General features: G+C 43.3%; 1 protein-coding gene across 1 annotated transcript; it reads right to left on the bottom strand.

Annotated features, from left to right (window-relative positions):
- Positions 1 to 53,791: 53,791 nt before the first annotated feature.
- LOC124620116 (neural Wiskott-Aldrich syndrome protein-like) lies at positions 53,792 to 288,018 on the bottom strand. Its single transcript, XM_047146787.1, has 2 exons — positions 287,704 to 288,018; positions 53,792 to 55,596 (listed from the first exon to the last, which is right to left on the bottom strand). Exons 1-2 carry the CDS (start codon positions 288,016 to 288,018, stop codon positions 55,351 to 55,353), a joined length of 561 nt encoding a protein of 186 aa, XP_047002743.1. The 3' UTR covers positions 53,792 to 55,350.
- Positions 288,019 to 288,358: the final 340 nt, after the last annotated feature.

Here is a 288,358-nt window from a genome sequence, read left to right as displayed (position 1 = left end):
GGAATCGTATCCCATTGTGCATAAACCACATCCACTGTCTTTCTGCATCCCATCATTAATAAAACTTACAAAATTAACTTCTGCTTATTAACAAACAAAAAATACATATGCCAACTGGCAGTTTAGGAAGACTGCTTTCTGCTTCACCAGACTAGTTTTTATAACAGAGAAATGAATATGCTACCTCAGTCTTGCCAGATGGCACCCCTTGCCAGATGGCTGCAGTGTTTCCACTGTCATCCTTTGGTAGCGACCATCCAGGAGTCCATCTATGCCCTGGAACGGTCCAGTCGTTCAGTGGTGTTTGTCTGGATCCCAGGTCACATCGGAATCCCAGGCAACGAACTTGCCTACAAGCTGGCCAAACAGGCTATGTGGAAACCGCTTACGGAGACTGGCTTTCCTGAAACTGACCTGCGCTCATTATTGTGCCACAAGATTTTGCGGCTTTGGAAGGCAGAATGGCATAACCTCAGTATGCACAACAAGCTGAAGGCCTTTATGGAAACTACAAATGTGTGGAAGACCTTCGTACATGCCTCTTGCATGGATTTTGTAGTTCTCTGTCGGCTTTGCATTGGCCACACGTGGCTGATGCATGGTTACCTCCTCCGTCGTGAGAACCCACCTCGGTGTCGCTGTGGCTCATGAGTGACAGTCGTCCATCTCTTGCTGAACTGCCCACTTTTAGCCGCTCTGTGGTGGACTTTTAACTTTCCCAGCACCCTGCCTTTGGTGTTGGGTGACAATGCCTCAACAGCAGCTTTAGTTTTACGTATTATTTGTAAGGGTGAGTTTTATTGTTTGCTCTTAAGTTTTAGCACATGTCCTTTGTCCCTACGTGTCCTCCACCCTAGTGCTTTAGTGCTTTCAGGGTGGAGGTTTTAATGTGTTGCAGAGTGTCTGGCTTTTCCTTTTTATCCTCATGGTCAGCCAGCCATGGTAACCTGCTTTCTTGTTTTAACCTCTTCTACCTGTTTCTTGCATCTTTTTCCTCTTTAGCTCATTTAAGCATTTGTTGCCCTTCAGTCGTTGTTGTGGTTTTTCCTTTCATTCCGTTTTGTGTTGTAAGTCTCATTGTCTTATACTCACTCTTGTGGCATTGTTTCCTTCAGAACAAGTAATCGATGACCTCATAGTTTGGTCCCTTCCCCCCTCTTTTAAACCAACCAACCATTACTGAGGGAGAGGAATCTTGCACTGAAGTCCAGTGGCAAAGCGGAATTCAGTCCCGTAGCTGGCCAACAGGTATGATGGTGGTCTGGTAGAGTCTGTGCAGGAAGTTTGGCGGCACGACTAACTCACCTGCTTACTCCAGGCAGCACCCTCAATATAAATGGTGTGCTGAAAGGCCCAAAGTCTTCTGTCTGGCAGTGTCACCTACTGATTGCTGTTACATGGCTTTGCCTGGACAGTCAGTACCCTTGTGGACCATAAACAGTTCGCTTGTGGCCAAGTGATGTTGCTGTTGGCCTGCTGCTGCACTTTCTGCCACCTTTGGTGAAGTGGTAAAACTCCTTCTATTGATAGTCTCCACCCCCAAAGGTTTTACATTTATTAAAGCGATTCTCGCCAGTTGCATGGGTAGTCTGTCATGCAGAAATTGAGGATTATTTTTCCCAGTAAAGTGTATGGTCCTATGATTCTTTTACGCATACATCGATACTGAAGTGCCCCATTTCCACAGACAGTATAAGATTTGCATCTTTTCACATTTAGTTAAATTATTATCCCACTATGTGTATGCACTTCATGGAATCACTAATTTTGTTCTGATGCCTGCACAACTTCAGACATACTGATGCATTGGCTAATGTGGGAGGTAGCTGTAGGTGCTATATATTGGAACAGCATCATAGTCGGAAGACTAAGTATAGAGACAAACACAACTAATAAAGAAATGAGTCACAAACGTGAACAAGGCAGCCCATATCACCAACCACCAACTACCAGCTGCTGTATATACAAGAAAAAGTGTCTGTTTCAACAAGTATTTACTTCTGGACATATTTTATAGGTTTTTTAAAATAATTTTTACCTGTACTATCTTCTGTAAGAATATTGGACACTGTTTTAAAAAACACACTGTCATAGGTAATGTAAATTTACTGACCTGTCAGTAATGTTCCATTTTCTTCTTCTTCTTCTTCTTCTTCTTCTTCTTCGTTCCAAAGTCCATTCTTTAACTGCAAGGAGCTTTAGATGTTTTTAATTTATTGTACACATCATCTCCAGTGTAGATTTTGAAGTTTATGCTTATTCACTATAAGAGTTGATCAAAAAGTTTCCTGCACACACTAGGCAGATGCGTTAACAAATACACCTGTTTGGAGTAGTGGCTTTGCACATCTACTCGGACTACCCTAGCATATCTCCGTCCTCAGTCCAAATTCCGATTAATGCCATGGCCCACTCGGTATTCCCCGTAAAATCAAACATCATTGCAGAGACTCTCCAGCTACATTGGAACACTTCAGTGTTGAACAAACTAGGATCCTGCCTGAAACCCAAGCATAGCTGCTTTAATCAAATGAAACTATATGGTTCCAGAGACCTTTTCAAATCTCAAACATCTATGATGATGTATATATGCAGACTGAAGCGATGAATGAAAATTTATGTCAAAGCCAGAATTTGAATCTAGCTCACCTACTCAAAAGATGTTTGAGACTTGGAAAGGTCTCTGGAACAATATAATTTCAGCTGATCAAAAAGGTTCTGTTTGAAGGCCATACAGTCCAGAATTGATATGCCAATCAGACAAAATCACAGTGAGCATTGAAGCAATCATCCCAATGACGTGCCCAGTTGAAGATACCTGTTTGGTAAAACACTATGTCCTGCTGTGTGAAGACCTCCTTAACTGCCTGCTGTGCATCCTCATATGGCAGGAACCAATGATCCTTCAAGGCCTCTTTTAAGGGACGAAAGACTTGGCCTACCTGAGTTGGCATTAACATCTGTGTTATGACATTAATGATATGGGGATATTTTGTGTCAAATCGAGGCCAGCACAGAACTTGGCCTACCATTCCACAAGAGTGATTTTTGTCAGAGCAGCAGCCTCATACACATTCTTCATTCTCCAATGGATGTCTACTGGTGTTTATCCTTGGCAGCCAAGAAAAGAATAGCAGCATCTTGGTTCTGTTTGGACACATTTGGTAATAATGTAGTCATAATTCACATTTATGCATTTGCTGCACACACATTGAAGGACACAAATGCAACACTAATCCCCTGCATGCATGTTGGTGCCTTATATACCAGCATTAGAGTTGCATATTTGCTGCAGCAGTATCCTCGGGCAGAAACTTTTTGATCGCCTTTACATCATTGCATATCATAATGATGATCAGCTGTATATTAATCTTCATACTTTGTCTACACACAATAACTGTTCTGCACAAGTGCAAGTAACTTTATTTACTTAGCTCCATCATATCTGGGTGCACACTACTGACGTGGAACTTTACCTGGCTAAATGCTATATACCCTCTGAGTGCATAAACATTGCTCAATTCTCACGTAGTGCGTACTCACTGTCAATAATAATGTACTTGAAATTTATAAAACACTTACAAGACAAGTCTTCACACATGTCTTAGCATTAGAATATACTGGAATGATAGATGCCTTTGTAACAACAAGAAGAGGAGGAGTAAGGTACATTCATGAACTGTACACTGGACATATATAGATCAACCTATTAGAAGAATTGTGAAATCCACCATAAGATATCTGAGTGGCATGTGGCACGGTTGATGTTTACACAAATGGCTAAAAGGATATCAGATGGAAATCCAGGGGGCCAAATTATGTGGTTGGTTGAGAACATGATGGACAGATGCAAAAATACTTTGTTGAGCCCAACCTACATAGACAGGAATGATCACCAAAATAAAATAAGAGAAATCAGAGCTTGAACAGAAAGGTTTAGGTGTTCGTTTTTCCCGCGCGCTGTTCGGGAGTGGAATGGTAGAGAGATAGTATGTTTGTGGTTCGATGACCCCTCTGCCAAGCACTTAAATGTGAATTGCGGAGTAGTCATGTAGATGTAGATGTAGATGGCGCCATTGAGGATGTGCAGAAAATGGGCTGTAGGGAATTGACAGCTCAAGTATTGAATCTACATCTATACTCTGCAAACCATCGTGAGTTGCATGGCAGAGGGTACATCCCATTGCACCAGTTATTAGTGTTTCTTCCTGTTCCATTCACAAATGGAGCATGGAGAGAATGATTGTTTGAATGCTCCTGTGTGTACAGTAATTATTATAATCTTATCCTCGCAGTCCATATGTTAGCATACATAGGGGATTGTAGTATATTCCTAGAGTCATCATTTAAATATGGTTTTTGAAACTTTGTTAACAGGCTTTCTCAGGATAGTTTACATCTATCTTCAAGAGTCTGCCAGTTCAGTTCCTTCAGTATCTCTGTAATGCTCTCCCACATATTAAACAAACCAGTGACCATTCATGCTGCTCCCCTCTGTACATGTTCAATATCCTATCTGGTATGGGTCCCAGATGCTTGAGCACTATTCTCAAATTGGTTGCATGAATGACTTGCAAACAATCTCCTTTGTGGATTTATTGCACTTCCCCAGTATTCTACCAATAAATCAAAGTCTACCATCTGATTTACCCACGACTGAGCCTATGTGAGCATTTCATTTCATATCCCTACAAAGTGTTACACCCAGGTATCTGTATGAGTTGGGTGAATCCAACAGTGACTCATTGATATTATAGTCATAGGAGCCTATGTTTTTTTCATTTTGTGAAGTGCAAAATTTTACATTTCTTAACATTGAAAGAAAGTTGCCTATCTTTGCACAACTCTGAAATCTTATCAAGACCTGACTGAATATTTATGCAGCTTCTTTCAGGAAGTGCTTCGTTATAGATAACTGCATCATATGCAAAAAGCCTATGTTACTATTAATATTTCTGCAAGGTCATTTATATTCAACATGGAACAGAAAGGGTCCCAACGCACTTCCCTGGGCCACATCTGAAGTTACTTCTACATCTGATGATGACACTCTATCCAAGATAAGATTTTGTGTCCTCCCTACCAAGACGTCCTCAATGCAGTCATAAATTTCACTCTATACCACATGTGATCGTACTTTTCACAAGAAGCATAGGCGTGGTGCTGAGTCAAATGTTTTTCAGAAAGAAAGAAAGAAAGAATACTGCATCAACCTGATTGCCCTAAAGCTTTCAGTATGTCATGTGAGAAAAGCGCAATTTGAGTTTCACACAATCAATGTTTTTGGAATCCATGCAGGTTCACATTGAGAAAGTCATTCTGTTCAAGATACTTCATTATGTTTGAGCTCAGAATATGTATCAAGATTGTACACCAAATCAGTGTCAAGGATATTGGCAGTACTTTTGTGGATTACTTCTACTACCCTTTTTGTAGACATATGTGATCTGTGCTTTTCTCCAAGAACTGGGCATGGTTTTTTGTATGAGGAATCTGTGATAGGTTATAGTTAAAAGAGGTGCTAAGTCAGCCACAAATTCAGTATAGAATCTGACAGGGATTCCATCGGGCCCTCGAGCTTTGTTCAATTTTGATGAGTTCAGCAGTTTAACACCACTGCCACTAATACTTATTTCATTCATCTTTTTAATAGTGGAAGGATTAAACTGGGGCAATTCTCCAGGGTTTTACTTTGTAAAGGAACATTTGAAAACTGACTTAAATATTTTAGCATTTGCTTTGCTACTGTCAGTTTCAGTTCCTGTCTCATTCGGGACACTAAATTTGGTGCCACTAACAGCCTTTACACATGACCAGAATTTCTTTAGGTTCTGTGAAAGATCATTTCATCATATTCTCATGCAGTAGTCATCAAAGGCATCATGCATTGCTCTCTTGACAGCCAGATGCATTTCATTCAGCTTTTCTGTATCTATGTTTCTCTATTTTTGTTGTACACCTATTATCTCTGTTTCATTAAAAGTTTCTTTACAGCGTGTGTATACTGTGGAGGTTCCTTCCCATTATAGAATGTTCTACTGGGTACATATCTATCCAATGTGTGGTCAAAAGTTCTTTTATACTTGAGCCATAGTGCCTTTGAATTCTCCTGACTTCTGCTGAAAGCTTCAAGTTCCTCATTGATTTATGACACTACTGATTTTTTATCTAGTTTATTGAACATATATTTTTCTGCTTGTTTTAGTTGTCCTTCGTACTTGGTAATCATTGTTGCCATGACCGTGTCATGGTCACTGATACCAGTTTCAATGTTGATATCTTCAAAAAGGTCAGGTCTGTTCATTGCCATTACATCCAGTATGATGAGTGGTGCTCCTAACTATCTGCTCTAGATAGTTTTCAGAGAAGATGTTTAATAAGGTTGTATTGGATTTCTTATCAAGCCCTCCACTAACAAAACAGTAATTTTCCCAATTCATTGTTGGATGATTACAGTGTGATTAGGGAACTTACGTACACATGAACTGAGGTTTTCTCTAAAGGTTTTGCTTACATCAGGAGATAAGTCTGGTGGACGATAGAAGGATCCAATTATCATTTTATGCCCACCCCTAATACTGAGCCTTGCCCAAATAATAATCTCACATGCTACTTCGATTTACATCTTGGTGGATTTGAGTTTCTTGTCTTCTGCAACAAATGCATCATCTCCATTTCCCATTGGCCTATCCTTTCAATATACACTTAAATTTTCTCCAAAAATCTCACTGCTATCAATTTCAGGTTTCAACCAGCTTTCTGAACCTAGTATTATGTGAGCTTCACTGGTTCTCATGAGCACTTGAAACTGTGGTACTTTTCTGCAAATGTTTTGGCAGTTTACCATTAGAGATTTAATATTCTTGCTTGTGAGAGGCATTTCTTTGACCTTACACTGACATTCTGTGTTTCCTACAGCTATCATTATGTGGACTGGATGGAGAGTTGCCTAATTTAAAAAACCTGGTGTACACCCCACACACAGCCAGCTACCTGAGTACCAGCCTCAAATGTGTAGTACACACCTGACCCATTAAGGGGGGTCCTACAGTTCTCAACCCTGTAATGCAAGTCCAGGAAGCTGCAGCCTAGCTTGTCACAGAACCATCAAAGTCTCTGGTTCTGTTCTTCCACTCGACTCAGAACCAAATGATCATGATCTGATCTTGAGACAATGCCACAAATTCTGGGCTCCATTCAAACTCTATGCACAAGGCTGGTCTACTTTGCCAGTTGCTGGAATAAACCAAGTATGACCTCGGAGCCCAGGTGACAGGCATCATCTGTTCCAACATGCCACAATCTGTAGTTAGTTGCATCCTGTTCCCTCAATGGCTTCTGGAATAGCCTCTTCAGCTTCCTTTCCTGCCCCTTGCTGCCATTTCCCAGTTCGCCATCTTTTTGAACTGCCAATGATTAATAAACCCCTACCCTTTTATGTTTGCGTCCTCTTGGCACCAGACAAAACGAGTTTCCCCGAAACAGGTGAAGTGAGTCCCACTGACTCAGTTTCAGTGAGAAACAACACCTCAGACTTGTATATGAAGTCTTCACGGGTTGTCAGCCGAATAGCGCTGTTGTCTCATAGCAACATTGCGATGGAATGCGCCTCCATCATCTTCGGGTGAAGTGTCGGGATATCTGCTGCTCTCATCTATTCTTTCCCCTCTTTGGGGAAGTTTTTTTTTGGGAGGTTGTAGCCTTGCGGCTTTTACTCAGCTTGGTACTTGTGTGTGTGTGTGTGTGTGTGTGTGTGTGTGTGTGTGTGTGTGTGTGTGTGTGTGTTTTTCTGTGATTTTGGTTGGCTGTGTGATTTGATCATTGTTCTGTATGTGTCTGGTACTTGCCTGGAGTTGGCGAGATGATTGATATTGTGGGGGGCGGAGGGGGGGGTGGGGGGGGAGAGTATCAGGAATTGGGTGTGGGGATGTTCTCTTCGACTTAGTCGCTGAAGATCGTCATTGGGCATTTGTGCTTGTCACTGGACGTGTCATACCGACCTAGAAAGTGAATGAGGACGTTTCCTGACCTGGAAGAGCTTTCATAGAAGGCCCTTGCCAGATCTTGGAAGCGCTCTTTCAGGAGTGGGATTTCAGCAGCGGCATGCAGGTCGTCAGTAGGGAATCCGAGGGGTAGATGCAGTGCCCTTCTGAGTGCATGGTTCTGCAAACTCTGGAGTTTGTCCAGGTGCTGCTTCACTGCGTATCCCCAGACAGGGCATGCATACTCCATTACTGGCCATATCAGGGCCTGATATACGTTCACACCCACAGAGCAGGGAAGGGAACTGGTTGTTGAGGATTGGGTATAGGATGGACATTCTGGCACAGACCTTCCCGTGGACATCGTCTATGTGGGGTTTCCATGTAAGACGAGAGTCCAAGGTTACGTCAAGATATTTGGTGGTTCTGCGCCAGGGGAGTTGGGTTCCATTTAGGTGAAGATGGAGTTGGGTTCCGTTTAGGTGAAGGTGGGGGGGGGGGGGGGGGACGTTGAGGAGGTTCGCGTCTTCTGAGCCTGCGGGTAATCAGCATTGCCTGCATCTTTTCAGAGTTGATGGTGATGCGCCAGCGATGGGCCCAGGTTTCTGTGTCATCTAAAACCCTTTGTAGCCTACGGGATATCGTCGGTCATGGGCTGATATCTCTGCTGGACAGCTCTCTGCTTCCCGCCGCCGGCCAATCACGCGCCCGCGGAATCACCAGATGCGCCTGGAGCGGCCGATGGGGGGGGGGGGGGGGGGGGGGGGCGTGTGTGAGGTTTGTGTCCTGGCGTCCGTCTCTTTCTGCTCCGTCCGTGGCCCTTGGTGGAACGGAATGTTCTTCTCTGATTTTCCTGATTCAAGGCTGTGCTGAGATGGGAACCACTGTCATGGTTGATTAGGTTGTCGTGCAACCGTATTTCTATGGACCCTTTGATTACTGAGTCCCAAAATCCGATTGTACTGCATATTTTCTTTGTGTCCTCGACATCGAAGGTACGCTTCTCGTCAGTATTATGTTCCAACACAGCAGATTTGTTGGTCTGACCCAAGCGAACATGCCTGACGTCTTCATTGCGGCACTGTGAGATGCAATGCTGCGTCTGACCTATCTTTTTCATCCCACATTCTCATCCGATCTTGTACACACCAGGTGCCGTCAGACCTAGTGGATCCTTGGTTGAACCAAGGTCCTTGATTTTTCCCGCTGTGTGGAAAATGGTCTTCACTTTATGTTTCTTGAGAATTCTCGCGATCTTGGCTGTTGGAGGACATTCATATGGCAAGAACGCACAGCCCATTGCTTCATCTTCATCTGGTCTCTCTTCTTGTGGTTGTTCTTCAGAGCTCTCCTTATTTGTGTCTCACTGTATCCATTTTTCTTGAAGGTGTCCTTGCCCATAGATAAGTCTTTTTTCTTTACAAATTCTTTAATTGCATCCACAAAATCACATCCTTTTGTGTGACTTTTTTATGGTTATAATTGCTAAAAAATCTTCCTCCATTACCCCGTCATTTGTGCAGTAACTAAAAATAATTAAAACTGAACCATCGAAGCTAAATCTCTACTGGAATCACATGCGAGACTGAAGTATTTGCATGATTTGACTTTATTAATTACTGCCTCAAATATATATTTTGAAATGTTTTCTACATGACGTCGACAGGTAGGTTCTGAAAGTGTGAGCTTATTTATTTCAGCTGATATTTGTTTACCGTTGAAGAAATTTTGAAACAAAGTTTCAGAAACAGTCATCATTCATTGCTTCACTAATTCAGCAACAGTGAAAACTTTCATATTTTTTGCCAGAATATTACATATTTGGTATGACGCTCTTGTGACAGCCGTACTTTGTCCAACTGCTGCTTTCATAACGTTTTGTTGACGACGAATGGCAGATTTTAGATGAGCAATTTTTTCGTTTCTTTCATTTGAATTCAAAGCAAAAGCTACTGTAAATGAATTGTGCTTCTGTAGTGGCGAAATGAATTGTATCTCTTCAGTCCCACAATCGCATCCCGGCATATAAAGCAAGTACAAGTACCTTCTTTGTGTCCACTTATAAAGCAACTTCTTTTCTCATATTTTCCTCTTAGTCACTGTTCTTGAGGGTACATCAGAAATTATGTGGGCAAACGGCGCGTTTCATGCACGGCTCACATTTTTTAGCACTGCGGAAAACCGGCAAGTGGCGCGTTAAATGAAAGTGGTGGATGGTTTTTCCCCAGCTTTAATCACAATTCTACGCAGTTTCCGTAAACAAAACACCGCTACGCCAGACAAGTAGATAACTAATTGCTACCCGTGCGAAGCCGCGGAGGGTCGCGGGCCGCACGAAAACATGATCCGGGCAGCAAGCGGCCCGCAGGCCGCAGTTTGACGACCACTACTGTAGATCAATAAAATAATATTTTTGAAAAATCGATTGTCTTGACCAAAATCCATTACAACCTCCCTTAATCCCTTCCGTTGTCATACCGCACGCGTAATCAACAGTTAAATTAAACTACGCAAACTTTTAGTCACACGTCCATCGTTTCAGTTTAGCTTTCTATTTACTTGTACACAATTGAACGTGTTTACGACGTGTAGTGTGTAACGTGTTGTGCGCCATGCCGCCAGAAAAAGGAAACGTCGTTTCGTGGATAGCTGACCATCGTGGAACATTTACATATGACGGAATTGTTTTATGTTGTCGAGATTGCGAGAAAAACGTTTCGTGCAAAAAAAAAAAAAAAAAAAAAACAACTAGACCAACATGTTAAGCCGAGTCTTCATATCACAGAAACACAGAAGAAAGGAACACGACAACGCTTTCTGACAAGAGCAAATCGCAGTAGCAGGGATCTGTCCAAAGATAACCAAAAACGTCGGTTTAATATGGATCTATGTGAAGCATTCATTGCAACTAGCAATATTCCTCTTCACGAACTTACAAACACTATCCTCAAAGGCTTCCTGCGCAAATACTGCTGAAATCAAAATATATCAGATGCATCAACATTGCATAAAAATTACATACCGACAATTTACGTAAACGTTCTGGAAGAAATACGCATTGAACTCGAGGACAGCATTATCTGGATTTAAGTTGACGAAACTACAGACACTAGTGGCAAATTTAATTGTTGGTTCTTTAAAAGAAGAGCCCTCTTCTTATTTCGCGGCCTGCAAAGAACTTAAAAAAGTAAATCATTCTACGATCGCCAGATTTGTGAATGAGAATATTAGAAAAATGTTTCCGGAATCTTCTGCACATGAAAGGGTGTGTGTGCTTATTTCAGATGCTGCTCCCTCTATGATCAAAGCAGGTATAGCCCTCCAAGTATTTTATTCCAGTTTGATTCATGTGACTTGCTTTGCTCAAAGGGTACATGGCCTTACTGAAGAAGTACGTTTCACTTTTGTGAATGTAAATAAAATGATTTCTTCCACAAAGAAAGTGTTTCTAAAGGCTCCTGCTTGCATCAAGACCTACAAAGAAAAACTACCAAATGTGCTTTTACCACCCAAACCAGTGATAACTCGTCGGGGTAAGTGGATCGAAGCTGTGTTGTTGTACAATGAACATTTCGAGACCATTAGAGGGGTGGTAAACAACTTCGACAGTGCAGAGGCTTTGGCAGATTGCCAGTGCAATGAAGCTTTTAATGACTCCGGTATTAAAAAAGACTGCTGTGATTAGCACTCCATTTTCCCATATATGTGCAAGTATTACAAGCTTGAAACTCAAGGTTTGGCTGTAAATGAATATATTCAGTTAATGAATAAAATTATTCTAGCAAACTCCTCACTGCTGGAGGTATTGCCAAGAAAACTTAGAGAATAGTTTGAAAACATTTTAAACAATAACACAGGCTTTGAACCCTTGTGACAAATCGATAGTTTTATTGATGGGGTGGGAGAACTTTTACCATAACCATAAGTGCCAAAATGCCCCAAATTTAAATACTGCTCAGTTACCTCAGTTGATGTAGAACGTTCCTTTTCTGCGTATAAAAATGTGTTGAGTGATCGAAGACACAATCTTACTACCGAACATTTGGAACAGTACTTGGTCGTTTATGTTTACAATAGTAGAAAAATGTAAAATAAATTGTAAATGATGCTTTGGACCAATAGTAATAATTAAACGATAATGCTGTTGAAAAAAAATCCATGACTGTATTTTTTTTAATAAAATATTACGGAGTTTTTGAGGGTGTCGTCATGCGTGCGATATATCTCGTTGGTCCTGTAAATATCGATTGTTTCGCTGCGACTCGCTCGCATCGTATCCGCTTGTTACCGACAATAATTCTTGAAACACAATATGCGCCTCCGTTTTGCAAATGTTTCGAAAATAATCCCAGAAAGACCCCCTCCCTCCAGCTATAAGTATGATGGCGTCGCGTATAGATGTGGTTGTAAATCGTTCTGTAGAAATCGGAAATATATTTAATCTCTCATGTGTATGTTGGTACAAAAGGGTTGACGTAGGTATCACAGTGTGTGAAGTAACACATCTGTGGGCTCACATTTCATGTTTGGCGAGCGTAGGCACAATAAATAAAGCCTGTGAGGTTTCATGGAAACATTTTACGTCCAAGAAACTACCGTCACTCTTGGAGTAGAAGAAAATACTGTCGATGCACTTCAACAGGAACTTACTGCAACAAAAAGATTTTGTTCGCAATTTGGAGACAGTCGAAAAATCTCTCACAGTGAAAATATCTAGTGACGGTTCCGGTAATGAAAATAAGAACTGTTGCATTCTGCCGAAAGTGCCTTCACGCGTGAAACAATATCAGCAAGTGTTTACAACGGCTGTGTCTACCAAAAACAGCTGTGAAGCGATTTCAGATGATAAATGTACCCTTACGATAATTCAAACATTGCGAAAACCAAGTTATTCTTTAAATACTGTGAATGTTCCCATGAAAGTTCCGCACGTACAAGGAAATTATACAAAATTTAATAACAAGGATAGTGCATGAAGTGCCGTAATATAAGTTATAAAGACAGGAAAGTGCTAGTTTTTGCTGATAGCCATGGTCGAAATATTTCGAAGTCACGTAGTGAAATGAACATTCACGTAACATCTTTCGTAAAACCAGGTGCACCTGTGTATGAAGTAAGAAAGGTCTGCAGTAAAGTATCGGAGAGACAAAAAACGATGTTGTTGTCTTAATAGGAGGCTCTAATGATGTGTACCATAATAATGCTAAACAAGTTGTCAAAGAAACAGTGAAAGCTATACCAATTTACGAAATGTAAACGTGATCCTCTCGAGCATACCAACAAGAGGACTTAATCCCTACATCATGTGTCAACATGGAAATCGAAAACACCAATAGGAAATTGCAGAAAATTGCTAAGGCATTTCCTAATGCACCATTTCTCGAATGTCGTTCCCATGAAAGGGATCATTATACTAGGCATGGCACGCACTTAAACAACAAGTGAAAGCGATTTATGCGTCGTCAAATTAGAGAACATATTAGTAACATAACCAAGGGAAACAAGTCACAGACTACCCTAGAAATGGAAATACAAGGACATCCAGATGCTGAAAATGAAAAGGATAAAAATAACTTGTCAGTTGGTGTACAAACCGAAACGCAAGATCCATCTAAAACACTCTCCTATGCTGAAATTGTGATCTCACCTACAAGATCAACGCCATCTGAAGAAGAAAAAGATGTGACATCTACAGGAAAAGCAGAAATTCCACATGCAACAAATGGGAAGAAATCTTCATTAAGCAATCCTATTAGATATTGGCTCTAATTAGTCCTCTGTGAGATTATAAAGTTGACCCTTTAACCAAATACGCAATACACCATATTGCCAGGAACACACATTTTTAGAGACCATTTATTCAACGATGTACATAACGAAGATCAAGGAGAAAACATAAACTATCATACATATAACACATCAAAGAGTAAAATATGAATGTTCCCAACAGCCCCACAAGTTCTCGAGATGTCAATTCGTGAACTCAAAGAAAAAAGTCCCACAGCTTGACAGCACCACTGATGTTTACCTTTATGCAGTGCCTTTGTCAAAAAATCAGCTTGCTGCTTATCGGTATTTACAGGTTTCACACTGAATTTTCCTGTTTTAATTAAATCACGACTATATCGGTGCCTCACGTCAATGTGCTTTGTTCGAGCATGATGCCCACCATTGTGACTCAGTGCAATGGCACCTCTATTATCACAGCATACACTTACTGGTTTTTCACTATGCGTAACACACAATTCACGAAGACATCCTTGAAGGTATACCGCTCCTTGCGCTGCTGCTCATAGAGCCATATACTCAGCTTCTGTAGTTGACAGAGCGACAGTTTGTTGTCGTTTTGAAGTCCAAGAAACTGCTGTCCCAGCTAACTTGAAGATATAGCCGGTCGTTGACAGCCGCTGATGGAGGTCTGATGCATACTCAGCATCACAGAAACCTTCAATTTCAGTTGTTCCACTTTTTCCGAAAGTTAGTCCCACATTGACTGTGCCTTTAATGTATCGCATAATTCGTTTGACCGCTTCCCAGTGGATTTTCCGATAATTAAAACTGAATCTGCTTAGAACCCCCACAGCACATGCAGTTTCCGGTCTTGTGCTTTGAGCTAAATACAGTAGTCATCCTACGGCTTGCTGATAAGGAATGCGATGTAACACAAGGTTTTCCTCATCTGTCAATTTATTTTCACATTTCTGCAGCTTTGAACCGGGCTCAAATGGGTATGCAACCGGATTACAATGTTCCATACCAAATTTCTTGAGTATGTTTGCCTCATATTTGCTTTGATCAATACTAATCGTCCTTTGTTTCCTGTTTCGTTTTATTCTCATGCCAAGACACCAACTAAATTCACCAAGATCTCTCATCTTAAACTGATTCATTAATCCTTTCTTCAATTCTTTCTTCCACCTATTATTTCTATTAGAGAAAATGATCAAGTCTTCTACATAAGCAGCTATAATGAGTATATTTTGTTTCACAATTCTGAAGTAAATGCAAGAATCATATTCTGACTTCTTTAGGTTCATTTTATGTAATGTCACATCTAATTTCATATTCCAAACACGTGACGCCTGTTTTAGACCATAAATTGCCTTCAGCTTGCAAACCTTCATCTTCTCCCCCTTCTTCACGTAGCCTTCAGGTTGACGAATGTAAACTTCTTCATCGAGATCACCATATAGGAACGCAGTTTGAAAATCCACATGTTCAATGTCAAGATCAAATTCAGCTGATAAAGCTAATAGGATGCGGAGTGAAGAATGACGAACAACAGGCGAGGAATTTTCATCAACGTCTATTCCTGGTATTTGGGAATAACCTTTCGCTACAAAACGAGCCTTATAACGTTCAATTTCACCATTTGACGTTTCTTTCACCTTGAACACCCATTTAGAATTAATTACCTTCCTGCCTGGTGGTAAATCAGTCAAAATCCATGTTTCATTTTCAAGTAAAGATTTATATTCATTATCTAAGGCTTCCTTCCATTTTTCACAGTCATCACAATTCATTACTTCTTCATAGGAATTTGGTTCAGAAATACAAGCAACACAAGCAAAATCATCATTAAAATATTTATTATTTGGTTTTCTTTCACATGGTGATTTTCTAATTTCTGGTTCCATTTCTGGCTGCGCAACTTCTGTTTGACTACGTATGTTGCTATTTACTGTCTTCTAAGTGTCACTTTGTGCTAATTCAAGATAAACTGCATTTCTGCCAACTTCAGCAGGTTGTGTCAGCTCAGTTGCCTCTTCAGAGATGTTAGGTGCTGGCGCTAGTTGACGACTGTCCATACGATTATCGTCAATTGGGTTACTGTTTAGAATGCTGTTTCCATAAGTGCACTTTGAGTTTTCGATGAATTGCACATCACGGGCTTTTACAATTGTTTTTGGTGAATTTGGATCAATCAGACGATATGCTTTAGAATCTTCGCAATATCCAACAAAGATAAGTTCCTTAGATTTGTCTTCTGATTTCGTCTTTTTTTCTTTTGGTATATGTACAAATGCTCGACATCCAAAGATTCGTAAATGACTGAGATTTATCCGACGACCACTCCATAATTCCTCAAAAGTGACATTCTGAACAGCTTTTGTTGGAGATCGATTCTTCAAATAAATTGCTGTGTTTTCAGCTTCAACCCAAAATTGTCTACTTTGACCTGCATCTGTTAACATTGATCTTGCTGTTTCAATGATTGTCCGATTTAAGCGTTCTGCAACACTATTCTGTTCTGGCGTGTAAGGACTTGTTTCATGTTTAATTCCATTCGTCTTTAAAAACAACTTCATGCGCCGATTGACGAACTCTTTTTCCATTGTCTGTTCGAAGTATTTTGATTTTTCGACCAGTTTCATTTTCTACTCGTGCTTTGAAGTCGATGAATGTGCCACAGACTTCTGTTGTTGATTTTAGCATATAATCAAAATATTTTCTTGACAGATCATCCGTAAAAGTGAGAAGATTTCGTGATCCTCCCCACGAAACCATACTCATTGATCCACAAACATCAGAATGCACAGTGTCAAGTAGATCTTTTGCTCTTCTACTTGATGTTTTAGGAAAAGATTGTCGAGACTGTTTACCTTTTATGCAGGGAATACACGGATCTAAATTGACGTTCATCCAGTTCTGTCCATCGGCCATTTATTCTTTTAATAAATGCATGCTTACACGATTCAAATGTCCCAATCTTCGATGCCACGATTCATAACTGTCAATTTCTACAGCTTTTGCGCAATGATGCACTTCATCTAATCAATACATACCATTTATTTGAGCTGCAGTTGCTACTGGTGTTCCAGAAACAATTACACCGCACTGCACATTGTCAAACAATACACACAATACACGTCTTGTCATCTGACTAACCGACAGCAGGCTGTAAGCAAGGCTTGGAACATACGCAACATCTTTAGCAGTTATCTGTTTATTCTTGTCGTCACAAGTAACTCGAAGATGAACATCGCCTTCTCCAATAGCTTGAAGATTGCTATTATCTGCTACTGTCACTTTAGCAGCTGTGATCGATTGGAAAGTGTTGAACGAGTCTTTTTGATTCATCATGTGTCGTGAACACCCGGAATCCACATACCAGCCATCACTATGATGCGGAGATGCAGTTACAGCCATCAACACAGTTTCGTTTTCAGTTCTCACTGCATTCGCAGAATTTGAAAATTTATTTGGTTTCTTCTTTGTTCTACACTCATTCGCCTTGTGACCAGAAGAAATGCTGAGCCTCGTTCACATCTCAACGATTTTTTACGTGTGGGCCTGAAGAAAAAGAAGGGACAACAGTAGGTGGTGTCAAGTGTCTCCTCCGTCCTGTCTCACGACAGACTCTAGAGGATTCTCAGTCAGGTAACAACGGCACTAATAGGATAAAAAAGCAGGAGGAAGGCCTCTTAAGCAAAACAGATAAACTTCTTATCAACATTAATGTTGCTATTGAACTTTAGTTAAACACGCGGTTACGGTTTGAAAGTGAACATAAATGCTTTTGTTAACACACACAGATCGAATATAACACAAGGGTAGGCAAAACACAACCATGTTAATAGGAATGTCTATAAAAGCGTCCGTAGCAACTGTGGCAAAGATAAATATGTAGCAGAGGCATCGACTCTAAATTCCAACACCCGCACTAGAAGCGATGTCTCTCAGTACTTCATTCTCGGAGTCCAAATTCTTGTGTTAGTTGCTGATTTCTGGTTCTTGGCAGTGGCTTTGTCATCATATCTGCAAACATTCCATTTTTGGAAATTTGTCCACTGTGATTTCACCTGTATCTATCTTTTCCCTGATGAAATGATGCCTAGTGTCAATGTGTTTATTGCGACCTCTGTATCCACTTTTCTTTGACAGATCAATTGCACCTTTGCTGTCGCAAAACAACCTTATCATGCCCTCTTTTGGGAGAGGGGATATCTCTCTTGGGAGACGTTGCAGCCAAAGAGCTTTTTATTTATTTATTTATTTATCCATCTTTAAGCATTTACATGCAATCGATGTCGTCATGAGTAATGTACAATTTACATATTAAGAAATATAACTATTGTGAGTTATCACACAAAGCTGAAGGATACATTTTAAAAGAACGTACATAATAAAGGAATACATTTGATACATAAAGATATCCCACATAACTAAAGTGTGCATTTTAAAGAATGTGCATAATAAAAGAACACATTTCATACATAAGGATTTCTTCACATGTTTAACAGTTAAATGTGGAACTACAGAGACAAAAAAAGCTTAGGAAGAGATACAAACAGAGTAGCAAGTTGTTTCGTAAGTCAGGTCTATTTTTAAAGAGTTTTCAAATTCTTTAACACTGTAAAAAGCTTTGTCTTTCAGCCATTTTTTAGTCTTACTTTTTAATATATTAAGAGAGACACAATGTGCCTGCACAGGTAATGTGTTGAAAACCCTTATTCCCCTGTATTCATAACTGTCTAGTGCTTTCTTGAGTCGAGTTGTTGGTATCTCCATCTTAAATGTTTGACGAGTGTTATGATTATGAGCAGACTGCGTAAGGTTGTAACTGTTAAAGTTTTCTTTTATGTACAAAAGGCAGCTGTATATAAAAAGAGAAGGGACTGTCATTATCTGTAATTCTTTGAAGTATGACCTACATGATATGTTATTTTTGGTAATCCCAGAGATGCTCCTGATGGCTTTCTTCTGCCAAATAAAAATTTTCCTGGACCATGGAGAATTACCCCATAGAAGAATACCATAGCTAATATGGCAATGAAAGAATGCAGAATAGGAATTAATCAGCAGGCTTTCAGAAACACAGGTGCTTAATTTGTTCAGTAGGTAGATAACTCGTGAAAGCTTTCGAAATATGTTGTCTATGTGACTCTGCCAGGATAACTTCGTATCTAAGTATATGCCAAGATGATTGGTAGAAGTGTACTCAATATCACCATTGGATAAGCTGAAGGATATATTTACAGTCTTTTCTTAGTTAATAACTAACTCATTGGCTTCGAACCACATCTTGGATAATCTGAGAAAATCTTTAGTTTGCTCCTTCAGTTTATTTATGTCCTTCCCTGAATTGATAAAAGTTGTATCATCTGCATAAAGCACAGATTTGCATGGCATATTGCTGGGCCGGTCATTTATAAATATTATAAACAGTAATGGCCCAAGCACTGATCCTTGGGGTACACCTCTAGTGACATTCAGTAACTGTGACTTTTGACCGTTGTAGCTTACAGTTTGCTTTCTGTTACTGAGATATGATTTAATGAGGGGGAGTTCCAGATCCCTAATGCCATAAAACCATAGTTTTTCCAACAGTATTGTGTGGTTTACAGACTCAAATGCTTTGCTTATGTCCACTAGTGTGGCTTCAGCAGATAATTTGGATTCAAAAGAAGATTGCACAGTAGAAACAACATTTTCAACAACATTAATTGTTGATAACTGGGCCCTAAAACCATATTGAGACTTAGTCAGTATATTGTTTTTTGACAAATGCATGTTAATTTGCTTTTGTATACAATATTCGATTATTTTTGAAAAAATAGGTATCAGAGAAATTGGATGATAATTATTAGTGCAGTTTTTATTACCCTTTTTGTCTGATGGAATTACTACTGTCTTCTTTAAACATTCTGGAAAAATACCACTGTCAAATATCCAGTTTACGAGTGTGCAGAGAGAGAATGATATCAAGTTGATTATTTTTTAATCACAAAATTTGAGAGGCCATAAATATCTTCTGATCTGGAGTCATTTAACTTTGCCACTGATTTAATTACATCACTTATTTCCACATATCCCCAAATACAGGTTGGCACAGTATCAGCAAAGTTTTGTAACAACTGGTTTATATGAGTAGATTGTAAATTTGATTTTGAACTCTTATTATGAGGAGATGAGGGATTAGGGTTTGCTGCATTGATAAAAAAGAGGTTAAATTCATCTGGGGTGACATTAACATCAGTTGTAACTTTTACACTATGACTACCTGTACCTAATTCTGCTTTAATGACCGTCCACACAGCCTTACACTTATTATTGGAGATTTAATTAAGATATCATTTGATCTACATTATGCTTATCTGATTTGTGATCTATAGTGTCTCTTGAGGCTAACATATGTTGCATTGTCAACACTACCATTTTTTACCTTATCATAGCATATCAAAACCATTAATCTTAGCTTCTGTAAATATGGTGTGAACCACCTATGTGGAGTAGTTCTACCATGCTTTCTTGCCATAGTTTTGTTTCATTTGGTAACCATTCCACAGGAGGTATTGAAAACTTCAGATAGAGTACTAACAAACCTGCTACAAGCCTCCTCAACATTGTTGGAAGCATATATTATATTATTCCAGTTTAGTACCTTCACCTTATCCCTGAAGCTATTTATGCTTTTATCATTTAATAGCCTGACACACCAGGTTGGTTCACAATCCCCCATTGTTTCGTTAATTGTTAGTTTTACCCATATACCTTTGTGATCTGTCAGATGGTCGACATTAAGGAGTCCCAATTCAATATCATCTTTATGTATATTTGTGATAAAATTGTCGAGACAAAAAAGTTGTCTTGTGGGACTATAACTTGCACAGAAGAGATTATGGGATCTTAGCATGTTAAGCAAATTAGTATTTTTGTGTTTTTTTTCCTTACATCAAAATTTAAATCTCCTAAAATTACTGTCCTGCCCCCATGAACCATGGACCTTGCCATTGGCTTGTGCACCTCAGTGATAGATGGCCGTACCATAGGTGCAACCACAACGGAGGGGTATCTGTTGAGAGGCCAGACAAACGTGTGGTTCCTGAAGAGGGGCAGCAGCCTTTTTAGTAGTTGCAGGGGCAACAGTCTGGATGATTGACTGATGTGGCCTTGTAATGCTAACCAAAACGGCCTTACTGTGCTGGTACTGTGGACGGCTGAAAGCAAGGGGAAACTACAGCTGTAATTTTTCCTGAGGGCATGCAGCTTTACTGTATGGTTAAATGATGATGGCATCCTCTTGGATAAATTATTCCGGAGGTAAAATAGTCCCCCATTCGGATCTCCGGGCGGGGACTACTCAAGACGACGTCGTTATCAGGAGAAAGAAAACTGGCGTTCTACGGATCAGAGCGTGGAATGTCAGATCCCTTAATTGGGCAGGTAGGTTAGAAAATTTAGAAAGGGAAATGGATAGGTTAAAGTTAGATATAGAGGGAATTAGTGAAGTTCGGTGGCAGGAGGAACAAGACTTTTGGTCAGGTGAATACAGGATTATAAATACAAAATCAAAGAGGGGTAATGCAGGAGTAGGTTTAATAATGAAAAAAATATAGGAGTGTGGGTAAGCTACTACAAACAGCACAGTGAACGCATTATTGTGGCAAAGATAGACATGAAGCCCATGCCTACTACAGTAGTACAAGTTTATATGCCAACTGGCTCTGCAGATGATGAAGAAATTGATGAAATGTATGATGAGATAAAAGAAATTATTCAGGTAGTGAAGGAAGACGATAATTTAATAGTCATGGCTGACTGGAATTCGAGAGTAGGAAAAGGGAGAGAAGGAAACATAGTGGGTGAATATGGATTGCGGGAGAGAAATGAAAGAGGAAGCCGTCTGGTAGAATTTTTCACAGAGCATAACTTAATCATAGCTAACACTTGGTTTAAGAATCATAAAAGAAGGTTGTATACATGGAAGAATCCTGGAGATACTAGAAGGTATCAGATAGATTATATAATGGAAAGACAGAGATTTAGGAACCAGGTTTCAAATTGTAAGACATTTCCAGGGGCAGATGTGGACACTGACCACAATCTATTGGTTATGAACTGTGGATTACAACTGAAGAAACAGCAAAAAGGTGGGAATTTAAGGATATGAGACATGGATAAACAGACTAAACCAGAAGTTGTACAGAGTTTCAGGGAGAGCATAAGGGAACAATTGACAGGAATGGGGGAAAGAAATACAGTAGAAGAAGAATGGGTAGCTCTGAGGGATGAAGTAGTGAAGGCGGCAGAGGATCAAGTAGGTAAAGAGACAAGAGCTAGTAGAAATCCTTGGGTAACAGAAGAAATATTGAATTTAATTGATGAAAGGAGAAAATATAAAAACGCACTAAATGAAGCAGGCAAAAAGGAATACAAACGTCTCAAAAATGAGATTTACAGGAAGTGCAAAATGGCTAAGCAGGGATGGCTAGAGGACAAATGTAAGGATGTAGAGGCTTATCTCATGAGGGGTAAGATAGGTACTGCCTACAGGGAAATTAAAGAGACCTTTGGAGAAAAGAGAGCCACTTGTATGAATATCAAGAGCTCAGATGGAAACCCAGTTCTAAGCAAAGAAGGGAAAACAGAAAGGTGGAAGGAGTATATAGACGGTCTATACAAGGGCGATGTACTTGAGGACAATATTATGGAAGGGGAAGAGGATGTAGATGAAGATGAAATGGGAGACACAATACTGCGTGAAGAGTTTGACAGAGCACTGAAAGACCTGAGTCGAAACAAGGCCCCGGGGATAGAGAACATTCCATTGGAACTACTAACGGCCTTGGGAGAGCCAGTTCTGACGAAACTCTACCATCTGGTGAGCAAGATGTATGAGACAGGGGAAATACCCTCAGACTTCAAGAAGAATATAATAATTCCAATCCCAAAGAAAGCACATGTTGACAGATGTGAAAATTACTGAACTACCAGTTTAATAAGTCACAATTGCTAAATACTAACGCGAATTCTTTACAGATGAATGGAAAAACTGGTAGAAGTTGACCTCGGGGAAGATCAGTTTGGATTCCGCAGAAATGTTGGAACACGTGAGGCAATACTGACCCTACGACTTATCTTAGAAAATAGATTAAGGAAAGGCAAACTTCCGTTTCTAGCATTTGTAGACTTAGAGAAAGCTTTCGACAATGTTGACTGGAATACTCTCTTTCAAATTCTAAAGGTGGCAGGGGTAAAATACAGGGAGCGAAAGGCTATTTACAATTTGTACAGAAACCAGATGACAGTTATAAGAGTCGAGGGGCATGAAGCGGAAGCAGCGGTTGGGAAGGGAATGAGACAGGGTTGTAGCCTGTCCCCGATGTTATTCAACCTGTATATTGAGCAAGCAGTAAAGGAAACAAAAGAAAAATTCTGGGTAGGTATTAAAATCCATGGAGAGGAAATAAAAATGTTGAGGTTCGCCGATGACATTGTAATTCTGTCAGAGACAGCAAAGGACATGGAAGAGCAGTTGAACGGAATGGACAGTGGTTTGAAAGGAGGATATAAGATAAACATCAACAAAAGCAAAACGAGGATAATGGAATGTAGTCGAGTTAACTCGGGTGATGCTGAGGGAATTAGATTAGGAAATGAGACACTTAAAGTAGTAAAGGAGTTTTGCTATTTGGGGAGCAAAATAACTGATGATGATCGAAGTAGAGAGGACATAAAATGTAGACTGGCAATGGCTAGGAAAGCATTTATGAAGAAGAGAAATTTGTTAACATCGAGTATAGATTTAAGTGTCAGAAAGTCGTTTCTGAAAGTATTTGTATGGGGTGTAGCGATGTATGGAAGTGAAACATGGACGATTAATATTTTGGACAAGAAGAGAATAGAAGCTTTTGAAATGCTGAAGATAAGATGGGTAGATCACATAACTAATGAGGAGGTGTTGAATAGAATTGGGGAGGAGTTTGTGGCACAACTTGACAAGAAGAAGGGATCGGTTGGTAGGACATGTTCTGAGGCATCAAGGAATCACAAATTTAGCATTGGAGGGCAGCGTGGTGGGTAAAAATCGTAGAGGGAGACCAATAGATGAATACACTAAACAGATTCAGAAGGATGTAGGCTGCAGTAGGTACTGGGAGATGAAGAAGTTTGCACAGGATAGAGTAGCATGGAGAGCTGCATCAAACCAGTCTCAGGACTGAAGACAACAACAACAACAACAAAATTACTGTCTTGTGTTTGGTATATTTTTCTGTATGGTGAATAAGATTACCTAAACACTCTACAAATAGATTGGCATCACTTCAGGAATGCCTTTAACACATATGTCCACAACATCAGGCACAGTATATCTTAACCCTAGCTTGTCACTTATATGTATTGAGGAACCCCCATAACCTTCATTGGGTCTGCAGTAACTTGTAATTAAATTAAAACATGGTGGTACATACAGTTTTATCTCTTCTTCTCTTAACCAGTTTTCCTTAATACATAATACTATTCTATTGTTTCCATTCAATACAACACCAAGTTCATCGGTTTTATATTTTAGAGTTATAATATTTATGTGCATGAATAATATTGATTTTTCACAGCAAGAGGGAAGATGCGTGATGTCTTGGGCCAAGCTGGATGCACAAATGGTGCTTTGCCTTTCACTGGTCCTCATGTTTGGTGTGGTGATGGTGTTATGTTTCGGTAGCGGCTGGACTTCCTTGTGGCAGGCCATAAAAAATCATTACTCCTCTGTGGTATTTTTTTGGTTCTGTTTGAGGCTCAGGTGGCAGACTTTTTTATTTCACTTCCTGCATAATTTATCTGGCATGGGGGATTTGATATAGGCCTACTTGATAACACCTTAGTGTGGGATGGCTGGTTTGATGCACTAGATAACACTTCACTATGGAATGGAGATGATCCAATACTTACTGAGGTTTCTGTCTTCTTATCTGCTAATTGAGGTGATATTTTTGTTGTCTGTTTAGTTTAGTTTAGTTTAGTTTATTGAGCACCCGTTTTATCATGTACAATGATATGGGATTAGTCATATGTTACATACAGAAAAAATATGAATAACAACATATTATGTAAAAACTATCAGTGAACAATCTGAATTAAATATATGGGCAAAACAATTATAGCTTACATGATATAAATTTGTAACAATATATGACACAAATAAGTTCATATATTCTGTTATAATGGACAGCAGATTAATTAATTTTTGTGTGTACATAAAAAGAGTCTACCCCATGACACAAGTTTGTATATGAGTAACTTATAAGATATGTGAAGGCACGCTATCTTTCTGAAGAATTCATATATTCACTAACACTGTAAAAGCTATTACTGATTAACATTCTTTTGAGTTCACTTTTAAAACTACTCAGCTGCTGAATCATTTTTATTTTTAAGGGAAGAGCACTATAGAGAATTTTTGGGTGGTATATTGCACTCTTGTTGTATTGGGCTTTCTTATGCACTTCTCTGTTTCTCAAGGTTCTTGTTTGTCTCACATGTTACATAGTTTATGTGGGCAGGCTGAGTGGAGGCACTTGATAACACTTTGGCGTAGGATGGAGGTGGTGATACAATACTCATTGTGGTTTCCTTCCTCTTTTCTACCAGTGACTGCAGTGGAACTGCTACAGTTGTTGTTGACACCATTTCTGCTTCTGTTGCTTGTGCTGCTGCTGTTATTGGTCTTGTTGCTTGAGATGTTGCTGGTTTTGCTGGTGCTGCAGTTGTTACTGAATTTGATCGTGATGCTGTAGCAATTTGTGGTTCTGTAGCTGCTTTAGTTGTTGTCTCCAAGACAGATTCAATTCCTGCATGGTTGCTTTCAATAATGTATTGGTAGTTCATTACAATGGCTGGTACTGACTCATAGATACTCTGTTTTTCATATGTTTCTAACGTTTCGTAAATTGCTTTGCACAGAGATGACTTGCCTCATGTATTCAGGTGCATGCATGGAGGTAAAAATAAGAGGAGTTGTCATGACGTCACAAACTTGAAGCCGACCCAAGTCAAGATCCGCCATGTTAGCTACCCCAAAACATTCGCTTCTGGTAGTTTGATTTCGTGTAGTCGTGAAGTGTTTTGATAAAAAATGCCGGCTTGCATCGCTTACTGGTGTACTAATCGTTCTGATTGTAGTCTAAAGTTTAAACAAATCACATTTCATCCCTAAGTGGACTTATTTAATCGCTATTTTCTTATATATACTTGAAATTCTGATGCACTGTGAAGTAATACATTATGGTTTTATTTCTGTGATTTGACTTTAGATTTCCTATCAGTCCAATGCGAAGAACTCTCTGGAGGTGAGCAATACACTTGGTTTTCATTGTTTGGTTATTCCCAAGTAACTGAAAAGTCCTGGCAATAAATATCCTGAAAATGTAGACTAATGTTTTAAAATGCGATAATTTAATATAAAAGTAGTGTAACTTCATGTAGTTAATTAAATCTTCGGTAAAATATGTGGAACACATGTTACAGTGGTTAAATTATGAGTACTTAAAGGTTTACATATTTGTTAAAGCAAAGTTCCCTATCAATGTCCAGGCTACTTAGATCATTATATTAATCACTGTGTTGTCGTGTTAACCTGTAAATTGCTGTTATTTGCCACACTGAATGTCACTTGGTAGGTACAAGTTAAAAACAAAGTAGATGTGTAAACTACGATGGGCCTGACAATCTTAAATTCCGTTCTTTTCCTTCGTAATTTAACGAACCTTTCACTTTGTTGACACGACAGCTGGCTTGTTTATATCGTCCCTGCATACATCTATGGGACACCAAAGGAAATAAGGCAAGTTTCTTGCAAACCTGAACATTTGAAAATGCAACGAATACAAATCGGTGCCTGTAAACTATCAATCATTGTTTTGGAGTTCTGGCTTTATCAATTATCGGCACACACACAATGAAAGTGAATAGAAATGGATTATGAAAGCACGCTTTTCACAGCACATACTTCTCTTCTCGGGTATTCGTTGTATAAACAAAAAGGAATTACAGTACTGAGGCCAGAAGCTTCATATTTTGGTGTCGTAGTACTGCATCGAATATGCATTTAAGACCAGAAAAACGATTGAAGTTGCGTTCCTTATGCTGTGTTGTTCACTAAAACAGTGTAACATTTACTATATAAAATAAATATCGCGTGCACACGACCGAAATAACGAACACGAAAGAATTGTAAACACTTGTCTGCTAATGTTTTGGGGGATCCAAGATGGCAGCAGGCCCCACCCACTGGCTTCAAAACAACGTACAGCGTAAGTCTGTAGCGCCATCTCCCCTTATTCTACCTCCGTGGGTGCATGCCATGTTTTGTAAAGTTGCATCTATCCAGGAAATCGACTGATAGAAATCTTATGTTTGGGTAAACTTTACACACTGCTTGTATCTGTTATTTGCTTCCTTAATTTCGGAGATTACACATGAAGCAGATATGAGGTCATGCCTATGTGGTATACCAATAACAGTTACTTTTTGGTTTTCTATCTAACGGAGGGCACTTTTGAGACTGATAATAGCGTTTGCTAACTCGTTACAATACACGTCATTTCCTCCTCCAGTTAATACAACACGACGATTTTTGTTGTCTTGTTTGTCCAGTAAAACGTCCCTAATATTTTCCCGCATTGGTGCTCCTGGCTTCACATGACTGCATACTTTCAGATCGTAATGGTTTCGTAGTACGTCCGCCAGTCCGCGTCCGTGGCTATCTGAGTAGATATTTAACTAAGTGAGATTTCCTGAAGATTTCTTATTTATTCGTGGGGACAAATATTTCACTTGGGCACAGATTTTCGCGTCGCTGGTATGCATTTTCTGTTGAAATTCATCGATCTCTGCGTGTTTTCTATGTGAGGCATGTCTTTGTAGTTCATTAGTTAATGAACTTATTATTATTATTATTATTGCTTCTTCCAGTTCGCTTTTATATTTTAATATATCAGGCTGTAGGTCTTCTTGTGTTAAGGCGTCATATTTACGTTTTAAAATGCCGATCTCAGTTAGCAACGTTGCAATCACTTCACTTTCGCATTCTGCACTGATCAGTTTTTTTTTTTTTTTTTTCAATGACGTATACATAACATTCCCGACACGTCCAGAATTTTTGTTTCGGATTAGCACTTGCACACCTGTAATGGTGTAAAGTTTTGCATTTAACACACATGACAACTTTCGCCGCCCGCTTGTTGCAGTAGCACTTGTCTGAGTATCCTGACTTGCAGAAGTTAAAGCCATATATTCTGCTTCTGTCATCAAGAGAACTATTGCCGGTTGTTTTCTACTATTCCATGAAATTGCTGCACCTTGTGACATAAATAAAAAGCAAGTTGTTGATTTCCTATATCCTATACCTCCAGCCCAGTCAGCATCAGTGTAACCTGTGATGTCATGATCTTGTTTGGAAAATTGTAGCTTGAAGTCTTTAGTTGCCTTTATATACCTTAGAATTCGCTTTACAGCTTGCCAGTGGGATATTCCAGGGTTATTATTAAACTGACTCACAACTCCAATTGCGTACGCTAGATCAGGTCAAGTACCTAGTTGTGCATAAATTAAGCCACCTATGGCGTCTTTATATGGGACTTTCTTCATGGCATCTCTTTCTGTCTCATTTCATGAGTTAATACTTGGTAATTGTCAAGCGAAGTGGACGTTGGATTACAGTCTTCCATGTCGGCGTGTTGGAGTTCTCTAAACCCATTATCATTGGTTTGTACTCATTAGGCAGCCCAGCTAACATGAAACGTCCTACCCACTCGTCTTTCACTTCAAACTTAAGATCATTCAATTTATTTGACATTGAAATTATTCTCGACACATATTCTTCCACAGACGAACAGTTCTCTAATCGTGTTGTTAAAAGCGTTCTCAACAAGCCCATTATTCGATAAAGTCCTGAATCCTCGTAAGTTTGTTTTAATTTATACCACGCTTCTTTTTCAGATGACGTACTCTGCAGATGCACATAAATAGCAGGATTAACTGATAAGATTATTTTGGCCCTTGTGGTGCATATCTTAACTTCATTTTGCTAAATATGAGGATTAATGAAATTGGCCTAAAGTTTTCAACCTGTTTTTTAGATCCTTTCCTGTATACTGGTTTTACTACACTCATTTTTAATGGGTCTGGATAGGTGTTTTCCCTAATGCAGTAGTTAATGAGATGGTTAATAGGTTTAATTAATTCTTTGTGACACTTTTTAACTAGGGCACTAGATATCTTATCCAGTCCAGCTGAGCGCTTGGTCATTAATGTGCAGATTATTCTACTTATTTCATGTTCACTCACAGTTCTGAATTCAAAGTTTGTACATTGGGGTGAGCAAATGTTTATCTTGCTGTTTTGGTCAACAGATTGAGTTGGAATGCTACATGGAGTGATGAAATATTTATTAAAAATGTCACAGATTGTTCTTAGATCTTCTATTAATTTTCTCTCATGCAATATGCTTATTTCTTTTGTATTCACATTTGATGGTGCTTTCCGGTATTGACTGATGAGCTTCCAAGATGCTTTACTCACATTGTCAGATTTAATGACTGTATCACTGTGCACCTTTTCCTTGAAATTCGAAAGCTCTACCTTAAACATTTTCTTGGATTTACAATACTTTTCCTTAAGGATGATATCTTATTTTGATTTATAAAGAAAAAAGAGGTCATGAACATTCTGCTTGAGTTTAATCAAACTACTTGGTAGTTTCAGCTTTGGTTTCTTTCTATGTATTAGAGTTCTTTTTACATCTTTAACTGGGCAACAATGATTAAAATGTCTCAAAACTGTTTCATAGAATTGATCCCATTTCTTGTGTGTGCCTTTTACCTCATAAACACAGTTCCACTCCTCCTGGCCTAGTTTTTGTTTAAAGCGATTTGTATTGTGACTGTTCAAGAATCGTTTCTATTCAGTGATATTTGTTGCGTTGGCTGTGTTTACACCCATGTACTCAACAGACTGACAATAGTGGTCAGAGTAGTGAAATTCTATATTTCTGTGACTAACACTGTTAGCAGCAAGTTTACTGATTATCACATAATCTATCCTGCTGGAAGTGTAGTTTGTCACTCTTGTATCAGTGTCTATTATGTTTACAAGGTTATATGAATTCAGTATATCTGTCAGTCTCAAGCTAGGCATGTTGTGAGAGTTTGCATTAATATTCAAAATCCCCAAGTATAGTAAGATTACTATGGCCACTTAAACTAATTACTGATATGAAACATTAAAAAAGTGAGACACATCTGCATTTGGTGGGTGATAAAGTCCTATTACTTTGTGCTTTGTTTAAGTACTACCCTCTCCCTTCAATTTAAGAGTAATTTCAGTAATTTCTAGATTTCATTCACTACTGTGTTTATCCAGGAATGACATTTTAGTAGTAATTAGTGTTTATTGGACAAAAATAGCCATCCCAACACCTTTATGTAGCTGTCTACAGTAGCTGTGGGCGAGAGTACAACACTCTAATTTACAAAATTTTAATTCCTCAGCTTTAAGACCATGTTCAGTAATCACAATGACATGGGGGGGGGGGGGGGGTGGTAATGTTCTGTCTCAAAAACTTGTAAAAACGTCTTGTTTATTTCTGAGGTACTGAATATTTATGTGCATTAGTTTCAGGGCTTGTTTCCTATCTGCTACAGTACTATATTGTTCTGACCAGCTTGGCTCTCGGAAAAACCTTGTCTTCAGTAACAAGCACATTATTCCTTTCGTTCCATATTAGTTCTTCGGTTGGGGTGTGAGACTGAGGGCTAATTTGTTCATTAACTACGTGTGCTAATGTGGATCTTCCCTTTTTGTTCGTGTGAAGACTGTGCGTTATAAAACAAGACCTATCAAACATGTTTACATCAGCTAGTTTAACAATAGAAACTTTGTACTAAATCTTTTAAGCTTGTTATTAATTTTATCAATTTCCGTACACACACGACCACTCAGGTAAACCGTGTCTCTTGCTATAATCAATTACAATAACATTTGTGTTGATTAGAAGAAATAACAATCTTAGTAATTCTTCAACATTGTGACTGCATTATTGCAGTATATATCGTTAGATCCAGCACAAATCACAATTGAATCATTTATAACGTGTTTCTCACTTACGACAGGTCCAGTAACGTCCTTGACATGTGTATCAGGTTTAACGATGCTCGTTTCGTTCTGTGTCGGATTTATTTTTAGTAATTCTTGGGCTAGTTCCTTACTGTGGCTATAACCAAAGATTTCTATTTTCCTTCTGTTCACTTTATTTAACTTACAATCACTAATTACACTAGGCACTTCACTTACGTTTTTTAAACGAGAATGTGCATTTGGCTTGGGAGCACAGTGAGTTTGTTTGCCATTTTGGATGTAGTTATTAGATAGGTCGGCGAATTTGTTCATGTGCACTGGTATTAAGGAGGATGCACCGGTTTTCACATCTTAGCACATTGTCTTACCTCGCCATTGCTGCGCAGACCATTCAGAATTACCGGTACTGTTTGAGACGACTAAATTTTCTGCTTGCAGAATACGAGAATAACGGGCGTCGACTTACACGGGCCGGCCGGAGTGGCCGTGCGGTTTTAGGCGCTGCAGTCTGGAACCGAGCAACCACTACGGCCGCAGGTTCGAATCCTGCCTCGGGCATGGATGTGTGTGATGTCCTTAGGTTCGTTAGGTTTAATTAGTTCTAAGTTCTAGGCGACTGATGACCTCAGAAGTTAAGTCACATAGTGCTCAGAGCCATTTGAACCATTTGACTTACACGGATGTATTTCGTATTTCGCGTGCAGTTTTTTCACTTCATCCTGCAAGAGTCCAATAATTGTAATATAAGAAAGGTTTTCCGTCTTGATACTGTCGATCGTCCTTGCTGCTTCACATGCACACGTTTCTTGACCATTAATGGACGCTGCTCTTTGTTTATAGTCTACACATATCCACATGGTCGCGTAGTTATCATCACTCCTCACTGAGGCGTCAAACTTTTTGCAGCGAAAATGAAATCTTTGATTACACTGATCACAGACGAAGCCACTTTTCACGATTTTCGCGCACTTTTTGCAATATTGACACTTTATAACAATATTTTCGCGGGCCTCTACATTCGAAACTTCAGTAGCTGATGCCATCTTCAATTTATCCCACGCTTATATGTGGTCTGAGGCTTTCCCGGCGAATGTACTGTATCCAAGGCTCTCGGGTGTCCAGCCGGGTCCGATCGTCGAAGTTCCACGATATTTCGGCGAATAACAGTTCCGCCATCATCAGGTGGTGCTGATGGAATGACCTAACTGCGCTAGAGTTGAACTGCGTCTACCACCGGACGTGGCTGCAGCTACCCCCACCCCTCCCACCACGCGGCGCCCCACCGGCCGTCCGCGCCGGGGTACGACTCGGGACCCCACGGACACAGCGCAGACAGATCATTCCATCAGCACCACCTGATGATGGCGGAACGGTTATTCGCCAAAATATCGTGGAACTTCGACGATCGGATCCGGCAGGACACCCGAAAACCTTGGATATATCCCACGCTTCTTTTGCAGATAACGTGCTCTGCAGATGAACATAAATAGCATGATCAACTGATAAGAATATTTTGACCCTTGCGATGCATATCTTAACTTCATCTTTGATCTCGCCCGTTATACACTGTCACAATTGTTCGTGCTGTAAATAAGTTTTCATTGAATTGCCATGTATTGTAATTTTCTCTTCCTTTCAGTTTTTCAATTAGCGGCAAGTTAGCATTGACTGAACTCATGATATCTGCGTTCTGTATCTGCGTCTTGTGACAAAACAACGTAGTTTTTATTCGCTTCAAATAAACCGCTGGGGGACTGTGCCTGGCGCCATAACCTGTTGTTATTCAACTTGAAATAAACACGCGGTTACGGTTTGAAAGTGAACATAAATGCTTTTATTAACACGCACAGAACGAATGTAACACAAGGGTAGGCAAAACACAACCATGTTAATAGGTGCGTCTATAAAAGCGTCTGTAGCAACTGCGGCAAAGATAAGTATGTAGCAGAGGCATTCCTAAATTCCAACAATTAATGAAACGGATTGTATAAATAATGCTCAGATTTTGTGCTTAAGTGAGCACCATTTACTGATAAATGTGCCTTGCCACCAAGTTATAGTTTAGTAACATACTACTGTAGGGAAAATAAAGACAAAGGTGGAGTAGCAATTTATGTTAAGGATAGTGTAGCATACAAAGCTATAGATATTAAGAAATATTGTATGGAACAACAATTTGAGGCATGTGCAACAAAAATATTAATAAATTCTATACAATGATAGTGTTGGCTGTCTACAGGGCACCTTCAGGTGACATAAAAACTTTTCTACATATAATGGAACTCCTGCTGTCAGGGTTACTTGCAAAAGCAAAGGATATTGTAGTTTTAGGTGATTTCAATATAAACTTTATGACAGAATGCACCTTAATCCTGTCACTGTAGATGAAATTAAAAAATCATCATGTCTCTAAAAAGTAAGAATTCTGCAGGGGTTGATAATACTTCTAGCGATTTATTGACATACCGGTATTCTTGTGTGTGGATAAGGGATATTCTTTGTCATATTTTCAATGTTTCCCTTCAGAAAGATGTTGTTCCCAGTAGACTTAAGTATGCCATTGTGAAGCCCCTGTTCAAAAAGGGCAATAAAACTGAACTAACTATCGACCTATCTCTTTGCTGACGGCTTTCTCTAAAATTCTAGAAAAGCTAATACATGTTAGAATTACTGATCATCTCATGAAGAATGGAGTTCTCGGCAAGGCCAAAAATTTGGCTTTCAAAAGGGTCGTTCAACTGAAGACGCAATCTATGCACTTGCAAATGAAGTCCTAGAAATCCTTAATGAAAAAAATGCTAGCACTTGGTGTCCTCTGTGATTTGTCTAAAGCATTTGACTGTGTTGATCACCAGATTCTCTTGCAAAAAGCAAAATTAGTAGGAATAAGTGGTGTTACAGGCAATTGGCTACAGTCGTATCTCCAAGACAGAAGACAAAAAGGTGTCTTGAATAGCTCAGGTGGAGTGTGTGATGTTTCTTCACATTCTGAATGGAGTTCAATTACATGTGGAGTGCTTCATTTCTTGGGCCAGTATTATCCCTTATTTATACAAATGATCTACCATCATGTACAAGCCTGCCGTGTAAATTTACATTATTTGCCGATGATACCACAATTTTTATGAGCAGTAGAACAAATAATGATCTTGAGGAATCCATTACTCACATACTCTCAGATGTGATTAATTGGTTCAAGGTGAATGATCTCTCATTAAATTCCAGTAAGACCAGCTTTATTCAGTTCTGTACCGAAACAGAAAGAGAGAGAGAGAGAGAGAGAGAGAGATAAATGTGACATGTGGTGATTGGCCAATAGAATGGAAACAAGAAAATTTCTTGGAGTGCACATTGACAAGAAAATGAACTGGCCTTTGCATATTATAGATCTCTGTAAGAGGCTTAGCTCTGCTACATATGCTTTACGGGTCATCACTACATGTGTTGAACCCAACACTACAAAAGTGGCATACTATGGCTATTTTCACTCACTCGTTGAATACGGCATTATTTTTGGGGGCAACCAGCCATTAGCAAGGAAAGTGTTCATTGCTCAGGAGCAAGCTTTAAGAGTTATATGTGGATTCCCCTCAAGAAACTCATGTAGAAATAGCTTTCAAAAACTTAAAATATACACAACTACATGCCAACATATTTTTTCTCTTATGTGTTTTGTCTGTAAAAATATAGAGATATTTCAACCAAACAGTAATTACCATGAGCATAACACATGGGGGAAGAATGACATACACAGTGAACATAGAAATTTGAGCTTGGTGCAAAAGAGTGTCCACTACACTGTAACAAAATGCTTCAATTCTCTTCCTCCTGAAATAAAGACAGAGATTCATAACAAGAGTAAGTTTAAGAAAGCAGTAAAAATATTTCTGCTAGAATAAGCTTTTTAAATAAATAAATAGTAAAATTTTAATATTATATAATACAAGTTGACATAACGCCACTAAGAATGTTATTTAACTTGAGCTCTGTATCTGTGTGTGCTCTGTATATGTTTTTCTGTAGAGCTTTAATGATTCTAAGAAAATATGTATCATCTTTTTTCTGTATTGCTGCTCAAAGAATTTATTGTATAAATTTTCATATAATTACGTACTCAAATGTCTGTATATGCTATAAGATTATCATATTGTATTTGTAAAAAACTGACTCGATCCAGGTTCTTGTGAACCCAACATAGTTGGACCTATGGAACACAAAATAAAATAAAATCTCTACCATATAGTATTCAGAAAATGTCAGCTTTCTAAATGTACAGATTTTTCTTGTGACTGGCACTCTTCCTTGTAATTGATATGCACAGGTTCGACTCTTGAGATATAATGCATGTAACTACCATGTTTTTGTATTATTTCATCTTGCATATTTCAGCACTTTTTAAGCATTTTTCATGCATATTTTAAGGTTTTTATGATGCATGTAATCCGGTCTTTAATAATAACAATAACAGATTATTGTGCAGTTGAAACAGTCGTTGCTGGTTACAAAATTTGAAGATACGGTATTTGGGTTTTTCTGTTCACTGATATTTAAAATCACCTGAGGATCCAATACTCGGTCTAAATTGATTGATAGCAGTTCATGTTGTGTTTGCACTTATGTGGAAAATGTGTGGAACCCCGTCAGATAACAGTTGCATCATTAATGCCATTCAATAACTGGCACACACTTTCAAAAGAAGACTGGTATCATTGTTACTTTCAGTTCAAAAACTTCTGTACTTATTTTATTTTCAGTAATGTATCTTCTTACATATAGTGAATTGTAAACTACAGACTATCACATTAAAAAAAAAAAAAAAAAAACACACACACACACATTTGTATATCTAGTACACATGCATGATAAATAGTGCCATTTGGCAATGACCATCACCAGTTATGAAAGGGTACAGTAAGTAGTTCATTGTGATGCTAAGATATTACACTACCATGTCCCAGTTATTTATTTATTTATTTTTATGTTCAATATGTTGTTCAAATTGATTGAAGAATTAAAAACTTGTGCAAAATAAAAAGTAGCCATTTTCCTTTTCCACATGAAAAGTGAAACATTTAATGAAACAATAAGACCAGAAATGGATGTCGCATAGTCTCATTTATTTTCAAGTCTTTTTACAGAGTAAAAATCAGAATAGTGGATTTTCCCCATTTACAAGCTACAGCAGGTCCGGCCTCGCACAGAGTGGGAATGCAGCCATCTGTTGCTGTTCAGACTGCTCTCAATAATTAGGAATCGAGATAACAAGATGAATCCAATAGTGTACAATCACAACTGGGCAGTTATCATTGCGGGATGCCATAGGGTGGTCACCATAGCAGTGTGCAGCCATTTCTACAGGAAAAGTTATGACACAGCTCGTATGAAAACAGTACATTTTTGCTACTCAGCACACTAGTGACTGCACATGTGGCCTTTGCTGTGTGGAATGTTTCCACTATCTTCATGGAGGAAGCTAGTGCAACTGTGTATATTCACCAACCCACAACACATGGATGTTAAATAGTCAGTGCTGGCTGATCCATGCCCAGTGCAGCACTCACGAGTCCTGTGGCTGAAGTCATACAATTTGCTATGTCGATATGCACAAGATGATGATCATATTGCAATCGTACAACACTGTACAGTCTAATACTTGTTCAATGCTGCATTGACACACTTCTTTCCATTAATTCTACACACGTAGCAGTATGTCTTTTAATGTCATGGTATGACAAGCTCTTTTTCACAGAGACTGGGCTTTCTGTCATTTTTGAACCCATTGCCATGGTCTCCTACAAATCCTCTTAATTTGGTTTCATCTGGGACAGTGGTTTATGGCATTATGAAACTACGTCTTCAAATTTCATGTTACTGCAGTATTGAGTTTTAAATCAAAACTTTAACGCAGCATACCAAATGAATTGGAAAAAAATGCTCTCATAAATATTTATGGTCATACACTATTTACAATTAGAACGTCTGTATAGCTGAACCAGTGAAACTTATTGCCTACATTTATGTTGAATAAATTCTGTGAGATGGTTTCTCCCATAATGCTATTGTGCTGTATAACTAAAAACTGAATTCAGTGGAAATTAACAGTATACCATGAATGAACACATTTATTGACTTATTTGCATATAAGTCACTAAAGTATTGAGAATTACTGGGTTCTGTATCTGTCAATCCGAAACATTTCCAATGTTGATGCTACAGCACATTATAAGAAATACTGCAAAATATTAAAGACTGTAATACGGATGTCAAAGCAAATATATTACAAGGAAAAGATAGTCATATCAGATAACAAAATAAAGACAATATGGGATATAGTGAAGGAGGAGACCGGTAGAACCAGACATGAAGAGCAACAAATAGCATTAAGAGTAAATGATGCATTGGTGACAGATGTGTATAGTGTTGCAGAACTTTTTAACAAACATTTTATAACTGTTACTGAAAAGATGGGGTTGTCAGGTTCGGTAGATGCTGCTATGGATTACCTTAGACCAGACATGTCAAGTAACTTCCATAATATGAATTTGACCCTCACTACCCCAACAGAAATAACGTCCATCATAAAATCTTTAAAATCAAAAACATCTAGTGGGTATGATGAAATATCAACAAAGTTAATTAAAGAATGTGATTCTGAGCTAAGTAACATATTAAGCTATCTGTGTAACCAGTCGTTTATCAGTGGAATATTTCCCGAATGGCTGAAATATGCTGAAGTTAAGCCACTGTTTAAGAAGGGAGATAAAGAAATAGCATCAAATTTCCGTCCAATTTCACTGTTGCCAGCATTCTCAAAAATTTTCGAAAAAGTAATGTACAGTCGTCTTTATAACCATCTTATCTCAAATAACATACTGTCAAAGTCACAGTTTGGATTTCTAAAAGGTTCTGATATTGAGAAGGCTATCTACACTTACAGTGAAAATGTACTTAATTCATTAGACAAAAAATTGCAGGCAACTGGTATATTTTGTGATCTGTCAAAGGCATTTGACGGTGTAAATCACAATATCCTTTTAAGTAAACTAGAATATTATAGTGTAACAGGAAATGCTGCAAAATGGTTCAAATCTTATATCTCTGGCAGGAAACAAAGGGTGTTATTAGGAAAGAGGCATGTATCAAGCTATCAGGCATCATCCAACTGGGAACTAATTACATGTGGGGTCCCACAAGGTTCCATTTTGGGGCCCTTACTTTTTCTTGTGTATATCAATGACCTTTCATCAGTAACATTACCAGATGCCAAGTTTGTTTTGTTTGCTGATGATACAAACATTGCAATAAATAGCAAATCAAGTGTAGTCTTAGAAAGATCAGCCAATAAAATATTTGTGGACATTAATCACTGGTTCCTAGCCAATTCTTTGTCACTAAACTTTGAAAAAACACACTACATGCAGTTCAGAACTTGTAAGGGGTGTCCCAAGAGTATATGTCTAACATATGATGACAAGAAGATAGAAGAAGTGGACGGTGTTAAATTCTTGGGATTACAGCTTGATAATAAATTCAACTGGGAGGAGCACACCACAGAACTGCTGAAGCGTCTTAACAAATCTCTGTTTGCAATGCGAATTTTGTCAGACATAGGGGATATAAAAATGAAAAAGCTGGCATACTATGCTTACTTTCATTCCATAATGTCATATGGGATTATTTTCTGGGGTAATTCATCAAGCCAAGCTAAAGTTTTCCGGGCACAAAAACGTGCAGTAAGAATTATATGTGGTGTGAACTCAAGAACATCCTGCAGAATCCTGTTTAGGGAACTAGGGATACTAACTACAGCTTCCCAATATATTTATTCCTTAATGAAATTTGTCATTAAAAATATATCACTTTTTCAAACCAACAGCTCAATTCATGGAATCAATACTAGAAATAAGAATAATCTTCACAAGGATTTAAAGTCACTTAGTCTTGTACAAAAAGGTGTGCATTATTCAGGAACACACATTTTCAATAACTTGCCAGCAGCCATAAAAAGCTTAACAACCAATGAAATTCAGTTTAAGAGAAGCCTAAAGGATTTATTGGTGGCCAACTCCTTCTACTCCATTGATGAATTTCTTAGGAAAACCAACTGATTTGTATATAAGTACAACATAACTTCTGCACAATTTCAGTGCAGTAATGTGTTCACTGAAAATTTGTGTGTGTGTGTGTGTGTGCTTGTGTGTGTGTAAGTGTGTAAGTATAATCTAACTTCTGCACCATTTCAGTGCAGTAATGTGTTCATTGTAAATAAGTATTACAGTAGTTGTATTACATGTTTCTTACCTTATAAATAAATAAAAAACTTTTTTATTTTAAATTCAGTGCAATAGTATTTGTAAAATGACTCTTAGTGTTCATTAAAAAATGACGATCATTCCACTTGGGACCTGTGGAATGGTACATTAGCTTATTTGTTTTAGTTGTAAATATTTGTCATGTATTGTTGTTTTTCTGACATGTTCCACATCCTGGAGGACCTCCTCACTACGGATCAATTGGAATGAAAGTAAATCTAATCTAATCTAATCTAATCATTCTTACTTTGAAGGTAGTGCAGAACAATGGCTTCCAGCCAGACTTGTGTTTTACAGTAACCATTCAATTTATTGGCACGCCAGCACTTGGTTTCATCCTCCCCCTCTCGTCATCTCCAACGTACACGCGTCTGCGTCCACACACACACACACACACACACACACACACACACACACACACACACACACACACACCATTACAGTCATCTACACTTCACATACATATAGCTGAGATGCTGAGTCGCAGATAGGCACATCAAAAACACTTTCACAATTAAAGCTTTCAGCCATTGGCCTTCATCAGCAATACACACACACACACACACACACACACACACACACACACACACACACACACAAACGTAACTCACACACATGACTGCAGTCTCAGATGGATACCACACTGCAAGCAGCAGCACCAGTGCATGATGTGAGTTTCGACTTGGTGGGGGTAAGGAAGAGGCCAGGGCAGGGACGGGGAGGACTAGTATGGTGGGAATGGCAGACAGAGAAGTGTCACAGGTTAGATGGAGGGCATGGCAGAAGTGTGGGGGGGGGGGGGGGGGGGGAGGGGGGAAGTAGTGGAAAAGGAGAGAAATAAAAAGACTGGGTCTGGTGGTGGAATGACAGCTTTGTAGTGCTGGAATGGGAACAGGGAAGGGGCTGGATGGGTGAGGACAGTGACTAGCAAAGGTTGAGTCCAGGAGGGTTACGGGAATGTAGGATGTATTGCAGGGAAAGTTCCCACCTATGCAGTTCAGAAAAGCTGTTGTTGGTGGGAAGGATCCCGTAACCGTCCTGGTCTCAACCTTCATTAGTCACTGTCGTCACTCGTCCAGCTCCTTCCCCGTTCCCTTTTTCAGCACTACACAGCTGTCATTCCACCACCACACCCAGTCTTTTTATTTCTCTCCTTTTCCACTATCCCCTGCCCACTGTCTAACCTGCAGCAGCACCTTACTGTCCACCACCCCCACCATACTAGCCCTCTCCCTCCCCGCCCTGGCCTCTTCCTTACCCCCACCCAGTCGCCACTCCTATCGTGCACTGGTGCTGTCTTTCTGTGACTCATCATCTCTGCTACATGGTGAGTGGCAACTTTCCTTCTCATAATATTGTTACATTCCACCCTGGATTTTCCATTGTTTGATTAAATGAACAACTCCCATACTTTGTCAAAGTAAGCTGTCTGTGGGTGCGAAGGATAGGGAAAATCTTTCCAATTAGGCAGCTGAACCTGCCCTTTGGGGTCTACCAGCCATCCACGCCATATGACTTTGTTGGAAAAAATTCAAAGCTGTTAACATTTGTGCTGTTCACAGACTGAACATGCAAAATGGAGGTTGTGTGCATCAAAGGTCCCATTTGCTCAACAAGAAGAAGAAGGTGATGACAATAATGATGATGTTGGTAGAAGTGGTCATTTGTATCATATCAGTTGTCAGACAACTTGCCACAGATTTATCAAGAGTTTTTGGCATGAGGTCATGACCAAACTATTGGGGTACCACAATCCTGTCCTTGTTAACTCCGGAACGCATAACGAGTTTGCCTGTACTTGTTTCAGTACAGTGTGGAAGAGGAAGATTTACTTAGAATTGTGACCAGTGACTTGTTTCCTAGGTTAACACAGAGACTAAATAGCTGTCAAGGGATGTGGAGTTACACTGCTTCAGCAAACAAAGAAATCATGCTACACACTGTCAGCCAGAAAGATTATGGCTTCTGTTTTCTGGGCCACTCATGGAATTTTTTTAACATAATAGGAGAGTCAATTCTGAAGACTCTTGTGAGACATTAAGAAAACTGAGAAGAGCCATTTAAAACAAGTGATGTAGTCTTTTCACTCCTATTTTTACACATCAGTGGCTGGGCCACATACTGTCCAGTGACCAGACAAAAACTGTAGCTCAGTTCAAATGGTGATTTTCAACATCTGGCCTACAACCCAAACTTTGCTCCAGTTTATTTCTGCCTATTCCTACACATGAGAAATTGGCTTGCCTTTCAATGATTTGCTCTGCTGAAGGACATCAAGATGCTGTAAAGGACTGGTTCAGTCATCTCAGGTGGCAGAAATTTATGCTGAGGGAATGTCAGTTCTTTAAGAGATATGATAAATCTCTCATGATCAATCAATGGAGTACTTTAGAGTCTTCAGCCAATCCGTTGAGTCTGTGTTGTTTCTGCACGATATTTCTTCTTCAGGTGCAGCTTGCTGTGTTGTGTACTCTCACTGCCTGGACTCTAAGTTATTTATAAAAGTACTCAATTCCCAGCACTATACAGTCTGGTTCGACTACAGGCATCAAGTGCTTGTAACAACACAGCTCACAGTGCATGGAAATGACTGGTTTGAAATATCGTGCATTAAAATGGAATCAACAATTCAGCTGAACACCAGAAAGCACACCATTGATATGATAAATGGTTAAATCAGAATGGTGATTATGTAGAGAAGCAATACCATGGCAAATCTTTAAGGTTTTTCTGATTAATTTGCTTTAACTAATACAAGATTGTATTTATAGCCTAACAGAGTTTACTTGTGGGATAGCCCTCATAAATGGCTACTGTTTTGTTTTGTGTGGTATTTGTTTCCTACCAGCCATTAAACCGAGACAATATCTTTTATCCAAATAGCTCATTTATATAAATAAATTGCTTGAGATTTTTTAAGTTTTGGAATACTTCTCCAGCCACTGTCAATATAGTTTACTAATTCAATAAATTTGCACATGCAAAAGTTCTTTTGATCTTAGGTCTTGCAACAGCAGTCACTGCCATAGTAAATTTACTTGTCGTTTAAAACTGATTGAGGAAATTCTGTAATGCACCTTGTAGCAGAATCATGTTTTCTTAACATTTATTGGTTGTTTTCTCTAAGATATTGGTAGAGAATTTCATATTAAAGTGGTTTGAAATAAGTGTATGCCAAACAGTATATTCTGTCTGCAGTTTATTTCTAGCCAAATGAAGTAAAGTCATAAGTCTCAAAATATGTATGTGCCAATTTGACCTATAGGTCAGGCAAAAATCATTCATTCTGTTTCCAAAAGAACATGCAGCATCCTCTTTATCATGAAATCCTCAGTCCAGACATGCATTTCATTTGATACTCCATATGATCATATTTTAATTAATAGTTGTTGGTGTGTCACTGAATCAAGAGTCATATCTGATCTGGATTAATAACTTTCATTATCAAATCTATGACAGTGACAGTCAAGCACTGGTCTTTTGACAAGTGCTCACATTAATGTGACTGGACAATGTATAACAGCTCCAGTTTCTCGTTGTATTGAGCTGTTTGCAGTACCAACATAGCAAGGCCTCAAGCATTTCTCGAGGCACAGCTCATGTAAATTGTGCTTTATCTTTAGAAAAGGAGAGGAATATGCATACATGGTAAGCAGATCTGATAAACTTGTGAGTAAACTGGAACTCCCAACAAATGTGCTCCCTTTATCATCTCCAGTGCTATCATAAAATATGATAAGGGAGCAGATGAAATAGTTATTTGACAAGAGACAGTGGATGGACATTGATACTGTATTCTAATATACTTCTGGTATCTGTACAGTGAAATTAGATTCTGCATTAATCAGACATGTTGGGATAACTGTAAGTTAATTTAACTTACGCTGCTAGTCAAATAATAACTGTTGTGGCATTATTAATTTGTAAATATTTCTATGTTTAAAATGTTTTCTTATTAATGAAGAATGTGTAAAGAATAGCATAATAGAACTATTATTCAGGAATCAGAAACATTTTAGCGTCATTTGAAAATTAAAAAAAAAAATAATTTGACACTGCAAATCAGTGTTTAATGTTATGATGAAATGCTGTTCGCTATTTTATGAACTTAGTGCCTATTCATCAGAGTGAAAATAGATTATATGTCTCTTTAGTGTATCTAAAGTGAAATAGATACTTCACATTATACATCGCTCAGCCAGAACATTATGACCAATTACTTAATAGCCAGTATGTACATCTTTGGCATGGATAACAGTGGCAACAAGTCATGGCATGGTAGCAATGTGGCCTTGGTAGGTCGCTGGAGGGAGTTGGTACCACATCAGCACACACAAGTCATCTAATTCCTGTAATTGCCGGGAAGGTGGGGGGGGGGGGGGGGGAGGGGGGCGATGAACTCTGATGCCACATTCAATCACATACCAGATGTGTTCGATTGGGTTGAGATCCAGTGAGTTGGGGAGGGGGGAAGGGGCAGCACTTCAACTGGAACTCACTGCTGAGTTCCTTGAACCACTCCATCACACTCCTGACCTTGTGACATGGCACTACTGAAAAATGTCACTGCCGTCAGGAAACATGATTGCCATGAAGGGTGTACATGGTCTGCAACCAGTGTACGTTACTCCTTGGCCATTGTGGTGCCTTGCACGATCTCCACTGGACACTTGCATGACTGCATGAATGCTCCCCAGAGCAAAATGGAGTCCCCACCAGTTTGTCTCTGTCCCACAGCACATGTGTCACGGACCTCTTCCCCTAGAAGATGACAAATTCGTGCCTTCCCATTGGCATGACAAATGAGGTATCGGGATTCATCGGACTGTGCAACAAATGCTCTGCCACTGCACCAACATCCAGTGCTGATGGTCCCGTGCCCATTTCAGTTAAAGCTGTCAATGTCATGGAGTTAACATTGGCACATGCATGGGTTGTTGGCTGTGAGAGCCCATCATTAGGAGTATTTGGTGCACTGTGTGCCCAGACACACTTTTACTCTGCCCAACATTAAAGTCTGATGTTAATTCTGCCACAGTACGCACCCTGCACTGTTTTACCAGTCGGCCCAACTTGCGACATTCAGTGTCTGTAATGAGGAATGGCTGCCCAACCCATGACATCTGGATGTGGATTCACATTGGTTTTGCCACATGTTGAAGACACTTACCACAGCATGTGTTGGGATTTTGCAGCTGTGACTTATTAAACTGATAGTTCGGTAATTTTCACATCTGTCAACATGTGCTTTCATTGGGATTGGAATTATTACAGTCTTCTTGAAATCTGTGGGTATTTCACCTGTCTCATACATCTTTCTTCAGGACTGGCTCTCCCAAGCCTATCGGTAGTTCTAATGGAATGTTGTCTAGTCCCGGGGCCTTGTTTCAACTTAGGTCCTTCAGTGCTCTGTCAAACTCTTCACACGGTATCATATCTCCCATTTCATCTGCATCTACGTCCTCTTCCATTTCCATAGTATTTCCCTTCAAGTACATCGCCCTTGTATAGACCCTCTACATACTCCTTCCACCTTTCTGCTTTCCCTCCTTTGTTTAGAACTGGTTTTCCACCTGTGCTCTTGATATTAAGACAGGTGGTTTCTTTTCTCCAAAGGTATCTTTAATTTTCCTGTAGGCAGTATCTATCTTACCCTAGTGATATATGCCTCTACGCCATTAGATTTTTCCTCTAGCCATCCCTGCTTAGCCATTTTGAACTTCCTGTTGATCTCATTTTTGAGACACTTGTATTCCTTTTTACCTGCTTCATTTACTGCATTTTCTCCTTTCATCAATTAAATTCAATATCTCTTATGTTACCCAAGGATTTATACTAACCCTCATCCTTTTACGTACTTGATCCTCTGCTGCCTTCACTTTTTAATCTCTCAAAGTTACCAATTCTTCTTCTACTTTATTTCTTTACCCTGTTCTTGTCAATCGTTCCTTAATGCTCTTTCTGAAACTCTCTACAACCTCTGGTTCTTTCAGTTTATCCAGGTCCCATGTCCTTAAATTCCCACTTTTTGGAGTTCTTCAGTTAAATCTCTGTCTTACCATTATCTAATCTGTCTGAAACCTTCCAGCGTCTCCAGATCTCTTCCACACATACAACCTTCTTTCATGATTCTTGAACCAAGTGTTAGATGTGATTAAGTTATGCTCTGTGCAAAATTCTACCAGGTGACTTCCTCTTTCATTCTTTACTCCAATTCCATATTCACCTACTACTTTTCCTTCTCTTCCTTTTTTTCCTACTATCGAATTCCAGTCCCCCATGACTATCAAATTTTCATCTCCCTTCGCTGTCTAAATAATTTATTTCATCTCATCATACATTCTTCAATCTCTTCATCATCTGCGGAGCTAGATGGAATATAAGCTTGCACTACTGTGGTGGGCATGGGCTTCGTGTCAATCGTTGGTCACAATAATGGATTCATTATGCTGTTTGTAGTAGCTTACCCGTGCTCAAATTTTTTTTTATACATTATTAAACCTACTCCTGCATTACCCCTGTTTGATTTTGTACTTATAACTCTGTATTCACCTGACCAGAAGTCTTCTTCCACGTGCCACCGAACTTAACTAATTCCTACTATATCTAACTTTAACCTATCCATTTCCCTTTTTAAATTTTCTAACCTACCTGCCCAATTAAAGGATCTGACATTCCACGCTCCGATCCATAGAATGCCAGTTTTGTTTCTCCTGACAACAATGTCCTCCTGAGTAGTCGCCACACAGAGATCTGAATGGGGCACTATTTTACCTCCAGAATAATTTACCCAAGAGGATGTGATTATCATTTAACGATACAGTAAAGTTGCATGCTCAGGAAAAATTATGGCTGTATTTTCCTCTTGCTTTCAACCATTCACAGTACCAGCACAGCAAGGCCGTTTTTGTTAACGTTACCAGGCCAGGCCAGTCAGTCATCCAGATACTGTTTCCCCTGCAACTACTGAAAAGGCTGGCACCCCTCTTCAGGAACCACACGTTTGTCTGGCCTCTCAATAGATATCCCTCTAGTGTGGTTGCATCTACAATATGGCTATCTGTATTGCTGAGGAAAGCTTAGTCCTGTAGTGACTGTGGTAGGTTGAATATAAGTGCAAGACTTGGTTCCTGTTCTATTTACCTATGGAAAGGAATCATTTTACATTGATGTTAAGATATGTTCTCAATTTTCTAGGAAAACTCAGTGTCAGCATTCATTATTAATTACATTATGTATTTTATTTGGTATGTCAAGAAAAGGTATATAAATGTGGGGAGGAATTCTCACTGAAAATAGTATGCAGTATAAAAGTACGTTTTCTTCTGTTGCTGGAATGAGTTGTACATGTAATGTTACATTAAGATAATTATGTATCATTCATAGAAAAATAGTTCTTGTCCGAAGAGTTTTAATTTTTAAATACACTTGTGGGAGTATCTATTTAGACGTAGTCTTCTCAGAACCTCTGGCAAGACAAGAAAATTATCTTGGGCTGTGCAGAAAGAGAACAGTGCAATCCGAGTTTTTGTCCAAGGCAGTTGCAGGTATTTGTTGGCTAATAAAGTTTACTTAGATGTATCTGCTGCATTCATTATTTACGATAGTCATAAATATTGGCCACTACTACAATCTACCTACTCACTGCATATTAGTTTCCAGTCTCTGCACTGTTAACTTATTGCTCAAAGTACACTGACAACTATATTACAACAATCCTTTATTCCTCTTACACCATGTAAATCTTTCTTTCTTAGTCAACTTTCCATGAAACAGATCTTTCCAGTAATATAATTTTAGGATGCATCTGTGACAGTGAACCACAATAACTGCTAACACTGTTCACAAGGTAAAGGCATCAAATCCTGATTTTATGTGCTTATTTCTAAAAGAGTGTGAAGTATAAAGAAACCACATGATGGGAAATCACATGAAAATAAGGTAATTTTATTTAATTCACTACAGGAAAATTTGTTTTACAAGGCTTCCAGTTCCTAGCATGTTTTAAGAAGTGGTAACAGTATGTCACTATGAGTTATTGACTAGAAGTAACAAATTGACTTTATGAAAGTGCTCATGCTGTGATTATTCCAACTCCAAAATGATTATCAACCATTAGTAACAAATCCACTAAAACTGCAGCATGCCAGCACTGTTTACATCACCATTATACTATTTACAAGAAAGTTTTTCACAAATGTGGAATTCAAAGTGAAAGTGACATTAATCAGAAAAAAATTATTGGTGGAAACAGGTACAAATGAATTCCATTGAAAAGTTAGTACAAGAATGGTCTGTACAAAAAGTATCTCAATATTTTCAACATTTGACTAATCTGTCTCTTAAAGTACATGCTTAATAAAAAAACAACAGATGTAATGTATTATTATCACCATATAGCTGTTTAATATTTACAAACATAGATTACACAGAAATTATGAATATTAGTTTTATCTGAAAAGCATAATACTGAAATTATAAGTGAGATAATTTTCTTGCTGTTAGATGCATTTGAACCTTGTCACTGGATTTCAGTCAACAAATAATTTAAGTGAATTGCAACCCATCACTTTTAGTGGTTTATAATAAATTTAAGGAAGCACATATCTGACAAATGAAATAAAATGTGTATCGTACACACAGTTTGTTTCTCTATATTGTGAACTGGTGTAACTGTTTAAGCACAAATGTTTCGTTTGATTCAGTTGACTATCCTGTCTAAGTACAAAAAAGTCGTAGTCATTACTTATTTGAGACTAACGAAGTACTGTCACCACTTAGGTGCCAACATATGTTCCAGATGAGTTCCCACACATTCGAACCAGATTCGCAAGACAAAAATTGTTATTACAACAAACTAAAATATGCAGCAAGGAAACATAATACACTGATGTTTTGTGCTTATTTAACTGTGTCTTTGAAACCGTTGTGCAGAAAGGAGATCCTGTTCCAATAAAACTGACATCATTGAACAAAAGTAAACAAGGATTTTGAATTAATAGTGCTTGAAAGCTCAGAGAGACCACCTCAAATAATGACACTATCAAGAATACTGAGACTTTCAAGTACTAAAATATTCTAAATATAACTTGCTACAGAGAAAGATAATTAGAACTGAGCCTTCAACTGCACATCTACTATAGCCATGCTTCTGCCTTGTCCAATACAAAATTTTAGCCTGTGTAGCCTAAATCATACAATAAACTTTTGTCGAATTTGTGGTCACATACTTTTTCCACAATGACATTTTCCAATGGTAAATTGCTACCTCCTGTGTATAATATAATGCATACACTCCAAGAGTCTCAGCATACTCGCAACACCACAGCACAACTTATTGCAAACATCAAATCTACATTGTTCAACTTTATTGGTCATTTGCTGCCAATATCTTGCTTTGGTTTTGGAGGTTTTCAATGTACAAGTGGCCGACTGTCAGGTTTAGTCATTCATGATGTAGGTGTGCAGCCAGGTTCAAAATTACATTCACGTGGATAACAATGTTTAAAAACAAAATTATCAAACCACTTAAATGATGATTATATAACTTCCTAGCTCTCAAATACAAAGATGTAATCAAAACAAACAAGAAATTATGTAAACTGTGAAACGAATTCCCATAAACCATTAAAAGTGATGTTTCAAATCATTAACATTAAACAACTTTTATATGTCTAGAGACTTCCATTAAAGTGGAGCAAAAGTAACAGAGATCTGTGGAATGCAACAAACAGTACTTCACTCAGCACTGTTACAGTAAGTAAATTTCACTACCCAAAACCAGTGGTCTGTTAAGCAACTATAGATGCCCTTATTGCCAATACAGATGTAAAACAAGATTTCTATTCAACTTGTGGTTACAATAAATAGGCTGTCACCTCACGCAAAATGAAGAACAGAACCACAGCATTTCACAATTATTGCTTGACTGTACATCACAGAAGTGTTAATCACACAACTTCCATTTCATAAGTGATATATTCATTTCATTTACAGAGTAATTTATAGCTATTTCTACAAGTAATGCAACTCTCTCTCTCTCTCTCTCTCTCTCTCTCTCTCTCTCTCTCTCTCTCTCTCTTCCCCCCCTTTCCCTGCTACTTTTGTTTTTAGGTGAGTGCTATCAAATCACAACAGTAATAACACAGATCTATAGCGGAAAACTCCTAAAATGCCCACAAGTTATATTATTAACAGTAACACCATAATAATTGTAAGAGACAATGTAATCAATCCAATATTTCTCCCTTAAGAGAAACATGATTACCCAGGAACAAGGTCAAGTAGTGGGGTAATTCGCATAAAGAAAGCAATTAAACTTTGATAACATTATTTGTTATTTTAGTACAACCCTAGAAGTGTCTAATATGGCTGACTGTGTATCACTTAATCCTGAGTTAGCTCTCTGGTTAATTAATTTTATAGATCATGGAAGAAGTTTTTCCAATGAAATAATGTATTCATTATTGCTGTCACTAGAAAAGAATATCCAAAATCTATTCCTTATTCGTAGATATTCAATTCTTATGTCAGGCAGTCATATCTGCATCTCTCTTACCATCAGTCAACTAAAAGCTACACAATAGAGGCCAAAATATTCGTTGTACATGTAAAAGTGAATCTGAAGATAACAGTGTATTTTGTACGGCAGCAGGGGGTGTCAAGACCAGAAAAAGTGTGCAACCAATTGCAGCTTTCTATCAATAAAAAATGGAAGACAATGATTTGTGTATTGATGTGTCAGTATGAGAACTACCAAGAGTAATGGCAAGAACTACTGGTACAAATTGTGTAAAAAATGCTACACACAAATTCTACTTGTACTCTGAGAATTGTCACAATATTATGAATGATGGGACTTGATTGTTAGGCACTAAAAATTAAAATTTATGGTGTACACAAGAAAACTGCAAATAAAATACATACTGCTTTTATTCTCACTCATCAGTTTGTCTCTGTCAAACTGAAATCAACTTCAGATCATCATTAATTGTCTATGCTAGTGTTTTGGCATGTGGAGCAAGAATTTTATACAAATGAGAAGCAATTTCAGCATATGAAATGTGCAGAACATACTACAGGCAGCAAAATTTGACTGTGTGGGAAACCACCCAATCTGATGTAAAAATTTATAGAGCAGTTTATGTATATTCTCAGTTATAATAATTTTCAATATGACACAAACTTCTGCATCATAATCACAAAAAATTTCAACAACTATATCATAACATAACTGGTAAAAACCTGTTTTAATGGCTACGTAAGTTTCTACTAGTGTTTTCACTGTTTTCACTATATTACTCCAATCTTCCACTACTACTAGAATTCTCATTTCAATATTTATCATTCACAAAAGCAGCAAACTGTTCATGTACCACACTTTCAATTGTTTCAGCGATAGTTACTTCATGTATAGCTGACAACATTTCTCCATGTAAATCGATGGAGCTTTCTGCACTCATTTTCAAAACAAATTAGCTACATACTGGAAACACCTGTTTTCCACAACTATAAAACCAAGAATTATAAATTAGTTGCTAAATTAGTTGCACATCGTATTACCAATTTTTTACACCTTGATCTGATACCATCCTCTAATTATCATTTCACATACTAGTATCCTTTTTTACCTCCTTTAAAAAAAAAATCACACATGCATATATGCACCAATGTTTGAATACTTCTAGAAATGATATAATGTTTTCTGTAACACATAAATGCTACTAATCAAGCTAAAATTTTAAATGTAAACAATTAACTGCCATTCTACAACAAAAATGCAGTTCTTGTGCATTACGCACATTATAATCATCATTATTATTCAAAACCAGTTACAGGAGCACTGATTTATTTTTATCATTGCTTTCTGGCCATTTATCTCTTCCCAATATACTAATGGTTTTTATCAATTGTAGCAATGTCAAGTTTGCACAAGGATGTTACCACTGAAATACCAGCAGAAAACATGCATATGAACAGTTAAAAATCAAGTGATGCAAAAATGGCATATAAAAATTTATAGACTATTCAGGACGATCCAAAATAGTACTCACAAGAAATTTGAAGGGGAAACCACCATTGCAATGATCCCTCTCAATGTACTGAAAATTAGTAATGTTATTGTGATGTCTGAGTAGTGGTTATTTGCAGATTACAGCAGAGTGTTACTCTCCACTGCTTATATTACAATAACTGTATGGTCTACCAGTTATAACTATATGTTTATTAATTGTATTTTCCATTCTTAATAAACAAATACCCTTTGTTGTTTTTACAATATATTGTTTGCTAAAAATCATCAGTCTTATTAGTAACATCAGTAGCAATCAACAATAAGATGGTACCTTGTTTGCGGAAGATAACTGATTCAACATTGTAACAGGATTTTCGACAGCATGCAGTATAGGCACTAACATCAATATGCACTAAGTTTTATTACTGTTGCTAAGTTATGCAAGGTAAGTGATGACCGCGTTTAATCAGAAACAAACATTCTTACATTTTTTACTGTTTTATGTGACAATTGTAGGACTATCAGTGCAGTTGCATGGCTTTTTTTCCTTTTTGATTTCGAAAAGTGTCACGAACCATTCCCATATTTAAGTGTAATAGCTCACTAAAATGCTGCAGATATTCTCATTGGTATAAGAGCACCAAAATGGGCACCTGGATAACAGTCCTATAGCAGCATAAACAGACAGCAAAAGTACACTCGACTGAGCTTCTTCACTGATACCATCACATTTTTCTTCTATAAAACTGTTCTGGGTTGATATCTGTTAGGGGTCCTGCAACACTTTCTAGAAATATGTGTTATCAGTTTAATCTTTGCTTTTTATGTGTATTCTTGCTTTACTTTATTTTATATTTACTCTACTGCAAACTATAAAAGCAATTTTCGTTACCAATATGTCACCAATACACATCTATTAATGCTGTAGAAAATGGACAATGTATTAAAAATGAGTTAAAGCAGTCGGTTCCAAGAGCATTTCATTTTGCAATGCAAAGGGACTAGATGGTAGAATATTAAAAAAAGAAAGTAGTCACCTACTAACATAGATTTCTTTTTTTATGGTATAAGCACAAACATTCCATAGCTATTACAACAGTTGAATACACTTATTCTAAACAATCTAAAACCAATAGGAATGGTGATAAGTTTCCTTGATAACACATCACTGCTAGTTACAAATGTACTTCATTGCCATCTTGACACCATTTTGGGAAAAGTGGCCCGTGAATACTAGTCCATACTGTACCTCTTTATTTCAGTTTTTCTAAACACTTTAGACTTAACTGTTTTTTTTTCTCTTCTTTTTATCATGAACTGCTGTGTATGACTGAACTTAATAGCATATTTATCCTGAACTGCTGTGTATGACTGAACTTAATAGCATACAATCAGTGCTACTGTTAAATTAAAATACTGCTTCTCAATCCAAACAATCTGTGGTGCTCTCAGATATTATAACAGAACACAGTCTCTGCAACACATATTTTGTGTGTGGCTTGTCTAAAGGCAGAAGAGAGATGCAAAACAGAAGAATGAAATTAAATTATAAAAGTAACCTGTGTCTTAAAATGTTATGAAGAGTGACACTCAAAACCAATTTATATTTATTTTTAATGTATTTACAGCACTGAACCAAAAGTCACTTAGAGAGAAATCATTTGTTGATTGACATAGTTTTAACACATTGACTAACATGACAAATAAATAAAGTCTTTAACATATGACCACTGATTCCATTTTAGTTGCATACAAGAACAGTGACAAATAGCCAAGTATATTGTCATAGTGCATATCATTACTATTTAATCAATATGCGTTGAATCAGATTTATGGTATGTGCTACAGGATATTGCTGCCCTCAAACACTAGGGAAGGCAAGGCTCTTGACAAAGAGTAACAGAGAAAAGAAAGAAATCAAACGAACACAAGTTAGGGTACTTTCATAAAGTGACAATTACTCATAATTGGATTGACAGTAAGCATCAAGTTTTTAGTGTCCTCCATTTCTCCATGTTAGGTACTATCCAGTGGAAGAAGTTACTAGTAATCAAGATGTCAATAAGAGATAGGTGTCAATCTGCCTGAACATATTCTTGTAAAATGTATCATCCCACAGAAGATCAGCAAAATATTGTTCTGTAAAAAATAAAAAAATGCCTTTATGTGTTGCACTGATGCTCACAGGACAAGAAAAATTATTTCTATGTTCACAACCATCTGTGATATTCATTTTAGTGTATCAAACACATCACATGTTACCAGATTTCTGAAAATCTAGGTCAATCAGTGTATGATGCACTTTTAGTCTTTGTACTCTTGTCAAGAATCTGTTTCACCAAAAATACCCCTGGTGCAGACACAAATGTCAATTGGTAAGTCTTGTGTTGAGGTAGCTGCTACCATGCCACATTATATGAAACATGTCTTTGCAAAACAATAACCGACTTCATTTTTGCATGCAGGACAACTGATAACTAACAAAATCTTAATACTATTATGAAGAGGGTAATTGCTACTCACCATATAGCGGAGTTGCTGAGTCGCAGACAGGCACAACAAAAAGACAGTTACACAATAAGCTTTCTGCCAGCAAGGCCTTTGTCAAACACACACACACACACACACACACACACACACACACACACACACACACACACACACACACACACACACACACACACACGCTTTTGACAAAGGCCTTGTTGGCTGAAAGCTTATTGTGTGACAAACTTTTTGTTGTGCCTATCAGCGATCAGCGATTCAGCATCTCCACCATACGGTGAGGTGCTACTATCCTCTTCATAACATTCCATCCTCGATTTTCCATGTTTGAAAATCTTAATACTATATAGGCCACAGTTAACATGTAAATAGAGCTACTTGTTTTCATTTTGCAATAAATAATAAAAGCATTGACCAAGAAATGAAAACAAAGAATTTCAATTATGCAATCCTTTGCACCACACATTGCGTTACAAAATGTTGCCATTGACTCTTTACATAGTAATTCAGCACTTGTTGAGTTTTCTGTGTACAAAAGTCTCTCTCACAACAAAACAGACATACCAAAAAAAGGTTCATTTATATTGATGGGACTATATACATGACAATGAGTAAAATGGTGAGAGAAGGAACTCTAATGAAGTTCTACAAAACAGTGGGAATACTGTCTATACTTTATGGCAGTGAAACTCTGACAATAACACCTGGAAATGAGTGCTGAAGAGTAGCTGCATAAATGAGGTTTCTAAGAAGAGCAGGTTGTTATAGACCATCTGATATGATAAGGAGTATAACAGTCAGACATGAACTATGAGTTAAAAGCATAAACGAACAGATCATTAACTACAGAACTGAATGGAGAGATTATGAAACGAGAATGAAATACAGGAGGCTTAAGATGATAATGAGTTATTGGCCAATAAGGAAAACACCAATAGATAGACCAAGAAAGAGGTGGAGAATCAAATAGTGGCTAACCACAGACAACAGAGGCACCAAACAACAGGACATAACAGGCAAATACCTACCATTTCAACAATTTAAGTTGTATTTCTCCTTGCATGATCAAACAGACTTCACTCTGCATCACAATCCCTAAGTAACAAAGTCTAATACTATTCAACCAGAAAATAACTGGATACCTGCAATTAAAATAATATTTCTCCTTGCATAATCAAACAGACTTCACTCTGCATTACAAACCTTAAGTAACAAAGTCTGATACTATTCAACCAGAAAAAACTGGATTCCTGCAATTAAAATAATATTAAGTGCAATTACCACCATCAAACAATAAATCACAATTATCTGCAGTCTCCCAAATCATGAGGTTTAAGATTTATATGCAAACAAAATTTTCAGCTTTCCTGCAATGTAGGGGTTTAACAAAACAGATTTCCTCCCACATAACCACATCTAAATGCAAAGCAATGCATTGTATTAGAACAGCTCTTATCTTAACATTATGTGTGAGATATCATTTTTAGTACACAACATCAGTCAATTCCGTTGGCACCATCAAACCGTATGCCGTCGACACAAGAAGGGAAACTGATTGCAGCAGTACATCTGTCAACATCCTACCCAGAAAGACAGTCATTTACCTTGCAGGAAATATGTTTGCAATTTCACTAGTACTCAACAGTTTTGCACCACACAAACAGGCCACAGCATGTGCAAGTCACACATCACCATACTCAACACTGGAACCAGAGGAGCTTGAGGAGAGACGGTACTGTTCAGGTACAGCAGAAAGTGGAGGGTACCGCACTGCTGGCAGTGGTGAGTAGAACTCTTCGTCGGCTGAGCTGGGAGAGGGTGGTGATCGCTCATCTTGTTCTTGCAGCAACTGCCGGAACTCCTGGATGCTCTCATTAAGTGACCACAGTTGAGAGAGCAGAGAGAGATCGAGCTGCCTTAGCCCAAACTGCAACAAAGAAAAAGGAGCACTTCCTTAAAAACAAAATTACAGAAAACTCGTGGATCAAAAGTAAGTGCAATTCATATAAGTGACATATAAGTTCTCAATTATTCGGGCATAAATTATCCATTCAAGAATGAGATATTCACTCTGTAATAGTGTGTGTGGAAGTAATCTGTTGTAACTGAAGTGAATATTTTCATTTAGAATACACTATTATGCACATAACCCGTGTTTTATTACTGAAAGATGACACTGTCTTAAGTCCAGCAGCCATGAAACAGTTTCCATTGTTTCCCATTTACCTTTAGTTTAAATGCTGAGACTCTACCCTTTTAACATGTCAGCAGCCAGTTTCCTGTCTACATGTTTGCTTAGGCTTTTCCTTCAGATGTAAACATTGAAGGTTTCCACCTCATTTAAAACCAAGACTCTGAAAAGCGTTGCTGTGTTATTTGATGCAGGACAAAATTTGCTTGACTATACCAGTGTTTCAACTATCCAGAAAATGAGAATGAGAACAGTAGTCCAGAAAAAAGTGAATAAAAATAGAAACAGTAAAACTGGATCATTATATCCTGGAAGCGAACTGAAAGCAAGTGATATGAAATATACTGTCTGTTTTAAGTGTATTTTAGTAAATAAATTTTCCTTAGCGAGTAATATGTAAGTAGCGCAAAGGACTTCTAAATGCAAAATTGTGACGTACAGTATTTGCAGAAAATATCTGTTTCCTCTAAAAACACTTGTATTTTGTATTATCCATGATTTCTCATCGTCCATAAAGACTCAAATCTATAGTAATGCAGATAATGGGAAGCTTACTTTAAATATGTTCAACAAAAATTTGATGGATCATTGCCAGAAAAGAAACTGGGGTGACTTAGAAATGAGAATAAACACTGACAGACTAAAAATGTAAATACCATAGAGACAGTGAATGAGATCTTTGCCTTTCGGGAGTTTTGAAGATAAAGTGAGGAGTGGTATCATAAATACTAACAAAGAGATAGAGGGGCTGGCCAGTACTTACCTCAGCTCATTACAGCCAATAGATAACACAAAACAGAACAGAAAATTTACATTCCTAGCTTTCGGAGGGGAAAAAAGGGAAGAAGGGAAAGTGGATTCAGTTACTCACAACCCAGGTTATGAAGCAACAGAGAAAGGTAAACAGGGAGGGTAGCAAGGATGGAGGCATGGTTGTCATGGACAAAGTTCCGAAAGCTAGGAATGTAAATTTTCTGTTCTGTTTTGTGTTATCTATCGGCTGTACTGAGCTGAGGTAAGTACTGGCCAGCCCCTCTATGTCTTTGTTAGTATTTGTTTCACATCTTTATATGAGATTTTCGAGTAGTATCATAACACAGATTTCTCATTTGGACTGTGAACCATAAGGAGTGCTTGAGTATCTCAATTGAAACACACCTGCCAGTATAAAGAATATATTTATTTCTGTCATCATCTGGCACACAGATTTCAACAGTGAGAACTGTCCTCTGAAAATGTGTTCCACTCTACTCAGTCATCAGTTTTGTGCACTTAACCATGTATTCTGCTTCAGTATTGTGAAAGAAGGAAGGTTAGTCTGTGAAAACTAGTTAACATAGAAATAATTCCAGCATTTGCCTGAAAGGATTTAGGAAAACCACATCAAACTTACACGGGGATGGTTTGACAAGGATAAAACAGATTGGACAAACCTCTGATATGATATGTTTGGTTAAGCATGGAGATCCAAAGTTTTGTTCCTGACTAGTGGTTTAATTCCCGCTTGTTCACACACGAGAGATGCTTATGGCAGCACCACGTGAATAATCATGACTCTCATTATTTCTATGCTACTTGCTCCCAGCTGTCAGGTACAACACTGATCTAGATCAGAAATGCTTAAATCATGAGTTTTCAACATTTTCAGGCATGTGGTCAACCAGTGTTGATAGCAAAACTGAGTATGTTTGATCACTATTGGGACTGTGAATCTATATTAGTGTGGTACAGCAACCATATATGGAGTTAAGAAACAGAGGACTGGTGTAGAACTGGCTTCTTCCATTATGAAATAAATTATCTGCAAGAAGGAACAAAAAAAAAAAAACAATATTGTATACTACTTCAGACAAATAATGGGACAATTCCTACTGGTAGGCCATTGTAGACTACCTTTCTCTTCATTGTCAAATGAGACCCGCATTTATGTAAATACCTGTATATACAAATTATGTTTTCTTTGTGCTAAAACTACAACACTATACATTTATTTTTAAAATGTGATACACAGACTAATATAATTACTACAATTACTACTGCAATTATAGACAGAGGTAGTGGGCCCATAGTGGTTCGACACTAGTTGCTGGAGGACCATAAACAACAAGTTGATTCATGTGAATGTGCAGCTAAGGGAAACGTGGTACAAGTGTTCTTCAAGGAAGACATGCCTTTCCCTTGCCATGTGCCTTGACATTGTCCTTCTGAAATATTGTATGTGTAATTACATGAAGGAGGGACAATACCTCAGCCTCCAGCAGCTGCTGTTCAGATTTTTCTCAATATGTAGTATTTGATACTGCATGTTGCACCTAATAGTGCCTTAAACAACCACACACGGCGTACGTCCATTACACTGTTAAACAATACACTCTCCCAATTTGGAATTATCACTTTAGCATCCAAAATGTACAACAATAATGAAAATTCCTGGATGGGGCAATACATAAAATAATGGAAAGGCAACCACTCATTGACAGTGGATCGAAGCTTGGAGCACAATAACGCACAACAGGAAACAGCACTCACACTAGCCTTCGAGCACTACCTCTTTTTCTAGTAATAGCGCACATCAGACACCCAAAACATTCCTCGGCCACAACAAGACTCCACATCCACTGCAGTGTGCGTTTGGATGGTTGTGTGTGTGAATGTATTGCCAGAAAAAGAGTTAGTGCTCAAAAGATAGTGTGAATGCTATTTTATATTATGTTTTACTGTGCTCCACGCACCAATCTGCTATAAGTGAATGGTTGCTTTTCCATTATTTTATATTCATTAGCATATAACGTACTTGCAGCGGCAGCCTTTGCTGTATGAAATATCTGTATCTGCTATATCTGTAATACCCAGCCAGATCTTGACAAAATAACAACCTGGTGCAGAGGCAGGAAACTTGCTCTTAATGTAGAATAACAAAAGCTGTGCACTTCATGAAATGTAAGAACACGTGGTACCTTTAGAGTACTGGATGAATGAGCCAGAGCTAGAATCATTCATGTCAAACAAACATTTGAGTAACAGTGCTTAAGTGGAGCAATTATACAGGATATCCTACAAAGAATGGCCAATATTCAGGGGTATGACAGAAATGATCTTTCAGAGAAAAATATACTAGTAAACCTAGGTTCTACAATGCATACCTTAAGAGCTATGAGCGTTTGTTAAGTAAAAGAGATGTGTTTCACAGTAGTGAAGATGAACAAGTACTCATAGCTCATAAGGTATGCTTTTTAGAGCCCATGTTTATTAGACTTTTTTTGTTTGAATGATTATTTCTGTCATATTCCTGAATATTGACCATTTCTCCTGGGACACACTGTATAGAGACTGTTGTATGTAAGACAAATGGTGTTACATAATTCATTGATAAACCACTGGGAAATCATATTTTCTAGTGAAGAGATCATTCTCGAATACTGTTCTAGTGACTGGGACTCAGGTTGGACCAATGGGGCAATCACTCGATGAAAGACACCTAACATCTCATGAAAACTTTCGTAGAAAACTTTGAGTATCAGCTTTCACAGTCAGAAGTATGAATATTCTTCAGCCTCTTATCATCCTATCCACTCTTTTAGTCAAGCTCAAGCTGTATCATAAAACTCTTTTCTCCCCAACGGAACTCAGTATGTCTTCATTAATTTGCAATCTACCCGTCTAAGCTTCGTTGGACGCTGTGGCCGAGCGGTTCTAGGCACTTCAGTCCGGAACTGCACTGCTGCTACAGTTGCAGGTTCGAATCCTGCCTCGGGCATGGATGTCTGTGACGTCCTTAGGTTATTTAGGTTTAAGTAGTTCTAAGTCTAGGGGACTGATGACCTCAGATGTTAAGTCCTATAGTGCTTAGAGCCATTTGAACCATTTTTTTGTCTAATCTTCAGAATTCTTCTGTAGCACCACATTTCACAAGCATGTATTCTCTCCTTGTCTGTACTGTTTATAGTCAATGTTTCACATCCATACAAACCTAAGCACCAAACAAGTACATTCAGAAACGACTTTCTAATACTTAAACTTGCATTCGCCATGATGTAGGTATATAACAAATTTCTATACTTTCAGTTACGTATGGTATTAGGAATGTTTGCTAACTACTACTGTAGTCTGTAATGCATTGTCATCCTCATCTACAATTATGTTATCCTCAAATTGCAAAACATGCCTACTACTTTCAGTGTCTTATTTCAGAATCTAATATCCTCAGTATTGCTTGATGTAATTCGGCTACAATCCATCACCCTTCCTACACTTTTATACACGTTCTTCTTATAAAAACTTCTTTCAGGACACTGTCTATTCTGTTCATCTGATTATCCAAGCTCTTTGCCATGTTCATCAGCAAATGTTCAAGGTTTTATTTTCTCGCCATGAACTTTAATTCCCTCTCAAATTTCTCCTTACCTTCACTGCTTGATCATTGTATGGTGTAAATCATTACCTGTCGTTATTAGGCATTCTTGTGGCACTTCCTTGTGGTACTCCAGACACAGTCTGTATGCGCAATGAGAAGTCTTTGCATACTTTGGTCATTCCCACTGTAATAATTACTTTCAGGACAAAACAAAAGCCCATGCGCTGCAAATATTCATGGATGTATTGGTTCAAATGGCTCTGAGCACTATGGGACTTAACTTCTGAGGTCATCAGTCCCATAGAACTTAGAACTACTTAAAACTAACAAACCTAAGGACATCACACACACCCATGCCCGAGGGAGGATTCGAACCTGCGACCGTAGCAGTGGCGCGGTTCCAGACTGTAGCGCTTAGATCCGCTCAGCCACCCCCGCTGGCCATGGATATATCTGCAGAGATCCGTAACAATAATTATTTTGTGGTTGAATGTTACAATATAACGGCAATGTTACTATTTTCGTTTGTTTGCTTTATATGCGTCCAGTAGTGATAATTATTATCGTTTTATGTCAGTATCATTACCCATTTGGGACAGTACACCATTATGTGGGCTAGAATGGGTACTTTCCTGGAGAGGATAGAGGCGTTGCTGTTATCTGCAAAGGCTGAAGATAGCGAGGTGGCGATTTTCCAAATAGTTATTTCGTACCAGCAGCTGTCATTCTCAGCTATTCCTGTTTCGTTCACATACTTGTAAATACCGAAAGCTGACACTAAGCTGAAGGCTCTTCTAGGATACTCCCTTCATAGGAATATTCGCCCCACGTCCTGGCTCATGTTGGTGTATCATATACGAGATTAAGTGGCAGTCAAATGAAAACGAGTGATGGAAAAAAGTGGCTACACTGATTATTATTTCCAAAGTAATCGCCGTAACTGTTAATACGTTTATCCCACTGTGAGACAAGACGGGTAAAATTTATCCCACTGTGAGACAGGACGGTTGATCTCAAACTCTGTCCGAACAGACCTCGGAAGGTCCAACGCTAACGACTGGCCGACCGCCGTGTCGTATTCAGCCGATAGGTGTCACTCGATGCGGAGATGGAGTGGCATGTGGTCGGCACGACACCGGACGGCCATTCGTCCATGCAAGTGCTAACCACGCCAGACAGCGCTAAACTTCGGTGATCTGATGGGAATCGGTGTTACCACCGCAACATGGCACTCGGTGCTCGACACGGTCAGTGCCTTCGTGAAAAATGTTTGCAGTTGCGACGTAAGCATGTTGTATCCAGGAGTGCGGTTCTTCGTCCGGAGCCAGTCGATAGCCACGAATGTCTTTCTTCGGGCTCCAAAAATATAGAAATCGTACGGGGAGAGATCGGGACTGTATGAGAATGTGTGAGGGCTTTCAAGTGAAACTTCTACAACCTAGCCGAAACGACCATGGAACCAATATGTGGGAGTGCATTATCCTGCAACAAAAAGATGTCATCAGTCACTATTCCTGGCCGCTTGGACTACATGCCGCGCTTCAATCTTTGCCGCTATTCAATAATAAGACGCCGTGTGTCAGGGAGTCAATGAGGAGCGGGCCCTTGCAGTCACAGAAAAAGGTCATCACCACTTTTCCGGATCTGGTGTGCACGGCTCTGACTGTTTTAAGTGGGGTGAATCCATGTGGCCCTGACGCGAGCTGGTGTGTTTGGCTTTGGATATTTAAGGTGGGGATGAATCCATGTGCCTCTGAGCTTATTCTACGGCTCAAGATTATGATACCGTGTTTCATCTGCCGCAACAATACGAGACAGGAAACGATACTCTTTATGGTAATAACGTTCCATGTGCTGTAATGACGTTCATATTGTGTTCAACTTATGCTCCTTCGTCAGGCTGTGGAGAACCAGTTGCGCACAAATTTTCCGGAACCTCAGATGCTGTTTCATGATGGCGTGAGCGTTGCCACGACTGATGCTTAACATGAGCCGAATGTCTTCCTCTGTCTGATGTCGCTAATTTCTGATGGCAGCATCCACTGCAGTAATAACAGAAGGGGGTAATGACACCATGAGCCTGTCCTAGTTGACTGCCGTTTTTCAGTGGCACCCCACCTTCTCAAAATCATTTATTCCACGCAAATACACGCGCGCGTAACAGTCTGTATTCGTCATACACAGCAGACATATGGGAACGTATTTCGCTTCCTGACACTTCTTCCGCACTAGACCTCGCTGTTCAACTTCCTCCCCCTCCACAGTGAAGTCGGACGCACACAACTAGCTGACTCAATGTCGGGCACATCTAACAGACCAATAGCACAGCAGTGACCGTTCGCTCCCGTCCTTCCTGTTTCCCAGTAGAGGGCATATCTATACATATATCTAACTGCATTACCAACATCCGCGTTATGCTCGTTACACAGGTTACACCAGGGGGAACGGTCACAATATACAGGTACATCGCAGGATGATCGTTCGAAGCAAAAAAGTCTACTAAACATGAGCTCTAAAATGCACACCTTAAGAGTGATGAGCACTTGCTCATCTTCGCTACTCATAAGAGATCTCTTCTACTGAACAGCTGCTCATAGCTCTCAAGGTATGCATTGTAGAGCCCATGTATACTTCACTTTTTTTTCTTGTTTTGGTCCGTATTACATTCCTCCAAAATACGGAAAGCTTTGTGCTTGCAATTCAAGATATTTGTTTCACAGAATTGAAGATGAAGAATTACTCATAGCTCTTAGAGGCCATGTTAATCGTCCTGTCACAAGGTGGAATATCAGGACATATGTCACAAGGCCGTATCTTGTACAAAACTTAGTTAAAAACTGCTTTTTCCCCTTCGAAATGACACACACTAGTGTTGTTTCCTGGGCAAACGAAAACAAACAAGGTTAACTCCACTTTCCTGCCGTGCGGTTAAAGGCGCTGCAGTCTGGAACCGCAAGACCGCTACGGTCGCAGGTTCGAATCCTGCCTCGGGCATGGATGTTTGTGATGTCCTTAGGTTAGTTAGGTTTAACTAGTTCTAAGTTCTAGGGGACTAATGACCTCAACAGTTGATTCCCATAGTGCTCAGAGCCATTTGAACCATTTTGAACCACTTTCCTGGTTCGAACGATCTTTCCTGTCATATACCTGAATATTGTTACCTTTCCTCCTCGGCCACCCTGAACAGTCTGTCTCGTTTTTATCTGACTGTCCCTTATGCATAATGTACGGTACAAAATCAGCAAATCACTCACGACTTCTCTGAAATTTAATTACAAGAACACATTAGAACATACACTACTCGCCATTAAAATTGTTACACCACGAAGATGACGTGCTACAGACGCGAAATTAAACCGGCAGCAAGAAGATGCAGTGATATGCAAATGATTAGCTTTTCAGAGCATTCACACAAGGTTGGCGCCGGTGGCGACACCTACAACGTGCTGACATGAGGAAAGTATCCAACCGATTTCTCATACACAAACAGCAGTTGACTGGCGTTGCCTGGTGAAATATCGTTGTGATGCCTCATGTAAGGAGGAGAAATGCGTACCATCACGTATCCGACTTTGATAAAGGTAGGATTGTAGCCTATCGCGATTGCAGTTTACCGTATCGCGACATTGCTGCTCGCGTTGGTCGAGATCCAATGATTGTTAGCAGAATATGGAACCGGTGGGTTCAGGAGGGTAATACGGAACGCCGTGCTGGATCCCAGCGGTCTCGTATCACTAGCAGTCGAGATGACAGGCATCTTAGCCGCATGGCTGTAACGGATCGTGCAGCCACGTCTCGATCCCTGAGTCAACAGATGGGGACGTTTGCAAGACAAGAACCATCTGCACGAACAGTTCGACGACGTTTGAGGCAGCATGGACTATCAGCTCGGAGCCCATGGCTGCGGTTATCCTTGACGCTGCATCACGGACAGGAGCGCCTGCGATGGTGTACTCAACGACGCACCTGGTGCACGGATGGCAAAACGTCATGTTTTCGGATGAATCCAGGTTCTGTTTACAGCATCATGATGGTCGCATCCGTGTTTGGCGACATCCCGGTGAACACATATTGAAAGCGCGTATTCGTCATCGCCATACTGGTGTATCACCCGGCGTGATGGTATGGGGTGCCATTGGTTACACGTCTCGGTCACCTCTTATTCGCATTGACGGCTCTTTGAACAGTTGACGTTACATTTCAGATGTGTTACGACCCGTGGCTCTACCCTTCATTCGATCCCTGCGAAACCCTACATTTCAGCAGGATAATGCGCGACTGCATGTTGCAGGACCTGTACGGGCCTTTCTGGATACAGAAAATGTTCGACTGCTGCCCTGGCCAGCACATTCTCCAGATCTCTCACCAATTGAAAACGTCTGGTGAATGGTGGCCGAGCAACTGGCTCGTCACAATACGCCAGTCAGTACTCGTGTTGAAGCTGCATGGGCAGCTGTACCTGTACACGCCGTCCAAGCTCTGTTTGACTCAATGCCCAGGCGTATCAAGGCCGTTATTAGGTCCAGAAGTAGTTGTTCTGGGTACTGATTTCTCAGTATCTATGCATCCAAATTGCGTGAAAATGGAATCACATGTCACTTCTAGTATAATATATTTGTCCAATGAATACCCGTTTATCATCTGCATTTCTTCTTGGTGTAGCAATTTTAATGGCCAGTAGTGTATGTTTATCACATTGCCAATTGTAGCAAATTAACAAGAAACTTCATGGCACATTAAAATTGTGTGCCAGATCGGGACTCGAACACGGGACCTTTGCCATGCGCAGGGAGTTCTCTACCGACTGACGTGAGATATCCAAGCACGACTAACAAGCCACTCTCACAGCTCTACTTCTGCCAGCATCTCTCTCCTGGAGACATTAGCATGATTAAATATTATGGTAAAGTAGCGTACATTTTGTAAACGAATTACGTTACAAAAATTTGGCGGTGTGCAATATATGAGAACTGGTTATGACTACATTTTGGTTCCCAATGTTGCTGAATGTTCCGCGGAAAAATTCACTAAATCTGTTTCGCTTATAACGACAGGTAACTATAACATACGGAACAGCCGGCCGGAGTGGCCGTGCGGTTCTAGGAGCTACAGTCTGGAACCGACCGACCGCTACGGTCGCAGGTTCGAATCCTGCCTCGGGCATGGATGTGTGTGATGCCCTTAGGTTAGTTAGGTTTAATTAGTTCTACGTTCTAGGCGACTGATGACCTCAGAAGTTAAGTTGCATAGTGCTCAGGGCCATTTGAACCATTTTGAACATATGGAACATATCAACATTATGGATGTTGTTGTGGTCTTCAGTCCTGAGACTGGTGTGATGCAGCTCTCCATGCTACTCTATCCTTTGCAAGCTTCTTCATCTCCCCGTACCTACTTTAACTTACATATTTCTGAATCTGCTTGGTGTATTCATCTCTTGGTTTGCCTCTACGATTTTTACCCTCCACGCTGCCCTCCAATACTAAATTGGTGATCCCTTGATGCCTCAGAACATGTCCTACCAACCGATTCCTTCTTCTTGTCAAGTTGTGTCACAAACTCCTCTTCTCCCCAATTCTATTCAATACCTCCTCATTAGTTATGTGATCTATCCATCTAATCTTCAGCATTCTTCTGTAGCACAACATTTCGAAAGCTTCCATTCTCTTCTTGTCCAAACTATTTATCGTCCATGTTTCACTTCCATACATGGCTACACTCCATACAAATACTTTCAGAAACGACTTCCTGACACTCGATGTTAACAAATTTCTCTTCTTCAGAAACGCTGTGCTTGCCATTGCCAGTCTACATTTTATATACTCTCTACTTCGACCATCATCAGTTATTTTGCTCCTCAAATAGCAAAACTCCTTTACTACTTTAAGTGTCTCATTTCCTAATCTAATTCCCTCAGCATCATCAGACTTAATTCGACGGAAAAATTCACTAAATCTGTTTCGCTTATAACGACAGGTAACTATAACATATGGAACAGCCGGCTGGAGTGGCCGTTTTGCTTTTGTTGTTGTTCATCTTATATCTTCCTTTCAAGAGACTGTCCATTCCGTTCAACTGCTCTTCCAAGTGCTTTGCTGTCTCTGACGGAATTACAATGTCATCGGCGAACCTCAATGCTTTTATTTCTTCTCCATGGATTTTAATACCTACTCTGAATTTTTCTTTTGTTTCCTTTACTGCTTGCTCAATATACAGATTGAATAACATCGGGGAGAGGCTACAACCCTGTCTTACTCCCTTCCCAACCACTGCTTCCCTTTCATGCCCCTCGACTCTTATAACTGCCATCTGGTTTCTGTTCAAATTGTAAATAGTCTTTCGCTCCCTGTATTTTACCCCTGCCACCATCAGAATTTGAAAGAGAGTATTCCAGCCAACATTGTCAAAAGCTTTCTTTAAGTCTACAAATGCTGGGAACGTAGGGTTGCCTTTCCTTAATCTTTCTTCTAAGATAGGTCGTAAGGTCAGTATTGCCTAACGTGTTCCAACGTTTCTACGGAATCCAAACTGATCTTCCCCGAGGTCGGCTTCTATCAGTTTTTCCATTCGTCTGTAAAGAATTCGCGTTAGTATTTTGAGGCTGTGAGTTATTAAACTGACAGTTCGGTAATTTTCACATCTGTCAACACCTGCTTTCTTTGGGATTGGAATTATTATATTCTTCTTGAAGTCTGGGGGTATTTCGCCTGTCTGATACATCATGCTCAGCAGATGGTAGAGTTTTGTCATGACTGGCTCTTCCAAGGCCGTCAGTAGTTCTAATGGAATGTTGTCGACTCCCGGGGCCTTGTAGACGGCTATGTTGTAGTCATTCTCACAGGCCTCTAAGATGACCATTCGCCACCGGGAATAACGTACTATTCTCTGCTAAGCGATTCGTCTCGCCCGACAGAGATAAAGAAAGAGAATAAGCAAATGTTTTAACAATGGAAAAGCTGACTGTAGGAATTCTGCGACGCGCGCGGCAGGTCCGTCCACAGCGCGTGGGCGTCGCATGCCGACGCAAGGCCGCTTCTCCTTCCCGTAATGGTTGAAACGGCCTTGCGGCCGGGAACACCTTGGTCCACGAATCTGTGCAGAGCAGCAGCAGCAGCAGCAGACCACTATACAGCAGACTCCGCGACGCAACATCGGCCCGTTAGCTCTGTTCATTTCCAAGAATGAAGATGGGTTTTAACGTCCCGTCGACATCGAAGTCATCAGAGACGGAGCACAAGCTCGGATAGTGTCAAGGACGGGGAAGGAAACCGGCCGTGCCCTTTCAAAGGAACCATCCCGGCATTTGCCTGGAGCGATTTAGGGAAATCAAGGAAAATCTAAATCTGGAAGGCCGAACGCGAGTTTGAACCGTCGTCCTCACGAATGTGGGTCCAATGTGTCAACCACTGCGCCACCTCGCTCGGTCGTTCATTTCCAGTCGTTGCATACAAAATGGCAGAGGATTACACAGCGTGAAGAAAAATTCGCGCACTCGGACTTCGCAGCGCGACTCCTCACGGACAATACAAAAATGACTCTCACAAAATTCCGTCCTGCGCATACTTCCGGACGTAAATGGACGGTAAATAATGGCAGTCTGGCAACAATGTAATCACATGTACGGTAGCTACCTCTGACAGCATGTAGGAGCAGTGCTGTGCAGTTGGTGCAGTAGATATCGTTTTGGATTAGCAAGCACTAGGCCGTGGTTTCGATTCTGGGTCGAGGCGTAAGTGTTCTTATTTGCTAATTGTAACCTCCGTGGTATGCTGTCTGGCGTCTTAACTGTAACACAGAAATTGCAGTGGGTCTTCTATAAAATATTTGCAGTTAGGTAGGCTACTACGAATTGAGACGTAACAGTCCACTGAAACCCATTTAAAACACGTATTTTTCGATCCAGTTTGAAGTAAACAGAAATCACTGATTTAAACAAAAGGTAGTGGTTTAGGTAAACCTATACCTATAAAACTGTTACAATTATAATTGTATTGAAGTATATAGGTCCTGTAACTGGTACGAATATTTAGGATTAACGTAATTAGGTGAAATCTGGAACAAATGACCGAGTACAATGGTCAAAGTCATTTCTTTGAAACTCAAAATTGATTAGAAAATTAAAATGTAACTAGCGAAAATGTTGTAAGTGGCGTGTAAACACAGGCAGTTCTGTAGATGTTCTGTCAATAATAAATAAAAGACCTATTTTGCCACATTCACTGGGAGACTTCGAAACATATACATTGGCAGAAACATTATCCGAACCATGCATCTTTCGTATTTAATAAAAATAGTAAAAATATTGTTAATACTTCATATTTTGAGCATTTCTATCTCTTAAAATGTTATACGTTTGAAAATTCATCTATGTATTTGCTCTATAAGAGCTAGTGCAACTGTTGAAATGAGTCATTAATTTTGAGGTAACAGTTTTAATTGTAATATTATTGAAAAATCTTTATAACGCTACCGAGGATTGTTCGGAATTGTATATAAAAGGGGCAGCCATGTTGGCACTAAAGGTCAGTACTTTATGATCATTCGATGGAGTAAGGTGTACGTCGGTGTCTTATGAGATTTTGTGCAAGAAGCATGTAACTGCTTACGTATGTACTTTATGTAAATTCACGCAGTAAGCATGTCAGACTTGGTAAATTGTATGGAATATGTAAGAAGACTGATCTATCATTACACCAGTGTACATAGAAAGGTTAAAAACTAGATGATATAATAAAAAGAAGTTCTGAAACATAATGTTCGATTTAGTCATTCTTGGCATAAAACACCAAGGTACAGTGGACATACAGCAACTCAGTGACTGTTGCAGCAGCGGATCGACAAAAAGGAACGGATGAGTACACCCCACAATATTATACGAATTTTAATATTTAAATTTGCAGTATTTGGTTTGACAAATCTTTATGAGGTGTATTGAAATTGCATTTTTAGCAAATAGTAGTCGAAGTGAAAGAACCCAGCAGGCGGGAAATTTCAAAGAATTCGGAAATGGAAGAACGATCGTTTTTATTCGTCAAGTTTTAAAGAAGCCTTTTGCACGTCGTAGACGAGAATCGTTTCGTACCATTGCATCTACTAGATTCCAAACCCGTTTTCTGTGTACCCTTCCCCGATGGTCCCATCGATTAACACCAACTATTATTCTTGCTACGTTCAGGTTCATTACATTTCTTTAGGACCTTACGTTTCCAGTAGGGCTTGCATATAATTTCCAAACTCGTTTACCATTTGTGTGTATTATCACCTTGGAGCGACTAATTATGCCTTTCAACATGGAGTCTGATAAGCGCTTGCTGTTTAGTAGGTATCTCCGTACATGATTATTATTATCGCCGATGAAATTGTAGAAACATCAGGACCATTGCCGTTAGGGAAACTAACTCGAAAATGTAAGGATGAATCATGCAGAACAAAAGCTGTAAAAGAGATGACGCGCGTTAGGTGGAACAGTCCGCTGCTACTAATGACGTGTTTATACTGTTAGCGCTGTTCACGAAACGGGTCTACTTACCAGCGGAGTAACGCGCCCGTGACAAACTCATGCACATTCGTACTCATACCGTATTCTCTTCTCGTGTTATTTTAAAAAAAAGTATGGCAGACGCATTGCGTACATAAACGATGAAAGTGTAGATATGCTTCTGGGCCTTGGTGAATCTGATAACCGGGCTGGTGTTGCTGCTCGTGAATATGCTGCTAGATATCCTGGTCGACGTCATCCAGATAGAAATGTGTTTCACTTTCTGTAGCTTCGCCTTCGGGAGACAGGTTCTCTCCTTCCACCATCGCGTGACAGAGGTCGTCCCACGGACGCCATACTCCAACTACTGAGGAAGCTATTATGGAGGTCATACACCAATAACCCAAGCGAGGTACGTGTACCGGAATTAGGCAGCTGCGTATCTCGCAACGCATGGTCGTTGACATGCTGCTTGAGCATGGCTGCACGCCTGTCATTATTCTTTAACACAACACCTGCATCCTGCAGACCGCCGAATGCGGATGCAATTCTGTGAATGGTTCCAACAACAACAGGAAGCCAACGACGACTTCATAAACACTGCAATATGGTCGGATGATGCAGTGTTCACTCTTGAGGGTGTCTTCAATATGCACAATGTCCACCATTGGCGTAACGTTAACCCACACGCCACCCACGACCGTGAATATCAAGTTAACTTTGGCATCGATGTCTGGGCCGAAATATTGGGAGACAGGAGTTTGGGTCCCTACTTGTTGCCGGACTGGTTGACTGCGCGAGGATATCATGCATTCCTCTCAAACTATTTACCTGAATGAAGCACCGGAAGGTGTTCCACTTCATGTTCGGTAGAGGTTATGGTTTCAACACGATGGTACACCTCTATACTTTGGAATTAACGTGCGACGATATTTAGACAGAACATTATCAGGGAAATGGCTCGAATGGGGAGGTCCAGTTGTATGGCTTCTGCGTTCATCTGCCCAAAATCCCCTACATTTCTTCCTGTGGGGAGGTTTTAAAGAACATGTGTATTCTACTCCGCCGATATATGTGAAAGAATTGATAGCGCGTGTTCATGCTGCTCTTGTATCTGTGGATGCAGCCGGGAGCTGCATGATTCAGCGGGTCGCCCAATGTTTGGACGTGCAGGGAGAATAGGGTTGGTGAAGAGGTGGGGGGGGGGGGGGGGTGGAGATTTGAACATCTGCGCTGAGGACAACGTAATCTTTTGCAAACGTCATGTGGTCATTAATATGGAAATTATTATTGTCACTGGTTGCTAATGTGTTATATATGAGCGGACGTACTGCACGTAGTTTGCCGGCCTCTGTGGCCGAGAGGTTCTAGGCGCTTCAGTCCGGAACCGCGCTGCTGCTACGGTCGCACGTTCGATTCCTGCCTCGGCCATGGATGTGTGTGATGTCCTTAGGTTAGGTAGGTTTAAGTAGTTCTAAGTCTAGGGGACTGATGACCTCAGATATTAAGTCCCATGGTGCTTACAGCCATTTGAACCATTTTTGTTCAGCATGACTTTCGTAATAGGTATGGTGTGGATCCTCGTACAGCACAGAGAATTAGACGATGACATGTACAATTCCGAGAAACAGTTTGTTAGTGTAAAGGCAAATCGCCGGACCGTCGCCGAGTGTCCGACACAGAGATCGGACGCATCCGCCATAGTTTCAGAAGGAGTCCGCAGAAATCCGTTCACTGTACAGCTCGACAGCTCAACATGCCTCCGATGTCCGTGTGGCAAGTGTTGCGACGACGTTTACACATGAAACCATACAAAATTCAGCTACTGCAAGCTCTTCGTGAAGGTGACAACCAACAACGTGTAGAATTCCGTAATTTCGTTCTTGGCAAGATGGAGGATGACAGTTTTCTTCCACAGTTAGTATTTAGTGATGGGGAAACATTCCATTTAAATGGAAAGGTGAATCGTCATAATGTGAGAATAAGGGATACCGAACAATCACATGAAGTTATACAACATGAAAGGGACTCCCCAAAATTTAATATGTTTTGTGCAGTTTCACGGGAAAAGGTGTATGGTCCATTTTTTCTTTGCCGAGAATACTCTTAGAGGAAGCACATATCTCGATATGCTTGAGAATTTTCTATTCCCACAGTTCAAAACTGATTCAAACGACTTCGTTTACCAACAGGATGGAGCACCGCCTCATTGGCATCTGAAAGTGTGGGAATTTTTAAATCGAAGGATTACTGGACGACAGATCGGTCGCACTGGACCAAATGATTCAACCTTACATTACTGGCCTCCAAGGTCACCGGACCTGACTGTGTGCAATTATTGGTTCAAATGGCTCTGAGCACTATGGGACTTAACATCTGAGGTCATCAGTCCCCTAGAACTTAGAACTACTTAAACCTAACTAATCTAAGGACATCACACACATCCATGCCCGAGGCAGGATTCGAACCTGCGACCGTAGCAGTCGCGCGGCGCCGGATTGAAGCGCCTAGAACCGCTAGGCCACCACGGCCGGCAATTATTTCTTGTGGGAGTTTATAAAAGACTCTGCGTTGCCAACAACAATGAATGAACTGAGACACCTCATAAAAGCAGTTGTGGAAGTTGTTACTCAAGACATGCTCGCTGTAGTGTGGTAACAATCTGAATACCGTACTGACATCCGCCCTGTATCTCAAGGGGGATGTTGAGTTTCCCATTCATCAAAAACAAAATTCATTGTATACGATTATTAGCTTCAGAAATATAGACGTGCCAAATCGAATGATTATTTTCGATACACCCTGTATTTTAAGAAATGAAAAAATATTAATACGTCTGCATGTTGGTAATTTACAGGTTTTTTTATGGCTGACTAATTGTTTCTATTCAAGAATTCCTCTATGGTGCAGAAGAGGTTTTTAAAAGGAAACATCTCTAATCTACCTTTGAAAACACTTCTTGTGTCTGTCAAACATTGTATTTCCATAGGCAGATTGTCAAAGGGCTTTATAACTGCATATTTCATCCCTTTCTCTGCCAAAGTTAGATTCATTAAAGGCTAATGCAGCCTATTTTCCTTTTAATGTTCTACTTCTGAATATCTCTGTTACTCTCAAAAACAGGTGGATTGTTGATAACGAATTTCTTAAGTGAATATATGTGCTTTGAGGCGGTGGTTAATATCCCCCTGCGTAAAGAGATGCCTACAAGATGTGCGTCTGTGAACACCACAAGTAATTCTATCTGAGCTGAAAGACTTCGTACCCACATACACGATATTTCGCACAGGCGCATCTCATTCACAAAAGATCATGAACATTGATGAGTGTTTCTTTTCTTGTTCACAATGAAACTAATTTTATTGAAAACAACAGAAATAAAAAGTTTCGCAACAGCATTTTTTCTTTCGCTTAAGAGTACAAAATATTACAAAAGCGGATTCGAACTCAGGCGCAAGCAAGTTGACAGTCAACTTTACGTATACATTATGCCATTTGGCCACTGACTCAATTGGGAAAGATTTTCCACCTCACGCACATCTGCAACAGATCGAAATCACTAACACTCTGATTTCCCGGAAACTTTTACGTGGCGACGCTGATATGTGCTAAACCATTTGCACTTGAGGACCGGAAACTCTGGCTTCTCCTCGTGACTCACAAATCCACGCAAAAGAACAGCTCACCTAACTGAGCTAATTGGGTGCGTCATCGAGCAGCATTCAACAGAGATTCTGACTGTGCCCAGCGTCAACAAATGACGAGGGCTGCGGCTACAAGACGCTAGAGCACACGAACGCCTTCGTACTCGGCGCTTCATTCCGGAAGTCGAACCCAACAGCGCTGAATATCGGCTGCAGTCGCACTGGCCATCGACTGTTAAGAGAGTTCACACCACCGCTTTTACTAGCGACAGGTGCTGCCCGTACATCCGAGACAGTGCTGCATATCGTCCGAGCCAAGAGGCGCGGCAATGGCCTTGGCGCCACATTAACTAGGCCCGATGTTCGTACCTACTCGTGCTCATAAAGTAAGGATAATGCTGATACATGGCGAGACAATGCCGTGGTGGGCGGTTTCCTCGGGGTATGACCATGTGGTGCATTTGACCTGCGGTCGTCGCACGGTGGCGCTGGCAGCAGTCCACTTACGCAGAGGTGTGTTGCTGCATGTCAGAGTACGGTGCAGCGAATACAGGGTTATTACAAATGATTGAAGCGATTTCACAGCTCTACAATAACTTTATTATTTGAGATATTTTCACAATGCTTTGCACACAGATACAAAAACTCAAAAAGTTTTTTTAGGCTTCCACAAATGTTCGATATGTGCCCCTTTAGTGATTTGGCAGACATCAAGCCGATAATCAAGTTCCTCCCACACTCGACGCAGCATGTTCCCATCAATGAGTTCGAAAGCATCGTTGATGTGAGCTCGCAGTTCTGGCACGTTTCTTGGTAGAGGAGGTTTAAACACTGAATCTTTCACATAACCCCACAGAAAGAAATCACATGGGGTTAAGTCGGGAGAGCGTGCAGGCCATGACATGAATTGCTGATCATGATCTCCACCACGACCGATCCATCGGTTTTCCAATCTCCTGTTTAAGAAATGCCGAACATCCAGTTGTGGCATGAGCCAATTTTCCAGCATGTCCAGATACACGTGTCCTGTAACGTTTTTTTCGCAGACGAAAAAGGGACCGTAAACTTTAAACCGTGAGACTGCACAAAACACGTTAACTTTTGGTGAATTGCGAATTTTCTGCACGAATGCGTAAGGATTCTCTACCGCCCAGATTCGCACATTGTGCCTGTTCACTTCACCATTAAGAAAAAATGTTGCTTCATCACTGAAAACAAGTTTCGCACTGAACGCATCCTCTTCCATGAGCTGTTGCAATCGCGCCGAAAATTCAAAGCGCTTGACTTTGTCATCGGGTGTCAGGGCTTGTAGCAATTGTAAACGGTAAGGCTTCTGCTTTAGCCTTTTCCGTAAGATTTTCCAAACCGGCGGCTGTGGTACGTTTAGCTCCCTGCTTGCTTTATTCGTCGACTTTCGCGGGCTACGCGTGAAACTTGCCCGCACGCGTTCAACCGTTTCCTCGCTCACTGCAGCCCGACCCGTTGATTTCCCCTTACAGAGGCATCCACAAGCTTTAAACTGCGCATACCATCGCCGAATGGAGTTAGCAGTTGGTGGATCTTTGTTGAACTTCGTCCTGAAGTATCGTTGCACTGTTATGACTGACTGATGTGAGTGCATTTCAAGCACGACATACGCTTTCTCGGCTCCTGTCGCCATTTTGTCTCACTGCGCTCTCGAGCGCTCTGGCGGCAGAAACCTGAAGTGCAGCTTCAGCCGAACAAAACTTTATGAGTTTTTCTACGTATCTGCAGTGTGTCGTGACCATATGTCAATGAATGAAGCTACAGTGAATTTATGAAATCGCTTCAATCATTTGTAATAGCCCTGTAAGTTTGCAGACGTTTTCAGACGTGCTAATGGTAACTGTGTGTTGAAAATGGCTCAAAGAACACATATTGATGACGTTATGAGGGGTAGAATACTAGGGCGACTGGAAGCTGGTCAAACACAGCAGGTCGTAGCATGGGCCCTCCGTGTGCCACAAAGTGTGATCTCAAGATTATGGCAACGTTTCCAGCAGACAGGAAACGTGTCCAGGCGCTACAGTACGGGACATCCACAGTGTACAGCACCACAAGAAGACCGATATCTCACCATCAGTGCCCGCAGATGGCCACGGAGTACCGCAGGTAGCCTTGCTCGGGACCTTACCGCAGCCATTGGAACAGTTGTCTGCAGACACACAGTCTACAGACGACTGAACAGACTTGGTTTATTCGCTCGGAAACCTGTAAGGTGAATTCCACTGACCCCTGGTCACAGGAGAGCCCGTAAAGCCTGGTGTCAAGAACATAGTACATGGTCATTGGAACAGTGGTCCCAGGTTATGTTCACGGACGAGTCCAGATATAGTCTGAACAGTAATTCTCGCCAGGTTTTCATCTGGCGTGAACAAGGAACCAGATACCAACCCCTTAATGTCCTAGAAAGGAACCTGTATGGAGGTCGTGGTTTGATGGTGTGGGGTGGCATTATGCACGTACACCCCTGCATGTCTTTGACAGAGGAACTGTAACAGGCCAGGTGTATCGGGACGTCATTTTGCACCAGTATGTCCGCCTTTTCAGGGGTGGAGTGGGTCCCACCTTCCTCCTGATGGGCGATAATGCACGGCCCCACCGAGCTGCCATCGTGGAGGAGTATCTTGAAACAGAAGATATCAGGCGACTGGAGTGGCCTGCCTGTTCTCCAAACCTAAACCCCATCGGGCACGTCTGGGATGCTCTCTGTCGACGTATCGCTGCACGTCTTCAAACACCTACGACGCTTCAGGAGCTCTGACAGGCACTGGTCCAAGAATGGGAAGCTATACCCCAGCAGCTGCTCGACCACCTTATTCAGAGTATACCATCCCGTTGTGCGGCCTGTGTACGTGTGCATGGTGATCATACCCCATATTGACGTCGGGGTACATGCGCAAGGAACAGTGGCGTTTTGTAGCACATGTGTTTCGGGACGGTTTTCTCAACTTATCACCAATACTGTGGACTTACAGATCTGTATCGTGTGTGTTCCCTATGTGCCTATGCTATTAGCGCGAGTTTTGTGTAGTGGCAGGTTGTGTGGCAACACATTCTGCAATTATCCTTAATTTATGAGCATGAGTGTATGTGGGGGATGCCGACTACATTCAGCAGCAGGAACACTAGTGATATTCTCAGTTCCAGCTAAATTAACACTGGCAGCTCTGAGTTGTCACTGACTAGGGGACAGCGCCTACTCGTCGTCTCCGATTTCGTCCGAATTTTTGGTATCAGGTGGTTATAATTAAATTGTACCTACTCACAGAGGTCAAATGTGGGCTGTAATTACCGTATGGCAGCAAAACTTTGTAGATATGCCAATGCGTTAATGCGAAACCGATCCTACAAGAACGGGACCAACGACGACTGAAGAGAAACGTTCAACGTGACAGAAGTGCAATCCTTCCGCAAATTGCTGCAGATTTCAACGCTGGGCCATCAACAGCTGCTAGAGAGCGAAACAATCAACGAAACACCATTGATATGGGCTTTCGGAGCCGAAGACCGACTCGTGTACCCTTGATGGTTGCACGACTCCAAGCTTTACGCCTCAATTGGGCCCCTCAACACCGACGTTGGACTGTTGATGACTGGAAACATGTTGCCTGGTAGGACGAGTTTCATTTCAAATTGTATCGGACGGATGGACGTGTACGGATATGGAGACAACCTCATGGACCTAGCATGTCAGCAGGGGAGTGTTCAAGCTGGTGGAGGCTCTGGGACCTCCGATACGTCTAGAAACGACTCTGACAGGTGACACGTAGTAAGCATCCTATCCGACCACCTGTATCCATTCATGTCCATTGTGCATTCCGACGGTCCTGGGCAATTCCAGCAGGATAGTGCGACACCCCACACGTCCAGAGTGGCTCCAGGAACGCTTTTCTGAGTTTAAAACAGTTCTGCTGGCCACCAAACTCCCCAGACATTAACATTATTGAGCATATCCTGGATGCCTTGCAACGTGCTGTTCAAAAGAGGTCTCCAACCCCTCGTACTCTTACGGACTTATGGACAGTCCTGCAGGATTCATGGTGTCAATTCCGTGCAGCACTACTTGAGACATTAGTCGAGTCCATGCTACGTCGTGTTGCGGCACTTCTGCGTACTCACGGGGGCCCTACACGATATTAGCCAGGTGTACCAGTTCATTTGGCTGTTCAGTGTATTTTGTCTAGTAGGCGGCAGTGCGGAATTGCGTCGAATACCTTGCGGAAGTCATGGAACAGGGAAATGTACATCGGCGCCTGTACACACTGCTTTCTGGGTCGCGTGGAAGAGCAGAGCGAACTTGGTTTTACACGACTGTTGTTTTCGAAACCCATTTTGATTCCTATAGGTGCGATTTTCGATCTCCAGAAATGTCATAACACGCGAGCATAAAACACACGGTGGTAAGAAATCAAACACAATGTAACTATTCAGTAACGAGCCAGCGGAGACCACAGGTCCGTTATATCAAAATACTCGGAAAATATCTCCTTGAAAAACTTCAGATATTTTGTCGGGAGAAGGGGAAGGATTAGCAGAGGCAGGGGTGAGGGCTCACCGTCTGTGTTGACCCGCTGAAATTTTTTGTTTTTGCCTTTGCTGCTTGTTATAACGAAGGTGTACGGAAGGCTTTGGACTGCATACCAGAACACTTTGTCCAAAAGTCGAACAGCAGAATCTTAAACACTATATCACCTAGATTGGAAGTGCAGCGTCATCCCACACATTTTGGCCCACAATTTGCAACATTTCGTGTAACCGAAAGCAGAGAAAGCTTCCGGTATGAGCGCCGCAAGAAGTGGTTGGATTCCAGCATAAGGCGGGGTAAGTGAAAGCACAGGGCAATAATTCGTGAAAGCCTGCCGGGAGAGGCCAGGCGATGATGCAACGGGCAACCCAGCGCTTCTCACGATGGCGCTCTGGGATCGGCATTCAAGTTATAACAGCGGATTTGCATTTCTGTTTACTGCCGTATCTAAGCACTTACTGCATGCTAAATGCTATTATGCCACTAGCAGCTGCCGCCTTTCTCTTTCCCAACAACGGTATGAGACAGAGAAAGACACAGCCAATTCGACATACTCCTTTTCCGTATTTCGTAATTCTTGGCACCGCATTAGTCGCCTATTACCCTCTAAATAAGCGTTTTCACGACTTAGTAGACATTATTGCGTAACATACCTGAGCGCGTGGAGGACGACGTGTGTGGCGAAATCCACAGAAGCGGTAGTAATGCACTGTACACTTTAGTACACGAATGCGTTATGTTTCCACAAAAGAAATCTATGCCACGAAGGGAGTCGAAGCCGGCGTTCCTGCTTATGACGAGCAATTCTTTTACCCATTAGGCTATCTGATACCCCTCCGCATGTATGACCGGAACTACCATTGTCACTTAAGTTACCACTTATGATTTCTGAGCACTACAGCAAGATGTTCTTCTCCGTAGCTGATTCCACATTTCTAGATTTCCAGAAGGCTTCTGACATCGTATCTCACAAACGGAATCTAATCAAATAGCGTGGCTCTGAAATATCGTCGCAGTTGTTCGAGCAGATTCGTGATTTCCTGTCAGGAAGGTCACAGTTCGTAGTAACTGACGGAAGACACCGAAGGAAGCAGAAGTCTTATCTGGTGTTCCCCAAAAAGGCGTTCGACGCCCTCACCTGTTCCTAATATATATAAACGATTTAGGGGACAATCGGAGGAGCCCTTTTAGATTCAAAAATGGCTCTGAGCACTACGGGACTTACTGCTGAGGTCATCAGTCTCCTAGAACTTAGAACTACTGAAACCTAACTAACCTAAGGACATCACACACATCCATGCCCGAGGCAGCATTCGGACCTGCGACCGTAGCGGTCGCGCGGTTCCAAATTGTAGCGCCTAGAACCGCTCGGCCACCCCGGCAGGCCCTTTTAGATTGTTTGCATTTAAGGTGCTATCGTTTTCCATCCAGTAAAGTTACCAGAAGATCAGAATCAATTGCAAAATGATTTCGACAAGATATCTGTAATGGTGCAAAAAATGGCAATTGGCTCTAAACAATACAAAATGTGAGGTCCTCCTCATGAGTACCAAATGGAATCCGTTAAATTTCGCTTACACATAAATCACACAAATTTAACGGCTGTCGATTCAACTAAATAGCTGGCGATTACAATTGCGAATAACGTAAATAGGAACCACCATAAAGAAAATGTGTGGAAGCTGAACCCGAGACTGCCTCTTATTGGTAGAATACTAGTGCTTAGCAAAAGCAACGAATCTACCGAAGAGACTGTCTACACCACGCCTGTCCGTCTTCTTCTGCTGCAGTACTGCGACGCGGTATGGGTTTCTTACCACATAGGATTGATGGAGGACATCGAAAAAGTTCAAACACGGGCAGCTCGTTTTGTATTATCACGGAACAGGCGGAGAGTCTCATTAAAACGGTGGCAATCACTGAAGCAAAGACGTTTCTCGTTGCGGCGAGATCGTTTCACGAAATTTCAGTAATCATTTTGTGACTTCTACCTACATATGGAGAGTTGACCATGAAAACAGAATACGAGAAATTAGAGCTCGCACTCGCATGAACTCAGCGGAAGGAATCATTAGTGAGTTCCAAGTGTTACCAATAGTCCAGCTCGCACAAAGCCGAGCAGTTCCTCATAAACCGCGCGTTTCTGTAGTCAGTGGTAAGCGACACTTGAGGTGCTGAAAGAAGCGCCGCTACTGGACAGTGGATGGCTCCAAACGGGTGATTTGAAGTCATGAATCATGCTGTATTTACCCTGTGACAATCCAATGGAAGGGTTTGGGCTTGGAGAATGCCTGGAGAACCATCACCCGTAGTGGCAACAGTAAAATACTAAGAAGGTGCTGTTAAGACGAGCAGATTTTTTTCGTGGTTAGAGTGCGGTACCTTGACTTTGCTTCAAGAAGTATTAACTGCGGAAACATGTGAACACATTTTATAGAATTATGTACCGCACACAGCAGAGGAACAGTTCGGTACGATGATTAATTGTGAGAGCATGGCAACGCACCCCGTCATAAAGCTACACGGTTGAGCCAATGGTTTGTGCACAACAACGTTCCTGAAATGGACTAACCTGTGCAAAATCCCACCTAAACCCAACGGAATACCTTTGTGAAGCGTTAGAAAGTCAACTTGTCTCCAGATCCCAGCGTCCAACATTACTACCTTCCACAGTTTAGGCTCCTGATGAAGAACGGGTTGCCATACCTCCACAGACATTTAGACACCTCGCTGTAGATGTCGCTAGGAGAGTTCAAGCCGTCAAAAAGGCGAAAGGTGGACACTCCCCATATTAATGCCCACTCATAGGTGTCCGCGTACTTTTCATCTGATAGTGAATAGTTACTTATTAAATGTATCGTAATATCATACATAAACCTTACGGCAGTGTAAGCCATATCCTCCACCAACAACGTTCCACCAGTGGTGATCCCTTTACACATCCCAATGGGAGAACCCCTGGTACTAGTGTTTAGAGAACATTATCAGTGACTGTGGAAGTTTCCGTCTCGCCTGTAGTCGAGCTCAGATGGCCCGGTGGAGTTTTGGTTGGTTGGTCTGGGGGATAGGACCAAACAGTGAGGTCATCGTCCCATAGGATTAGGGAAGGTAGTTGGCCTTGCCCTTTCAAAGGAACCATCGCGCATTTTCCTAAGCGATTTAGGGAAAACACGAAAACCTGAATCAGGATGGCCGGACGCGGGTGTGAACCGTCGTCCTCGCGAATGCGAGTCCAGTGTGCTAACCACTGCGCCCCCTCGCTCGGTCTGGTGGAGGAATCACCAAACTATGGCCCACGACCTCCGTTTATCAGACCCTCCGACGGTAACGGAATTTGCTTGGTAAAACATATGGGGGCGCGAGACGTTGTTTAGAATACTAGATCTTCATAAAGGTGGAGACCTTGGCTGCTATGTGCCTTAAAATTACTATTTTAGTAATAGTATCTACATTTTCTTGGTTACTGTAACCTTTATCTATTTTGCGCTATCGCGAGATTTTAATTATGTTTATATTACATTACAAGAGTACTAATACAAACTGGCAAAAAAAGTGCAAATATGTCAAGATATTTTCATTTAAATGTCACTGAAGCTGCCAGATAAATCGAAAAACTAGTTTCCATTTTTTACTTCCCCAACCATGGCCAGGAAATATTCACCTTTTTTTTCTTTGATAGAAGAAGTTTTCATTCTGGTTTCCATAGTGCCATACTTGAATGATTTGTCCATACACAAGACGACTGTACAGTTAGTTAAATTTATTTCCTCGTAAATTTTGTAAAGGCAATAGGTAAAGGGATGGCTGGGGGAAACAGCTATGGGGCTGCAAACCTTCCAAGGCCCTTGGGAACCATAATGTTGATTGATAAACGGCACGAAACTGTAGAAAAGCAGAGGCCTATTAAGCAATTTCAATCTGATGATTGAACTATTACAGTGGTTTTCTTTTGAAAGGAAAGGATATTGTCAAATTACTATTACTTAATGATTTCACCCTCTAGTAAATACTTTTCGGACAGATTTCTGTCATCTACTTATGCGACTGGGCTTGGAGAGGAATGACAAGCGAACTTCCCGGCGGCCGTGGTATTTAAGAGAAAACAGTCGCTCAAGTTATCCGCTTTATGTGCGACTTTCCTCTGCTGTTCTCATGGTACTCATAGGAGACGTAAAAGCGTGCTTATGTGGTGGTAATTTTTGTCTTCCTTACTGGGTTAACACATTCTGAGAGATGGCTGCGCACACAACATACTTCTTTCAGAGGCAGGAGCAGGACAGGAAACCGCAGATCTAAAATTCTAATGACCGCGCACATTGTCGTGTCTGTGTGGGCATCAGCATGTGCGTCAACAGTAGTCACCGCACCTTGTCATGAAAATGCTTACAAACGTGCGCGACCAAAACTGAAATCCCTCCTGTCCACAGGACACGAGGGGAAGAAACTGGCGCGCCTGTCATATTAATTGTCAATCGTCCAGGAAGACCGAAAATGGAATGGCAACATTGTGCATCCAATGAACCTCCAAGGACAGGTACAACACCATGACTTTGCTCTTCGTTTTTTTGGCAAGTACGGAAGTTGACAACATGTAGTCGGCGAATATTCCTTGGAAGGATGAGGCACATTTTACTCTGCTCGATGCTGTGAATGTACAGAACTGCCGCATATGCGGTTTACTCCGCCACATATTGTACCGGAACATTCACTGCACTCAGCTTATGTGACCGTGTGGTGTGGTTTCACAACCTCTTCCATTCTCGCTCCGTTTTTCTTCGAGGAGATGACACTTCGCGAACCTGTTAGACGTACAGTAACATCTGCACATCATAAGGACATCCTTGTGCAACACTTGATTCCATCTTTGCAAGAACTCAACTGTGTCAACACCACTGTTTTCAGGCAAGATAGGGCGACACCACATGTAGCTTGCCAGATGAAAGATTTGCTTCGAGAAACCGTCGGTAACAACTGCATCGTCTCTAGGCAACTTCAGATGTGTGTTCTTCCAGACTCTCCGACCTAAATCCATGTGAGGTTTGGTCGTTGGGATATGTGAACGGTTGTGCCTATCAGGGATGTATCCAGATCCTTTCTGATCTGAAGGACAGCATACGACGACGTATCACTCTGATTACACAAGGTATGCTGTGAGCACCTGTCGACCACGCCGTGTTACACATGCAGCATGTCATGTGCATGTTGCTGAATCGGGAAACCATACTAAACACATTTTGTAACTTGTGACCATATCCTAATAAACGTGCCAGAACCACCGTTATAATATGTTTTATCGTTCCGCCCCTTTTCTTGCACCTACACCACATTATAACTGCTTACTACGCCATATTTTCACCTGGTGGCAGGAAGCTGATCTATTATTTTTCACCATACTTCGAGAGCGCACCGATTAATGAACATGCCTACGATGTTAAGCGCCCTGCGATGTATACAGCCCGGACTGTAGCACTCGGAACACCGTCAGTTTAATTATAATCACACGCCCATCTGCTTCTTTGGGTACCCTATTTTTCCCTCGCAGCTGTATTCTCCTGACATGGCACCCAGTGACTTCTTCCTCTTTCCTCAGATGAAGAAATCATTTCGTGACAGGCATATCCAGCTTGACCACGAGGTGATTTCTGAGATAGAACCTCCTCCGAACAGGCAAAATGGCAAGGGCTACACCAAGTCATCCGTATGTCGGACTGAAGGGTGAATACGTACAGGAGGAATAACGACATCGCTGAGGTTTATGGTCGCAGCTTGATTTTATCGAGGTGATAATTAAAACTTTGTGACTAGCTTTGGCAGACAGTTGCGGCGCGGGAGGGGTCGGGGCTCCCCTCAGGAAATACAAAAATTGTCTCCCGTAATGACGCTGGGGGTTGCAAGCAGCGTGAGCGATTGAGGACCCACAGAGAAGAGAAGAGGCAGCACTCTCGCATTCTGACGCTGCTACCGCCGACAGCCGCCTGTCACTCCAGTCAAGCATCGTGTACCCCTGCCCCCCTCCCCCATCTCTCTCTTCCAGTTCCAGTGTGATTCATCTTGCTTACGGCTTTGCAGTAAAGCCGTTACTTGATGCAACATATGTGAAATTTTTCTCCTCTTAAAATGATGCATGACCTGCAGTACCTCCAGTTTAGACACAGTTATTCATGAGTATCTAAACTTATACATTCATTAAGGCGTGACACATTTCTTCCACAAAAAGAAATGGGTGACTCACCACACAGTCTACGAAGACAGTCTCTGCTCAGGAACATTACAGTGCATTTCGAATTTTTGCTCTTATCGAAATTTCCGCTATAAGCACACACTTTTCTTGATTCAAAACGTTGTTCGAAACAATGCAGTTTCAATCCTCCCAACCCGGACTAGGCTGCGTTCCCTACGACCTATGACCTCAGCAGTTTCGTCCCATAGGAACTTACCACCATCGCTAGTTTTCGGCTAATTTCTTTCGCTGTACGGCAAATTTCACTGCTGGAAGTTCCTTTCCAAATATTTTGGACTGAAATATTTTGTGGAAGTAGAATTCCACAGCATCTACATATTTGAACATCATCTTTTACATACCACCACAAAAAGCTACTACTAGGTTATAGCCTTTAATACCGAGACTACCTTCCATCAAAAGATCATTTTCGTAGAAATGTTGGAACACCTGAGGCAGTACTGACCTTACGACTTATCTTAGAAGAAAGATAAAGGAAAAACAAACCTACGATTCTAGCATTGGTAGACTTAAAGCTTTTGACAATGTTGACTGGAATACTCTCTTTCAAATTCTAAAGGTGGCAGGGGTAAACTACAGGGAGCGAAAGACTATTTACAATTTGTACAGAAACCAGATGGCAGTTATAGCAGTGGTTGGGAAAGGAGTGAGAGAGGGTTGTAGCCCCTCCCCGATGTTATTCAATCTGTAATTGAGCAAGCAGTAAAGGAAACAAAAGAAAAATTTGGAGCAGGTATTAAAATCCATGGAGAAGAAATAAAAACTTTGAGGTTCGCCTATGACATTGTAATTCTGTCAGAGACAGCAAAGGACTTGGAAGAGCAGTTGAACGGAATGGACAGTGTCTTGAAAGGAGGGTATAAGATGAACATCAACAAAAGCAAAACGAGGATAATGGAATGTAGTCGAATTAAGTCGGGTGATGCTGAGGGAATTAGATTAGGAAATGAGACACTTAAAGTAGTAAAGGAGTTTTGCTATTTGGGGAGCAAATAACTGATGATGGTCGAAGTAGAGAGGATATAAAATGTAGACTGGCAATGGCAAGGAAAGCGTTTCTGAAGAAGAGAAATTTGTTAACATCGAGTACAGATTTAAGTGTCAGGAAGTCTTTTCTGAAAGTATTTGTATGGAGTATAGCCATGTATGGAAGTGAAACATAGACGATAAATAGTTTGGACAAGAAGAGAATAGAAGCTTTCGAAATGTGGTACTACAGAAGAATGCTGAAGATTAGATGGGTAGATCACATAACTAATGAGGAGGTATTGAACAGAATTGGGGAGAAGAGGAGTTTGTGGCACAACTTGACTAGAAGAAGGGATCGGTTGGTAGGACATGTTCTGAGGCATCAGAGGATCACAAATTTAGCATTGGAGGGCAGTGTGGAGGGTAAAAATCGTAGAGGGAGACCAAGAGAGGAATACACTAAGCAGATTCAGAAGGATGTAGGTTGCAGTAAGTACTGGGAGATGAAGAAGCTTGCACAGGATAGAGTAGCATGGAGAGCTGCAACAAACCAGTCTCAGGACTGAAGACAACAGCAACAACAACAACAACAACAACATGTATTTACAGAAACATATAAATTTGTTTAAGCTGAATGATATAATTTCTTTCACAAATAACGTCTGAGGACCTCCAGCGACTGATAATGAAACATTTGTCTTGACACAGTCCAATTCGTTTTTTAGGCTTCGGTATATCAGTCTGTACAAACAGAACCCTTACAGTAGCGCTTTCCTGTCCGACTGTCTGTTTGTCTGCGTCTCTCTCTTTCTCTCTCTCTCTCTCTCTCTCACTCTGTTTGTCTGTCTCACTGTCTGTCCGATTGTTAAGAACCCTCTTTCTCAAGAACACACAGATATATTTAACTGAAATTTATGTCACATACTAAGGTCTACGGTCCCTTTGTGATGTAAGAAATTTAAGCTTCTAACTCACTGCACTCAAAAGATACGTCCATTCATGTATCATGTTTCGATACTCGCAAACTCATTTATCAAAACCTATAGGGCACTTCCCTTTGACCTAGAATCATGAAATTGGCAACTAGCAAGGTTCCACAGTAAAAGCACGGGAAAAATCCGAAAATTGGTAATTTGCAATTACAGCACACAGAAAATACTTTCGTTGTCACGACGTCTGTTTGGCCTTGTGCTATACCCCTTTTTCTCAGAAACGGGGTGTAATTATCGATATCGGTAGCAGGCAAAAACCGACAAGATTCTAGATTCCCAGCATTGATGAACAACATACATTCATAACTAAGTTTGTTCGGAACCCTCGGTGAGCAAGTCGTATTTGCGCTTATCCTAATTTTTTATTTTACTTTTTGGCAACGCTTGTCCGCCCTCTTCTGGAGTACTGCTGCGCGATGTGGGATATGGACAAGTTAGGTTTGGCGGAGGACATCCGAAAAGTTCAAAGAACGGCGGCTCGTTTTGTGTTATCGCGGAATGAGGGGGAGAGTGGTATGGATATTATACGCGAATGGGGTGCAATCATTAAAACAAAGGCGGCTTTCGTCGTGCCGAGATTTCTTTCACAAATTTCAACCACCCACTTTCTTCTCCGAATGGGAACTTTTTTGTTGGCGGCCACCTAATATGAAAAAATGATCATTGTAATAAAGAAAGAGAAATTAGTGCTCGCAAGGAAAGATTTAAATGTTCGTTTTTTCCGCGCACTGTTCTATGGTGGAACAATACACGAATAGTCTGAAGGTGGTTCGGTAGACCCTCAGCCAGGCACTAAATTCTGAATTGCAGAGTATTTTTGTAGATTTAGATATCGTAAAGAGCGTGAGAGAAGGAAACAGGGCAACAAACAACTTGAGCAAGTACACCAAATCCAGCAAAGTTCCTTGCCGCAGAACAAAATATCTGCTTAATTTAAATTAATTGTTTCTCATTATCGGCAACCCAATTGCAATTTGGTTACAAGTATGACCTTTATCACTCTATAATCCATTTACACAAAGTGAAACTGAGCCCCTTCGCAAAATTTCTGATGATGATATAGAAATTTTGACAACGGCCACAATCGGGCATTGAAACGAAATCCGTTGGCGAGAAGTGAAAATCTGTGCCGGACGGGGACTCGAACCCGAATTTTCCGTTTTACGTGAGAAGTCGCCTAAAGTGATTCGGCTAGCCGAGTACGTCTCCTGTCCAACCCAAATTCCCAACTTGACGCACACTACTTACGTAGCGACCCCCGTCTACCACACTCATTGCTCGCAGCCTCACGCTGATTCATGCAAGATTGAAAGATCGTACGGAAATATTCTTGAATGGTTGTCAAGGCGTATATATTTGTATATGTGTGGTGACTGTTCTTTCGGTCTAGGGATGGCGATTATCGCTAAAACAGGCGATTTTCCATTCTATCAGTTTTTGAAATAACCGATTTTCGTTTTTTTTATTCCTATTATTTCCTGTAATAAACACAGAGATCGAACAAAGATTGTAAAATTTTGACTCCCGCAGTTTCAAGATACACAGAATCAAAATATTAAATTAAATAAGCAAATAAAAGAAATTTTAGTCCGTCCACCTTTCATTGCTTTTCTTCGAAAAGTGATTAGTGGCTGAGTACTACAAAAAAATCGCCAGTATTCTCCTATTGATTCTAATGTTTTGAAACTCTGTCCAAAAATCGTGCTGTAATCGGGATCATACCACTGTTTGGGAGTTACGAATATTCAGTGCTAAAAGGTGAAATCTTAGGTGAAGAATTCTATTTTTCGTGTTAACTTGTCCGTTTTCAATGGTTTCAAGCAGACAGTCAATTATTTAGGCTCAGGCAGCAGATACTTTCCAATTTTATTGTAAATTATGAATGAACTGTTGTCAAGTTTTTAATTTATTATTGTTACCATAATTTCGTTCTTCTTTTACTATTTCATAGAAATGGGAGACATATAAAATATTTAAAGCAAATGAAGCATTGTACCTCATTGCTACGTCAATTAGTAAAATATTTCCAGCCTGGAGTCGTGCAATTCTGATACCCAACGGATGTCCGGCGACTACTGCGAGAAACTACGATATAGACCAGAAGGAGCAAGTCTTGCGCCCTGCATGTGCACGCATATCATCTAATAGGTCAAGGCTCACGGTAACAGGTACATTACAGTCTCAGCAATACTGTATCAATTTTACGCCATGTGTTTGTTGCTCGTTTGCGTCGGCATTGTTATTAAAATAGCACTGAGCAATTTTCCCGTTTTCTATGAAAAACGCAATATCTCGAGTAAGGCAAATTTCACAAATAACAGTTACTTGTTTTTTAAAGAAACGTTCATTCAATAACGAAAAATTTTAGCACTGCTGCTATCGCTAATTAATATTTAGGTTTTTTACCCGGTTATTAATAGAAAACAAAAAATACCTATTATAACCGAGACCAAATAAATGCTGAAGAATATCGGTATCGGTCTTAACCGGACGGTTTTTCCCATCCCCATTTCGGACATGTCGTATTTCTGAAGTTGTTCAGTGTCTTGTTACAGAGTAATAAGGTAATTGTGATTTCTTCAGTTTGTTACCCCAGTTACAATTGTTTCTGTGAAAATATCGTCACAGCAGTAAAAACGCCAGCAGTATGCAATCATTCTAACACGGTTCCTCCTGAGCGCCTATGTACAGAGGCAAAAGCAGAGTGATCTGGCTGCTGTCGCTCAGGGAACAGCCTAGCGTCGTTCTGTCGCTCTACCGTTGCATTCGGTGAACCCGTAGATTTCTTCTTTTCCCTAGCGTGTATCCCGTCTAGTAGGGGATCCTATTCTCAGGATTAGGTAAATTTTATTTCATTATTTAACTCTGTGCTCAGATGCTCTTCCTGACGTCACAGTCGTTTGGTAACCTAAAAGAGGGAAGCGTGTGCGCTATCTATACGTGAAACGTGTAAACTTTGTTCTGTCTATTCTAGTATTTCGACAGTTTGTGTACAGTTTTCTCTCAGGTGGAACGTGGGGCCAGCCCTGCATTTGGCTAAACGAGCGAGGGAAACCACCTAAACACCGCACTCAATCTGGCTGGAGTACCAGGTCGTTAATCCGTCGGTGGATTCGATTCGCAAATGGTTCACATCCTGTCTCTCAAGCTAGAGCGCCGCGCATTACGCTACACGTGCAAGACCTTAACGTATAACATTGCCGTAAAAAACAAACGCGAGACACAATGAAGCTATACTGAACGTGTGACCGAGGGCGAAGAATAGTGTGGGCATTACTGTTGTCAACAGTAAGTACCGTGAACGAGTGGAATAACTGCTTTGTTTCCAAACAAGAGACATCGCGAATACGGTCGACATCTGCACTGTTGTGCAGAAATTATTAGTGTAATACCAACACAAAGGTAAACGGGGATAAGACAATAATCGAAACGCAATTACTACGTAACGGGGCAGAGGAGACCAGAGGGCAGATGTGCAACATTGCTGCATCAGTGGGGATGGAAGCCCTTCCCTGAACGTGACTGCGGTGAAGAGCAGCAAATTGTACATCACGCACCATTTGAATTTTCCATCAGAGCATTCAAAGGGACAATGGAAGACCTTCACAGTTTGTCTGCAGAAGCTTCTGACTGAATTTCCAGCCTGGACTTAGAGCTATGAACTCATCACAAACTAGAAATTGTCCGCTTATGTATAGAAATGCACACATTTGTTGTAAATAGTTGTCTGTATTTCTCTGTCATCATACGATAAATGAATAAATTAGTATTCTTAATAAACGCGAAGAAAATACAATATTTTATTGTGCCCGCGTTTCTTCATACTTAACCCACAATGCGTAGCTTTTAATATTTAGGATTTTTTGTAGACGATCTTAGGAATGACAGACCTGTTGAGTCAGGAAGACTTACGAAAAATCCAATTTTATTTTTCGCAGAATACGGCAATCTTTGTTTATACTGTACATGTGTGAAGACGAACATAACAACGAATTTCTTTCCTGTGTTTCATATCAGAACGATAAACGGCATGCACCTTAAGACCGTTTCTCCAGTCTAGCCCATGTGGCCAATAGTTCCACGATTTTCTGACTGTAATAGCGTGAGTGTACGTGACCGAATTCGCGACTACAGTCCGCCAAGAACCAGTTTCCTTGCCGCTCGTGCGTGCATTATCCACGAACCAGGTGCCTGCTGCGGAGGCCCATTCGCAGCAACGTTCGCTGAACGGTCGTTGATGAGACATTGCCGGTAGCCCGTTGGTTCATCTGGGCGGACAGCTGCTCAACAGATGCACGTCTATTCGTTCGTATACATCTCCGCAGCCATCGATCACCCCTATTATCTATGGCCCGTGGTGCACCACAACTACGTCGGCGCCGGTTTTCGATAGCACCTTTTTGCCATGCACGGTATACTTTAACCACAGCGGCACTCGAGCATCTTACAAACTTAGCTGTTTCAGAAATGTTTCCACCTTTGGCCCAAACGCCAGTGATCATGTCCTTTTGGACGTCAGATAAATCGCTCCGTTTGCGCGTTACAACGACTGCACTGTTTTCCGCGTTCCCTGACACACGTTACACAAAAGGTACTAGGAAAGTTTTGCGACAAAGCTTTTCTATTTAAGTTTTCGAAGTAATTTCCGCCACACTGAATACTCCTATCCATCCTTCGAAACCAATCCCTACACCAGTTCTCTCCAGTTTCTGTGCGGAGTAAGGCACACTCGGTGTCCCACGCCTTCAGCAGGTCCTCATCACTTGAAAACTGCACTCCTTTCAGCTTCATTTTTACATGCGGGAACAGTGAAAAGTCAAACGAAGCCAGGTCTAGACTGCAATGAGGGTGCTCAAGAAGTTTCAGTTGTGTACCTTGCAAATATTCAGTGCATGCGTTGGTGCGGTGAGCTGGAGCGTTATCGTGATACAGGAACCAAGTGTCCATTCTTGACTTCGGTCTCGGGTTCTTCAAAGACTAGATGATTTTGGGCAGGCACTGCTCAGTGTGCGACTTAGCTGTGACTGTCTTCTGTGTGTCTAAACAACATGGCCCACAACTGCACTTGAAAAAAAAAAGAAAAAGAAAGATATCATTTTCTTCTTTCCTGATCGGGATATTCTGACAGCTACAGGTGTGTCGTCATCTTCAAAGAGGCAAACTTTGTTTTGAGTCTTAGTCGGCACATCATAATAGTACAGCCAAGTCTCGTCACCTGTCACGATGTTATTCACATCACATACTGAAATTGTTCCTCAGTAAACTTCTTTAACATCTCTGTTCTTCTGTCAGTCTACGCGGCATCCAGAGACACAGTTTCTTTACTTTCAAATTATCATGCGGAATCGAACGAATTGCTGGTGCATTTAGTTCTAAAGTATCCTCTACCTGCTTATACATCACTCGCCTATCTTCGTCTAGCATTTTCCTCCCAGCATCAATGTTTTCCTCCGTAACTGATGATCATGATCTTCCCGTCCTTTGAGCGTCCTACAGAGTGAAATTTCCTCTTCGGAATTCTCTGTACCACCTGAATATAGTTGTACCATCTGGACAAACATCAACGAGTGCAAGAGTCATTTCTTCAAAGCATTGGTCTATGTTCAAACCACGTGCAACGTTTTACCGCAAAACTGCCCGAATCGCACTTCGTGACCACGATGCCATAGCAAGCACTTCAAACTAACCCTGCTAGTGAACAACTGCGCCCACAGACTTGGCACAGCGGCTACAATGCAAGAATGAAGTATTCTCAGAACACATCATCAATCGGCCACCTGCCACTTATTGTTGCGTCATATTGCAAAATATTCCTAGTACCCTTTGTATAACCTCCACTACCAGTACTGCCACCTACCGCCAGTGAGTGTTTGTGGTACGTTGGCGTCGAACACACTCGTTGGTCACATTACTGTAACTGTGCTGACTTGTATGAATATCAAGAGCTCAGATGGAAACCCAGTTCTAAGCAGGAAGGGAAAGTAGAAAGGTGGAAGCAGTATATAGAAGGGTCTACACAAGGGCGATGTACTTGAGGACAATATTATGGAAATGGAAGAGGATGTAGATGAAGATGAAATGGGAGATACGACGCTGCGTGAAGAGTTTGACAGAGCACTGAAAGACCTGGGTCGAAACAAGGCCCAGGGAGTAGACAACATTCCATTGGAACTACTGACGGCCTTGGGAGAGCCAGTCCTGACAAAACTCTACCATCTGGTGAGCAAGATGTATGAGACAGGCGAAATACCCCCAGACTTCAAGAAGAATATAATAATTCCAATCCCAAAGAAAGCAGGTGTTGACAGATGTGAAAATTACCGAACTATCAGTTTAAACAGTCACATCTGCAAAATACTAACGCGAATTCTTTACAGACGGATGGAAAAACTGGTAGAAGCCGACTTCGGGGAAGATCAGTTTGGATTCCGTAGAAATGTTGGAACACGTCAGGCAATACTGACCTTACGATTATCTTAGAAGAAAGATTAAGGAAAGGCAAACTTACGTTTCTAGCATTTGTAGACTTAGAGAAAGCTTTTGACAATGTTGATTGGAATACTCTCTTTCAAATTCTGAAGGTGGCAGGGGTAAAATACAGGGAGCGAAAGGCTATTTACAATTTGTACAGAAACCAGATGGCAGTTATAAGAGTTGAGGGGCATGAAAGGGAAGCAGTGGTTGGGAAAGGAGTGAGACAGGGTTGTAGCCCCTCCCCGATGTTATTCAATCTGTAATTGAGCAAGCAGTAAAGGAAACAAAAGAAAAATTTGGAGTAGGTATTAAAATCCATGGAGAAGAAATAAAAACTTTGAGGTTCGCCTATGACATTGTAATTCTGTCAGAGACAGCAAAGGACTTGGAAGAGCAGTTGAACGGAATGGACAGTGTCTTGAAGGGAGGATATAGGATGAACATCAACAAAAGCAAAACGAGGATAATGGAATGTAGTCGAATTAAGTCTGGTGATGCTGAGGGAATTAGATTAGGAAATGAGACACTTAGAGTAGTAAAGGAATTTTGCTATTTGGGGAGCAAAATAACTGATGATGGTCGTAGTAGAGAGGATATAAAATGTAGACTGGCAATGCCAAGGAAAGCGTTTCTGAAGAGAGAAATTTGTTAACATCGAGTGTAGATTTAAGTTTCAGGAAGTCGTTTCTGAAAGTATTTGTATGGAATTTAGCCAGGTATGGAAGTGAAACATGGACGATAAATAGTTTGGACAAGAAGAGAATAGAAGCTTTCGAAATGTGGTGCTACAAAAGAATGCTGAAGATTAGATGGGTAGATGACGTAACTAATGAGGAGGTATTGAATAGAATTCGGGAGAAGAGGAGATTGTGGCACAACTTGGCAAGAAGAAGGGACCGGTTGGTAGGACATGTTCTGAGGCATCAAGGGATCACAAATTTAGCATTGGAGGGCAGCGTGGAGTGTAAAAATCGTAGAGGGAGACCGGGAGATGAATACACTAAGCAGATTCAGAAGGATGTAGGTTGCAGTAAGTACTGGGAGATGAAGAAGCTTGCACAGGATAGAGTAGCATGGAAAGCTGCATCAAACCAGTGTCAGGACTGAAGACCACAACAACAACAACTGTGTATTATTCTGCAATATTTATCTAATAACTGAAAATGTACATTTCTTCTCGTGGCGATTTCCAGATCTTTGACCCACCGATTTCCTGTACATCCACGAGTGGATGGAACAAGTTTGTCTGCAAGCAAGACACACAATACACACCATGTTGTGCAGATATTTTCAGTGCAATACAGATATAAAAGATAAAATCTAGGTAAGAAGTCTAACAAAATTCAAATACTTTGCGAAGAGGCACTGCAGATCACGCGTACCCTATAGAAAAATATTGAGAAAAGAACAGAACAACATCAGAATTTTTGCCGGTGTTCGGGTTTACCCTGTAGGACTCAGCTGCGTGACCTGACAGCGCCCGCCCTCGTTTTTTCGCCGTAAAATTCGTTTCTGGCAACATTACGTTTACGGTCGTAACTTCCTTTCCCAAACGGTCTCTACTGTGTAGCTACTGGACGCCCCAGAATGTTGTAACGATCTGAAAACCATCTCGTCCGGTTTGCTGGCAGCTGCCTTCGTGGCGCGTCAGAGGCGAGTAATGAGGGACCTGCTTGCCGTTGCGACGCGTGCAACCGCGGTGTCGCATCACGGCGACCCGCATGCAGCCGGCCACAGGGCGTGGTGCCCACGCGACCCAAATGTGAGCACGCACGGCCCTGCGTGTGCTCTGAGCCCCGACCACGCTTCCAGCGCCCGTTGCCAACTGTGTCGTGACGCTTTTGGGTCACCAATAGTGGCGGTTTACCCATTGCTGTATCCTCCAAAGATACGGGACACAGCCTACACAGAAGAGTGCCGCAGTGCCTACATCTCGGGCGTAACATGGTGAAGGTCAGACCGCCCAGAAGTCGCACACAAACAAGGACTACGCTACGCTTCCGCCTTACGTCACACAAATAATTCCAAATTGCCATCCACCCGCCAGACGCGGATACAACCAGACACACAGCTCCACTGATTAGTTAATCAGACAGTGCCTCAAGTCAGTCCGTCAGCACTCATCTACAGTAGCTGCAAAGAAGAGCTAACCTGGAACTTACACGAGGGCTAGCTGAAAAGTATTGCCTCTCAATTTTTTACGTGAAAAATCTTGAATCTTCTTAAATAAAACTAACGTTTTTAGCCGGCCGGAGTGCCCGTGCGGTTCTAGGCGCTACAGTCTGGAACCGAGCGACCACTACGGTCGCAGGTTCGAATCCTGCCTCGGGAATGGATGTGTGTGGTGTCCTTAGGTTAGTTAGGTTTAATTAGTTCTAAGTTCTAGGCGACTGATGACCTCAGAAGTTAAGTCGCATAGTGCTCAGAGCCATTCGAACCATTTAACGTTTTTAATATTCTAAATCTTTATTCTTCATATCTACATATTTACAGCCCTCTGCCGCTAGAGAGCTCCGAACTGTAGCGTGTAAAATCGCGGTCTGCATCGTAAGCATGTCGGTGCCTGAGGAATAGTGTACTTTACGCGAGCTTCGAATTCGAAGAGTTCGTCCACACATGGAGAACCTTCTCCTTCAGCGTGAGAATGCCAGACCACACACGAGCGCTCAGAGTTCACTGTCATTGATCATCTCGACTTGGCCCCATCCGATTTTCATCTCTTTTCCAAAACGTGCAGAACACCTTCGAGGACATCACTTTGATGGTGATGAAGGGGTGCAAGCTGAGTCGAGGTTGTGTCTTCGTCAGCAGAGACAAACAGTCTACAGAGACGGTGTCAAAGAACTGGTCTCTCGTTTGGAGAAATGTGCTCGTCGCCAGCGTGACGTGAAATAAATATGTAGACATGAAGAACGAAGATGTGGAATGTTAATAACACTTGTTTTATTTATAAAGCTTTAACAGTTTTCATATAAAAAAATTCGAGGCATTAATTCAGAATACGGTCTTGTACAACTGTTGTTAGTCATCGTTCACTGGATCTAGGACTGTATTTTTTATTTCTCACTGAGAAGCCAAATTTATATATTCATAAATATAGCTCTAAGAATGCTTTCGCAATAAAATATTCTCATAAACAATCTCATCCCATGTTTCACCCACTTAGGGATTCAGTTTCCAAAAACACTGAACACGTTCCGAAAATGCTGAAACAAGTATTTCTTTATATCTGACCGAGAAACCAAATACCAATTTTCGTAGGTCTAGCTTCAAAATTGCCTTAATAGCGACATTTTTTTTTTAAAAAAAGCCCTTCATCTACTATTTCACCCCCTCAGGGTTGCAATTTCAAAAATCTCTTTCTTAAACGACGCCTACAGTATAAGATCCACTTCTTCTCCAAATTTCTATCCTTTGCGGTTTGGGCTGGGCAACGATGAGTGAATCAGTCAGGACATTGCCTTTTATACGTATATAAGAGAAGAAGATGTACAGGACAACACCCACATACCACAAGTTAAATATCGTTGTTACATGATCATATCGATCGTGATTTAGCCGCCCGAGTGGCCACCAAGTCGACGAGTTCCGGGGCTCTGTGACATTTTCATCTGGGGTTGGACAAGGAACTCTCGTCTTCGTCGGGTCATTCGGCATCGTCTTCCCACACAATGGCAGTCGACAATCGAAAAAGGCGCGAGAGGGAAAGCGCATTGTTAATTAGTCTCGTCACGCGCTACTTTCTTCTCGCCACGACGCGCGTAGCAGAAGAAGAAACCAATTGCCGGAGACCGATTCGCGCGGTTCTCTAGTCAGCTCTCACTGGTTTGCCATGACGGGTCTTCTGCCTATCATGTCGCATTACACGGTGAAGGCACAGCCAGTGTTGTGTCCAATAAAAGCACGCCTATAGCAACTGCAACCGCAACATCTGGACAATATGGCGGAGCGTCCTGTCCCACAGCACGAGAAATGCGAGTTACCAAAGAGGTGCTGTAAGCCAGTGCTATTCACGACGTTAAGATAATAAAATTTATTTATAAGACGTACGAAGCGTTCCAGCTGACAACATACAACCAAAAATACATCAGAAATACAGTGTATTTAACTCAAGACTGTTCTCCACAAATGACAAAAACAAGAACAAATCAATACAGAAACCAAGTGAAAAGAAAAGTATGTTACTGGCACAACAGTGCTATATAAGAAACTGCCAGATACAAATCAGCCGTGCCGCAGTACCTGTATGACATCTGCACGTAGCACATACCAGTATTTTTGAGAGTAGGGATGTAGTTGGTACTGCGACAGTGAGACAGCTAGGGTAGCCAGCTTAATCGAATGACGTCGATACATCTCTTATCTGACGAATTGCGACGGAGAGCCCCTGGCGTATTAGAGACGGAAAGACTCTGAGACGGGTTCCCACTGTGCTAGATGTTCGTCCCCGCCTGTTCACAGAGCTTGGTAGTAGTGTTTTAACACACGGTCGGCATCAAGACGGTCCGACCAAGGTTGTCCACAGACTATAACGCGCGGTGACCATAACTATTTGCTGTTACAAACACGAAGGAATATGCTCATGACCGCCGGGCGGAGTGGCTGTGCGGTTCTGGGCGCTACAGTCTACTACTTAAACCTAACTAACCTATGAACATCACACACATCCACGCCCGAGGCAAGATTCGAACCTGCGACCGTAGCAGCAGCGCGGTCCCAGACTGAAGCGCCTAGAACCGCTCGATCACAGTGGCCGGCCCATTACATGGACGGTCAAGAGCACTGCGTTACATTTCAATTCAAAACAGTTAAGCAGCTACGGGGGCGGTTGCAGCCCCCGGCCTCCTCACAAATCACCCCCTAAAAAACCGCCGGAGACAGTTTTCCAGGAGATACAGTTTTCCAGTGGAGACAGTCACTTCCTTGGCTGTTTGCCAAGTTGACAACATGAAATTCTATCATAGCGCAGACATGGTACGTCTGAGACTCCAGCGGTCTAGCCAAAGTTTTCCCTCTGTGTAAAAAGGGTGGCAGAACGCCTCCCTAGTCCGAACACGTAGATGTCTGTTTGTATGTGACAGTGATACTCCTCCCACTACAACAAAAATCTGCGTCGACTCGGAACGACGTATTTCCCCTCTTCTATATGTGAAGAGGAAGAATATCTTGTCATCGTCATACTTGCTTTCAACTACGCAGTTCGAGGAGTTTGGGACGTGGCGGGCCATTCAGTGTGAAAACGCTCCTGGGAGTATGGGGTACCGACCTGCTCAGATTGCGAATTAAATTCCGGCTTTGGAAGCAAAACTCAGAGTACCCAGCTTCTCCATAATAAACAGACCTTAAAGAAGCTTTAGTTTATTACTTGTTTTTGGGTGTGGTACTGATTGTTTGTAATAATCTGTATGTGTAATAGAGGAGCGTACATAACTAAGAAAATGACTTAGACAAAAGTATATATAGAACATACATTTAAAAACGATATTTCGGGAAGATTTATGTAAAAAAAGTAATACAAATTTAGTTTTTTTTATTTTAATAGCATTAAATGATTTACTTCTCTCATCATGAAATTTTGTGAAGTCCATCGAAGTGACAAATATATTGAACGAAAATTTTATTCAAAGATACGTCTGAACTTAAATTATATTATCATTAAACGACAGTCGTCCATGATGCAGTAACAAAGAGTCTCTTGTAAAAGTGAGAATAATCTAAAAGCATTCTCCCGTTTCCACCATAAAATCGTAACAAGGCCTTGTTTAGAAAATAATTCAAGACGAAAAGAAAGACAATATTACTACGGCTTATTTATCATCTTTGCTAAAGAAAACAAGTAGTTACAGCGCGGAAGACTGTAACACACATGTCTGAAAAGGTAGTGCACAGTCTCGCGGTCTGGAGGGTTCTTGGCGATCGGTTCTTATTTGAGCTAGGAGTATGGGATAAAAAGTTTTTGGTTTAGCCCGGACCAGCGGCCATTTGTATAACCATTCGAAGCTCTGACTGAATGTAACTATGTTACAGTACATTAGGTAAGGTTTCAACGAGGAACCGGATCTGGCGCCCAGGCAAATTGTGCGAATCAATTAACTCCTTTTGCAAAAGATTTTAATTAGGCTGAAATTAATGCTCAGCTAATGGAACCAAATGTATGTGTGCCGTTCGGACTTCATGCGCAAGAACAGTCACTCTTAAATAACTCCGAATTGGAGCGAGACTGATGGTTCAAAGGAGCGAGACTGATGGTTCAAATTTGGTCCACCGATCCATCGGATCTTGGTCTACGATAAATTATAGCGTTTGAAAAACTCTTGCTTCGTTTGGATTTTACGTGGAAAAACACATTTTTATGGGAGGTTTATGAAGCGCGCCCGTTCTATATTTTAAATTTGTACTAATCCGTCCAAACTTTAGAAGGAGATCGATATGTGGACAAACCCAAAACAACTTTTTTTTAAATCCCATAATCTTTATTCGTTGTCGAGATACGATGGTTTAAATTCGAGGTAAGTGTAGCAGATAAAACGCGTTCTTACACGAATTGAATGCGTAGAAACGGTTTAAAGTGTATCAAATAAATAAAAAATCCATTCTTACAATAAAATACAAAAATTCGATTTCAAAAATCTAGCTTTATTCGGAACAAGTTTGGCGAGACTCACATCTATGTTTCAAACTTGTGCGAATCAGTTCAAATTTTGTATGAAGGTATACAAATACATTAATTAATGGTCTTCCTCTTGTTTTGTGAAACCTTATTCCGTTGCCACGATATAAACAAAATGGTTCGGAAGACAATAAAAAAAACCTATACCGGATCAGTCGTCGGCCGAGTCAACACAGAGCGAGGTGGCGCTGTGGTTAAGATGATGATTGGTTTTGTGGGGCGCTCAACTTCGCGTCATCAGTGCCCGTACAAAGTCTCAATTCTTTTACTGGGCGCAATTGAGCCACTGTCACGAATGATGATGATGGTGAAATGATGAGGACAACACACATTGCCGGTCGGAGTGGCCGTGGGGTTCCAGGCGCTAGTCTGGAACCGCGAGATCCCTACGGTCGCAGGTTCGAATCCTGCCTCGGGCATGGATGTGTGTGATGTCCTTAGGTTAGTTAGGTTTAAGTAGTTCTAAGTTCTAGGCGACTGATGACCTCAGAAGTTGAGTCCCATAGTGCTCAGAGCCATTTGAAACATTTTTGAACAACACACACACCCAATCCCCGAGCAGAGAAAATCCCCAACCGGACGGGGTGCAGTGGTTAGCACACTGTATTGACATTCGGGAGGACGACGGTTTAAACCCGCGTCAGGCCATACTGATTTAGGTTTTCCGTGATTTCCCTAAATCGCTTCAGACAAATGCCGGGATGGTTCCTGTGAAAACGCATGGTCGACTTCCTTCCCTAATCCGACGGGACCGATGGCCTCGCTGTTTGGTCCAGTCCACCGAATCAACCAACCAACCAACCAAACCGAATCAACAAAAACGTACATTGGTTGCCAAGCTAAGGCGGTCTAAAATCAAAATTATGGTAGAGTAAAAGTTGGGAACCAGAATGAATAATGCTCCTATCACAGCACAAAAATGACGAATATGTCCTGGGCAGAGTTAGGGATGTAAGACACGGGACCTATCTTACCGTCTTATGTGGCAACTTCAAAGACATTTGAATCAAAACATCTTGACATACTGGCGCTTTTTTTCGAGTTTACCCTATTTCCCCAAGTCAGTGAGCTCTCTTAAATCCACCCCCTGTTACATGTATAGTGAGAGGTCTAAAAACAAATAGACACAAATTTAATTGCTTCTAGAAACTGTGATGCATCTCCAATAGGTAGCATCCGAGAGCGAGCAGGCATCTATAATAGATGTATCCCAGACTGGGGATGCATGCGTCCTAAACTTTAATGACACGTGTTGTCATATTTCACGACATTCCAAATGCCATACTGAATGACAAGATGAAATGTGTCATGCTGTGCGACACATGATCACGTTACTTTACTAGAAGCGATGCATTATATTACCTGACATGGGTACTGATACTAATAAGTGAAAACGCGCGAATATGTGAAGATGTTTTGATTTAAATGTCTCTGAAGTTGCCATGTAACATATTTACTCATTTTGCTCGCCTTGTTTCTCAGCTGGGCGGTAAACGCCACACACGGCCAACCTCCGCTCCTGAGCCTGAGTCACCGTTACGCATACGACGGCTCTTTAGAAGACACGTGACGAGGCCTAACTATCGCTACCGACTTCCGGCCACTGTCGGCCAGTGATCGCGTCGCTCCATATTATACCTGCAGTACATCCGTCCGACGTGCGTCCTCTGCAGAGTATTAATGAGACACAACCAGAGCCGCTAATGCCTTTTCAACAGCATCGATTTCAATGCTTCAGAACATAAAACAAAATAATTGCGGAGGTTTACTGTTGGTCAAAGCAAGTGGCAGACTTGCATGTACTTTAGCAAATCGGGAAATTGCATTTAGTCTGGAAAAAGATTGTTTATAACACACTTGCACGTCATACATTGAAACACATTGATTTTGTGTGTATGTGTGTGGGGGGAGGGGAGGGGGGGGAGAGAGGGGGGGGGGGGAGTTGAGGAGCGGACATATTATACCAAAAGTGTATATTGAGCGCAAACACAGAACGGTAGCGTGGATCTATTACGGAATTTCAGAAACGCTACAGTGAAATGTCTACACTATTAACACGAAAAACAATAGTGAAATTTTTTCATACATTCTAGTAATACTGCTTAGATACCTTGGCAATAGTTATTCTTCAGTTGTATGCTAACAGGTAACACACAAATATTTGAAACCTTTTTAGTGATAATGAACTTTTCCAACTTGTCGTGTAGCCTTTTTATCCTTTTTTTTAGCAATTTCCTTGCTAGTCTTTAGCTGTTCCGTACACTTATGTTATCTCTGTTATCGTAGAAAGCACAGACATTAAGGTTAACTGCTGTCATCTAGGACTGAGAGGAGGAGATATGAAGTGGGACAAGCATGTAATGACAGTTGTGGGGAAGGCGGATAGTCGTCTTCGATTCATTGGTAGAATTTTGGGAAGATGTGGTTCATCCGTAAAGGAGACCGCTTATAAAACACTAATACGACCCATTCTTGAATACTGCTCGAGCGTTTGGGATCCCTATCAGGTCGGATTGAGGGATGACATAGAAGCAATTCAGAGACGGGCTGCTAGATTTGGTACTGGTAGGTTTGATCATCACGTGAGTGTTACGGAAATGCTTCAGGAACTCGGGTGGGAGTCTCTGGAGGAAAGGAGGCGTTCTTTTCATGAATCGCTACTGAGGAAATTTAGAGAACCAGCATTTGAGGCTGACTGCACTACAATTTTACTGCCGCCAACTTATATTTCGCGGAAAGACCACAAAGATAAGATAAGAGAGATTAGATCTCGTACAGAGGCATATAGGCAGTCATTTTTCCCTCGTTCTGTTTGGGAGTGGAACAGCGAGAGAAGAGCTAGTTGTGGTACGAGGTACCCTCCGCCACGCACCGTATGGTGGATTGCGGAGTATGTATGTAGATGTAGATGTAGAGATTAGTGTTTAACGTCCCGTCGACAACGAGGTCATTAGAGACCGAGCACAAGCTCGGATTAGAGAAGGACTGGGAAGGAAATTGGCCGTGCCCTTTCAAAGGAACCATCCCGGCATTTGCCTGAAACCATTTAGTGAAATCACGGAAAACCTAAATCAGGATGGTCAGAGACGGGTTTGAACCGTCGTCTCCCGAATGCGAGTCCAGTGTGCTTACTACTGCGCCACCTCGCTCGGTAGGACTGAGAAAGTGACGTTCCCACGACTGCAGTGCTCACGCACGTCGCGTCACCTCTGCATTACCTGCAATTCCTTTGTTAGTTCTATACAATACAGACAAGTGACTGCGTCGCACCTCAGCAGCGTAAGATTGCCGTAACCTACGAGGACAGGGAGAATTCGTAACTAATAATCTCGAAATCGTCGGGGCTTTAGTCCATATTTGTTACTCCAGAAGTAAAGATACATCTGGTGAGTGCGTGCTCTAAAAGAAACAGCAGCTATATTGAGGCCATTAAAGCTGGCACAAAAGAACAGAAACGAGATGTGAACAAGCCCATACTGTGCTCTGCCGCCATAACTTACTCCCGGAATAACTAATAATCTATTAATAAAATCGCTACAGTAGTTCCTGAAGTTAGCCTTTACATACAGACAGAAAAATTGTATCTAAGTATCTGATCAAAAGCATGTGGACACCCATAAGCAATGCGGCGCTACATGTCACGAGAGGAGGACCCGCCTCTACAAAATGAGGCGAGTCGGACTATGTTGTCAGTATAGAAGCAGAATAGGTCAGCCAGGAGGGCTCAGTGACTTCGAAACTGGACTAGTCACTGGATATCACCTGAGTAATAAATCCACTAAGGAGATTTCAACTCTCCTAAAGCTCTCCAATTCATCTGTTGGTGATGTCATTGTGAACAGGAAACGCGAAGTAGCGACAGCTAAACCGAGACCACGCAGACCTCGGACAGGGACCGTCGAGCATCGCGGAGGGTCGTTGTAAAAATCAGCAGAAGGAATCACTTTTGAAGTCCAAAGTGCTATCAGAAAACCAGTTAGCATAACGACTGTGCGTAGGCAGTTAAAAATAAAGGGGTACAGCGGTCGAGCAGCTCATCATAAGCCACAAGTTTCTGCAGTCAGTGCTACACGAGACTTGAGGCGGTGTCAAGAAAGACGTCACTAGACACTGGAGTGATTTGGAGTGATGAATAATGCTAGGCTCTGTGGCAAAGCGATGGAAGGGTCTGGGTTTCACAGATGCCTGGATAAATCACCTGTCATCGGTGACGTATGGATTTGATTTCAAGGTCTGGAGACGTTTCTCGGTGGTTATGGTTTGGTCCCCCTAATGCGCTTAAGAAAATGCGTAATGCGGAAGAATTTGAACACATTTGACAGTATTGTGACAATTCACCCTGTCATAAAACAGCCTCTGTGAGGGAATGGTTTGTGGACAATAACATTCCTGAAATGTACTGGTCTGCCCACAGTCTCGACCAGAACCCAACGGAATACCTTTGGGATAATTTGGAATGTCAACTATGCTCCTGATTCCAGAATTCAACATCACTGCTTCTTCTGGTTCCGACCCTTGACGAAGAATGGGCCGCAGTTTCTCCACACCTCACTGACAGACCCCCTTCAAGCCGTCATGAAGATGGAGGATAGACACACTTCATTTTAATGTCCAGTAATACTTGGCCGGATACGTTTGATCAGACAGTGTGTAAATTAAAGTTCTCCTTGGTTTCCCTGAACCACTTTTGACAAATTCCAGGATGCTTCCTTTGAAAGGTCACAGCCAACTACCTGTTACATCCTTGTCAAATTAGGCTAAAGAGCTCAAGTGGCTGTAAGCACTATGGGACAAAATGGTTCAAATGGCTCTAAGCACTATGGGACTTAACATCTGAGGTCATCTATCCCCTAGACTTAGAACTACTAAAATCTAACTAACCTAAGGACATCACACACATCCATGTCCGAGGTAGGATTCGAACCTGCGACCGTAGCAGCAGCGCGGTTCCGGACTGAAGCGCCTAGAACCGCTAGGCCACACCGGCGGGCGCAAACTAGGCCTGTAAGTGTGTAAATACCTATAAATAAAAATTATGCTTTCTGTTTTCAGTACCAAAGAACATGTCAACTGCAATATCCACGCCCGGCCGTGGTGGCCGAGCGGTTCTAGGCGCTTCAGTCTGGAACCGCGCGACCGCTACGGGCGCAGGTTCGAATCCGGCCTCGAGCATGGATGTGTGTGATGTGCTTAGGTTAGTTAGGTTTAAGTAGTTCTAAGTTCTAGGGGACTGATGACCTCAGCTGGTAAGTCCCATAGTGCTCAGAGCCACTTGAATCATTTGATTTGCAATATCCACGTAAAAGTGATCGACCGGTTACTACTACTACTACTACTACTACTACTACGAGGCGTCATATTACACTCGACTGACGGCTGCAGAAAACTCGGCTCTTCTTATTGAGTTCAAAAGTATGTTGGACGTCTCAATATCTCTCAGCATGAACATAAACAAATTTTTATCACAAATGACTATTTAGATAGTTATTCGTTCACTGTACGTTTTATAAGCCCCTTGCCTTCTTTTTTCATAAAGTGAATGCCACGGGCTACAGAAAGTTTCTATATTATAGGAAGGAAGGCTCAATCTGCTATGAGTAACTTAAATTTAATCTCAATTTTTTCTCAACCCAAGTTGATTTCCTAATATGAAATGAATGGATGATGGGGATGAAGTCAATAAAAATGCAGTGAGATGAAATGATGTCAACAAAAGTAGGTCAGAAATGCTGTACTTGTAATGTAATGAATATGTTGTTGTTGTTGTGGTCTTCAGTCCTGAGACTGGTTTGATGCAGCTCTCCATGCTACTCTATCCTGTGCAAGCTTCTTCATCTCCCAGTACCTACTGCAACCTACATCCTTCTGAATCTGCTTAGTGTATTCATTTCTTGGTCTCCCTCTACGATTTTTACCCTCCACGCTGCCCTCCAATGCTAAATTTGTGATCCCTTGATGCCTCAAAACATGTCCTACCAACCGATCCCTTCTTCTAGTCAAGTTGTGCCACAAACTTCTCTTTTCCCCAATCCTATTCAATACCTCATTAGTTACGTGATCTACCCACCTTATCTTCAGCATTCTTCTGTAGCACCACATTTCGAAAGCTTCTATTCTCTTCTTGTCCAAACTAGTTATCGTCCATGTTTCACTTCCATACATGGCTACACTCCATACAAATACTTTCAGAAACGACTTCCTGACACTTAAATCTATACTCGATGTTAACAAATTTCTCTTCTTGAGAAACGCTTTCCTTGCCATTGCCAGTCTACATTTTATATCTCCTCTACTTCGACCATCATCGGTTATTTTACTCCCTAAATAGCAAAACTCCTTTACTAATTTAAGTGTCTCATTTCCTAATCTAATTCCCTCAGCATCACCCGACTTAATTTGACTACATTCCATTAATCCTCGTTTTGCTTTTGTTGATGTTCATCTTATATCCTCCTTTCAAGACACTGTCCATTCAGTTCAACTGCTTTTCCAAGTCCTTTGCTGTCTCTGACAGAATATATATGATGAAAAACTAAAATTGCTCTCTTTGAACTATCACTCGGATCTACTACAATCGCCTAAACCAGCGATGGCCAATAGTTCGGCCCACAGCCTGTGGCCTGGCCTGCGCGCCATAGCGCTTAGTGAGACTGCATATTTCCCACACCACCACGCCATGGTGTTCAAGCGGGAGAGAGAAGAGGGTAAACGGCGATCACGCACTATTTAAATGACAATGCACCCGTACTGCATAGTAATTCGTTTCATACATATCAGCAAGATAGATCACAAACGAAAGAAATTTTCAGTATTAATTATTTGTGGCACACTGAAGATATTATGTAATTTTTGTCTGGTACAAACTGTCGGCATACATACAGACGGAAACTATCTCACAGATTTCCGCACTCAGATTCCCACGTAATCGTGACTTATTTAATTTCATAATCGAAAAAAGGTTTTCACGCACATTTTCAGATCGACATTTTTATCACGAATGATCCATTTGGCGTTGCTTTTCTGCAGTATAACTTTCAGAGGCACTCGATAATGGCCTTTATATTAAAGGCCGAAACCGGTCGCGTGAACTTAATAAAGCTCTTAAAAAAGCAACTGGGGGGGCCTTTTCATTGATTGGACCTCAATTGAGAAATCAGCAGCATCATTCAGACATTGAGAAACTAATAATAGTACAAGGATTTGTCTTTAAAAACGGGAATTACATTGCAGGTCAATCAGTTACATCTGCACACGCACATGAGTGCTTTCAACTGAAACGGCGACGGTCTCGAAAACAAGTGTAAGATTGTCAGTATCCTCAAAAACGTACAAAACTATCCCAGTAATTCTCTCAAGTCGATAATGAATCCTTCAGACTTCGCGTTTTCTTTAATGCCAGGTAGTGTTGGGAGATGGACGGAGTTTTTTTTTCAGAATTTGTCCGTTCCACAACGCAATTTTCTTTTTAGGTGCATGTCCATCAAATGAGGAATAAATTGTTTTTCACTTTGTAGTGTTTTACTGTGAGCAGTGTGCAGCCAACTTCACTTAAAAGGCGAGGTCTGCAACCCACTCCGGATGTTCTAATTTTAGTTCCTTAACTGTTTTTTTTTTCCTTCATAAATTCAACAATAGCAGGCTTTAAATCGAAAAATCGTTCCAGGCATACCACTTGACTTAACTAACGTACTTTGCAGTATTACATACATACAGTCTCCACACCCTTCGTTCAGTCCTATCAAAAAGTGTTACAATTAACAGTGGAACAACGCGTGAGACTTCAGAAGTTTTATTGTTCGTACCACGGATTTCTTCAAGTGCTCCGTACCTGCAAATTTAGCACAATGTGCTTCTTGATGCACAGAACAAAAAAGTCCATCTGTCGATCGTTGTAATTTTTTGCTCTTTCATTGTCAAATAGGTCTTTAAATTCTATCTGCATGATTTAATGTAGTTTCGAAGAAAATCTGCAGTACACTTCGCTTATGTAACTGCATAATAGATACTGAGAATTATCATCTCTCTCTTCTGTCACTCACATTCATTTTGAAATGTTTATAACGATAGATCGCTAGATTGACTTTTTGTGCGAATAGTCTCTAGACCTGTGAACGTCCGTCTACGAAGAACAAATACGGAAGGGTAAACAGCACTGACACTACGATACTGCCGAACTGAAGAGAGTCGTGCAGACCGAAAAATACCACTCCGCAATACTGACTGAAATGTCGCGCTGTACCGAACACTTCCGGGAATGAACGAGCAAACCCGAGAAAGGCCAAGGCTTGGCCCGCCCGCGACCCGCTCAACCGGAAGTTCGGCCGTGGCCTAAACTATAGGCTATTTGATAACTCCTCCAGTCTAAAATCCAATTTTCACTGTTGCTGACGTTGATTCATCTACATTGAACAGCAGAGACACATATTTCGCATAAGTACCACGACGACCAAATAAGACAGATTATGACTCTACGGAGGCATACAGGCAATCGTTTTCCCCTTGCTCCATTTGCGAGAGCAACAGCAAAGTGGACGACTAATAGCGGTACAAGTTACCCTCCACCATGCACGATATAGTAGCTCGCAGAGTATGTGTGCAGATGTAGATGTAACACTCCATTTCAGTAAATTTAATTCAAAGTATAGATCAACGGCCGTCCACAGACTCCGTTTCCCTAGAGCTGCATGGAAGAACATAGATAAGTTATTCCTTCATACTCCATGGGAGAACGTCTGGTTATAGTTGGAAATGGCAGGTGGAAAGATAACTAACAATGAAAAATTGCGTCAGGCATGTGGAAATGCTCAAATAGCATAATAGTTGACTGCTCTTGAAAACCAATCCGGGATAGAGCGCCGGTCTGGCACAAAATTTCATTGTTCAAGGTATATTCACTGTTACGTTGTAGCACCATTATAGGAAAGATAGGAAGTGAGAATAGAGCTCGACGAATGTCTGTTCGACTTGGAACCCAAGTTCAACTGAAGATATCGAAGGTGGGGGGGGAATCGGAGATGGAGTCGTTGCTTTGATCTTCCTTGGCATACTGTAGAACTGGACAATAAGCTGGGGGGATCCCGTCCCAATCTTCACAGCCCTGAAATCACCCCCGATAGAAATGACAGGCGTACGGGGCCACACCTCACCGACTCTGCCGCGGGCTGAAACCGAGGGACCGCATGCCTGAGACGCGAACGACGTTCGTCAGGAGTCAGACAGCTCCTTCACTCTTTGGTGAAGAGAACCCTTGATATAGATCCAGTTTCCACTAGAAATGTTCCCTTGTCCATTCTCTTCGGGTTCCATGGATCTGGGGAGGGGGCGGGGGACTATTATTGTTCATCAGTCAGAAGAAAAGATAAAACGGTCCCGCACTCAGGAAATGAGTGCAGGGGAGCAGATGCAGGAATCCCGCAACGTCGCTCCTGGCAAAGTCCTAGTGGCGGTCGTTGTTCCTCCGACCTGTTTTAAAAAATCAAGTGTGCATCTGTGTCGAGTGGATGACTGCGATGAGTGCGTGTACAGTGTAGTGTTTGTGTTTATGCTTTTACAGCTGAAGGGCAAAGAGAAGATCAAACTGGTACCAGCAGCACTTTGTCTACTTCTCTCCAATACCACCAAGGTTGTCACGGAGCTTAACGTCCCCATCCGTTGGACGGGTCACCATCAACAGCGTCACATGCCCTCATTTCATGAGACTCTGCAGAGAGGTGTGGAATTTAATCCATCACGTTGCTACAAGAACTGTTGGCCAAGAACTTTAGGCCGCCATCCCACCTCGCCTTGTGAGCCAAATAGTGGCACTGAAAATTTTTCACCATCAGGATTCGAAGTGTTTTACCTCAGAGTCGACAACCGCCACACAGGCATGCGTTACCGATCTCGGCTAAGGTTGTTGTTCATAATGGATGCCAAATTCTTCGGCTGGAGACGGTAGCGTACTGTCTGTCTCGTGACAGCCCTTCCAGTTACATCCAATAACGCAGTGCATAGCTCTGTTGCATTCTCCTATGAACCATAATTTGGAGGTAGTGATCATCAGATGGTATCATTACACGGGCACGTCTTCGGCATTTGGTGCAACGCGACAGCTGTTGAATGTTCGAATGACGTCGCTGTGATGTAACTAGATTCGGTGGGAAACTTCATGTGCTCACAACGCTTCCTCCCGTAAAGTGACAGCGCTCACAGGGTCTGGCGTAAGCTTAAAATGACCCTTCGAGGCATACTGACAGAGGCAACAGCGTACACCAGCCGCGCTGTCCCGTAGACGACAAGAGACACGCCGGTAGTCTACTGAACTGTACTGAGAACACGAGTTTTTTCTCCATTACACAGCTGGCCGAAGGTAGCGATCAGCAGAATACTGACATAAAGATTTTTCATCTACGCTAATTATGAGGGTGCTGCTAAACTTTTTGAGCAGTTTGTGTGCAAGGGATTTTGACCGAGTAGTAGGGCATGTAACAAGTAAAGTTGTATCAGTTTCACGGATTGTAGAAATGCAGCACGACACTTGCTAAGTTTATACATCTAGATACATACTTTGCAATCCGCACACGTGGATCACAGAGGGTACGCTGTACCACATATTAGGGTTGCTTGCCGTTCAAATGAATGAGTCTTAAATGTCCCTGTGCAAGCTGTAAAGACTCTAATCTTATCTTCGTGCTGCTTTGTAGGCTTGTAGTACAGTCCTGGATTCTTTCCCTTAATATTGTTCCTTGGCTGTTCCTAAGTAGGGCTTTACGGGATAGCTCGTGTCTACTTTCAAGCGTCTGCTAATGCAAGTTTTCAGTATCTCCATGAGGCTTTCCCATAGGTAGCCACACCTGTGACAATCTGTGCTGTCCTCCTTTTAAACGTTCAATATGTCATGTCAGTCACAAGAATTTTGTAAGCAACCCCCTTTGCAGACTGACTGAATTTTTCTGGTACCCCATCAATGAAATGAAGTCTGCCTCCTGCTACGAGGGTTATTCGGAAAGTAAGGAACGATTGGTCGCGAAATGGAAACCACAGTGAAAATCCGATGGAATTTTGTACAGGTGTGTTGGGCAGTGTCTCTAGTTTGCCTGTCGATCGCATTACGTCTTTCTTTTTAGTTCTGAGCGTTGGACAGTGTGTCCAGTATGCTCGTCGATCGCATTACGTCTTTCTTTTTAGTTCTGACCACACAGGGAGCACATAATGATACCTAGAACAATAGTGTCTCCCGCCAAGAACGAGGGGCTGGTGAGAAATTTTGCCTGAAGCTATGCAGCCAACATTACATAACTGTCGTGCGTTTTCTTCTTCAAGACAATTCTCTGCCGCATTCTCCAGAGGCAATGAAGATGCTCCTGCATCGTTTTCAATTGGAAATGTTTGATTACCCACAATACAGCCCTAATTGTCTCCCGCTGAGTTTCATATCTGCTCACATGAACCGCTGGCTATGAAGATAACATTTTGGCACAGACGACGAGCTGTAGGTCAGCGTAGAGAATTGGCGGAAAGCACTGGCGACTGCCTTCTACAACGAAGGTATTGGAAAGTTGGTACAATGCTACGACAAACGTCCAAGTCGGATCGGCGACTATGGAGATAAGTAGCTGGAAGTTGTAGCTAACTGTTGCAAATAAAACAGTTTTGATTTTCACTTTGGTTTCCATTTCGCGACCTATCGTTCCTTACTTTCCGAATAGCCCTCGTATATCTACGACTGAAACTATGTGATCGGTCCATATGATATCCCTACGCATTGATACAGCCAGTTATTTGTATAAGATGACTAATTCCGACAGTAACTCACTAATATTGCAGTCACAGGATACTACGTTCTGGCTGTGGCCGAGCGGTTCTAGGCGCTTCAGTCTGGAACCGCGCGACCGCTACAGTCGCAGGTTCGAATCCTGCCCCGGACATGGATGTGTGTGACGTCCTTAGGTTAGTTAGGTTTAAGTAGTTCTAAGTTCTAGGGGACTGACGACCTCAGAAGTTAAGTCCCATAGTGCTCAAAGCCATTTGAACTAAGTTCTGTTAAGTGCAAAATTTTATACTTCTGAACATTTAAACCAAGGTGTCAATCTTTGTGTCAATTTGAATTCTTATTCAGATGGGACTGAATGTCCAGCTTTTCTACAGACGGTCCGATGTCATCATGTGTGAAAAGTACGAGGTTAGTATCAATATCAACTGCTAGCTCCTTAATATACAACATGATCTATAAGGGTTTCAACACACTTCCCTGCGACACCTCAGACTATACCTCTACTTCTATTGATTACTTTCCATCCAAGGCAAAATGTTACGGCCTTCTATAGCGTTACCTCGAACTTGCTAGCTACGCAATATTCGTGTAAATAAAAAGTGTCGTGGTCACTGGCTCAAGTTCATATTGTACAGGTGATGATCTAATGTTCGATAAATTACCATTCGGCAGTGCCAGTTATCAAGTGAGTTCACGCTTTTTAATACACATGCACTTAGTTCGGCAAACAGGAAATTCGTGACAGTACTCCGGAAGAGCTGCAACGAAAAGTCCACGAGCGACGTGCGCCTGTTTCCCTCCAAACCAGCGCTGCCTTCGCTCAGTCAGGATACAGAAAGTAATTTCCCACGAAATAGAATAAATATGTAATTTCCACACAGTCTGGCATTCTAAAACTAATCACAATATTCTTCAACGCTCAATTTAGTTTTTCTTGATGATATACAATTATTCTGTACGACTTATAGGGGAAAATTTTTCATTGTGTGTGGCGCATGGCTACGGTTTCACTTCCAATACGTAAGGGCCCGGAACTTTCGGTGGAGACAAATGACATGAAGAAGTAATATCCTTGAGTTACCTTCAGAGTTCACTTGCACAATATCAGAACAGGTCGCAGAAGAGGTGGCATATCTGCGAACATCAAGGCGAGGATACTTGTGAGCCATGTAAATCCATGTAGAGGCATAATTCACTGGACCGCACTCTGAATATTTATACAGCATAAAGAAACATCCGACAAATATGTGCGCATGTGGCGACATTGGCACACCAGACCATATTGCACTAGAGTGCCTGCCTATGAACATTTGCGGACTCAGATAAATGACATTGGTACTATAAGTGACATTGCTGGACACAAATTGAAATGGCATCCGGTGAACGAGGCAGGGGACTGGAAGGGGACTTATTAGCAAATATTTAGAGTATGGGAGAAATCCAATAGCAAGTAATAATTCTGAAGTGAATACTATGAGTGAGGGGTGAGTGGACATCACCGAGAATTGATTTCTACAAATAGGACGACCAGAAGCAGTGCATGTGTGACCAACAAAACCCCAACTGTGGCAGAAGCGGCAGAATCAATGGGTTGGGGTTGGGTTGTTTGGGGGAAGAGACCAAACAGCGAGGTCATCGATCTCATCGGATTAGGGAAGGACGGGGAAGGGAGTCGGCCGTGCCCTTTCCAAGGAACCATCCCGGCATTTGCCTGAAGCGATTTAAGGAAATCACGGAAAACCTAAATCTGAATGGCCGGACGCGAGATTGAACCGTCGTCCTCCCGAATGAATGAGTGGGGACTTACAGCCATCTGCTACGAAGGTAGTGTAGATGATTAACAAACGTAGTGTCATAGCTTTAGTTCCTTTTCATTTAATGTTATACATTTTATATTTCTTTTATAATTAATTTCACTAATTACATGGAAATGCTTTAATTACAAATCCTGAATTCATAGTCACAAGAGTTGTGTCCAATTTTCTGTAGTAATATAAAGATACACTTTCTAGTTAAATTAATGTGACCATCTCTCAAAAGCCTGGCAAACCACCTTTTGCAGCCTGGAGTGCAGCGACACTTGCAGGAAGGGTGTCAATGAGGTTCTGAAAGATACCGACAGGGACGTAGAGCCATTCCGATTCTTGCGCCGTACCCAGATGCGCTAGGTTTCTCGGTTGAGGATCCACGGCGCGAACGGTTCTATCGAAGTGATCCCACAGATTATCGATTGGTTTTAAATCTGGGCAGTCTGGTGGCCCAGGGAATACGGTAAACTCATCCTCGTGTTCTTCGAACCATGCACGTACAACGCGAGATGTTACACGTTGCATTGTTCTGCTGTTAGATGCCATCGAGCCGAGGAGACACGAACTGCATGTAGGGGCCGATAGGATCCACAAGAATATATGCATAGCTCTGTTGATCCACTGTGCCTTCCAGAATAGAGAGACAGACTAGGGAATGCCATCAAAACATTCCCCTGAAGAGGTGTTGCAGGGTGTTTGCTTTCAGACGTTTCACGCCGTGCACAACAATGAACATCTCTCCGATGGAACATAAAACGTGGTTTATGTGAAAAGGCCGCCCGCCGCCAGTCAATGGCAGTCCAGTTGCAATGCTGGCGTGCAAATTCCAGCATTGGCTCTGAGCACTATGGGACTTAACATCTGAGGTCATCAGTCCTCTAGAACTTAGAACTACTTAAACCTTACTAACCTAAGGACATCACACACATCCATGCCCGAGGCAGGATTCGAACCTGCGACCGTAGCGGTCGCGCGGTTCCAGCTGCAGCGCCTAGAACCGCTCGGCCACTCCGGCCCGCAATTCCAGTATTCGTCACCGATGCAGTCAGCATGAGAGCATGTACCAGGACCATGCTGCGGAGGCCCATATGCGGCAAGGTTCGCTGAACGGTCGTTGAGGGGACACTGTTGTTAGCCTCTTTCTTCATCTGGACGGTCGGTTGCATGTCTGTTCGCCCGTACGCATTTCCCCACCTATCGTTAACTCGTGTCATCTATGGTCCGTGGTGCACAACTGTTGTTTCTTCGCCCTTTCTGGATAGCACGGTATACTTTAACCGCCTATAATCGGGCCCTTTTGGACGTCAGATAAATAGCTCCGTTTCTGCACAATAGCTGCACTGTTTTCCGCGTCCCCCGACGCGTTTTATATACTCTCCACTGCTAGTGCTGTCTCTTGCCCCCTGTGAGTGGTTATCGTACGTTGACGTCTAACATAGGCGATGGTCACATTAAAGTGCTTGGACCGTGTACGACTCCAGGTAATAAGTAGCAGGTGTCGAAATTGTAAGCAATAATAAGTAAATAAAGCTATTTTTAGGGTCTGGAGATGCCTTCTACTAGAAGTTAAAGATATTACTGTAATGTTATACTCCGTGCCATATCTTCGTTCCAGACACACACATTTAGTTTGGTATCCAATGTGATCGCACTCCGTTTCACAAATGCTAGTGCAATATGAGTAAAAAGCTTTGTTACAAGCGCTTTGATTTTCTGGTATTTCGGCACTTTCAGTTCCACGTTAAACACACCATACGAAACTTTTGCTCAAAGCCCACTGACTGCAGCACATTCGGAAGCGGAAGAAGTGGCGCGGGAGAAGCCTTTATTATGCACGAAGCAGCTGCAGACTGCTTTCTGCTGACAGTTCGAGACGAGCATGCGGGATAGCAGCGACTTCGTGCGGAGGTGCTGGTGGGGCTGGGGATGACTTGTACAGGAAGGAGCGTTTGTGGGGGCGGAAGGGGCTGTACGTCACGCGTCGCAAAGTCGGCTCTAACAAAGCGGAGTGCTGGCGTCAAATTACCGGAAGCTTGCCGACTGATTACAACCACGGCTGCGCCGCCTCGCCAAGGTCACGCACGCACACTGGACCCTTCACGGTCAAGAACGCTCGCGCCATAGTATGCAGCTCAAAGAATAAAAGTCTTCTGATGACTAGCGCTCGTCCCTTTCCACGGCACTCTTATTACCTATGTTTACTTTAAACGCAAAGATGTTAGGTTAGACTTACCGTGGCTGTTATTGATATCGAATGACACTTATATTTAGTTAATCAGCCCTTTCACGTGTTTCATGCGCCCACATTTGGTTTCTTTTTAGGTATTATCCCCAAAGTTACTAACAAATACTGAAAATTAGGGCCGCCTCTAATTCGCACAACAGATATTGTGGGTGACAGCTAACATGAACTAATTCCATGACAAATGATACGAGAGCACAGAACACACGTTCTCTAAAAAATATTCTGACCCACTTGAGGTTCAAAAATGGCTGTAGGCACTATGGGACTTAACACCTGAGGTCATCAGTCCCCTAGACTTAGAACTATTTAAACCTAACTAACCTAAGGATAACAAAGACATCCATGCCAGAGACAGGATTCGAACCTGCGATCGAAGCAGCAGCGCGGTTCCGGACTGAAGCGCCTAGAACCTCTCGGCCACAGCGGTCGGCCCACTTGAGGTATCACAGTCGGAGACACGACGTCAAAGTACCTCGGCATAAGTAATTTGTTTCACCTATTAGATTGGAGCATTAGTTCGTAGCTTTTTTGTTTTGCATGTTGATATTCTAGTTGCTATGGGTTTATTTATCGATAGTCATTTTTTATTTATACTTTACTGTTGCTATTTTATTTTACGTATTGTCTTTCTGTGATTTGGAGATAGTGACTGGAGCTACGGACGATAGAAAATGGATTGCCAAGTGGAGAAATCAGAGTATTTCAGACATCTTCTTCTGTTTGGTTTCAATAGAGGGGTGACTGAAGCAGAGACAGCCAGAAATATTTGCGCCATGTTCGGCGATAATACCAGTAGACTGAGCAAGGCATGATTTTCTCGTTTTACGGAGGATCGTTTTGACATTAGTGACTCTCAATGGTTAGGAAGACCTACGGCGTTTGATGAAGATCATTTAAACGCATAAACCCACAATGATCCAAGTCAGTATACTCTAGAACTGGCAGATGTGATGAACTGTGATCACTCCTCCATCGTGCGACATTTCCATGCAATGGGAAAGGTTCAAAAATCGGGTATATGGGTACCGCATGCTTAGCCAAAATCTCAACAATCAGCGAGTGGCCCTAGTGCATCTCTGCTTGCTGCTCGTCAATAGGCTCGTGAACACCTACCATTCCTATCCTGTATCGTTACTTGTGACAAGAAATGGTGTCTTTATGCTAACATAAGGAAAACAAAGGAACGGTTGAGTCCAAGGAACTCCCCGTACAAAGACATGCGCGCAGCTAAAAAATATAATGTTATGCATCTGGTGGAACAGCGACGGTGTGGTGTACTATAAATTGTTTCCCCGAGGTGTAACCATCACTGCTAACATTTATTGTTCGCAACTGAGATATCTTGCAGAGGCAGTCGAAGAACAACGACCAGGAAGACTGCGTGAAGTGATGCTACTCCGCTATAACGCCCGCCCGCATTCTAACCGATTGAAGAAAAACGCTACACAGGGAGTTGGGTTGGCATGTTATTCTGCACCCACCTCATTCGCATCAACTTGCGTCCTCATATTTTTCACTTTTTCCCTTCTGTATCGAACAACCCTTAAGGAAACTCCTGTACGGATGAAAATGCGCTCCAAACATGGCTCAACGACCTCTTCGTCTCAAAACTACGGGATTTCTACAGTCGCGGCTGCAAAAGCTTACCGCAGCATTGGCAGACTGTTGTAAGTAATGATGGAGAATATATTATTGATGTTGATGACTAAAATTTCTGTTATGTGTATCTACTGTATTTATAAAACTTGCGGAAAAACGTTACGAACCTAATAAAACACGGTGTCTTAATTGATATTCGCTACATTTACATGGATATTTTGCCAATCATACTTAAGACCCTGGCAGAGGACTCATCTTACCACCTTCACAATAATGCTCTGTTAATCCACTCTCGAACAGCGCCCCGTGCGAGCTTTGATCTCCCTCTCATTTTATTATGATGACCGTGTCTCCCTATGTACCTCGGCGCCAACAAAATATTTTCGCTTTCGGAGAAGATTGGTGACTGAAATTTCGTGAGACGATCCTGCCGCAACGAAAAACGCCTTTGTTTTAATGATGATCATCCCAAATCCTGTATCATGTTCGTGACACTCTCTCCCCTATTTCTCGATAATACAGAACGTGCTGCCCTTCTTTGAACTTTCTCGATGTACTCCGTGAATCTTATCTGGTAAGGATCACATACAGCGCAGCAGTATCATAAAAAGAGGACGAACAAGCGTAGTGGTGTAGACAGTCTCCTTAGTAGATCTGTTGCATTTTCTAAGTGTTCTGCCAATGAAACGCGGTCTTTGGTTCGCCTTCCCCACAACACTTTCTACGTATTCTTTCCAAGTTCGTAATTGTAATTCCTATGTATTTAGTTGACTTTACTGCTTTTTGATTGATTTATCGTGTAATTGAAGTTTAACGGATTCCTTTTTGCACTCATGTGGATGACGACACACTTTTCATTATTTAGGGTCAATTGTCAATTTTCGCACCATCCAGATATCTTTTCTAAATCGTTTTCAATTTGTTTTATCTTTTGATGACTTTACCAGACGATAAACGACAGCATCATCTGCAAACAACTTAAGAGTGGTGTTCAGATGGTCCTCTAAATCGTTTTTATAGACAATGAACAGAAGAGGGCCTATAACTCTACCTTGGTGGACGCCAGAAATCAATTCTGTTTTACTCGATGACTTTCCTTCAATTACTACGAACTGTGACCTCTCTGATAGGAAATCACGAATCTATTCGCATAACCGAGACGGTGTTCCATAAGTACGCGATTTGATTAAAAGCCGTTTGTGATATTCAGAGTCAAAAGCCTTCTGGTAATCTAGAAATACGGAATCACATTTCGTGCGAGTAAAGAGCTAATTATGTTTCACAAGAACAATGTTTTCTAAATCCGTGTTGACTGTGTGTCAATAGACCGTTCTCTTCGAGGTAATTCATAATGTTAGACCACAATATACCTGCCAAAATTCTGCTGTTTATCGACGGCCTGTAATTTAGTGGATTACAGCTATTGCCTTTCTTGAATATTGACGCGACCTGTGCAACTTTCCAGTCTTTGAGTATGGATCATTTGTCAAGCACGCAGTTATATACGATTGTTAAGTATAGAGCTATTGCATCAGCATATTCTGAAAGGAACCAACCTGGGTTACCGTCTGGACCGGAGTACTTTTATTACGTGATTTAAGTTGCCTTCACTATTCCGAGGACATCTGCTTCTAAGTTACTCACTGAGGCAGCTGTTCTTGATTTGAATTCTGGAAAATATACTTTGTCTTCTTTGATGAAGGAATTTCGAAAGGCTGTGTTTAGTAACTGCTTTAGCAGCACTGTCATCGATATTATATCCATTGGAATCGCGAAGAGAAGGCATTGCCGCTAGCATACTTTACATACGACTAGAATCTCTTTGGATTTTCTGCCATGTTTTGAGATGAGACCTGAGTTTCTCCTGGCGTATACAACTTTCAACTTTCAAATAACTTCCGGGGATTCAGCCAGGTAACGCTTTCACCGACCGCCGATATTTCGGCGGGAGAACACCCCGCCATGTTCAAGGCAAACTGCCACGGACAGGCGGCGTACATGCAAATTTAAATCCTCGGTTCTCGGACTGAAGCAGGAAAGATAACACACACACTGAACACTAGTGCCACCAAAGATGATCAAATTCAGAGCTATCGATAGTGAGACTATGAATTCGCAGGTGAGGTAGCATTGACTCTGTCCCTCTGTTTTTTGACAAGGGAGAGAGCACGGAAGTTATTTGAATGTTTTGAGATGTTTCGCTGTGGAAAACTATTATAAGCATCTCGCATTGAAGTCCACGCTAAATTTCGAGCTTCAGTAAAAGATCGTCAATCTTGGGGATTTTGTGTTCGTTTGAATTTGGCATGCTTCTTTTCGTTGTTTCTGCAACAGTGTTCTGACCTGTTCTGTATACCAATGGGATCAGCTCCGTGGTCTGTTAATTTATTTGGTATAAATCTCTCAATTGCTGTGGATATTATTAATTTGAATTGAAGCCACATCTGATCTGCAATTGCATTATTAATTTGGAAGGAGTGGAGATTGTCTCTCAGGAAGGCGACAAGTGAATTTTTATCTGCTTTTTTGAATAGGTATAGTTTTCGTTTAGTTTTTGAAGATTTGGGCGCTACGTTATTCAGTCCCTGTGTTCACTATCCCTGTATCCGTTTTGATGCTTTGTTATTAGCTCAAGATTATTTGTTGCTGATAGGTCAACACCGTTAATGCATCAATAACTTTCGAAATGCTTTGCCTTAACAAAATCTAAATTCAGATATGTACTCGATAAATCAGACGCAATCATCTGATATGCGTATTAACCACATTGTGCTCAATTTTCATTTTAACAGAGTTTATAGCGATTTCTGTTTCTGCAAGTTTTTAGCTCTTCTACTCCTGTGCCAACCCTGCTCAATCACTATATTCTAAACATGATTTACATGCGAACAGAACTGGCAAAGTGTGAGGGACTTAGAATTCTGTTTTGATCCACTGAATCGTGGGGAAAATTGGCCTTCAGTGTCGTTTAAAATTGTATAAACGATAATTTGGTTCTAAAGACACTCTGTGTAATGCTGACGTAGGGCCTGGCTGGCGCCATACGAATGACGGCGCGAGCCACTATGACAAAACAAAGCTGTCTCATTTGAAGACTGGAGTTTTTCAGTCAATTACGGCAGTTAGTGGCAAATTGGCGGGAGCAACAGGCGGTGGTTTGGTATGACAGCTTCAGTAGATGCTGTGTATACTCGTCTCTAAGCATCAGTGAGGTGGCTACACTGAAGTGCAGCAGACACATATTTCTTTTTTATGCTGAAGGCTTATAATATTAATAACAATAATCTGAAATTTATAACAAGGTCTAGAAGAATGGAATCCAAAAGCATTTATATAATATTTGTAGCCTTAAAAAAGTATGTGATTCGATTGATAGAGAAATATTATTCAACACCTTAAAATAATTTGGAGCTGACAACGAAACTGTGGCGATCATAAAAAGACACTCTCAAATACAAAATGCAAAATTAAATTTTTAGTGAAACCTCCACTGCTTTTAAGTTCAGAACCGTGGTAAGACAAGGAGGTGGTTGTTCCCACTGTTATTCAGCTGTGTACCAGAAAAGGTAATCAGGGAATGGGGGAAAGGAAGAAGAAGATATATAAAGATAATCTGAATTTTGATAGACTGGCTTTTGCAGACGATCTTTCCATTTCGGCTGAATCTACAGAGAATACAACAACGCAGAAAATCTTATAGAAGAGACAGAGAACCCTACGTATGTTGTTGTTGTGGTCTTCAGTCCTGAGACTGGTTTGATGCAGCTCTCCATGCTACTCTATCCTGTGCAAGCTTCATCATTTCGCAGTACCTACTGCAGCCTACATCCTTCTGAATATGTTCAGTGTATTCATCTCCCGGTCTCCCTCTACGATTTTTACACTCCACGCTGCCCTCCAATGCTAAATTTGTGATCCCTTGATGCCTCAGAACATGTCCTACCAACCGATCCCCTCTTCTAGTCAAGTTGTGCCACAAGCTCCTCTTTTTCCCCAATTCTATTCAATACCTCCTCATTAGTTATGTGATCTACCCATCTAATCTTCAGCATTCTTCTGTAGCACCACATTTCGAAAGCTTCTATTCTCTTCTTGTCCAAACTATTTATCGTCCACGTTTCACTTTCATACATGGCTACACTCCATACAAATACTTTCAGAAACGACTTCCTGACATTTAAATCTATACTTGATGTTAACAAATTGTTCTTCTTCAGAAGCGCTTTCCTTGCCATTGCCAGTCTACATTTTATATCCTCTCTACTTCGACCATCATCAATTATTTTGCTCCCCAAATAGCAAAGCTCCTTTACTACATTAAGTGTCTCATTTCCTAATCTAATTCCCTCAGCATCACCCGACTTAATTCGACTACATTCCATTATCCTCGTTTTGCTTCTGTTGAGGTTCATCTTATACCCTCCTTTCAAGACACTGTCCATTCCGTTCAACTGCTGTTCCAAGTCCTTTGCTGTCTCTGACAGAATTACAATGTCATCGGCGAACCTCAAAGTTTTTATTTCTTCTCCAAGGATTTTAATACCTACTCTGAACTTTTCTTTTGTTTCCTTTACTGCTTGCTCAATATACAGATTGAATAACATCGGGGAGAGGCTACAACCCTGTCTCACTCCCTTCCCAACCAATGCTCCCCTTTCATCCTTTCATACCCCTCGACTCTTATAACTGCCATCTGCTTTCTGGACAAATTGTAAATAGCCTTTCGCTCCCTGTATTTTACCCCTGCCACCTTCAGAATTTGAAAGAGAGTATTCCAGTCAACATTGTTGAAAGAGTACATGGCAGATGCGAAGAAGGCATCGAAGTACATGGCAAGTGATTCTGGAAAAATAAGAGACTATAAAATTTAAATATTTAGATGAAATAATACAACCAAATGCTTTGGACGAAGAAGCTAACTTGACAAGTACGTGGAAAGTGGAGGCGACTTTTAAACTATCCAAAAACCTTTATAAAAAGAAATCTACTTCCACAAATGAAAAACTCTGGCACTATAACACTGTCATTAGAGCAGAATGCCTTTATGCTTCAGGGTGGCTTTCGATAAATACAGCCAAACAGTTAGGTGAAATAGGAAGGAAGGAAAGAAAAATAAACAGGAAAGTCTTGGGACCAAAACATGAGAATTAAAAATGGAAATTGAGGCGTAATAAAGAAATTTATGAAGAAATAGGACCAATATCAGATACAATGAGAAAGAGAAGGGTTTGAGTCCACGGACACCTAAAATGGTAGATGAAAAAAGGATAACAAAAAGAATATTTAACTTTTCTGGTGGAAACTCAAAAATGTCAATTACTTGGATCAAATAAGTTAAAGCAGACCTGAGTGAAATGGGAATAACGGTGGAACAAATAACACAAAAAGTTTAGTGCAAAGTTCCAAGGGCTTGCAAGAGGAAACAAAGAAGAGACAGGCGCAGCATGGCCACAGGAAAGAAAAGCTTAGGGACGGTATGAAAAGCTACTGGAAAGAAAGAAAGGAGAAATGAAAGAAGACATGTTATTTCATATGGTCCCAAAACTAATAAACAATAATAATATTAAAGATTACTCATTGTTTGTGTTTGTTGCTGAAACCACCCCGATATCACATGAACCCGTGGATCTGCAACCCTGCACAACGTGACTAAAAAAAATATAAATGTATCCATAAGAGTTGTGGATTTCAGGAAGTACTGTACAGGGGCTCGATTTAAATGTCAAAAGCCGGCCGAAGTGGCCGTGCGGTTAAAGGCGCTGCAGTCTGGAACCGCAAGACCGCTACGGTCGCAGGTTCGAATCCTGCCTCGGGCATGGATGTTTGTGATGTCCTTAGGTTAGTTAGGTTTAACTAGTTCTAAGTTCTAGGGGACTAATGACCTCAGCAGTTGAGTCCCATAGTGCTCAGAGCCATTTGAACCATTTAAATGTCAAAATCTAAACCTAGGTACCTCTGCATCTAGTATAAATTTAACTGTTAAGAAATCTTCCTTACAAGTCTTTCCCGTGAGGATATAGCCTTATACGAAAGTGACACGTATGCAGCAAAATGTTGAATATTTGATGAAAATGGCCCTGAGCACTGTGGGACGTAACTTCTGAGGTCATCAGTCCCCTAGAACTCAGAACTACTTAAACCGAACTAACCTAAGGACATCACACACATCCATGCCCGAGGCAGAATTCGAACCTGCGGCCGTAGCGGGCGCGCGGTTCCAGACTGTAGCGCCTAGAACCGCTCGGCCACCCCGACCGGCAATACTTGATGACTGGGTAACAATGAAGAGGTACTGAATCAAATTGGGGAGTAAGGACCTTTATGGCACTTCTTGAATCAAAAGGAAAGATTATACTCGGACGTAGGGATAGGTTGATGCAACACGTCCTGAGACAGCAAGGGGCAATTCATTTGGTAATGGAGGGAAGTGTGTGGGACAAAAATTGTGGAGGAAGGCCGAAGGCTAGGCTTTCTGGTGGATGTATGCTGTAGCGCTTATTGTTAGACTTGGACGTGGTAGACTAGTGTGAAGAGCATCAAACCTGTGTTCGGACTGAAGGCAACCACAGTAGTCTTTGGAAACCACGGAAAACTTCAATCACGACGAGGCCACGGAAAACTTCAATCACGACGACGAACTGACACCCCTTCCCTCGAATTGGAGCCCAGTGCGTCAACCACTGCTGAATCCCGGTCACAGACATCGGATTCTTTGGAGGAATTTCGTTGAGAGGTGCCAGAAGCTGCAGCTTCACACGCGTGGGATGTTTCCGTGCAAGCCAGAAGGCAGAGAGGAGCACGCAGGGTGGGTGACGGTGACGGGCAGCCGTCCGTGGCAGGGGTTCTAAAAATACCGACACCCGGCCAGCTCCGCCCGCCACATCCCCAGGCGGCGAGGGCAGACCGCGTGTCGGCTGTCTCGTCTGGCCGGTTCCAACACGAGAAGGCCGGCGCTTCTCTTACCTTCTCAGAAATTCGCGAGCGTACTACAGCCTCGAAGAATCCTTTCACTTTGTGTGTTTTGCAAGAACGGAAGCCTACTTAGCTGAGACTTCAAATAAAGTGTGTTCCAATAACAAAGAGGAATTTAATTTATGAATAAAATACATTTTTACTCAGCGCGTCATTTTTCACCCATCACTACAACAGTCCATTTATTGCTGAACGTTTGAAAAACGGAAAAAACGAAAACCTTCCAAGTGCATTTTTCTTTTTCCAAAAACGCGTTGTCAGTACTATTGTCTTCTCTGTATTCTGTTGCACGCCCCTAACTTGTTCCAAATAAGATCGCGGAGAAAATGCTTCAAACATTCATCACTAGATGGTGCATGGTGTTCATGGCAAGCAAATGCTTCTCAATGGAGTTCCAAGTGCCTGCGCTAAGACCTCCTCTCCTCCAAGTAGACTTGGATGGTCTGAAGAGAGAACACTCAAGTTTTTGGCGAGTGGGCAAAGCTTTTTGAACCGCGACAGAAAATTTTCCAATTATTATATAATTTATATAATAAGTTAAGAACGTTAAGAGAGGCCTCTGTTGAGCAAGATTTACACACGATTGTTGAGTCAGCTAAAGGTCTCAACCCATTCCACGTAATTCCAGTGCAAAGTTTCAAAGTAAGTAAAATATAACTACTACAACTAGTAGGTTGGTTCAAATGGCTCTAAGCACTATGGGACTTAACATCTGAGGTCATCAGTCCCCTAAACTTAGAACTACTTAAACCTAACTTACCTAAGGACATCACACTCATCCATGCCCGAGGCAGGATGCGAACCTGTGACCGTAGTAGCAGCGCGGTTCCGGATTCAAGCGCCTAGAACCGCTCGGCCTCAGTGGGCGGCAACTACTAGGTCCTAAATGTTTGTTTACATTGTGTTCGATCGTTGTGATGGGCAGTTACGTTTAAATAGGTCGTTTCCAACGTTGTTTCTTACGGTAGGACACAACTATACCAAGAATATTTCGCCACATGGGGAAGTAAAGAGCCAAACACTTACTTAAACTTCAACAAATGTGCATCAAAATGTGAACAGGCGAAACTGGTTACAGTGCTATTGGCTGGTTGTTTGAAAGAATCAACTTATATATATAGGGTGAATATTAATAAAACCGAGAAACTGGAGGGACGGAGTCCTAAGTGAAAATGAAGGAGAAAGCTTGCTATGAACATGTGTCTAATAATGGTCGGTGTGCGCGCAACGACAAAAAATACAGAGCTGCGTCGCATGCACGTTACAACAGATGTTGAAAGTGGTCGCCATGGGACTGCAGGTGATAGGTATGGTAGCGGTGTGTATGCAGGATACACGTAATCGTACTTTGGCTAATATCATGTTGGTGGCCCACTTGCCTGGATCTTCTACTGTGGTTCGTCTCAATATCCTGTAGAACCTGGCCCTCCAAATGTGGTGTACGTAGAGTCCGCCGCCTCCCTACACGATCGTCAGTCTGAAAGGATCCAAAAAGGGCTTGAAATGTTGTGTGACGTTGTTGACGACTACGAGTGTACTTCTTTTCGTACAGAAGTGTTGCCTCTCGACCGTTTACATCTGGTTGGTCTACACAAACACCATCTCGGTTTGTTCCCAACTCAATGCCGGACCATTCTGCTGCTTACAATACGCTGCGTCAGTCACATAGCCTGCAACACACAAGGAACACTCGGCACGTCGTTAGAGGAACTGTAATTTGTCAGCGCAAATCTAACATGGCAACGCTGCATTTCCGGACATATGTTCATAACACCCTTTTTCCCTTTTTTCCTCAATTTCCAGTCAGGAATCCGTCGCTCCAGTTTGTCGGTTTTATTAATGCTCACTCCCTATTATATACTGATCGGCCAAAACATTTGACCACTGACCTACTATCGATACAAACCCATTCGGGCGATAGTAACGTCACCTGGGGAAGAATGACTGCTAGACACACACACACAACACACACACAACACAACACACACACACACACACACACACACACACACACACACACACACACACACACACACGGTGCATGTAGTATCTGAGTTTGACTGTGGGGAGACTGTGATGACCCGCAGACTCGGCACGTGCATTTCGGAAACTGCACGACTTGTCGGGTGTTCGAAGAGATGCTGTGGCGAGTATCTTCAAACCGTGGCGAAACCAAGGTGAAACAATGTCTAAACGTCGTGGAGTTGGGCAGCGACCCCTCACTACACATATCCGTCGTCGTAGGCTGGACAGACTGGTAAAACAGGAGAGGCGGTGAACTAATATCAGATTTTTATGCTGGGCAGAGTACAAGTGCGTCTGAATACTCCTGACTATGGGCCTCCGCAGACGACGACCCATGCATGTGCCAATGTTAGCACCACGACTTTGGCAACTATGATTGAAATGGGCACGTGACCATAGGCACTGGACGTTGGCGCAGTGGCTGCCGATGGGACGGTGCGAATCCATCGTCTTCCAAGGGAACAGCTCTTAACACCTGTCCTGCGGGACGAAGAACAAGCTGGCGTCGGCTCCATTGTGGTCTGGGGAACATTCACGTGTGCATCCATGGGTCCAGTGCAGCATGTGTAACACATCATGAGGGTCAAGGAGTGTCGTACACTGGTTGCAGACCATGTACACCCCTTCATGACGACCATGTTTCCCGATGGCAATGGCATTTTTCAAAAAGATAATGCGCCATGTCACAAGGTCAGGAGTAAGATGGCATGTTTCGAGGGCCCCAGTGATGAGTTCCAATTGACGTTCTGCCCCCTCAACTCGCCAGATCTGAACACGATCGAATTCATCTGGGATGCTCCGGAGAGTTAGGTGACTTGTATGTGCAGATGTGACACCAACTGCATCCAGCAACTTACCAAGGCCTCATTACTTCCACACCACGACGCGTCGCCACTGTTATACGTGCCAAAGGTGGACATATCGGCCATTAGGTAGGTTCTGGCTGATCAATATATACACTACTGGCCATTAAAATTGCTACACCACGAAGATGTGCTACAGACGCGAAATTCAACCAACAGTTAGAAGATGCTGTGATATGGAAGTGATTAGTTTTTGAGAGCATTCACACAAGGTTGGCGCCGGTGGCGACATCTACAACGTGCTGACATGAGGAAAGTTTCAAACCGATTTCTCATACACAAACAGCAGTTGACCGGCGTTGCTTGGTGAAACGTTGTTGTGATGCCTCGTGTAAGCAGGAGAAATGCGTACCATCACGTTTCCGACTTCGATAAAGGTCGCATTGTAGCCTATCGCGATTGCGGTTTATCGTATCGCGACATTGCTGCTCGCGTTGGTCGAGATCCAATGACTGTTACCAGAATATGGTATCGGTGGGTGCAGAAGGGTAATACGGAACGCCGTGCTGGATCCCAGCGGTCTCGTATCACTAGCAGTCGAGATGACAGGCATCTTATCCGCATGGCTGTAACGGATCGTGCAGCCACTACTCGATCCCTGAGTCAACAGATGGGTACGTTTGCAAGACAACAACCATCTGCACGAACAGTTCGACGACGTTTGAAGCAGCATGGACTATCAGCTCGGAGACCGTGGCTGCGATTACCCTTGACGCTGCATCACAGATGGTGTACTCAACGACGAACCTGGCTGCACGAATGACAAAACGTCATTTTTTCGGATGAATCCAGGTTCTGTTTACAGCATCATGATGGTCGCATCCGTGTTTGGCGACATCGCGGTGAACGCACATTGGAAGCGTGTATTCGTCATCGCCATACTGGCGTATCATCCGGCGTGATGGTATGGCGTGCCGTTGGTTACACGTCTCGGTCACCTCTTGTTCGCATTGGCGTCACTCTGAACAGTAGACGTTACATTTCAGATGTGTTACGACCCGTGGCTCTACCCTTCATTCGATCACTGCGAAACCCTACATTTCAGCAGGATAATGCACGACCGCATGTTGCAGGTACTGTACGGGCCTTTCGGGATACAGAAAATGTTCGACTGCTGCCCTGGCCAGCACATTCTCCAGATCTCTCACCAATTGAAAACGTCTGGTCAATGGTGGACGAGCAACTGGCTTGTCACAATACGCCAGTCACTACTCTTGATGAACTGTGGTATAGTGTTGAAGCTGCATTGGTAGCTGTACCTGTACATGCCATCCAAGCTCTGTTTGACTCAATGCCCAGGCGTATGAAGGCCGTTGTTACGGCCAGAGATGGTTGTTCTGGGTACTGATTTCTCAGGATCTATGAACCCAAATTGCGTGAAAATGTAATCACATGTCAGTTTTAGTATATTTGTCCAATGAATACCCGTTTATTATCTGCAATTATTCTTGGTGTAGCAATTTTAAGGGCCAGTAGTGTATTTTCCTTCACTTGTGGAAACTAATATAGTTCCTATGATAGTGAGATCACGGGAAAATATTAACTGCCAATTTTGTTTTCGCTTTTGATAAGCGACATCCGCACAAACAGAATTTTGAATTTATAGAACTACAGGAAGCAGTTATATTTCAATAGTACGTGTGTGCAGAGAAACAGACGCTGTGAACGTTCACGGCATGAAGACGTCGTATGAAAGAGCCCGCCAGCGGACACTGTCACCTGGAAGTGAGCTCTCCGCTCCGGTACAGCAGCGGCGACCTGAAATGCGTCAGCCATTGTGTGGTGGTGGCCGCGACAGTTTATTACGGTTTGCCTGCATATCTCGACGGCCTGTCCTGACGCAGGCTTTTTAAGCGCTCGCGCAGGAATGCAAGGCTGTAAAAATTCTGCACCGGCCGCAGCCGCGTAATGTGATGAACTGCGCTGCATTGCCTTCGCATGAATCAGACGGCATTGTTAAGTGAAAAATGACAGCAACAGTCGAGGTCACCGACGATTTGCGTAGATGTGCTATGAAAGGTACAATGACATCATGTACAGGGCAGCAGAAAAAGAAGAGCAGATTTTAACTTCCAGCAAACTCCTAGAGCTGTGCGCAGTCTGCCTGTTACTGGTTGGGCGTTAAGTTCAAGGTTTTAATCGGTCGCCTAGAAGCTGCTGCTGACGTCATATAGAGTCGCTGTTTGTGTATAGAAACGACTGTGAAGCTATGTTAGGCTAGTGCTGTGTGCGTTGCGGTTAGCAGGATGTGAAGTAGTTGCTCAGGCACATAGTGACTCGTTTACACAGCCACTTCACGATAAGCAAATGCAAGAGTGACACAAAAAAATCTTAGCATACGACGTACGCAGACAGGAAAATACTGATCTTCTGAACATCGAGCATTAAAAATCTTGCCCCATCTCAAATACAACTACACAGATTCCTAGAATATCCGCAATGCAAAAAAGAACTATAACCGGCAAAAGCGTACGATTTCTACCAAAATGCAGATTGAATACGAATTGTTAAGTGTTGCGTTTAGTGTAACCATTGCAGAATAGTGGCCACACCCAAGCAATGGTATCAACACTGCAATTTTGAAGCATATGAGAAAGTCTTTTGTTTCCAAATGATGACTTCTTCCGGCTAATCTATGTTTTATCACTCTTGCAAAGTTCAGAAGTGTTGCAATTTCCGAAATTGTACCTAAATTGAGGAACATGATAGCTTTGCTCGAAATGCATACACATCTCGATTTTTCAGGAAATAAAATATATGGGCCTCTTTCTCTTTTCGCCAACTGAATTATATTTGATCTGAACTTTGATATATGGGCCTGTTACGGAGCTGTTGTGTCCCAAGAATACTTGAAGGAATGTTTTCAGACAAAATGTCTACCTAAATGTAGGTGGGTCGTTTTCCGTTATAATCATGTGAGGACGTTGACTGTAAGAGGGCCGCGAAAATACGCTGTTCTTATTTGTCGCCTCTGATGTCACCTAACCTCGCCTCTGGCATACTACTGTTTGCAACATTTACTGTTGCATTAGTGAGTCACAGAAACTGAAAGAAATAAAGACATGACGTGGTTTAACATCATTGCCAAAAATTTCAGAAATGTTCTTGACCGAATTGCTTCAAATTTTTGAACGATGCTCTAACGAACATGCGGACGGACGCAGGCTATATATAAACGGGAAACGTTGCTAGCAAAAAATTCGAAAAGCTCTTGTCCGTTTTCCTTCAGTCTTAAACGATACTCTCATGAACAATCAGATCAACAATGGCTATATATATGTTTTAAACAACAGTGTACATGTTGTCCGTTAAAACGGACTGCGAGAAATAAAATGCTGTGAAAATGTGTGGTTTGCTCATGCTTTTCTTTCTCGCCGTTAGTGCTAACTACGATGGCCGGGCAATTAAACTATTAGACAAACTGTTTCTCCCATAAACTGTATTCATTCTCCTTATGTTTAATTTTAAACAAAAATTGTATACACAACAATGTGCTGTATTCTTCCTCGCAGTCAGCTTTAGTAGAAGACAGGAAAATTGTATTTACGGTTTATGAGTGGAATATTATTACGGACTATAAATCGCCCGAAACTTTGTAATCCTACCCGTTCGCAAATTAAAGAGGCGGGAAAGGGATATGGATAGAGAGAGAAGCAAGAAGGGGATTAGGACGAATATCCAGTTTCAATACATATTTACAAACTGCGTTTCAGTGCCCGGTTCGATAGTATAATATAAAAAAGCGATCCACGTACAGTTCAAAAATACATAATTGCTATAATTTGCAGTATGATCCTTTACATGTCGTGGTGCCTAGTCAAAGAAGCTTCAAATGCGTCCTCTTTTATATTGTGTGTGTGTGTGTGTGTGTGTGTGAAAAATTGAAAAAAAAAAAACCACACACAACAAATATTAACACACACACACACACACACACACACACACACACAAAATAGACATCACTAACACACGTTCAACAATTGGCAATAACACTGACCAGTTGGCAACAACAGCGGAAACATAACATGAAGTAAAAGAATATTCATTGGCCAGTGGAGTGGCCAAGCGGTTCTAGGCACTACAGTCTGGAACCGCGCGACCGCTACGGTCGCAGGTTCGAATCCTGCCTCGGGCATGGATGTGTGTGATGTCTTTAGGTTAGTTAGGTTTAAGTTCTAGGGGACTGATGACCTCAGAAGTTAAGTCCCATAGTACTCAGAGCCATTTGAACCATTTCTGAATATTCATTTTCTACTGCTATGCCAATGACATCTCTAACGGCAGTAAGCAGCAGAAGAACAGCTCTAGAAACGAAACATGAACACATGCTGGGAAGCATCTATGAAAATTTTAAGCAGAAATTCAAACTATTATTAAATCACTGACAATCACAAAGTGGCTGAAGTGTTTATAACCTCAATGTAAAGTATCCAATACGTAAAACAAAATAAAGAAATTAGTATAAATACAAATATTATATATTTAAGGCCACTGACGATACCTTTCAAATGATAAAGGTGAAAAACGTGCGGCACGAGAAATTGGTTGTAGGCAGTTGCAATTAGACGAATCCAAAGTGATAATTGTCAATGTAATGAGACCTAACATTACTTCAAGCGGTAAACCTTTACAATAGTTATTTTTGAAACCGTGGGAAACATGTGGCTTCTTTGGTACTGGAAGGCAGGTTACTCGCAATTACTCGTAATGAAGGCCTTACTGTCAAGGAAGATTACGATTTAACCATGGATCGACAACGAGATTATTTAGAGTCGGACTGACAAGAGTTCGTTACCTTTTCAAAGGAAATAGCACAACATTTGCTTCCAGGGGCTCCATGCCAATTGAAACCTTGAAATTTTCAATTTTTCTTCCACTAATGTTAATCCACGGAATTTCCTCTTTCCTGTTATATATAATTTAACATTTGTTTCACTGTGAAACGACTAACAGTTTGTAGCAGTATTTTCAGAACTTCACACCTTGCAACATTTTCTCCACCGAACGTTGCCATATTTTCTGGTTTATTCAGTTATTTAAACAAAACACTGTGTGGGCGTGACCATTTTCCAAGTATCTGAACAGCTGAAAGCAAGATTGGTCAATTATTTAAAGGGTGGGTATTCAAAAGCTTTCAGCAGTTGGAGAAGAGATGCCATATGGAGAAAATGCAACTATCACTAAACTGGAGTGCACAGGTAATGTACGGACGGATACGAGGCTATGACGACTGAAAACTGTATACAAGGGTAAAAACTGGAAGATGACACATGATTAGATGGTAAGAATAGACTCACAAAATATATCACAGATAAAATTCCAAATTATTATGGCATGGCCAACAGGCAAAATAGTAGTAGCGTAGAAGATATGAGGAAAGCTGTATGGGAACTTCTGTTTCACTTCTTTCAACATACGATAAACTGATTCATGACCTACGCCCTGTAGGAAGTGATTCATGGTGCAAGTACAACAAAGCACAGCAAAATGGTGAGAACTTATTCAGAAACAAGTTATATCTTTTGCACTGTGGAAGTCTTGAAAGTAACTTTCAAAGATTTGCCAGGTGTAAGACTAGTGAATAAATGTCTTCATGGCCGTACCTAGAGTTGTAAAGAGTCCATCAACAGGAGAAAATGGGCCAGAATTACCAAGAGAGTGGCAACGTTCGGTAAAGAAAATGTTGCAAGGTGTGAGGTTCTGAAAATGCTGCTACAAACTGTTGGTCGTTTCACAGTGCAACAAATGTTAAATTAGATAGAGTCATGGCATCGCTAAGGGCTATTAGAGACCTTGAAACAAGAGCAAGACAACACAGACGAGCAGGAAAAAGGACACTGCACGATGAGATGGAAGAAGATGCAGACAACCCATTTTATGGAGCTGGAATACACTTACAACTTTAATGGCTGTTTCCCACAAACTGTACTTTGTAAAATTAAAGTGTAATTATTCACAGAATTTATTCAAATTACAGGAAACGCAAATCTGGGTATTGTGCATACTTTACCACAGGGACTTTCCTAGTTTGTATATCTCAAAGAAATTAGTGCCATACGTATGTAGAAAAATGTAGTTTCTTATTTTGATGTCCACTTTTTACAAAAATAAGTATTATCTTAAAACTAATGAATATTTCTAGAAATCCTTATGTTGAAGTGATAATAAATGTGCAACCTACGAGCCACATTTTTACAAATTTTTATTCCCAATAGTTTCTGATAAAAGGTACCTTTCATATGAATACATTTTACCTCATTTAAAACAGGTATTACAACCTGCCCGGGCCCTCTTAATCTCTTTCGGAATCCGCAGAAAACTGAGATCTCGATAGCTTCCAGAGTATTTGAACTGGAGCAGGAGGAGAAGATTAGCGTTTATAACGTCCAGTCGACAACAAGTTCATTAGAGACGGAGCACAAGCTCGGATTAGCGAAGGATACAAAAGGAAAGCGGCCGTACCGTTTCCAAGAAAAAATGCTGGCATTTGCCTGAAGCGATTTAGGGAAACCACGGAAAACGTAGACCAGGATGTCCGGACGCGGGTTTGAACCGTAGTCGTCTCGAGTGTGAGTCCAGTGTGGTAACAGCGTTCCCCGCTCGGTTATTTGAACTGGCATCCTCCCCAACGTGAATCCAGTGTGTAACTACTGCGGCACTTCGCCCGGTTACCCTTTCTGAGGCGCTCCCTATACTCCCTTCAGGGCTGCAGTGGTACGGCTGAGAATGAGACGTCGGTAGCTGGGTAGCCCCCTCACAGAAGCCGTAAAGTGTGTCCTCCTAACACAAGGCGGTGCTAACAGCCGGCCGTAAGGAAGGCCTTGTCCAGTCTAATTTGCTGCCGCAGCGACCTCCTACCACCGTGACTCGCAATTATTACAGGTATTTCACGTGTGTTTCCTGTGTGCTAATTGCTTACATGGTACTGGAGGACACAACTTACCAAGTACCGAACTGCGTATCCGGAGTCAACGACCTCGCGGAAAAGGGCAGTCTACTATGACTACCTTGTACGAGGCCAGCTTCAATAGGTAACGCAACACTTTTTTTCTTCTCGGCCAATTTCGGTTGAAAAAATGCGGAATTTGTTGTGGGACATCGTGGAATATTCCCGTTTCAGCCCCTATAGTTTCATGAAGACCCGACAGATGACGGCATTATACGTATGCTTCAACATGGCGTCTGTAACGGAGGTGTATTCCCAGCAGAGAGCTGTCACTGAGAGTCTTTTGGTGGAAAACCAGAGCATCGCAGACATTCATAGACGCTTGCAGAATGTCTACTGAGACATGGCAGCGAACAACAGCAGGGTGAGTCGTTGGGCGACGCGTTTATCATCATCGCAACAAGGTCGCGAAAACATGTCCTATCTCCCGCGTGCCGGCCGAACGTCACGAAATTGAAGAAACAACTTCAGCGTGTTCGTCACCACAAAAACGCAAACGAACTTCTCTTTCTCCATGATTACGCAAGGCCACGCACGAATCTGCGTAACCGAGAGGAGCTCACAAAACTTCCCTGGAGCGTTCGTCCTCATCCACCGTACAGTCCGGAGCTTTCACCTTCCGACATCCCTCTGTTTGGACCAGCGCAGGGTGTACTTCGCGGGAAGCAGTACATGGATGATGGAGAGGTAATTGATGCAGCTTTACGTTGACTCCGACGTCGACTAGTAGAGTGGTACCATGCAAGTATATAGGCCCTCCCAGTAAGGTGGCGAAAGACCAGCGCATCGAATGCAGTTTAGGTTGGGAAATAGAGTTTTGTAGCCAAAACGGTGGGAAATGATATGGCGTATTGCAATCCTGCTTTCAAAATAATGTGTTGCGTTACTTAATTGAACACTCCTCGCCGCGCGGGATTAGCCGAGCGGTCTGAGCGGATATGGGTCTCTGTGTTTGTCCTTAGGATAATTTAGGTTAAGTAGTGTGGAAGCTTAGGGACTGATGACCTTAGCAGTTAAGTCCCATAAGATTTCACATGCATTTGAATTTGAACACTCCTCGCAGTTGATTGACACTTCCACTGGGCTTCTTTCGTGATGACATGTTATTCCTGGTTCTAATTTTTTTCCAAAAATATAGCTGCGATTGCGGAAAATCTGTCACGATGGCTGGAACGCGAGTTGAACCCCGGTTCTCCCGAAGTGAGTCCAGTGTGCCAAAATCTGCGTCACCTCGCTAGGTTTTAGGCATTCCGTGTGCGTAGTCTGAGGCCACACAGTAACCGAAGACTTTAACGGAGCTTATCGTCATCCTCGCTCTGCCAAGTCCTTTGCACGCTCACTGCATGACGTCACATCCTCCTACTATAGGGGGAGGGTTCATTAACCTACCGCACTATAAAATATATCTCTGACCACATATCTGACTATTTATCACATTTAAATGGAAACTGTGACTCTTATTGTCACATGGCGACCAATGATTCAGACCTTAAAGCTTACAGGATCGAAGACAAGTTAATGCTGAATGCTGTACAACAATAATTTGTTTGCTGCAACGCAACTCGTGGATGACACCAGAAGAAACAACAGAAAACGTTGCATCATTCTTCATTGTAAGTATGCCAGCCATCACACAATGCCCCAAACGATTATTTTACAGAGAAAAGTATTGCACTGATGTCTCATTGTCCATATTCACCCGATTTCTCGCATAACAAACGAAAAAATGGGTGGAGAGTGATTTTGATCACCTAAAAACACTGTTGAATCCTTCCAAGACCGCGCTGCTAAGGTACCAACATCACAGTGGGAAAATGTTTATGGAATTAGTTCGAACACGTGCTAAAGTGTAGGCTGTCCGCCTCAGTAGCTACGCGGTCAGCACTGGGGATCGCTAACCAAAGCGTCCCGAGTTCGATTCTCGGCCAGGCGGGTAATTTTCTTCGCTCGGGGACTGAGTGTTGTCATTATTTTCATCATGGCAGAAACACCAGCAACCGTTACGAAATTGTTTCGAATGAAAAACAGCCCACGCTTGCACTAATTATGTTTATACTAAATCTTGACCATGATTTCAACTATAATAATATAGCCTTCTTCAGGAGTCGCCTTAATGCTTCCCACATGCGGTGCCTGAGATCCATCCTCGGAGTAACGTGGAAGGACCGAGTGACCAACGAAGCAGTGCTATCTAAAACTAACTGCAACAGTATTCCAGCTATCTTGAAGCAGAGACGACTACGCTGGCTGGGACACGTCCACCGTATGGATCATGACAGATTATCGCGTGAGGTGATGCTTGGAGAGATCTCTATAGCCAAAAGACCTGTAGGACGTCCTGTATTGAGGTTCAAGGACTCCTGTAAACGCGATATGGAGAGCTTTGGGATGGATGGGAGGCACGGGCTGGCATGAGACCAGAGTGGCATGATGATATATCATCTGGAATGTCGAAGCATGATGAAGGCTTCTTAGATTAAGGCAGAAAAAGCTTCAAATGCTACCACTGCTCCTGCCTCAGCAGCCAGGTACACTTGTGACAATTGCAGCAAGAGATGCCGTGCTGCCATTGGCTTGACAATATATATATCATAAGCTTTTAAGCTTACACTTAGTATAGCAGATGTAGTGGCGGAGGACATACGGTGCCATATGTAGTTTTACTTATGATCGAACAGGCTTATACCTGTTGAAGGTATTTTATTTTATTGATCGTGACGCAGTCGCTGGGCTAAGACATTTTTCATTTTTAAGAGCTTATGACTTCTGAAGAAGGCTATATTATTATAGTTGAAACCATGGTCAAGATTTAGTATAAACATAATTAGTGCAACTGTGGCCTGTTTTTCATTCGAAACAACTTACTAGTGTGTTATCTTTCCGCTCGTTTTGTCATAATAGAGATGGTTTTGTGGATACGGCCAGAAAGCCAATAATTTTTTTTAAGAAATGTATCCTATGTCCTCCAAAAGATACAGGAGGCAATCTACATAGAGAGCGCCGCACTGCCTACGACTCAGACTCAGCATGTTTAAAGTTGCTCTCCAGAAGAGGGGGCCACGAGGAGGACTATCTCAGCTATCCACTTTACGACACACAAATAGTTTCCAAGCAGACGGTCATCTGCCAAATGTGGATGTAAACAGACACACAGCTCTACTGATCAGCTAGGTATAGGGTCTAGTCACACTTCCATGACCACCACCTATGTTCGATGTCAAGTGCAATAACGACTTAGCAGTGGTGGATAATAAAACGTGTCGGGGAAACGCGGAAAAAAGAAGTGCAGTTGTTGTCGTAATGCGGTAACGGAACTCTTTATCTGACGTCCAAAATGAAATGATCATTGGTTTTCGGGCCACGGGTGGAAGCTTTCCAAAACGGCTAAGCCTGTAAATCGTTTGGCTAAAGCTGTCGGCACACGGACCGTGCATCCGAACGTTGAGCGTGTCGAGTTTCTGACGTCATAGCGTGGAACAGCACGTTCGGGAGTCTTTCCGAACGTGCAGAGCAGTATCTGCCATGTCAGATATTCTGAGCGTGCGTCTGAGCGTTGACCAATGAGATGGCACAACGCCACCTACGTCACACGCACGCCGTCTCCCTTCAGTAAAGAGTTGTGAGGCGCCGTATTGGCATTCATTTCAAGAATATATGCATATATGCCGTTTCTGATCACCAAATTGAGAATCACTGGAAAACCCGTTGTTAACTGTGTGATTCGTTCCAATAAAATAATGAGGAACATCATATTCGTGGCAACAGAAGTATTGTAACTCGCTTATTATGAGAGTATGCTATTTGAAGGCAGCGACACACTGAAGATGCACCCAAAACGCATTGTTCTTGATACAATTTGTTATAATTAAATTTCAATTAATAACATATCTACGATTAAGGTTTTCAGCACACAGCATAAGATAATATAAATAGATAAAAGAGGTGTGTTGTTGGTTTAGCGTGGCGAGTATTGTCACTGTCCGGTGACAAATTGTTAGTAGGGGGCGGTGGTTCGAGTCTAAACACTTCCAAATTTTTTTTCCTAACATTCGCGTTTTTATTAGGTTCTGATACCTTGTTATTAGTTTAATAAAAGTATATACTATAATATTTGATGTTATATAAATATAAGTTCACCTCTTTTTGAGGGGTGACTTTGTTCGATTGGCTTAATCTACAGGTCAGCTTGCGCTACTTGTGTAAAGATATTTTGCTCCTTTTTCGCCGGCCGCGGTGGTCTAGCGGTTCTAGGCGCTCAGTCCGGAACCGCGGGACTGCTACGGTCGCAGGTTCGAATCCTGCCTAGGTTCGAATCCTGCCTCGGGCATGGATGTGTGTGATGTCCTTAGGTTAGTTAGGTTTAATTAGTTCTAAGTTCTAGGCGACTGATGACCTCAGAAGTTAAGTCGCACAGTGCTCAGAGCCAGCCAGCCAGCTCCTTTTTCTTTTACGCTTCGTAATTCACATGTTGCAAAGATTCTGCTACTGGGTAGGAACAGTGATCAAGTAAGACTGAGCTTGGGGTTTTACTAAAACGTGGGAATGATGAAATAATGTTTATCTTACGCGGAGAAGTATTCCAAATTTGTACCCCACTGTTTGTAATGGAACTTTTATAAGCCTGTGTCCTTATTGATTGGACACGGCACTTTCCTTTTCGTGGACGATGGAGGAAATGTGCGTTTTAACAGATCTCACGTGGGAATTTTACGCGCGCTCGTTTAGTAAACAGTGTGATTTACGAACTAGAAACATCCCTCTACTGTCGCTGGAGTGCGTTGCGATCGCGTATACCACGTTGGGGCCCATGTACCGTATGCACAAATCGCATCGTTTCTGAGCGTTCGACAGCATGGTCCGTGTGCCGACGGCTTAAGCTTGTAAATCGTCTGCGTGCGGCCGCGGTTAAACTATTCCAGAAACTACGGCAAAATGGCGCTGTACAAAACAGGCACCGAAGGAACTATGGTGCACCATGACGCACAGATGACAGGGGTGAGCGACGGCTGCGCAGATGTGTATTGGCGAATACACGTACAACAGCTGAGCACCTGACCACCCAGGGGAACTAAGGGGCTACCAACAGTCTCTCCTCGACGAACGTTCAGCGTATGAGCCTCCACAGCAGGCGCCTGGTTCGCGCACCCATGCTGAGTGCTGTTCATCGGCGACTAAGGCCGATATTTACAAGCCAGTACCGCAACTGGACATCTACTGAATGGTGACACGTGGACTTTTGAGACGAATCATGTTTTGTGCACCATAGTGCCTGCGTGTAAGCAAGCCATCTAATAACAACAACTACACTCCGCGATAGAGGGCTCTCTTCCTTCCGCAATAGAGGGCTCTCTTCCTGCCGCATAAGTTTAACGCCACAGTATTTGGTGAATACAACAGAGTACAAATATCACAGGCGAGTATTTTGAGAGACACTGAAACGATTTCCACAAATGTATTGTTTTCTTTTCATTGTTTTGTAGAAACTTTAAAAAGGTGGGCCTCGTCTCAGTGGAGAGCAGCTTACTACCGCAGCAAAGTGGCGCCTGGTGTGGTAGAATACTGTGACCAGGAGCGGCCCTGTATCGGAAAGTACCCAGCGCAGTACCTGGCGCTGAGAGCGGAGGCCTGGCTGGTGAGTCACGCTCCCCGGCGCTCCTTAACGCCGGCGCTGCTGCTGCATCAGCCGTCTTCCGTGCTTCCTCACCGCCCTGATAACGCGGGGCCCGGCTCGCCGGCCGCGCGTTGCGTCAGTCGCTGCAATGTTGTTTCCTCTTAGCGCTCTATTGTTCGGCTCTCAAGCAGGTGCCCGGATCTCAAGGCGGAGAAGTAGGGGGTGTACAGGCGTCGTGAAACACCCCGTCCTCTACCTCAAATAACATTTTACTAAAAGCTTTTCTATTTACTACGGTATATTGATAAGTTTCACTTATGGACCGTCTGACAGCAACTGAATAAAACACAATTTTAGTGCCATACGCGTTTCGCCTTTATTTTCTGCAAGGCATCATCAGTGGCCTGGAATATGTACATATGTTAGCTATTTTATTTACATTTTTATCACTGCGCCTATAGGTTATAAACAGTTCTGGTGGTTGGTATTTCCTATTAAGTATTAATGTTTTTAACTGTACTTACAGGTTGCGTAGACAGTTTCTCACATATTACGCTCCTGTTGCATTTTTGGTGTTGTTCTTCTTCCTATGAGCGCCAGTTTGCTGTTTTTTCCACATTCCACAGCACTATGCATTGAACGCTTGTTTTAATGCAATGTTTTGGTTTCTGTTGCCGACTGTCAAATGTTTTTGCCAAAGATCGAATATTACTGCCAAACTTATGAGTGTAACTATTGAAGTATCTGTGGTCTGTTCGTTATGCATTTGTGTGTGCGTTTGTGTATGTATGTATGTGTGTGTGTGTGTGTGTGTGTGTGTGTGTGTGTGTGTGTTTTTTGGTGTGGTATTAATTTAATTTCATTTAATTTTATTGTATTTAGTTATTTATTTTTGTTTTTGTCCTGTGTATGTGTGTGTGTGTGTGTTTTGGTGTGATATGTATTTTTTTGTGCTGTGTGTGTATGTCTGTCTGTATTTTGGTGTTACGTAATTATTATTATTATTTTTTTTTTTTTGTGGGGCTGTGTGTGTGTGTGTGTGTGTGTGTGTGTGTGTGTGTGTGTGTGTGTTTGTGTGTGTCTGTCTGTCTGTATTTTGGTGTTATATATATTATGTTATCATTTCCTTTATTAAGTGTAGTAGGGAGCCTGTGCTGATGTGTGTTTGTTCTATTTCTACATTAATTAATATATTGTCTATACTCTGTTGATCATAAGAATAAACCTCATGTAAACATTGTTGTTGTTGTTGTGGTCTTCAGTCCTGAGACTGGTTTGATGCAGCTCTCCATGCTACTCTACCCTGTGCAAGCTTCTTCATCTCCCAGTACCATCTGCAACCTACATCCTTCTGAATCATATTAGTGTATTCATCTCTAGGTCTCCCTCTACGATTTTTACCTTCCACGCTGCCCTCCAATACTAAATTGGTGATCCTTTGATGCCTCAGAACATGTCCTACCAACCGATCCCTTCTTCTTGTCAAGTTGTGCCACAAACTCCTCTTCTCCACCATTCTATTCAATACCTCCACATTAGTTATGTGATCTACCCATCTTATCTTCAGCATTCTTCTGCAGCACCACATTTCGAAAGCTTATATTCTATTCTTGTCCAAACTATTAATCATCCATGTTTCACTTCCATACATGGCTACACTCCATACAAATACTTTCAGAAACGACTTCCTGACACTTAAATCTATACTCGATGTTAACAAAATTTCTCTTCTTCAGAAACGCTTTCCTTGCCATTGTCAGTCTATATTTTATATCTTCGCTACTTCAACCGTTATTAGTTATTTTGCTCCCCAAATAGCAAAACTCCTTTACTACTTTAAGTGTCTCATTTCGTAATTTAATTCCCTCAGCATCACCCGACTTAATTCGACTACATTGCATTATCATCGTTTTGCTTTTGTTGATGTTCATCTTATATTCTCCTTTCAAGACACTGTCCATTCCGTTCAACTGCTGTTCCAAGTCCTTTGCTGTCTCTGACAGAATTACAATGTCATCGGCGAACCTCAAAGTTTTAATTTCTTCTCCGTGGATTTTAATACCTACTCCGAATTTTTCTTTTCTTTCCTTTACTGCCTGCTCAATATACAGATTGAATAACATCGGGAAGAGACTACAACCCTGTCTCACTTCCTTCCCAATCACTGCTTCTCTTTCATGCCCCTCCACTCTTATAACTGCCATCTGGTTTCTGTACAAATTGTAAATAGCCTTTCGCTCCCTGTATTTTACCCCTGCCACCTTTAGAATTTGAAATAGAGTATTCCAGCCAACATTGTCAAAAGCTTTCTCTAAGTCTACAAATACTAGGAACGTAGCCTTTCCTTAATGTTTCTTCTAAGATAAGTCTTAAGGTCAGTATTGTCCCATGTGTTCCAACATTTCTACGGAATCCAAACTGATCTTCCCCAAGGTCGGCTTCTACCAGTTTTTCCGTTCGTCTGTAAAGAATTCGGGTTAGTATTTTGCAGCTGTGACTTGTTAAACTGATAGTTCGGTAATTGTGACATCTGTCAACACCTGCTTTCTTTGGGATTGGAATTATTATGTATGGGTAAACATTACACTATATATTCTTCCGCGTTTGCTGGAATATAATAGGATTTCGTTTCACGTGGAGCGGAAGCCAAGCTGTATAGAGTACAGACAAGTACGATAATGAGGATACGTTTTATGCTGTGCGTTACGCGCACGTCGACACAGCAATAATACGGGGCAACAGCTTTACCGGCACATTTAACGTGGACAGCGCGGGCCAGGCAAGTAAACCAACTAACCTGCGGCGATGTGAGCAGTTGCAGTAAAGACGTCAAAAGAAACAAGCAGAGAATAGTATAGCTTTGATAGTCACTTAATTTTCAAACAGAAGGAAATAATGCTAAAACTCAGACGATACGTATCTTAGATGTTCAGACGGAAAACATAACATGCTCTCGAACTTAGCTAACATAGTATTGTAATTGAAAACAAGAGTGATGAAAATTCCTGACTTTAACGAGGGCAATTTTTCTGCATGAGCTACGTGTGCCGCAAAAGCACAGTTCTGGGATTTCACCACGCAGTGAAATTATTGAAGCCACTGAAGGTATTAGTCAGTCATTGGTATTCTCTTAACTCTTTCCATATCGGACTCCGAGGAATACATATCAGCATTGCTACGTTAATAACGAAACGATCAGCAACAGAACCCCAAGCCACCAAAAAATCCACATTTCCTCCTCCTCTTTTTATGACAAGCTATTCTACATTCGTCATCGTTCGGCAATGACGTGTCACAAAGCTTTTTAGTTCCAGTACAGTTGGATATCTTAAATGTCCTGTTATTTCTCGCGACAAATCCCTTAACTTGGCTCCATTTCTGTTGGGTTCCGATGGCAGTGTTAAGATGACAACTGTGAAAATGTAGCATTTGTACCGTGTGCTCGACGCCGTGAAATTTGTTTTACATGTTTCTACGACACTTATCACTCTGGCTCGTGTGAGATCGCTATTGTCATACAAAACAACGGATATATTCAAAGAAAGAGTATTTGGTTTTTCATTTTTCTTCACACAATTTTATTGTGTTATGTTTTCTTATCGTCAACTACCTTTTATAAAATATTGATCATTAAAAATGTGCATTTACAATTAAAGCCGAAATTTTGCGTGCGATATGTAATTAGAAACTAGAAGACGTGCGTTTTTATTGAAAAATTATGGTTAAGTATATATATATATATATATATATATATATATATATATATATATATATATATATATATATACGGTAATTAATGGTATTTATATGCCGAATAAAAAATTCGTAGGCCACACTGGATCTCGAATCATCGCCCGCCAGTTCACTCTATTTTAATTCTATGACACTATCAATTACGCCACATAATCAACAAATGGTTCAAATAGCTCTAAGCACAATGGGACTTAAGATCGGATGTCATCAGTCCCCTAGACTTAGAACTACTTAAACATAACTATCCAAGAACATCACACACATCCCTGCCCGAAGCAGGATTCGAACTTGCGACCGTAGCAGCAGCTCGGTTCCGGGCTGAAAGCCTAGAACCGCTCGGTCACAGCGGCCGGCACACAATCATATCCAGTACTATACCTTAGATTCAATCTTCGCGTTTGTATTTATTTACATCAGGTTTATTCTTACGACGAAAGAACTATACGAAGAAAAACTCTTGTTGTAATCTCTCTACACTTCAAGAAAGGGAAGAGAAGGAAGATTAGAGTTTGAAACAAAATTCGATACATTAAAAGTGTTGGCATTCCTTAGCTTCAAACGAACTTATATTCTGGCATGGTCGAAATTTCAGACTATGTGCTTACCAATAAAAAGCTATAAATAATTTCCTTTTCATATAGATTCTATTATTTTTAGCTTTTTATTAGTGAGCATGGAGTTTCACATTTCGAACATGACAGAATATAATATCGATTAAAGCTAAAGCACGCCAATACTTTCAATGTATCGAACTGTACAGCTTTTATAACCATGATAATCCCATTTTTCACACGATATCATTGGGCACATAACTTTTAAATCCACCGCGCTTTTACCTTTTTATCGCTTGATGTTCTACATCTACATCTATATTTACATAGATATTCCGCAAGCCACAGTACGGTGCGTGGCGGGGGGTACCCTGTACCACTACTAGTCATTTCCTTCCCTGTTCCAGTTTCCCGTTCCCCTTCAAATAGTGCGAGGGAAAAACGATTGTTTATAGGCCTCCGTATTATCCCTAATGTCTCGTATCTTATCTTCGTGGTCCTCACGCGCAATGTATGTTGGCGGCAGTAGAATCGTTTGGCAGTCAGCTTCAAATGCCGGTTCTCTAAATTTTATCAACAGTCTTTCTCGAGAAGAACGTCGCCTTCCCTCCAGGAATTCCCATTTGAGTTCCCCGAAGCATCTCCAAAACACTGATGTGTTCTTCGAAACCACCGGTAACATATTTAGCAACTTGCCTCTGAACGCTTCGATGTCTTCCTTCAATCCGACCTGATACGGATCCCAAACACTCGAGCAGAACTCAAGAGTAGGCCGTACCAGCGTTCTATATGCAGTCTCCTTTACAGGTGAACCACTCTTTCCAAAAATTCTCCCAATACACTGAAGTCGACCATTCCCCTTCCCTACCACAGTTCGCATATGCTCGTTCCATTTCATACCGCTTTACAACTTTACGCCCAGATATTTAAACGATTTGACAGTGTCGAGCAGGACATTATTGATACTGTATCCAAACATTACAGGTTTGATCTTCCTTCTCATCAGCATTACATTAAGTTTGTTCGTCCTACACATCCGCATTAATTTACATTTTTTCACATTTAGAGCAAGCTGACATTCATCAAACAGACTGGAAATTTTGTCTAAGTCGTCTTCTCAACAGCACAATGCAAACTATGTAAGTCTTTCGGTTCTTATACTGCATATGTGTAAGCATTGTTCTTCATCTCCTACCATCTAGCGGGCCTCTGTGGCCGAGCGGTTCTAGGCGCTTCAGTCCGGAACCGCGCTGCTCCTACGGTCGCAGGTTCGACTCCCGCCTCCGGCATGGATGTGTGTGATGTCCTTAGGTTAGTAAGGTTTAAGTAGTTCTAAGTCTAGGGGACTGATAACCTCAGATGTTAAGTCCCATAGTGCTCAGAGCCATTTGAAACATTTAAACCTACCATCTAAAACATTTTTGATCCATCATACTATGCATTAAAAATGGAACGTTCGGGTCAACTTACAAATGGCAAGAATGTGAAGCCGAAACCGGTCTAGGACTTAAATACAGTACGTATATCAGCAACAGGAGAGATGTTTCATGGAGAAACTAATAGAAGGTTATTCTTTCCGGCGGGATCCTTGCTCCAGCTGATGTGCTTTATTTTCCACCTTCATTTCCATGTACGTCAAGCTGTCATCGATTACAGTATCATTCCGGAGGCAATAACCTTGCATAGCTTCCTCTTTTTTCAGTAGGGAAACGATCTGATAACTCTGTTGATGTAATTAGTGTCACATGCAGGAGAGAGAGAGAGAGAGAGAGAGAGAGAAGGGATGGGGGAGGGGCACACACATAAGTGTTGAATAATAGTGGCAACTATTTATTTACAGCTCGTACAAAATAGATACGTGTTTCAAAGTTTTACTGACCTTCAAAGTAGTCACCAGCATTGTGTATAACCCGTTGCCAGCGATGTGGAAGTCGTAAGATACTCTTAGCAGTGCCAGTTGTGTTGACAATTCGAGCGGGGCGGTCTATTGCCCGACGAATTTGTAGCAGTTCTGAAGCGAATGCCGTGAAGTGTTTCATTCAGTTTAGAAATCGAGCTGGACTCACGAGGGCTTACGTCAGGGGAGTGCAGTAGGTGGTATAGCACTTAGCAGCCCCATCAGCCAAACAAATCAGTAACAGCTTGTACTCTACGTGCTTGAGCATTGTCCTGCAAAATGATGGTCAGGTCCAGCAGAAAGTGTCATCACTTCTGTCTCTAAGCTGGTCGTAGGTTATGTTCCAAAAATGAACACCATAGAGACAGAAGTACTGACACTTTCTGCAGGACCTGACCATCATTTTTCAGGACAATGCTCAAGCACGTAGAGTGCAAACTGTTACTGATTTGTTTGGATGATGGGACTGCTAAGTGCTAGACCACCTACTGCATTCCCCTGACTTCAGCCCTCGTAAGTTCAACTCGATTTCTAAACTGAATGAAACACTTCACGGCATTCGCTTCAGAACTGCTACAAATTCGTCAGGCAATAGACCGTGCCGCTCATACTTCAACTCAACTGGCATTGCTAAGAGTATCCTACGACTTCCACATCGCTGCTGGTGACTACTTTGAAGGTCAGTAAAACTTTGAAACACGGATTTATGTTGTACGAGGTGTAAATAAATAGTTGCCACTGTTAAAAGTTCCAACCCTCGTATATCACTGAAGACAGGCAAAATATCTGCGGCTAAATGATAACGTTCATAATGCGAGATTCTCGTCTGCCGTTATTTCTGGACTGACAACTGCTTTCGTTCCAGAAAACTTACTCCACTGTACGTGACTGACAGTTCATTTGGATAGGGCACAAGCTCAGTTGTTGCTAATCGAAGAATGTGAGAATTCAGGTCTGACAAAGACGCACCCCTGGGGGAGGAAGTCGCTGGTGGAGCGCTGCGTCTAGGTGCGTGACGGGAGAAAGTGTCGGCTGCACCTGCAGGCGATGCGAGGCGAGGCCACGTGCGCACGCCTACGCTTCGGGCGTCGGCCGCTCACGCACTCCCAGGGCAGAAGAAAGCGCCTCCGCGAGGGACGAACCGCGTGCCGAATACGGCCGTCACCGCCCCGCTACTTCCGGTCGCAACAGTTCTGCTCGACAGACACAGGTGTAACCTCACTTCACGAATACGGCACTAGGCGTCACAGGACTCTCTGGGATGTGTGTGTACAATCAGCGCAGCAGACTTTCCTTTGGGTGCGTGTTACAAGACGATAAATCTGCGCATCTCCTATGATGGATGTTCTATTGTCTGGCAGCCACTCTCAACTCGGGACAAAACTTCTGACAATCACTTATGAGCTGCTTTGTCCGTCGTCATTTGATGCAAATAAACGAATATCCCCAAACTACTGAGTACTATTCGCGAATGCCGCGTGGGAAGAATGTCACTAAGTCTAAGTATAAGCTCTAATTTCTCGAATTCCTCGTTGTGGTCATCTCGCGAGACGTATGTGAGGGGCAGTAATATGTTGTCCGACAAATTTCGGAAAGTTCTGTTTCCAATTTTCAAGAGCAAACTTCTCCCGTCCTCTTGTAGCGTCTCTCACTGCTGAACATATCTGCAATTCTCTCACGCCAACTAAGCGATACCGTATCGAACTGCGCCGCTCTTCGTTGGATCTTGTCTATCTCTTCTATCAGTTCCGCCTGATATCGGTCCCAATCTGATATATATTACTCAAGAACAGATCGAACAGGCGCCTTGTCGGCCACTTCCTTCGTGGATGAGTTACAATCCCTTAAGGTTCTTCCTATAAATCTCAGTCTAACATCTGCTTTTCCTACTATTTGTTTTATGTGGTCATTCCACTTAAGGTCGCTTTATACAGATACTCGTAGATATTTTAAAGCAGCTACTTTTTCTAACAATTTGTCATCCACAGCGTTACTGTATAGTAGTGGATTTCGCTTCCTATGTATGTGTTATATGTTACATTTATTTACGTTCAGGGTCAACTGCCAACCGCTGCACCATTCATCAACCTCTGTAGGCCCTTCTGCTAGTTGCTACTGTCTTCTGGCGTTGCTACCTTCTTAAAGACAACTGCATCATCTGCGAACAGCCTTAAAGCCTCCGAGGCATTCTTACCAAATCACTTAAATACGGTGTAAGCAATAACGGTCCTATCACACGTGCTTCGGGTACTCCATAAATTACTTTTAAATCTGTCGAATTAGTCCGTTAAGAGCGATGTGTTGAATTACATCTGCAAGGAAGTCCTGAAGCTAGTTGCAACTCTCTCGATATGCTTGTATTTGTTTCACTAGACGGCAGGGCGGGACAGCATCAAACGCCTTTCTGAAGAGCCGTTGTCTACAGCGCTACGGATCTCATGGAGGAACAGAGCGAGCTGACACCCAAACCTCTAGATGTCAATCAGGTCGGTACCAAACGTTGTATATCGACAGAGTATCAACCAAAACACCGATATAATTTGCGCTGTGCACTGTCGTCCAGGAGAACGTGCGTAAACGGGCGTACACTAATTTTATATAAGACCAAAACCTCTTAGCACATAAAATGTATTTACAATTTCGAATATGGATGACTTTCAGCTTCAGAATGGTATGACTACAATGAAAATTTGTGCCGGACCGGTGCTTTGACCTGGATTTCCCGCTTATCGCGAACTCTCGCCTTGCCATTTGGCTACCCCAATATGGCCCGCGGCCAGACCCATCTTTCATAAGCCGTCAACCATGTGTATACAACCTGCACTCGTACATCCAATATGTATATTCCCGTACAGGCGAGACATTTTCCTTGAAAGTCGCCTACACGGTGTCAGTGGATAAATACGATATTGCAGAACTGTGTTATTCCGATGTTGCAGTGCCTGTGGTATTCCGAATTACGAACGGTATGCATGCGGGCTAGCGACTTTCATGTAAAATGTGTCGCCTGTACGAAAATATACACAAAGGAAGTACGGATACAGGTTATAGACAATGGTTTACGACATATGAAAGTTGGATCTGGCCCTGAGTTGTGCTCATATAGTCAAATGGTGTGGCGGCCGCTCGAATAAGCGGGAATCCGGATTCAAATTTTTACTGTCGTCATTCCATTATACGGCTGATGCTTATCCATATTCGCAGTTGCGAATAAATTTCATGTATTTCATAACGGCTGTAGTCACCGCAGTGCCTATTTCTTTGGACATGCTTGCACATCCAAAGGAACATTGCTTCGTAATCCGGAATAACTCACGGACAGCAATGTCGTAAAACATTTTAGTCAAATCGGTTGAAAAAATTTTATCTTCTCTCATTGCTCTCCTTACACTCCTTTTGCTTCGTTCGGCTTTTGTCTGTCATCTAGGTGTCTACTTATCCTGTATCTGTCATGCTCGCTTTGTTTATGTAGCACTTTTCTATTAAATCACAGTAGGTCTTTCCCGTCCCTTACTATCTTGCTCGTAAGATACTTGTCTAAGGTATATTGCACGATGTTTTTGAATTTCTTCTATTTGTGCTACACATCTTCGTCACCAGCACTGAATATTTAATTTGACTATTTAGATGCTCTGTAATTTGTATCCTGTCACTAATGATAAGCAAAAATCTTTTCCTACCTTTCTGAACATTCTTTGTAACATCTGTAGTCATAGATGCTGTCAGGGCATGATCATACCATCCTCTACACTAACAAATTCGAAAAGTTCAGGTCTGTTTGTAGCTGTGAGGTCTAAGACGTTACCTTCACTAGTTGGTTCTCTGTCTGCTCCAAGTAATTTTCAGACAAGACACTGAATAATGTCACACAAATACCTGTGTCTGGCACCAGTTTTGTTATCCCAGTCTATACTTGGGAAGCTTAAGTCACCCCCTCATTAAAATAAAATGATCAGGAAACTTATTCACTAAATTCTGCAAGTTCTCTCTGAAGCTCTGTACCACTACAATTCCTGATACAAGAGGTCTATAAAACTTTGGTGCTTAACTTCACAGCGGCTAATTCACATTCAGAATCCGTGATAAGTTATACGGCATCTCCGACATCTTTAGATTCCAACAAACACAAATGATCCTAAATCGTGGACATTGAGATAGAAACCAAGTGTGTGAATCAATATTAAGTTTCTTTTATTACGCGACGGATTACAGCCCGTCTGATGATTACTATTCATGCAACATACATGATCGATTTTGTAAACTACATTTCATCATCAGCTTTATCTGTGAAATCAGTCACACCTTTATCGATTAAATTAATCCATGTGCAAAAAATGAAACAAATGATCATAAAAAATCGCCGAATCACAATCTGAGAAGTTGGTTCAGATGTGTGTGAAATTTTGTGGGACTTAACTGCTAAGGTCATCAGTCCCTAAGCTTACACACTACTTAAGCTAAATTATCCTAAGGACAAACAAACACACCCATGCCCATGGGAGGAATCGAACCTCCGCCGGGACCAGCCACACAGTACATGACTGCAGCGCCTCAGACCGCTCGGCCAATCCCGCGCGGCATAGAAGTTGGTGATGATGTTGGCATATCAAATAGCTCATGTCATGAAATCTTTCCGGATGTTTTGGGTATGAAACGTGTGACAGCGAAATTTGTGCCAAAGGTGTTGAATTGCCAGCGAAAACAACGGCGAATGGAAGTTGCTTATGAGTCGTTAAATGAAGTCAACAACGACACAAAACTACTGAAACGTGTCGTAACAGGAGACGAAACGTGAGTTACGGGTTTGACATTGAAACTAAGGGTCAGTCGCCGGAGACATCCTGGGTCGCCAAGGTCGAAACAAGCTCGGCAGGAGAGGTCAAGTTCAACAGCATATTGAATCATGAGTTCTTGCCAAAACGCCGGACGATCAGGAAGGAGTACTACTACATGTCCAACGCCGTTTGTGGGAAGCAGCCCGAAACAAATGCCGGGATTTGTGACGAAACAATTCGTGGCTTTAAGGTACCTGCTCACACTTCATTGCTTGTTCGTGGATTTTTGGCGAAAAACAACAATGTAATGATGCCCCAGCCTCCAAATTCGCCAGACGCGGCCACGTGTGACTTTTTTTTGTTTCTATAAATAAAGAGAGCCTTAAAAGGGCCGTTGTTTTACGAGCTTACATAAAATTAAAAGTGCATCCCTGAAAGGGTTAAGTGCTGTCTCAAAGATCGAGTTCCAGAAGTGTGTCAGGAATTGGAATAAATAAAATTATTTCCTGAAAATGAAAATTCTCGATACTGTTTGAACACACCTCATGGTTATCTTATGGCAGGAAACCACGCATTTCTGGTAATGAAATATGTGCCGTTACATAATTATTTTATAGACAACTGTTGTTGCCTAATATGAATAAGTGAACATGCTTGGTTGACAACAAAATAAACATTCGTATGCAAAATATATAGAATATTTGTTCTTATCTTCATGATAAACATAATTGAAGTAGATACTAAGCAAACATGGCGGGTGATGCTGAGGGAATTAGATTAGGAAATGAGACACTTAAAGTAGTAAAGGAGTTTTGCTATTTGGAGAGCAAAATAACTGATGATGGTCGAAGTAGAGGGGATGTAAAGTGTAGACTGGCAATGGCAAGGAAAGCGTTTCTGAAGAAGAGAAATTTGTTAACATCGAGTATAGATTTAAGTGTCAGGAAGTCGTTTCTGAAAGTATTTGTATGGAGTGTGGCCATGTATGGAAGTGAAACATGGACGATAAATAGTTTGGACAAGAAGAGAATAGAAGCTTTTGAAATGTGGTGCTACAAAGAATGCTGAAGATTAGATGGGTACATCACATAACTAATGAGGAAGCATTGAATAGGATTGGGGAGAAGAGAAGTTTGTGGCACAACTTGACAAGAAGAAGGGATCGGTTGGTAGGACATGTTCTGAGGCATCAAGGGATCGTCAATTTAGTATTGGAGGGCAGCGTGGAAGGTAAAAATCGTAGAGGGAGACCAAGAGATGAATACACTAAGCAGATTCAACAGGATGTAGGTTGCAGTAGGTACTGGGAGATGAAGAAGCTTGCACAGGATAGAGTAGTATGGAGAGCTGCATCAAACCAGTCTCAGGACTGAAGACCACAACAACAACAACATCAACAGTGCGATAGAGCGCCACTATAAAGTTTACAGACACTGTGAGTGGACACGATTTTTGAAATAAAAACATCGTTTCTAAACCATAATGAAGAACAAGTTTGATGTCTATTGATACAATAGAAGATCTTAAAGTTTCATTTACAGTAACGTAAGTAAAAGCTACTTCCAAGAGCGTAACAGCGTCAGTGTGCGTGTGCTACGGTTGCTGACCAATCATCACGTTTGTATTTGTTTACTTCAGGTTTATTTTTATGATGACCGGGGTATAGAACGAGATCCGCTGTTTCAGGATTTGATAAATTTTATTTTACAGTGTAACTATGTGCCCGTATCCCGTTCCTGTCGCTACACTTGTCAGTTACTTCAGGGAGGGAAGTCGTGTGCGCGATCTGTCATGAATCGTGCAAACATTGTGTGTTGTCGTACTTTTACTATTCGTGTTCCTTATTTCTGGAGTGGAATGTGGGGACCGGAAAAGCATTTACCTAAGCGAGCGCGAAAAATCGCACTGACGCTGCCGGGTGTAGGGGCCACCGTCTTGGTTTATCATCCGTGTGGATTCTATCGCGATCTGGATGACCTCCCTATCGCGCAGGTTAGTGCGCTGCATGTTAAGCTATGTGAGGAGGTCGGTTTACTATGGTTAGAAAAGTTTCGCTACCGGCATCATTCTAAGAGGAGTTAATTTATCACTATGTATATAAACTTACGGGGAACTAGAGCACTCAAGCTACAGCGGCCATGGTTATCGCCAAAAAATTCGAGAGATAAGGTTCGCGGTTCGAGTACCGCTTCAGCGCAGTTTTAGTCTGCCATGATGTTTCAAAACAACGCTCACTCCACTGCGGAGTGAAAGATTCATTTCATTTTGGTTCCTGGTGTTTGTACTGATCACAGATGAGGTCTCCCTGAACAGCGATGGTGTCGTCAACTGCCTCAGTACCTATGTTGAAGCGATGAAAACGCCCATGCCAAGCCCATCAGCAGCAATGATTCTTTATCAACTTCCGAATTGTAATTGTACAAGGTCAACTATAAAACATTTCTTTGTGCTACTGCCCCGTGTGAATGGTGGACGCTATCTAGTGTTCATACGAGACGCTCTGCCATAGTTATTGGAGACCTTGCCTCTATTGTCCGTGGGAGGATGTTGTTTCAACGCTTCGGTGCACCACCTTGCTTCGATATTGATGTCCGTGAGCAACTGTGATAGAAGACGAAGGCCTGTGGCAAGGCCAGTGCGGTTGCCGGATCTCATCCATAAACATTTTTTCCTCTGGAGTTTCCTGAAGCTGTCGGTTTGTGAAACCCCTGGAACTAATTGGCAGGGCTCTAGCTGCCTGTCTCTGTTTACAGTAAGAAATACGGATATTTGACAGAGCAGCAAAATGTTATGTGACGCTTTAATGAATGAATTGAAGCTGTCAGCCGTCATTTCGAAACAGTAGCTGTAAGCTTCAGTTATTGCATTATGGTGTAAGTTGCCTATCTCGGGGGAAAAAAGTACTTTAAACATACTGATTTCAACTTTTCACAATTTTTGCCGATGGCATCTCAGAGGCACACAGCTGTAAAGTATTTTATTACGCAACAGATTACAACTTCCTTAGGTGGCACTTTACTGATGTTTGTTATTCATACAACATGTAGAGGGTAAAAATTGTAGAGGAAGGCACAAATTGGAATACATCCACCAGATCCAGCAAACAATTGAGGACGTAGGCTGCTGATATGGAAAGGTGGGCACAGTAGAGGAATTCGTGGCGGGCTTCTTCAAACCAGTCAGAAGACAGACGATTCACAAATAAAGAAAAAAGACATACATGACTGATTTCGTGAACCACATTCCATCTGGGAAGCCAGTTACACCCATAAAAATTCACTGAAACACGTCCATGCATAGCTACCCATCACCCACAGGTATCCTGTCACACCACTCTACCACGTTTGTAAAATCGTTATTCTAAAACTTTTTAGTGTGTGTTTTACAACAAATACGAAACCCAAACTGATCGAAGGATGTTCCAACCAAACCTTTGATTTGGTACGCTCCACGGTCAGTTACGGTTTTGTATTTGCTTACAAAAAACGTTTTCGCATAATTTTACGCGATTTTATGTACACCGTTAAGTTGTACGGCAGAATTAGAGTTATCAGCTATCCGTGAATGAATCCATATTTAATTGAATCGATAAAGATGTGACTGATTTTACAGATAAAGCTAATTATGAAATGAAGTTTACGAAATCGTTCATGAATGTTGCATGAATAGTAATCATCAGGCAGGCTGTAATCCGTCGCGTAATAAAAGAAACTTAATATTGATTTCCACACTTGGTTTCTATCTCAAAGTCCACGATTTAGGATCATTTGTGTTAGTTGGATTACTGATGACCTCAGAAGTTAAGTCGCATAGTGCTCAGAGCCATTTATGTTAGTTGGATTCTAAAGATGTCGGAGATGCCGTATAACTTATCACGGATTCTGAATGTGAATTAATCGGGGTGAAGTTAAGCACCAAAGTTTTATAGATCACTTGCATCAGGAATTGTAGTGGTACAGAGCTTCAGAAAGAACTTGCAGAACTCCGTGAATAAGTTTCCTGATCATTTTGTTGATGTACTAGGGTGTCCAGAACGTTCGTCATCTTCAGTTTCTTCATGGCCCTCATGGAAACGCTTATACTACTCGTAAACTCTTATTTCACTCATAGCAGACAAGCCACAAGCAATATTAAAAATTTCCAAAACTTTTTACATTTTATTCCTTTTTTATAGCAAAATTTAATGCAAATTCTCTGATCCACATTTTAAACAAAACAATAATCGCCACTCGTAAGCAATCACATGTAACCTTCTTGCCAACTAACGACAGGCTAAAGATCTAAATGGCTACCAGTGTACAGATACGTTTCAGACATATTTACTTGCCAACTGAAGACAGGATAAAAATCTAAATGGCTACCAGTGTACAGATACGTTTCAGACATTTTTACCAACACAACTCAAAATCGCGCGAATCGGACTAATACAAAAATCAAAATTATAAAATCCTTGATACTTTTTGAACACATCTCGCACATGAATACTTTTTGAACACATCTCGTACATGTCTAATAACAAAATGTGTATGGGCAATAGTGATCTCTCGCCGGCCGGGTTGGCCGAGCGGTTCTAGGCGCTACAGTCTGGAACCGCGCGACCGCTACGGTCGCAGGTTCGAATCCTGCCTCGGGGGGCATGGATGTGTGTGATATCCTTAGGTTAGTTAGGTTTAAGTAGTTCTAAGTTCTGGGGGACTGATGACCTCAGAAGTTAAGTCGCATAGTGCTTGGAGCCATTTGAACCATTTTTTGAATAGTGATCTCTTATTTCACAGACCACTGATAATGCATAACATGAATAGCTGAAGCATGCTTGGTTAAAAAACCACATAAACATTGAGTTGCAAAAGACTGATAGTATTTGCTCTTATCTACATGATAAACATAACAGTGTAGAACAAGTGACGTGTTGGAAACATGAGCCGCAGACTTCCTGGAAACAGTGTTTCCTGACGCCAGCTATCTACGCACTGCGCCGTCCTGTCTGACACGCCAAGGACGACGGTGACTTCTCGTGAAGTGTGACGTGCCCACTTACCGCGAGCTAATTCCAGCCGCTGACCGCCAGCGAGCTGTTTCGCAAATCTGACGGAAGATACCAAACCGCAGCCTAGAGGAAGGAGAGTGCTTCCCCGCCTGGAGTACACTTGCTACCCTTCCGGGCCAGAAGCTGTAGTACCATAATGGAGAGCACCAAACTTTACGCTATACACGATTAACGTTAGTCTGAGCAAACGATTAACGTTTCAGACCGAAAACACCAAACGACCGACAGAACATTTATCTGCGAAGCTACGATAAGCTCGATAAACGGGTTCTACAGGGTGTTACAAAAAGGTACGGCCAAACTTTCAGGAAACATTCCTCACACACAAAGAAAGAAAATATGTTATGTGGACATGTGTCCGGAAACGCTTACTTTCCATGTTAGAGCTCATTTTACTACATCTCTTCAAATCACATTAATCATGGAATGGAAACACACGGCAACAGAACGTACCAGCATGACTTCAAACAGTTTGTTACAGGAAATGTTCAAAATGTCCTCCGTTAGCGAGGATACATGCATCCACCCTTCGTCGCATGGAATCCCTGATGCGCTGATGCAGCCCTGGAGAATGGCGTATTGTATCACAGCCGTCCACAATACGAGCACGAAGAGTCTGTACATTTGGTACCGGGGTTGCGTAGACAAGAGCTTTCAAATGCCCCCATAAATGAAAGTCAAGAGGGTTGAGGCCAGGAGAGCGTGGAGGCCATGGAATTGGTCCGCCTCTACCAATCCATCGGTCACCGAATCTGTTGTTGAGAAGCGTACGAACACTTCGACTGAAATGTGCAGGAGCTCCATCGTGCATGAACCACATGTTGTGTCGTACTTGTAGAAGCACATGTTCTGGCAGCACAGGTATAGTATCCCATATGAAATCGTGATAACGTGCTCCATTGAGCGTAGGTGGAAGAACATGGGGCCCAATCAAGACATCACTAACAATGCCTGGCCAAACGTTCACAGAAAATCTGTGTTGATGACGTGATTGCACAACTGCGTGCGGATTCTCGTCAGCCCACACATGTTGATTGTGAAAATTTACAATTTGATCACTTTGGAATGAAGCCTCATCCGTAAAGAGAACATTTGCACTGAAATGAGGATTGACACATTGTTGGGTGAACCATTCGCAGAAGTGTACCCGTGGAGGCCAATCAGCTGCTGATAGTGCTTGCACACGCTGTACAGGGTACGGAAACATCTGGTTCTCCCGTAGCACTCTCCATACAGTGACGTGGTCAACGTTACCTTGTACAACTTCTCTCACGCTGACATTAGGGTTATCGTCAACTGCACGAAGAATTGCCTCGTCCACTGCAGGTGTCCTCGTCGTTCTAGGTCTTCCCAGTCGCGAGTCATAGGTTGGAATGTTCCGTGCTCCCTAAGACTGCGAAATAACGTTCGCGATGAACACTAACCTGTTGCTGCTACGGACTGATGTGCTTGATGCTAGTACTGGAGAGCAATGAGTCGCATGTCAACACAAGCACCGAAGTCAACATTACCTTCCTTCAATTGGGCCAACTGGCGATGAATCGAGGAAGTACAGTACATACTGAAGAAACTAAAATGAGCTCTAACATGGAAATTAAGCGTTTCCGGACACATGTCCACATAACATTTTTTCTTTGTCTGTGAGGAATGTTTCCTGAAAGTTTGGCCGTACCTTTTTGTAACACCCTGTATAAATCTCGATTCGCTGTGATGCTTATAAGGCAAAAGACCTGCCCATCTGCATTTAACGTCAGCGGCATGGTATTCCATGCTACAGTGCAGCACTGTACAACTGTGTAGTGTATAACTGGCGAAATCAAGCCGCAAATATCGTCTTGGAACTCTAAAACAGCTGGATTGTGCAAGTCAACCCTATATTACAACAACAGCTGACAATAGCAAATTTCGCTTGTTGCATAGACTGGAAGGTGCAGCATGTAGATGGGAACCCGAAAGCAAAGAAGACACTATTGTGGTTGCAGCAAACTAAGCAGCCGATTTCTCATGCTCTCAAGTTGCGAGCTGCTATTTTTTGCATGCCACTACGTACCCAGGAACACGATACTTACCAGGTAAGTTGTCGAGAAAATATTACCTCAACGGAAATAAGTCTGCAATATACTAATAACACGTTAGTAAAATCGTCGCCTCTGTCTGTTCGAACACGCTAATCTCGAAAACTACTAGTCGAATTTTCACGGGGTTTTCACAGGTAACTTAAGCGAAGCTTGGTGCAACATAAACGCTTCATTTCATCATTTCATTAAAATCGAATCACGGAAAAAACAGATACCTAGGTTTAAAGATTTATGTCGAACTGTCGTGTCTGTTTTAACACGCTGATTTCCAAAACTACTAGTCGAATTTTCATGGAATTTTCATAAGTAACTTGAGCGTAGCTTGGCGCAAAATATAGGTTTTATTTCATCAAAATCGGAATACGGATAGAAGATATCGTAATTTAAAGTTTTATCTAAACTCGTCTGCTCAGCTTAGTAGTTTGGATGTTTAAACATAACAGCATATTGCACCAACCAGTCAACGGACGGCACTGTTACTTTTGTAGTACACCAACGAGCCAATAGATGGCGTTGTTGCAGGTTTTTTTTTTAACTCAGTGACAGATATATTTTCGGAAATTTATATCAGTGATTGAATTTAGCACTGCAGTCTTCTGTTTACAAAAACGAACTAACTGCGTATTTACTTGACTAGTATATACGGAACTACTGATTTCGCTTTGTGTAGTTAAAAATTTAAAGACATTGCTTTGCTTCTTTCGATTGCGTTGTTAAATATTCTTTGCTACAAAAAATGAATATATTAAATTTGCTTTGTGATTTGGGTGCACATTCTTTAAATTTTTATTTTGTTTTGTTTACGACTAAAAATGCCTTGAAAACGATCGTGTCTTTCTGAAGACACCAGAACAGCTAAAAGAGTGAGTACTATTCGGTCGCACGAATCCAATGAAGATCATGAGGTTAGAGAACATCAGGCTTTAACTCGCTCCTTGGAAACTCCTCGCGAAAACGAGGCGTGACGTAACTCTGATCGAGAGCGTCATTCATTATCTCATTCCTCAGAACTCTTCACAGGCAGAGGTTTAAAGTTACTTCTTTCAAACGTTAGATCATAGAAGGGGAAATTTTGACGGGAACCGGCACAGAGCGGCCGAGTTTGTGTACCCCGAATCCCTCTTATTCCTACCAATTTACCATTTCGCTTACCCGAATCCCACTTATTCCTAACAACTTATCATTTCGCTTTAAATGTGTACAATTCTTGGTGAGTTTATGTCATATCCAAAAACAAAGCACAAGACCCGATGTATGTGTTGTGGGCGTGGGCCTTGGTGTCAGTTGTTTCTCGCGCGGCCAACTCTACGTGGCTTCCTCTCATATTGAAGCCAAGAAGTTCTTGATTCAAGTCCCCAATAACACTACTTCAAACGTTGCATACAAAGAAGATTTATACGTCCAACATAAATTCCACGGGTACGAAGTCTCGGACGCGGCTATATATAAACCAGGATGAAAAATGCTCCTATCATAGCGCGAAAGAAGGTCAGAGTTAGAGCTGTAAAAGATGAGACTAGCTTTTCGACTTATCTGGCGACTTCAAAGACATTCACATCAAAACATCTCGACATACCGCGTTTTAATTGATTAGTACCCCATGTCACGTAATATAATGCAACGTGTCAAGTGAAGTAACGTTATACGTGATGTCATACCCCAGGAAAAAACCCATCCCCAGAAATACAATAGCTGGTGAACCTTCTGAATATTGGGCACAGGATCAGGGACTTAAGCCTATAAATTGCAAGATGCAGGGGTGCTAACACCTTGCAGCTAGAGAGCTCACTGCGCTGGGGAAATACGGTTAACTCGCGAAAAGGCGCGAATATGTCAACGTCTTTGAAGCTGCCAGATAATTCGAAAAGCTAGTGCCATTCTTTTACATCCCTTACTCTGCCTAGGGCACATTCTTCTTTTTCTGCTATAAAAGCAGCATTCTTCATTTTGGTTCCCAATTTCTACTCTACCGTAAGTTTGACTTACTAACGTTCATCTTAGGGGGATCGTAGGGCATATTCTAACAATGGCACGGACGCAGGAAAAGCTACTGGTGTGAAACACAGCTTATTTTATTCACACACGTTACTTTGCAAGGAATAGGCGTGGCGGAACAGGTGGTTTCCATCTTTCTGTATTCCTACACGGAATTCGACGCTATAAGTCATTCGCTAACAACCATGATACGATCAAACGATACATGACTTCTGTAAACAACGGTCGGAACGCTCTACCAATCGCTGAAGACCTGGATGATAGAAATCCGCTCCTTGGTCACGGAACCATTCGAGAACCGCTCTGTGAACGTCCTCATCGGAAAATCTGATTCCCTCCAATGTTTTTCAGCTTGCCTACGCGATGGTAATCGCACAGTGCATGATCTGGAATTCCCTATCAGCGCCACCCACGTCTATGTGGCCTTGGTCGAATTGTTGGCACCATTTCACTTTGGCTGGACGCGACATTGGGTATGGTCTGTATACAGCCATAATTTCACGGTGAATATGTGTGCAATTTAGACAGCTTGCCCACAAGAATCGTACTGTCCCGCATTATCTCAAATCTGGAGTACGTTTCCAGTTCCCACGCCATTTCACTCCCACACTCTCTGATGTATCTGGTATCCGTAACGCAGCGGACTGTCTGAATGGCACACAGAACATGTACACTCTTATGAGAAAGCGCTACTTTTATTGCGTGCTGATCTTAGTGTGGGACGACAGGATGACAATTATTGAACTATATGAAATAAAATAGACAGAACTTCTGAAAGGGTTGCGTTAGGATGTTAAAACTACAGTTGGCCGTGGGGCATGATGGGAATTAGTATGCGATGCGCCGCCTTGTTGTTGTCGGCCATTTGCACGTGATTATGTCGCGCTACAGTGTGCCTGAGCGTCTAGCGCTTGTGAAGGCCTACTGTGCGAGCAATAACAGCCCAACTGCGGCTCCAAGGAAGTTTGCGACCGAGTTCAAGCTGAAGACAACCGATCCAAGTGCGCTAACAATCAACAATTTTATTCGCAAGTTTGAGAGAACGCGTAGTGTTCGTAATGACAATGTTGACAATGTCGGTCGTCCAAAAAGGATGAAAACGTTGAAAACCAGACATAGGAGATAGATCAGACGAGCTGAATAACAGACAGAAATCAACTGGGAGACACTGCGACAAATTGTTGTTGAAGACCTGCCTCTCTTCCCATTCAAAATTTAAAAAAAAGTTCAAATGTGGGTGAAATATTATGGGACTTAACTGCTAAGGTCATCAGTCCCTAAGCTTACACAGCACTTAACCTAAATTATCCTAAGGACAAACACACACACACCCATGTCTGGGGGAGGAATCGAACCTCCGCCGGGACCAGCCGCACAGTCCATGACTGCATCGCCCCAGACCACTCGGCTAATCCCGCGCGGCAAAATTCAAACCCATCAGCCATTGAGTCCCTTGGCCATGGAACAGCTGTTGTGTTTCGCCAATACTGTTGTCCACAGAATTGTCGAACAGGACTTTGATGTGAATATGGTTTGGTTTAACGACGAAGCCCACTTTTATTTGACCGGGTTCGTCAATAGGCAAAATTGGCGCATTTGGAGGACTGAGATTCCGCCATTTCGCGATCGAGAAGTTTCTTCACCCCCAACAGGTGACTATGTGGTGTGGAACATCCAGTTACGGAATAATCGGTGCGATATTCCTTGATGGCACAGTGAGTACAGAGCTGCATGTTTTGGAAGATGATTTCGTCCCCATTATCCAAAGTGACCCTGATTTCGACAAGATGTGGTTCATGCAAGACGGGGCTCGACCCCATCGAACCAGGGCCACTGGCTTTGGCCTTGATTGGCCGCCATATTCTCCGGATCTTAACACATGCAACTCCTTTTTGTGGGGCTTCATTAAAGTCAAGGTGTACAGCATTAACCCCAAAACCATTGCTGTGCTGAAAACAGCCATTCAGGAGGTCATCGATGTTCCGATGCTTCAGCGCGTCATGCAGAATTTCGCTATTGGACTGCGCCGTATCATCGACAGTGATGGCACGCATATCGAACATATCATAACCTGGGTCCGCAGATCGTTTACATGTTGAATAAAGTATGTTCATGTCGTAATTTGTAACTAATTTACGTATTTATTTAATATATTTCAGTAACAGTCGTCCTGTAACTTACGACGGCTGCTTCCCTCCAAACCCAATCAGTCGCGAAATGGAAACCGCAGTAAAAATCAATAATGTTTTATTTACAACATTTAGCTACTCCTTCCTGCTCCTTCTCTACGTATTTGGCGTTCTGACTTAGGCATTTGTCGTAGCATGGTACCATCTTTCCAATATACTCGTCTTAGAAAGCAGTCGCCTGTGCTTTCCGCCAGTGCCAAAATGCTATCAGAACCAGCAGTTCATCTGAGCGAAGAGATGAAAATCAGAGGCTGAGAAGTCGGGACTATATGCCGGACACTGTGCAACACATCTGCGCAAAGTTTCATTGGATTTTCGTTGTGGTTTCAATTTCGCGACCGATCGGAGGCTGAAGAAAGCAGTCCTCGTACTTTGTGAAGTGCTTACTACGGATGGTATGGGCAGTACAGAAGTGCTACGGAGTGGCTCGCGAAGTAAACTGGAAATCCTTGGAAGAAAGACGACGGAGTTTTTCCTAAATCCCGTTGTGTAAACGTAGAGAACCTGTATTCAAAACTCACTGTGGGACCCTTCTGCTGCCACCACCATATATGTCTCGTAGGGATAATGGGAATAAGGAGAGAAAAATTACACCGAGTAGAGAAGGAAGGAAGGCTGGGGTTTAACGTCCTGGCGACGACCAGGTTATTAACGGCGGAGCGCAAGTTCTGACTGAGAAAGAAAATCGGCCGTGGCCTTTCAAAGGGAAAGAATATCGGCATTCACACTAACCGATTTAGGGAAGTCACAGGTAACATTCATCAGGATGGTGCATGGAGATCTGAATACGTGACCAATGTCTTTAGCACTGCGCCACGTGCGTATACAGGGGCAAAGTAGACAGCGATCTTGTCCTATTTCTTTCGAGTGCACAGCGATGGAATAATGGGTTATATATATATATATATATATATATATATATATATATATATATATATATATATATATATATATGAGGGTCACTCCAAAAGAAATGCACACTATTTTTGTAACAATACAGTTTTCATTCTGCATGTGTGGAAGTTTTACAGTGTGTTGATACATTCTTCCGGCTTGTTTTCAAACTTGGTTCAACCTGTTTCCATCAGTGGCGCCATCACAGCATGTCTTCAAGATGGCTGCTACACTTGACGTTCGTCAGAAGCAACGTGCTGTCAGAGAATTCCTATGCTGTGTAAACGAGACAGTGGGAAAAATCCACAAGAGGTTGAAAAAGGTGTATGGAGATGCTGCTGCCGATCGCAGTACAGTTAGTCGGTGGGCAAGCAGGTTACGTGATGAAAGCGGGCAAGGTAATATTGAGGATTGTCCTCGCAGCGGCAGGCCTCGTACTGCACACACTGCAGACAATGTGCAGAGAGTTAACGAATTGGTGACTGTTGACAGACGCATCACAGTGAACGAATTGTCGCGTTACGTTGGGATAGGGGAAGGAAGTGTTTACAGAATACTGAAAGTGTTGGCGTTAAAAACGGTTTGTGCCAGGTGGGTTCCCAGGATGTTGACAGTGGATCACAAAGAAACAAGAAAAACGGTATGCAGCGAACTTTTGGAACAGTACGAGAATGGTGGAAATGAATTTCTTGGAAGAATTGTGACAGGTGATGAAACATGGCTCCATCATTTTTCACCAGAGACGAAGAGGCAATCAATGGAGTAGCATCATGCAAATTCACCCAAGAAAAAAAATTCGAAACCACACCTGCTGAAAAAGTTATGGCTACGGTGTTTTTCGACACCGAAGGACTTTTCCTTGTGGACATCGTGCCAAGTGGAACCACCATAAATTTTGATGCACATGTGACGACACTGAAGAAACTTCAAGCTCGACTGAGTCGTGTTCGAGCACATCGGCAAAAGCAGGATGTTTTCCTGTTGCATGACAATGCACGGCCACATGTCAGGCAAAAAACCATGGAAGCGATGACAAAACTCGGATAGACAACACTGAAACACCCGCCTTACAGTCCTGACCTGGCTCCATGTGACTATCATCTCTTTGGGAAACTGAAAGACTCTCTTCGTGGAACAAGGTTTGAAGATGATGACTCCCTTGTGCACGCTGCCAAACAGTGGCTCCAACAGGTTGGTCCAGAATTTTACCGTGCGGGTATACAGGCGGTAGTTCCAAGATGGCGTAAGGCGGTTGAGGGGGATGGAAATTATGTGGAGAAAAGAAAATATTGTTCCTAAAGGATGTGTCTACACACTGAAAAACTTTCAAACATATAGAATAAAAGATGGATTTAAAAAAAAAAAATAGTGTGCATTTCTTTTGGGGTGACCCTCGTGTGTATATATATCAGACAACAATCGCTGTGCGAGTAAAAACTACCTACCCAACACAGTTAAGAAGATATGACTTCATAAACAATGAGATGCGAGAAAAAGTGTCGTGTCATGCATGACGTTTAAATATATTACTTTTGTGCTACTAACTTTATTCGCAATTAATTTCGCTCACCGTATCCACATATGCTGCTAAATGCACTTACCAAATTATTTTATGGCAGCACACACAATTGAGGAGATATGAAGTCATAAACGATGAGATGCGTGAAAAAAATGACGCATCGTGCATCTATATTTAATACATCTATTCTCTACTACTAACGCACTCCTGTGGTCGAGTCAGATTAAGAAAATCCCAGACACATGGCAGCACTTTTGACAGCTTGCAGCTGCGAAGCGCTAACGGCTGTACGCGTAAAAAGTAGCCTGAGCTACGAAGAGGCGTTGCTGTAGAAACATTCATAAAATCGCGATTGGGACGCACGAAGCAGCTGCGCCCAGCGTACATACACTGTCCTGGATCATGTTTCTAAATCTGCATAATCTACTTATACACTACTGGCCATTAAAATTGCTACACCAAGAAGAAATGCAGATGATAAACGGGTGTTCATTGGACAGAAATGTTATACTAGAACTGCCATGTGATTACATTTTCACGCAATTTGCGTGCACAGATCCTGAGAAATCAGTACCCAGAACAACCACCTCTGGCCGTAATAACGGCCTTGATATGCCTGGGCATTGTGTCAAACAGAGCATGGATGGCGTGTCCGGGTACAGCCGCCCACGAAGCTTCAGCACGATACCACAGTTCATCAAGAGTAGTGACTGGCGTATTGTGACGAGCCAATTGCTCGGCCACCATTGACCAGACGTTTTCAATTAGTGACAGATCCGGCGAATGTGCGGGCCAGGGCAGCAGTCGAACATTTTCTATATCCAGAAAGGCCCGTACAGGACCTGCAATATGCGGTCGTGCATTATCCTCTGAATTATAGGGTTTCGAAGGGATCGAATGAGGGGTAGAGCCACGGGTCGGAACACATGTGAAATGTAACGTCCACTGTTCAGAGTGCCGTCAATGCGAACAAGAGGTGAAAAATGTTCAAATGTGTGTGAAATCTTATGGGACTTAACTGCTAAGGTCATCAATCCCTAAGCTTACACACTGATTAACCTAAATTATCCTAAGGACAAACACACACACCCATGCCCGAGGGAGGAGGACTCGAACCTCCGCCGGGACCAGCCGCACAGTCCATGACTGCAGCGCCCAGACCGCTTGGCTAATCCCGCGCTGCGAACAAGAGGTGACCGAGACGTGTAACCAATGGCACCCCATACCATCACGCCGGGTGATACGCCAGAATGGCGATGACGAATACACGGTTCCACTATGTGCGTTCACCGCGATGTCACCAAACACGGATGCGACCATCATGATGCTGTAAACAGAGCCTGGATTCGTGCGAAAAAAAAATGACGTTTTGCCATTCGTGCACCCACGTTCGCCGTTGAGTACACCATCGCAGGCGCTCCTGTCTGTGATGCAGCGTCAATGGTAGCCGCAGCCATGGTCTTCGAGCTGATAGTCCATGCTGCTGCAAACGTCGTCGAACTGCTCGTGCAGATGGTTGTTATCTTGCAAACGTCCCCATCTGTTGACTCAGGGATCGAGACGTGGCTGCACGATCCGTTACAGCCATGCGGATAAGATGCCTGTCATCTCGACTGCTAGTGATATGAGGCCGTTGGGATCCAGCACGGCGTTCCGTATTACCCTCCTGCACCCACCGATTCCATATTCTGCTAACAGTCATTGGATCTCGACCAACGCGAGCAGCAATGTCGCGATACGGTGAACCGCAATCGCGATAGGTTACGATCCGTTTTTTATCAAAGTCGGAAACGTGATGGTACGCATTTCTCCTCCTTACACGAGGCATCACAACAACGTTTCACCAGGCAACGCCGGTCAACTGCTGTTTGTGTACGAGGAATCGGTTGGAAACTTTCCTCATGTCAGCACGTTGTAGGTGTCGCCACTGGCGCCAACCTTGTGTGAATGCTCTGAAAAGCTTATCATTTGCATATCACAGCATCTTCTTCCTGTCGGTTAAATTTCGCGTCTGTAGCACGTCATCTTCGTGGTGTAGTAATTTTAATGGCCAGTAGTGTACATTCGTACATTATGGATATTTCTTTATAGGACTGTTTCATAATTTCAAAGGTGTTCTCACTAATGCACGGAAATGAACTTTTTTCGATATTTCACTACAAACACAGTTTATGTTTGTTTTTGGTTCTAACAGAAAATTGGCAAAATGAATTACCGGCAATGTGGATTTGTCAGATGGCTGGCACCTAATACCTCCCGCCACGCACTGTACAGCGACTCGGGGAGTAGATGAGGACTTTAGGGAGGAGCTGGTGACAGCAGAGAGGCGGTCCGGGACAACGTCTGCAGCTATGCGGAGTCTGGAGGTGAGCTGCGGTGATGCGAGTAGGAGGGCAGGGCAGGGCTGGGCGCGGGACGTGAAGGAATGGACGGAGGGCCGGCACACACGGCACGGGCTGCGCGCCAAGGCTGCAGCCAGGTCGCCCGAGCCGACTCTACCTGTCTGTCCCCACGCCGTCACCACAGGCGATACGCTATACCGGGTGAACATAGCCTCCAACGGCAAAATTTCTGACGTTCTTCACGGACATTTTCCCATTATTTCCCGTGACTTCGGTTTCTCATATTAATTACCTTTGCTTCTGTGAAAATACCTCCACAACTTGGACTTGGAAGAGCAGTTGAACGGAATGAACAGTAATTACTATTAAAAACAGTCTTGTTGGAGAAAGGGGTTCCTACTCAATGGTCTGAAGATGACCACAGTAGTGGTCGAAACCGGTCACCTTGTAAAATAAATCGTGATCAAGACTGTTTTTAATAGTAATTATTTACAAGACATTGATCACTGCTGTTCCCATAATGCATTCAAAAGGAATGAACAGTGTCTTGAAAGGAGGATATAAGATGAACCTCAACAAAAGCAAAACGAGGATAATGGAATGTAGCCGAGTTAACTCGGGTGGTGCTGAGGGAGTTATATTAGCAAATGAGACACTTAAAGTAGTAAAAGAGTTTTGCTATTTGGGGAGCAAAATAACTGATGATGGTCCAAGCAGAGGGGATATAAAATGTAGACTGGCAATGGCAAGGAAAGCGTCTCTGAAGAAGAGAACTTTGTTAACATCGAGTACAGATTAAAGTGTCAGGAAGTCGTTTCTGAAAGTATTTGTATGGAGTGTAGCCATGTATGGAAGTGAAACATGGACGATACATAGTTTAGACAAGAAGAGAATAGAAGCTTTCGAAATGTGGTGCTACAGAAGAATGCTGAAGATTAGATGGGTCGATCACATACTTAATGAGGAGGTACTGAATAGAATTGGGGAGAAGAGGAGTTTGTGGCACAACTTGACTAGAAGAAGGGATCGATTGGTAGGACATGTTCTGAGGCATCGAGGGATCACCAATTTAGTATTGGAGGGCAGCGTGGAGGGTAAAAATCGTAGAGGGAGACCAAGAGATGAATACACTAAGCAGATTCAGAAGGATGTAGGCTGAGTAGGTACTGGGAGATGAAGAAGCTTGCACGGGATAGAGTAGCGTGGAGAGCTGCATCAAACCAGTCTTAGGACTGAAGACCACAACAACAACAACCTCCACAACAGAGAAAAAGTCTGTAATACGCATTCTAACACGGAAGGATCCGGTTCCTCGGAGGCGTTCATGTATCGATTCCACTGCATCCAGTGAACTCGTACAAGTTGTGAATATCAGCCAGCTATTAATCAGTAAATCAATCCATATTGCTCTGTATCGAAGTTAGCGTACAAGTAACACTGCCGGAAATCAAACCCAAGACAGAACCGAGCATTACTGAATGCAAGGTCAAAAGCGAAAAGTAAAGTTGCAATTACTGCGTACCGTGAGTGGGCGGAACGCGTTCATTTGGGGGGGGGGGGGGGGGGGGGGGGAAACAAACAGAGCTTGCCGTCACTGCAATGCAGATACAAAGATAGGAAATAAAGCGAAAGGTAATTACACTACTGGCCATTAAAACTGCTACACCACGAAGATGACGTGCTACAGACGCGAAATTTAATCGACAGGAAGAAGATGCTGTGGTATGTAAATGATTAGCTTTTCAGAGCATTCACACAAGGTTAGCGCCGGTGGCGACACCTACAACGTGCTGACATGAGGAAAGCTTCCAACCGATTTCTGATACATAAACAGCAGTTGACCGGCGTTGCCTGGTGAAACGTTGTTGTGATGCCTCGTGTAAGGAGGAGAAATGCGTACCATCACGTTTCCGACTTTGATAAGGGTCGGATTGTAGCCTATCGCGATTGCGGTTTATCGTATCGCGACATTGCTGCTCGCGTTGGTCGAGATCCAATGATTGTTAGCAGAATATGGAATCGGTGGGTTCAGGAGGGTAATACGGAACGCTGTGCTGGATCTCAACGGCCTCGTATCACTAGCAGTCGAGATGACAGGCATCTTATCCGCATGGCTGTAACGGATCGTGCAGCCTCGTCTCGATCCCTGAGTCAACAGACGCGTACGTTTGCAAGACAACAACCATCTGCACGAACAGTTCGACGACGTTTGCAGTAGCATGGACTATCAGCTCAGAGACCGTGGCTGCGGTTACCCTTGACGCTGCATCACGGACAGGAGCGCCTGCGATGGTGTACTCAACGACGAACCTGGGTGCACGAATGGTAAAACGTCATTTTTTCGGATGAATCCAGGTTCTGTTTACAGCATCATGATGGTTGCATCCGTGTTTGGTGACATCGCGGAGAACGCACATTGGAAGCGTAAGCGTGTATTCGTCGACGCCATACTGGCATATCACCCGGCGTATGGTATGGGGTGCTATTAGTTACACGTCTCGGCCACATCTTGTTCGCAGTGACGGCACTTTGGCCAGTGGACGTTACATTTCAGATGTATTACGACCTGTGGCTCTGCCCTTCATTCAATCCCTGCGAAACCCTACATTTCAGCAGGATAATGCACGACCGCATGTTGCAGGCCCTGTACGGGCATTTCTGGATACAGAAAATGTTCGACTGCTGCCCTGGCCAGCACATTCTCCAGATTTCTCACCAATTGAAAACGTCTGGTCAAAGGTGGCCGTGCAACTGGCTCGTCACAATACGCCAGTCACTACTGTTGATGAACTGCGGAATCGTGTTGAAGCTGCATGGGCAGTTGTACCTGTACACGCCATCCAAGCTCTGTTTGACTCAATGCCCAGGCGTATCGAGTGCAAGGGTTCGGCAAGAAACTACGAATTAGCCACAATAACATATGGCTCCGTTTAAAATTTGACAATTCGTGCCGGCCGGTTGGGCCGAGCGGTTCTAGGCGCTACAGTCTGGAACAGCGCGACCGCTACGGTCGCAGGTTCGAATCCTGCCTCGGACATGGATGTGTGATGTCCCTAGGTTAGTTAGGTTTAAGTAGTTCTAAGTTCTAGGGGACTGATGACCTCAGAAGTTAAGTCCCAAAGTGCTCAGAGCCTTTTTTTTTTTTTTTTTTTACAATTTCGTGAAGCACTGGAAGAAACAGATTAAATGATGCCCCTGCACAAGCTCCTATTGTGTTTCAACAAATTTTCAATACAAATTCTCATATAGTACCGATATGCGTCAGTACATAAACATAGGCACATAAACATATAAGCTGATTAAGTAAAAGTAACACACAAAGACGAAAATGTTGTCATCCAAAAAATAATACTTGACTGAGCCCAGTATGATATCTTTACAAATGAGCCATTCCGTCCATGTTCACATAGCAGAATAACAGATAAAAATGTTACCGGACTTTAAATCAGTTTGAGAACAAAATGGCAACATTCAGATGAAACATCAAGACAAGTAATTACGAATTAAATGCCAAACACTAGAAACAGATCGCAATTAAGTGATAAATTTTTACCGTGAGAATGAACTACAGCCAGTAGATCGCGGGCGAGCGAAACATTGATAATTGGACAGAATCATGATTCGAGTCTTTTTTTATTTATTAGTTGCCGTCGTTTCGTATGACCTGCACCCTTGAAGATGCTTCACACGGTATTTTACAATTACTTTTATTATTAAAATCTACAGTGTATTCGAAATGCTAAGACAGGTTGTTGCGATAGTACCAACAAAGTCGCTAGATCGCAGGCCGATGAAAAGACCGAACAGAACCCGAGATCTACCAAACAGTGACGCAAACTGTTCGGTATACAGGGTGTTACAAAAAAGGTACGGCCAAACTTTCAGAAAACATTCCTCACACACAAAGAAAGAATATATGTTTTCTTTATTTGTGCGTGAGGAATATTTCCTGAAATTTTGGCCGAACGTTTTTGTAACACCCTGTATAACGTGACTCAGAAAAGGTCTTAATAAATGTTCTAGCCTGAATGGAGGATATATCGCCTGATTCAATTTCTGTGCTACATCGTTACCCCACAGTCGCTTCAGAGGGATTTCACGATCGTTCCTTTACTAGGGCGACAGCCAGCCTGAGGTTGTGCTCTGTCTCTGAACCTTTTCCGGCTTTCTCATCACAGAGAGGCAGAGCAGGAGGTCCCAGTGGGTGACGCGTCAGCACGGACAGACGGCCTGCGTAGGTGTGTGGCGCGGGCGGGCGCTAAACAGTCTGGCCTGCTCTGAGCCGTCCTGTCTGGCGACGCCCCCTGAGTACACACACACGCACACACACACACACACTGCCCGGTCTGTCGGCTGGTGCCGGCTCTGCTGCATCATCCACAACGCACTCCTCTCTCCCCGTCACCGCGTCTGCTATGAAGAGTTCGCTTGCAAGGCACTTCTTCAAGCGCCCGAGCAACAACACTTGAGTACAAAAACAAACTGATGAGCCACGAGGCACACATTATGTTCCGTATATCACGTCGGGTCATATTTATAGTCTGGCAAAGTGAAGCAGCAATGTTGCTTCCAATATTCTTCTCAACAAAGAATTCCAGCCAGGTGGCGCAATGGTTACGACACTGGACCTGTTTTCTGACGGGCGTTCGGCTATCCACATTTAGGGTGTCTATGATTTCACCAAACGGCGTAATTACCAGTTTTTTCAGAATACAAGTCATTAATGTACGGTTATTTTAATTCGTGCCGTAGTCATAAGTAGCAATACGAAAAAACATTTCCCACCGTTACCTTTTCCAACGAGGGTAGGGACGTACAGGGCTGCTCACAACTATCTCCAGAGTTTTAGAGAGGACTGCGCAAAAAGTACAAGACATGCAGTAAACACATTCACATCAGTATGTACGACAGCTCTTCAAGTCTTAAACTTACATTACAGTCCTAAGAACAGGCAGCGTTTGTGACGAGGTTACATCAGTACACGTGCAATTCAAGGACGGAATACTCCGAGAAGGTGTTACAGCTCCTCGCTTTGCAGATCTGTTCACTGTGTTGCCCGTCGCCAGCCGCCAACTAGCTCGATGCGATAATACGGAGCGGACGATATATCTACACTGTGCAGCACAATTAAAAGATCACTTCCTCGAAACACTCCAACTGTCTCCGACTGCGCTACATACGTTTGAAATTTGGGTTCAAGGTGCCTTCAAACTTTCTCTGTAATGATACAAACGCATGGCGTCTTGCGATGCCACCCTCAAGTTCGGCGAAGCTTCAAACAGCAAGGTGTCGACAAATGAGGGGAAAAGGCCAGACCTCAAAACTTCATGGCAGGTCTCAAGTGAGATAATGATGTCACACTGGCACCAAATTTCACCACATTATGCGCAGCGTCACCGTGAAAGTGTCACGCGATGGGAAGGTCGTCCACTCCTTCTTACCCACAATTCACCTCTTCTTTTGACGCCTCTGCAACGGAAGTGAGAGCCGCAACGCTCAGCGTTAAAATAACGTAGTTTTCTTATGGGTGGGCGATGAATTCGTTTTATATAAAGCCAGACAGAATAGACACGAAGTCGCCTTAGGGTTTGGCGTAAAGGGCGTCAATAAAACCGCTCCTTTCCTTGGGCCTTGATTCTCACACATTTCATGGTCGCAAACGATAGTTTACAGTGCAGTGAGCAACAGGATGAGGCTCTTGACAACCTTCCACACTGCTGACACCCCTCGGACGATTCAGGCTTTCTCTAAGGACATCGTGTGTCAGCAACTCCATTGAACGTGATCTCTCTCCCCCCCCCCCCCCCCCCCCCTCCCTGCCTTTCGAGTATATAGCTTGGAACCACTACGAACTGTTCAGAACCATTAGACGAAACTTTAATGCGATGCAAAGCAGAAATGGGTACTTATGCTTTTTCAGCACTACTGTTTCATGCTTTCTGGTGGCGTGCTATGGACGGTAGTGTCATCGACACATGTGAATAAAATGGCGAAGGGCCCCTCTGAGAACTCCCCGCCCCCACCTCCCCAGTTTGGCAAAACTCCTGGTGGCACCCACACACATTTATTGAGAATTTTAAGATTGTACCTTTACAGAGTGAAAAATAGCCTTAGGGACTGGCAGATAGGCAACCCACTGACACATCTACTATGCCTTTTGCTTGCCTGCAGGTGCCTATAAGTACACTCCTGGAAATAGAAATAAGAACACCGTGAATTCATTGTCCCAGGAAGGGGAAACTTTATTGACACATTCCTGGGGTCAGATACATCACATGATCACACTGACAGAACCACAGGCACATAGACACAGGCAACAGAGCATGCACAATGTCGGCACTAGTACAGTGTATATCCACCTTTCGCAGCAATGCAGGCTGCTATTCTCCCATGGAGACGATCGTAGAGATGCTGGATATAGTCCTGTGGAACGGCTTGCCATGCCATTTCCACCTGGCGCCTCAGTTGGACCAGCGTTCGTGCTGGACGTGCAGACCGCGTGAGACGACGCTTCATCCAGTCCCAAACATGCTCAATGGGGGACAGATCCGGAGATTTTGCTGGCCAGGGTAGTTGACTTACACCTTCTAGAGCACGTTGGGTGGCACGGGATACATGCGGACGTGCATTGTCCTGTTGGAACAGCAAGTTCCCTTGCCGGTCTAGGAATGGTAGAACGATGGGTTCGATGACGGTTTGGATGTACCGTGCACTATTCAGTGTCCCCTCGACGATCACCAGTGGTGTACGGCCAGTGTAGGAGATCGCTCCCCACACCATGATGCCGGGTGTTGGCCCTGTGTGCCTCGGTCGTATGCAGTCCTGATTGTGGCGCTCACCTGCACGGCGCCAAACACGCATACGACCATCATTGGCACAAAGGCAGAAGCGACTCTCATCGCTGAAGACGACACGTCTCCATTCGTCCCTCCATTCACGCCTGTCGCGACACCACTGGAGGCGGGCTGCACGATGTTGGGGCGTGAGCGGCAGACGGCCTAACGGTGTGCGGGACCGTAGCCCAGCTTCATGGAGACGGTTGCGAATGGTCCTCGCCGATACCCCAGGAGCAACAGTGTCCCTAATTTGCTGGGAAGTGGCGGTGCGGTCCCCTACGGCACTGCGTAGGATCCTACGGTCTTGGCGTGCATCCGTGCGTCGCTGCGGTCCGGTCCCAGGTCGACGGGCACGTGCACCTTCCGCCGACCACTGGCGACAACATCGATGTACTGTGGAGACCTCACGCCCCACGTGTTGAGCAATTCGGCGGTACGTCCACCCGGCCTCCCGCATGCCCACTATACGCCCTCGCTCAAAGTCCGTCAACTGCACATACGGTTCACGTCCACGCTGTCGCGGCATGCTACCAGTGTTAAAGACTGCGATGGAGCTCCGTATGCCACGGCAAACTGGCTGACACTGACGGCGGCGGTGCACAAATGCTGCGCAGCTAGCGCCATTCGACGGCCAACACAGCGGTTCCTGGTGTGTCCGCTGTGCCGTGCGTGTGATCATTGCTTGTACAGCCCTCTCGCAGTGTCCGGAGCAAGTATGGTGGGTCTGACACACCGGTGTCAATGTGTTCTTTTTTCCATTTCCAGGAGTGTATTTTGCAGGTTTTTTCTGTACAGGCACATTTTTAAAATTCTCAATAAATGTAGACGGCTGCCACCGAGGGTTTTGCCAAACTGGGGAGTCTTGGATGTACCCTTTGCCATCATATTCACATATGTCGAGCCCCGCCTTGATCACGCCACAGGAGGATGTGAAACGGGAGGACTGAAAAAGCGTGAACACACTTTGCTGCTTTGGATCACTTTCAAATTTCGTCGAATGATTTCGAAGGGTCCCTAGTGGTTAGACTCTGTACACCAGAGCAAAAACTGGGGTCGCGCTACGCTCCAAACAGGTCAGATCTCGGAGAAGATTGCAGCTCCTCAATGTCCTAAGAGAAGGGTTGAATCGTCTTCAGGGTGTCAGCAGTGACGAAGGTTGTCAAGAACGTCGTCCTGAGCTCATCGCTCTGCAAACTGTCGATCTCGACCGTGAAACGTGTGGGAACCAACATCCCGAGGACAGGGGTGGTTTCACTGACACTCTATATGCCACCTTCTGAGGACTTTTCGTGTCGATTATGAGTGGCGGTGTGCATTATTTTTTTCCCCTTGGCCGCCTATAAGAAAACCGCATGAGTTCCACGCTGGGTGTCATCGTTCTGACCTTCAACGCACAGGCGTCAAAAGAAGGGGGTGAAATATGTTTAAGAGGGGCTGTGACAATTTTCCCATAGTGCGACACGTCCACGGTGGAGTTCGGCAGAACTGTGGTGAAATTTGGTGCCAACGTGACATCATTAACTCACTTTACATGTCACATGAGCTTCTAAGCTCTGCCTCATTTTTTCGTATGTGTAGACATCTTGCTGTTTGAAGCGTCGCTGAGCCCAAGGGTGACGTCACAGGGCGCCACGCTTTCGCACCGTTACAGAGGAACATCTCCTCTATAAAAATCAACATGGACTCCGCAAACAGAGATTCAGAGAAACACAGCTCGCTCTGTTCCTCCATGAGATCCACAGCGCAGTGGACAACGGCGCTCAGGTTGATGCCGTGTTCGTTGATTTCAGTAAGGCATTTGAGTCCGTCCAGCATTGCCATTTAATGAAAAAAGTACGAGTTTACGGAGTATCGGAGCAGACTTGCGATTGGATTCAAGACTTTCTTGCAGATAGAACTCAATACGTCGAACCAACGGAACTAAATTAATATATGTAAAGGTAATACCACAGGGAAGTGTGATAGGACCGTTGCAGTTTACAAAACATATAAATGATCTAGTAGAAAGCGTCGGATACTCTTTAAGGCTTTTCGCAGATGATGCAGTTGTCTATACCAAAACAGCAACGCCAGAAGATAGTAAAAATGTGCAGAACGACCTGCAGAGAATTGATAAATGGTACAGACCTTGGCAGTTGACCCTGAACGTAAATAAATGTAACATATTGCGCATACATAGGAAAAGAAATCCACTACTGTACAGCTACACCATTCATGACAAACAGCTGGAGATAGCGTCTGCCGTAAATATCTAGGCGTAACTATCCAGAGCGACCTTAAGTGAAATGACCATACAAGACAGATAGTGGGAAAAGCAGACACCAGACTGAGATTCATCGGAAGAATCTTAAGGAAATGTAACTGATCCACGAAAGAAGTGGCTTATAAGGCGCTTGGTTCGCCCGATTCTTGAATACTGTTCATCTGTCTGGGATCCCTATTAGGTAGGACTGATAGAGGAGATAGAGAAGATCCAACGAAGAGCGGCGCGTTTCGTCAAGCGATCGTTTAGCTGGCGAGAGAGCGTTACGGAGATGCTAAACGAACTCCACTGGCAGACGTTACAAGAGAGGCGTTGTGTATCACGGAGAGATTTGCTATTGAAATTTCGGGACAGTACTTTTCAGGAGGAGTCAGACAACATATTACTTCCCCCCTACATACATCTCACGTATTGACCACGAAGAGAAAATTCGACGAATTAGAGCCAATACAGAGGCTTACCGACAATCATTCCTTCCACGGAGTATTCGCGAGTGGGATAAGAAAATCAACCAATGACATTTTTTATGGTGAGACTTAGTGTTAACAACGAAACTTGAAGACAGCACAACCTAGAGGCGCCATGTGTAATTACAAGCATTGTACAAACAATTAGCAGGCTTCCCTTTACCAGGGGAACACTGATACATGGCAAGAACATGCAGGAAATTCCCACTGGTTCTCTGACAACCTATCGTGGGACATACGCGTCCGAATGGCAGAAAATGTTCAAATGTGTGTGATTTCCTAAGGGACCAAACTGCTAAGGTCATCGGTCCCTAGACTTACACACTAACTTATGCTAAGAACAACACACACACCCATGCCCGAGAGAGGACTCGAACCTCCGCCGGGACCAGCCGCACAGTCCATGACTGCAGCGCCTTAGACCGCTCGGCTAATCCCGCGCGTCCTGTAGCTACCTGACCACGCTCAGACTAGTCATCTTCAACCAACACTTCTGCAACTAGTTATTATCTCAATGATCGAACACAAGACTGTGGCATTGCATGAACACAGTGACGTCAAAGTCTGCTGGTCCCGAAACACTCAAAAAATTCATATGATATTCTCGTAGATACATAAGTTGCGTAAATTATGCAACGCTATACGGAGTGAGGTTGCGTATTCGTTAGCACACTGCATAACAATTTAGTATGTCAACGATAGCTTAGATATATACAAAATATTCACTTTATTGGTTTCGGCAAAACAACTGTCATCTTCAGTCTAAACTGTATATTGTCAATGTTTCACTTCCATGCATGGCTACACTCCACACACATACTTTCAAAAAACACTTCCTAACACGTAAATCTATATTCCATGTTATCACATTTTTCTTCTTCAGAAACGCTTCACTTGTCATTGCCAGTCTACATTTCATATCCTCTCTACTTCGGCCATCATCAGTTACTTTGCTGATCTACTACTTCTAGTGTCTCGTTTCTTTATTTAATTTCCTCAGCATCACCTGATTTAATTCGACTACATTCTACACTCCTGGAAATGGAAAAAAGAACACATTGACACCGGTGGGTCAGATCCACCATACTTGCTCCGGACACTGCGAGAGGGCTGTACAAGCAATGATCACACGCACGGCACAGCGGACACACCAGGAACCGCGGTGTTGGCCGTCGAATGGCGCTAGCTGCGCAGCATTTGTGCACCGCCGCCGTCAGTGTCAGCCAGTTTGCCGTGGCATACGGAGCTCCATCGCAGTCTTTAACACTGGTAGCATGCCGCGACAGCGTGGACGTGAACCGTATGTGCAGTTGACGGACTTTGAGCGAGGGCGTATATTGGGCATGCGGGAGGCCGGGTGGACGTACCGCCGAATTGCTCAACACGTGGGGCGTGAGGTCTCCACAGTACATCGATGTTGTCGCCAGTGGTCGGTGGAAGGTGCACGTGCCCGTCGACCTGGGACCGGACCGCAGCGACGCACGGATGCACGCCAAGACCGTAGGATCCTACGCAGTGCCGTAGGGGACCGCACCGCCACTTCCCAGCAAATTAGGGACACTGTTGCTCCTGGGGTATCGGCGAGGACCATTCGCAACCGTCTCCATGAAGCTGGGCTACGGTCCCGCACACCGTTAGGCCGTCTGCCGCTCACGCCCCAACATCGTGCAGCCCGCCTCCAGTGGTGTCGCGACAGGCGTGAATGGAGGGACGAATGGAGACGTGTCGTCTTCAGCGATGAGAGTCGCTTCTGCCTTTGTGCCAATGATGGTCGTATGCGTGTTTGGCGCCGTGCAGGTGAGCGCCACAATCAGGACTGCATACGACCGAGGCACACAGGGCCAACACCCGGCATCATGGTGTGGGGAGCGATCTCCTACACTGGCCGTACACCACTGGTGATCGTCGAGGGGACACTGAATAGTGCACGGTACATCCAAACCGTCATCGAACCCATCGTTCTACCATTCCTAGACCGGCAAGGGAACTTGCTGTTCCAACAGGACAATGCACGTCCGCATGTATCCCGTGCCACCCAACGTGCTCTAGAAGGTGTAAGTCAACTACCCTGGCCAGCAAGATCTCCGGATCTGTCCCCCATTGAGCATGTTTGGGACTGGATGAAGCGTCGTCTCACGCGGTCTGCACGTCCAGCACGAACGCTGGTCCAACTGAGGCGCCAGGTGGAAATGGCATGGCAAGCCGTTCCACAGGACTACATCCAGCATCTCTACGATCGTCTCCATGGGAGAATAGCAGCCTGCATTGCTGCGAAAGGTGGATATACACTGTACTAGTGCCGACATTGTGCATGCTCTGTTGCCTGTGTCTATGTGCCTGTGGTTCTGTCAGTGTGATCATGTGACGTATCTGACCCCAGGAATGTGTCAATAAAGTTTCCCCTTCCTGGGACAATGAATTCACGGTGTTCTTATTTCAATTTCCAGGAGTGTATTATACTTCTCTTGGTTTTGTTGCAGTTCATCTTATATTACCGTTTCAAGACACGTTACGTTCCGTTTCGTTCAGCTGCTCTTCCAAGTCTTTTGCTCTCCCTGACAGAATTACAATGTCATCCGCAAATCTCTAAGTTTTTATTTCTTCTCCCTGAACTCTAATTCGTACTGCAAATTTTTCTTTGGCTTAAAGCGTACGGGAGGCAAATCGAAGACAACGAAGCAATTGGCTTTGGATGCAGTTCGGTCAGCCGGCGGTAAAATAAAAGCGTCGGCGGTGGATTGTTCCTCGTACTCCTCTTAGTGTGAACGCCGGGTCGAATGTTCGTTGGGTCAGTGGTGATACACTGTGTCTGTTGAACGAGTGTGAATTAACTGTGTTTAAAAATCCCTTAAGTTGGCTTATGAATCCCTAATGGCTAAATATATCAGAGTGACTATTAGTCCTTCTGCAGCGGTGTACCGTAGGTCTCTAGAAGAGTGTAGCGTTCCAAAGGATTGGAAAAGGGCACAGGTCATCCCCGTTTTCAAGAAGGGACGTCGAACAGATGTGCAGAACTAAAGAACTATATCTCTAACGTCGATCAATTGTAGAATTTTGGAACACGTATTATGTTCGAGTATAATGACTTTTCTGGAGACTAGAAATCTACTCTGTAGGAATCAGCATGGGTTTCGAAAAAGACGATCGTGTGAAACCCAGCTCGCGCTATTCGTCCACGAGACTCAGAGGGCCATAGACACGGGTTCCCAGGTAGATGCCGTGTTTCTTGACTCCCGCAAGGCGTTCGATACAGCTCCCCATAGTCGTTTAATGAACAAAGTAAGAGCATATGGACTATCAGACCAATTGTGTGATTGAAGAGACCCTAGATAACTGAACGCAGCATGTCATTCTCAATGGAGAGAAGTCTTCCGAAGTAAGAGTGATTTCTGGTGTGCCGCAGGGGAGTGTCGTAGGACCGTTGCTATTCACAATATACATAAATAACCTTGTGGATAACATCGGAAATTCACTGAGGCTTTTTGCGGATGATGCTGTGGTATATCGAGAGGTTGTAACAATGGAAAATTGTACTGAAATGCAGGAGGATCTGCAGCGAATTGACGCATGGTGCAGGGAATGACAATCGAATCTCAATGTAGACAAGTGTAATGGGCTGCGAATACATAGAAAGAAAGATCCCTTATCATTTAGCTACAATATAGCAGGTCAGCAATTGGAAGCAGTTAATTCCATAAATTATCTGGGAGTAGGCATTACGAGTAATTTAAAATGGAATGGTCATACAAAATTGATCGTCGGTCAAGCAGATGCCAGACTGAGATTCATTGAAAGAATCCTAAGGCAATGCAATCCGAAAACAAAGGAAGTAGGTTACAGTACACTTGTTCGCCCACTTCTTGAATACTGCTCACCAGTGTGGGATCCGTACCAAATGGTTCAAATGGCTCTGAGCACTATGGGACTTAATTTATGAGGTCATCAGTCCCCTAGAACTTAGAACTACTTAAACCTAACTAACCTAAGGACATCACACACACCCATGCCCGAGGCAGGATCCGAACCTGCGACCGTAGCGGTTGCGCGGCTCCAGGCCTACAACCGCTCGGCCACTCTAGCCGGCGATCCGTACCAGATAGGGTTGACAGAAGAAATAGAGAAGATCCAACGGAGAGCAGCGCGCTTCGTTACAGGATCATTTAGTAATCACGAAAGCATTACGGAGATGATAGATAAACTCCAGTGGAAGACTCTGCATGAGAGACGCTCAGTAGCTCGGTACGGACTTTTGTTGAAGTTTCAGGAACATACCTTCACCGAGGAGTCAAGCAGTATATTGCTCCCTCCTACGTATATATCGCGAAGAGACCATGAGGATAAAATCAGAGAGATTAGAGCCCACACAGAGGCATACCTACAGTCTTTCTTTCCACGAACAATAAGAGACTGGAATAGAAGGAAGAACCGATAGAGGTATTCAAAGTACCCTCCGCTACACACCGTCGGGTGGCTTGCGGAGTATGGATGTAGATGTAGATGGCCTACATAATTCAATAACAGTTCTAATCTGTAGTTTCCATTGAGAAATAATTATGAGATAGCTCATATTCCAATTCAGTTTTAAGGTCGCATTTATTTTGTCCCACCACACTACTCCCTGCTTTTTAAAAAAGAGATCGTCCACCAACGTCGCTTTTTGTTGTTCTGACTATGTTGCAATAAAATAAATGCTGCACATATGACGACTGCTAGATCCTCTTCTTCCCCCATAGTATCGGCCGCTGAAATTGCGATTAAAACGCGTGTATAACAATAACAAAATGGGAGCAAGCTCCACAAGTTATCAGATACAACTGCAACTCCACATATCCGAATCTCTTGTTCCAACCCTTTGGTTTGCAGAGGATGAGAGGCTGAACGCCAACGCGTTGGCGACCAGCGTTTCGTAAAATCCACTGGCTGTCATTCGTTGGCCTAGTGCAGTGGTCTTCAAACTCTTTTGTTCAAGAGCCAATACTGACGTTGTGGGGCGCCACTTCGGTCTTCTTATGTACGGATATTATTATTAATTGGCAGCTTGCATTATTAATATGCTATGGGCACCCAATAGACTAGCTATAGTAAAGGCGCCATAAGTTTGCCGTCGGACCCCAGGTACTGATGGTAAAAATTCGTATCATTTGGAACAGTTCGTGTCGACTGTTCTTTGTTTCAGATTGCTGCCAACCTCAGCGATCCCAAATCTCTGACACTGTAAATGCGTGAGTGTTGCTGTGTTATCTGTGTGGGCAGATGATTAATTGATTAATAATAGTAACTGTACTTATATTTCAAAGCAGTATCAGACACTATGACAAGTATTCAGTACACGTTTTGAATATCACTCTCCTCCTACTCACTGTGTTGTATTACAGTAGCATTACTTTAATTTCATATCATTGCTACAAATATGATCCGCATTTGAAGATGACCGTCTCCAAAATGCGCATTCACGAATCCTTGTTACTTCCGACTGAAATTTATACCATAGCAGCTGACAAATAGTGGCGCAGTGGTTAGCACACTGGACTCGCATTCGGAAGGACGACAGTTCAATCCCGCGTCCGGCCATCCTGATTTAGGTTTTCCGTGATTTCCCTATATCACTTCAGGCAAATGCCGGGATGGTTCCTTTGAAAGGGCACGGCCGATTTCCTTCCCCATCCTTCCCTAACCCGAGCTTGTGCTCCGTCTCTAATGACCTCGTTGTCGATGGGACGTTAAACACTAATCTCCTCCTCCTCCAGCTGACAAATAGGAGGTATACCCGTCCATAAGCCGTCAGTACCGGAGGACAACAAAGGAACATTCCCATATCTTCGGACCTCGCAGTGACCGAGCCGTTTACCCCTGTTCCCCTGAGGTAAGCGGCCGACTTTGATTAACTAACGGCCGAACTCACCAATGCCAATTAAGTACATCCTAAGGGGGTTTCTGGTCTAGAAGTTTCAAAAAATCGATTTTTATTGAATGTTTCGATACGTTATATTATGGTCGAAAACCGTTAGCCCGTAAACTATTGCATATAGTCGAAATACACGATCATCGGACCGGCAGTCCCGCGTCGTCGAACGCTTACGGACGACTCTCGGAGGCAATCAGAGCTGTATACGAAGAGCTATCGAATGACAGTTTACTGGAGAGATGTGTTGACGTGAACACTCAAAACTGTAACGAGTCGATAAATTGGCTGACGTGGATGCTTTTCCGTAAAGCACCTATAATCCGATAAAGAAGTAGTCGAAATTGCAAGCAATTTGGCTACAGTTACCTACAACGACGGCTTCATAGGACTTGCACACACAGTGGATGTCATGGGTATTCAACTTGGCAACACGGGGTTCGAATTTTGCAGAAGGCACAACGGGGACCGCCCTGTACGGTTCATCAAGAGTAGTGACTGGCGTATTGTGACGAGCCAGTTGCTCGGCCACCATCGACCAGACGTTTTCAATGGGTGAGAGATCTGGAGAATGTGCTGGCCAGGGCAGCAGTCGAACATTTTCTGTATCCAGAAAGGCCCGTACAGGACCTACAACATGCGGTCGTGCATTATCCTGCTGAAATGTAAGGTTTCGCAGGGATCGAATGAAGAGTAAAGACACCGGTCGTAACACATCTGAAATGTAACGTTCACAGTTCAAAGTGCCGACAATGCGAAAAAGAGGTGACCGAGACGTGTAACCAATGGCACCCCATACCATAACGCAGATGGTTGTTGTCTTGCAAACGTCGCCATCTGCTGACTCAGGGATCGAGACGTGGCTGCACGATCCGTTACAGCCATGCGGATAAGATGCCTGTCATCTCGACTGCTAGTGATACGAGACCGTTGGGATCCAGCACGGCGTTCCGTATTACCCTCCTGAACCCACCGATTCCATATTCTGCTAACAGTTATTGGATCTGGACCAACGCGAACAGCAATGTCGCGATACGATAAACCGCAATCGCGATAGGCTGCAATCCGACCTTTATCAAAGTCGGAAACGTGATGGTACGCATTTCTCCTCCTTACACGAGGCATCACAACAACGTTTCACCAGGCAACGCCGGTCAACTGCTGTTCATGTATGAGAAATCGGTTGGAAACTTTCCTCATGTCAGCACGTTGTAGGTGTCGCCACAGGCGTCAACCTTGTGAGAATGGTCTGAAAAGCTGATCATTTGCATATCACAGCATCTTCTTCCTGTCGGTTAAATTTCGCGTCTGTAGCACGTCATCTTCGTGGTGTAGCAATTTTAATGGCAAGTAGTGTTCATAAGCTGGTAAAGACGTGGGAAACTCAATACAGCGTTTGGGGTGGCCACGTTTGGTGGTGCAGCCTGTTTCCTTTGATCACTTAGGACTGCTTTTTAAAGAACAGGCTGGCGACTGCAGAGCCGCTGAGTGGCTGGGCTGAGCCGTGAACGTGAGTTATTATGACTAGCCGCGCTACCTGGGCGGCCTTGTTCTCGCAGCCAAGCACCGGGCCGGAACCCCACGCCATCCCTCTTCTGGCCGCCTGCACCCCTGCCCGTTATCCCTCCATCGCGGAGCGCTTCTGCAGCCCTCAGACAGCCGTCTGCAGCGCGGATTCAGGTTTCCGCAGCCGGCGCACACCCGTGCCACCGGTGAGCATGTAGCCGTAATGCTTCCGCACGCACACAAAAGCGCGCGCGCGCGCGGGCGCCGTGTACCACCATCTGAAGCATCCCTCGCGAGCAACCCATTCAGGCCCGCGAAAGAATTGCAGCGCCTAGATAAAGGCTGCAGAGGTGACCTGTTGCACAGCTGCGACGCCCGTCTTTTAAATATAGTGCGGTCGGTGCTTTAGAAGCCTCACAACCATAGATGGAAGCATAACAGACCAGAGACACTATTGGCAAGGAACTAAACATCTATGGTCCATAGCACGCTAACACGACAGTACTGGTGAGCCCCTGCAACACAGCTACTACGGGTAACCCCAGGTGCTCGACCCGCCAAATAACAGGCAAACGCAGGGAAACCGTAGTGTACACAGCACGCAAAGCAGCCACAAACACCCCCTACACTGTCTGTGAGCCGATCTGTGACCGATCGCCCACTAATGTTTAACGACCTTGAACTGTAGCAGGGACGCAGCAAATGCAGTAAGCTCCGCAACGAGCTACCGCAACGACAAAGGTAACGATGCACGATACCTCGCACTAACATAACCACACCTTGCATTCATGCACTGTCGCACATAGCAAGCCGCTACTGCCCTTACTACCCGTCCTACTGCCGCAGAGGCTTTTTTTCCCTTGGCGCTTGCCTTGGCACTTTTTTACCTCTGCCCTTACAACCGCTACCCTTCGATCGCTTTCGTTCACTTTCTATCTCCTGATGGACCATGTTAATGAGTAATCTTACCTAGACGCATGGATAACATCATGACTCCTGATTCAGAAACTAACATGTTATACGGAGGTGACAGTAGAACTTTTGGTTTGGTCACCACGTTGGTGTGGGCGTGGAGGGCCCCCATCCTTTATTTTTTTTTTAAAAAAAAGAGCTTTAGAAGCCTACAGATTTCGGAGCGGCTGCCAGAAAAGCAGCATTTTATCAAAAAAAATGGCTCTGAGCACTATGGGATTTGACATCTGAGGTCATCGGTACCCTAGTACTGAGAACTACTTTAACCTAACTAACCTAAGGACATCACACACATCCATGCTCGAGGCAGGATTCGAACCTGCGACCGTAGCGGTCACGCGGTTCCAGACTGAAGCGCCTACAACCGCTCGTCCACACAGACCGGCAGCATTTTATCGTTTCCATTCCAAAGTACTATTAAACAGATACCCACCCACTTAGTACGACGGTTATTCGGAAACAAAGGCCCGATCAGTCGTGAAATGGAAACGACAGTGAAAATCCGATGAAGCTTTGCACGGGTGTGTTGGGCAGTGTTTCTAGTCGAACTGTTCAGCTTTGAGCTCGCAGGGAGCGGATAAGGATACCTAAAAAATAGTGTCTGCCGCCAAGTATGGGTGCCAGACGAGAGACTTCGCCAGATTTCATGCAGCTCCACATAAGGTAACTGTCATGCGTTTGTCCAAGCGTCTTTTATAGAGACTGATGCAGATTGAGTTCTCTATTTATGTCATGGAGCATTTTGATTTTCAAGAAGGCAATGCTGCACTGGAACTCGACTTCATTGATTTTCAAAATGATTTACCATTAACATCGCTTTCTTCAAGCTATAAAAATATTTTCGACTTCTTCTTTCTAAAGAAAAATAACCAGTTTTGGCCCAGGGTGTTCTCAAAATGAGGTCGATGTTCAGCTCGACATGTCTGTCCTGATATTTATAAATAACTAGTACCGACACAGGCTGACTGGTTAAGACTTGGACAACTGTATTCCAACGGCAGCCACAACCTACTTTCCCAACTTTGAAATACCTGTTGCTGATTAAAAAGTGCCTCTCTTGCCATTAAAGTTAACGAGTCTGATGAAAAAAAAATCTGTACTTATGTTCGCAATTTATTACCACCTAAAGTTTCTTTCTTGCGTAAAATTCAACTTCAATTTATTTTTCTTATACACAGTTTAGTTAAAACTCCTTTAACATTTATTAGAAATAAAAGTTTACAGGCAACAAACAAATGTAAGATTTTTTAGGAGTTGTTCTTTCTTTCCTAGTTTGTTGTGGCAGCTCACACTAGGATTTGAAAATGGTTCGGTAGCTCAGAAGCTTCAAACGTTTGGCGACCACTGGTATAGTTACTAGAAATATGAATCTGTAGCAACCATCAAGAAATTCTACAATATCAGCAATTGCAGCATTATCACCAAAACTTCGTCAGTCATGCGCAACAGTGAGTCAGAAGTCCAAATCAGTAATAAGCGGGTTATTTGTCTTACAAAGTGATAACCTCAGCACCGGTGTTATCACCAAGTTCTTCGGCGGAGTCTAGTTAGCTGCAGTAATTCATTATGAGAAGTAGGGACCAACGCTGGCAGATAGGCCCGTAAATTCATAAATGCTCCTCAAATTGAATAAAACATTTTGACTTGACACCCACATTACGTAATCTCTCAAGCATGAATATCTCATATAAAGTTGAAAGAAAGGACTGTCTATATAGTGTGTCTAGATTCTGTTAATATTACGTCCATGGAAGGGAAGTAGCTTTTTTCGACTTGTCGGGCAGCTCCAACGACATTTAAATCAAACATCTTGACATCTTCGCGGTTTTTTACTAGTTAGTATTTAATACCTATATCAAGTAAAGCAAGACGAAGTCAAATCATATAACATGACACATGCCATCATACCATCCAACATAGCTTTTGAAGTATTATGCAATATGATACAAGGTGTCATTTAAGTTTATAGTGCATGCATCCCCATTCTACTATATTTCCTATTATATATGCATTCTCGGATACTTCCTATTGTACTCGTAGATGCGCCCCACTCTCCAGAAGCACTGCGCAGGATGTTTTGATTTAAATGTCTTTGAAGCAGCCAGATAAGTCGAAATGCTAGTTCCCTTCTTTTACATCCCTTGGTGTATTCGCCTTTTTTGAGCTGGGATAGGAGCATTTTTCATCCTGTTCCCAACTTTTAGTCCAATATAATTTTGACATTAGACCGCCATAGCGTGGCAAACGATGTGCATTTTTGTTGACCCGAGCGACGATTGGTCCCGTGAAGGTTTTTTTTATTGTCTTTCGAACCATACTGCTTATATCGTGGCAACGTGTAAAGCTTTCACAAAACATCAGGACGATCATCAATTACATGTATTTTTCTACCTTCTTATAGAATGTGAACCCATTTGCACAAGTTTGAAACACAGAAGTGGGCGCTTCAAAATCCTCCCAGAAAAATATGTTTTTACATGTTTTTACACGTAAAATCCGAACAGTACAAAAGGTGCCAACAGCTGATGAGCATCAGTTTCAGCCCAATAAAGTCATTTGCAAAAGAAATTAATCGAGCCACACAATTTGCCTGGGCGCCAGCTCTGGTTCGCCGTTCAAACCTTGCTTAATATACTGTAACTTAGCCACAATAAGACAGATATTCAAATGGCTGTACAAATGGCGGGTGGTCCAGGTTAAACCAAAAGCATTGCCTTCTTGAAAATCAAAATGCTCCATGACATAGAGAACTCAACCTGCATCAGTCTCTATAAAAGACGATTGGACAAACGCATGACAGTTACCTTATGTGGAGCTGCATGAAATCTGGCGAAGTCTCTCGTCTGGCACCCATACTTTTTTAGCCATCCTTATCCGCTCCCTGCACGCTCAAAACTGAAAAGAACGACTACAAACACTACCCAACACACGGCTAGAAACACTGCTCAACACACCCGTGCAAAGCTTCATCGGATTTTCACTGTCGTTTCCATTTTGCGACTGATTGGGCCTTTGTTTCCAAATAACCGTCGTACGAAGTTCCTTACTTGAATAGGAACCGAGTCCTAAGATCCCCCCCCCCTCCCCAAAAAAACATCGCGATTTTGCGCGCGGTCTTTTCAGACATGTTTGTTACAGCGCTTCCGCGGTATAACGATCACGACCTTTTTTTTTTTAATTTCACTATTTTTACTGGGAATAGTTCCCCTCTGAACTAGTCAATTTCTGGAACCACCATAAAAGTTTCTAATATCGCAATATTCGTGGCTCGGTGTTACAGTGGTAAATCACAAGGTCTACGATTCGATCACCAAGCAGTCATAGGATTTTTATTTCTTATTTACCACTTCTTTCACATCTGACATTGTGCGCTCATGTGAAAAATACTGAGAAACACTGTGCTTCTGGCTCGGCGTTAGACTGCAGTGTCCCTATAAATGGGTTGGGTTAGTCAATTCAAAGGTCGGAGGAAGGTAAGGGCGTGTCCAGTTCCGGTATGACTTTGCCTCGAAAACCACAGTGGTGCTCGAACCAAACGTCGCACTGAGGATAGCTTCACTTATCAAAATATTCGTGCCCAGACACTATCCAAGACCATCAGATAATTATTTCGCTTTTCTCTCTCTCTATCCTCTTTTTTAGTCACACTCCACTCTTTCACAGGAGTCCGAGACGATTTGTCACTGGAATGTTACAGTGTAGATTGTTTTCGCTGCCAGACAGCACATGCGTTTCAAACCGTTGACACCGTTTTCGTTCGCCCGTATCTTCATTCAAATTTTAATGCCCAGTTTCTTTTGGAGCCCCTAGCAAGAAAGAACTGATGAACCGTCTTCGTACACGCTTAACAAAACTGCATACTTGCACGCATGTCCGAAAGATCGTTGCATCGAGCTATGCAGACACTGTGAAATACAGACACTGTACAATACTAACACTGCCGTCCTGTATTTCATGCCACACCAAGCGAAAACAATGACGAGCAAAACAATGTCTCTCTCTGTGCGGAATCATACTATTTGTATGCGAGTTCTACGGGACGTAGACACTAGCACGTATGGAAGGTTGGGTCGACCTAGAGACGTGCTCGGAAGACAGTTGCGGTTAAGGTGAGTGCTCATGTAGCACGGGAAATGTTAGGTTGGTGCGAAAGTTGGTAGAGTTTTTGTTTCTCATGTTGGTATTCCGCTTGTTATGGGTTTATTTATCGACTGTCACTTTTTATTTGTAGTTCACTGTTGCTATTTAAGTTTACGTATTCACAATTCTCATTTGCAAATAAAGAGTGCGGCTGCGAACGCTAGAAAATGGACTTCCAGCGGAGAAATCGGAACATTCCCAACATATTCTTTTGTGTGAGTTCAGTAGAGGGATGACAGCAGTAGAGGCAGCCAGAAGCATTTGGGCCATATATTGGGATAATGAAAATGGACGAGCACGGCAAGAAAATGGTTTTCTCGTTTTAGGGAGGATCGTTTTGAGATTATTGACGTTCCAAGTTCAGGAAGTCATTTGGGGTTTGATGAAGATCGTTTACATGCATTAACCTAAAAAATGGTTCAGATGGCTCTGAGCACTATGGGACTTAACTTCTGAGGTCATCAGTCACCTAGAATTCAGAACTACTTAAACCTAACTAACCTAAGGACATTACACACACCCACGCCCGAGGCAGGATTAGAACCTGCGACCGTAGCGGTCGCGCGGTTCCAGACTGTAGCGCCTAGAACCGCTCGGCCACTCTGGTCGGCCATTAATCTAGAATCATCGTACTCGAGAACTGGCAAATATGATGAACCGTGATCATTCCACCATCGTGCGACATTTGCATGCAATGGGGACGGTTCAAAAATCGGGCGTATGGGCACCGCACACTCTAAGCCAAAATCACAAATAATCAGCGGTTGGCCATATGTGTATCTCTGGCTGCTAGTCATCAATTGGCTCGTGAACAACACCGACCATTCCCATCCTGTATTGTTACTGGCGACGAGAAGTGGTGTCCTTACGTTAACATAAAGAAAGGAATGGTTGAGCTGTAACAAAACAGCAACTTATGTACAAATTCCTGCGCGCAACCATAAAAGATAATGTTATGCATCTGGTGGAAAAGCGACAGACTTGTGTACAGCGAACTGCTTCCCCGAGAGTAGCCATCACTGCTGACATTTATTATCAACAACTGAGACGTCTTGCAGACGCAATCCAAGAACAACGACCAGGAAGATTGAGTGAAGTGGTGCTACCCCAAGATAACACCCTCCCGCATTCTGCTAGACTGACGAAAAACACCATACAGGTGATAGGTTTGGAAGTCATTTCGCAGTCATCTTATTCTCCTGATCTTGCGCTCTCAGTTTTGCACCTTTTCCGCTCTCCATCGAACAACCTTCAAATAACTTACTTTCCGGATGAAAATGGGCTCCGAACATGACTCTACGAGTTCTTCGCCTCAAAAGCGAGAATATATTATTGATGACTAAAGTCTCTTATTTTTACCTGTTGTGTTTATAATGGAAAAACAGTACGAACTAATGCACCAACCTAATACGTGTTCGAGTTCCAGTCCGCTACAAAGTTTCGAATGTTGCCAGTAAACCGATAGCCATTGTACAATGGTATTGGCGATTTGCAAATGCATTTCACAACTTTCAACAAACTTTACACACCATTCCAGACCTTTCGACTCTTTGAGTAACTGGAGGTGCAGAGGGTGAGGCGTCACGTTGTCCACTCCTTTTAATGAAGGAAGTGGGTGAGTGATGGATATGGGTGACTAGAGTACTGCGGCCAGACAGCAGCGAGAGCATATGATCCTACAAGAGGGAAGCAATTATGTGAGGAGGCCTAAGCAATTACCTGAAGAATGTTTTCCGTCTGTCGAGCAGAGCTGGCTGGGCAGGAAGCGACGGTCTGGTTAACGGGCGGCCGTATCCTTCACAGCGCATCCGCGGTCTCGCGGAAACGCTACTAGCCTCATCTGATGTCTAACTTCCCTGTACGAATACTCACGGCGAACTTCCCGCTGCGCTTGGTGCGTACAGTAACAGGAACTTCATTCGCTACTGTAAGGATAGGATAAACTTCATTTTTTTTTTCTAGCCCTACGACAATGGACTACCCATACGTAAGATCTTGCAACGGTAATGCGGCAGAATGGACTTCAGTTCCAGAACAAACGAATATAAAAAACAGTAATGTGTGACTTTCGTAATTTATCGGAAAAAGAGGGGAAGATTCAAATCGAAGTATTAGTATTTAGGCAAAAGTAAAAGTGTAACTATGCACAGAAATAAAGCAACGCAGCAAAATCTATACATACTGTAAAGCACTACAATATTTAAAGTAGATTTAGACAACATGAATATGTAAAGGAGTGGCCAAATATTTTGACAACATTAAATTTGAAAGTTCCTGGAAGATCAAAACTGTGTGCCGGATCTAGACTCGAACTCGGGACTTTGGTTTCGCGGGCAAGTGCTCTACCGTCTGAGCTACCCAAGCACGACTCACGCCCTTTCTCACAGCTTTACTTACGCCAGTACCTCGTCTTCTACCTTCCAAACTTTACAGAAGCTTTCCAAGCACGACTCACGCCCCCTCCTCACAGTTTTACTTACGCTGGTACCTCGTCTCCTACCTTCCAAACTTTACAGAAGCTCTCCTGGTTCGCAGGAAAGCTTCTGTAAAGTTTGGAAGGTAGGAGACGAGGTACTGGCGTAAGTAAAGCTGTGAGAAGGGGGCGTGAGTCGTGCTTGGGCAGCTCAGGTGGTAGAGCAGTTGCCGCGAAATGCAAAGGTCCCGAGTTCGAGTCTCGGTCCGGCATACAGTTTTGATCTGTCAGGAAGTTTCATATCAGCGCACACTCCGCTGCAGAGTGAAAAACTCTTTCTGGAAACATTAAATTTATAAGTAAGAAATGGTTTGATGTGTATGTATATTAGAGATTTGATTGCTTGGAAGAAATAAGAACTGGAGATAAACAAACACTGGAAAGACATTTTTGAAACTCATTAGCTGAAAGAAATAATACCTGTTTCAAATTGCCTTGGGGATCTATAAGATCGCCCGGAGGATAGTGCAGTTCTCTCTAAACATAAAGAAAAGGAAACCCCACGCCAGGGCGCACAGAAATACACTGACGAAAAATAATCGCAATGCCAAGAAAGAGTTGTGCGACATAAACTAAAGTTGGTAGGCTTGTTTCTACATCCCAAAGATGATTATTCAAATTTCGCGACAGTTGCATAGAAGTGGCTCTAGTAGCGGCCACTATGAAGATGCAAATCAGATTTGCTATAAATACTCACTGCAACGGTCGTGAGCGTTAGTTACTTTTCAGATTTGACGTGGTGATGCCTTAAAGGGGACAAAGACGCCCTTATCAACAACTCACTGCGTTTGAACGAGGCCGCGTAATTTGGATACGAGTAGCTGGATGTTCCTTCTGCCGTTCTGCAGGGACACTTCGCACGAATTTAGTCACTGTAAATGTTTACTGGCAGCTGTGATCACGAGAATACACCGTTGCAAAAAGACTGGGCTCCGGACGGCCACGTGACATTACCTAGAAGGAAGACCATCGTGTTCGGCGTATGGCTCTGGCGCATCGTAACTGCATCTGCACGGCAATTTGAGCAGCAGTTGGCACCACAGTGGCACAGCGAATTGTTCCAAATTTGCTACTTAAAGGACAGATCCGTGACAGAAGCCCTGTAGTGTACATTCTACTGACCACAAACCACCGCCACTTGCGTCTTCAGCGATGCCAGCTGTTGGGCAGCATGGAGGTCTGTTGTGCTTCTTATGAAAGCTTGTTCAGCCTCGGTGCCAGTGATGGCCGTGTGTTGATTAGAAGGAGGCTGCAACCAGCCTATCTGTGTGCTAGACACACTGCACCTACACCTGGAGTTATCGTATGGGGTGCGATTTCGTATGACAGCAGAAGCACTCTGGTGGTTATCCCATGTATCCTGAATACAAAATTGTACTGCTTCGACCTGTTGTACTGCCATTAATTAACAGCATTCCAGGAGGTGTTTTCCAACAGGATAACGCTCACCCACATACCGCTGTTGTAAACCAACATGCTCTACACAGTGTCGACATGTTGCCTTGGTCTGTCTCCAGTCAAGCACATATGGGACATCATCGGACGACGATTCCAGTGTCATCCACAAACAGCATTAACCGTCCGAGTGCTACAGGCATGGTATTCCATTCCACAAACTGACATCCGGCGCCTGTACAACACACTGCATGCACAGTTGCATGCTTCCATTCAACATTCTGGCCGTAACACCGGTTATTAATGTACCAGGATTTCACATTTGCAATAGCTTATTTCGCGCTTACAGTAACCTGTGATCTTGCAACATTAATCACTTAAATATGTTACCTAGACAGATGTATTCCTGAAATTTCATTACATTAATTATTTTAGTTTGGTCTTGCAATTTTTTTCCGTCAGTGTGCTAGTAATAGCCCGATGCTCAGTTACCCGACTAAGACCCGACAGTCCCGATGTCAGGTTAACATTGTAGAGCATTGCACCATCGTCACTTATTTTAAACTTCGGCAGGATTTAAGTGAATACGAGGTGCATGTCCTGTAAGACACTTTAAGCACAATTCTGAACTTCATTTGTGCAATACTGTATCATACGATTATTAATACAGTAGTTGTTACAATGGGACTGGAAGTTGCTCTTGCGCCACTTAGTAGTTTTAATCTACATTCCTGAATGTACTACCTCCTGTCACCGATGACTCATGTTGTTTTGTAGCGCCGACATTGGTTTTTATACACAGACGAAAGAAATACTTCTAGTACTCAAGGATGATGACTGTTTTGGAAACCGGACAAATACTGCATATGGCCGGCCGCGGTGACCGAGCGGTTCTAGGCGCTTCAGTCCGGAACCGCGCGACTGCTACGGTCGCAGGTTCGAATCCTGCCTCGGGCATGGATGTGTGTCATATCCTTAGGTTAGTTAGGTTTAAGTAGTTCTAAGTTCTAGGGGACTGATGACCTCAGATGTTAAGTCCCATAGTGCTCAGAGCCATTTGAACCATTTGCTGCATACGAACCAATACGGATTCCCGTAGGAGCAGTAATATCATTCACAGATCGCCTGCTACTTCCACGAGATTGACATGGCTGCAGAATGCAGTGCTCAGTTTGATAACGCTGGGTTCCATCAAGTCTTTCAATCAATCTGCTTAGTAAACAACAAACATTTTTACGTAATATCGGATCAACTGTGCAACGGGACAAAGGACATCGAGACAATGAACGTAGCCATCAGGACCACGGAACTGCTTATTAGTCACGACACACATAATAACCTTACTAGAAAATGGCCACAGCTTTCTGAGACTATTTGGAGGAGACCTCATATACACGTAGTGCCAGACTTCACCTTTACCTTTAAAGTAGCTTAAAAGGTAGTGAAGGCAAGGCAGTAGCACACGGACAACGTGTAATTACGAACTGCATTATCCCCATATATGGTCCAAATGCTTGTGGCTGTCTCCGCTGCTGTCATCCCTCCAGTGAACTGTGGTGTAACAGTCAACGTTCGAACTGCATGCAGTAAGGTGGTCACGGTTTCTATTATTATATACAGTGATGAGCCAAAACATTATGACCACCTCTTAATGTCTTTGGAACGACATACATCACTGATTCTCTGTGTCAGGGATCCGACAGTTTGTTGGTATCTTTGTGGATGTATGTGGCATTAGATGACTACGCACAGTAGTTGTAATTCGCGGGCCGCTGAATGGCGTACGCGGTGATGGCATTACAATCATCGTATTCGAGAACTGGCAAATGTGATGAACTGTGATCATTCCACCATCGTGTGACATTTACATGCAATGGGAAGGCACTGCTGGTATCGAGAGGTGGAAGTGAGGTGCCGCAATGGTTACGTAATTCAAGTACATTACAACCCCTAGTGCATCCAGAAGAAAAGCAACACTAGAAACGCTTGACAGCAGTAGAAGTAACGATATTATGGACAGCGTCGTTACTGATCTGCAAATCCTTGCACAAGTTCTTTCTGCAAATGCGTCTTGCTCTCGATGTGATGATGAAGTTAAACTTTCTGAGGATATTGGAGCAAGGGTAGGTGTTGTGTGTAAATTAATTATTAAATGTCAAAAATGAAAAACTGAAAAAACATTTCATGCTTTATCAGAGTGTTCGAGTAATGAATTGCAGGAGACTAATGTGGGAGTGTTCTATGGACTTAGATGCATTGGTACAGGTGCTAAGGGTGGTAACATTCTCTGCACTCTTCTTAATTTACCGAAACCTCCTCTTAACCACTGGGGTCTGGGCAAATGCTGTGGTTGAGGAGTTAGTGGTAGCTGCTATATTAGAAGTGTTTGCATAGGTAGACCCAGAATGTGATGGGTCCTTCAGTAATGTTGTGTGGTGCCGTGTGCCCTTTTTTTTCTTTTAGCCTCATGACTCTAAATTTAGCACTGTCTGAAACTGTAATAAAAGGTGGGAACTATGAAAGACTGAAGATTCTGGATAAGTTAGGTATAAGATTTGGATAGAATGCAGCCAAAGGACTGCGGGCACTGGATGAGCATCGCGAACGTGAAGCAGAGTTTGCTGCTCAACAAATGACAAAAGAAGCAAGAAAGAAAACAAAAAGGTAAGCACTGGGCGATTGTGACACTGAAGAGAACACACAATTGGGCCACAAAAATTGTATGGCAAAAGGACTCAGAAATGTAACTCTGTATACGAAATTGTAATAAAAACACTTTAAACTTCAGCCTCTCGGAACTACATTTTTTGCCATAAATGATCCGTCTCAGTGATGATGGAGACATGAATTTCTCACAGCATGGCGAGTATGAGATTCAACACAAATCGAACTAGAATAATAAAAATATTCTATTGTTTAGTTTTAATGTTAATTTATGTGCAAAATTCTGAAAAAACTGAGTATCCGAGAAAAAAATATTAACATACCTCACAACACAATTTTTGCAATAATTTTAGTTCAGTATATCTACAAAAGTCCATCAATAATTAAGGAGAATTGGAAGCTGGTGTCTAAAAAACTTTCCAAGATAATAGGTCAAAACGTTTGATAATTTAACATTGTTTCGCTATGGCGACCAGAGGGAGCACCGCCTGAAGTATTTAGGGGGTGCTGCCAGAGGTGTGTGGAACGTGCGTCTGCTGCTGGTGTTGGCGAAGCAGGGATTTCAGCCCGAGCACTTGGCGGCCTCACGGCTGGCTTCCCCGCGCGCCCCAAAGCCCTTCAGTTAATCTGGGAAAGCACGACCGCGGAAGACCCTCAGCTGCAGCCGCGGTTTGGCCCCTGGCCCTCAAACTATTACTGAGGGATGCTCGCTAACGGCGTTGACCGCAGCTGAGGCGTTCACCTCGCTCAGGCGGGCGATGGGCTGTCTAACTCACCGCGCAGTTGCACACGCCGTGGTATCACAAAATCAATTCAGACAATCGGTGTGAATAGCTCTAGCTCTAACTGCGCATTGCTTTTCCTTTTGCGTTCTATCTAGACGCGATTTACCCACCAGCATCTGTAAACTTCATGTCACGGGTTATCTAGCAGCTGCAATGCCTAACTTTTCTGGCGGACATCAACTGTTGGAATGTGTGAACTGAAAGTAATGTGCTGCCCAGTCACATTAACGCCAAACGCCGGAATACCCACCTTCGGACAGCTGCGAGACGTGCAGGAAGAGCATCAGTGAGGCTCTAGAAGGTACGGACAGGGATGTGGAGCCATGACGTGACCAGCTCAGCTAGGTTTATCGGTTGAGGATCCATGGCGCAAACAATCCTATCGAGATAGTCCCACAGACTCTCTAACGGGTTTATATCCGGAGAGGCTGATGGCTAGCTGAGTACGGTAAACTCACCTTGGTGTTCTCCGAACGACGTATGTATAATGCAAGCTGTGTGATACATTGCATTGTCCTGCTTGTATGGTTAAACTGACAGCCTTCGGAGAGGCAGGCCTAACAAAACTCTACCATCTAGTGACGAAGATGTATTAGACAGGCGAAATACCCTGCGACTTCAAGAAGAATATAATAATCCACAGGAAAGCAGGTGTTGACAGATGTGAAAAATACCGAACTATCAGTTTAATAAGCCACGGCTGTAAAATAGTAACACGAATTCTTTACAGACGAATGGAAAAACTGGTAGAGGCTGACCTCGGGGAAGACCAGTTTGGATTCCGTAGAAATGTTGGAACACGTGAGGCAATACTGACCTTAAGACTTATCTTAGAAAATAGATTAAGGAAAGGCAAACCTACGTTTCTAGCATTTGTAGACTTAGAGAAAGCTTTTGACAATGTTGACTGGAATACTCTCTTTCAAATTCTAAAGGTGGCAGGGGTAAAATACAGGGAGTGAAAGTTTATTTACATTTTTTACAGAAACCTGATGGCAGTTATAAGAGTCAAGGGGCATGAGAGGGAAGCAATGGTCGGTAAGGGAGTGAGACAGAGTTGTAGCCTCTCCCCGATGTTATTCAATCTGTATATTGAGCAAGCACTAAAGGAAACAAAAGAAAAATTTGGAGTAGGAATTAAAATCCATGGACAAGAAATAAAAAGTTTGAGGTTTACCGATGACATTGTCATTCTGTCAGAGACAGCAAAGGACTTGGAAGAGCAGCTGAACGGAATAGACAGTGTCTTGAAAGGAGGGTATAAGATGAACCTCAACAAAATCAAAATGAGGATAATGGAATGTAGTCGAATTAAGTCGGGTGATGCTGAGGGAATTAGATTAGGTAATGAGACGCTTAAAGTAGTACAGGAGTTTTACTGTTTGGGGAGCAAAATAGCTGATGATGTTCAAAGTAGAGAGGATATAAAATGTAGACTGGCAATGGCAAGGAAAGTGTTTCTGAAGAAGAGAAATTTGTTATAATCGAGTATAGATTTAAGTGTCAGGAAGTCGTTTCTGAAAGTATATGTATGGAGTGTAGCCATGTATGGAAGTGAAACGTGGACGATAAATAGTTTAGACAAGAAGAGAATAGAAGCTTTCGAAATGTGGTGCTACGGAAGAATGCTGAAGATTAGATGGGTAGATCACATAATTAATGAGGAGGTACTGAATAGAATTGGGGAGAAGAGGAGCTTGTGGCACAACTTGATAGGAAGAATGGCCCGGTTGGTAGGACGTGTTCTGAGGCATCAAGGGATCACCAATTTAGTATTGGAAGGCAGCGTGGAGGGTAAAAATCGCAGAGGGAGACCAAGAGATGAGTACACTAAGCAGATTCAGAAGGATGTAGGTTGCAGTAGGTACTGGGAGATGAAGAAACTTGCACAGGATAGAGTAGCATGGAGAGCTGCATCAAACCAGTCTCAGGACTGAAGGCCACAAAAACAACATGGGTGAACATGCCACCCAAGGATAAAGGCATGCTTGTGTTGATCTCTTGTGCCTTCCAGAATGAGGAGATCACCCAGGTAATGCTAGAAAAATATTCCGCAGATCATAACGCTCCCTCCGGTGTTTGCTTTCCGACGTTTCACGCAGTATACGCCAAAGGCCATCTGTCCGATGGAGTGCAAAACGTGTTTCATCTAAAAAGGCCCTCTGCTGTCACTCAGTGACTTTCAATTGCGGTACTGCCGTGCAAATTCCAGTCTTCGCCGCCAATGAAGAGCAGTTGGGATGAGTGTACGAACCAGCTCCTGCTGCAGAAGCCTACTCGCGATATTCGCTGAACGGTTGTTAATAAGACACTCTTGGTAGCCCCTTCATTTTTCTGGGCGGTCAGTTGCCCAACAGTTACACGTGTATTCGCCCGTACACATATGCACAGCCGCCTTTTACCCCTATGGCCCGTGGAACACCACAGTTGCCTCGGTGCTGGCTTTGGAAAACGCCATTTCGTCATGCACAATACACTTTAACCACAGTGGAATACGAATCTTTTAAAAACTTGTCCGTCAGGGAAATGCTTCCACGCTTCGCCCGAAAGCCAATGATGTGTCCTTCTAGACGTCAGATAAATCGCTCCGTTTCCGCACGACACTGACTGCAATGTTATCCGGGTCCCCCCTCCCCCTTCCGCCAAACACCCAGACGCTTTATATACCCTCAACTGTTAGTGTTGTCACCTGCCGTAGGTGAGTGGTTAACTCGCGTTGATGTCGAACACACTCGGTGCACATTAACGTGACTGGGGACGTGTTATACTGTTTATAATTATATGCACGTGATTGTGGAGCGGTGGAAATAATAGAACACATGCACAAAATTGTGCGTATATTCGCACGTTTGAAGAAAACATGTGTAATTCCGCTTCGTTATGGCACATTTTATGTACTAAGAAGAATTGGCACTACAGTTGTAGTCTGTTCAATTGCTCAAATGGTGCAAATGGCTCCGAGCACTATAGGACTTAGCGTCTGAGGTCATCAGTCTCCTAGAACTTAGAACTACTTAAACCTTACTAACCTAAGGACATCACACACATCCATGCCCGAGGCAGGATTCGAACCTGCGACCGTAGCGGTCGCGCGGTTCCAGATTGAAGCGCCTAGAACCGCTCGACCACAATGGTCGGCGTTGAATTGTACTCGTAGTATGCAGTGCAGTGTTACGTATTTGTGTCGCAATACTGTCGCATTACGTTGTTAACAAAGCTCGTGTAAAATCATTTGTTGTTATCCTCTCGCACAAAACGACGTAGGCCACCAAGTAAAACAGTCGGACAGTCACAATTCGCTTGAATTAAGGTAAATGATAATCTAGTTTACTTAGCATTCTTTTTTTGGTTCTGTTTCAGGTTCCATTCACCAATTTTAAGTTCGACCACACTGAGCCTTTATAGTAGTTCCGTCTATTATATTTCACTGTATTTCTATTAAACATTCATGTATGTTTTAATGTTTAACCCATTCATACTTATTTTCTCCCGCCGTATACGCAGTGTTGGTTTCAGCACCGACCGCTATGCACAACGTGTATCAGGCGTTTCCAGTCGGCGTGTCGCAACGTGTTACTGCCTAAAACAAAACTATGGAGCGTGTCTCGAAAGCTGAATCTATCCATAGGCCAAAACTAGATAAGTTCTAAATACGAAACGCGTTACTTTTGAACATGAGCTGCAATAATTTCGAGACAGTCTGTACGAAGTCAGCACTGCAACGGCGGCCAGCTGCTAGTCTTACTTGCATGTTAATTTGAGCAGTGGTTAAAAACTGCAACCTAGGCCGCCTCTGTAGCCTTGGTCGCTAACGCACCCCTTGAGCTCGACTCGGAGTTACGTCGGTTCGAACCCAGGTGGTTTATGGAATTTTCGCTGCCAGTATTTGACTGGCAAGGGGAGGAGATGTGGAGGTGTACAGTGCCTGATCACCAGTCTTTGTGCCAATGTCCTGCGTTAAATTCCAATCCTCACTGTAATGTCTCATGAAATGAGGGTGTGTGAACACTGTTGTTGGTGATCCGTCGGTCGGATGGGAACGGTAAGCTCTATTCGAGAGGATTAGGCTATGTGTCGACTCCAGTATTTACCCTCCCCCTTCTCTCATCACCATCACGACCACAATCACCACCAACACCATCACACAACACAGACATAATACTGCACTACACACGCCTCCGTCACACTCACCTACACTCTACAGACACACATAAGACACACTTCCTACATATCCGCGAGGAAAGCGATGAGTATTTTTTCCGGCAGGCGACTGAACCTGCCCTTTGGGATTTCCCAGCCAATACAATTATATTTACTGGAACATGAACTTCCTCCCCTGAGTGGAAATAAAGCATACAACAACCCGGTCACTTGCTGAGTTTCAGTGAACATTCGGCCTAAGTAGACATTAGTCCTAAAATGTTCAGTTATATGATAGAGTTATAACTCGTAAAATGCAAAACTAGTGTCCAAAAAGTGATCTGAAACTTAAATTAGTCGATATATTCACATTCTATGTTGAAGTAAGAAAATACGTTGAAAAGTTAAAGTGAATGATAATTAATTGAAACCCACAGCTGCTGAGGGGTGTTGTTAATATACCTCGATGGGGGCAGCTGAAAATGTGTGCCCCGGCCAGGACTCGAACCCGAGATCTCCTGCTTACATGGCAAACGCTCTATCCATCTGAGCCACGGAGGACACAGACGAATAGCGCGACTGCAGGGACTTATCCCTTGCACGCCTCCCGCGAGGCCCACATTCCCAACTGTCCACAATCTACATACGTAATGTACCTAACAGATATTTGCCCATCCACTCATTACTCGCGCACACTAAGGTGACGATTCCCGTGAGAGTTCAGGCAAACTGTGCGCATTCGCACAGACGAAGGTCAATGGCTGGGTAGCCTTTAACTGTATATGAAGATAGTAACTGTTCTCGAAAGAACAGATACTATTGATGACCGTGCAGCTTCTCTAGAATAAATTATAATGAATTGAAACCCTCAGCTGCTGACAGGTGTTGTTGATATACCTTGATGGGGACAGCTGAAAATGTGTGCCCCGACCTGGACTCGAACCGGAATCTCCTGCAGGGACTTACCCCTTGCACGCCTCCCGTGAGGCCCGCATTCCCAGCTATGAACATTCTGCATACGTGCTATTCATCTGTGTCCTCGGTGTCTCAGATGGATAGAGCGTCTGCCATGTAAGAAGGAGATCCCGGATTCGAGTTCTGGTCGGGACACTCATTTTTAGCTGTCCCCATCGAAGTATATCAACAACATCTGTCAGGAGCTGAGGGTTTCAATTAATTATAATTTATTCTAGAGAAGCTGCACGGTCATCAATGGTATCTGTTCTATCGAGAAGATACTATCTTCATATAAAGTTATGAGTGTATTCTGCTGATTAGGGAAGTCGCATTTCGTCAGTGCTATAGCGACAGGTGCTTCCAGAAATGTTGCCACAAACTTCGACGGGTTGCAGAAGCTATATTGCGGAACAAATAGAGGACAGGAACGTGTCTGGAAACGTCATCCAACGACGGTACAGAATGTCGAAGTTACGGGCGCCGATGCCAGTCACTACGATACGCCCTTCGGCAACAAACGCTTTCATAGGAGACAAAGCCTTTCTACGCAGTAGCGGCTCCATCTTCTTGAGTGCCAATCGTGGCAATCAGTCGCGATCACTGAATAACAAATACCATTGCGACATGTTCCGCCTATGGTCTGTCAGCGTAAAAAATCACGTTTGGTGCCGAAGGGTTGACCTAGTGGCAGGCGCCGGCGCCTCTAACTTCGACGCTCTATAGCTCTATAGCTCGCCCTATTTGCCCAAGAAATTCACAGTGCCGTAGACACTGGCGAGCAGATTGATGCCGTATTCCTGGACTTCAGGAAGGCATTTGATACGGTTCCGCACTTACGTTTAGTGAAAAAAATACGAGCTTACGGAATATCGGACCAGGTTTGTGATTGGATTCAGGATTTCCTAGAAGAAAGAACACAACATGTCATTCTTAACGGTTCAAAATCTGCAGATGTAGAGGTAATTTCGGGAGTACCGCAGGGAAGCGTGATAGGACCTTTATTGTTTACAATATACATAAATGACTTAGTTGACAACATCGGTAGCTCCGTGAGGCTATTTGCAGATGACACGGTTGTCTACAAGAAAGTAGCAACATCAGAAGACTCGTACGTACTCCAGGAGGACCTGCAGAGGATTAATGCATGGTGCGACAGCTGGCAGCTTTCCCTAAACGTAGATAAATGTAATATAATGCGCATACATAGGGGCAGAAATCCATTCCAGTACGATTATGCCATAGGTGGTAAATCATTGGAAGCGGTAACGACCCTAAAATACTTAGGAGTTACTATCCGGAGCGATCTGAAGTGGAATGATCACATAAAACAAATAGTGGGAAAAGCAGGCGCCAGGTTGAGATTCATAGGAAGAATTCTAAGAAAATGTGACTCATCGACGAAAGAAGTAGCTTACAAAACGCTTGTTCGTCCGATTCTTGAGTATTGCTCATCAGTATGGGACCCTTACCAGGTTGGATTAATAGAAGAGATAGACATGATCCAGCGAAAAGCAGCGCGATTCGTCATGGGGACATTTAGTCAGCGCGAGAGCGTAACGGAGATGCTGAACAAGCTCCAGTGGCGGACACTTCAAGAAAGGCGTTACGCAATACGGAGAGGTTTATTATCGAAATTACGAGAGAGCACATTCCGGGAAGAGATGGGCAACATATTACTACCGCCCACATATATCTCGCGTAATGATCACAACGAAAAGATCCGAGAAATTAGAGCAAATACGGAGACTTACAAGCAGTCGTTCTTCCCACGCACAATTCGTGAATGGAACAGGGAAGGGGGGATCAGATAGTGGTACAATAAGTACCCTCCGCCACACACCGTAAGGTGGCTCGCGGAGTATAGATGTAGATGTAGATGTTGTCGGATGACATGGGTTCCTACATTGATTTGTTCCTCAAAACACCCTGTACTACCCCGCGAAGTTCGTCGAATATTCTTGGGACACTCTGTACACGTACCCCGCGCAAACTTAAGCCGGTCCTGCTTGTACCCAAACAGGATTCGGACGCCAACAGAGCAGCTAAACTGCACGAATCACTCTTTGAGTTGCGCGCGGGTCGTCCGTCACAGAAAGCGACGTAACAGGCCGCCGCCAGACGCGCCCGCCGAGAGGGAAGGTAAACCTTCCGGTCGTTGACGCGTGCTTTCACTAGTTGGGCAGCTGCTACTTCTGAACACGCTGTCTGTAAAATGCCGCCTCACATCAGGCGCTACAGTAATCGACTCGTCTTCTGAGACGTAAGATGGCACGGTCGCTCTTAAGAGCTCATACTTGCCAAACTCAAACGGCGCAATGATTAAGGGGACCACACCGTGGTTCAAGTCGAGAAAAATCGATTTTCGGTTTTCATCATATTTCGATTGATTAAGGTTTTATTTAAGTACCCTGAAAAGGATTTTGCTGAAAAATTTTTTTTCAAGCATTTAAAGAGCATTTTCCTACCACGTGTGTTTATGTGGCACGCCCACTTTTCTGTCACCCACTTTTCTGCATATATTTTAGATCTTCATATCCCCTACATTGCACGTTAGGGATTGTTTTTAACTCCCGAGTGTGTTGGCTATCTTTGGAATGCAACGGTCGTTATTCTATTGTTTCTGCTAATTGTAAACAACACGCTTTCAAACACTCGGTTAGTTTTGTTCAAGTGTGATTGCGAGTAGTTGTTATAGAGAACTTGCAGGTATACTATGGGCCGGCAATTAGGAGAAATAAAGAAAATCTGGAGGCAATGAAGAGAGATGTTTGGGCCATATTCTTCCATAAGTCCTCCACTGATCATAAGCCATGTCATGCGTTGTGTCCACCAAGAGAAAATTCGTGGTGCAAATACAATAGGCCTCAGGCAACTGGAGAATCTTATTCTCACCAGTATTTTCTTCCTGGAGCTGTTATTACAGCAATTAAACCTGTATTCAGAGACTTGGGTCATCCTGACCTTCTAAGGAAATGTCTGCATGGGCAGACACAGAACCCAAATGAATGTTTCAACAGCATAATTTGGAACCGCCTTCCTAAAACTGTATTTGTAGGCATGCATACAATGAAACCAGGAGTTCATGATGCTGTTATTACATTCAGTTGTGGTAATATTGGAAAGTGTTGGGTACTGATAAAGCTGGGAATTAATCCTGGTGAAAATATGGTCACTGGGCTGCAACACTGCGATAAAATGGGGATAGCAGACAGGTCTGCATCTAATACGGCCAAGAAAGCAAGAAAAACATCCAGGAAGGTGAAAAAGAAGCTGGAAGACCTCATAGAGGCCAAAGAAGGGTCATCATATGCAGCAGGACAGTTTAAATTAACTGTAAGTAACAAATTTCAAAAGTTTTTTCTTTAAAGTCAATTTACCGCAAACTAAATTTTTCAGTACATATGCCCCAATATATCAGAAACTATCATAGATAAATGAATAAAATTTTCACAGACTCTGCATAACATAAAAAGCCACCTCTGGTACTACATTCATTAATATTCTGCCATTATGAAGTTGACAAAAACATATTTTCTGCAGAAAAAACTTAATATTTTTTGTTAATAAATTTAAAAAAGTATTTTTTTAAAACTATAAAATGGATGAAGTAGATTTCAGTTCAGTTGACTCTATTAGCATCATGTAACATACTGTAAAAATATAAGTTGCCGCATGAAATAGTTTTTTTCAGAAATGGGTCAAATGCTTGCCTAAATTAACATGGGTTAGATAGGCCCGTCATTGTGGTATACCGGAAATTACCTTTACATCTGCCGGTTTTGTTTCGTTAAAAGCAACGTGTTGAGTTCTATCTGCAATGAAGTATTGAATCCAATCGCAAATCTGGTCCGACACTCTGTAAGCTCGTATTGCTTTCTCTAAACGGCACTGCGGGACGGCGTCAAATGTCTTCCTGAAGTCAAAGGACACAGCCTGGACCTCAGCGCCATTGTCTACAGCGCTATGGATCGCATGAAGGAACAGAACGAGCTGAGTTTCGCAAGACCTCTGTTTGCGGAGTTCAAGTCGTTTTTTATAGTGGAGATTTTCGTTCTTCAAAACCGTCATAATTCTTGGGCTTAAAACATGTAGCGTAATTCTACAACAGATTGACGTCAACGATACAGGCCTACAATTATTTGCATCTGTCCTACGGCCCTTCTTGGAAACGGAAATGACCTGCGCTATCAATCGTTTGGTACCATTCATTTCTCCAGTGGTCTACGATAAACTGCTGCAATGGACGATCATCGTCAATAGTGTCCAATAGCGTTTTATATCTCCAACCGTTGGATATTGCGAAGCAGTTTGGGATTTATCCACGATTACTGGCCCACAGTCACTACCATCGTAACCGCTACATCGCGATTTTGGTGACAGGGGCAGATATTAAACTGCTCGTATGGAGCACATACGCAAGGGTGTGTAGTGTAGGGGGGGGGGGAGGATGCAGAGGGGGGAGACGGAAATGTATCACGACACGCGTCAACAAATAAAGTCATTGTGCAGTTTCTGTCTGACTCATGCTCTACAGATGGTACGTCGCATATTTTGGGTCGTTTTCTGTGTAACACTATACTAAATATAATTTGGTCGTAAGCAAATAACCAAAATGTTACACGAACAAGTGAGGGCAGTTTTGTCAGTTGTATATCATTTTTTCAAAGGCGAGTCAGAGACGGAAACAGGGCCAACCTGCCGACGTCTGATTGTATTCCTCGCCTTTCTCTACGAAGAATACACCACACTGCAGTCTTTGTTCGTGCACAGCACTCTGAAACGGGTAAAATACCTGGAATTCGATTTTCGCTGTCTGATCACTATTGGGGTCCGCAGATGCGATTCGTTGACCATTCTTAAAGGATCAGAAGTGAACCTTTCGATCAAACTAAATTTTTTGTCAGACTGTGACTCTAATCGGGATAATACTGGCGAGAAAGCTATGATTGCACATGACGTTTCATTTGAGAACGCCGACGCACATGCTGGCATAGTTTCGTTCTGGAAACGAAGCTGCCGGACGTTAGCAGGTGTGAACGCGACTTGTGCAGAATGAGGCGAACATTACAACAAGGGAGTAGGAGCTGATGACTGTGTTCACGTCATAGCTGATGACTGTGTTCAGATCATAGTGACTCGCGTGTCGTTACCTACAGAGGCGGCTGGTGCAGACGTTAAGGCACTTGGATTCGCATTTGGAGGACGGCGGTACAAACCCCGTACGACCATCCAAATTTAGATTTTCTATGTTTTCCATAAAATGACGGCAAGGTTCTTTTCAAAAGGACGTGGTCGATTTTATCTCCCGGTGAATAACGATTGCGTTCTTTCTCAGTGTTTCCCAGTTAGTAATTTCATCCGTCTCAAATGAGCTAGTCGCCGACGTGACATTAAAGCCTAAACGTACTTCCTTCCTTCCCACTGACAATCGGGTTGTGTGCAAAAACTCTGGAGTTGTAGATAATACTATCCATTACGAAGCTAATACACTGAAGCGCCAAAGAAACCTCCATAGGCATGTGTATTCAAACACAGGGATATGTATACGGCCAGAATACTGCGCTGCGGTCGGCAACTCCTATATAAGACAAGTGTGTGGCGCGGTTGTTAGATCGGTTACTGCTGCTACAATGGCAGGTTATCAAGACTCAAGTGAACGTGTTGTTACAGTCGGCGCACGAGCGATGGAACACAGCACCTCCGAGGTAGTCATTAAGTGGGAATATTCCCGTACGACCATTTCACGAGTGTACTGTGAATATCAGGAACCCGGTAAAACATCAAATCTCCGACATCGCTGCGGCCGGAAAAAGATACTGCAAGAACGGGACCAACGACGGCTGAAGAGAATCGTTCAACGCGATAGATGGTCAACCCTTTCGCAAATTGCTGCAGATTTCAGTGCTGGGCCATCAACAAGTGTCAGCGTGCGAACCATTCAACGAAACATCATCGATATGGGCTTTCGGAGCCGAGGGCCCTCTCATGTATCCTTGATGAGTGCGCGACACAAAGTTTTACGCCTCGCCTGGGCCCGTCAACACCAAAATTGGACTGGAAACATGTTGCCTGGTCTGACGAGCCTCCTTTCAAATTGTGGCGAGCGGATGGACTTGTACGGGTATGGAGACTGTCTCATGAATCCAGGGACTCTGCATGTCAGCAGTGGACTGTTCAAGCTGGTGGAGGCTCTGCAATGATGTGGAGCGTGTGCAGTTGGAGTGATATGGGATCCCTGATACGACTAGATACGACTCTGACAGGTGACACGTACGTAAGCATCATGTCTGATCACCTCGAGGGTCTTCTTAAAGTTTTGTAAACAGATGAAAATCGGATGGGGCCAAGTCGGGACTGTGTGGAAGATGATCGATGAGAGTGAACCCAAGGCTTCGGACTGCTGCTGATATTACAGCGTCGAGTGTGGCCTGTTATCGTCACGTTGAAGGAGGGAGTGGTCCACGTGTAGACGCACTCTTCGAATTCGAAACTCGACTACAGCACGCTGTTCCTCAAGCACCGACACAGTTACGTTACACACCGCTATGTTCCACGCTACAATTCGGTGTCGTCTGGCGGTAAAGGGCTGTAAATACGTAGATGTAAAGAATAATGATGTAGAACGTTAATGCCGTTTGTTTTATTTAAAAATCCTGAAAAGTTTTCGCATGAAAATGCGGAGTCCTCACTTTTCAGCACTCCCTCCCAGTTTAGGTGTTCCCATTGTTCCGTAGATTACGTATCGCTAATGACACCTACATTTTGTAAATTTGCATCAGCTGCCTGTCCAAATCTTTTTTTGCATTTCAGTCAGTGATAGGTGGTTCCTATCCGACACTGAACATTGAGAATCGAAGCTAAGTGATGCCAGCATGAGGGAGAAAGGGATCCGCCGTACCCTTTCAAAGGAAGCGTACTGGCGTTTGCGTTAAACGACGTAGAAAAACCTAAATCAGGATAGCCGGACAGGGTTTAAACAGTCGTCATCCTGAATGCGAGTCCCGTGTGCTAACCGCTCCGCCACATCGCTCGGTCCGTTGGAGAATGGTAGGGGTGAAAGTCTCATCCTGGGATTCGCCCTAACTGATGTAATGAAACCACACAGAATCCAAATCAGGATAGTGTGGCCGATATTCATGCCAAATACGAGCCTAGTGTCTTAATCTCTGCGTTATCTCCACAGTTTTTTCCCACCCTGCTCTAAATCCGAGCATGTGCCCCATCTGTAACGACCTCGTATTCGACGGGACGTTGAACCCGTGTCTTCTTTCCTTTTGCGTTGTTATTCTAGTGAAGTGCCTGGCAGAGGTAGAGGGGGCGTTCAGCGGTCCTTTACGATCCTAAAATAACGCCTGTAAGAGCGGGGGGAGGGAAGGTATGTGTTCCAGCCGCTAGCGTGGAGCGAGGTCGGAAAAGCCGACAGCGTCCGCGCCGGCAGAGGGAGACCCGGTCGTCCGTTCTTGTGCAGAGCATCCGGTTATTGTTTGGGAGCGGTCACGGCCGACGGACTGCCCGTTTCGGTCTGCGCGCCTCCTCCTCTTTCCCAGGCGGTTTCCTCCTTTCCTTGTTCAGTCTCGTCCGTGGCTGGTGACCGCGAATGGACCTGGTGTACTGAGAATATGCGCCCTTGTGCGTAAGTCGCCTCCCTATCGGTACAGTGTGGTGGCTACAACGACGTGGTTCGATTCTAGGTCGAGACTTATTTGTTTTTAGTTGATAAATGTAGTCTGTATGGTACGGTACCTGGCGTGTTAATAGTCACACAGCGATTACAGTCGGTCTTCTACAAAACATTTGCAGTTACTTACTACGGACACGGAAATGGAAGAACAATCGTTTTCTCTGGTTAGGTTTTAAACAAGCCGTTTGTACGTTGTGGACGTGAATTGTTTCGCGCCAAAGCGTCTACTAGATTCCAAACCCGTTTTGCGTGTATCCTCCCCCAATGGCCCATCGAAATTAATTGCAAAGCAATTTGCTACGCCTACTGGTGACGTAAGCCCCTAACTAAATGTAATGGATCAGAACGTGGCAAGACTAACACACACACACACATCAAAAACGTTTTGCATCACCCCGGTTCCCAGAACTCCTGAGGATAGACGTTGATTGTGGATATTGTATTACAAAATGGTTCAAATGGCTCTGAGCACTATGGGACTCAACTGCTGTGGTCATAAGTCCCCTGGAACTTAGAACTACTTAAACCTAACTAACCTAAGGACATCACACACATCCATACCCGAGGCAGGATTCGAACCTGCGACCGTAGCGGTCGTGCGGTTTCAGACTGTAGCGCCTTTAACCGCTCGGCCATATTGTATTACAGACACAGTCCCTTTGACTGTTCAGAGATATCACTAAACCCGCCCAAAGATGCGGATGGGGTCCGACAGTCGATCAGTTCCAGTCATTCCACCAGTAAGGAGGTACACGGCTCGTGTTGTCTGTAATTCAACCATGCCTAGACGGTCAATACCGCGGTTCAATCGCGTCCGCATTGTTACTTTGTGCCAGGAAGGGCTCTCAATAAGGGAAGTGTCCAGGCGTCTCGGAGTGAACCAAAGCGATGTTGTTCGGACATGGAGGAGATACAGAGAGACCAGAACTGTCGATGACACGGCTCGCTCAGGCCGCCCAAGAGCTACTACTGCAGTGGATGACCGCAACCTACGGATTATGACTCGCAGAAACCCTGACAACAACGCCACCATGTTGAATAATGCTTTCCGTGCAGCCACAGGACGCCACGTTACGACTCAAACTGTGCGCAATAGACTGCATGATGCGCAACTTCACTCTTGACGTCCATGGTGAAGTCCATCTTTACAACCTGTAGTTCAACGCAGCGCGGTACAGATGGACCCAACAACATGCCGAATAGACCGCTCAGGATTGGCATCACGTTCTCTTCACCGATAAGTGTCGCATATGCCTTCAAGGAGACAACAGTCGGAGACGTGTTTGGAGGCAACCCGGTCAGGCTGAACGCCTTAGACACACTGTCCAGCGAGTGAAGCAAGGTGGAGATTCCCTGCTGTTTTGAGGTGGCATTATGTGGGGCCGACGTACGCCGCTGGTGGTCATGGAAGCCGTCATAACGGCTGTACGATATGTGAATGCCATCGTTCGACCAGTAGTGCAACCATATCGACAGCATATTGGCGAGGCAGTCTTCTTCATGGATGATAATTCGCGCTCCCATCGTAGACATATTGTGAATTTCCTTCAGGATAACTACATCGATCGACCAGAGTGGCCAGCATGTTCTCCGGACATGAACCCTATCGAATATGCCTGGGATAGATTGAGACGTGACCCACCAACCACTCTGAGGGATCTACCCCGAATTGCCGTTGAGAAGTGGGACAATCTGGACCAACAGTGCTTTGCTGACCTTATGGATGGTATGCCACGACAAATAAAGCCAAGCATCCATGCAAGAGAACGTGCTACTGGGAATCAGAGGTACCGGTGTGTACAGCATTCTGGACCACCATCTCTGGAGGTCTCGCTGTATGGTGGTACAACATGCAATGTGTCGATTTCATGAGCAATAAAAGGGGCGGAAATGATTTTCATGTTGCTCTCTATTCCAATTTTCTGTACAGGTTCCGGAACTCTCGGAACCGAGGTAATGCAAAACTTTTTTTGATGTTTGTTTTTGGTAATAATCGCTGGGACCATTTGGGAATCTACCAGATGCTGTGGTGCGAAACAATTCGCGTCCACGACGTGTAAAAGGCTTCTTTACCGGCTGACCAATGAAAACAATTGTACTTCCATTTCTGTGTCCGTAGTATGTAACTGGAAATGTTTTGTAGAACACCCACTGTAGTCGCTGTAGGACTAAGAAGACGCCAGGTACCATACACCACAGACTACATTTAGCAAATAAAAACAAATAAGTCTCGACCCAGAATCGAACCCTCGACCTGCTGCATGCTTACCCAAGACGGTATTCACTGCACCAATTGCACAGCACAACTGTTATATGGTGACAGAGTTAGTTACCGTAAATATAATTGCAGTGTTGCCAGATTGCCAATCTTTAACGACCATTTACTGCCCGAAATAGGAGGACAAAATTTTGTGAGAGACATTTTTGCATTGCTAGTATGTGAAGAATCGCACCGCGAAGTCCAGTGTGCAAATTTTTCTGCACCCTACATAATAAGACGCCTTGGCAACAAAGTGGAAAAGTACTGAGAATTTTACGCACCTGTTGTCAAACATGTAATATATTTACAACAACATGTTTCGGGACTACGTTATCCCATTATCAATTACTCGGGCATGGATGTGTATTATGTCCTTAGGTTAGTTAGGTTTAAGTAGTTCTAAGTCTAGGGGACTGATGGCCTCAGATGTTGTCCCATAGTGCTTAGAGCCTTTTTTTTTTTTACAAAGCACTGTTATTTGTTTTAATCAATAAATCTGCACAATGGCTCGCCATCGCCAGTAAGATTTCGAAATGAAAATATGAAAGAAAAAATAAAGATTTGTGAATGTAGTTTTACGATTTTCGTAGTTACTTCACGACAAAGCATTGCAGTACCCGTGTCTTTTCTAATATTTCGCTTCATTCTATAATTTTTGATAAACAGACATTAAAGCCTTATGAGTATGGCACAGCTTAAGGTACTGGCCTTTTGGTTGATGTGTAACGGTTATGTGAGCAGGCAACTGAGACATTCAGTTTGTGACATAAAATGGAAACAAAAAATAACACGAATTATAAATAACAGGAAGTAACATTTATTTTATTGAAGTTATATAAGGAGCGGGTGATAAACTATACAGCCAGCATATTTTTTAAAGTGCCATGTGATTAAGACTTTCATCGCCGAAATTTGCGCTAGTGCGGTGGTCCTGCCCGACCCCCGACCAGTAAACGAACCTCTAAGGCTGTGATATTTTATGGCAGTCATGATAGAGAATAAATCTATCGGAAGCAGACGCTTCAGCTGCGAGACTGTTATGTTGAACTGTCCTATGGGATAATGAAGTGATCATGACTCTGAGTGTACGACACTGCCAGCCTAGCTATAAAAGTATATACGTGATTGTTGCCGAAACGTAAGGCTCCAGAGCTTGTCAACGAATAATTAAGCACGCCCAGCCGCACTTGGATAATGACTTCTTTCAGGTGTATTGTCGCTGGAACCTCTAACACGTTGCAAACACAATGAAAAAGAGAAAGAGAGAGAGAGAGAGAGAGAGAGAGAGAGAGAGAGGGAGGGAGGGAGAGATGAGGTGGTCCGTTGACCGGCAGATCCAACCCACGCGTCGATCGTGATGGCGCCATTCCAGGCATCGCATGCCGCCCACAGCGGCGTGGCCGGGTCACGGATGAAATGTCAGGCGCTCGGGTTTCGCCTCCCTGGCATTACCTAATGATGGCTTCACTACACACGTGTCAGCGGGACGCTGGTTCTCGCTGGTTCTCTCAGAATAGCTGTGCCAATTTTGCACTGTACTGGACAGGAAACCTATGACGAAACAAGTACGTAAGTTAGGATTCTGCTGGTTACGCTTCAGCAGACCATTACAGAACAATGTAGTAATTCCAGTTCCAAAGAAGTTACCAAAATATCCGTCTGGTAAGTCATTGTCGCAAAATACAAACACTAATTATTTATACACGAATGGAAAAAAACTGGTACAAGTCGACCTTGGGGAAGATCAGTTTGCGTTGTGGAGAACTGAACGAACACATGGAGTAATACTGCCCCAACAACTTAACTCAGAAGATAGGTTGAAGAAAAGGCAGGTCTACCTTTATAGCATTTGTAGATTTAGAGAAAGCTTTTGAGATCCTGGAATGCTGACGGCACGAGCGATAAAATACATGGAGCGAAAGGTTGTCTGCACTGCTTGACAGCAGCTAAGGAACAATAGACACTTGCTAAGGAACAACTGACGATTGCTACGGAACAACCGACAATTGCTACTGAACTTTCGGCCGGCAATAGTACAAAGAAATGTAGAGGACGGTAAGTGTTAAATGCAGTGAAGCCTGTGAACGAACGCTCCGCATGCATTCGACTGTTCATCTACACTCATACTTATTGTGGTGTCACCACCAGACACCACACTTGCTAGGTGGTAGCCTTTAAATCGGCCGCGGTCCGTTAGTATACGTTGGACCCGCGTGTCGCCAGTATCAGTGATTGCAGACCGAGCGCCGCCACACGCCAGGTCTAGAGAGACTCCCTAGCACTCGCCCCAGGTGTACAGCCGACTTTACTAGCGATGGTTCACTGTCTACATACGCTCTCATTTGCCGAGACGACAGTTTAGCATAGCCTTCAGCTACGTCATTTGCTACGACCTAGCAAGGCGCCATATTCAGTTTCTATGTCTTCTGAACAGATAATATTGTGACTCATGTACCATCAAGAGCGACGTTCATCATTAATGGATTAAAGTTAAGTAACAAACTAGCTACGTCCGCTTTCTGAATTCTAATTCCTTGTAATGTTCCAGACCTCACGTCAGTATAGTCCTTCCCTCCTCATGCCGGCCTGCGTGAGCTAAAACGCGTGCATTTCAGCCTCCTCTAGTAACACGGTATTGGCTCTTCTGCCAACACTACACTTATAAATTAAGGATAATTGCAGGATGTGGTGCCACACAACGTGGCACTACACAAAACTGGCACTAATAGCATAGGCACATAGGGAACACACACGACACAGATATGACGTACACGATATTGGTGATAAGTTGAGAAAACCGTCCCGAAATACATGAGCTAGAAAACGCCACTGTTTCCTGCGCATGTACCCCGACATCAATGTGGGATATGATCACCATGCACACGTACACAGGCCGCACAACGAGTTCGCATACTCTGCATCAGGTGGTTGAGCAGCTGCTGGAGTGTAGCCTCCCATTCTTGCATCAGTGCCTGTCGGAGCTCCTGAAGTGTCGTAATGGTTTGAAGACGTGCAGTGATACTTCGACCGAGAGCATCCCAGACATGCTCGATGGGGTTTAGGTCTGGAGAACAGGCAGGCCATTCTATTCGCCTGATATCTTCTGTTTCAATTAACTCCTCCACGATGGCAGCTCGGTGGGGCGTGCGTTATCATCCATCAGGAGGAAGGTGGAACCCATTGCACCCCTGAAACGGCGGACATACTGGTGCAAAATGACGTCCCGATACACCTGACCTGTTACAGCTCCCCTGACAAAGACATGCAGGGGTGTACGTGCACCAATCATAATCCCACCCCACACCATCAAACCACGACCTCCATAGAGGTCCCTTTCAAGGACATTAAGTGGTTGGTATCTGGTTTCTGGTTCACGTCAGATGAAAACTCGGCGAGAATCACTGTTCAGACTATACCTGGACTCGTCCGTGAACACAACGTGGGACCACTGTTCCAATGACCATACTGTGTTCTTGACACCAGGTTTTACGGGTTCTCCTGTGACCAGGGGTCAGTGGAAAGCACCTTGCAGGTCTCCGGGCGAATAAACCATGTCTGTCGAGTCGTCTGTAGACTGTGTGTCTGGAGACAACTGTTCCAGTGGCTGCGGTAAGGTCCCGAGCAAGGCTACCTGCAGTTCTCCGTGGATGTCTGCGGGTACTGATGGTGAGATATCGGTCTTCTTGTGGTGTTGTACACTGTGGACGTCCCCTGGACATGTTTCCTGTCTGCTGGAATCGGTGTCATAACCTTAAGATCACACTTTCTGGCACACGGAGGGCCCGTGCTACGACCTGCTGTGTTTGACCAGCCTCCAGTCGCCTTTGTATTCTACCCCTAATAACACCAATATGTGTTCTTTGAGCCATTTTCAAGACACAGTTACCATTAGCACGTCTGAAAACGTCTGCACACTTACTCGATGCACCGTACACGCCGCGTATGTGGACTGCTGCCAGCGCCACCGTGCGACGACCGCAGGTCAAATGCACCGCATGGTCATATCCCGAGGTGATTTAAACCCGCAAACCGTCCACCAGAGCGTTGTTTGACCATGTATCAGCATTATCCTTAATTTATGAACATGTGTGTAGTACAGGGTCTGAAGAAAGTAGTTGTGGGACCGATTAGCGCGACATTCCGTGTGGTACAGCAACAGGTCTGCAAAGTATCATTTGAGTGCTTACGATCGTCGACGAGCAGACGTACGCCCGGAAGCTGGTCATAGTATCTATCACTACTGTGGCCGCAGTAATAAGTGTGTCCAAGAGTGTCATCTCACGATTAAAAGAAGACCGCTGACGTTGGAAATGGTATTCGAAAGCGTGCCGGTAGTCGTAGACGGACCACCACATCGCAAAAGGGTCCAAAACGTATCTCAGCACAAAATTTAACTACATTAAATTTCCTACAAAAAGATGCTGCTTATTTTTAGTTTGCGCGTAACAAGTGAAAGACTATGAAAAGCTGGCACGTGGTTTATGGAGGGCAGCTATAACACTGCGGGTTGAATAAAATGACAACGGTAGGGGCAGCTGAATCACCCGGTGTAAAATCTCTTGCTCATCCAGTCAAGTGTACATACGAAGCACAAAAAAAAGAAGAGTTTAAAAATCCGGCTTGAGGAACACAAGAGCAGTTGTCTGGGAAATAAGGATACATCGGCAGTAGTAGATCACACACTGGACCAGGGAAACATCTAATTCGTTTCTCCGATACTATGGTTTTATCACGATGCAATCATTAATATGCTGCGATGTACACAGAGGACTTAGAATTCCGAAGCAGAAAAACAGCTTTAACAGAAAAGAAGAAGATTTGAAATTAGACAATTTGTGGACCTCAGTGTTAATAAAATAAATAGCGCCAACCCTTTCCACTACAAGCTACATAACACACGCTGGCACGATTCGGCGATCTTACACAGCGGTCTCATGACTTACAACGAACCGACTGTAGCGTGGATACGTACACGGTCCAGTCACATTAATGTAACCACTGCCTATGTTCGACGTCAACACGCAATAACCACACACAGATGGCAAGTGGCAGCACTAGCGTTGAGGATATATAAGGCATGTCGGGAACGAACGTTGCTGCTTGTGGGTCTCCGCAGCAGGCGTCTGGTTAGCACGCAACACCGCAACTGGACGTCCACCGAATGGCGACAGGTGGCCTTTTCAGGTGAACCACGTTTTATGCTCCATCGGGCGCCGTTTGCGTGTACGGTGTGAAACGCCTAAAAGCGAAGGGTTCAGGCCAGAGGTGCAAGCATTATGGTCTGGGGAATGTTTTCGTGGCATTCCCTGGGTGATCTCGTCATTATAGGGGACGCAATGTATCAACACTATTTATGCATCTATCCTTGGGAATCATGATTATGGAGTACGTTTTTCCTCGGCACGATGGTATGAACCAGCAGGACAATACAGCGCGTCACACATGTCGCAATGTATGTTCATGATTGTAAGAGCATGAGGATGAGTTTATACCGTATCCCCTGGCCACCAACTCCCTGGATTTAACACCAATCAGTGGGACCACCTTGATAGGGCTGTCGCGCCATGGGTCCTCAACCTAGAAGCCTAGTGCAACTCACCACGGCACTGGAGTACGCATGGCTCCAAATCACTTTCAGTACCTTCCGGAACCTCACAGACACACTTTCTGCACGTCTTGCAGCGGTCAGCGCTGCAAAAGGAGGTTATTCAGGCTTCTGACAGGTGGCCACATTAATGAGATTTTTAAGTTTGAAACTGCTGAGTCTTTATAGCCTCTGGTGATCTCTCCAGCATTAGGACACGAAACGTAAGATACAGAAACATGCCTTTCACCACGGTTTGGTCAACATAAATCACTAAGAACGCAAATACCACTCGTGAAAGCCTGTACTGTATGAAAATTACGACTGTTTCGCAAATGAAACAGATACTAATTTTAATTTTGATAATCAACAGCCTCAGCTACACCGTTTACCTAGAATTTACCTAGGTTTCAGTCGGGATAACCCAACCTTCTTCAGAATAACAGTAACTACCGTTTGTCCATAGTGGACATCGTAAAGCTAAAACTACAAATCCCTAAATTATCGTCAGACTGTAAAACTTATTTGAAGCTGCCTCGGCCACACTTCGCGACCGCGATGCGTCAGCCACGAGTGCTGTACTGGAATAATGTCCACTATGGACAAACGGTAGTTACTGTTATTCTGAAGAAGGTTGGGTTATCCCGACTGAAACCTAGGTAAATTCTAGGTAAACGGTGCAACTGAGGCTGTTGATTATCACAATTAAAATTAATATTTATACAGTTGCTAAAAGGGCCGCGAAATGTTGAAGATATTTATGAAACAGATACATCATATTACCGGATTCGTACGGGACCAAGAACCAAAAGGTGAATATCACACATTTTTCTGTCGGACAACATCTAAAGGGAAACTGTTGGCTGGTGCTCCCGGATGCGGCCTAACTTGCCGCTGCCGGATTCGTGGCCCTGGGAGCTGGGCCATTGTGTGCCTGCTTCCGGGCGGTGCAGTCGTGTGCAGATGACCCAGTGTGGGTCGTAGGCAAGGCCGGCCGTGCGATAAGGCGCCATCTTCCCTGCGGATGCAGCTGGCTATCCGCCAACGCAGGGACATACCAACCTCCTCACACGGCCGCGACAACCGTCACCAAAGCATGGTGCCGTCGCCGACGGGTGCACACGGAAGCGTCAAGGACATTCACCACATCGTGTGACGCTATCCCGAACAACAAACGTGGCGTGTCTGCTTCAAGCAGTCCTTCTCACATACGACGCGACAAAACTTCAGTGTTCATCGCAGACAGGGTGAACCGGAGCTCCACCGACAAAACTTCTGACGTTGTACTAGGTTATTTTCTAAGCATTTTGGAATAGGGCAGCTGCGGTCTCCGGCCGCTCTCACTGTTACTCGTACACCATTACTTTAGTTACAATACACAAAACGCGATGTAGAATTTATTGTTCGTGAAATACACTGCCTGGCAAAAAAATGCGAAGCACTGAGAAGGGAAGGAGAAAACGAAACGAAACTTCACTGGTTGAGAGGGTAAGTCTTGTTGCCCTGATTACAAAATCGAGTCATATTTATAAAGAGCCCAGTTATCAGCATGACGTTGCGTCCCCTCTGGCCTGGAAGATGCCCTGTCAGCCGGGAAGGGTTTCATAAAGCCGCTGTATCCTTCTCATTTTGCAGTGGTTGGGAAGGGAGTGAGACAGGGTTGTAGCCTCTTCCCGATGTTATTCAATCTGTATATTGAGCAAGTAGTAAAGGAAACAAAAGAAAAGTTCGGAGTAGTTATTAAAATCCATGGAGAAGAAATAAAAACTTTAAGGTTCGCCGATGACATTGTAATTATGTCAGAGACAGCAAAGGACCTGGAAGAGCAGTTGAACGGAATGGACAGTGTCTTGAAGGGACGATATAAGATGAACATCAACTAAAGGGAAACGAGGAATTAAGTCGGGCGATGCTAAGGGAATTAGATTAGGAAATGAGACACTTAAAGTAGTGAAGGAGTTTTGCTATTTAGGGAGCAAAATAAGTGATGATGGACGAAGTAGAGAGGATATAAAATGTAGACTGGCAATGGCAAGGAAAGCGTTTCTGAAGAAGAGAAATATGTTACCATCGAGTATAGATTTAAATGTCAGGAAGTCGTCTCTGAAAGTATTTGTTTGGAGTATAGCCATGTGTGGAAGTGAAATGTGGACGATGAATAGTTTAGACAAGAAGAGAATAGAAGCTTTCGAAATGTGGTGCTACAGAAGAATGCTGAAGATGAGATGGGTAGATCACATAATTAATAGAATAATAATTAATAAAATAATTAATTGAATAGAATTGGAGAGAAGAGAAATTTGTGGCACATCTTGACAAGAAGAAGAGATCGGTTGGTAGGACATGTTCTGAGGCATCAAGGGATCACCAATTTAGTATTGGAGGGCAGCGTGGAGGGTAAAAATCGTAGAGGGAGACCAAGAGATGAATACACTAAACAGATTCAGAAGGATGTAGGCTGCAGTACGTATTGGGAGATGAAGAAGCTTGCACAGGATAGAGTAGCATGGAGAGCTGCATCAAACCAGTCTCAGGACTGAAGACCACAACAACAATCCTCTCCTGAGGCAAGCTGGCGCATAACTCTTCTAACTGGTTCTTGATATCCCACATACTAACATTACGACGGAGTTGACATCCGAGCTGGTAGCACACATGTTCTATTGGAGGCAGGTCTGAGGAGCTTATTCTCCATGGCAGTACCTCAACATCATGCTGACAGCTCATTCAGACAACCTGAGACCATACCAAATGCCCCCCCCCCCCCCCCTCCCCGCCCAACATGACGTCAGGGGCAACACCACACACTGGAAGAACAGCAGAACTTTTCCCCAAGTAGCCGCCTTATTCACCAATGGTCGTTCGAAGTAGTGCAGAACCGCAACTCATCTCTGAACACAATGCGGCGACATTCATCAGCAGTCCGTGGTTCCCGGTCAAGGCACCACTCCATCAATGCCCATCTTCAAAGTTATCTTCCGCCATTTTATTCGTGCAGTTGAGGCCAAATCCTACAGCTAAACAACGCTTCACCTCTTTGCAACAACTTTTCATGTGCTAAGTGATTAGTCTCAAGGAATTGTGGATAATCAGAGTACCATTCACATGACTGCTCCATATCAAGATTATTCCTGGCTACACAGATGGCCTCAGATGTTTTTCGGATATTCCTGAACGTACTTCAGTACACATTTGAATTTCTTCACTTAGTTGTTGGAGGCATATCACGAACAAAGCCCATCTAGACAGTACACTATCCATTCCTATTATCGAGAGAAGGTTGAGGTGAGGAGCTGCTTGGGGTTGACAAACGCGCACAATAGACGCACCTAGCACTATGATTTTAAAAAATGTTGTAAAATTAAAGCTTTTTTTTTGTCACCAGTCTACTGACTGGTTTGATGCGGCCCGCCACAAATTCCTTTCCTGTGCTAACCTCTTCATCTCAGAGTAGCACTTGCAACCTACGTCCTCAATTATTTGCTTGACGTATTCCAATCTCTGTCTTCCTCTACAGTTTTTGCCCTCTACAGCTCCCTCTAGTACCATGGAAGTCATTCCCTCATGTCTTAGCAGATGTCCTATCATCCTGTCCCTTCTCCTTATCAGTGTTTTCCACATATTCCTTTCCTCTCCGATTCTGCGTAGAACCTCCTCATTCCTTACCATATCAGTCCACCTAATTTTCAACATTCGTCTATAGCACCACATCTTAAATGCTTCGATTCTCTTCTGTTCCGGTTTTCCCACAGTCCATGTTTCACTACCATACAATTCTGTACTCCAGACGTACATCCTCAGAAATTTCTTCCTCAAATTAAGGCCGGTATTTGATATTAGTAGACTTCTCTTGGCCAGAAATGCCTTTTTTGCCATAGCGAGTCTGCTTTTGGTGTCCTCCTTGCTCCGTCCGTCATTGACTATTTTACTGCCTAGGTAGCAGAATTCCTTAACTTCATTGACTTCGTGACCATCAATCCTGATGTTAAGTTTCTCGCTGTTCTCATTTCTACTACTTCTCATTACCTTCGTCTTTCTCCGATTTACTCTCAAACCATATTGTGTACTCATTAGACTGTTCATTCCGTTCAGCAGATCATTTAATTCTTCTTCACTTTCACTCAGGATAGCAATGTCATCAGCGAATCGTATCATTGATATCCTTTCACCTTGTATTTTAATTCCACTCCTGAACCTTTCTTTTATTTCCATCATTGCTTCCTCGATGTACAGATTGAAGAGTAGGGGCGAAAGGCTACAGCCTTGTCTTACACCCTTCTTAATACGAGCACTTCGTTCTTGATCGTCCACTCTTATTATTCCCTCTTGGTTGTTGTACATATTGTATATGACCCGTCTCTCCCTATAGCTTACCCCTACTTTTTTCAGAATCTCGAACAGCTTGCACCATTTTATATTGTCGAACGCTTTTTCCAGGTCGACAAATCCTATGAAAGTGTCTTGATTTTTCTTCAGCCTTGCTTCCATTATTAGCCGTAACGTCAGAATTGCCTCTCTCGTCCCTTTACTTTTCCTAAAGCCAAACTGATCGTCACCTAGCGCATTCTCAATTTTCTTTTCCATTCTTCTCTATATTATTCTTGTAAGCAGCTTCGATGCATGAGCTGTTAAGCTGATTGTGCGATAATTCTCGCACTTGTCAGCTCTTGCTGTCTTCGGAATTGTGTGGATGATGCTTTTCCGAAAGTCAGATGGTATATCGCCAGACTCATATATTCTACACACCAACGTGAATAGTCGTTTTGTTGCCACTTCCCCCAATGATTTTAGGAATTCTGATGGAATGTTATCTATCCCTTCTGCTCTTTTAAATTCCGATTCTAATACTGGATCCCCTATCTCTTCTAAATCGACTCCCGTTTCTTCTTCTATCACATCAGACAATTCTTCACCCTCATAGAGGCTTTCAATGTATTCTTTCCACCTATCTGCTCTCTCCTCTGCATTTACAGTGGAATTCCCGTTGCACTCTTAATGTTACCACCGTTGCTCTTAATGTCACCAAAGGTTGTTCTGACTTTCCTGTATGCTGAGTCTGTCCTTCCGACAATCATATCTTTTTCGATGTCTTCACATTTTTCCTGCAGCCATTTCGTCTTAGCTTCCCTGCACTTCCTATTTATTTCATTCCTCAGCCACTCGTATTTCTGTATTCCTGGTTTTCCCGGAACATGTTTGTACTTCCTCCTTTCATCAATCAACTGAAGAATTTCTTCTGTTACCCATGGTTTCTTCGCAGCTACCTTCTTTGTACCTATGTTTTCCTTCCCAACTTCTGTGATGGCCCTTTTTGGAGATGTCCATTCCTCTTCAACTGTACTGCCTACTGCGCTATTCCTTATTGCTGTATCTATAGCGTTAGAGTACTTCAAACGTATCTCGTCATTCCTTAGTACTTCCGTATCCCACTTCTTTGCGTATTGATTTTTTCTGACTAATGTCTTGAACTTCAGCCTACTCTTCATCACTACTGTATTGTGATCTGAGTCTATATCTGCTCCTGGGTACGCCTTACAATCCAGTATCTGATTTCGGAATCTCTGTCTGACCATGATGTAATCTAATTGAAATCTTCCCGTATCTCCCGGCCTTTTCCAAGTATACCTCCTCCTCTTGTGATTCTTGAATAGGGTATTCGCTATTACTAGCTGAAACTTGTTACAGAACTCAGTTATTGTTTCTCCTCTTTCATTCCTTGTCCCAAGCCCATATTCTCCTGTAACCTTTTCTTCTACTCCTTCCCCTACAACTGCATTCCAGTCGCCCATGACTATTAGATTTTCGTCCCCCTTTACATACTGCATTACCCTTTCAATATCCTCATACACTTTCTCTATCTGTTCATCTTCAGCTTGCGACGTCGGCATGTATACCTGAACTATCGTTGTCGGTGTTGGTCTGCTGTCGATTCTGATTAGAACAATCCGGTCACTGAACTGTTCACAGTAACACACCCTCTGCCCTACCTTCCTATTCATAACGAATCCTACACCTGTTATACCATTTTCTGCTGCTGTTGATATTACCCGATACTCATCTGACCAGAAATCCTTGTCTTCCTTCCACTTCACTTCACTGACCCCTACTATATCTAGATTGAGCCTCTGCATTTCCCTTTTCACATTTTCTAGTTTCCCTACCACGTTCAAGCTTCTGACATTCCACGCCCCGACTCGCAGAACGTTATCCTTTCGTTGATTATTCAATCTTTTTCTCGTGGTAACCTCCCCCTTGGCAGTCCCCTCCCGGAGATCCGAATGGGGGACTATTCCGGAATCTTTTGCCAATGGAGAGATCATCATGACACTTCTTCAATTACAGGCCACATGTCCTGTGGATACACGTTACGTGTCTTTAATGCAGTGGTTTCCATTGCCTTCTGCATCCTCATGTCGTTGATCATTGCTGATTCTTCCGCCTTTAGGGGCAATTTTCCACCCCTAGGACAAGAGAGTGCCCTGAACCTCTATCCGCTCCTCCGCCCTCTTTGACAAGGCCGTTGGCAGAATGAGGCTGACTTCTTATGCCGGAAGTCTTCGGCCGCCAATGCTGATTATTTATCAAAATTTAGGCAGTGGCGGGGATCGAACCCGGGACCAAAGACCTTTTTGATTATGAATCAAAGACGCTACCCCTAGACCACGGATACTAAGGTACTATGACGCTAAAATCTGTTTTGCAGTTTTTTTTATAATTTTCTGTTTCTTTGAAACCCCATAAACTTGCGACGTATGTGGTGTAAAAATACCTTTAACCAGTGCAAACTGAAGGAAATTAACGATCTACAAGATATGATGAAAATTACTGTCCTGTAGAATACAAGGGAAAAAATTTATTGGAGAACGAAAATCTCCTCTATAAAAATCAAAATGGATTCCGCAAACAGAGATCTTACGGAACTCAGCCTGCTCTGTTCTCCCATGAGATCAATAGACAACGGCGCTGAGGTTGATGCCGTGTTCCTTGATTTAAGTAAAGCAATCGACACCGTCCCGCACTACCGCCTAAGAAAAACGAGCTTACCGAGTATCGGCCCACGTTTGCGACTACATTCAACATTTCCCTACAGATACAACTCAACACGTCGCTGATAACGGAAGAAAATCAACAGATGTAAAGGTAATTTCCAGAGTACCCCAAGGAACTCTGATACGACCGTTCCTGTTTACAACGCATGTAAAGTGACCTAATAGAAAGCGCCAGATGCTCTTTAAGACTGTTCGCAGATGATACGCTTGTCCATTAGAACAGCCAGAAGGCAGTATCGATTTGCAGAATGACCAGAATTGGACTGATGATTGGTGCAGGCTCTAGCAATTGACCCTAAACGTAAACAAATGTAACATATTGCGCCTATATAGGAAAAGGAATCCATTACTGTACAACTCTAGCACTGATAACTATCCATAGCCATCTTACGTGGGACAACTACAAGTCATGGACTGAGTGGCTGATCCAGGCGGAGGTTCGAGTCCTCCCTCGGGCTTGGGTGTGTGTGCTTGTCCTTAGGATAATGTAAGTTAGGTAGTGTGTAAGCGTAGGGACTGATGACCTTAGCAGTTAAGTCCCATAAGATTTCACACACATTTGAACATTTTTTGGGACGACTACATAAAACAAATGGTCGAGACTGCGAGTCATAGCAAGAATCGTTAGGAAATGTAACTCATTCACGACGGAAGTGGCACACAAGACGCTAGTTCGGCCGATTCTTGAGTACTGTTCATCTTTCTGGGATCCTTACCTGGACAGAGAAGATACAAGAAAGAGTGGTGCGTTTCGTCACGGATCGTTTAATCGGGGCGACTACGTTACAGAGATGCTCAACAAATTCCAATGGCAGACGACACAAGAGAGGCGTTGTGCATAACGAAGAGGCTTACTACTGAAATTTCGAGAGAGCACTTTCTGGGAAGAGTCGGACAACATATTACTTCCTCCCATCTACATCGTCGGCCGGGGTGGCCGAGCGGTTCTAGGCGCTACAGTCTGGAACCGCGTGACCGCTACGGTCGCAGGTTCGAATCCTGCCTCGGGCATGGATGTGTGTGATGTCCTTAGCTTAGTTAGGTTTAAGTAGTTCTAAGTTCTAGGGGACTGATCACCACAGCAGTTAAGTCCCATAGTGTTCAGAGCCATATGAACCATATGAACACATCTACATCTCGCGAAATCACCAGGACAAGAAAATTTGAGAATTCGAGCTAATACAGAGGCTTATCGACAATCATGCTTTCCACGCCCCATTCACGAGTGGAACAGGAAATCGGTGATACCAGAATCACCTTCCACCACACACCGTTACGTGGCTTGCAGAGTATGCTATAGAGAGATTAAAAAATATCCCCACCCACAAGTCAGCACTTTCTTCTCGACGTCGAAAACTGCCGTTCTACACTAGAGGCCGAGCAACTATATAAAATGTACCAAAAGTTCAGAAAATTCGAACGTTTTGTAACATACCACACCTTTCTGAATACTTGCCGACACTATTATGCCTCACCGCGCATGCGCCGGCTTTCGATTTTTACTACGCTTGCGCAATGATCCAAATTTTGAAGAAACTTTTAGACTCATCCCATGTAGGCTTTCACGGCCGGCGTCTTTATCAGTAAACACTTCCGGGCTAAGTTGTCGTGGTCGATCTGTAGAAATTCTTCTCCCTGACATTTCGTCCTCAACTACGGAGAACATCTTCCGAGGTGAGTCGACGACTGGCTGCTAGGAGCTGGGGCCGCCGCTTATATGGAGATCGTACAGGGCGCCACCACACGTCACGTGGCGTCGATGTGGGTATCTCTGGCTATCGTCTGTTCTCTCGATGGCAGGCAATCGATTGTCACGTGATTGATGCAACGTCGAGCGCCATATATTGTTCAATTTTAATCTTTATTCTTTACGATTAAAATTGTATTGATGTTTGTGGATTTCAATTGCCTCTCTATACATACGTGTATAATAGTGCGACGTCCTCGCTAGCACGCTTGTCTCACCAAATTTTATTTCGTGATCTCCATCCTTAAAAACATGTTCCGCTACTGCCGATTTGTCGATATGTCCCAAGCGACAGTTCCTTTTGTGCTCCGTCAACCGTGTATTGATGCTTCTTTTTGTAGTTCCTATGTAAACCCTGCCACGACTACACGGAATTTTATATACCCCTGGGGTGGCTAGGGGGTGACGAGCATCTTTTGTTCATCTTAGGCATTCACTAATTTTCTTAGTAGGTCTGAAAATAGTCTCCACCTGAAACTTGGCTAGTACTTTTCCAATACGATCAGTGATGTTATGGATGAACGGAAGAAATACTTTTCCAGCTGATGGTTGTTGCTGTCTCCTATTTTTAGGCATTTTTCTACTTGGGTGAAGTGCTCGGTTAATCTCGTTTTTCGTATAACCATTTTTCGCAAAAGCCATTCGTAAATGATTTAGTTCTTCTTGTAAGTAGCCTGGTTCACAAATATTATTGGCCCTATCCACTAGTGTTTTTACGACCCCCTCTTTTGCCTAGGGTGGTGGTTTGAGTTCTTATGGAGGTAGCGATCAGTATGTGTACCTTTCCTGTAGACCTTATGGCCTAAGGTCCCATCCGCCCGTTTGATTACTGATACATCCAAAAAGTTAAGTTGTCCGTTCTTCTCTTTTTCCATAGTAAATTTGATCTTTGGGTTGATGCTATTTAAATGCACCAGGAAATCATTCAAGTCTTCTTCCTCATGATTCTATATTACAAAGGTATCATCAACATACCGATACCACTTCGAGGGGCTTTTTTTGGCCGACTGCAGTGCTTGATGTTCAAAATATTCCATGAATAAATTCGCAATTGCGGGGCTTAGGGGGCTTCCCATGGCTACCCCATCAATCTGTTCATAAAATTCACCATTGTACTGAAAACAGGTCGAGGATAGACAGTGTTGGAACAAGGCCACTATATCAGTAGGGAACATATCGGCTATATGAGAGAGAGCTTCATCAACTGGAACCATAGTGAACAAAGACACTACATCAAAGCTGACAAGGATGTCATTAGGACCGACAGTAATTTCCCTCAATTTCTCAATGAAGTGTAGAGAGTTTTTAATATGACTCTCAGTTCTGCCTATGTAAGGTTGTAACAAAGAGGCGAGGTGTCTGGCTAGTCCTTGGGTAGGAGCTCCAATTGCGCTGACTATTGGTCTCAAAGGAACATCAGGCTTATGTATCTTTGGTAATCCATATAATCTCGGAGGATAAGCCTCCGTTTTACAGAGATACTTTTTAAGTAAAAAAAATAGGAGACAGCAACAATCATCAGCTGGAAAAGTATTTCTTTCGTTCATCCATAACATCACTGATCGCATTGGAAAAGTACTAGCCAAGTTTCAGGTGGAGACTGGAGAAAATTAGTGAATGCCTAAGATCAACAAAAGATGCTCGTCACCCCCTAGCCACCCCAGGGGTATATAAAATTCCGTGTAGTTGTGGCAGGGTTTACATAGGAACTACAAAAAGAAGCATCAATACACGGTTGACGGAGCACAAAAGGAACTGTCGCTTGGGACATATCGACAAATCGGCAGTAGCGGAACATGTTTTTAAGGATGGAGATCACGAAATAAAATTTGGTGAGACAAGCGTGCTAGCGAGGACGTCGCACTATTATACACGTATGTATAGAGAGGCAATTGAAATCCACAAACATCAATACAATTTTAATCGTAAAGAATAAGGATTAAAATTGAACAATATATGGCGGTGGACTCTGCATCAATCACGTGACAATCGATTGCCTGCCATCGAGAGAACAGACGATAGCCAGAGATACCCACATCGACGCCACGTGACGTGTGGTGGCGCCCTGTACGATCTCCATATAAGCGGCGGCCCCAGGTCCTAGCAGCCAGTCGTCGACTCACCTCGGAAGATGTTCTCCGTAGTTGAGGACGAAACGTCAGGGAGAAGAATTTCTACAGATCGACCACGGCAACTTAGCCCGGAAGTGTTCACTGATAAAAACTTTTAGACTCTCTGTAACTATTTTCGATGTATCACAATGCGTTACGGCCGTTTGTAATCACTATATTCCTTTTATCTGCCTTGTATATAACACAGCAGAGGATTTTTGCCACGAGTGTCACCAGTTTTGTAGTCCCACTGAGGCACTATTGCTGTAGGAAAGAAGCGCGCCGCCGCTCTCCGGCGCTTTTATCTGCACGATGCTCGCGCGATGTGTAGGTCGCGGAAGACGTCCGCAGCACGCTCAAGAACTCCTCTATCAACACGTTTCTCGTGGTGTATCTCCCGCTGAACGTTGTTGAGCTTTCCTGTATCGCTCTTGCGTCGACCACGCAAACTCATCCGGAAACAATTTGCTTTTCTTCGTATCTCCGCACCCGCTTTCCTCGTGTCGGCTTGGCAAGAATTCAAGCAGACAAGGAAGACTCAAGGTTGCGTCGCACGCGTCAGTTGTAAGCGATTTCCCTCGCATGCTAGCAGCGAGTTTGCAGTTCTCCGCCGTCTGATATCATTACAAGAGTCAGGAGCTGTTCCGTATCATATGGCTTCCAGTGGTCACCCTAACACATTTTACGCACATAAAACAATAACATCCTGTCAATAAGCAGAAGTAGTGACGGGCTTAGCATGCATGTAAACTGTTGGATCAAATGTATCTGCCGGATCTGCCAGTATCAAGGAGGTGAGGTGTATTGTCAGTACAGAAGCAGTAACAACAGAATGGGCGAGCTCAGTGACTTCGAATGTGTACTATTTATTCGGCGTCACCTGAGTAACAATTCCATCAGGAACATTTCAACCCAAATCGAATTTTGGTGTTGTAATTGTAAAGTGGAAATGTGAAGGAACAACCACACTACATTGAAGAGCCAAAGAAACTGGCACACATGCCTAATACCGTGTAGGGCCCCGCGAGCATGCAGAAGTGCCGCAACACGACTTGCTGCAGGGAACTGACACCATGAATCCTACAGGACTGTCCACAATTCCGTTAGAGTACGAGGGGTGGAGATCTCTTCTGAACAGCACGTTGCAAGCCATCCCAGATACGCACAATAAGGTTCATGTCTGGGGAGTTTGGTGGCCGGCGGAAATGCTTAAACTCAGAAGGGCGTTCCTGGAGCCACTCTGTAGCAATTCTGGGCGTGTGTGGTGTCAGTTACGCTTCCTACATTTTCGCTGTTCATGCAATAAAACTTCACAATCAGCCATAATGTTTTAATTTACTTCTTCTTTGCTACCGACTCTATTAGCGACACAGTTTGCGGACAGTATCCATATATACCACTGAATGTACATCCAAATTACATCAGTTACGATACACTATTCAGTAGATATGGGGTAATAAACAATGGAATGCGGGAAGAACTTGTTTTTGTTTAAAAGTGAAACACAAATGACCCAGCCTATATTCATCCATTGTTTCATAATGAAAGCAATTTGCGGCTTCCAATGAACTTTAAGCGTAAATTAAAACCTTTTGTACATTTTTTGTCGCTTACTTACCGAACGTCAAATACGAGGGCAAATCAGAAAGTCTTTGCTTCTATGTTTTATTAGCCAAAGTAACGTACATACAAGTAATGACAAATATACATTCTATTCTACGTACGTTACCCTATTTTACCACACAGTCTCCACACCAGTTCACACATTTGTCCCCATCGCAGCACTAGGTCTCAGATGCCCTTCGTTCGGCTGACTATGGAACCAACGTCGGACTGCTGTCTTCGCTTCATCGTTACTTGTGAATCGCTGTCCTGGCAGGCAATCACCAGGGGAGAGGTATGGACTGTATGGTGGGTGGTCTAGAATCTCCCAGTGAGATCCCCAGAGCTTTTTGGCTGTTCTGATTGCCACATGTGGTCTCGTATTGACGTGGCGTAGAATCACTTTGTCCACATCGAGAATCCCTCGACGCCTTCGCCTGATGGCAGCCCTTAGGCATGACAGTGTGGTTCAAAGGGCCCCAAGCACTATTGGACCTAACATCTGAGATCATCAGTCCCCTAGACTTAGAACTACTTAAACCTAACAAACCTAAGGACATCACACACATGCAGCCTGAGGCAGGATTCGAACCTGCGACCGTAGCAACAGCACGGTTCCGGACTGAAGCGCCTAGAACCGCTCGGCCACACCGGCCGGCGTAACAGTGTGGAACAATAACTGTCGGCATTGATGGTTGCACCTTGTGGCATGAAATCCAACAGGAGAGCTCCATGGCTATCTCAGAAGGCCGTTAACATCACTTTCCCAACAAATGGCGCTGAATGGACCTTTCTTGTTTTGTCACACACGAACCTGGTTGTTTCCACACGATGCTCTGCCGCTTGTATTCCGACTTGAAATGCAGTATCCACATTACATCGCCAGTAATAATGCGGTCCTGGAAACCTTCACCCTCCTTGGAGTACCGTTCCATATTATTCAATGAAGATATCATTCGCTTGCCTTTCATCATATCATCCAACGGCTTCGGCACTCCACCGGTATGAAACATTCCGGTACCCTAAAGAACCGTGAACGATGTCGTAAGCACTCCCATACGATATGCGACGCTCGCGGGAAATGGCACTGATGTGCACACGCCGATCTGCTTCCACCATTGCATCCACGCGGGAAATGTCGTCAGTCAGCGACGAACGCAGCCTGCCCGACCGCTCATTGTCATGCAAGACTTCACGGCCTTTGTCGGATTCACAACGCCACCACCTCACAGTTCCCAAAGCGAGACAAGTTTTCCCCCACGTGTGGGCTGCAGTTCCTTGTGGATCTCGAAAGGCTTCGTCCCTTGCTCCTTAGGTAACGAATCACACTTCGTTGTTCTAATGCCGTGGACGTGTGAAGCGCAACCGCTATATGAAACATCTGACAGCAGCGCCGTGCGGCGGAGCTACATGGAGATAAGGCCGGCACGAACCAAGAAAGGTTCAGCGCTGGGAATGGATATGTTGACTTCGTATTTACAGCAGCAATTTGGCTAAAAAACAGGGGCAAAGACTTTCTGATTTGCCCTTGTAATTAATAAATTAACTCATTTTTAATAAGACGTTTGGGGCTGTTTTAAACAAGGGAGTTGGATCCTTTCAAGAATCAGGGTTAAGTGCCTAACCGACGATGAAATGAGATGTTTCAGACGCCACCTTACGTAGCCTCATGGAGCTAGCACAAAAAGTAAACAGAGACAAAACAGTGGTGGAGAGCTAGCGACTTGAGTGAGTGGACAGTGAGTCACAGGAGGTAATGGCGCTACTTTCCTCGTCGTGGACGCAGGCGGCGGCGAGTTCTCGGCAGAGGCCGGTTTTCCTGCAGCCGCTGTCCTTGCTTGGCTGTCGGGCCCACACGCTGTATGGCAACCGGCTGCGGCTTGCTGGCCGCACCTGCCGTGGCGTCACCACCACGGCCCGCATAACACTGCACCCAGCCCAGCCGGGGGGAGGGGAGGCTCGCGCCGATAGCATGGCAATGAGGTGACGCGCCGAGACGCGTCGGATGAAACAATCCGAACCAGCTGCAGATCGTACCCTCCCTAGGAGGTTCGTCGGGTCTCGCAACGCGAGCGCAACACAACTTTTGGCTACAGCTGGATGAGAATTGCGTTCAAAGTTCTTCGTCCATTGATGCAAGTCTTTTGCGACTAATGATCGCTTGTCATTCGCTCCACAGCGGCTACCCACGCAGTTCATAATGTTCTCGTCGGGGACTCGTACTTGAGAAAGCTTCAAAGAACGCGCAAAGTTTGGATTCATCATTTCATTCGCGATATCCAGACAAGTTCAGATTCTCTATTAGCGCTAGAACTTAAAAATACGAAGTAAAATTCAAAGAAATTTATAGGATCTCTGAGAAACTGTTCGAGAAGCTGGCTGAAAATCTTTACCCTGTCATTACAAAAAAGGACTCAACCTAGAGGGGCTGGCCGGTGTGGCCGAGCGGTTCTAGGCGCTTTAGTCAGGAACCGCACGACCGCTACGGTCGCAGGTTCGAATCCAGCGTCGGGTATGGTTGTGTGTGATGTCCTTAGGTTAGGTAGGTTTAAGTAGTTCTAAGTTCTAGCGGACTGATGAGCTCAGATGTTAAGTCCCATAGTGCTCAGACCCATTTGAATAATTTTTTCAACCTAGAGGAAACGCTTCTCAGTTCAAAAAGAGTATTGCTTACTTCTAGGAAAGATGCATTTTGTTAATCATTATGACGCATAAAATAAATAATGGTAGAACAGTAGTTCATTCTGAAACAAATCGATATTTTTATAAATTTAAATCCACTAGAAACGATATAATTTTACCGTATTTCGAAACATTTTCAATACAAAGAAATTAAAATTTCATCCCCACAGGAAGGAGACCCACGAGAACATTAAGGAAGAGGTGGAGGGATGGCTTCCATAAATATATTATATGTTTTCGTGTGAACATTATACATTGCTTCATGAACATAAAGTAGATAACATATAGACGACCAGGAATCACGCACACAAGGTAAAAAGGAACAGGTAAAAGGAGGAAATGTAGTCCGCCAACAAAATAGGTATATTGCAAAAACTTTTTTCGACAACTACCTGAATATTGCTCGTGACTACGTGATCCGTGCCAGACAGAAATGATAGAAGAAACAGAAGCTCCAAAGAAGAGGAGCGCATTTCGTAACAGGTTCATTTAGTACGCATGAAAGCGTCACAGAGAGGATCAACCAATTCCAGAGGCAGACGCTGCAAGAAAGGCGTTCTCCATCATCTGGTAGTTTACTGTTTTAAGTTCCGAGAGCGTACGTTCGTAGCAGAGTCAACCAATAAATTTCTTCCCCTACTACAACTCATGGAGATACCATGAGGATAAATCAAAGGGATTCGAGCCTACACAGAGCCATACCAGCAACCGTTCCTCCTGCGAACCGTAAGCGACTGGCAGAAGAAAAGAGCGATGCGACACTGGCACACAAAGTACCGTGCGCCACACACCGTAAGGTGGCTTGCCGAGTATAGATTTAGACGTAGATGTGATCATTCAGCTTGAAGTCGCTCCGAACAGTTACTACTAGGCATTTCGTGGGTGTCACTGTTTCCAGTAGACGGGGTAATGGAAGAGTGATCGATCTGCGCCGCGTTCATAATCTGTGAAAATACAAAGTGTGCCATTCCGTGGATATATTTCTGCCCTCGCGAAACACAGGTATTTGGAGTGTGTGTGTGTGTGTGTGTGTGTGTGTGTGTGTGTGTGAGTGTGTGTGTGTGCATGCGAGGGTGAGGACCCGCAGTGACGCAGCAGAAGGAGCGCCCGCTATCGGCATTTCTCAGCGATCAATATCGCATCTCTTACGAATAACTAAAAACTCTGTCCGAAACTTCCAGGGAATAGACTGCACGTTCAGATTATGTATATATACCCAACAGTATGTGAGAATCCACTATCTGATTATACCCGTACATTAAAATTTCGTTCCCGTAAAGCTACCATTGTCATGAGACAGGCAAAGTTCTGGTAAGGGTACACAAAACAGCACTACAGTCATTTGCTATTTACAATAATTAGGAGGCAGCACACAGCTCACACAATCGTTGAGAAAAAGGAAGAAAAACTCTCCAGAGTTACGGGGGTCGCACGAATGAAATCCCGCTCTCTTGTCAGCTACACAGTACTTTAAACAGCCAAATGTAATTTAGTACATGCAAAGACAAATTATTAACAGAAGGTACTATTACTGCTACTACCAGAAGTAGTAATAGTATGATAATTTGATTCAGAATAGACGCAAAAATACGAGAATATCCATATCAGGCAAGGGCGACATTAAGTGACCCCTGCCTGGTTCACATACATACTAAAGCTCGCGGCTTGGCTCGTCACGTGACTTGACACCAGCGGTCCTAGTGCATAAAGTCAAAACTATAGCGCCTGTGACGTTAATGTTTATGGGGTAACGCGCCAATATTAATGCCATCCCTTTGCCGACACGCCACGCCAACAAATTGTCCCTCAAAGAATGTGTTTTTTACAGTACATTCATTTTATGTTCACATTTACTTATGCATCATGAACATTGTTTGTTCAGTTACAATGTTCTACAATAGCTGTCTTAAAATTTCCAAACAGCGGTGCCTCTGTTATTACGAAGGAACGTTGTATCGTCCTTAATTATTCAGGCACTGCTATTTCGTATTTACTCGCAAATCGCATACCATCGACTCTCATTAGATTTGCCCTTCCTGGACGGGAATATATGTGACGTACGTGTGCATGTTGTGACACCTGGACGACGACAGACGGAACTTTGGGTCCGGGCTTGATTCGTGCACGGATAGCCGAAGCAGTTAAGGCGACCGATCGTGCAAGGTGCAAAATTCGGGTTAGAGTCCCGGTCCACCGCAAATTTTCTTAGTCGTCGTTCCAATATACAGCTAATGGTCGTTCATATTCGCAGTTGTGAATAGATGTCCTGTATTACGAACTTCCGTTACAAAATTGCGCAACGCCGTTGGTAAAGAAACAATGTTCGCAAAACGCAAATACATGTAAACATCTGAAGATGGAATGACAAACATTTTGAAATGTCATCTGTAAAGCTAAATAAATTACCTTCAGTTTCAACAACTGCAGTGGTATAATACAACCACAATGCACAAGAATTATTTACCAAGGGTAACACGCGAAAGAATTGAACAAAACGTGGCAATAACAAGGCACTCCCAGTCGACAAGCACTTAGGAATAACTTCGCGATTTTTGGGCACAGGCAGGTCATGAGTGTGTTTGCAGTTTAGTGTGTTAATATGCACGAACACTATTAGCAAGTATTTATTAAATGTTTGTGCAAAATACTTTTGATGACTGATACCATAGGCATGGGTTGTTCCTGCAACAGTAAATAAATTACGCCATCATTTGTTTATTCATGTTCGCTTTAAAAGTCTAAATCGCTTGAACTTACTATACGTCGGCTGTATTATACAGAAGCTAAAATTGAATAACGAGAGCAAAAGAATGTAGGATATTTGAAAATACGACACGGGCGGAGCACTTTGCTCCCTCTCTCTTCCATGAGTTTCATCCACGGGCCGGATCAATCTCTCTTTAATTGAAGCAGATAGAAATACACTCCTGGAAATTGAAATAAGAACACCGTGAATTCATTGTCCCAGGAAGGGGAAACTTTATTGACACATTCCTGGGGTCAGATACATCACATGATCACACTGACAGAACCACAGGCACATAGACACAGGCAACAGAGCATGCACAATGTCGGCACTAGTACAGTGTATATCCACCTTTCGCAGCAATGCAGGCTGCTATTCTCCCATGGAGACGATCGTAGAGATGCTGGACGTAGTCCTGTGGAACGGCTTGCCATGCCATTTCCACCTGGCGCCTCAGTTGGACCAGCGTTCGTGCTGGACGTGCAGACCACGTGAGACGACGCTTCATCCAGTCCCAAACATGCTCAATGGGGGACAGATCCGGAGATCTTGCTGGCCAGGGTAGTTGACTTACACCTTCTAGAGCACGTTGGGTGGCACGGGATACATGCGGACGTGCATTGTCCTGTTGGAACAGCAAGTTCCCTTGCCGGTCTAGGAATGGTAGAACGATGGGTTCGATGACGGTTTGGATGTACCGTGCACTATTCAGTGTCCCCTCGACGATCACCAGTGATGTACGGCCAGTGTAGGAGATCGCTCCCCACACCATGATGCCGGGTGTTGGCCCTGTGTGCCTCGGTCGTATGCAGTCCTGATTGTGGCGCTCACCTGCACGGCGCCAAACACGCATACGACCATCATTGGCACCAAGGCAGAAGCGACTCTCATCGCTGAAGACGACACGTCTCCATTCGTCCCTCCATTCACGCCTGTCGCGACACCACTGGAGGCGGGCTGCACGATGTTGGGGCGTGAGCGGAAGACGGCCTAACGGTGTGCGGGACCGTAGCCCAGCTTCATGGAGACGGTTGCGAATGGTCCTCGCCGATACCCCAGGAGCAACAGTGTCCCTAATTTGCTGGGAAGTGGCGGTGCGGTCCCCTACGGCACTGCGTAGGATCCTACGGTCTTGGCGTGCATCCGTGCGTCGCTGCGGTCCGGTCCCAGTTCGACGGGCACGTGCACCTTCCGCCGACCACTGGCGACAACATCGATGTACTGTGGAGACCTCACGCCCCACGTGTTGAGCTATTCGGCGGTACGTCCACCCGGCCTCCCGCATGCCCACTATACGCCCTCGCTCAAAGTCCGTCAACTGCACATACGGTTCACGTCCACGCTGTCGCGGCATGCTACCAGTGTTAAAGACTGCGATGGAGCTCCGTATGCCACGGCCAACTGGCTGACACTGACGGCGGCGGTGCACAAATGCTGCGCAGCTAGCGCCATTCGACGGCCAACACCGCGGTTCCTGGTGTGTCCGCTGTGCCGTGCGTGTGATCATTGCTTGTACAGCCCTCTCGCAGTGTCCGGAGCAAGTATGGTGGGTCTGACACACCGGTGTCAATGTGTTCTTTTTTCCATTTCCAGGAGTGTATTTGTCTGTGAGTAAAAACTTAGCAACAGTTCCGTTTGTTGCAAGATTAGAAATAAACATGGCTTTATCGTTTTAGAACGTGAAATGTATGACTGGGGCTCGACGACGCTGGAAAGTTGAATTTGGAACACCACCACCATCATGCTCAAAAAAGTCAACAAGTACAAGAATCCGAGAGAAGTTTGAAGACGATGGCGCCGTGCATGACGTGAAGATGGGGCGTGGTGGAAGAGAGATACGTCTGACCGACAACGGGTGTGTAGAAGCAGTGATTCAGGCGTTCACACACCCTCGTTAACGTCTGCAAGGTAATGATCTCGCGGACTGGGATCAGCATGTCTTCACAGAATTTGTGGACTCAGCAGACAGAAGCGCTACATTCCGACACTTGTCCGTGATCTAAAGAGGAAGATCTCGACAGGCGAATTGACTATTAAGAGAAAATGAACGTTACCAAGACCTAATTCTCTGGGGTGATGAAGGGACCTACGAACTGAACAATCAACAGCTGTAATTTCGTGTTCTGGGGTAACAAAATCCATATGTTCTGCATTCAGGTTCAAATGCCGTTTCTCTAAATTTTCTCAATATTGTTCCTCGAAAAGAACGACGCCTACCATCCAGGGCTTCCCATTTCAGTTCCGGAAACATCTCAGTATTACTTTTGTGTTGTCTGAACCTAATTGTAACAAATCTAGCAGCCCGTCTCTCAATTGTTTCGATGTTTTCTTTTATCCGAGGTTGTACAGACCCCAAACGCTCGAGCAGTACTGAAAAGTAGGTCCAATAGCGCCCCATAGAGCGGTTTCTTTTACAGATGAATCACACTTTTCCAAAATTGTCACAATAAACCGGAGTCGCCCATTCCCCTTACTCACCACAAACCTTATATGCTTCTTCTGTTTCACATTGCTTTGCAGCGTTACGCCTCGATATTTAATCGACATAACTGAGTCAGGCCGCACACTTCTAAAGCTATATTCGAACATGATGGGTTTGTTTTTCCCAATCACCTGCATTATCTTACGTTTTCCTACATTTAGAGCTAGATGTCATTCATCACAACAACTAGGGATTTTCTCTACGTCATCTTGTATAAATATTTCATCCATAAGGGACGGCATTATGAGGGCTGCGACTATTGATCAACACAAATAAAACAGTTTCTGCCTCAGTCACTCGTTTATTTTGCCACTACGCATTTCATGGTTCACACCATCATCTTGAGGTGGAGGTTTGTTTATTTACATGACTGGTGTTGGTGAAGAAAACAGCCTTTCACAGTCGCAGACCAAGGGCTGTGTAGGTTATTTTGCGTCTTTTGAAGGTCGGTAGATCTGTAAAACGTATGCATACTGTTGCCCGACGTATGTCCTCTCCATTGCACATTACGTACATGTCAACGTAAATCAATATGTAAATGCCAATGTAATGTGCACTGAAGAGGACTTACAACAGGCAACAGTTCAAAATGGTTCAAATGGCTCTGAGCACTATGGGACTTAACATCTGAGGTCATTAGTCCCCTAGAACTTAGAACTAGTTAAACCTAACTAACCTAAGGACAACACACATCCATGCCCGAGGCAGGAATCGAACCTGCGACCGTAGCAGTCGCGCGGTTCCGGACTGAAGCGCCTAGAACCGCTCGGCCACCGCGGCCGGCTCAGGCAACAGTATGCAAGCCTTTTGCAACTACATCGTCCCCCAAAAACACGCAAAATAACCTACACTGCTGTTGGTCTGCGGCTGTGAAAAGAAGTCTGTACCCTCACCACCACCAGCTACGTAAATAAACAATTCCCCGCCTTAAGTGGATAGAGTGAACCATCGAAAAGCGTAGTGGCGAAATAAACAAGCGATTACCACAAAAGGTGTTTTATTTGTAGTCATCTTGGATCCTCCGACAGTCACTCAACGACGAGAGGGTTACTCGGGTCGTAGTTATTTCAACAGACTGTCATCACAGGCTACTCCCTCGAAATGTTGCACATCATAACTCCCGGTTTTACCTAAATTGGTATTTGTGGTAAGATCTTATGGGACCAAACTGCTGAGCTCATCGGACCCTAGGCTTACACACTACTTAATCTAACTTAAACTAACTTACGCTAAGGACAACACACACCCATGCCCGAGGGAGGACTCGAACCTCCGACTGGCGGAGCCACGCGAACCGTGACAGGATGCCCTTAGACCGCGCGGCGCCCGGTTTTACAGACATATTTGACAATGCCCTTTATTACTTTCAACAAGATGGGCCGCCACCACACTGTCAACTTTATGGGACAGACTCCTTGATTCATATGTTCTCTTCCAGTTAGATTGGACAGGACGTGAAGTATTCAACTCTAAGCCCTCCAGGATTCCATCCTCGGGGTACTGTCAGGTACATATTGTACGATCTAAGAGAGCTAATTGAGCAAGCCTGCAATGTTTATCAATCAGAAAGAATATAAGTGGTATGTCGGTCTGTTCTAAGATGTCGTCGATGGTGGAATAACACATGTGAAGCCATCGGGGGTCAGAAACCACGGCCCGTAGCGCGTCACCTGTTCCGCGTACCTCCAGAAACAAGGACTTGTCGAATCCACGCTGTGCTGAATTGCTACTATATTGCGTTCCAAAGGTGGAGCAACACGTTATTAAGCAGGTGGACGTAATGTTTTGGCTTATCAGTGTATTTAAAAATATAAAAATGCAGCGTGTTTCAATGAATATACGGGTTTTAAGGCTTTGTAGTATTTATCACATACAACTTGCAGTTATAAATAATATAACATCAAATGAAAGAGCAACTTAGTTTCTATTGCAAGTGTTCAACGTGAGCACTATTTGTCACACATTGAGTCATCCGGCGAGTTCTTTCCAGCCGCCGGCCGCTGTGACCGAGCGGTTCTAGGGGCGTTTCAGTCCGGAACCGCACGACTGCTACGGACGCACGTTCGAATCCTGCCTCGGGCATGGATGTTTGTAATGTCCTTAGGCTAGTTAGGTTTAAGTAGTTCTACGCCTATGGGACTGATGACCTCAGATGTTAAGTCCCGTAGTGCTCAGAGCCATTTGAGCCATCTTCCCAGCCCTTGATCGGAGTGTCTGGAGTAATAGATGCAACAATGCTGTTTCCAAAGTCGGGCAGGCCGCGCTTGGTAGCGGGGTAGCCGTGCGGTCTAGGGGCGCCTTGCCACGGTTCGGACAGCTGCCCCCCCCCCCCCCCCCCCCCTCCGTCGGGGAGGTTCGGGTCGGTCCTCGTCCAAGGGTGTGTGTGTTGTCCTTAGTGTAAGTTAGTTTAAGTTAGATTAAGTAGTGTATAAGCCTAGGGACCGATGATCTCAGCAGTTTGGTCCCACAGAATTTACCACAAATTTCTCACTTTTCCCAAAGTCGGGTAGATCAGCTGGTAACAGAGGCAGATACACATTATCCTTTATGAACCGCCAAAGGTAAACTTGTCATAGCTTTAGGTCGTGCGTGAACGTGAAGGTCAAGCAAAACAAGCTCTGTCATCCGACCGCCTGCGGCCAATCCAGCGGTCGGATAAAACTTGATTCAACCAATCGCTTCGTTATGCCAGTGAGGCGGTCCACCATCTTGCTGCCAAATAAAATTCTGTGGTTCAGCTTCTTCCAATTGACGAAAGAGCTACAGTTCTAGAGCATCAAAATAAAAACACCAGTCGCAGTTGCTTCACCGCAAAAGAAAGACCCACAAATTTTCCGCCGGGTCATGGCTCAACAGACATTCAATTTATGGGAGAGTTTTATTACAAATGTTGTACCCCGTGGGGATTTTCTGACCCCCAGACACGGGGGGGGGGGGGGTCATGATCCCCGTGAAGCCCCTCCCCCCCTCTCCTTCTGTCCTCCCGTCCCTGGATCCACGCCTGCCGTACAGGCGAGGTAATGGGTGTGCCCGCGGCGGGGCAGCCTTGCCAGCTTTATGAGACCGCATTAATGGAGAGGCGTGAGATGACGAGCCTGTCAGAAGAAAGCGGTGGGAAGAGCGACTCGCCGGAGCACAGCTCTGCTCGGCTCGCGCTTTTGTGGAGGCGTCGCGGGAAAGTGTGGAGAGGATCGCGTGCCCGTGAGAACCGCTGCAGCTATCCCGGTCGCGCTCCAGTTGCGGTGCCGGCGGAGACGAAGCAGCCATCGGCGGCGGGTTTCGCGGCACAATGGCGCCTGCCGCACACTCTCTCCGTTTTCAGGGACAAGTCTACACCGCCGGGCGCCACAGGTAACCCTAGCAAAACTAACACACTTTTTTTTAATTTACTGGCTTTCGGGATGACCCCACACAGCCATCTCAATCGTGGAATGTCAATTATGACGATATGAATCCGAGGACAATACAACACCCAGTCGGAAAATCTCCGATCTGATCGGGAATCGAACCCGGGCAAATGAAATGAGTATATAAGGACTGTGGTAGGGAGGCTAATGGTCGGCTTCCGGTTATTGTGACAAGTGTGGTTCGTCTGTAAAGGAGACCCCATACAGGAGGCTAGTGCGAACTGTTGTTGAGTACGGCTCGAAAGTTTGGCATCCGCTCCAGGTCGGACTGAAGGATGAAGCAATTAAGAGGCGATCTGCTAGATTTGTTCAAAATGGTTCAAATGGCTCTGAGCACTATGGGACTTAACATCTGTGGTCATCAGTCCCCTAGAACTTAGAACTACTTAAACCTAACTAACCTAAGGACATCACACACATCCATGCCCGACGCAGGATTCGAACCTGCGACCGTAGCGGTCGCGCGGTTCCAGACTGAAGCGCCTAGAACCACTCGGCCACTGCGGCCGGCTGAGAAATTAGGGTCATACGCTGGCATATAGACAGTCGTTTTTTCGTCGCTCTGTTTGCCACTGTAATAAGACACGAAATGACGAGTAGTGGTACAGGGTACCCTGCGTCGTGCACCTACGGTGACTTGCGGAGTGTGTATGTAGATGTAGAGTACCTCCTCCCAGATACATCTCACGAAACGGACACAACGAGAAAATCAGGGAAATTACATACGGACCTCGTTGTTCCAAAACACCATACGTGAACAGAACAGATAATGCGGGATGGGGAGGAGAAGATAATGGTACCAGAAGTGCCCTCCTCAACACAGTGAAAACTGGCCAGCGGAGTATACAGGGTCTTTTTCCAATTCAAAAATGGTTCAAATGGCTCTAAGCACTATGGGATTTAACATATGAGGTCAACAGTCCCGTAGACTTACAACTACTTAAACCTGACTAACCTCAGGACAACACACACATCCATGCCCGAGACAGGATACGAACCTGCGACCGTACAGCAGCGCGGTTCCGGACTTAAGCGCCTAGAACCGCTCGGCCACACAGGCCGGCTTTTCCAATTCCTATTCCCGGCTTCTAGCGGTTGTAGAGGGGACTAGTAGATAAAGGTTTTATATGGAACTCACGTTCGAAAATGTAGCGTTAAACGTAAAATAAATTTGAAGCTCGGATCACTTTTAAGTGTTCCGCTTCGCAGTACACCCTTAAACTAAGAACAGTGTCGTCATCAGTCGCTGTTGCTATTATTTCATTTCATTACATACCAGTTTCGTAAAACTAGTGCACGGACTGCGACAAACTGGTACGTTCGCAGCTAGGAGGATTGACAGTGGTACTCCACGGAGGCGCTGTGCGCCTGACCTTTGAAGAGGATTTTATTCGTCACGCAGAAGATAAACTGACGACGAGTAGTCGAAACATTGCCCATGCCACGGACTCTTACAGACCAACAGGTCGGAGCTCTTTGTCTCCGCTGTGTGTTTAACGTGAAGCGCTAGATATGAATGTGATGTGACCTTCAAACTTTTATTGCACCCAAACGGTACTTGTCTCAACATGGGTTCCTTATCAAAACTTTATCCACTAAATTCCCTCTAGGATCGTATAATAGAAATTGTGGAACGTCCTGTACGTGTAGAATAGCGTGAAGAAGCACTTAAGCCAACTACCGTGCAGCTGCAGAAAAACTGGGTTTACGAAAGAGAGCGGACGCTAAAGTGCTAAAAGTGCCAGCAGAAGGTCTGGAGGTGTATTTGTATGTGTGTGTGTGTGTGTGGGAGGGGGGGGGGCGAAGCCAGAGGACGGAGGGAAGGCGCGGAGTCCGGTGGAGCTCGCGGGCTCCGCACACATTCCTGTGAGTGTGAGCGCGTCCTTGACCGGGCGGCAGGCAAAACAAGGCGACGCCCACCTCTCCGGTCCGGATACAGCTCGTTCTCCTGACCTCACGTACGGCCGCAGCCGGCGTCACCGCAACTGCCCGCGCTCCACCTCTCAAACTGCTTCAGCCGGCCCTGCCTTCCAACAGGCATTCTCCATGTGGACAGCAGACCTCCAACAGCCTACTGTACACTGACTTCACAGTAGTCCTGTTATTACGCTGTCGAATCATATCAATGTGACCACTTGTCAAAAACCTGAGTAACCACCTTTTGCAGCGCGGACAGCTGTAAGACGTGCAGGAAGAGAATCCGTGAGGTTCTGAAAGGTACCGACAGGGATTTGGAGCCATGCCGACTCCTGGGTCGTGGCCAACTGCTCTAGGTTCCTCGTTTAACGATCCATGGCGCGAACAGCCCGACCGATATGGAAAAATTGGAAATTTGTGGTAAGTTCCTATGTGACCAAACTGGTACGGCCATCGGTCCCTAGGCTTACACACTACTTAATCTAACTTAAACTGACTTAGGCTACGGACAACACAGACACCGCGAACCGTGGCGAGGCGCCCAAGACCGCACGGCTACCCTGCGCGGCGATCGATGTGGCCCAACACAGTACCTATTGTGGTTAAATGAGCGAAGTTAGGTGAACTGGAGTATATGGTAAACACATCCTGCTGCTTCTTACAACCCTACCACAACAAAGGTCAGCATTTAATAACGATTGTGGTGTTGATCACGCTGCTAAATACTGCGTTTTCGGGCAACAACAGTCATATTATGTGGCAGGTGTCATTAGAGCACAGTTAATAAAGTCATTTCATGTAATAATCAAGAAAGTAGGCACTCATCTTTTTGTGTTTCCCACGCTGCTCTCGTCGTAAAATCATGGCACAATCGTTGAAAATCTAGGTTGTTAGGATTCCAAGCTCGGTTGCAAAGAGGCCTAGGTTTTATTCTGCTATATTCAAAAGTTTTGTAGATGCGCTTCTCAAACCATTCTTGGATATTACACTTTTGCTGGACAATGGTGATGTAAAAAAATAATCAGCACTCCGAAATTAAGTTACACTTCCTTTTAATTGCTTTTATTGCAATATCACGTAAACACAAAATATCACTTCACAATACAAAACATACTTGAAAACATCTCTCTCACAGTCACTGTTAAAGTTCACATTTTATGAGCGCACTACGTTATGCGTCTTTCCAACATGACGTCCAACACTTGACTTTCTCAAGGTCCAACTCTTTAACAACAACTCAGCAACTAACTAACTATTGCTTACGCGCCCAGAAATCAGAGTTACATGTAGTCAAAGATCATAGTGACAAAAGAAAGAATACACATAAGAATAATATCACTGCAATATAAACATACCGATGCATGACAAATGAAATCAAATCTGAATGTTGTCTCAGAAATATGTTAAGTAGTTAACAGAAACACAGTAGAATACCAATGGTATCGAGAGGTTCAGGTGAGGTGCCATAATGGTTACGTAATTCAAGTACCATTACATGCTCTAAACCTCGCACGTATACTGCGAGCTGTGTGACACGTTGCATTGTCCTGCCGGTAAATGGCAACTTGCAGAGGAAAAACAAATTGCATGTAGGGGTGTCCAGAAGGACAGATGCATACTTGTGTTATTCCAGTGTGATTTCCATAACGACGAAATCACCCAGAGAATGCTACAAAAACATTCCCCAGACCGTAACGCTCCCTCCTCTGGCCTGGACCCTTCCGGCGATTGTTGCACGGTGTTTGATTTCAGAAGTTCACGCTCTACGCAGCATAAAACGTGATTCAATGAAACGGCCACCTGTAGTCACTCGGTGGGCGTTCAGTTGCGGTACTGGCTTGCAAATGTCAGCCTTCTTCGCCGATGAACGGCAGTGAGCATGGGTGCAGGTACCAGACGCCTGCTGCGGTGGCCCATAAGCAGCAACAATCGCTGCACGGTCGTTGAGGAGACACTGTTGGTAGCCTCTTGGTTCATCTGGACGGTCAGTTGCTCAACAGTTGCACGTCTGTTCGCCCGTACACATCTCCGCAACCGTCGTTCACTCCTGTTATCAATGACCCGTGTTGCACCACAGCTGCCTCGACGCCATTTTCCCATGCACGGCATACTTTAATCATGGCGGCACACGAATAGTTTACAAAAATAGCCGTTTCGGAAATGCTGCCACGCTTGCCCTTTTGGACGTCACATAAATCACTCTGTTTCCGCATTACGACTGCACTGTTTTCTGCGTCCCCCCGACACTCTTAATATACCCTCCACTGCTAGTGCTGCCACCTGCCATCTGTGAGTGATTATTGCACGTTGACGTCCGACACAGGCGGTGGTCACATTAACGTGACTGGACCGTCTACAAGCTCATTAGACATACTGTCGTGCCTCGTCGTCTATCGCTAACAGCTTTCCTACAAACTCGAGAGGTCGCGTTATCGAATCTCGGTCGGTCCACGGAATATTTCAATATGTCTTTACTCTACCCTTCATCTCTCAATGATGTAAAGAACAACGCGTTAAAATGTAGGTCCCCATTCGAAGGGACGATTACCAGGACAGATTACAATCATGCAAGTTGCCGAAGTGGCGCCCAATTGAAAAACTTGCAACACATCGTTGAGCGACCAATACCAACATTAATATAATATCATACATCCTCTTACAGGATGTGCTGGAATCAGCGCAAAGATGGGTCGACGGGACACAATGGCAGAAAGGAGCTGTCGTATTCGGATGTGCCCGGGACACGCCTCCTAATGAAATTGCCCGTTTTTTTTTTATGTGTCGACGTGGAGTGTCCAACGTGTCTACAAGGGATGGTTTGCCATTCGCAGCCACATACAATGGAGTGACAACGTCTAATCGCCATCTGTTTCAAACCGGACACGAATTACTGCTGCTATTGCATGCAGGTCTATCTCAGTCAGTTTCCGAGTGAACACTGCGAAAGGCACTGCATGCAGTCGACACTTGATCAGTGTAACGGGTGTGTTTCACAGTAGCATAGATGAACAAGTGCTCATAGCTATTAATGTATGCATTTTAGAACCTACATTTACTGGACTTCCTTGTTGTGACTAACTGTTCCTGTCATATCCCTAAATACTGACCGTCACTCCAGGCAAACCCTGCGTTACATTTATATTTCTTTTTGGATGAAACAGGCAACACTTAATGTAAACAACAAAATTTGATTGAATTTTCTCATTATGAGAGTACTGAAGAGCGTTCTTTTTTTCATCGTTAAAAACCATCCAAAAGCCAAGATCGCACAAAATATTTTTTAATTCAAGACAACCGGTTTTAACTGTCTTAGCTGTCATCTTCAGGTCTTAAACATTTTTAGCAAAACAGTTTTATCTACTTGACATCTTGTGCATGAGGTTGAGCGTAAAACGAACATGTTTTACTAAAAAAACGTTTAAGAACTGAAGAAGACAGCTAAGACTGTTGAAACCCGTTGTTTTGAATAAAAAATATTTTGCGCGATCTTGGCTTTTGGGCGGTTTTTAAACAACAAAAATGTAATATAAACGTGAAGATGAACCTGTCGGTTCTAAAACTGTAACGAAGCTACTTGTGTAAATAATTACAATTATTAACAATGGCTATTTGTTGTTTTCTGCTTAGCAAGAGTCCAACTGTAAAACTTTTCTTATTCTCACTCAGATTCCCGGTGTGACACTTAGAACGTTTCTTTAAAGTTAGTACCGCCATTAGACTGTTTTTAATTTACATTTACACGATCATGATTTCGGCTTCAAAGTGCCATTATCAAGTGTTACACAGTGCCTAAGATGGCATACTGTCGTGTTTAAAATACACTATTAGTCACATTGTCTAAAGGTCGATATTTCTGCTTTGTTTTATCACTGAGTATACCATCTTGACTGGTAAGTGATAAAACACAGCAGTAGGCTTTACCAGAAATATCGACCCTTAGACAATGTGTCTAATAGTGTATTTTAAATAGATAGTATGCCACCTTAGGCACTGTATAACACTTGATAATGGCACTTTGAAGCCGAAATCATGATCGTGTAAACGTAAATTCGCAAATAAAAAACAGTCTAATGGCGGTACTGACTTTAAAGAAATATATTATGACTGTGGTCCCACATTATGAAAAAAATTACTTAGAACGTTGTTAATGAAGTGTATGTTTTTAATTTTTCTCATTTTTCGCGGTAAGTAACATAATTGTGTGGTAGCACAATACCTTCTCAATCTTTTAGCTGCAAATCTGTTAACTAGAATCAGAGATACATTTTTTTCACTCGCCTGACAAATGCCATATTTGACACTTGGAATGTTTTCCATTTCCACTCCTCAAGTGTGGTCTTCTCTTTTACTCCTTGGCGGCGAGTAAGCTGTGGACGACTCCTTCTTCCAAGACAGCAGCAACCTTGTGACTTCAGAAATTTTCCCCGTGTATTTCTTCTTCTAATAATTTCCGGGTATGCAGCCGGATCCCGTCGACATTCTGCCACGATATTTCGGCCCAGAGACGTCCGGCCATCATCAGGTACTTGGCATAAATACCGCGACTGCACCTGGGCTCTTCAGTAGTTGTGTACTCACCTGATGATGGCCGGAAGTCTCTGGGCCGAAATATCGTGGCAGAATGTCGACGGGATCCGGCTGCATACCCGGAAATTATTAGAAGCAGCAACCTTGTTCACAGGACTGCACGCACATGTTCCTGGCTTGAAGAACACTCAGACACCCTGACTGCCCCGAAAAATCCCTGCATTTAATCCCATGGAAAGTATGCCGGACAATTTGGAACGCCAGGTGAAACGTAAAAATTAACATCGCCGTAATTTAGAAGCAGTGTTGGATCTAATCGAGAATAGGTGGCTTCAGCTGGATGTGACAAGCCTGAAGAGGCTCTCTTAGAAGATAGGTTAAGGAAAGATACACCTACATTAACAGCACTATAGACTTAGGGAAGGTTTTCAGGCTGTTGACTGAAACACTCTCTTCCAAATTCTGAAGGTAGCAGGGGTAAATTGCCGGAAGCGAACGCTATTTACAACTTGTGCAGAAACCAGACGGCAGTTATGAGTCGAAGGGTATGGAAGGGAAGCAGCGGTTGAGAAAGGACTGAGACAGGGTTGCAGCCTGTCATTAATGTTATTCAGTCTGTACAATGTGCAAGGAGTAAAGGATACAAAAAAAATTGGATTAGGAATTAAAGTTCAGGGAGCAGAAATAAAAATTTTGAGGTTTGCAAATGACACTGTAATTCTGTCAGAGACAGCATAGGACTTGGAACAACAATTGAATGGGATGAAGAGTGTGTTGAAAGGGGGATATAAGATGAACATCAACAAAAGTAAAACAAAGATAATGAAATGAGTCGATTTAAAGCAGTCGAATGCTGAGGGAAATGGGTTATGAAACGAGTCACTAAAAGTAGTAGCTGAGTTTTGCTGTTTCGACAGAAAAAAAATTGTTGATGCACGAAGTAGCGAGAATATAAAATGTAGACTGGCAATGGCAAGAAAAGCGTTTGTGAAGAACAGAACTTTGTGAACATCGAATGTATATTCAAGTGTTAGGTAGTATTTTCTGAAGGTATTTGTCTGGACCGACGGTATGTATGGAAATGAAATATGTACGTAAGGAGTGAAACAAGGACGACAAACAGTTTAGACAGGAAGAGAATGTAAGTTTTTGAGCTGTGGCGCTACAGAAGAATGCTGGGTAGATCGTGTAACTAATGAGGTACTGAATAGAACTGGGGAGAAAAGAAATTTGTGGCATAACTTGACTAAAGGAAGGGATCGGCTGATAGGACACATTCTGAGTCATCAAAGGATCAGCAATTTAGTTCAACTGTTCAACTGTGTATGAAATCTTATGGGACTTAACTGCTAAGGTCATCAGTTCCTAAGCTTACACACTACTTAACCTAAATTATCCTAAGGACAAACACACACACCCATGCCCGAGGGAAGACTCGAACCTCCGCCGTGACCAGCCGCACAGTCCATGACTGCAGCGCAGCAGACCGCTCGGCTAATCTCGCGCGGCAGCAATTTAGTACCGTAGGCAAGTGTAAGGGGAAGGGCCAGGAGGGGGAATCGTAGAGGGGGACCAAGAGATCAATATTGTAAGAGGATTCAGGATGTAGATAGCAGCAGTTATGATTGCAGCAGTTATGATTAGGCTTGCACAGGATAGAGTAGCGTGAAGAGCTGCAGCAAACCAGTCTTTTGACTGAATACCAAAACAACAACAACAAAATCAAGTTCAGAGTGACACGACCTGGGGAAGTTTTTTTTTTTTTTTTTTGTCATCTGGTGGGCTTAATTGAACACCTAAAATCTTTTTCGAGCGTCGAAGCAAGTAAGTTCGTCTAGGGTTTTCGTGCGTCGCAAATGAAGTACCGTTGCCACTGCTGCCCCGACCACGCCCAGGGAAAGTCTAGCCACACCACTGCGTGTACTCACAATACGGCACGCCGCGCGGCCGATCTGCCCCTGGTCAATGCGGACACGGTGGGCGGGCCAGCACGGCGGCCGGAATACCGATCGCTACCGCAAAACGCCGAAGAGGCGCTCTCTCTCTCTCTCTCTCTCTCTCTCTCTCTCTTCTCTCTCAGCCCTGGTCGTTCAAAGCAGGCTTCTGGGCACGCTCCGCAGACAACGTACATGATTAAGGCGCTTGCATTCTGTTCATGCACAGTAAGATATGGAGATAACTATCGAAGATTGTAAATCCAGTCTTTGGCATGTACTGAATATTACATAATCTTTTTAAAAGAATTTGGGTGGTTAGACAAGTTTTTTTTTAATTACCTCCTGGAAAGACTATTGTGAGTGTAACAGCCTGGACTATACCTCTTCAGTATTACTAATAAGGAAACAACATTAACTTGGTCTCGTATTTTAAAGAGATAAACCGCACCTGGAACATATCACCCCAGCAATCTATCTCCGCGCACATTTGGGCCATGATTCTGACTACGGCGAGTTACGACCTTCTGAATACACAGCTCTTAAACTTCGGTCCGAACGGGGTATTCGTCAGTCGCTCAGCCCCACTGCAGCCGCCTAATGCTCGGGCGCGGAGTACTGTAGAGTGGAGTGACAATCAGAAGCCTCCTGCATTCGTGATGTAGAAGGGCCGGCCGAGGTGGCCGAGCGGTTCTAGGCCCTACAGTCTGGAACCGCGCGACCGCTACGGTCGCAGGTTCGAATCCTGCCTCGGGCATGGATGTGTGTGATGTCTTTAGGTTAGTTAGGTTTAAGTAGTTCAAAGTTCTAGGGGACTGATGACCTCAGATGTTAAGTCCCATAGTGCTCAAAGCCATTTGAACCATTTTTGATGTAGAAGGTGACTGAAAACTAGGGGGGGGGGGGGGGGGGTGGAAGTGCACACATTTGTCCAACGAATTTTCAAATCTTGTTCGACAACACGTTGTTCTACGCGAAAAATAGTAAGTAGTGTTACTATATAATATGTCCACCTCACGCACATATACATCAAATGTTATTTTAACAGCACTCCCGTATTGACATTCTGCAACCACATATTTTTCTCAAAGTCAAAATTAATAAACCTAAGGAACTGCCTGGGTATATGTTTATACTAGTCTTCTTTTTGTCCGTCTCCTCCTTCCACCATCTCCTCGTCCCCCTTCCCTATCGATCTCCCCCTCGCCCCATCTCTTTATCAATCTCCTACTCCTACTCCTCCTCCTCCTCCTCCACCTCCCTATCCATCTTTCTTCTCCTCCTCCCCCTGTATGTCCATCTCCTCCTCCTCCTCCTCCTCCTCCACCTCCACCACCACCACCACCACCACCACCACTGTTGTCCACCTCCTCCTCCTCCTCCCCCCCCCTATTGTCCATCTTCTCCTCCTCCTCAACCTCTGCCTGCCCATCTCCTCCTACCCCCTTCTCTCTCCATAATATCACCCCTACCGCATTACGAGGTTCCTGGTACTTACTTCCATCGTATTACTGTCCAAATAGTAAGAAGTATATGTACCATTTTTTTTAAAATCGATCCAGGAGTTTAGAAGGAACTTTTTACCAGTGGCATTGCCTGCGTGCGCACATGTCGCATATATTCTACATACATTTAACATATTTCACACGTATTTCTATGTATAGTTCACCAGTATCTCTAGCGGATTTCGCCCTGCAGTTTCTTTTTCATGCCACTCAAAGATTATGGCGACATATCTCCCAAACTATGAGTCGGATAATGAACTAATTTTGTACGCACATTCAGTGGCATGTTTGGGTCCTGTCTGCGAAATGTGTTACGAGTAGAGTTGCAAAAACAAAGACCAATCAAATTCAAATGTCATGCATGATGCGGCAGTTTTTCGTGCATCTCCGTGTTTATGATGTCATATCGCCTGAACTATGTGTGGTGCAATGACATAATTTTCTAGGTACAGTCAGTCATAAATGCGAATACTGTCTGAAAATGCGTCGCGAGTACATTCAGTAGTTAAGAAGTTAAAACGTCGTGCTGATTAAAACAAGACATTAAGAACAGGTTAGGTCTCTAAAAAGTAACAGCTCCCATAGCTAAAACGCTCTCTCTCTCTCTCTCTCTCTCTCTCTCTCTCTCACACACACACACACACACACACACACACACACACACACACACACACACAGAGAGAGAGAGAGAGAGAGAGAGAGAGAGAGAGAGAGAGAGAGAGGGGGGGAGGGGAGGGGGGGGAGGGAGGGGGGGAGGGAGGGGGGGGAGGGAGGGAGAGAGGGATGAGGAGAATTTCAAATTCAGCGTCAAACTCACTTGAGAACAAGTGGACGCCGACTGGGTTCGCACACACAGTAACAAAGATTACAGTGTTTTGGTGCAGTGAACAGTTTTTGATACAACTAATATTCCGCAAAATATGTGTAATATTTTTGTGTGGTTCTCAATAACTCATCAGAACGCAAACGGAAATGGATGTACGACAGCAAAGCCTAACTAATTGCAAATATATGCGAGAATATCTTGACAACAAAATTATATTTAAACATAAAGTGCTGTGTTAACTCACCAACTAAATTCAGATTAACAACGCTTGGTTGCAGATGACAAGCTATCAGTACAGGGTAACGTACAAATGGTTCTGCAAAACCATATAATGTAAAATAAAGGTAATGAAAAAAAAAAGCAAAAACTGTCTTTAGGCCTAATTTTCGTAGATTAGTTATTACTTAAAATACGTTCACATTTTGCAGATTTAAATACAGAAAATCCACTAATGATGCACATGCCTCGGGCGTGGGTGTGTGTGTTGTTCTTAGCATAGGTTAGTTTAAGTAGGGTGTAAGTCTAGGGACCAATGACCTCAGGAGTTTGGTCCCTCACGAATTCACACACATTAGAACATTCGAGTGATGCACATGGGTGCTGAAGCATGTTTGGGTCACAGTATTTTTGCAGAACAGGCGGACCTTGTACCCTATGAGAATACGAGTTCCGTGTTTGAACCCATTCGACCACCACGAACGTACAGGTGTTGAAGAATGTGAGATACCAGTCACCGCATCAGAGTAGCAACATTTGATTCTACACAACACGGACTTCAAATGGGGAGATTATTTTCTTTGTAGATTTCTGAAAGGAGTCTTCCGTCAGAATACCATAGTCTCCGTTCTCGCTATGCCAGACACCCGTTTCAGTTATTGGAGACACGGTAAACGGAGGTTTCCTTTTTCACTCTGGAACGCCAGTGTTTACGAAGACAGGCTGAAGCGCGCGGTCCACAACACGACACAGCTGCTGGGGAGGTGGGAGCGGCGCAGCTGACCTCCGCCTGCGGGTGCGCGCGAGCGCTGGATCACGCTTTTGTTTCGCAACTCCACCTGTTGCGCGCCGCGTTTTCTCCTCTGCGCGGGAATGCTCCGTCCGGCTGCCGCCTGACCTTCCGACGACCTCACCCCCCCCCCCCCCCCCCCCCCGCTCAACACCCACACTGGCGCACACTCACGGCAGCAAACACAGCGCACTGTCACGTGTGCTTCCGAGAGTACGGACATAGTCTCTCATATTCAATGAGCGCCTGCCACTTCACTTTCTTTCCTATACCATTCACGACGAACACTCATTACTCACTTTCTCTTTCGTGGTCTGCTTACGCAGTGGCCGTAATCGTTCGCTTTATTTGGGAACTGTGTATCAATTAAGCCGATAACTGTCACGACGGCGCCTCCGCTGATGCGACGGCGCTATCCAAAGATAGCCAGGCCAAATAGTTGCAACTGAAAGAACCATTTTGAAACAGAAATATAAACAAGCAGACTTGTCTTAGCTATTTTATTTTTACACGGAAGCCTGTACTTTAATCTACTTTTCTCCATAATTCGCACAGTCGGCCACTGTGGCCGAGCGGTTCTAGGCGCTTCAGTCCGGAACCGCGCTGCTGCTACGGTAGCAGGTTCGAATGCTGCCTCGGGCATGGATGTGTGTGATGTCCTTACATTAGTTAGGTTTAAGTAGTTCTAAGTCTAGGGGACTGATGACCTCAGATGTTAAGTCCCATAGTGCTTAGAGCCATTTGAACCACAATTCGCACCAATATTGGACACTCATCGTATCGTGTAATCAGCTTTTGAATACCATCCTCGTAGAAATGTGGTGCCTGAGCATAACTTTCGACAATTTAAACGTTCTAGAACAACTGCACAAAGCACACTCCTTGATACTTGCGAGCAATGGGATGGTACGGAAATGGGTGAGAGGTTTTAAAGATGGCTGTTCGAATATGCATGTTGAAGACTAAAGTGGTCGACCTTCAGGCATTACTGACGATCTTTTGCAAAAAGTCGATGAAAAAGTGAGAGAGAACAGAAAATTTACGAGTTCGGCGTTATGTGATGAGTTTCCACAGGCGTCAGTAAGTGTGCTTTATGCAATAGTCACACAACGTTTAAATTGCCAGAACTTATGCTCAGGCGGCGGACTTCTATGAGAATGGTATTCTAAACTGCTTGCACGATACGGTAACTGCCTTAATATTGGTGGGAATTATGCAAAAAATGGTTCAAATGGCTGTGAGCACTATGGGACTTAACTTCTGAGGTCATCAGTCCCCTAGAGCTTAGAACTACTTAAACCTAACTAACCTAAGGACATCACACACATCCATGCCCGAGGCAGGATTCAAACCTGCGACCGCAGTGGTCGCGCGGTTCCAGACTGTAGCGCCTAGAACCGCTCGGCCACCCCCGCCGGCGGAATTATGCAGAAAAGTATATTAAAGTACAGGTTTCATGTAAAAATAAAATTGCTACGAAAAGTCTACTTGTTATATTTTTACATCAATAAGGTGATTACTTAAGAAAACACGCCTCGGAAAAAACAATGTCAAGGCGAAAGTTCCACAGGGGCAGCGATCATAGTGGCACTTAAAATGTCCAAACTAGATCGCTGTTTAACACGTTTCATCTAACGCCGTCGTCAGAATATGAAATAAGGATCAAATTACAGTGAGGGGCATATACTTAATCAATATCATTACATATACGGAAGCTTATACATATCATGTGCTAGCGAAATGTAAGTTTCGATACATAATCATTTAAAATTCGAAAACGAGCAATCAGTAAATGAAAGCGGTTACCAATAGGTATCAGCAATCTTGCAGGAATATTTTTACAGAATTTAAAACGTTTATGCTTTCAGGTTAGTGTGTGTGTGTGTGTGTGTGTGTGTGTGTGTGTGTGTGTGTAGGGGGGGGGGGGGCGGCGAGGGGATGGGGATCCGCGGGGGGGGGGGGGAGGGGGCCCAATTCTGCGCGCGCGCAACGTATTATAATATGAATGAAAATTACTATTTTTTTGTATTATTATTGTTGTTATTGTCGGCCATAGCATTTAGTAATGGCGCGACGTGGATGTGACACAATGTACTATACCCATTGCCTTATTTTTGGCAGTCATATTGTGATAAAGTTATGAGCCTCAGTGTGATTTACTTTTACGGGCATCTAAAGTAAGCGTTGAGTGAAACGAATTAATTGAATCTGTAATTACCTAAGTTTACATGAGACGACTTAGGTTGTTTGCAGATGACGCTGTAGTTTATCGACTAGTAATGTCATCAGAAGATCAAAATGGATTGCAAAACGATTTAGAAAAGATATTTGTATGGTGTGAAAATTGGCAATTGACACTGAATAGCGAAAAGTGTGAGGTCGTCCACATGAGTGCTAAAAGAAATCCGTTAAACTTCGGTTACACGATAAATCAGTCAAATCTGAGGGCCGTAAATTCAACTAAATACCTAGGAATTAGAATTACGAACAACTTAAATTGGAAGGAAAACGTAGAGCCGGCCGGTGTGGTCGAGCGGTTCTAGGCGCTTCAGTCTGGAACCGCGCGACCGCTACTGTCGCAGGTACGAATCCTGCCTCGAGCATGGATGTGTGTAATGTCTTTAGGTTGGTTAGGTTTAAGTAGTTCTAAGTTCTAGGGGACTGAAGACCTCAGATGTTAAGTGCCATAGTGCTCAGAGCCATTTTGAACACGTAGAAAATGTTGTGGGGAAGACCAACCAAAGACTGCATTTTATTGGCAAAACACTTAGAAGATGCAACAGATCTACTAAAGAGACTGCCTACACTAATAGTTGCCCGCCCTCTTTTAGAATACTGCTGCGCGGTGTGGGATCCTTACCAGATAGGACTGACGAAGTACATCGAAAAAGTTCAAAGAAGAGCAGTACGTTTTGTAATATCGCGAAATAGAGGAGAGAGTGTCACTGAAATGATACAGGATTTGGGGTGGACATCACTAAAACAAAGGCGTTTTTCGTTGCGGCGGAATCTCTAACGAAATTTCAATCACTAACTTTCTCCTCCGAATGCTAAAATATTTTGTTGATGCCGATTTACATAGGGAGAAACGATCACCATGATAAAATAAGGGAAATCAGAGCTCGCACCGCAAGATATAGGTGTTTATTTTTTCCGCGTGCTGTACGAGATAGGAATAAAAGAGGATTATTGTGAAGGTGGTTCGATGCCTCTGCCAGGCACTTAAATGTGACTTGCAGCGTATCCATGTAGATGTAGATATTGATTGCATTACCGGGACAAATTTCCACCACAAATATTGGACAGGCGAGAGGAGGTGATAAGGCGGTAGTGGTGGTGTTTTACTTATTGCCGAACCGTGCGCCAGTTGGAACTTTCCTCAACTCCATGTGGTCGAAAAAAAAGCGTCCTACGCCGCTCTGCTATGCACGCGCTCTAGTCTACGCCTTCGCGATGCAAGCGATCCCGTTACGCGGCGTAATTGCACCACCGTGGGCGAACGAACTGTTATCCGGCGGGTCCTGATCAAGTCTCCGCGCCGCTGTATGGGCGGAACGGTGGCTGCTAGGTGGCAAGCGAGGATCGAGAGCCTTGCTTTGCCTCGCACTTAATCCTCACTCTCAAATATCTTGTCAAGATATTTTTATTGCCGACTAGCACACCCTCCCACAACGAGGTTCGTTTTTTAAGTTTTTGCAAAAACAAGGAACGGGAAATATTTTTCCGCCACAAATCGCTTTATTCTTTCTCAGAAATCCGCTTATCAAATTTATACACTTTGGCACTTGTTCGAACTAATTCTGGAGGAAATTATTTTTGGTCTGATGTTAGTAAGTGAACAACATGCTCTCGGCAGTATTCAGCAGTTTCTTGAGATCATGTCAATCGCTGTCCAAGCATTTTTTCTTTGACTCAAGGGAATAAAGGAAATTAGTTAGGTGACAAAGCAGCTGAATGCAGCCAATGAAACAGTAACTCGATGTTTTTCTCCGTCAAATGATCAATCGTCTGACATGCCGTGTGACAGCTGGCACCGTTATGACGATGAATGATGCGACGTTTTCACTCTTTTTGTCCCGATTTCTTCGAAGATCTGTGGCAAACAAGTTGTCGTATTTCCTCGATGACTAGAAACATCTGTTACCCACGTTTCTTTACAGACTCGAACTGCTATGTATAAACGGCTTCAAACTTCTGATTAGTTTACAAATGAGTTAACGTGTTCAGAATTTGACGTTATGACGTAAACAAGAAAAAGCTTGAAAAAGGTTTGAAATTATGTTCAATGTGTGTTGGAAATCGCTAACTGTTCACATCTGTGGATGCGTAAATTGCGCCCTGTTTTAACACTATGCCGTCCGGCGACACCACAGTGGTGTCGTGAGCAAAGTATCGTGCTGTGGCCGGCGACAGCACGTTAGTATCTTTTGCATTCTGTTGGTGTTTTGTTTAGATAACAATAAGTTACACACGTCAACAAGTGATTTGTTTTTATAAGTACTTGTGCCCTTTCATAATGGCAGACGAAAGAGACGATACGATTATTTACGATGAATGCGCGGACGTCTTGTCTGACGTTCTGGAAGACTTGGCCGATTGGGAAGAAGACATTGGATATCAAAAAAATGAAAGTGAAGCAGAATCGTAGGAAGATAGTGAAATACGTCTAAGAAGAATTCGGCGAACGCTACCGTTGCCAACTGATTCGGCTGAATTAGACGAAGAAGACAGTGCACAGTGGTCAGACTTTGATTCAATAATAAATTTGAAGGATCCCCGGGTCCAAACATATTTCCCAAAGATGCACAGAGCATACTGGGAACGATCTATTTGAATACATCAGCAATAAAACCAAAAAAGTACTACAGTCAAAATTGCAATAGAAGGAAACTGGATTTAAAAAATGCCAAATTTGTTGACGTTACGGGACCGGAACTCAGAAAATGGTGTGGGCTTGCTATCCTTATGGGACTTGTAAGAAAAGCAAGGCTCAATGATTATTGGTCAATGAATCCGTTGATACACACACCGATATATCGCAAAACGATGTACCGCAACCGATTCAGACAAATATTATAATTTTTATACGAGGGCGGTTCAGAAAGTAACCTCCGATTGGTCACAGTGCGGGTTGTGGGGGGAGTAGCGACGCCATCTGTGCGTTCACGCACTCAACAGATCAGTCGGCATCAAGCCGTGGTCGAGTGAACGTCTTACCTGCGCTAGTTTAGTTTTTGTGGCAGTTTGAAATGTGTGCTGCAATAGAAAACCCCGCCAAATGTGAAGTGCGTGCTGTCATAAGGTTTTTTACAGCCAAAGGATATTCTGCAGCAGCTATTCATCGTGAGCTTTGTGCCGTGTACGGACCAAGAGTTATGAGTGAAGGAGTTGTCCGTGAATGGGTACGTTTATTTAAAAGTGGACGAGAAAACGTTCATGATGAAGAGAGGAGTGGTAGACCATCATTGGTGACTGACGAACTAGTTCAGACAGTTGATGCAAAAGTTCGTGAAAATCGACGTTTCTCAATGTCGGAGTTGTCTACTGGTTTTCCACAGATTTCTAAGACTCTCTTGTACGAGATAGTGACAGCAAGATTGGGTTACCGTAAGTTCTGTGCACGATGGGTGCCCAAAATTCTTACCGACCACCACAAAACTCAAAGAATGACCTCTGCATTAGACTTTCTGTCGCGTTATGAGGACGAAGGAGAACCATTGTTAAACAGAATCGTGACCGGTGACGAAACCTGGATTAAGTACGTGAACCCTGAGACAAAAGAACAATCAAAGATGTGCGCACATTCAAATTCGCCTACCAAACCAAGAAAAGCCTCGCAAGATTTTTCTGCCAGAAAACTGATGGCAACGGTGTTTTGGGATGCCAAAGGGGTGTTGTTGGTTGAATTCATGGAACGTGGTACGACCATTAATCAAGACGTGTACTGTGAAACAATAAAAAAGTTACGACGGGCTATACAGAACAAACGCCGTGGTATGCTGACTTCCGGTATCGTTTTTTTGCACGATAACGCCCGTCCTCACTCTGCTCGCAGAACAACGGCCCTTCTTGAGTCCTTCAAGTGGGATGTTATCAACCATCCACCTTACAGCCCAGACCCGGCGCCAAGTGATTATCACCTCTTCATGCATTTGAAAAAATGGCTCGGGTCACAGCGGTTTGATGACGACGAAGAGCTCAAAGATGCGGTCATAGGCTGGCTCCAGGCACAAGCGGGTGATTTTTATGCAGAAGGAATTTCAAAGCTTGTGAAGAGATACGATAAGTGCCTCAATCGCTATGGCATCTATGTAGAAAAATAGTGCAAAGATGTAGTTGTAAGATGTATATATTAAAATATTTTTATTTAACTTGGTGTATTTTTTTACATCAACCGGAGGTTACTTTCTGAACGGCCCTCGTATTTTTCCGACAGCAACAATAAACTGGATATGCCGAGCGGCTTGTCAAAGTGTAATTCGTAATTTATTATTTTTCCAAAAAGTTTAAAGAAACGTTTAATCTATGTCAAAACATCTCAATTGAAGAAGGAATGATACCGTGGCGTGAATGGTTAAATTTTAAAGTTTACAATCCGTCGAAAATTACGAAATACGGCATACTCATTCGGATGCTGTGTGATTCGAGTATGGGACACATTTCCTCCTTCAAGCTATATTCTGGCGCTGGACAGCGTTTAGCAAAAACAGTGATGGAACTATTGACACCTTCTGATGGAAAGTGACCTCATCTCTGCATGGATAATTATTATAAGAGCGTAGGACTTGCAGAGAAGTTACTTGAAAAGAAAATTCGAGTTTGTGGAACGATACGGCAAAATAGAGGATTACCGGAAAATTAAAGCGCGCAAATGTCAATGTGTTTGTAGCGTGTCATCAACGGAAAGGTGACAAACGGCCGGCGAAAAGCCAAGTAATCCGACTTGGCGCTGCCGGCGCCAAGCGAATAAATTTGTACGAGACGTGTGGACGGCAAAGTGTTAAGTAAAAGCTAGTTCCTCCCGCATTTTTCCCGGCCTGGTTAGGGATGTTCTCTGCCTGGGGACTGAGTGTTTATGTTATCCTCATCATCATCTCTTCCTCCTCCTCCTCCTCCTCATCATCCGCGATAGAGGCTAAATTGGACTGTGAAAAAAAATTGGTCTGTGTAAAAATTTGAACTTTGTACGGGCGCTGAAGACCGCGCAGTTGAGCCCCCCTCCCCCCCCCCCCCTCAAACCAATCACAATCATCATCATCATATCATCATAGCATCATCATATCGCATCTCAATGTTATTGACTTCATATCCCCTGAACTGTGTGACGTACGATAAAATTTTGCACGTACATTCAGTGGTGTACGTCGATACTGTCGGCAAAATGTGTTGCAAATAGAGTTTGTAGGAATTGATTAAAATGTCACATCTGAAGCTGACGTTTTACTGCAAGAACAGCGAAAATGCTGAAAGCGATAAACTTTTTTTACTTTCATTATTTTGTGCGAGTGTCAGTGAAAGAAATTTTACGTAAGTTTTGAAATTATATGTATACAGTTCGTTGGATGTCTCAAATTTCATTAGGGCTGTGTGCAGCCTTTAACATAGGATTACACCTCTTAATGAGCGGATTATGACGGCATTTGAAATTTTTAAATTCGATATATAATTATATGATGTACTAAAAATCACGTTTTTGTTGCCCCCGGAAGCCGTTAATTAGGCAACCTGCATGTGAGACCATGCACCATGAATCGGGCTAGCCATTTAGTAATATACGAAGGTGGTTTGATAAGTGTGGTGAAAACGCAAGAAAAAATTTTTCTTTCGTAAACTCACCTTACTTCTCGACATAGTCTCCTTTGAGGGATATACGCTCGGTCCAGCTATCCTTCTGCTTTTTCATCCCATCGAAAAATAAGTTCCGTCAAACTCCGGGAAATATTTGTTGACTGCAACTATCACTTCCTCATTTGATGAAAATTTCTCCTCAGCAAGCTTACGTTTCAGGCTAGGAAACAGGAAGAAGTCACCTGGGGCTAAGTTTGGTGGGTAGTGTTGATGTGGAACTAATTCAAAGCCCAATTCACGTACTTTCGCCATTGTTATCGCTGATGTGTGGGATGGTTCATTATCCTGGTGAAGGAGCCATTTTTTGCGTACCAACTGTGGTCTTTCTTCAGCCAACTCAAATTTCAAACGATCCTACAATGAAGCATAATAGAGTCCAGTTATGATTCTGGATTCTTCGATGTAATCCATGAGAATTATTCCTTGGGAATCCCAAAAAACAGTGGCCATCACCTTACCAGCTGACAAAATGGTCTTTGCCTTCTTAGGTGCACTTTCACCAGCTTCAGTCCATTGTTTTTACTGCCGTTTTGACTTTGGTGCGTGATGATAGATCCAGGTTCCATCAACAGTCACAGTATCGAAATGTGCCGGATGTGCTATTGGTCGAATGAGTAATCGCGGCATCCACCTCGCACACAGAATCTTCACAGCCAGTTCTCCATGCAGGATGCTATTCACTCGCTCCGTTGAGATGCTTACAGTCATTGCAATCTCACGAATTTTTATTCGGCGGTCTTGCATTACCATTTCATGAATTTGTCGATGTTTCGTCTTTGGTGACCTCAATTGGACGGCCGGAGTGCGCTTCGTCTTCGGTGCTTGTCCGACCACATTTAAATTCATTGATCCAACAGTAAAAAGGTCTTCAATGATGGTGCCGAGAGCGCGTGAACTTCCAATTCAGTTTTGATTTGTGCGACAGTCCCAGCCTTGAAATGAAAATATTTAATAATAGTACAAAACTTGATTTTCTCCTTGGAATAATCCATCTTTCCAACCATGAAGACGCACCAAAAATGTTCCATTCTTTTATGGAAAGTTATCAGACTTCTCAAATCTCCTTCGTAGACAATAATTCAAAATGCTTCCAATGGCTCTGAGCACTATGGGACTTAACATCTGACGCCATCAGTCCCTTAGAACTTAGAACTACTTAAACCTAACTAACCTAAGGACAGCACACACATCCACGTCCTAGGCAGGATTCGTACCTGCGACCGTAGCAGTCGCGCGGTTCCGGACTGAAGCGCCTAGAACCCCTCGGCCACAACGGCCGGCAGACGATAATTCCGTGTGGCTCAAAGGCCTGGTGCAGGTCTTTCGATTGGATCTCATTCGGCGACTTGCATGTCCGTAACCAGCACATTAATCCTACCGAGGAAAGGAGACTTAACAGTTTAACGTGGAATCCAAACCACGAGTAGTACCTGGCGATTCTTCACGTCACTGAAACGTGAAGACTAGGTTATAAGCAGACTGAAATGTTCCGTCGTGCGACCGTTATTATCAACGGCCGCAACATTATAACCAGAGTAACCAAAGGAGCTTCCTTGGAGGTGCTTACCACTTTTGTGGGTTTCAGTTCAGCTTGGAGCACCAAAAGAGTTAATTGCTGCTTCGTTTTCAAAACATCCGAGTTTCATCTCTTGTCATGATTAGGTATACGGATTTTTCGCTTCCTTATACCAACTGACGCGGGCCAGCCACTGAGCTACTGTTTGCCACCTGCCGGTCCTCCTCTTCTATCAAGCTGTGCGTAGCATAGATGTTGTTGGAACAACAGCCAACTCTGACCGACCTTCACGAAATTCATTGCCGACAGAAATAAGACAACGACGAAATTCTCAAAACTAGGAGAGGTATTCTGTGTTATGCAAGACACCGTCTTACAGTTTTGCTGTTACCTAAACACGTTTCAGAACTTTAAGTGCTATCTTCAGTGGGGTTTTCTTGCATATGTTCTTCCTGAAAAATTATTTCTATATGTTAACCTCTTGTGCGTGTATAACAATTTTTGGCCCAAAGGAATTTACACGTACAAAGCGATTATAAGCGCCCAATATTTTACATTAGTTTATGTACAGTATACAGTTAAAACATATGTCGCTGAGTTGAGGCGATATATGTCGCTATGCTTAGCGATACTAAATTTGGAAATAATGCGGTTGTATATTTGTTCACATACCTCACATGACACTATCAGTTGTGCTTATAATGCTACCAGCATGCACAAGTTATAGCGTAGTGAGGTATGTGAACAAATGTAAAACTGTATTATTTCCAAATTTAGTATCCTATAGTCGAACCGACGTAAGAGGAGCGCCGACATTTGCAGTGAGCTAAGCGTGGCAACTTCGCGCTCCTACCTCAACAAAATCACATAACGTGTCTCAGATACACAGATTGAACATTAATAAAACCGACAAACAGCAGAGAAGGTTCCTTAACTGGAAATGGAGGAAAAATGGTCCATTAAACATGTGTCAGGAAATGGACGGTGTGCGTGCAACGACAACAAATTGTCCCAGAACACAGTATAGAGCTGCGTCGCATCCAAGCCACAACAGATGTTCAAAGTGGCCTCCATGGAATGCAATGCACGTGTTCATACGTCGCATCATGGTTTTTCGCACGTTCCGGCCTCTCTCTGTATAGCGTCACAGGCGTCATGAACACGCTGTTGAAGGGTCTGCACATCAGGAACTGGTTCAGCATACACAGCGCTTTTTAGATGCCCCCAGTGGCAAAAGTCCAGGATGTTTAAGTCCGGAGATCTAACAGGCCTCGGCGTCCTATCCAACTTGCAGGGAACATGTTGCTGAGGTGTCTGCGAACCGTAAGGCAGAAGTGGGGTAGTGCTCCGTCACGCAGAAACCACATAAAATGTCGTGTTGCCAAAGGCACATTCTCCGGCAACCCAGGGAGAGTATTCCGCAGGAAATCCATGTACGTTCCTCCGTCAAGGCCCTGTGGAATAATAAACGGAACAAATATGTAGTGGCCAACGATCGCTGCCCACGCAGGTGAAGTCAATTCTAGTAATGGTTGCTTCGTCGATAAAGAATACTGATATGAAACTTCCTGGCAGATTAAAACTGTGTGCCCGACCGAGACTCGAACTCGGGACCTTTGCCCGCGAAAGGCAAAGGTCCCGAGTTCGAGTCTCGGTCGGGCACACAGTTTTAATCTGCCAGGAAGTTTCATATCAGCGCACACTCCGCTGCAGAGTGAAAATCTCATTCTGGAAACATCCCTCAGGCTGTGGCTAAGCCATGTCTCCGCAGTATCCTTTCTTTCAGGAGTGCTAGTTCTGCAAGGTTCGCAGGAGAGCTTCTGTAAAGTTTGGAAGGTAGGAGACGAGATACTGGCAGAAGTAAAGCTGTGAGTACCGGGCGTGAGTCGTGCTTCGGTAACTCAGATGGTAGAGCACTTGCCCGCGAAAGGCAAAGGTCCCGAGTTCGAGTCTCGGTCGGGCACACAGTTTTAATCTGCCAGGAAGTTTCATATCAGCGCATACTCCGCTGCAGAGTGAAAATCTCATTCTGGAAACATCCCCCAGGCTGTGGCTAAGCCATGTCTCCGCAGTATCCTTTCTTTCAGGAGTGCTAGTTCTGCAAGGTACGCAGGAGAGCTTCTGTAAAGTTTGGAAGGTAGGAGACGAGATACTGGCAGAAGTAAAGCTGTGAGTACCGGGCGTGAGTCGTGCTTCGGTAGCTCAGATGGTAGAGCACTTGCCCGCGAAAGGCAAAGGTCCCGAGTTCGAGTCTCGGTCGGGCACACAGTTTTAATCTGCCAGGAAGTTTCATATCAGCGCATACTCCGCTGCAGAGTGAAAATCTCATTCTGGAAACATCCCCCAGGCTGTGGCTAAGCCATGTCTCCGCAGTATCCTTTCTTTCAGGAGTGCTAGTTCTGCAAGGTACGCAGGAGAGCTTCTGTAAAGTTTGGAAGGTAGGAGACGAGATACTGGCAGAAGTAAAGCTGTGAGTACCGGGCGTGAGTCGTGCTTCGGTAGCTCAGATGGTAGAGCACTTGTCCGCGAAAGGCAAAGGTCCCGAGTTCGAGTCTCGGTCGGGCACACAGTTTTAATCTGCCAGGAAGTTTCATATCAGCGCACACTCCGCTGCAGAGTGAAACCTCATTCTGGAAACATCCCCCAGGCTGTGGCTAAGCCATGTCTCCGCAGTATCCTTTCTTTCAGGAGTGCTAGTTCTGCAAGGTACGCAGGAGAGCTTCTGTAAAGTTTGGAAGGTAGGAGACGAGATACTGGCAGAAGTAAAGCTGTGAGTACCGGGCGTGAGTCGTGCTTCGGTAACTCAGATGGTAGAGCACTTGCCCGCGAAAGGCAAAGGTCCCGAGTTCGAGTCTCGGTCGGGCACACAGTTTTAATCTGCCAGGAAGTTTCATATCAGCGCACACTTCGCTGCAGAGTGAAAATCTCATTCTGGAAACATCCCCCAGGCTGTGGCTAAGCCATTTCTCCGCAGTATCCTTTCTTTCAGGAGTGCTAGTTCTGCAAGGTTCGCAGGAGAGCTTCTGTAAAGTTTGGAAGGTAGGAGACGAAATACTGGCAGAAGTAAAGCTGTGAGTACCGGGCGTGAGTCGCGCTTCGGTAGCTCAGATGGTAGAGCACTTGCCCGCGAAAGGCAAAGGTCCCGAGTTCGAGTCTCGGTCGGGCACACAGTTTTAATCTGCCAGGAAGTTTCATATCAGCGCACACTCCGCTGCAGAATGAAAATCTCATTCTGGAAACATCCCCCAGGCTGTGGCTAAGCCATGTCTCCGCAGTATCCTTTCTTTCAGGAGTGCTAGTTCTGCAAGGTACGCAGGAGAGCTTCTGTAAAGTTTGGAAGGTAGGAGACGAAATACTGGCAGAAGTAAAGCTGTGAGTACCGGGCGTGAGTCGTGCTTCGGTAACTCAGATGGTAGAGCACTTGCCCGCGAAAGGCAAAGGTCCCGAGTTCGAGTCTCGGTCGGGCACACAGTTTTAATCTGCCAGGAAGTTTCATATCAGCGCACACTCCGCTGCAGAGTGAAAATCTCATTCTGGAAGAATACTGATGGGAAAAATCTCATAACTGTGATGGACTGGTGCAAAAACCATCAACAAAATCCTTGGCGTAGAGGCAAATCTGCTGCTGATAATCCTTGCACCAGTTATAAGTGATAGGGAAAGTAGCAGGATAGACATAATCGTACTTTGTCTTAAGCCGTCGGCACACGTACCGTGCATCAGAACGTTGAACGTTGAGCGTGACGAGTTTCTGACGTCATAGTGGGATAGCACGTTCGGGAATCTTTCCTAACATGTAGAGCAGTATCTAGCATGTCAGATATTCTGAGCGCGCGTCTGGCGTTGACCAATGAGATGGCACAACGCTATTACCTACGTCACATGCACGCCATCTCCCTTCAGTACAGAGTTGTGAGGCGCCATATTGGCATTCATTTCAAGCCTATACGTATATATGCCGTTTCTGAACACCAGCAAATTGAGAATCACTGGGAAACACTGTGTGATACGTTCCACTAAAATAATGAGAAACATCATATTCGTGGCAAAAGAATTATTGTAACTTGCATATTATGAGAGTATGCTATTTGAAGGCAGCAACACACTGAAGATCCACCCAAAACCCATTGTTCTTGGTACAATTTATTATAATTAAATTCCAGTCAGTAACATATCTACGATTAAAGTTTTCACCAATCCCTAATAGCTATGTTTGGTTGTCAGCTGTGATTGGTTGTCAGCTGAGTGTTGTAGATTTACCGTAGTGAGTAGCGTGTTACAACACGTACACAGAGTGAAACGTTTGGCGGTGGTTCGCGTCCCGAACTTTCGAATTTTTTTCCCTAAAATTTGCGTTTTTATTAGGTTCTGATACTTTCTTATTAGTTTAATATAAGTATATACTATAATATTTGATGTTATGTACATGTAAGTTCACCTTTTTTCGAGGGGTGAGTTTGTTCCATTGGCTTAATCTACAGGACAGCTTGCGCTACTTGTATAAAGATATTTTGCTCCTTTTTCTTTTACGCTCCATAATTCACATGATGCAAAGATTCTGCCGCTGGGTAGGAACAGTGATCAAGTAAGACTGACCTTGGGTTTTCATTAAAATGTGGGAATGATGAAATAATGTTTATCTTATGTGGATAAGTATTGCAAATTTGTATTGCACTGTTTGTAATGGAATTTTGTAAGCCTGTGTCCTTATTGTTTGGACATGGTACTTTCCTTTTCGTGGACGATGGAGGAAATGTGCGTTTCAATAGAGCTAACGTGGGAATTTTACGCGCGCCCGTTTAGTAAACAGAGCGATTTACGAACTAGAAACATCCCGCAACTGCCGCTGGCGTGCGTTGTGATCGCGTATACCACGTTGGAGCCCACGTAACGTATGCACAAGTCGCATCATTTCTGAGCGTTCAGCATCACGTTGAACTTAGCACGCTCAACGTTGACGTGTGACAGCACGGTCCGTGTGCCGAAGGCTTTACACCATGTTGGCAGGCCACCTGCCTGGAGCTTGTACTAGGATTCATTTCAATTTCCAGTAGAATTCGGTCCTCCAAATCTGGTGTATGCACAGTCCGCTGCCTCCCTGCACGTTCGTCTGTTTGAAAGGACCCATGATCAAACAAACGCCTTAAAAGGGCTTGAAATGTTATGTGATGTGGTTGGTGTCTGTGAGGATACTGGTTTTGGCATAGCCGTGCTGCCTCTCGGTCGTTTCCATCTGCTTGGCCGCAAACAGACACAATCTCGGCTTTCTCCCGACATGAATACCGGACTATTACGCTGCTTACAGTACGCTTCCTCAACCGCACAGCCTGCAACATACGGCACTTGGTCAGAGGAACTTTCATTCATCAACGCCATGTATCGTAGCAACGATGTATTTTCGGACACATGCTCATTGGACCTTTTCTTCCTCCATTTCCAGTCAGGAATCCGTCTCTGCAGTTTGTCGGTTTTACTAATGTTCACCCCGTATAGAAGGCCACTGTTTTCATCTGCAGTCGCTGAAAGCTGAAAGCTGATAACAGCATACCGCACTGAAAGTAATGTAAAATATTTGACACCTAATAATCGTTCCTTTGTGTACGTAAATACCATTCAGCCAAAAATTCATATGACCAACACAAGAGGTTATGCGTAACAATTTTTCAGAAAGAAAATAAACAAAAAAACGCTATGAAGATAGCAAATAAAGTGCTCAAACATGTTTGGGTAATAGCAAAACACGGTGTCTCATTTTTCTTAGCAAGCAGGGAAAACACGAAGAGCTACAAAATCCAAAAGTATTTATTCTCCGAACCAACCGTAAACAGTCTTTTCTGAAGACTTATTATCAACAACTGGACGAATCGTTTCGAGGCCGTGTGTTTCAGTTAAGCCTTCATGAACATCGTTCATAATGTAGTCCAACAAAAGCCTTCACGCGAAATTTCTATTTTTTCATAATGCTGTTTCTTTAGACGCCCACCGTAAACAAATTACTCAGCCAGTTTCTGAGTTGCCGTTGTTTTAATAATGACAAAAGGAAATTTATGAAATAAGAGTAATGTCATATTCGAACAGCGGCATATAGTGGACATCTATAAAATTCTTCATAACTGTAAGACCGTAATCTAATGCAAAGCTGCCACGAATTAACAAAACCACTTGCTTGAATTGAATCTTGGTACACACTACTTTGGAAGAAGTATCTGCCGATCAGCTATCACCACAACACAGATGTCACTGTAAAATCACGCAACTGCGCTAAAATAATAATGTTCTACTCCAACACTGCAAATTTTCAGCAACACACGGTGCATTTGTTGCACTGGACCCACATCCTCCCTTCCACAAGGGTCCACAATCGACTCTTCGGTGTCACAAGTTCGGAGGAACTCTGAATATTGGACAGGAATTCTGCCTTATGCAACACATCGTTTTAGTTTTGTTTTCACTCCGACGTGTTTCAGCACTTGATGTGCCATCTTAAGAGGGTTTATTTATTTTCCTTCTGCAAAATTGTTACCTATTAATCTTTAAAGAAACTTTTGGTACAAAATGTTTACGCTTGTAAAATGAGCGATTTTTGTCAAATGTTTTACATTGATTTGCATAAAGTACAGAGTTGATACATTCTGTGTTGTTTATTTACGAGATATCTAAAGTTTCTAGTTTTATAGTACATTTGGAAATGCAATGGATGTATGCCTTTGTTTACGTACGCTACATGGAGCTGTTGGATATTTATGCTAATACACTGCTCGCCACCGTAAATGCAACACCAAGAAAGACAAGAGGTAGCACAACAAAATTTATTTTGTAGATAACATGTTGACCAAGTATCAAATGATTACGTTTACAGACGTCTGTGACATGTGGTTCCTGCCAGAATCAGTAGCCAGAGTAGCCGCCATTGTTGGAGATCACCGCTGCCACACGTCTCGGCATTGAGTCAAAGAGACGTTGGATGTGTTCCTGGAGTACAGCAGCCCAAGCAGCTTCCACACGTTGCCAAAGATCATCTGGTGTGGCAGCTGGGGATGTAATCTGGGTCACTCGCTGAGCAACTATGGACCACATGTTTTCTATCGGCGAAAGATCCGGAGAGCGAGCCGGCCAGGGAAGCACTTCAAACTGGTTATTGACGAAGAACCTTTGGACAATGCGTGCCACGTGTGGTTGCGCATTATCCTGTTGAAATATGGCTGTGGCCGAGCCCTGAAGGTAAGGAAGGACAACTGGCTCCAGCACCTCGGATATGTAGCGCCGGCTATTTAAAGTACCGGCAATGCGTACTAGAGGCGTGCGAGACTAATATCCAATACCGCCCCATACCATAATACCCGGTGCAAGACCAGTGTGGCGGTGCATAATGCAGCTGTCCAGCATCCTCTCTCCACGGTGTCTCCACACTCGAATCCGACCATCGTGGTGCTGCAGACAGAAGCGTGCCTCCTCAGTAAAGACAACGTCATTCCATTCTGCCGTCCACATCCGTCTGTCATCACACCATTGGCGACGGAGACGTCTGTGGTTCTGCGTCAATGATAGACGAAGCAATGGACGTCTTGCGGACAGACCACTCTGCTGTAAACGGCGTCGAACGGTACGCGCAGACACTGGATGATGCGTTACAGACGCAATGTGCTGTGCTATGGTTCGGGATGTCACTGAGCGATCCGTCACTGCCATGCGCACAATTTGCCTATCAGCACGTGCAGTGGTGCACCGAGGTGAATGCGATCGACCACGTCGATCCGTCGTACCCTCCTGCATCCAACGGTCACATATCCGCATTACAGTTGTTTGGTTTCGTCCAACACGACTAGCGATTTCTCTGTATGATAATCCACAATCTCGGTAAGCCACTATCCTTCCTCTGTCGAACTCGGATACTTGATCAAACGATGTTCGCTGTTGTCTACGAGGCATAACTGATCGTCTTGTGAAACAACCACAAGGTAAACACACGTGCCGAACGTACACTCGTCGAAATCGCCAAGCCTTAAATGGCGCTATGAGGTGGCGCCACAGGCGCGCGTGATGTGCGTCTGCGCTGAAATTCTAATCAGTTGCATATCTCATCGTTGCAAACCCATGGTGTAAATTTCACTTGATTCGGATGCTTCCTTCAGGGTGTTGCATTTACGGTGGCCAGTAGTGTAGCTCTAGGTTTACTACGCAGTCTACAACTTGTCATCTGCAAACAGCAAAACGTTATTTTATTTTTCTGTTTATTGTACACTTCCAATGGAGAATCTCTATGTATCGTGTTGTTTTACCTATAGTTTTTTTGATGCTGTGGTGTTTTTACTTTATTGTGCCGAGATAACACACTTATTTCATTTCGTTTTTGTCGTTACACATTCATTTCATACTATTTCTTGCCAATCAGAAATGGATGTTGGTTGAAAATTTCAAACTCAAACAGCCTCCTCAACCACTACAATCAACTCTATGGGGTAAATTCTATCGCTAGAAGTAGGTGTTTCTGTTTCCTGCGAGGAAAGCGCGAGCTGTGTGTGGAGACTGTACGTGTTTCTCCATGTCATCCTCTTGACGAGGAAAGTGTCTTGAAGGCCGCATCTGCAATGCAGATGACAGGGTGTTTCTTTGAGAACCTGCTGGTCACGCTAGAAGAGCATAATGTCACAAGCGCAGCTCCGACACCTAAAAGAGCACTAGTACTCAATGAAATCCACGCACCGAGTTAAAGGCACACTGGACGTGTTTTTCATGTTGTTTTCTTCAGCTCCATGACGACATGGTTCCTTGTTTCCAAATAACTTACGCGATGTGTAAACTGTTGTAAAGGGAAAATGTGCGAAGTAGATACTACACGATTCAGTCAAGTGCGAGCAAAGTCTGTAGTCTACAATGAGGATAGCCTTTATTTCAGGAGTGTTAGTTCTGCAAAGTTCGCAGGAGAGCTTCTGTAAAGTTTGGAAGGTAGGAGGCGAGGTACTGGCAGAAGTAAAGCTGTGAGAACGGGGCGTGAGTCGTGCTTGGGTAGCTCAGTTGGTAGAGCACTTGCCCGCGAAAGGCAAAGGTCCCGAGTTCGAGTCTCGGTCCGGCACACTGTTTTAATCTGCCAGGAAGTTTCATCATCTTGCTTGTGAGTCAAAGCGAGCGAGGAGGGGAAGCAGAAACTGGGCTTGTATTCGGGAGGATCATAAGTCACATCCTCGTTCGGCCATCCAGATTCAGGTTTTCCGAAATTTCGCTAAAAGGCGAACACAGGAATGCTTCCTTCCAAAGAGTACGGCTGATTTCCTTCTCCAGTTAGAGTTTGTAGAGTGTGGACTGACTCTAACGTTCACGTCGTCGAAGGGACGTCAAACTCTAATCCGTCTTTCTTCCATTTTTAGTCGTTAATGAATGCCACATTCATGATATCTGATGACACTTATGGTAGAATTTATACTCTTTTTTTCATACATAAACAACTGATTCTATTGTGAAGGTTTTTTGCTTTGCATTCTTTTTAGGCTCTTTGGCACGCTTATTGAACTGGTTAATATCGCTGTATTGCTTCATGTACGAGATCTGCTGTATTACACAGTTTCCCCATAATTGTAATGGGTTCCGCATGGTAGAATGTTGCCTCCTTTCTACTTACTTCAGCAGCTAGTTAGTAGTCATAAACTTGTTGCCGGTCTTCCCAGTACTCCATTCAGTTCCTGAACAACTGCTAAGAGCTGCCGTCTTCCGAACCGAGGCCATGAGGAATTATTCAGCCAGCAGGCAGCCGGTTACATCCCTTTAGGTATAAGATATATTTAACAGCAGAGTTTGAGTGATGACTGCAGACTGTTAACGAAGGTACGAACATATGGAAAAAGTTCCCAGATATGCGACTGGCTCGACGGCTTCTTAAGTAATCGAATCCAGTGCGTTGTCCTGAACGGCGAGTATTTATCAGTGTGTGCCCCAGGGAAGTGGAAGGGATAGGACCGCTATTATTTTAAAAAACTAAAAACTCCGTCCGAACAGGCCTTGGAAGGCCCAACGGTACCGACCACCCGCCGTGTCATCTTCTCAGCCCAGGGGCGTCACTGGATGCGGATACGAAGGGGCATGTAGTCAGCACACCACTCTCCCGGCCGTTGTCAGTTTTCGTAACCGGAGCCGCTACTTCTCAGTCAAGTAGCTTCACAGTTTGCCTCACAAGGGCTGAGTGCACCCCGCTTGCCAACAGAGGTCGGCAGACCGGACGGTCACCCATCCAAGTGCAAGCCCAGCCCGACAGCGCTTAACTTCGGTAATCTGACGGGAACCGGTGTTACCATTGCGGCAAGGCCGTTGGCATCTATTATTTTACATTTACATAAATAATCTGGCCGACAGGGTTGGAAACCATTTACGGTTGGGTGCTGACGATACCGTGCTATACGGGAAGGTGTCGAAGTTGAGTAACTGTAGGGGGATACAATATGACTTAGACGACACTTGTAGTTGGTGGGACGAATAGCAAAATGTAAGTTAATGTGGTTGACTAGGACAAACGAACCCGCAATGTTCGGGTACAGCATTAGCAGTGAGTTGCTTGGCAGAGCGACGTCGACTACATATCAAGGCGCATTGACTGCAAAGCGATACAAAATGGAACGTGCATGGGAGGATTGTGATAGGAAAGGCGAATGGTCGACATCGGTATACTGAGAGAATTTTGAGAAAGTCTGGTTCAACTGTAAAGCATGCTGCATATACAACGCTGATGCGATCTACTCTTGTTTATACTGCTCGAGTGTTTGGGATCCGTACCAGGTCGAATTGAAGGAAGTCATCGAGGCAGTTCAAAAGCGGGCTGCTAGAGTTGTTACCGGTAGGTTCGAACAACACGCTAGTGTTACGGTGGTGCTTTGGGTACTCAAATGGAAATCCCTGGATAGAGCGCGAAGTTGTTTTCGAGGAATACAACTGAGAAAATGTAAGAGAACAGGCATTTGAGGCTCAATGGAGAACGATTCTACGGCCGATACATAAGGACGACGAAGTTCAGATACCAGAGATTAGAGCTCATACGGGACATACAGACAGTCGTATTTCGCTCGCTCTATTTGCGAGTGGGAAGGAAAGGAATCATTAGTAATGGTTGAGGGTATCCTCCGCCGCTCACCCTACGGTGGTTCAAATGGCTCTGAGCACTACGGGACTTAACATCTGAGGTCATGCGTCCCCTAGAACTTAGGACTACTTAAACCAAACTAACCTAAAGACATCACACATATCCATGCCCGAGGCAGGATTCGAACCTGCGACCGTAGCGGCTGCGCGGTTCCAGACTGAAGCGCCTAGAACCGCTCGGCCACACTGGCCGGCTCCCTACGGTGGCTTATGGAGTATGTGTACAGATGCAGATGAGAGGAAAGAGCCGAGCAGCAGCAGTGTGTTAATATGCCCCGCGGTAAACCTAGAAACCTCTCCGATACGCATCATGGAACGGTTCGCGAGGCACTATTGACGCAGATCCGTTCGCCGAAGGGGACACTCGAGGTCGGTGGCCGACTTGGCGCTACTCCAGAGGACGCAGGCGACGGCTCTCCGCTGCCGCTACGTTCCACCCTCTCCCATCTCTCGTCGATTCCTTGAATCCACATGAAAATGTACACACAGTTGGATATTTTACTGCTGAAATAAGGCGTGGGATTTGAAACTGTCCTCTGATACGTAACAGACCAGTGTAGGAAGTATGCTAATCCATACCATAACTCTGAGTTCTTTAGGGGCAAGTGATCGTCCAGATCCTGATTAACAAGATAATTATAATGCCAGTGCCAGTACCAGTAATTCTGCTTCTACATCTACATCCGTACTCCGCAAGCCACTTGACGGTGTGTGGCGGAGGGCACTTTGAGCACCTTTATCGGTTGTCCCTTCTATTCCAGTCTCGTATTGTTCGTGCAAAGAAAGATTGTCGGTATGCCTCTGTGTGGGCTCTAATCTATCTGATTTTATCCTCATGGTCTCTTCGCGAGATATACGTAGGGGTGAGCAATATACTGCTTGACTCCTCGCTGAAGGTATGTTCTTGAAACTTCAACAAAAGAGCGTACCGAGCTACTGAGCGTCTCTCCTGCAGAGTCTTTCACTGGAGTTTATCTGTCATCTCCCTAACGCTTTCGCGATTACTAAATGATCCTGTAACGAAGCTCGCTGCTCTCCGTTGGATCTTCTCTCTCTCTTCTATCAACCCTATCTGGTACGGATCCCACACTGCTGAGTAATAGTCAAGCAATGGGCGAACAAGTGTACTGTAACCTACTTTCTTTGTTTTCGGATTGAATTTCCTTAAAATTCTTCCAATGAATCTCAGTCTGGCATCTGCTTTACCGACGATCAACTTTATATGATCATTCCATTGTAAATCACTCCTAATGCCTACTCCCAGATAATTTATGGAATTAACTGCTTCCAGTTGCTGACCTGCTATATTGTAGCTAAATGATAAAGGACCTTTCTTTCTATGTATTCGCAGCACATTACACTTGTCTACATTGAGATCCAATTGCCATTCCCTGCACCATGCGTCAATTCGTTGCAGATCCTCGCGCATTTCAGTACAATTTTCCATTGTTGCAACCTCTCGATATACCACAGCATCATCCGCAAAAAGCCTCAGCGAACTTCCGATGTTATCCACAAGGTCATTTATGTATATTGTGAATAGCAACGGACCTACGACACTCCCCTGCGGCACACCCGAAATCACTCTTACTTTGGAAGACTTCTCTCCATTGAGAATGACATGCTGTGTTCTGTTATGTAGGAACTCTACAATCCAATCACACAATTGGTCTGATAGTCCATATGCTCTTACTTTGTTCATTAAACGACTGTGGGGAACTGTATCGAACGCCTTGCGGAAGTCAAGAAACACGGCATCTACCTGGGAACCCGTGTCTATGGCCCTCTGAGTCTCGTGCACGAATAGCGTGAGTTGGGTTTCACACGATCGTCTTTTTCGAAACCCATGCTGATTCCTTCAGAGTAGATTTCTAGTATCCAGAAAAGTCATTATACTCGAACGTAATACGTGTTCCAAAATTCTACAACTGATCGACGTTAGAGATATAGGTCTATAGTTCTGCACATTTGTTCGACGTCCATTCTTGAAAACGGGGATGACCTGTGCTTTGTGGATAATACAAAATGGAAACGGTTATGAAACGTCAACACATAAAAGCTATAGAATCTGGTCAATTGATAGAAACTTCTGAAATTATCGCATTCTGTTCTAATTACCATACAACGAAATCTTGTAGTGTTACTCAATTTCGTCTGCTAGCCAAAACACGTGAAACAAAGTTTTGAAATAAGATGCGAATTACTATTATCCACTTGTATAACAAACGTATCTAAAGAAAGTCACTAATATTCAAAGTAATTAAGACAATTTGTGGAATTATGCAACCCAAAACACGAAAATAGATCATCAAAAGACTTTACTGTGTAAAAGAGAGAACTACTGTTAATGGCAGTAAAAAGCTCTATTCAAAAATACATCGAAAACGTGGTAGAAAAGTTGTGCTTCATTTCGTCGTCATGTAAATAAGGAAACTACGAGGGCTATTCGGAAAGTAAGGTCAGATCGGTCGAGAAATGGAAACCACAGCGGAAATCCGATAAAGCTTTGCACAGATGTGTTGGGCAGTATCTCTAGCGCGCCCGTCGATCGCGTCAGGTTGCTTTCAGTTCTGAACGCACAGTGAGCACGCAAAGATGCCTAGAACAATAGTGTCTCCCATCAAGTACGAATGCCTGATGAGAAATATCGCCTGAAGCTATGCAGCCCACATAACATAACTGTCATGCGTTTCCTTCTTGAAGACAATTCTCGCCCGCATTTTGCAGGGGCAATGAAGATGCTCCCGCAGTGTTTTCGATGTACGTGTTCGATCAACCACAATACGGCCCGCAAAGGGTTCACTCTGCGTTTTATCTCTGCTCACATGAATCACTGGCTATGAAGACAACATTTCGGCACAGACAACGAGCTGTAGACCAGCGTAAAGAATTGGTGGAAAGCACAGGTGGCTGCCTTCTGTGACGAGAGCATTGGAAAGTTTGTAAAACGCTACAAGAGTGGTTCAAATGGCTCTGAGCACTATGGGACTTAACATCTGTGGTCATCAGTCCCCTAGAACTTAGAACTACTTAAACCTAACTAACCTAAGGACATCACACACATCCATGCCCGAGGCAGGATTCGAACCTGCGACCGTAGCAGTCGCGCGGTTCCGGACTGAGCGCCTAGAACCGCTAGACCACCGCGGCCGGCCAAGAGAGAGAGGTCTAAATCCGATCGGCGACTGTGTAGATAACTAGCTGGAAGCTGCAGCTAACTGTTGCAAATAAAACATTTTTCATTTTCATAGTGTTTTCCATTTCGCGACCAATCGGACCTTACTTTCCGAATAGCCCTCGTATAAAATTCATTGTCTGTTCACCATATCTGATGTTAACTTCTATGGTATCATTGTTTTTAGCTGAACTGTATGCCTGAAACTGATAAGAGAATCTGAACAGTTTTGTATGTATGTCAAATTAACTTGTCACAATTTTAATAGTCGTATCTAAAAAAACGGTGGTCAACAATAGGGAAATTGTTCAAAAGCCTATATCAGAACGGGAGTTGGCTCTCTACAGAGATCTGTTTATCAGAGGTTTTGTGACGGGCCACCTACGACACTTACAGCAATAAAAATGCAATGAAAAGTATAAAGGCGTATCTGTTACTTAATCCACGTAGCACGCTGAATGGACTTTACGTCTGAGTCCTGTTTATGGGAAGAACTGCTGGACAACGAGCAGAAGTACCTGAGTTATACCACCCATATGAAATTTTCACATTTCGTCGAGTTTAAAATTGCAGCATGATAATATAATTTTGAAAAGATCGGAAATATATTTAGTAGAGAACAGTGCACAAGTACATGTCGTACGTTTCTCAGAAAAAAAGTATCTTTTTATATACAAAAATTGCTATACGTTCATCGTTCATCGATTTCTTAATTTGTATGAGCCAATTCGCAGGTTGTTTCACAACTACTGCCACAGGCTTCTAGCGGTTGTAGAGGGGACTTAGTTGATTTGGAAATTTGTGGTAAGTTCCTGTGGGACCAAACTGCTGATGTCATCGGTCCCTAGGCTTGCACACTACTTAATTTAACTTTAATTTACGCTAATTTACAACACAGACACCCATGCTCGACGAGGACTCGAACCTCCGACGGCGAGAGCAGCGCAAACCGTGGCAAGGTGCCTACGACCGCGCGGCATTTAGTAGATGTTTTGATGAGGAAGCCAAGTTCGGAAATGCTCCGTTTGGCTATAAAATAAGTTTGAAGATCAGATCAGTTTCAAATCTCCCACTTCACGGTACACATACAATCAGAGAAGAGGGTACCATAGTCAATTCCGGTTGTAATCGTGCCGTCACAAGCCAGTTTCCACGGGCTAGAACAACTGCGAGAAACTGGTACGTTCGCAACGAGAGGCGTTGACTGTGCTGCTGCACGGACGCGATGCACTGTCGGCTTTGAAGAGGACTTCCTTCGTCACGCAGACGGAAACCTGACAGCGAGAACTGTCTCGGAACTGCCCATGCCAAGGGCTCTTGTACAGCTCGCGGGTCAGAACCTCACTGTCTCTGCTGTGTCGTTACCGTGAAGCGAGAAATTTGACAGTGATGCTAACTTATTTTACATTCATTCAAACGTTACATTTCCGAAAATGAGTTCCTTATCAGACGTTTATCTACTAAATTCCCTCTACAGCCTCTAGAAGCCTATCATAGGAATTGTGAAATACCTTGTATTACGAAGTTTTACAGACAGCAGAGAACTCGACGCTCACAGTTTAATCACCAATAGAGAAGTGCAGAAAAGCAACACATTAAAATACGCTCGACACGTGGAGTTCATCAAATAGTGGCTCTTCTTCCACATAAAATCTTTGTCCGCCCCATTCTCGAATAAGGATCTCAAAGCATGGGTCATGTCAATAAGCCAAGCAAAAAGAATTCTATCTATTGGCCGGAGAATGCTGCATACTGCTGGAAATCTACGTCACTACTCTCCCACAAATTCTCGACACGAAACCCCCGACGCCAAAAACGTACTGGAAAGAATCAAAGAACAATGTGCCAGATTCGGGCTTGACAGTTACTTCATGACGGATTCAAAGCATCGCTTCAACAACGTGGTCTTACAAATAAAATTCAACTACTCTTTCCCTCCCGACGTCATTCTAGAAGCCATATCAGACTGACTTCACCAGATGCCTCAAAATAATAAGGAAGTAAACGAGATCGTCTATAGACGATCCCACAGCGTCTTGGGATGATTTAGCGGCCGGTCGAAGTGGCCGAGCGGTTCTAGGCGCTACAGTCTGGAACCGCGCTACCGCTACGGTCGCAGGTTCGAATCCTGCCTCGGTCATGGATGTCTGTGATGTCCTTAGGTTACTTAGGTTTAAGTAGTTCTAAGTTCTAGGGGACTGATGACCTCAGATTTCAAGTCCCCATAGTGCTCAGAGCCATTTGAACCAATTTCTGATGATTTAGCAGCTTGATACAGCATAATAACCGATTAAGCAATCGTATTTCAGACAGTCTCTACAGAATGTGACGGAAATATAACATGAACTAAATTTCCAGTATCACAATGATAACAAGAAGAAACAAAACTAATCCCAGCTGCGGTTTCTTCGACCAGGAGGCTTTTCACTCAGTCATAAATGAAGAAGATAAAAATAAGAAATGTTCCTCCCACCCATCTGCGAGAAAATTCATCGAAATTAAACAGCACACAAAACCTCCTAAATAAATTATGCCACCACAGAAAAAAACTACGGTCCAAATACTGACTGAAAAGGGCTATGCCCTTCTGCAGCCCGCCATATCCCTCAGGGATGGAACAAAAATTCAAACACCTCGAGCAAGTCATCGACTTCAGCATGTATACATAAAAACAAATACATTTTCACATACACTCGACTCTCATAATTGTACAGTATTTCATATAATTACTGACCGAATATAAAAATTTGCAACGCTGTTATAATTTACTGATTAAGTGGTATAATCATACACTACCGGTCAAAAGTTTTCCGCCGGCCGCTGTGGCCGAGCGGTTCTAGGCGCTTCATTCTGGAACCGCGCGACCGCTACGGTCGCAGGTTCGAATCCTGCTTCGGGCATGGATGTGTGTGCTGTCCTTAGTTAGGTTTAGATAGTTCTAAGTTCTAGGGGACTGATGGCCTCAGATATTAAGTCCCATATTGCTCAGAGCCATTTGAACCATTTGAAAAGTTTTCGATCACCTATTACAACTATCGATTCCTGGATAATATTATATAATATCCCCGTTCTGATAATAAAACAAGTATAAACATGTAATGACTAAGCGTCTCTATTGCGTATTTGAGTGGTTGTTAGCATAGAGGGACGCTGATGAATATCAACACTGACATGTCTTTACCTAAGACTGTTCTATTCATATAGGCCTCCGTAGTATTTTACTGTACATTGTGTACATCTAGCAGTATGTTTGTATACCCGATCAGTTTCGTATTATATCACTTCACAATGGGATAGAACCAGGAGACTGGAATTGAAAAACATGCCGTCATTGTAGCTCTGCATTAGAAAGGCTATTCTAGTAAAACAATAAGACAAGAGCTGCCTTAGCCCAATCTACAGTTGTGTATACATTGCAACGGTTAGAACAAACTGGTGCTAATGTAAATGTTTCGCGATCTTGGAGGTCCCGAGTAAACACTTTGTATACAAAGTAAACGTCAGAGTAAATAATATGCGAGCAGCCTCCAATCTCTGTCCCAAAGTGCAACGCCATTTTTGTGAACAAGATTTAGAGGGGTGTACAGCGGTCAAAAAACTTTTATTACGCAGACAAAATAAGGTGAAAAGATTGCAATGTGCACAGCAACATAAAAACTGGAGCGTGCAGCAAAGGCCCAAAGTATTATTCACAACTTAATCTAAGTATGAAGTATAGGTATTTGGAAGCAATAATCGAATATTTGTGCGTCGACTTCGTGGAGTGTCAGTCATGATGTGGGGATCCTTTGCGACTGATAAAAGTCGATGATATAGCGGGAATTATTGAGCATTAAAGTAGGAAGGACATCACAGGATACCGATCAACAATGCAACTGCATCTGGCAACAGACATGTTGGTCGAGTGTTTGATTTGCAGCAGGACAATGATCCCAAACATGCTTCTAAATTGTGCAGAGGGTATGTCAGTAAAAAAGAGAAATATGGGGAACTGAAGAATATGATCTGGTCAAGTCAGGCACCTTGAACTCTTACGCGGTAACATTGATAGGAAGGTCAGAAAACTGAGGCTGCCTAATGTTGAAGATCTAGACAACAATTTACAGACGTGTTCGAATGCAATATCTGGAAAGAACTATAAAATCTTAACTCCAAAATGTCAAAGAGTTTGTACAGCTGTTTTGAGGGCAAAGGATGGATACTTTGAAGAGGCTAAAATTTACGCCATATTACATTGTATTAAGTGACAGAGAAAAAAATTGTATTTTCTAGGTTTATTTAGTTCGTACGATGTGTTTGTTCATTGAAATAAAGTACATAGTTTTTTTATCAAGGGTGTAGATCAAAGGTATCACAGAAGTAGCCAAGTACAGCAGTTAGAAACTGTACTGGTTTTGAGGCAGTGTTAATCCACGACGCACAAATTACACAGTCTGTAAGTTTTTTTTATTTCTGGAGGCCACTTTCGCAGCACCTGTATATAAATTGCAGTAGATTGTATGAGGAACGCCTTTTGCATGCTGCACAGTTACTTCTTGTTTTACTTTATGCACCCAGACGCTTTTCGCCTTTCTTTACAAGGCGTCTTCAAAGGGTGTCAGACCAGCGTCTAATTTATTATTTGTAGGCCAAGCAGCTTTCTCCCATGTGGGAAACTGGTTGAAAGCTTGCAATTTTTCTCGTGGTCATTCTGTTTTCGAAACACCTTTTCTAAACTTTTCCTCGTTTACAACCCCAGAAAATAAAAAAAAACAATAATCTTTATCATGTTGAGCCCACAGATGACTATGATAGCGTTTAATGAAAACCACCTCAGCTATTCTTTTACACATTTACTGCGTTACTGGCGGCTTCCCTTTCTTTGAACATCTTCAGGTTACCGAATTGTGCTGAAGTTAAGACGCAGATAATCTGGTTTTCGTATGTAATGTTAAAGGCAACATCCAAGAACTCTGATCGTATTCATTCCGCCGACCGCTTGGCGGAAGTATGGCGAGCCGATACGGCATACTGCGTACAGTAAACTGCAAAAACTTCAGCACAACTCGCCAACTTGAAGATGTTCAAAGAAACGAAACCAGTCGTCACACAATACATATGTAAAAAAATACAGCCGAGGTAGTTTTCGTTAATCATTAACATAAGGAAAACAGATTATTGCTTGCTAAATCTTCGTTATTCTTGTGGTCAAACTTCTGCAACAAGCACGAGGTTTTAATTTCTTTATTACCAACTCGATTCGCTGTCCATTTTGCAGACAGTACCCATATACACCACTGAAGATACCTAATTACAGCAGTATACGACACATAGTTTAGGAAAAAATAGCTTTTCAGAAAAATGTAAACAGTTGTCAGTATCGATTATAGAAATGTTTACAGGATAAAAAAAAAAAAAGCCGGGCAGGTGCTAGTAGGATTGGCGCTCTGAGCGTTCCGTACAAACTTCGTTGTGTATATAGACAGTTCATCTATTGGTTCTCATGAGTCAGTTTGCGTGGCCCATTTGCGATATCCAAAAGCTCTTCACAGATTGCGAGGCGAAGGTCTTTCTGGTCTTGACTAATGAGCAGTGGGACGGCAAAAGTTACGGCACATTCTCCTGCAGTCTATCGGTCTTCGATTGCCACGTACAATTCCGTCGTCGGTAGACGTCGAAGGGTGTCCTGAACAAGAGTTATCTTCAACTTCCGTCCCGTCATTTTTAAACCGTGTGAACCATCTGTGACACCGAGTACAGCTTAAGCACTCATCACTGCAGGCTTCCTTGGTGTATCTGAAAAGGTTTCTTGTTTCACGCCTTGTCCCTCTAACTCTGCCATCTAGAAAATCGCAAACTGTTCGACACAACGTTCTACTCAATACAGCACTGAACAGTAACTAACAGAGCCGGCCGAAGTGGCCGCGCGGTTCTGGGCGCTGCAGTTTGGAACCGCGAGACCGCTACGGTCGCGGGTTCGAATCCTGCCTCGGGCATGGATGTGTGTGATGTCGTTAGGTTAGTTAGGTTTAACTAGTTCTAAGTTCTAGGGGACTGATGACCTCAGGAGTTGAGTCCCATAGTGCTCAGAGCCATTTTTTGAGTAACTAACAGATCTTAAACAATGAAACTTCCGGCAATTACACACTAAACGAAGGTATGTGCAGGAATGCCAACCGCTTTTAACTCCAACAGACCATTGGCGCGAAATTACGAATGTTCCGGAATTTTTTGAACAGATCTCGAATAATGTCAAATACGCGGAAGAGCCAAAGAAACTGGTACACCTATCTAATATCGTGTAGGACTCCCGCGACCACGCAGACATGGAATGGACTCGACTAATGTCTGAAGAAGTGTTGAAAGGAATTGATACCATGAATCCTGATGGCTGTCTATAAAACCGTAAGAGTACCGGGGGGGGGGGGGGGGGGGGGGGAGGTTTCTTCTGAAAAGCACGTTGCAAGGCATCCCAAACGTGCTCAACAATGTTCTTGTCTTGGGAGTTTGGTGGCCAGCGGCAGTATTTAAACTCACAAGAGTGTTCCTGGAGCCACTCTGTAACAATTCTGGAAATGTGGGGTGTTGCATTGTTCTGCTGTAATTGACCAAGTCCGTCGGAATTCACAGTTTACATGAACGTATCGAGGTGATCAGATTGGATGCTCACGTACGTGTCGCCTGTCAGAGTCGCATGTAGGCGTGGTCCTACACCACTCCAACTGCACATGCACCACATCATTACACAGTCTCAGCCAGCTTGAAGAGTCCCCTGCTGATATGGAGGGTCCATGGATTCATGAGATCGTCTCCATACCAGTACACGTTCATCCGTTCGATACAATTTGAAACGAAACTCGTCCGACCAGGCAACATGTTTCTAGTCATCAACAGTCCAATATCGGTGTTGACGGGCCAATGCGAGGCGTAAAGCTTTGTGTCGTGCAGTCATCAAGGGTACACGAGTGGGCCTTCGGCTCCGAAAGCCCATATCGATGATGTTTCGTTGAGTGGTTCGCACGCTGACACTTGTTGGTGGCCCAGCATTGAAATCTGCAGCAATTTGCGGAAGTGCTGCACTTCTGTCACGTTCAACGACTCTATTCAGTCGTTGTTGGTCCCGTTCTTGCAGGATCTTTTTCTGGCCGCAGCGATGCCGGAGATTTGTTTTACCGGATTCCTAATATTCACGGTACACTCGTGAAATGGTCGAACGGGAAAATTCCCACTTCATCGCTGCCTCGGGGATGCTGTGTCCCATCGCTGTGACACCACGTTCAAAGTCACTTAAACCTTGATAACCTGCCATTTTAGTAGCAGTAACCTGTCTATATACTGCGCCAGACTATTGTTATCCTATTGCCGACTGCAGGGCCGTATTCTGCGTGTTTACATATCTCTGTATTTGAATATGCCTATTCGAGTTTCTTTGGCGCTTCAGTATATTTAAGACGTTATCGGACTTGTAAAGTAATCATACATTTTAAGCTGTTTATGTATGTGAGTTCGACTCTTTAAAGAATTTTGTTGGGGTAGGGGGGTTCCTAGCGGCCACATAAATGATATCTGGAAAAGGGAAGGGGGTATATCATCAGGTCTGAGATCTTCCATCGCCTGCTGCTTGCTGCTGGTATTAGGGGACTGCAAGGGCCAGGAGAACAGAGAACGCGGGTGGAATTTCGCGTCGCGCCGCGCAGCTCAACGTGTCGCAACCGCCGGTCGTTTCGTCAGGAGCGGTTTCCTTCCGCGGGTCTGCGCATAATTCTCTCCGCCGGTGATAAAGAGGAAAGTAGAATGCCGGCCGCGATAAGGCGACAAAGCCACGGCGCCGCTGCTCGCGGGCGCCCTCACGCTCACGGCTTGCAAGGACTTATTCCGTGTGCGCTTACGCGACCACAGCCGCCATTTGCTATTATAATTACAGGAAGCCTGGACAGAGTACTTAACTTCTAAACCTTACTGGGAAATTTTCATGTACGCAAAGGGGGCACACCGTGTTGCTGCAAATCCCATTCCTTTCTGTCCCAAACTAAGGATGAGTGATGGACATTGTACATCATTTCTCGTTCTACTATCTTATTTATGAAGGTTACTTTTGTTTCCTAGCTATGATTCGTTGCTGACAACAACCATCGAAAGAGTGCAGATCTACTGTCTGTTGCAGTACACCCAACTGTTTAAAGAGCTGCCTACAATAGATTCTGTAGTGAAAAGCAATTACACGCTCATGTGCACAAACACCTTTTCTCCCAATGATAATTTGAATATGTTCGCATGCCAAAATTTTTGGGAAATTTTTTAAAGGTGCTGAGGGAGGTACAATGAGGCAGGAGCGTTGTTGCCTTTTGTTGTTATGTGATAGGAACATTTCCCCGCTGATCTCCTTCTTTGCACTACTTCATATAAAAAGAATTTTATGTAAAATTTTGATAGTTTACTTATGCGAAATAGAAGTAACGCAAAACTCTATAATTTTACATCTCAGACCGGATTTTGTTTGCACAAAAATTTTGCATGTGCTTTCAGCACAACAACAACGACATGTGGTTCCCAGAACCTTCCTGCTGATAACAGACACTTAACAGCTTATTTCTCCGTGTTATATCACTTTATAAACTACGCTTCCGCTCCACACTGGATTTTACATTAGTGTTTTGCGTGTACAAGTAGGGTAACTTTGAACCTCTGTATCTTGGAAACGAATAATGATATAAAAAAAACTTTCAAGGTTGTTCGAGATCTGGATCTTGGGAATATATCGTCAAGATTTAAGCCACTGGCTGTGCATAACCGTCTTTGATATCTGCGGCTCGGTTTTGGTAACAAAAACCATGTTTTTCGGGTTTTCTCAGGAACCGCCCATGAACAAAATGGTGCCTCCATAATCCATTACGATGCACCGTAAATCACATCTAATACAAAAAGAACCATCTGATTTGGTCCATTTGCCTAAGCTGAAGGAAGTGTGTAAACTTTGACCATCAACTGCAGGATAGTTAAAGGAAGATGATATTTCTGTCGGATACACAAACGGTTCCTACCCCAAGGACTATCCATAGCGCTTGACCCGACCTTTCTATCACCAATAGAATCTGAGGAATGAAGCCCGGGAAAATCTCGATTTTATGCGCACCGTTCTGGAGCATATTAGGTAGCTTGTGATGCCTACGCTTACTGATAGAATGTGATCATCTAAGAACAATTACACGGTGCAACATTCTAAAAATTAAGAATTATTTTTCTCTTAATGTGAGTCTTAGGTAAATTGCCAAATGTATTTGCACTTTTATTCGTTTTTGTTGAGGGAAATTTTAAAAATTGAGTAGCTTTTCTTATATTTTATTCCCACTGCTTTTTTGCTTCTATCCGCGCTTTCTAGAGGTCCTTTCCAAGTTGTTGGGTCCATGGCATATTCTTTAATTTTCCTAAGAATGTCATAATCTTACTCGTAAGGCTCAGTAAGACAAATTGCTGGGAGTCTTTGAATACTCATAAACCTAAACCCTCTATATAGGAAGGACAGATATTTTTATTGGAGACTGAGGTCAGTGTATTGAACAAAATTATACCAGTATTTACTTCATTTGCAGCATAATAATTATAGCTATTAGGAGCAGGATTTTTAGGTTGAACATGTGGCAAGAGCAAGCCACTAATGCTTATTTTCCCCTGGGCAGTAAATCAGACTCGTGGACGCAAAACGGTTATCTATACTGACGGGCTAGTCCACGTAGAAGTGCAATTACGAGCTTGCAGAAATCATCAGATAGTAGATTATGTCATGTCACTTGTTTGCATAAAGACTGTCAGACGCAGGGAAAAAACGACTAACACGCTAAAGGGGGTACATATAAAGGTAGTAACCATCACAAGATCTGCGCTTATGCCCCTAACACCCTGTATAAAAATTAGGTTTTATATTTACAAAATTGTGTCCTTTATTGTTCTGGCGCAGTCTGATTATAGTTATTTTACTAGTTATTTCGTATAACTGTTTTCTTATCTTCATATAATATGGTTTTATGCAATACACTGCTGGCCGCGGTGGCCGTGCGGTTCTAGGCGTTGGAGTCCGGAACCGCGGGACTGCTGCGGTCGCAGGTTCGAATCCTGCCTCGGGCATGGATGTGTGTCATGTCCTTAGGTTAGTTAGGTTTAAGTAGTTCTAAGTTCTAGGGGGCTGATGACCTAAGATGTTAAGTCCCATAGTGCTCAGAGCCATTTGAACCATTTTTTGCAATACACTATGTTTTATATTTTATAATGAAGACATAAACTTCCTGTTTATCTTGAAACGTCTCTGTTACATACCTTTCATACTATTTAACGTGTATTTCGTGCTGTCACGCTCAATTATCTGTAAGGTAGTTTTGTACTTCGTGTTTCTCCCCCATTCAGTGGTACACAATTGCATTGATGTATTAATTTTTCCAGGAAGCATGTACATCACCTACATTTTGTGCTCCCAAATTTCCTTTCTCTCTTTATCATCTGTATGAGTGAGTGGGTGAGTGTGCATGTTGAATTTGTCTTATATATGGTTGCAGTACAGCATCTGGTTGTCTGCTGTGGTAGCAGCAGTGTAGCCAAAGTAGCTTTCTCAGTCAAGGAAAAGAGATTTGTACCCTTTCGGTAGTCATTCGACAGTAGTTAAGTTGGTGGCGGAAAGGACCCCTCTAGTCTCTTCCGGCTACCTGGGGGAAGTTCGTTGCAGGGAGTGTGCGCTCTCGGCACTCGGGATTGGACCTTTGGCGAGTCAAGACGGTATTATTACGAACGACTTTGCACTGGTGAGTTTATTAAAGTGTAACTATTCCAATTGATGTACACGTCCGATCTACCAGTTCAGTTTTAATTTCGGTAGTCGAATTCTTACATTTTTCAGAGCATGTTTTTCTGTGTGTAGTAAGTTTTTCCGGTCCTTGCTTTGTATAAGCAGAACAAGTGGTGTAGGAAGTTCGTCACTCCAGCACAGGTTTAAAATTCGTTTGTCTGACTTCTCTTTTAATTGGAATGTATGTGTGAACTTTGCTCGTTTGTAAGCGCTTTATTTTTTCTATTTTTCATTTCAGTTTTAAGACTGTATAGCTTTTTTCATACCACGTGGTGGTAATTTCACCGTGTGTATTTTCAGTAACGTCTTGAATAAGTTTTATTCTTAATTCCGCGTGATTCTTTACTGCTATTTGCGTCTATACGATTTACATTTGTGCTCTGGAAGTTTCAACGAGTCTTTTGCTTTGTTCATGAATAGTCACGGCATTTGCGGGTGTTTCACGCCAGCCTATCTTAGTTTGATGTGCAAGATGATGCAGATAAAATTCTTTGTCGGATAGTGTTACGTAGTGTTATTATTCACAATAATTCAATCACAGCGAAAGCGACGAACCTCTGACCCTCTGACTTACTGTGATGGGCAAAATTGTTTTTATCTCTATTCTTGTGTGTGAATCGTGTATATTTGTGTGAACTTTTCCCATGCGCGCCGAAGATTTCCTTTTCATTGATAACTACTCAGTGCCACAGCATTCAATACAATAATATATGTGAATTAATAAATTCGTGACAGGGAATGGAAGATAAAACTTTAGAATTACTTTGTTTATTTTTAATATGATGTTTTATTTCAATAAACTATGTCAAACAGTGATGACTGTTTCTCAGATAAACCCGTTCCCTTTTGTAAGATTTTTGTATTACATTCCACATGGCGTTTCTGAAGCACAAGAGGCAGGCCTTATATCTGAAGACTTTGATTATCTTATTCTTTTTGTTGAGGCTTACGCTCCTGCTTGCTTTGAATTACTTAATTTAACGTTTGTACTTAAATTGTTTCCATACGCTCACTCCAGATATTCACTTGGATCTTTTTATAAATATTAACACGTTAGTTATACTTACAAATTATGTGATTAATTCAGTTCTTATACCAGATTTTCCCATTTTTAATTAAATTAAGTGGCGACCCAGAAAATTTTTTTGACACACGAAACTTACACTAAACCATGGTTAACGTCCCCCAGTTTATATTTGCAAATCACTCCCTAGATAACCACTCAACCATCAATAACCATTTAATCTCATTATGTGACATAATTGCATCTGGTTAAAGGGGCTTTGCATGAAACCAACAAAAATAAAATCTGCAGTTTAGTAGAATCGCAGGCAATAATTGCTAGAAATAAGTGAGAATTTGGTAAGCAATAAAAAGTCTACATCCCCAGATTTCATGAAGAGATGCATACGCCCCCCTACCCTTTCGTTCCCTCTGAGGACTTTTATGCTCTGGCTCGCCATTAATTTTTATTTATTTACTTGCTTATAGGTGTTTTAGTAAGGTTAAAATACAGGAAGGTGACGAGATAAATCACCAATGGCGACACGCTGCAGCGGCACAACTCACCATTTCGTTGCGCAGTATGGCCAGCTGTGCGTCCAGGCCAGTGACGGGCGGCGTCTTGCGGTGTGTTGGGGGCGGCGGAGGCGGTTGCGCCGGGGGCAGAGAGGGTGCGGGGGCGGGAGGCGGCGCGCGGCCGGGCAGGCTGAGCGGCGGCGGAGGCGGAGCCTGGAGGCGCGCCTGCCGCGGCACCGCGGGCAGCTGGCGGCCGGGGGCGGCGGGGGCGGGCGCAGGGGCCGCGCTGGGGGCGGCCGTGGGGGTGGAGGCCGCCGACAGGCTGCGCGGCAGCGGCGGCAGGCCCTGCAGCGACGACTGCAGCATCACGCCCCTGCAACACGACACACACACTGTCCACTGCTGGCCAGCTCTACTGCACTGAGACACGCCAAGCTCCTGACCATCCGCTTTGTCGATTATTCGTGCATAATTCAGCGACTTAAAAAAAAAAAAATTCGATCCTTAAGTATTCTGTTACAATCTGCGCGAATGATTTCGTTTAAAGCCCTACTAGTAAACTTCCCATCCCCGTGATTCTTTAAAACTTAGCGTGCGGCTGCTTAATGTTACGGCAAGACGGGAATGTGCGGCTGACAAAATATTACGTCGCGCCATTTACGATCATTTTCCGTGGTTGCTAACGTATTGATACGCCACCCGGAAT

This window comes from Schistocerca americana, chromosome 6, assembly GCF_021461395.2.
Source record: "Schistocerca americana isolate TAMUIC-IGC-003095 chromosome 6, iqSchAmer2.1, whole genome shotgun sequence".
NCBI classification, from domain to species: domain Eukaryota; kingdom Metazoa; phylum Arthropoda; class Insecta; order Orthoptera; family Acrididae; genus Schistocerca; species Schistocerca americana.
Note: the sequence above shows the minus strand (reverse complement) of the source record. Positions and strands in the feature narration are given on the sequence as shown.

What these genes read in the sequence shown, in the direction of transcription:
- LOC124620116 (XM_047146787.1), bottom strand. Translation starts at nt 288,018, where the DNA reads ATGCTGCAGTCGTCGCTGCAGGGCCTGCCGCCGCTGCCGCGCAGCCTG. An exon ending in CCATACTGCGCAACGAAATG is followed by an intron (nt 55,597 to 287,703) that starts GTGAGTTGTGCC and finishes TCTTTGTTGCAG; the next exon opens with TTTGGGCTAAGGCAGCTCGA.